Source organism: Rhinatrema bivittatum, chromosome 10 (genome assembly GCF_901001135.1).
Source record: "Rhinatrema bivittatum chromosome 10, aRhiBiv1.1, whole genome shotgun sequence".
Lineage (NCBI taxonomy): Eukaryota > Metazoa > Chordata > Amphibia > Gymnophiona > Rhinatrematidae > Rhinatrema > Rhinatrema bivittatum.
Genome location: NC_042624.1, coordinates 108,278,163 through 108,506,251, shown reverse-complemented (window position 1 = coordinate 108,506,251; position 228,089 = coordinate 108,278,163). Strand labels below are relative to the sequence as shown.

General features: G+C 45.8%; 1 protein-coding gene and 1 long non-coding RNA gene across 3 annotated transcripts; both read right to left on the bottom strand.

Moving 5' to 3' along the window:
• Window positions 1-6,735: 6,735 nt before the first annotated feature.
• On the bottom strand, window positions 6,736-193,244 carry SSBP3 (single stranded DNA binding protein 3). Of its 2 annotated transcripts, none has more exons than XM_029617538.1 (18): window positions 192,895-193,244; window positions 192,119-192,191; window positions 191,853-191,914; window positions 188,877-188,961; window positions 66,739-66,828; window positions 34,310-34,390; window positions 32,519-32,578; window positions 26,730-26,796; window positions 26,021-26,097; window positions 21,069-21,133; window positions 20,872-20,920; window positions 19,623-19,658; window positions 18,947-19,001; window positions 11,167-11,237; window positions 10,250-10,328; window positions 8,478-8,506; window positions 7,832-7,933; window positions 6,736-7,023 (listed from the first exon to the last, which is right to left on the bottom strand). In XM_029617538.1, the coding sequence occupies exons 1-18, from the start codon at window positions 192,948-192,950 to the stop codon at window positions 6,994-6,996; spliced, it is 1,167 nt and encodes a 388-aa protein (XP_029473398.1). In that variant the 5' UTR covers window positions 192,951-193,244; the 3' UTR covers window positions 6,736-6,993. The 2 variants fall into 2 exon arrangements, with proteins under 2 accessions (XP_029473398.1, XP_029473397.1); XM_029617537.1 differs by having other exon boundaries at window positions 21,069-21,157; window positions 192,895-193,242.
• Window positions 193,245-223,221: 29,977 nt separating this feature from the next.
• On the bottom strand, window positions 223,222-226,862 carry LOC115100449. The gene is made up of 4 exons (XR_003859069.1): window positions 226,581-226,862; window positions 224,022-224,113; window positions 223,794-223,924; window positions 223,222-223,713 (listed from the first exon to the last, which is right to left on the bottom strand). It is a non-coding gene; the product is annotated as an uncharacterized LOC115100449 (long non-coding RNA).
• Between the last annotated feature and the right edge of the window lie 1,227 nt (window positions 226,863-228,089).

Genomic DNA, 228,089 nt, shown 5'->3' with positions numbered 1-228,089 from the left:
CTTATTCCATGATTTTTTTTTTTTAGTTTCCCTGAGTCTCATGAAGGGCTTTATCAGACACCCTCTGAAAATCCAAATACACCATGTCAGCTGCCTCACCTTTGTCCATGTGCTTATTCACACCTTAAAAAATATCAATTAAATTAGTAAGGCATTACCTTCTGTTGCAAAATGCATTAGGCTCTCCTCCTTAAAGCAGGTTTATCCATATTTTTAGTAATTTTGTTCTAGGCAATAACTTCCATCATTTTAGTGGCACTGATGTGAGGCTCGCTAATCTATAGTAACCCAGATCACCCCTGGAGCCTTTTTCTTTTTTTAAGGTGTTATATTAGCTACACTTCAGCCCTCATGTATAGAGACAGATGGAATAAGTTAGAGTAGCAGTAGGGCTGCAGTTTCATATTTGAGTTTCTTTAGAACTCAGGGCTGAATAGCAGCAGGTTCCGGTGATTTGTTACTACTTAGTTTGCCAATTTGATCAAGTAGCTCTGCAAGATTTACATTGATTTGTTTGTTTTTCAAATCATCACCTGTAAAAAAATGTTTATGTCCCCATATTTACTGCAGTAAAGACCAAAGCAATGAATCTAGTTTTTCTGCAGTTTTTTTTTTTAATTTTAAATTTATATTCTACCTTTTGTGACACTTCAAAGTGATTGCATTCAGGTATTGTAGGTATTTCCCTATCCCCAAAGGGCTTGCAATCTAAGTTTGTCCTGGAGGCAGTGGAGGGTGATGGGACTTAAGGCATGTCCCTTTGATTCCTATTTTTAGTATACTTGAAAAGTTTTTATGATTAGTTTGTACTCCCATGGAGTCTCTCCTGGCTTGTTTTATTAGTGTTTTACATTTAACAGGCCAGGGTTATGCACCTTCTTGTTGTCCTGGTTAGGTCCTGCTTTCCATTTTTTTAGTAGCCTCTTCAAATAGTGGCATTTAGCCATTATAGGCAACAGTTTTTCTTTCACCTTTTTTAATTTGAGGAATGCATTTTATCTGGGTTTCCAAGATGTCATTCTTTTAGACTGTTTAAAAGTACCATTTATTCACTCACTTATATTTAGCAAATGAACAAAGTATTCAAGCTGAACATGACCATCATACACAAAGGATTTTACTTCTATCATACGTAATAGATGCTTGTTCCAGCATCTAACCTAGTATAATCCTTGGTCAGGTTGAGAATTTTTTTGTGAATGCAAATAAAAATTGCTAAAAGAACTTCTCCTGTAGTTTCTTTTATGCTGTCCAATCACTCAGTTGGTAACACTATAAATCTACCCCCACAACCAATGCACTGACAGATCTTAAAATACTCTTAATTCGAGCCTATGAAGTAGTCCCACTAATTAGACAGCACTGGCATATACAACAATGCATTCTATTTTTTAAATGCTGCCTCATCTTTCATTCATGAGAGGACAACATTACAGTGCAAACACCATAGCCGCAATTGTTCTGTTTCAATGGAAACCGATATGATTTGATATTTTTATCAAGAATGTCGGTATATAAAAATTCTAAATAAATAAGTTATGAGAGCAGCACTTCCTCAGGCAATAAGACTATCTGGACATCCACACCGGTCACAGTTGTGGCCACTGACATGTACCAGTGCTCTGGTAGGGGCATATCATTGGCTATACTCTATCAGCTAGTCTAACACCAAGGTTTTTGCTCCACATTGAATGCATTAATAATGTTCTCTGTATTCAGGTGAGAGAACATGGAAGCTGTATTAATACATCCACCATTACAGCACCAGTCAAACATTGGCTTAAGAAGAAACACACTTCCAGATTTCAAATGGCTAGTTCTTCAGGCAATTTGGGAGATACATGGGTGGGTGTGAGACATAGCAGCACTTAAAGTGCGAGCAACCTTGGATTTTTATATTATATTCAATTTCACCTAAGGAAGTCGGTTACATTCAAAGGAAAATTTTTTTTCTTTTAGAAATTTCATCCCATCAGACTTAGTAGTATTTCCACCAAGAATAACCATCTGAAATGGCAGCACATCTTGAGTCCAGTAATTGACACTGAAGTTCTCAATCAAGGCAATCTGCTCTGTAGGACTTTCAAGTTTCATTAGCCATTGACTTTGTTGTATCTAAGCATTGCATTTCTTACACATTTGTGAAATTGTTGTTTTGGGCTGTTGCCTTTTCTTCACTATTAGTACCCTCCCTTAGAAGATCCATACTAAATAGCCATTTTGTACCCCTGACACGGATACAATACTTGAAAAACTGACAGTATTCAGCTTGGGATTATAACATACTTAATCAAAAGCATAAATTCTACAGCAATAAGTGCTTTTAGCAATTTTTTATTTGCATTCACCAACAAATTCTTCCCCTTACCAATGGAGTGGAGGAAGCCTAGTGGTTAGAGCAGCGAGCTATGACCCTAGAAACCAAGCTTCAAATCTTGCTGCCGCTCCTTGTGACCTTGGGCAAGTCACTTTCCCCTCAGGTACAAAATTAGTCTGTAAACCCTGTGGGGATAGGGAAGTACCTATAGTACCTAAATGTTATGCGCTTTGATGTACACTGTGAAGTGCCAAAAAGCAGAATACAAAAATCTAAATAAATTGACTATACATTATGGGTACGACAGTCATGTTCACCTTGAATCCTTTCTTCATTTGTTAAATATAATTGTGAGTGAATAGATGTCATTCTTAGTTTTTTCACTCAAGGTGGTTTATTCTTTATAGAGCACCTTTAATACAGTCACCCTATACCTCATGCAAGCTTTTAACCTTTTTAATTTCTAGTCTCCTCATTTTATCAGTTACCCTTTTAAAGTCCTTACCAGAGTAATTCCTATGTATTTTTCTTGCAGTGATTATCTCTAATTATGGTCACTTAACAAGCAGCTGCACCTGTATTCTCCCCGAGAATGAGCTGCAATTTCACACCCCCTCTCATTGGGTCTAGGACCAATTTTCCATGAAGTAGTCTGGTATAGCATTAAGCAACTTAACCCCAATACCAACTGAGTGAATGTCTCATCAGGGCCTGCGCAAGGAGACGAACCAAAATCTCCTACTGCGCTTCCACGTTTGTTACCGCATCTAATCTCTTCGCATTTCACAATCTTTCACCATGATGCTTAAGGGGAAAGTAACACACTCCTCCCGGTCCCACTTGGAGTTTCTATCTATAGAGATGCTAGAGAGCAAGCTGTTCCCGGAAGAATTTGTATGCTACTCGACTCTGAAATTCTCAACAAAGAACTACTACACCACCACCACGTCCAAAGGCTCTCTCATTTCAATAGATTTGGTACCCTGCCATCACCATTGGCCTAGTCCTTTTTTCCACCAGGTCTATGAGATGCTGATTATGTCAATATCAGCATCTAGTGCAATACTTTCTTTTTCATGCTAGCTGTGGCATAGACACCTATTTTTTTAAATTCTTTTTCAGAATCTGCTATCAGTTTATGCAGGTAAGTTAAAATTAAATTTTTGCTACATTCTCACTGTCATGACACTAAATTCCCCTTTTTAATGGTATCCTTTGCGGATACCCTGCTTTGAATCATGCGCTCCTGAGAGTGGCAGCTTTCTCCCATTACCTAATTTAAAAACAGCCTTTTTTTTAAATTCCATTTTGGTTAAGGTGGAGTTCACTGAATCCGAAAACCCAGCTCCTGACAACACTGTCTCATTCACAGAGTCGGAGGCCAGTGTTCAGCTTTTCTCTGGAGTCCTGCATGAGGAACTTTGAGCATTTCTGAAATTGCTATCCTGGAGATTCTGGATTTTTGTTTCTTACGTAGCAGCCTAAATTTAGCCACCAAAAACTCACTCCTGTACCTTTCTATGTCATTGGTACCTACATGGACCCTGACAGCTGGCTCTACCCCAACCTGCTTATGGTGCATGAGGTTGCTACCTTCACATTAGGCAGGCCCATCACCAAGCGATCGGCCAGCCACCCAGCTATCTACAGTTGTACTCATAAGTTTACATACTCCTCACACAATTTGTAAAATGTGTAGCATTTTAAGAAAACATGAGTGAACAGTCAAAATGCATGTGTATTTTTAATGTGCTTCAAATTAAATTATGCATCACCGAATAGCACAATCATTAAACAAACCATAGCAATAAGAGAAATAATAAAATGGTCCTGTTCAAAAGTTTGCATACCCTTATGTATTGCCCCCTTTTGCATCAATGACAGCTTGAAGTCTCTTGTAATAGTTGTGAACGAGGCCCTTTATTTTCTCATGTGGTAAAGCTGCCCATTCCTCTTGGGTAAGAGCCTCCAGATCCAGTAAATTCTTTCAGGCCGATACAGTAAAGTGCACTCAGCTGAGTGCACTGTTTAACCCAGGCTGGATGCACGTCTGCTACCACTTATACAATAAGGGGTTTAGCGTGTCCATAACACGTGGACAATTCCCCCCACCACAAAAAAAACAAAACTAATAGCACTCATCAGATGCAAATGCATGTTGATGAGGCTGTCATTCGCCCCAGATTCTGTGTGTAAAAAAAAAAAGTGCACCCAATCCACACATTTTACGCTCAGAAATTTCATATATGAAAAAGGTAGGGAGGTGGATGGGAAAAGGAAAACTAAGGCTCCAATTCCCAGTGGCAGATTCTATCACGCTACAACAGATTACTTGAATAAAAGAAAACACAAAAATATATACGGTTTAAACTAGGCAAGCAAACAGCACCATTCAGACAAGGAACAGTATTCACAGATTTGTCCCGAGTCTGTCAAATATTGCACAATACAAGAGGGGTATATTTTTCTCGAAGAGCAGAAAGCCTTCTGTCCAGACTTCATGCTATGCAGACAGCGGCCTCCATGGGCAGGGGTGGCCTGGGAATGCCACATGCCGCAGGATGACGACACAGAGCCGGACAAGACGCGACACAAGGTTATGGAGGGGAGTTGGAAAGAAGAGAGCCAACCCTGCATCCTCAGATTTCTAGCTCAGACCTGCCACGCCACCTCCCGCTCATAGCATCATTCCTAGTTGGGGCCCACTTGTGTCTCTGCTCACCAGTAACAAGGAAAACAGCACCAAAATATTCAGGTTTATGTTTATTACAGTATGAAGGAGGGGGGGAGGGGGAGAATGATTTCATACCAAACCATCCCCCACACAGACAATAACTTAGCTACCCATCTTAAAATACATTACCAGCCTCTCGATGCTCATGTTAACGACCTGTCCTGGAAACCAGGCCTGCATTAATACAACCAATCTTATTTTGCTCCCTGTTTAATTTTTTTTTTTTTTTTAAATGTAATTTGTTTTAAAAGGTTCACGTTTTATACATACGGATCTGAGTGCAACTATGAGACTGTCATTTCTTCCCCACTCCCCTTATAGTCCCCTCCCCCTATGTAATTTTCTTCTACAGATAAAGCACAAATAAAAATACCTAATGAAGGAAAATAATTTAAAAAGAAAAAAAAAAAAAGAGTCCTCTCACACCCCTTTCAGGGAGAAAAATGACCAGTCTCATGTTTTTTTTGCAATCAGTGTATTAAAAAAAAAAAAAAATTAAAAAAAAGAAAAAGAAAAAGGGTAACTCAAGCCTATCTTGTCAAAAACATCTCATGGAAGGGGTGCAGAAAATGACATCCCTTTAATAAAACATTACCAACAGATATCGAACACAAACTACAACATAGAATAATTACTGGTTTGCTTTCCTCTTATTATAGAGCCAGACTACAAGGTAAGAAAACACAGAAACAGTTACAATGTTCTCAAGAATCCGCACAAAGGTGAGGTCCAGGCAGATTACTATGTTACATAACATGATATACAGGGATCGGAGATGGAAATTTATCAAACCAAAAAGAGACCAGCTACAAGGCTTTGTGGGGGAGGGGGGGTCATGTCCAGAGATCCCCGCTCGGCCAAGCTCCCTCTCCAAGGGAAAGGCGGAGGATTTCACAGCAAACATACATCCTTCTCCTGAAAGGGATAAGATCACGTATGCATCCAGGTCCAAAACACGTAACCCCCCCTCCTCCCAACGAGATCACATTTGGTTAAAAAGGTGACGCTGGCGGGCTGAGAGATCACAGCATTTAAGTCCTCCCAGGTATCCAGCCCAGCCCCATCCTGTGCTACCACTATGGGTTTTTTTGTTTTTTTCCTGGGAGGCGGAAGGAGAGAGCCGGTTTCGGAGTGTCTCGACGGGTAGCGCTATAATCTCCGTGTACGCTAGGGGGGGGGGGGGGGAGGGGGGTCTGGAGGGGAGAAGCCCAATCAGCGTGTGCATGCCACAGTCTCAGCCAATAAGATCAGGAGTAGCTCTCCCCCTTCCCCGATCCTACCCGGGGGGGGGGGGGGGGGCAGAGGGACTGGGAAGGGAGGCTGCAGACCACCGTACGAGCAGGTGCCTTGTAGCTGGAAGAGGATAACCTTCTGCTGAGAAAGGGGGGGGGAGGGGGGGGGAATATACAAAAGAAACCGAAGGCCTTTGGAAAGAAAAAAACCACCACATGTAAACTGTCCAGTTTATTTAAAATAAAAAATACAAAAAAAAAAGGCTATAATGGAGACATGAGATTTCGGATGTAGACTAGGTTCCTCGCTTAGCACAGCACAAACGCACGACAGCTTTAAAGGGACACAGCAGAGAGGTGGAGTTGGGTGCTGGAGGCTTCCACATATTTCCAAAAAGGAAAAAAGAAAAAAAAAACTCAGAAAATAAGTGTCATGTACACATTTATAATCCTCCCAGAAGAAGGACTTGTCAGGTCTTGAAACTGTTTGTGTTTTTTTTTTTTTGTTTTTTTTTTTAAATCCTCTCATTGTCGTCCTTCGTGTTTTATGGAATAAAAAGTTCAGCCTTTTTATTGCATGAAACTAGAACTGGGGTGCTGCCCCCTTTTCCCCGCCCTGTCTTCCTTGCCAGCACACTCAGCTTCTCCTTGCATAAAGTCCTCTGTCTTGCAGGTGGCGGTGGTCCTGGAGAGGAGGGGAGTGCAGAGGATCAGACGCTCATGGTCATGCTGGGGGAGTACTGGAAGAGAGCAAAAGAAAGATCAGGACATGCTCTGCTTAAAAAGGGCTGGTTAACTGCGCTTATTTAATATTCTGTCTTTCAGGATTACATTCAGGTACTGTGGGGCAATTTCCCTGTCCCCAGAGGGCTCACACTTGTAGCTAAGGGATAACAGTGGGATATGACCCCTGGCTCTAACCACTAAGCTAATCCACTCCTCTGCCCCTTGAACATTCTCGTGCAAGCCATCCACCCCGGAGGTGGCTGCGTGTGCATCTTAAAAACCTGGTCCTAGCTGGATGACATCCCTATTGACTCCTTTCCTATGCAGGACGACCCACCTGTCCCCACCCTCCAAACACAACTCAGCTCAAAGGAACGAATGGAAAACCAGGAACATTCACAGCTTTTGAATGCAGTTCAAACCTGGATACAAAATGCACGGAAATACTAAATCCTGAAGTAGCTTTAAAAAGTGATTAACAGAGCCAAAAGTAAATAATTACACTTTTTAAGCAAGATCTAGCAAGTTGATTATTTTAAATAAATGGCCAAAAATGTTTTTCCCAAAATATATGTGTATATTTTTTTAAACACACTGAATGGCAAAATCACTGCACTATCATTACAAAGGGACCCACAAATAATAAAGGAGTCAAAAGCATCCCCTACAATTCATTCTGCAGTTGCAAAGTATTTTGGGGCGAGCCTGATCCTAGCACCTGAACACATGCCAGCCCCGGTGAGCTTCAGCAGGACCGGCCCAGTAACTCCCCGCCCTCCCCTTCCTAGCAGCTGCTGCCTGGCAGGGCGAGGCGAGACTCACGTTGTCATTCTGGAAGGAATGCAGGAAGCTGCCTGCCAGCTCTCCGTCGTCCCGTGGAGTGCCTGGCGGATTGCTAATACCACTTATGTTGTTTGGGGAATTCTACGGATGAGAAGGGTTTAGAATTAGTGCACCTTGCAAGCGGGAAAGCGCACATTTGTGTGCATGGATATCTCGCACTTCTACGTGGCTCTTCAGTTTCAGCTGGAGAGATGCTATTGTCTTGTGTCCTGGCTGGTTTGTTTTTTTTTTGTTTTAATTCCCCAGCCAGTCTGCGGCTGCCTGTGTAAAGCACAGAATCAGGCTGAACGCCTGAGGGCAGCACAATCAGATCCATGGGGGTAACAAACATCACTGGAGCACCCCAGTGAGAGTCTTCTGAGCTATAGGGTCCATCCAGGGCACGTAACATAAACCAGAGGATTCTACAGAAGGCTTCTCTCCTCTTATCAAAACACATGCACAGCTGGCAACCATGCCTGTCCAGGCCAAAATAGAGGAGAAATTGCACCAGCTAGAAGTAAACAGCTGGTTCTCCCTCCTGCCAGGAAACATTAAGAATAACATCTGGTGAGCAATCACACCACCACCAACCAGCACTACTCCCAACCACATGCAGCTGCACAGGCAGGACTGGTCTACTTACTTTAGATAGTCCATCCAGGTCTCCTGACCCTAGAAGAGAAATGAGAGTCCGTGCTGAGTCAGATCACCTGCTATATTTTATTTTCAGCTATCTGGCCGCCAATTATTCCATTAAGTATTTGCAGCTACTGTTGATGCCAGCGTTTCTATCATGATATAGTTACAGAGGGACAGGACACATCTTACTGGATAAGAATATCATGACATGCACGAGAGGCAGATGACACTGCATTAAATGAGCAGGGCTAAATCTCCTCCTGCACAGTACACCTTAGACACATCTGGTCTGGCTGGGAAAACAAACAGAACATCGCTTAAAAGCACATCAGACACAGAGGTGCTCCAGGACTTTACATATCAAACAGTTAAAGGAGGAAGTTCCATGGTGAAGGGGCTGGCCAAAAGGCACAGCCACAAGCTGCCAGGCTGGGTATCTCAAGCCCGGCTCCTGTTCCTCAAGCCTGATAAGGCTGGGGATTGCCGCAGAGGCAGTGTTCACGGCTCCCAGAGGGGAAGGGAGACCTAGGCATAACGAAACTGCAATACCTACTGACCAGGCACAGGGTGCACATGTCCCAAAGGTCTGTGGCCCCCCCCCCCCCCTGACCAAGGACTGTCACTGCAATGACTGGGGGCAGGGGAGCTCAAAACAGGAGAAAAATCTCTCCGGTGGTTGCGAATGAAGGATCGTGGCGCCGTTGCCTCAGCAGAGGCCATGCCGGTTGAGCTGGTAGCAGAAAGCAGCCGGAAAAACTGCTGGCCCCCCCCCCCCAAAAAAAAAAAAATTAAAACTGAGCTGATGGAGGATCTCTACGGCTGCTGGAAAAATAAAACACGAACCTTGACCAAAACCCAACAGTGTTTGTACACTGTCTGCATCAGCTCCCTTTCCTCACCTTCGCTAAGTATTCCTGTTTCAAAGGTTAATGCCAATAATCGAGCAGGGGCCTCTTGGTTCTCAACAAGGTCTATAATTAGCCTCAGGAGGTTAATGAGCCATTGCTCTTGACGTTGGAAACCTGTAATTCTTTTCATTAATGCACACTTTTGTCGGCCATCAGTTAAGCCTCCTCTCCTCAGCCATTTCAATAAGTAGACGACAGCAGGTCCAAGTTCTACTAAAACCGTAGCATGTTAGACTCATTGGAGCAATGTCCGACTGAATCCGCTCCGCTGCGGGGTTCTCGCAGTGCTATCAGTGCTATTATACTTTCCCCATCCCTCCCGCTCCAGGGTTACGTTCCAGAGTGATATTTCCAATGCAAGATTTGGGGTGCCTGATTCCTAGAGGTCTTTTTTCCCTAGACCAGTGGTATCCACTTTCAGTCCTTGAGGGCCACAAACGGCTCAGGTCTTTAGCATATCCCTAATGAATATGCATGAGATAGATGTGCTTACCAATGGAGGCAGTGTGCATGCAAATCTCTCATGCGCATATTCTTTAGGGTTATCCTGAAAAACCTCTCGAGGACTGAAGTGAATAAAGAACGGGAGAAAAGCCTTCATGATTCAGACCCTTGGGGGTCCGTTTTCCATAAAGATCCAGAGCAACGGGAAAAACCCTTTGAAACCTGGCAGTCATTTGATCACCTACTGGGGAAAAGAGAAAAGCAAGTTTGGCCAGCAGTTAATTGTTACCAGTGGCTTCTGGATTTCTCCCACACCACCTCGGAATCCTGATGATCAAGTGGCCAGCTGCTGCTGCTAGAAGCTGGTTACTCACTAGGGTTTGAAAGTTGCCAATGGCCCGTGGACAGATCCCACCCAGCTTACCTAGCGATCCATTCATGTGATGGGGTTCCATGCCACCCATACTCCCCATGGGGCCATCCGAGCCAGGTCCCATCGGGAACTGCAGAGAGAAGCACAAGAGGCCATCACCCCAGCTGGACAGCACAGTACATCCCAACGAGAGCACAAAGCACCAGCATGCTCGGTACATTTGTATTTGATTTTTTGGAATGAAAGAACATTGTCTCAGGGCAAATGTTTAAATACTGTAACACACCCCACTTACCTTTATTGTTAATAGATCAGATACACACACTAAACACTGGGATGATACCACTCAACAAGAAATGAAAAGTGTTCCTTGGCTTTGAGATACACATTTTTCAGAGCAAAGAGATTCCAAAACGGGTGGAGATGAGGCAGGGTGGTCATGATAAACTTGGCAGACGAGTTCCATCTGCTGTCAGATTGCACATTAGAAAGCCAGGCTTCCTTTTTGTTTTGAAACAGAGGCACACCCCTTCCAGCCTCGCCAGGAAGATGTCTGGGATCTCTGCTGAGAGGCCATGGATGGACAGCTGCAGACTTTTCACCATCAGGACTGCTCGTGTCTCATGCCACGCTCGCTCTCTGCCAGAAATCACGGTCCTTAATACAGAGGAACCCAAAAGTCATCTGGGATTTACAGATGTAGTTAGTGGGACTGGGCCATTTTTTGGGGGCATCAGTACCACATGCAGAGGAATTCCCAAATCCAGTCACTACAAAAACAGACATCAGGGCTGCTTTTGTACCATTCAGAAGCACACACAAGTTCAATATCCTCTGCTCCTTTATTTTCAACACCATTCCATAATAAATGGCTGAAATCAATTAAAGTGCTTTTCCCTCAGCAGCTGATTAAGTTAATTATGATTTGTGACTATCTGTGCTGTGTATTATCAGAGAGAGACACTCACATTTGGCCGGCTGCCTCCGGACGGCACAGGATTAATCATCGTGTAGATATTCTCGCTTGAATTTGTTGAATCTGTGAAAACAGTGAAGCACATTAAGCACAGTGAAGTTGCCAGTGCGAAAGGGGTGCTTGATTAATTCTTTTCTTAATTATAAAAGAACCCATGCCACTTCAACCCTTTCACTTTCTATTCTGTTACTACTACCAAACTCTCCCTGAGCGTTGCCATTTTCCAGGTGATTTTGCATTTAATGAATACTCAGAAGGTTCAGAACCTCAGGCGTGCAAGTGTGAAAACAATTCATTTACCCAACGGAATCTGGTTTGTGGGTGGAATTAAGAGGATCAAATTCTGGCTCAAAACATTTCTCCATACAACAATCGCAGTGCAGAACTAAATGGTAGACATGCATGTCACAGAAAAGAACCAGGTCCTTCTCTAAAGAATACTGCAAACACTGAACATTTGTAATGGAATTACTTAGCCCAAATGTGACTCCTCTGGCTAAGGATGTAACCAGAAGCTAGGCCTTAGTAGATTCATGGTTCTCACACTTACATACATCATGTGACAGTAACAACTGTGAAAACATAACAAGTAAACACCAGATGTGCAGAATCTGTGGGGAGGGAGTTAGAATTGCGAGAGAAAGCCTGTGTTTCTCAAAACACGGTTTCAGATATACAGATAGAAAAAGAGTATAACTAACAGGAAGCAGGGGAAGGAGATGACAGAGGGACAGACAGCAACAGAGTCTTCACTGACAGACACAATTCAGTTATATCAACATTGCAACTATTGCCTTTGCTATTTCTGTGTATTCTGCCTTGCTTTCTGGAAAGCAACTTAGCATTAATGATAAACGCTACTAATCCCGGTATTAAGAGGGAGAGCGTGAGCGAGCATCTCCTGAAGTAGCAGGACCTGTCAGGAGAGGAAGAGCAGCCTCTTATGTCTGTTTTTTTTTTTGGGGGGGGGGGGGTGAAATATCTTTATTGGCACAGATAGCAAATCAAAGAAAATGCTTTTTTTTTTCCTTTACTACACTCAGAGAACCTGCAACACTATGCCCAGAGTCCATTCCACAGACAGAAACCTACAAGTCCCAGATTTGCTCTCCAGTGATGGGTAGAGGGACTGTTCTTCCTGAGACTGGAGAAGGATTTTGCCAGAAATAAGTTCGGAGTACTCTTCAAAATGCAAGGGACAGAACCCTTTCTATATTTCCACAGTCACGGTGAGGGAGAAGCCATACTATCAGCATACATGGTCCTATGTCACACAGCTGAATGCTGCAGCTGTGAAATGCTAGGATACCCTCCACCATAGCTTACTAGACTATCCGCAGTTCTACGTCAGAGCTGAAAACTGCTATAGCAAGATTTCCCAAACCCATCCGGGAACTCCTGAGCTAATCAGGTCTGCAGGATTCCCAAATGAGTTTGCATGGGGTGTATTTGCCAATACTGGGTCTCCAATACAAGCAAGTATATCTGATGCATATTCATTATGAATATATACATCTCTAGGACAGGGTTTGGGAATCCCTGATCCATATAATCCCTTGCTGCCCAAAGAGATCAGCTGGAGGCCCAGTTCATTATTCACAGCAGGCTTTATTCTAGGGCTTACATGCCGTTTACTATAAAGGTTAATATTTAACGAATTATACCTCAAAATAAAAATTAGCTAATAAAATGACTGTGGTAATGAGTACCCCCTGCGGTAGCCTGCACACGTTACCCTGAAGCATACATGGCCTGAATGAAATGCACCTGTGTTTTCCGTTAAACTCAGACATAAAAGCACGAGTTATCAAGTCACCACTTTTAGCAACCAAAAAAGGCAAAACAGAGATGATAGGGAGAAATCCCGTACAGAACAAGAGGCAACCTGTCATTGATACCCTCTTCCCAAAAAGCAATGCACAACTACAGCCTAGGCAAGCGAATTACAATGAAAAATGACCGCCCCAGGCAAGAAAGAGAAGGTAAATAACAATGGACAGAGTTACCATGCCCAGCGCTAGCCCCTCTGTATTATGGGAGATTTATTTTCTTAGAGGACAAGCAGTCCGTTCCTCTTCACACACAGGTGACATCAAATGGAGCCTGGCACAGAAATTTGATGTTCAAGTTTCTTTTACCAGGCAATGGAGGGTAATGTAACTTACCAAGGTCACAAAGGATTTGAACCCTCACTTCCCTGGCTCTCAGCCCACTGCTCTTAACTACTAGGCGGCCAGTCCTGGAAATTTTGAACATGCCCTCCCTGGCATGTGCCGCATGCTATATTACCAGACAGCCACATGGGGGCCCCTTCAGTCTATAATTTAGCTTAGACTTGGAGAAAACAACTCCAAGAGGAGGTAGGAGAGTTTTATGAGGACTAATCCTGCTGTCCTCCGAGAACACCTGTTACAGGTAAGCAACTCTCACAGAGGACAAAGCAGGATGGTAGTCCTCACATATGGGGAATTCCTAGCTATAAACTGCCCCAAAGAAAAAAGGGAAAAAACTAATCAAGGAAGAGTGCTAATGAGCAAAATCTGTCATAAAAAAAAACCAAGATGCCTTTTTCTTTTAACTTTGTATCTTATAGAGGCAGCCTGAAATCAAAATAACTGGCCCTAGGAGAGATGGAGTTGGGTTCTACACCTCAAGAGGGATTTCTCAGTGCAGACTGGCTAAACCTGACTCATCAGGTGTCCCTGTACAAGCAATAGTGCAATACAAACGTATGGAAAGAACGCCACGTTGCACTTTGCAAGTCTCCATGGAGGCTAATATAGGAGCGATAGCAATGCTGCCACAGCTCTGACAGAGCCTGGACATTACCCATCACATGCAGGCCTGCCTGGACATAACAGGAGGAGATGAAATCTGCTACTGAATTGGATAATGCGCATCCGGCAGCAGAAATCACAGGTTTCCTGGTGTCAAAACAAATCAAACACTGGGTGGATTTTTCCAAGGGCCAAAGCTCTCTTGCGCTTGTTCACCTTGTGATCATGAGGCCTGGGTACTAGATGAACAATTTGCTTCTGTTATGTCCTGTCCTCAATCCAGAGCTGGTTACACCACAAACTAGCACTCAATATCAATACATTCAAAATCATTCTATCACAATATCTGCATGACAATACTCCATCTGTTCTTCATTTCAAAGACTATCATATTGCTATCTTGAACACTGTCCGTAGTCTTGGCATTTTGATTGATTCTTCTCTGCTCTCACAGGCTCACATAAATGTTGTTTCTCGCTCTATATTCTTTAAAGTTCACCTACTCCATCACCTCAAAGGATTGTTGGAACCATCTGACTTCCATACTGTCCTTCAAGCCTTCCTCTTTTCCAGTCTTGACTACTGCATTTGCTCCCAATCTTCTACCAGATTCAGTACAAACTTGTAATCACAATCCAAAATCTGTTGAGCAACATCACCTCTCCTTGAATTTCCTCAACATTAAAGATACATACTTCATCTCGACCACTCAGATCTGCATCCCAAGTTCTCCTTGATATACCCTCCTTTAAACTAACTCACCTTGAGACCCGTGGATGGGCTTTTTCCACCGTTGGTCCTACTCTCTGGATCTCGCTCTTGGTACACATAAGGAACTTGAAAGACTCAATTTTCAAGAAGGAATTCAAAACTCATCTATTTAAGAAGGCATTTGAAGGGAATTAATGTTTTGGCAATTCCTTCTTCTGTCTGGATGCCTCTAGTCAATCTTGATTGTTCATTGTTTTATCTATTCTGTTAATAATATTGCTTTTATTGTGGATGTGTAAATTATACCCTGCCCTGAACTTTGGAAGGGCGGGTTATACATTTTTTAAATAAATAAGTGAGCTAGTTCCGCATGAAATTAACAACTAAAAGCTGTAGAGAGATGGGTTTACCTTCTACTTGGTTGTGGTAAGTGCCAATTGCACTAAGGGGAACCCTGAGTTGGTTTTAAGACCAGACTCTGAAAGATATAGAAGGTAACAGAGCAGTTTTTGCATAGAGCAAGAGAAAGGATCTACGGTCTCTCCTTCACACCAAAAGACAAACCTCATCCACTTCAAGCCACAAGTTCCTTGTGAAGTCCTTTCTGGAAACCAGACCACCATGAGATATATCCTAAGGAATATCCAGGGGTCATCCAGGCTGTGAGGGCAGAACAGCCCCTGATCTTGGGTGATGAGACAAGGGGAATTCCCCAGCCTGATTGGATCTTTGATGAACATCTGCAGGAATGAAACCCAAATCTCTCTCAACCTATAGGGCACTATGAAAATTAGTTCTGATCTGAGTTTTAACAAAGTCTTTGCCATTAGAGGAATTGGAGAATATGCATACAGTAGATACTGACCCTAATTCTGGGCACAGATACCCAAAACCTATTTGCCTCAAGTTCCCTCTACATGCACCTCCTGAAGGATCTCATGGATGGGGACTGCCATAGTATCTTAAGCAGGCTCCATAAACTGGAGGACGTCAAGCATCCTAGTTCTGGACTCTACCTCCTTATGCAATGAAAACTGAAAGGCATCTGCAATTCTTTTAATAAAATTAAAAAGGAGAGATCCTTCTCCTTTCCTGTGAAGGAGAGAGTCTAAGAGAAGACCTGTTGACCTCCCCTGATCACAGAAATCCTCAAATCCATATCTGTATTCTCAAGAGTATTCAGAGTCTGATCCTGACTGGTAGGCTATTAGACAAGGCTTCAGAGATGGGTGTGCTTATCTGTTAGGGCCTAGACTCCGATGGACTCCTGCACCTTGGTGACGTTTCCTCCAATTATGGGTTGGAGATTACCGTTAGTGTGGCGGTATCATCAGGTCTGTTCTACCGAGCACCTGCAGGGATTCCAGTAGTGACTGGACATCTGTTTGCAGGGCTACACATGCAGTCAATGCCAGTGCACCGATGCTCTGAATCTTACGATCCGAGGCCTTTTTCCTAGACAGCTCCTTCTCAAAGATTGCTGATGTCAACATGGCTTGGGAGGCAGGAGCAGAAGCCACATCTTCCTGGGATACCAGAGGTGATTTGGTGGCTGACACAATCCCCAGGATTGTACAAAGAATGAGCGCTTCTCACTGCGAGAATGCCTCAGGGGATTCAAGGCTGCCACCAAAACATCCCCATTCCCAGCATCGCTTCAATGTTTAAAAGAAAACTGCCATTGGTGCCACCTCAATGCACCAATCTCAATGAATCTTGTGGCCAGTGAAAGAATGAAAACTTACAAACAACTAAGTAACCTACAGGCCGATACAGTAAAGCGTGGCCACGGTTACCCTGCTTCTAACCCGCTTTATACCCACAATTTGGCCGCGTAAGTCCAACCCATGATTCACTATCCCTTTTAATTCATCCTTACCGCTTCTTTAAATCAACGCCCGCGGCATGTATATGAGATGTAAACGATCGGATTAGCTATTCCCTCCCATACAGTAACGTGCGCCCTGATTATCGGCTTTTTAACCTGTAGTTTTGCTGCGCGTTTAACCTGCTAATTTACCGCCTACCCTTACCCCGGCGTTAGTGTGGAGCGTCAGGCAAGCCCCGGCAGAGAGAGACAGCAATAGGCAGGCTCCGGTCAAAATTGACTCGACAGGTTATTAAAGCAAATGTGAATAAAGTACAACAAAAGCAAACTGACTGCAGGTGAATGACAAACAGTCCCCTCAACCCCCCCCCCTCCCGAAGCAAGGCGCACGGCGAAAATCGACTCAACATGTTATTAAAGCAAATGTGAATAAAGTGTCACAAAAGTAAACTTACTGCATGTGAATGACAAACAGTCCTCTCTCCCCCCCTCCCGAGGCGCGCACCGCGGCTCCCTTGAGCACCCAAATTGCACGTACAGGCGTGCGTTCATCCACCTTCGCCGGCAGGGGCTGCTGGAAGCCGCTTTCGCCGCCGGCTGCCCCCGGGAGGCAGGGGAGCCGTGGTGCGCGCCTCGGGTGGGGGGGGGGGGGGAGAGAGGACTGTTTGTCATTCACATGCAGTAAGTTTGTTTTTGTTGCACTTTATTCACATTTGCTTTAATAACATATCAAGTCGATTTTCGCCGTGCGCCTTGCTTCGGGAGGGGGGGGGGGGGGGGGAGAGGACTGGCAATCCCCGATGCCCGAGCGTAGGAGAACCATCCACTTCCTGGTACCTGTCATTTCAAATGTCATTTGAAATGACAGGTACCAGCACACCCAGGATACTGTATAGGCGCTGTATAGTGCTCTATACAGTAAAATGGATTGCTCAGGCCTACCGCTTCATGGACGCACTTTGGACGCGGCTTGCATTTGCGTCTAATTTAAATACTGTATCGAGCGGTATGTGATCCGAACTGTGCGTGTGGCAAACGAGGGTGCGCCCGGCACTGCCGCACTCTAACGCGTCCTTACTGCATCGGCCTTAGGTGACTAAAAGGAGAAGATGATAGACCATGGGACCCTTTTCTTAATTAGAACAAGATGGATTCCTGCACTTTTAGCAAGCAGATTGCTCCTTAACAGCAGGAGAGACAAAGAACCATGGAAAAGTGGAGAGTGAAGGGGCCCTCGTGTGGACACAGGGGAGTATAGCATGTTGCACATGTCCAGCAGGGCATGTTCATAGTTCAAAGTTTAAAGTTTCCCTGCCAGGCTCCATCTGATGATGTTGCCTCGTGTGTGAGAGCTGCCGTCATGCTTGTCCTCTGAGAAACTCCCTTTCCAGGGTTTAAAAAAAAATGCTGAGCTGTAGGACGCCTACTTTGTGGATCTTCTCAGCACTGGCATCACGGTTTACATCTAAGCACTTAAAATCACTAGTTATGGTAAAAGATCATCTTAAAATCACATGAATGTACAGGCAGACACTTATTGGGTAGCTGACAGTCACCAACGCACACCCTGTTGTGTCTTATTACTTAAATAACTTCCTCATATAGTTTTTAACTAATCAATGACATAGCACAGGAGCAGACACTACCTACCTGCCCTAGAGCATCCTATCAGGCAGAGACAGAACGGTATAAGTGACTGGTGAGATCTCAGCTGAAACAGTGTCCCCAGGTTGAGGCCAAACCACCGAAAGGACAAAGTGGAAGCAGCCCAGAGAAAAGCTACTACAATGGTGCAAAGTCTGCACCAAAAGCCTTATGAGGGAAGACTTAAATATGTGCACCCCAGAAGAGGAGGAGGAGAAGGGGGTGGGCAGGAATATGAAAGATATTTTAGATACCTCAAAGTTATAAAGGTGGCACAAGAAGCAGACTAGATGGGCCCTACAGTCCTTACCTGCCATCACAGTCTATGCTTCCATGAGCAGGGGGGGGGGACGGGACCTGGAGAACGAGGCCAGCGCATCCTGCCATCAGTTCACCTCCATTTTCACAGCTGATTTCTGTATTTTGCAATCCCCCCCACGAGTGTCTCTGCTGGCTGTTTGCAGTATGAATATTGCACAGCACAGAAGAGACAGTAAAACCAGTGCCTTAGCAAGGCCTGCAGCACTGCAGCAGGAGAGGATGGGCAGGTCAGAGGCAGCTTCCCACCTTCAGCTGTTGCCATCTTTGGGCATTTCTGTAACCAACAAATGTGGGGGGGGGGGGGGGGGGGTGAGTGGGCACCCAAAGCAGGGAGCTGGGATTTCCACTGGAATCTCAAGTCTGCTCCAATCCTTCCTTCATGCTTTAACTTCCTCAGAAATCAAAACCTCGCTTGCATTCAGAAACACCAGGAGGCCGGGCAAGGGCCGAGGACGCGCTTCGTCACATGCGACAGACTTTTTTTTTTTTACCTGCAGGACTGGGCATGATCGGCGTTCCCGGAGGACCTCCGCCGCCAGGGGGCCCCTGTGGGTTAGATTAAAGAGACATCAGAACCTGTCTGGAATAACACACCCCCCTCCTGCAAAAGGCTGGTAAGATCCTGCTGCCGTCAGCAGAAGGCTGCTCAGCCAGGCATTAATCTCCGGCTGAAACCTAGGATGCTCTCTCTCTCTTAGCCAACGTGCAAGTCCCTGGCTAAACTCGGAGAAAAAAGCGATCTGGTGTTATACCAAGTGCCGGAGCAGGGAAGAAGGCAGCTCCATCATCCTGCTGCCAAAAGGCAAATTAAACTGGGTGTTGGGAGGGGGGAACCTTCCATGCCTGCATGCAGAGTTTGTCTGTGGGTCCGAAATAATCGCCTCGGATGTTGTTACTTTTTGCACGAGGTTATTATAACTAAATGAAAGGGAAACCTTATTTCAATTTATAACCTGTTTTTCATGCAAGTTCAAGGTGAGGAACAACAATCATTGTAAAATATAAAACAAGAAGTAAAACAAAGTATAAAAAGTTACTAAAAAAAAAAAAAAATAGCAAATGATAAAAGTAAAACTACCATCAATAATAAAATAAAATCCATGCAATAAAATCTTTACAGTTATTGTGTCAAAGAAGCTAAAACAAAGCACTTTTTATATTACTTACCACATATGTGCCGGGTGATGAAGAGGAGTACGGAATCTATAAACAGGACATTGCGAGAAAATTATAACCTCTGTAATGCAGCATTACACCCAGCTTTAACAACCCAGTCCTTGCAATGTTAATGTCTCTCATACACTGTTACGCCCTGGGAGAAAGCCTACCCAAAACCCACAGTTCCCATCCCCCCACCTTCCGGGACAAAACCACGGCATAATCTACCCCAGCTGGCTGTGGCCTGTCTCGCCCGAGCAGCACAAGAGAATTAATATGCGAATATTTATTACATCAAAAGATGCACACTCTGAAACGTGGTTAGATCACTCTACTAACACAGAGCTATGGAACTCAGGAAATCAGACTGTCTCTCGCCAACTTTTGACTACAGGAAAAGCTATTGTAAAGAGAAAAAAAAAACAACCATGCAGCAAAAGGGACAAAAAAAACAAAAACAAACGTGTCTCAGTAAGGCTGGGGCCTGTGCTCAACAGCAGATGCTCCTTTGTTTTCCACGTGTGCAGCTGGCCACAGGAAGGCTTGCTCTTCCAAAGTCTGTATATGCATGCATATAATTACACAGCTCTCTGCTGGTGAAACGCTTCCTCCAGACAAAACGCTCGCTCCTTACGCACACCCCCGGCAAGACAGACTCACAGCAGCAGCTACGCACAGGGCCTGCTCAACTCCGGCCGCCACAATTTTTCCAGTGATTGCACCTGGATAAGGGTTTCCCCCACTCACTGACGTCGGCTGGGGGGGGTTTGTGGATGACGACTGGTTGCGCTCACTAGGTAAGCACGTGATTAACGCAAGGATTTTCCCCCAATCACCCACACTACTGAGTAGCAGTGGAAAAGAAGGGGGGTGGGGAGGGGTGGGAGGACAGAGGACGTGGGAACAGCACTCTGATCTGCTGGGAGGGTTGGATCTTGCTCCATTTCCTGCTCCGAAGAACTCTCTGAAGGTGCACGTGGCAGTAGCGGCAGTTTCACAAAAGGAAATCCATTTTGCTATGTCAAACCGAATGGACAATTAAACAACCGATGTGTTTTGTTGGGCTCTTCATTCAGAAACAACTCTCCCCTCAACCAATCACAGTTCCTTAATTGTATCCTTCAAGGAGCAAGCAGAATCCAGGGGAGCCAGAAATAGGTTATCGTATGGCTACAAAAACCCGCTTTGAGTGAATCCTTAAAAAAAAAAAAAAAAGACAGTGATAAATCCAAGTGATAAACAAATCTAAATTACTTACTGAATTTCCACTATTGGGGTTCGGCCACGGCCTGCCTGCTCCTGGACCCCTGCAAGATACAAACACAAACCCCAGACTCAGCCTGGTAACCTGTACGTATGGAATGCCCGACTACCAAGCTGAGGCCATGCGCGGTGCTCCGGCCCAGCTTTACTCCCACCGCTGCCCCTGAAAACAAAAGCTGCTCGGGGCCTTACATGTTGATCCCAGGCATGCTGGGCCCTAAGGAGTTGGGTGGAGGCCTCATTCCGCCGCCATAGTTCTGCAACGATAACCAAGGATCAGTCTACCATAACGAGAAGGGAAAAAACAAAGAAAATACCAGATGGTTAGCAGCAGAAAAAAACAACTTTAATCTGAGAAAAATAAAAATACATATATAGCAATTAAATAACCTTTTAACAGCAGAGCTCATACAACATTATATCACAGAAGGGAGCTGCCATCACCCTGTGTGTGTATATATGCTGGTGTATGTGCAGAAGGCAAAGCCCGTGTCAGTACTGTATTTGTCTCGGGCAGGATCCATGATTCTATGGACCTTCTTGCTTATCATACTGATGCTTGCTTATTTCAGTTGTGCTGCTGTTACGTGGCTCCTGGTTTTCATAGGATTCCATGGACTCCCGTTTCCTCACGTGCCCTTACACCTAAGTCTCTGCTTATTTCATTTGCCTTGGGCGAATTTCTTTCAAAAAAGGCGAGTAGTAAACCCTACATTACTCTACATAAATCAGCTACAGCAGCCAAGCATCTGCAAGTCAGAGGAATCTGCCCTGCCACCGACACCTTAACCCCTCCAACACGCACACAAAAGGGAGCAATCGGGGAGGCTGCTGCTGCTCAGGTCACTTCTGCCCTTCTGATGGCCAAAAAGCACTTTTCCCCCTACAGATGACAGGTATTTTACGTTACAGCTCTCTGGTTGGGATCCACATTCATGGTGCATCTTATGTCCCTGCACCACACTTTACTGAACTGTAACTGGGTCATGATCATTTCTCGCTCCCTTACAAATCAGTTTGTGCACCAAGACCATGGTACCAGGTTACCCTCCCCCCCCCCCCCCCCTTACCCTAAGAGGTGGCTGGATAGAAGTTTCTGAAGATGTAAAAGCACAAGGCAGCACTGTTTGCATAAAGCTCATGTTATAATCAGAGGGACACTGTCAGGCTTGGCCCAAATCCATTGCCAGCAGCAGCAGAGAAGATCTGCAAACTGACAGGGCTGAGACTCAGCTACAGCTCAGAGGAAATTCTGCAGTGCCGACCAAGTCTGTTGCTTCAATTTGCTTAATGCAAGTAATGCAACAAAGAGGAAAAGAAATTATAAAAAAAAAAGTAACACAAAGAAATTCAAGCAGAGGATAAGTTCCTGGTTCCCCCTCCACACAGTAACCCAATCTTTAACAGTTTTTCCAGTGTCTCCTTGGGGCAGCAGCAAAGTCGAGCTAAGTAAAGCAACCAGACTGCTTTTCTACTTTTTTTGGTATTTTGTTTGTCCTGTAGCCGTTTTTGTTTGCATTTTAATTTTGTAATTCTTCTGGAGCACTTTTGTTTCTACGGGCGAGCAAGAAATGTAATACATGGAAAAAAAAAATAAAAAATTCCCGAAACGATCGCGCAGGGGTCCAGACTGCTCAAACCAACATCAGCCACTGCAGTGCGATGCATCCAAAACTCGCATCATCACAAACCACTCAAAATAATAATATTCTTTGAAACCACTTCTACCCATTGCACCAACTCTGGTGTCGTCCTTGATGAATGGAAAGCAGCCCATCGAGGACACAACCCGAGCAGAACCAGGGAGCACAGGTTAAAAAAAAAAAAAAAAGATGAAGTCTCCAGAGGTGCAAGAGGCTGAGCCCAGGACACACGAGATGGAGCTCACTGGCTATAAGAAACCAGCTCTTTTGTGGCAGAGCCCCCTCCCCAGTGGCTGCCTGGAGTTGGCCTGCCCTGCCACCAACGGTCACTACTCAGCCTTCTGAGTGCCGCCAGCCCTCCGAAACAGGGACTTACACCTGCACGACAGGCCCTCTCCCCTGACCGCTGCACGTGAACGATCACTTGGATTTACAAACTTTGCACCCTTTTTGTGGGGGGTGCGGGGGGGAGGGCCGTACAAAAATGATGAGTAAGTTTCCTGCTCCTCCATTTCCATAAAGATATTCGACAAAAACCTGCAACATTCTTAGTTAAATGAACACAAGTGACGCATCAAAGGGCAAAGCTGCGCCTAGGGAACGCAGCCGAGCACGACGCACGATCGGTTTAAAACGTGATGCAGCTACGGAAACACCGGGGAGGTGCAGGAGGTCCCTTTAAAAAGCTTCTCCTCTATAATTTGGAAGGTTTGGGGGGGCTTATGAGCACGGCACGTTTCTCCTAAAGCTGCAGAGTTATAGTGTTTTCTTACTTCCACACAGCACGGAGGGGATTCCAGTCTGTGCTCTCTCTGGTTCACCTAACTGCTGTAACCCAACGCCTGTAATCATGATTACGGGAGCCTGTTATTATGGGCTTTAGACCCATTACCGACTTCCAGCTGGCTGCAACGTACCACTGAAACATCAGGATGCACAGCGATTGGGAGAGGAAAAAAAAAAAAAAACCAAACACCAAAACTGCGCCATGGAAAAAGCTCCAGCAGTCGACAGGGGTCCCCCATTCCTTCCCCCACACACAGCTGCTTCTGGGAGTCGGGGATGAGGAATCTCTCTCCCGTCAGGCTGCTGGGTAAGTGACCTTCCTGAAAAGTGACCACGGTCTTCCCTTCCCCCACTTCGCTTGCCATCAGACGAGGAGCTGAAAACCCCCGGGGACCACTGCTCTCGTCCTCCAGAGAATATCGAGAGACGGGGGGGGGGGGGGGGAGGCCACGTCACCAGAAACGGCAAGAAACGAGCAAGCCGGAAAGCGCGCACCATGCAAAGCCACCGAAGAGCCGTGGCAGCGGGACAGCACGGGGAGGGCAAGACCGAAGAGAGACAGATTAAATCAGATCTGCGCCCGGGGTTAGAGGGATGGGCAGGGAAACAGGACTGGAAGGGGGTTTTCATTTTTCAGTAACAAACTGCTATGGGCCGGAAGAAAAGGCAGAGGAGCTTCCTCTGGTCCTCCTGGGTTTTTAACGAGACCAGAAAATGTCTCGGGACCAGTTAGCACCATGACGGCAGGGCGAGCAGAGACCATCCCCTGGTAAGAGGCTCGCCACGACGAAGGCGCTATAGAGCAAGCTAGGGTGTGGCTAGCAGGTGCCGATGTCGTCATATGCTGAATAAATAAATGAATAAACTGCATTTTATAAAATAATGCAATCCTACGTAGACACCGCCCGTAACCGGGGAATTATGCCCATAGGTAAGGTAACTGTATAATTAGGGAATTGGCCATTCCTTCACCAAATTCCACTGCTTATCTTTAATTGGGATCCAGCAAAACCCCTGGGGGCTCTGGGCAGAGTCCCTCACAGCCCAGAGGCAGAGGTCACGCATGGCCCAGAAGTCTCGAGAAGAGCCGTAGGCCTCGACTGCCGGATGTGAGTAAAATCGTCCCCCACACACTGAACCTTCAAATCTTTCCTGTCCAACGGACTGGCCACAGCCCTCGAGAGCGCCACCTGTCCCCTTAGGTGTGCTCAGGAAGAAACATCGTTTTAAGCTGGAGGCGCTCCTCCACCTCACCCAGCGCCAAGCGGGTGCACAGCGTGCCGTGGAGGTGCCTGGAGAGCCATGAAGACGTGGGTGAGAGGCTGCTTCTCGGCAGGCCGACAGGGCAAGATGAGCAGCAGCGGCTTAGGGGGGAAAAAACACAGGATCCCTTAAAGCAAGTCCCACTGTTTCACAACCAGCGTGCCGCCGGACCTGATCAGGTTTGACCTTCCTGTCACCACTGCCTGATGCTTAGATCCAGGCCAGCCCCTGTACCCGGCAACTTCGCGGCCCACAAGAAATACCGGCGGCGGCTCTTAGACACGTAGGAAATGCTTTCCGAGAAGCTACGTACGTAGTCATGCACGCCTCTTCCTCTCTGCTACAGCCCGAGCCCTGGAGATTAATGGACAGCCAGGCCCCATGTCCCGCGGCCCATGCAGCATCTTCTCATCTTCCTCCTTTGTCCTTCTGGCCTCTGTCTTACCCCCCCCCCCCCCCCCGAGCCGAGCGAGGCAGCGAGAGCGGGCACTGGATGAGACTCGCCGAGTGTTGAGAGCAGCAGCAGCAGCAGCTGTGGAGGAGGTCTGGCGGTCACGTGCAGAGGCCCAAAAGTTGACTGAGCCAAGCTGCTCACACCACACAGGACTTCTCCCTTCCCTCCACTCACAAGTGCAGGAGAACTGATCCGTTCCGATGGGCCTTTCCCTTTGAGTGGGAGAGGCCTCTTCATGCCCACGCTGCCTGCGCCATTGTAGGTCGGTGTGCCACACATTTGTGTTAATGCAGGTGTGTGTGTTAGTGTGTGTGTGTGTGTGCTGGGCTTGAAAAAGGTTGGTAAACACTGGCCCAACCTTCCCCTCCAGCTGTTTACAAATCCTGTTGCAACACAAACCCAAGCTCCCAAGAGCGACTTGCCGAGCCGAATGCCCATACTACCCACAGCCGACAAGTCTGCTTTCACATGGCAAATAAGAACTCCCAGGAGAGGAAACCTGGTGAAAGCACAACATCAAAAGCAGCTCATTTTCCATCAACAGAAGAAAAGAGTCAGCTGAGCCGGCCTAGAGACTGAAGGTTGGGAGTCACGGCGGCAGCGGGCGAGATCACCCAGGAGTGCGCGCGCCGCTCTCGCCTGTGGAGCTGCGAGGGGCTCACCCCTCCCCCCCCCAATCACTCTGCCCCATCCCAACTCTGCATTCAAATCTGAAACATTCGGGGCCTCCCACACCCCTTCCCCTCAGCTCGTTTCACTTGGTTCTAACCTCATCTCTTTCTGCCTCCCCAACTTAATACTTTACCCTCCCCCCCCCCCCCCCCAAAAGAGAAACTGAAAGGTTGCTTCAAGGAGTGGAAATCTTTACACACGGACACAAATCTATCGCTGCCCTCCTCCAGTTATATCTGCTTTTCTTTTTTTTTACCGACACATTGACTGAATAAAAAAAACGTTCTGTGAACAGGCAGCAGCAGGGACACCTGCTGAGGTCTTACCTGAGGCCCAGGACCCAACGGGCCCATCCCTCGCGGAGGATTCATTCTCTGCATCGGTCCCCCCATGTTTGGGTGTCCTGTGGGAGGCAAAAAACCACAGCAGAGGTTACGGCCAGGCAGGCGCGAGAAAGGGCAGAAGTAATAACTGGAGGAGCGAGCGGAAACCGCGAGGGCGCAGAGTCTGCCCCGGCGGGCTGAGTAACGCGAGAGCCACCGGCCCCGATGCCGATAAGCCCTGGCTACTCGGGCAACAGAGCTTTGCCTTTAAGGACTGGGGGAAAGAAGCATCGGAAGGGATCCACATGGGACGATCCCGTAACGCTCTTCTAACGAAAGAAAGAGGTCGGGGCAACTTCCTGCAGGAAAAGCCCATAAATAAATAAAACAAACACCTGGCTGCTAACGTATTTTAAAACATTTGTTGCCCACCCCTCCCTATGTTCAGGTTAAGACTACAGAAAGCTATTGCCATTCCCTGGGACCGAGTAGCGGGAGCTCGCTGTGGTTTTATGGGCTCTGCCAGGCACTGGCGACCTGGCAGACAGGATGTTGGACTTGGTGCGACCCGCGGGCTGGCAGCTGGGATATATCCCTTGGCGGTGTGGACAGAGATAATTGAGCAGACTGGGTGGGGCTTAGTGGCTTTTTTTTTTTTTTTTCCTGCCACCATCTACTGCCTTTTCTTCTAAACGTCCAGGATCTCTCTCACCTTGCTGCCGCGTGGGGTCCAGTGAGTTGGGTAGCAGCGGCTGTGCACCCGGAACAGCTCCTGGGGGCTAGAAGGGAGGCAGAGTGAGTGGCATGCACAGAACAGCAGAAACGTGAAAGTGGCGCACACACAAAATTAGTATAAAACAATCTTTGAAACTTAAGCAGTCAATTGAATGTACACATTTTCTGTGATAGTAGGATTTTATATTTTGCTTACAATTTTTTTTTTTTTTAATTGTCCTCACGCCACCTGAATGGAGAGTTCTGCCCACACCACATGACCAACGGTGCACGGGTTTCCAGCAGACGTGCCCATCTCACCCCTCCATACACTGTGAGGGGGCTCAGAGAGAGAGAGAGACACCCAGATCCTGCGCACATATCACACGCTCCGTGCACCTTCCATCGGGCAGGACCAGCATTCGCGCCCCAGACTGGAGGGAACCAGCAGCAATAAAACGGGATTCTATGAACTCTGCCGAAACGCTGAGCTGGCGTCAGGGAGCTCCCTCTTCTACTCCTTCTTGGAGGCAGAATCTTTTATCTGCAACGTCACCGTTTTGGCGAGCCACAGCAATTTCTTTCTGCTCCTTTCTGCTGGGCTTTCAAGCTCATTCAAAACCAGGGCTGGGATCCAGCGCACCATGAGCCTTCATTCCCATCTAACAACAAAGGATTATTTGTCCCCCCCGTCCCCCCATTTTATATTTCTCCAACTGACTTAACTCAGTCATTGCAGGGACAGCCCTTGGGACAGAGGCCGTGCATCTTCCGGAAGCCCGGGATCCGGCCACTGGGCGTCACCACCGTCCGGAGCAGGGACTCCTTTTCCGCTGCGGCATTCTCTACACCATGAACCGGGCCAGACGACTGCATTTTTAAGGGCAAGTGCTGAGTCCAGTGCTCCCCCCCCCACCCCCACCTAATAAAGATCCCCCTCCCCCACTCCAACCTGCATCCACACCCTCTGTGCCCCAAGCACCACCGAGCCAGCACTTGAAAACTTAGCAGCAATTTGAGTCCCTACACCCCCACACCAGGAGGAAAATCCGGGTCCTTCTTCAGAAGCCCTCCTTCAGTCCCCAAGGGAGCTCCGCAGAACTAAAATCAATAAGAAGGCACAACTCCAGGTGCTTGGCACGGGCTAACCTTCCTTATACAGGGGCAAGATTAGAGGGGAAGAGGAACGCCAAACCCTACAAGCACTCCGTGGGTATTGCTAATGGGTCTAAGGTTTCAGGCAATTTGGAATGGTTCGATATTTTTATTTATTTTATTTATTAAGGCTTTTATATACCGAATTTCTTGATACAAATCAAATCAATTCGGTTTACAATGAACTAAGTAGAATATACAATTAACCAATCAACAAGAGATACAGAGCATACAGTTACATTATAACAAGGAAGCCTTAACTTGGAGTAGGAAAATAAAGAAGGGGTGAACGGAGCAATAAATATATAAAGTGCAATAAAATAGAATAAATACTATATACAGTGGAGGGGGCTAGGAGCCAACCTCTCTTTAATGGATATTAGGCATGAAAAATTTGGAAAAGTTTTGTTTACAGAGATGTGTGGTGAACAATTCTAGATCAGGCAATGGAGTTTGTGGTGGGGAAGGCTTGGCTGAACAGCCATGTCTTTAGTTTCTTTTTAAAAGTTGTTAGACAAGTCTCCAGTCTGAGGTCCGGAGGCATGGCGTTCCACATGGAAGGGCCTGCTGTAGAGAATGACCGGTCTCTGATGTTTGCGTGGTGCACTAATTTGATTGTATATATTTGGATGTACTCGGGACAGTACTAGAAAGCAGCTCTCACGGAGGAGCAACTGACTCCTGCAAAGCTTGCTCAAACCGCCTGCGTCGAAACTGCTTTAAAAATTCAAGCATTCAAAGTGCCAGCAATTCGACGTAACTTCCAATCACAAGCATACAGCAGACATTTTAAAAAAAAAATGTATAAAATAAAAAAAAAATAATAATAAAAACTGATAGGATACCCACCCCCCCAACTCTAAGTACCCAGTGAGAGAGAGAGAGAGAGAATAGCAGCAAGCAACACCAGAGCCCCCGTTATCAGCCTACAAAGGAGCAACCACAGTTCCAGAAATCCCGCTTGCTGGAACCCAGTTAAGGTTTCAGGGCCCTTGAGCTTCTGGCCATGCCACAGATCCAGCCAATATCTGCTTCTCGTCTGCATTGCTCCTGCTTTTTGCTCCTAACCAACCAGCCTCCCCCCACAGCTTGTCACTTTACTTGAAAGAATAATTTGCTTTAATTTACAGTTTACACCTATGTTTGTTTTATCTTTGTAATTAACTTTCAAAGCAAAAGCAGTTTCTCTCTGTTTTGAAAAAGAAAATCCCTTGCAGCAGCACTAATTATGCCTTAAAATAGGTCCACAGTATCTCAAATGTAGAAACAAAACTCACCCAACCTTATAAAGCCAGCAGCACCTCGCAGGAAGAAAGGAAAACTTCCCATGGCCGAAATGTACGCATCTCCCACAGAGGGGGCGAAACCAGCCCCCCAGGAAGTCTCCTAGCACCTCAGCCGCTCTGTGCAGGAGCAGGGAGAATTACCCCCTCCACATTCACCCCAACTCCCTCTCTGTCACGTTCCTTAACATAATCTAACAGCACCAACCACACTCACACCAAGGTTATGCCAACAAGGGTACAGAACTGCTGCTCAGTATAGCACTACCAGAACTGCTGACCTGTATAGCACTACCAGAACCGCTGACCTGTACTGCACTACCAGAACCGCTGACCTGTATTGCACTACAGAACTGCTGCTCAGTATAGCACTACCAGAACCGCTGCTCTGTATAGCACTACCAGAACCGCTGACCCGTATTGCACTACCAGAACCGCTGACCCGTATAGCACTACCAGAACCGCTGACCTGTATTGCACAACCAGAACCGCTGACCTGTATAGCACTACCAGAACCGCTGCTCTGTATTGCACTACCAGAACCGCTGACCTGTATTGCACAACCAGAACCGCTGACCTGTATTGCACTACCAGAACCGCTGACCTGTATTGCACTACCAGAATAGCTGACCCGTATAGCACTACCAGAACTGCTGACCTGTATTGCACTACCAGAACCGCTGCTCTGTATTGCACTACCAGAACCGCTGACCTGTATTGCACTACCAGAAGTCCGCAGAACTGTCTTAGAACCTTTGGAAGCTACACCTGAACGGGAGTTGTCACGTGGATTGCTTTAACTTTTTTTTTTTTTTTCCAGCTCAGCAGCATCGTCCTGCACCAGGAAGCAGAAGCCCCAGCCATCAAACACTACACTTGGCCATTTGAGCCTGCAGGTCAAAGTAAGTGGTAAGGTCTAAAGACCGGTTTCTACCTTCTTCACACAACTGCAGAGCTGCGTGCACTGCCAGGCAGGAAGAGTCGTGCCCCCCCCCCGATCAGCTGGAGAGGCAGCGTTCACAGTCCATGGGCTGCAGTGGGAGAGGGAGTCATGGTCATTGCTTAAAAGGGCGCCACCTAGTGGCCAGATTCAGGGCTCTGGAAGGAGCTCTGGGGCACCACCCTCCCCACCAGCCCAGGACCGGACTGAACATAAGCGGAGAGGAGCTGTAAAATAAAATGGGGGTGGAAATCCCTAGGTGGTTGTGAATGAGGGCTCACGGCGTCAGATACCAGTCCTGGTTCTGACGGAGCAGAAAGGACAAAGGAAGAGGAGGAAACTGCTGGGAACCCCAGCTGCACACGTAGCGTTTCCGCTAGCTGGGAAACGATTCAACTCAAGTCCTGCTGCCACGTTCAAGACACTGCCCGAGACGGGCTCAACTGGTGGTCCTCTTGCTTTTATGCCCCCAAATATTTCCTCTTACAAAGAGAAAGCGGCCAGTTTTTAACCTCCACGCATCCCATGCCCTACCTGGAGAGGCAGGAAATTCCTATCCTTCTGTGCGGGTGGCTACGATCTGAGTTTTAACTCACTCCGAAATGCTTGCAAAAAGCGAGACATCAAGTTTAAAAATAAAATAAAAAACCCCTTTAAAAGATATTAACATTTTCCCAAGTTCTTAATTGTAGCACAGCTGAAAAGTCAGCAGCCTGAGTAGAAAATGAAGAGACTGTAATGCAATTTAAATGAGTTAGTCTATCTTTGATGGATGCTATGTTCCCCGTTAGCAGCCTGTGCGGTTTCTCAGGTTTAATTGGAAAAGAGGAAGGTGAGTTAATTGTGGATGGTCCTATTTAATTACATCTAGGTCTGATAGCACAGGCTGGACAGTTTTGTTTGTTTTTTTTTGAGGGTCTTATATGTTCCAACACCATAATTGTTGCGTGTACTCAGATTATATACAATTTATTTATAGACAGGAGTGACAGAAAAGGGATGGCAGACCATGGCCACAAGGCTCCTCCTTCCTTCCTGCTACAACATCTTGCTCTCTACCTTCCCTTCCTCTTCCCCTATCCCACACTTTCTTAAATTCTGTTAGTGGCTTTTGCTTCCCCTAGGAGGCTGTTCCATGCACTCACTGCCCGGTCTCTGAAGAAATATTTCTTAAAACTAAGGGGCACCCTAGCAAGTTTACAACACACAGTAGAAAGCACTTTTTCACTCAATGCACCATCAAGCTGAGGCTCCTGTTGCCAGAGGATGTGACTAGCACAGCAGCTTTAAGAGAGGTTTGGACAGGCTCCTGAGGAAAAAGTCCATAAAACGTTATTTTCCAGGAAGGCTGGATAGAGAAAGCCACCGCTATATCCCTGGGAGTAACGAGAAATAGATCCAGTTTTGGGATCTGACGGGACACTGCTGGAGACAGGACGCTGGGCTCACTGGATCTTGTTCTGACCCAGCAGGCTCTCTCTCTCTCTCTCTTGTTCTTATGAGCTTACCCCAAGTCTAACCCTCCCTCCCTTCCAGCCTCAGATAAGACGCACATGATAAACACCACAAGCGCTGCAGAAGGCCACAGATCCCCCAGGCTTGAAAGGTTTACCTTAAAAAAAAAAACAAACAAAAAAAAACTAAAAATTAAAAAATCCACCACTTTGCCCTATGAAGCGGGGAGTTAGACACGAATGCCTGAGAGTCTTCAGAACCTCCATCAACAGCAAGAGGTTACGTCACGCAACTAGGAACAAACCCTTTTTTGTTTTCATGCTGGAAGAATAAAGGTAAAAACAACTAAAATGCAGACATGACCTGTTCCACTTGACCCTTCATCTCTCTCCAAGCATTCCTGTGGGCCGCTTCTCCGCCGAATAGCGAGGCTGTGAATTCCCCCTCCCCCCCTTTCCCCAATTTACAAAAATTCCAAGAAAGGTTTACACTGTAAGCCCAACCGTGTCTGAGCAGGTCACGCCTGAGAGCAGGGGGGAGCCAGAAACACGGGCAAGCCCGGGCTTTATAAACACAGGAAGCAGTCTTTAGTGGGGGGTTTTTTCAGGACCCTCTCTCCACAGCTTTGGAAGTCTAACGGCGGCGGTGGTGATCTGCACGACGCTAAAGTTATAACACGGACCGCCGGCAGACGCTCAAAACCTGAACAGGGAAGGAAGAAAGGAGCAGAATATCTAAGAGGCCAACGCAGGCAATTAGATAAATGCGATACCGCAAGCTCTCATCCAAAATATTCTTAATGCAGCCTCTCCCAACTTCTTCCAGAAACTCAAATTAAGCTGCTGCTGGTAAATCCTGCGACGTTTCGGGGCCGTCTTAGTTTCCGCTCTTTCCCGCTCCCTGCGCACGGCGGCAAACCGAAGGTGGAGAGAGAGAGAGGGAGAGAGGAGTTACCTGAGTTCCCATTCTGATGGGGGGCCGGGGTCCTCCTGCGTATCGCGGCGACATGAAGGCCTGCAAGAGAAGGGGGATTGGGTGAGCGCACGCTCCAGAGGAAACAAACTCTCTCCACCCTACACACACACACCCGCAGCCCCACAGCAGATTAAGCAGCAATGCAAAGGGAGGCGGAGAACTTGCGACACTGAAGGACCTTGCGCGAGGCTTCCCAGCGGCAGAGCGAAATCGCATTTTAGAAATTATTTTTTTCACTTAATGAATAACTTAAGCTATGGAATCTGATGCTAAAGAAGGCGATTGGAGGGAGCAGCGGGCTGGCAAGCCCGGGGCTCGAATCTCCACTGTCCGCTCTCCTTGTGACCCGGGACAAGTCGCTTCACCCTCCATTACAGCTCCGATGCAGCGACCCGGGCATTAAAACACGGATTTCAGCGCACGGTTTTTAATGCTCAGATTACTTTCAACTCCCAATGCAGGAAGCTAATATGATGTTAATGCTTAAAAAAAAACAAAAAAACAAAACAAAACAAAACATTGCCTTTAAAAAATGTGCCATTCAGCACCGGCCAAACACACATTATTACTCAGGAAGGGAGGGGACGTGTTCCTGTCAGGCAGCGGCACTTTGTGGATTAAGCACTGATTTATCCAGCTAAATGGCAGCAGCAACACTCACCAGATAGCCAGATAAGTCAGTACTTACCCGCAAAGCGAATTGGATTATTATTATTTTTTTTTTTTTTACCCACATATTTTATGTGCCAGCGCAGTTGTGCTGGAAACAGCTCCATCCTGGCCGGGCCAACGTTCCCCCGAAGCATAAGGGAGTTACTGCTTAACGCCCTCATTTTGCATGGGATTTCCATGAAAGGACCTTCAAGCACTACTCCCATTTTAGAGCGCGCGTTTTCCGAGCGTAAAACACTCCTTGCTGCCATCGGTGGTTAAGGTTTATGCTCACAAAACGAGCGCCGAATTGCAGGCGGTGCTTTGCGTCAGCAGAACACGCCTTTCTCCAGCGGCCCGACAGAACGCGAGCCCTCTGGGACCTGCTGGGCTCTTCCCACTCTTGGAGACTGGATGAGGACCCAACAGGCCACTTGGGTCTATCCCAGAATGGCATTTCTTACGTTCGTATGAAAACAACAGCAGCGGCAAAAAAAAAAAAAAAAGGCAGAAGAATTGCATATAGTGAAAAAGAAGAGAATTAACAAGTTCACCTAAAGGTCAACTCCGGCCCGGATTTAGGCACAAGCAACAATAGGCAATCGCCCAGGGTGCCAAATTTTGAAAGCACCAAATAACCGGGGCCGAAGAGAAGCCAGAGCCTGCTTGCTATAGCGCCATGTGCCAGCACAGCTTTCAAAGGGGCACCAGTCGTCGTGGCACTGCCTACGGGTGCCACAATCTTAAAAAGGCAGCCCTGGGCCACCTGAAGTCTCTTGACGCAAGTGCTGAGTGCCAGCCAGGAAAGGCTCGTTCGAACTCTGAAGAACGTGTCAACTTATATAAAGCACACAGGATGGCGACAGGACCGCAGAACAATTAGCCATAAAAAAATAAACGTATACTAAGCAAATTATTCTGCGTGAGCTGTTTGTTTTTACAGTTAACAAGTCAACCTAGAACTAAAGGAGCCTACCTGTCCCCACGCCTGTCAGAGTCCTTATGCTTCTCCTACAGCCCGGATGACTTTTTTTTTTTTTAGATAAGGGTAATCTGTCCCCCACTTTGAGCCAAGCACTGCAGTGCGGTGTCGCTGCCTGATGGTCAGAGCGTTCTTACCTGACTGTGGGGTCCCATCATGCTGCTAGGGTTGTGAGGAGGAGGCTGTGCATGTGGTGAGGGTTGAGAACCAGGTGGTCCCTGAGGAGGGGGGTCAAAGAGAAAAAAAAAAAAAAAGCAGGTTATGGATCAACACATCGTCAACCAAGGACGCAAGAGCTGAAAGGGGCTTTACAATTCACAGCTGGATTGCAGAAAGAATCTTCCAAAGACCATCTCATTGTTTAGATTTATACCTTGCTTCGTTCATAACAAATGATTGAAACGGGTAAATTTCTCAAGCTAAAAATACATAAATTAAGCCAGTGTTTCCCCAACCCCTCTTCCTGGAGGCACACCCAGCCAGTTGGGTTTTCAGGATTGCTACAATGAATATACATGAGACAGATCTGCATACCCTGGGGTCTTCAATGCATGCAAAATCTATCCCATGCATATTCATTATGGATATCCTGAAAAGCCAACCAGGTTAGGCATGCGGGCTGGGAAACACTGAATTAAGGTATTGGTAATATACACATCTCAGCAAGGGATCGATGGTATCTCAAACACTCATGGACCACATCCTCTTTGGATTATCCCCATGCTGCTCCAATAAAAGGCATCACGACCTGTGAAGAACCCAGTTTTCAGTAGGACTCGTGAACGTTGAGCTACATCTTACCTCTCGTGGGGGCCCCTTTTGCTCTCATCTGAAAAACAACAATTATTGTACAAAAAAAGCAAATATAGCTTTTTCCAACAAAAAAGAAAGAGGGGGAGATGTCACTGTTTGGCTTCAGGTTAAACATTTTCAAATGCCCACATGAAAGGCCTGTGCCTTCAACAGGCCCCCTAAAAAAAACCAAAAACCCACTCCCGAAAGCTTCAAATCGACACTTCAGAGCAGGGAAACAGAGGTGGTGGCTGGGTTGGCCAACTCCCCCGCAGGGTGCACAGCGCAAACCTATGGGTCCCTTCTAGTCAAAGTATATATTTTTTTATTTTTTTTTTTAAATTTAAATTTTTATTGGCATTAGCATACAGCCTATACACAATGTGCTAACTGAGTCAAAACAAGCAAATACATAGAAATTGTGTAAGAACCAGCTAACATGAAACACCAATATTTAGGAATAAGATTCCCAAATCCCCCCCTCCCCCTTTAGAGGTGTATAGCCAGGTATAAAATAACGAGGACAATGCACACAGGACCACAGGAAAATGCATGTATAGGACAGGCGAAAGTCCAAATTCAACGCCATACAGTATATCAAACTCCCCCCTCCCGCCAAATGCTAGAGACCAGTCATAGGAAGCTACGTTGCCAGCGTTCATATAGGCCCCACGTCCTGTAAAAGGTGCGTAAGGAGTTATCTTTGTAAGCCGTGATACGTCCCAAACTATGCATCTGTTGAACAGAAGCTTGGATCGCCTGCAGCGTTGGGACGCGTGGATCCTTCCACAGCTGGGCTATCGAGCATCTCGTAGCTGTAACCACATATTTAATAAAATAGTCATGATATTTGTAGCCATCTTTCCTGTCGTCATTGAGCAAAGCTTGCGCCGGCGTCAACTGGAATTGTATTCTGAGTACACGAGCAATCCATGCAGATACCACTGTCCACAGGTTCTGTATCTCGGGACACGTCCACCAAAGGTGGAAAAAGGTTCCCCTTTCACCACAACGCTTCCAGCAAAGGCCGTCAGAGTGCTGGCTAATGTGTTGCAGGCGGGTCGGAGTGATATACCATCTGAAGAACAGCTTATAACCATTCTCGATATGCAGGGCGGAGATTAGACCCTTCCGCAGCCCCTGGAACACCCTTAACCAATCCTCCTCCACCCATGCACTTTGCAGATCCAACTGCCAAGCCCGTATATGAGGCGCTGAGAGATTAAATCGACCTGACAGTAAACTGTAGAGATTGGAAATATGTTTATCAACACGATCCGCGTGGCGGCACATACTTTCAAAGGTAGGTATGCCCTGGGACAGATCGCCTGCCACATGGTGCTTTTGACAATAATGTCTGACTTGTAAATATTTAAACTGGTCCCCCCTAGGCAATTGGAACCGATCCCTAAGTAAATCAAATGGGAGCAGCCCCCCTGGCTCCCAGATATGGGCAAATTGTGTTACCCCCTGCGCAATCCAATGGGAAAAAACTCTAGGGTGTCCTGCCGGCCGGAAAGCGGAGTGGTGAAATAGGTATGTACTATGGAAAACAGATTGTGTGCCCACCAACGCCTTCCGCCAGTGAGACCAGGCGGTAAGGGTAGCCTCCACAGAGCCCGGCATTTGTACCACAGGGAGCCAAGAAGACCTCGGCTGCCACAACAGGGCCCCCAGAGGTAGAGACCCCAGCATCGCCTGTTCTAGTTGCACCCACGGCTTGCTATGCTGAACACAATGCCAATCGACTGCTGCTTTAAGCTGAGCAGCCCCAAAGTACCTAGCAAGATCAGGCAGGCCCATACCCCCCTGCTGGCGCGGGAGGTACAAAGTTTCCTGCGCTATCCTGGGTCTCTTCCCCTTCCAAAGATATTTATTCAGCCTCTTTTGCCACTTAGCGATAAGTATACCAGGTATTGCCAGTGGCAAAGTCTGAAACAAATACAATAGGCGAGGTAAAATGTTCATTTTTAGGACCGCTAGTCTCCCCAGCCAGGAGATATGACAGCGGTCCCATTCCTCCAACTCCCGATATATTGTAGCAAGCAACGGCGGGTAATTTAGCTGGAACAGATCAGCTCCCATTCCCAAATATTTCAATTTATTCTTAGCCCATCGAAAAGGAAATTGGTGTGTGATCTGGGTCACCATCTCTGGGGCTAGGGTGACGTTAAAAAGTTCTGACTTATCCCAATTGATGGTGAAACCAGAAACTGCACTGAAAGCCTGGAGTTCCCTCGTAATTGTCTGTAGGGAGAGCAAGGGGTCAGTGATGGTAAACAATAAATCGTCCGCAAAAAGGGACAGTTTAGTTGAGAACTCCCCGGATCGAACCCCTGCTATGTTATTATTATGCCGGATGCGATAGGAAAAGGGTTCCAGAAAAAGGGCAAAAAGGAGGGGGGATAAAGGACAGCCTTGCCGAGTTCCCCGCTAGACATCAAAAGGGGGGGAATAACCCCCATTAATTTTTAAGCAGGCTGTCGGCCCCTCATATAATTTATGAACCCATCTTAAAAATTTGTCCCCAAAATTATACTTTTGTAGGGTGTGAAATAAAAAAGGCCAATGCACGTAGTCAAAGGCCTTTTCAGCATCCACTGCCAGCAAGGCCATGGGAGTCTTATGAGTGCTAGCCCACCACATAGCATCAACCGCCTTACGGACATTGTCGGATGCCATCCGACCTGGTATAAAACCAGCCTGTTCGGGGTGAACCAGAGCAGGCAGAAAGGTGTTTAGCCTTTGGGCCAGGATCTTCGCTAAAAGTTTTAGGTCCAGGTTTAACAGGGAAATGGGGCGGTAGGAGCCGCAAGCCGTGGGGTCACGCCCGGGCTTACCGATCAAAGTCACGCCGGCCAAATTAGCCTCCCTAGAGAGAGAATGCTGGGTTTGAAGTGAATTAAATAGTTTTACTAAGGGAGCCACCAAAACCGGGGCAAATTTTTTGTAAAAAACTGCTGTAAAACCATCCAAACCCGGTGACTTGCCTACCTTTAGGGATTTGATCGCCCACAAAACTTCCGCTGCTGTAATATCACGAGACAAGAACTTTTGGTCCTCAGGGGATACCTGTGGGAGCGGGATAGCCTGTAAATATTCCACTATTGCTTCCTGACTAATATTGGCGTTGGAGGCATATAAGGCAGAGTAGAATCGCAGAAAGCACTGCCTGATAGCAGAGGTAGAGGTAATAATATCCCCCTTCTCGTCCTTCACCTTCACTATATGACATTGAAGTTGTCTAGCCTTCAGTTTGCGGGCTAAGTGTTTCCCCGCCTTATTCCCCCCTTCGTAGTAGAGTTGTTTTACCCGGGTTAACCGATAGGCTATCTGCGCCGCCTCTATGGACACCAGGTGCTTACGCAATTGGTCCATCTGGAGCAATACGCGGGCATCTCCAGTTTGAGCGTGGCTAATACCCAATTGCTGGAGCCGGTGTATAGTCTCCGACTTATCCTTCTGCTGTTGCTTCTTAAGCGAGGCTCCTTTAGCTATAAGTTTGCCCCGTATCACAGCCTTGAGACAGTCCCATAGCGTAGTCGGGGCAGTCTCTGGGTTATCATTAATGAGTAAGTATTCCTGCAGATCGGAATACAATAGATCACAGAAGTCCTCGTCTGCCAACAAACTATCATTTAGCTTCCAGTAGCGTTGTCCGGGGTCCGTTGCCGATACAGTCAACTGTAAAGACACTGGACCATGGTCAGACCAGGTGGCCACTCCAATAGCAGGATGGGCGACCCGGTTAGCGCACCCCTTATCAACCAGTAAGTAATCAATTCTGGAATGCGTTTTATGGGCCCTGGAATAAAAGGTATACTGTCTCTGCTTGGGGTGCCAAACCCGCCAGGTATCAATCAGACTATATCGCTGTAAGAAACTATGGAAGCCCTGGCGCTCCCTCCTCTTGTTAGAGGTACGACTATTAGAATTATCCAGTCTAGGATTCGTAGTTAAATTAAAATCCCCTCCGATAAGAAGGTGACCCTCTACACTCTGGTCAAGAAACTGGGACAAACGGGCCAGAAAGAGATCCTGGGCATCATTTGGAGCATAAATACTCAATAGGGAGTACTTGACTCCCACAATGTTTACATTGACTAAAACATAGCGTCCCTCTGGGTCTGGATAACAACCCAACAATTCATAGTGCAGATCCTTATGAATAAGGATACCCACCCCCAGGTATTTATGAGCCAGTGGCCTCGCCGCCCAATATTGGCCTGGATAGGCGCTGTTACGTAGTAAGCGTTCATAGCGCTTTTTCAAATGTGTTTCCTGTAAGAACGCTATCATAGTGTGGCGCTGAGTCAAATCTGAAAAAAGGGATTGGCGTTTTAAGGGGGTATTGAGACCCTTAACATTTAAGGTTTGAATATGTATGGTCGTCATGAGGAATACCGGTTAGCTAATTGAGTGTAGTCGATCCAAAGCTAAACAACAGTAATCCCCCATCCTGTCCATCGAACACACATCTGGCCGTCCCCCAGCCAGGAAATAAACAGAATGCTTACCCACCTCTAGTCCCCCTCCCCGCGCCCCCACCCCCCGAGCGGTATGGTCCTCCGCAGAGGCCCACACCCTGTAAATCTGGGAGGATACAATCATTCCAGCAACAGCCTTCCCTCTCCAACAACTTTAAACCTTTCAATTAAACAACAGTAAACATTCCAGCACTCCCGCTAAAAGAGCAAATTAGCGGTGGTGCTTTTAGGAACCCACAGTATAACAATATAAAGCAGGACCTGCTAAAGTGAAACGGTATAACATTCTAAAAGTCCTGCAGCCGCACAGGGCTAACTATTTCCAGCAGGGTCGATGCCTGCACATCGCAGCACAAGCAAAAAGTAGCCACTCAGTGCAAGCTCAGAGCAACCAGCATCTGGGATGCAAACCAAGCTCATCCCTGCGGGCCTTGGTCTGGGTGTCTTCGGAGCCTCTTATCCCCTCGATTAACCCTTTGCCAGCGAGGCGGGTCGTCCTTGCGCATAGGTGGCTTAGATGCCGCGGGCAGCTCCGCCAGCGCTCCAAAGCCCGCTGCCTGTAACACCTGCGAGGCCTCCGTCGGGGTTTTCACTCGGTGCGCAGCTCCTTTCACTGAGAAGGACAGCCCAAACGGAAATAGCCAGCGGTAGCGGATTTCTTCCCTTCTCAAGAGCTCGGTAACCGGCTTAAAATCCCGCCTCTTTTTAATGGTCACCGGGGAGAGATCTATGAAGATCATGATCTCATGGCCTTGCCATTGCCACTTGTTTTGTCGCCGGGCAATGCCTGCAATCTTCTCCTTTAATACATAGTCCTGGAAACAGGCAATGATGTCCTTAGGCAAGTTGTTAATCCTCGGGCCCAACACCCGATGCGCCCGGACAAGGTGGACCTCCACTGCCTCATGTGAGGGCTGGTCTGGTTCTCCCGCGGTTAGAAGCATGGCACAGATCTGTTTAACTACAGCCCCACAATCCGCGTAATCCACGAGTTCAGGCACGCCCCGAAAACGGAGGTTGTTCCGGCGGGACCTGTTCTCCAGGTCCTCGACCTTTTCTAGTAAACGTTCCACCTCAGATTGAATTATGGTAATGTTCTCACGGTTTACCTTCACCTCCTCGCTGTTTGCCTCCGCTCTGGTCTCCACTTCAAACAGACGCCTCCCGTTCTCGGCCAGGTCCCCTTTAATATCCTCTATGGATGCACGCAGGTCAGCAGTATTAGCTGCTAATTCGTGTTTGAGATCCGCAAACCAGCGCTTCATGTCCGCCCGGGTAGGCAATTCGGAGGAATCCAGCGGGTCCTCAGCTATCTCCCCCGGCGATTCCGCCGCGTCCACGCTGCCGGCCGCCATATTGTCTCCCAGCGAGTCCTCAGGCAGCGCAAGTTTGTGGTAGGAGTACTTTTTAAAATCGAGCGGTTTTTTCCGACTCGACATCAGAGTGATGCTGGGGTGCTCTGTGTGCGATTTGGTCCCGATTCGGTGCCGTGGGAGTGCTGGATGCTATTGGATTCTGTGTCGGAGCAGAGGAGCCATAGATTCAGGCTGCTGTCTGCATGGATGACGTCACTTCCTCCTAGTCAAAGTATTTTTATGTAGAAATGCATCATCCAGAGCTGGAGGAGGGTGACAGGATGCACTGTCAGAACTTCAGGCTTTTGGCTGCTTCTCTGATAAGCAAAACCCATGCACAGAACGCGGGGCTTCCTGGGAGATCCGAAAATGCTGGCAAAGGAGCTCTAACTGGGGAGAGGAGTTTGGGGCCTGCTCGAACCACCAGGTCAAAAAAAAAAAAATTTTCTTCAGCTCGTCTCCCCCTGGGAAGTGCGCTATACTCTTCTTGGGAGCATTAACTTCTGATCTGGCCACGGGCTCACCACGAGAGCGCTCGTGCGTTCCTGCACAGAAGAAACGTAGGCATGAGAACGATGCATGAACTCTCTCCCGGCTCCACAGGTAGTTACTGAGCGAGGTGGAAGGCCTGTCCATCCCTGAAAAAGCCATGTGTCAAAAGGGAGCCTTACCAGGCAGCAGAGAGGAATTTATTTTCCATACGGACAAGTGGCAACTACAATAGAAGTATTAGCAAGGCAAAGGGGGATACGTGAAAATTCAGATTAAGTTTTTCCTTTCACAAGCTTCCAGTTAATGCCTTTTGGTTCATATAAAGGGCCAGCCCTCGTCTACCTACACTGATGCTCTCTCACCTCCCTCCTGTACGTGCACTAGGGTCACCTGCACTACACATCATGGCCCTTTTAGGATTTTGCTTACAAACCACAGGAAGCATCAGAAGCTGGCATGTCAAGCTAAGGAAAAAAAAAACATTTTAAACTTTTATTTTTCAAATACATTAAGTGCAATTCTGGGCTCCTCTGCCTTTCTCAAAGGCACAAGGGGGAACTTTTTGGAAGGAGAGAATTAAGGGAAACGTCACATGCAGGAGGGGTTCCATTGCCTCTTATAGCAGAAGTTCCCTAACCCGTCCTGGGGGGACTCCCAACCAGATTGGGGTTTCAGGCCATGCACAAGGAATGTGCATGAGAAGTCCGCATGCAACGGTGGCAGCAGATGCAGATCTCCCTCATGCATATTCCAGGCTGATATCTTGAAAACCCGACTGGGAATCCCCCCCCAGGACAGATTTGGGAACCACTGCCCTGAAGGATAGAAAATCCGTTCAGGAAGGCCCGCCCGTTACATAGGCAGAGCCTGTCATTCACTCCCTGACCTAGACCGTTTGATGGCCTTACCATCTGAATGCACAGCCAACTGCACTTCAGTATTTCTACCGCTTGAAATCTGAAACACTGGCACCAGAAGCACATCAGAGGAGGTAAAAAGTAAATAAACCAGACTGGTCTAAGGTGGTCTCCCCTCCACAGACTGGGTCACCTGGCAGCTCTGCCTCTGAGCAAGCTAAAGGTAAGCACGCAAGAGGAGGACCTGTTCATGCGACCTCCCGCAGGGGCTCGACCCCCCAAAACTGGCACTGGTCTGCATACTACAGAACAAAAATGCATACCCACATCAAAACCAGACAGACCGGGAAACTCACGGCTTTAAGGGAATGCAAAGACAGTTCCGGCCACGTGTAGTGTGCCGGCATCGTGCACGTTACACCAAAGCAGCAGATGTTCTCTACCTGGCACATTACTAATTTCAGCAAGTGTTTGCCTTCTAACTGCTGCCAGAGGAGGCATGGTTTGTTACCACAAGCAATTTTCTTAATTAACAGACATTAATTAGCCATTTAGCAATTTTGCAAGCATTTGTTTAGCAGCTTTTCTAAACATGAATACCACTGCGATAATGGCAATGATTAGAGGGTCCCCTAATTAACAGTACAGGGAAGGAAAATTGAAATCACAAATTAAAATAGGGAGGGGAGGCTAATGAAGGCAGGACACATTTGCACCTGCATTTCTTTTGTGCTGTGGGGTAGAGTTGTAAAGAAAAAAAAAAAAAAAAGAGAGACATTAAACTAAAGCAGATAGCAAGAGACAGACTTCAGCGCCGAGAACGAATGTGCGCTCAGTTATACATGCACACAGTTATCCAATACCCATTTGATATCTAGGACATGTAAACCTAGCGGATTTCAGTAGTGCGCAGGCTTCAGCACAGCTTCCTCCCGTAAAAGCTTGAGAGATCTAAGAGGACCCTCCCTCCTAGAATCCGCTATCTAGGGGCTCTCATCTCCCATCAAGAAGATTCTTGCACAAGCAAAGCGGTGCAGTTATCAGCCATAGCCGCAGCCCCTGAAGCAAAGGAAAGCAGGCAACTGCTCCCTCGCTCTGGTTTTAACCTGCTGCACTAATTCCCCAGAAAAACTGTGCTGGAGATCCAGGGGCTTACTTGCCCTGCAGAGAGACCATTCAGCCCGAAGCCTCAGACAAATTGCAGAAAAGGCTTATGGGAACACGAGCATCCGGGCACACCCGCGGGGGCCAGCCATGAGAAACCACACCCACATCTCCAGCACAGCTACCTCCACTGCACCCCACATTCCCAAGTCAATGCTCAAGTTGCTTTCTTGCATTAACTTGGGATAACATTTTAGAGCAGCTTTAACGTAAACAGGATTGTGCACAATGGAGGTGGAGGACACAGGGGCAGTATCTCACAATTTGAGGAAGGCATGGGCCAAGCACCGAGGGTCTCTTTAGGAGTGACAGGCATGATGGCAGAAGGACCATACAGCCTAAGTGCAAGATCACTTGCTCTTACAGTTCTGTGGCTTTTGGTGGGATACACTTCTTCACTTTTTATTTCATTGGTTTGGACTGGTTGGAAACCAAACAGAACCAGCAAGGAACGGAAATACTCCTGTCGTGACTTCACCAGGCTGCATCACGTAGGAATGTACCACTGCGGTGGTGTCCTCTTGTGCGTCAATCATGGCTTGCAGAAACTCCTCTGCTGGTACCACCTGTCAATATAGTAAGCACATCGCTTGCCATGTAGCAGGTTCCCAAAACTCGGCCACTCCCTCGGCCTGCAATACAGCCAGAACCCTTCAGAAACCTTGGAGCTAAGCAGCCCCACACTTTATAGGACTGAAAAACACTATCTATTCATTTAGACATCAACAGCTTAAATGCCAATCTTCCTTCATGTGCCACAAACCAAACAAACTCTTCCAACTTGCAGAAAGATCTTGACCTACACCCAAATAAGATTTTAAACATCCCAGCATCCAGTATGCAAACTCTCAACTGAGCCTTAAGCACTGTCGCAATATATGCAACAATGGACACCACCTTGGGCAACTATTGTAAAGGAAGCTAAGAAATGAATTAAATTACATGAATTCAAACGAAGGTTCGTTTGGGCACCAAAGTAGGATCTATTGTTAAATCTATCCTACCACAAAAATATTGAAGACGGGCTCTACAACTTGTGGTCATCTCAAAAAAACCTATTAACAGAAAAACATCCACATAGTAAAAAAATATAAAGATACCAAAAAATGCTCTTATGTTTCAGGAGTGCACACAGAGCAAAACTCAAACCCCCTACTGAGCAACAATGAATATGATTAGGCAGTTGTGTTCCCTTCAACAACCCAATGCCACCAGAATTGGACTGATAATGTCCTCCTCTCCAAATGGTCCTTTTACTACCGACAAGGTCATTCCTTGAACCCTCATCTTAGCTATTCTTGAGTCATTTTCAACTCTACCAACCAAAATATTACAAAATGTATTACGTTTCATATCTTTGGAGGGATAGCTGTCCTAGTCTGGTGTAGCAAAAGGAAAAGAGGTGGGTGCACCTTATAGACTAACTTAGTTTTTGGGTACTTGCCAGGTTCTTATGGCCTGGATTGGCCACTGTTGGAAACAGGATGCTGGGCTTGATGGACCCTTGGTCTGACCCAGTATGGCATTTTCTTATGTTCAATTTACTGAGGCATGAGCTTTCAAGGACAGAGTCATCAGACGCAGGAAGTGTCGGGCAGGCTGTGGGTAATATACATTGGGATGGGAGACAGACAGACAGAAGGATACAGACCAGAAGGCACTGGTGTGGAAAGGGAGTGTTTACAGCATTATAGTCCAGACTACTGACAACTGATGCTCTGAGAATAGTGAAGTTCATACATAGTTGTAGTGTACCATGAAGCTATTGCCTCTGTTCAGACCTAGGTTGATGGTGTTAAGTTTTTTGACGAGTTTCAATTCAGTTTCACGCTGGAATGTTTTTTAGGAGTATGGCAACCTTAAAGTCAGACAGAGAATGTCCTGGAGGGTTGAAATGTTCTACTGGTTTCTGAATGTTACTATTTCTAATGTCAGATTTATGTCTATTTATTCTTTTTCTTAGGGATTGACCTATTCGTCCTATGTAGACTATAGAGGAACATTGTTGGCAGGTGATGATGTATATTATATTGGAAGAAGAGCAGATAAATGAGCCAGATATTGTAGTTTATGTTGTTGGGTCCTGTGATGGCATTGCCAGGGTTAATGAGTGGACAAAGATGGCATCTGGATTTCTGGCAAGGTCTGGTTCCTGAGAGTTGGTGTCATTATTGTATAATTTATGGTTGCTAGTGTGCATCCGTTTGATGTTTGGGGGCTGCCAGTAGGCCAGGATAGGCTTGCCACCCACAGTCTGAGTGTGCGCTATTTTGCAGGATGGGTTGTAGATCCTTGATATGCTTCAGTGGTTTCAATTGGGAGCTATAGGTAACAGAACTCCTCTGGTTGTTTTCTTTTTTGAGATGATTCTGTAGTAGTGCTCCTTTGTATTTACCTGGCTCTTCTGATCTGGTTTTTTTTACCTCATTGGGTGGGTACTACCATTTTTAAAATGTCCATTGTAATTTCTCCAGATGGGCGCCCCTCTCTGAGGGATCAGAACAAATGTGACTGAACCATAGAGCTTGGCTGTAGACAATAGGCCTAGTGATGGGGGGTTGGTGGAGGTTAGGTATGCATTGCAGTCTGTGAGTTTCTGGTATAATATGGTTGGGTGTCCCTCATGTAGTTGGAGAGTGGTGTCCAGAAAGTGGACTTGCTGTGTGGATTGTTCCAGGCTCAGGTTGATGGTGGGGTGGAATTTGTTGAATTCTTGGTGGAATTCTTTAAGTACAAGCCCATAGGTCCCAATGATGAAGATGTCATCAATGTACCTTAGGTATAGGAGCGGCTTCTGGTTTTAGTAGTTAAGGAAACATTCTAAATCAGCCATGAAAATGTTGGTGTACTGTGAAGCCATGCGGGTACCCATGGCAGTGTCACTGACTTGTAGATACAAGTCCTTTTGAAATGTGAATTAGTTGTGCGTAAGGACAAAATGGCAAAGTCTGCTGACCAGATCAGCTGTGGTGGCATCTGGGATGATATTCCTGATGGCTCGTAATATATCTTTGTGAGGAATGCTGGTGTAAAGGATTCAGCATCCATGGTTGCCGGAATAGTGTTGTCTGGGAGGTGGCCAATAGAAAATCTGTGGTGTTGCAAAGGTAGTTAAGAGTGCTGTGGCATAGGGTTTGAGGATGGAGTCCATGTAACCAGACACTCCTACTATGAGGGTGTTGATGCAATGGGGTGTCCGGGGTTCCCCAGTTTGTGTACCTGGTGAGGTTCCTGGGGTGTGTCCACATAAATCTGTTGGTGTATTCCAGTGGGGAATTCCTTCATGGAGATCTTATCGACAGAAACACTTTGTTCTTAGTTCCAGGATGCAAATTGACTTCAAACAGACCTAGATTGCTCATGGAAGCCCTTCCCAAGCTCAGCAAACCTTCCACTCAATCTACGAGTCACCGTCACAGAGATTCCAAGGGACTGACCAGAGACATCTGAAAGGCTCTGCCATCAACATTTCTAAGACTTGGAAACCAGGGCCTTTTTAGCCAATAAAAGGTACAATGAGAATGACCTTTGATCAAACTTTACTCTACCCTTCTTTGTCATCAGTCCAGAGGGCAAAAATGTACAGCAGAAAAGTGTTTTGTGGTCACTGCTTTCAGATTCTTGAATCTACTGAAAATCCTAGAAATCTCTTTGAAAATCTGACATTTACAGTGCTGGAATGTCCCGCCCTTTGTATAGTTGAAAAACGTCCGGCTTCAGTTCCCATTTTTCAGCTAAACCACTTGGGAGTTCAGTTTTCCAGGAAAAATAGGACTGTCAGTTGCACCACCCATATCTATAAATAATCCTAATGTCAAAAAGGAAAAGAAAAAAAAAAAAAGCATGATCTATAAATATTCAGTGCTTCAGAGGCAAAAATTGGGACTTAGAGCTTAAATCTGATAAATAACAGCATGAGCAATCAATTACACAAGATATAAAGTATTTATAAGAAATCTGTACCGGTCCATGGCATGGAACAAAATGTTGATGAGTTGTGTATGTAAATAAACAGTTAATTTTTGCACAATTGAGAGCCACTTTCGAGGTCTCTGCAATCGAATCAGGTCCCCCACCTCATCAGCCTTCCTCCCTTGTTCAAGTTCATAACAAACAGAATTGTCCAATTTCCTATGCACCTTTTTCTGCATAATCCTTTGCAGACACAGTAATTAGGTATTTCACACTGCTCTTGTTCCTAGAACCTTCATAAACATCTTTTTCTTCTGGGACTAAACTCTCTGAGCTAGGAGTCCCAACACGGTTTCCTGTCCAGTGAGGCTTGCTTGCATTTAGAGAGACTAACAAACGATTTTTTGAGGTACTATTTTCTAGTTGAGATTAACTTTTTTGGCTCCCCTCCAAATGAGAATGAACTGCTTGAGTCGGCTCAGTACTTTGTTCCAGGCCCACTCATGGTGGCATCCACTGCTTTAGTAACAGATGTTGCAATGGTTTGACCCATTCTACGACTGCTGCCAAGAAACCAAGAAGCTGTAAACGACTGCACCATCTACTGAACCAACTTATTTTCTGGTAACCTCATCGCGCCAACGTGAATCATGAACCTTGTCCCAGGTGGCAAGTCCTAAGTTGGTTAGATGAGCAAACCACAAAACGAAGGCACTTCTGATGACCCTGTGCTATGGGAAGGTGTAAAGTTTCATCTCGCAGATCTGCAGGAATCCATCTTATCACCTAAACTAAGGATGACAGGGATTCCCTCAGAAAGGTTCTCTGTAGCACAAGCTTGTTTAGTTTATTGAGGTTTAGTAATGGCTGAAAAATCTTGATTTCTATGGCACCATGAAGTAATTAGGGGACACTCCTAAGGGTCTGGGGGATCACTGCTCCCCATCATGCTTTACTGTTGCCTTGAGGGCCCCTGCTTCCTCTGTTTACGTGTCTCTTTGAACTTTGGTCTTAAGGTAGAAAGCTATTCTGTACCTCCCTTTGAGAACACTTAGCACTAGGGGTGTGCAAGGGAAAAGAAATGTCAGCCATTTCCAGCCAAATTTTATTTCTTTAGGGGTGGGGAGGGGGTGAAGGGAGCAGAGAACAGGTTTCGGATTTTTGTTTCATTTGTTTTGGGAAATAGTGAACGCTACTGTCAAATACCAATAAAACTTCTCCCAAACCCATACTTGGAACTAGAATGCCAGAAGCAATGCTTGAAGGGAGCCTTCCCAGCTCAGGCATGCCTTATGTTCGACAGGATGGGAAATTAAAACCAAAACATTTATTTTCTGGCTATTCCCAACTCTCAGTTGATCTCTGGTTTCAGATGTTCCCTGGGGACGCCTCTCCAAGATGGCCTCCTCACAAATCAGGCAGATGAACCCTTGCTAAGTACATTTGGGTCCCACAATCTGGGCAGTGGCTTCCCCTTTCCCTCCATATCTTTTTCCATAAAGGTTATCCAGCCCTAGGCCACTAGTTTCTGTACTCTCCCCACAGCTCATCAGAGGCACTAAAAAGGAATCACAACTGCTCCAATAAGCCTAGTCAGTCCTTTTCCCAGGATTTACATGTCTACCAGAATAAGGTATGGGCTTGGAGACTCGGCCTGCAGGTAACAACCAGAGGGCCACACAAGAACCAGATTGTATCGGAAACCAAAGACTGTCATACATGCCTCCAGCTTCCACCCACCTGCTACAAATAAGCCCATTGTCTATAGCCAAGCCCTACAGCATCTGTTCTGACCCTTTGGAGAGGGACTCCCAGCTGGATACATTAGAACAGACATTTTTGGAATTATATTATTCACCCAATGAGGTAAGAAAACAGATCAATAGAGCCAAATACCCAGGAACACTCCTACTGGATCTTCTAAAAAAAGAAAATAGAATACCTCTGGTTTCTACCTATAGGTCCCAGCTGAAACCACTGAATCATCATCAAGGATCTACAACCCATCCTGGAAAATACCACTTTCACAGGCTGTGGGTGGCAAGCTTATCCTGGCCCTTCCGACAGCTGCCCGCAACCTCAAACGGATACACACTAGCAACCACAAACTGTACAACTGACCACTCAGGAACCAGAAATCCAGATACCAGATATGTCCACATATTAACCCAGACAATACCATCACAGGAAGCAATATCATCAACTACAACATCAGGGGCTCATTCACATGCTCTTCTTCCAATGTAATATACGCCATCCCCTTCCAGCAATGTCTTTACGGTCTACTTAAGACAAACAGGTCAGTCCCTGACAGTTTCCATTTATTTCTTTTCATTTATTAATTGCTTAACACAAAAAAGGCCTAAGCGATGTACAAGCAGAAAACAAAACATTCATAAAAAACAAAAAAACAAAATAGAGATATTAAAAATTGAAGAGAGTCAATGCTGAAGTCCTTAATAAAATGTTTGTTTTCGAAAACAACTCTTTAAAAGAAGTCTAAAACTTTTAATGCAATCCAACATTCGGAGTTCCATGGATAAGGAGTTCCAAAATATGGGCACCACAAGCGAGAAGGCAGAGTCCCTTGTTGTTGTTTAACAGAGGATACACCGAGCAAACCATGTGGAGATGATCTCAGCTGATGAGATGGCTCATATATTTTTAACAAGACAATGACAGGCATTTCAGTTAACGAGTTTAAAGGTTGTCCTACCAACTTTATAGAAGATTTGCTGCTGAACTGGAAGCCAATGCAGACTGTTAAGTGCCATTAGAAATGGCAGCATCCAGAAACCAAGAGGAGAACATTTCAACCTTCCGAGTCATTCTCTATATCTGACCGTAAGGTTGCCATACTCCTAAAAAGGAACTTCAAAGGAACACTCCAGAGTGAAACTACTGAATTGGAACTCATCATAAAATTAACACTAACACCCTAGGCCTGATCAGAGACAATGGCTTCATGGCACATTACAGCTATCTATGAACTTAGAACATAAGAACATGCCATACTGGGTCAGGCCAAGGGTCCATCAAGCCCAGCATCCTGTTTCCAACAGTGGCCAATCTAGGCCATAAGAGCCTGGCAAGTACCCAGAAACTAAGTCTATTCCATGCTGCTGTTGCTAGTAATATAGCAGTGGATATTTTCCTAGCAACAGTAGCATGGGCTAGACTTAGTTCTGATATCAGATCGTTCTGTCTTTCCACACTTACCTCAGCTGCCAATAAGCTGAACTATGAAGTTATTAGCACTCTTTCCAAATCCTGCCTGCCTAATTCAGTGCCTTCTCTTTGTTCTGTATCCTTTCCCCAATTCCCCATCACCTTATATTTTACCCACCTCCTGTACCTCACTTCATGCATTTGATCATGTGGAGTATTTGAAAGGTCATGCCTCAGTAAATTGATTAATCTATAAGCCAGCACCTGCCTCTTGTCATGTTTGCCTCTGTGTAGGTCTCTGGTGAGACTTCAATTGAAGTCCTGTGCAGTCTGGAGACTGCACTTTCAAAACAATACAGACCAGATAGGTCAACAGTCTTCATAATCAAAATACATAGGGACAGACTTACACATCTAGACATGAATATCCTGGAGGAAATGAGGGAAAGGGTATGTATGATAGATATCTAAATACTTCCAAGGAACAAATTCACAGAAGGCAGCCTCTCAACAGGAAGAAGCCACTGGAATGAGGAGTCATGGGATGAGGGTGAAACGGGATAGACTCAGTAGTAATTAGAGAAATTATTTATATACACACACGTATACATAAACACACTATTTAACAGGAGAAGATGCATGGAACATCCTCCCTGTGGAGGTGGTAAAGCTGAGAACCATATCAACATTTGAGAAAACATGGGACAAGCACAAAGGATCTCTGATGTACAGGAAGGGAAGTAATGAAACAGTAAAATAGTAACATACGGCAGCAAAAGACCCAGGTGGGTCCATCCAGTCTGCCCAGCAAGTTTTACATTTCTTTTTTATAATTAATTAATTGTTTTAATTCTGTTAAAGGTACCAACTGCTGCTCTGTGAAGGTTACCCCAAATCTTCATTTCCATCCTTCAATTACTATGGATCCTCTATCCCAAGATTTTTTTTTTCAGTTCCATTACAGTTCTTGTCTTAAACTACTTTCACCAGGAGGGCATTCCCCATTCATCCACTCTTTCCGTTCAGAAATATTTCTCGACATTCTGGAGTCTATCCCCTAGCTCTACAGCTATTCTTCCATTGATAAAGACTTTATTCCCATGCATCATCTATACCCAGAAAACCTGGTTCCGTTGAACTGCTAAGATCCTTCCTATTTTTATGTTTTATTATGTCACACTGTTTGTGAGTTTTATGTAGTTATGTATTGAGTTCCCTTAGATTTATTTTATGTGATTTTATCTTTTCTTTTACAGCTAATTTATTTCGTATCCTTTTATTAGTGTTAGCTGTTACTATATTATAAACTTTGTATTTCTATATTTGTTTTCAACTTTGTAAACCATTGTGAAGGTACGTCTGATGTAATGGTATATAAAAGACAATAAACTAAACTAAGTATTTAAGAGTCTATATTGGGGATCACATGACGTGGGAGTGAAGGCGCGATTCTTCACAGCTCTCAGGGCCCCACTCCCTAATCCGCGCACATCTGACTTCTAACCTCACTGAGAATACAGCCGTAAACGTTGGGGGGACTGTCAGTGACAAGGAGACCAACTTTTAAGGTCATAATCGCATCATAGCGAGATAAAGGGAGGCTGGTGGCTGGCAAAATGGCAGTTTCCACCAGTAATTCTTCCTCTTCCAGCACTCCGAAGGGGGTAAAGCAAAATCACGGCACAAGTCATTGAAGCTTTAGACGGCAGATTTGAAAAAACTTTTTGAGAAATTCGCTGAAATGAGTGCGCGCTATTTACAGATAATTCTAAGCGTTTCCGGGCGGGATGGGGGGTTGAAGATCACCTCACGGGCGTAGGGTGCAGGCCCTGGAAATGGAACTAGCAGAAGCTAAAGCGGCAATACCGAAGGCTGAAACTAAAATTGACGATCCTGAAAGCAGATCCCGTCGGGATCTGGCCTCCCAGAAACATTTTGAGGATAAGGCACTATCGGACTTATCAGAGACATGGCTCGGTGCGGCTCTTAATGTGGCTGAGGCCTACGGCACACTGCGCATCAAAAGGGCCCAGCGCTTGGGTGTAAAAATGTCAGCCCAGTCATAACCCCGATTGGCAATTGCTAAGTTTCTCAATTGCCGCCATAAGGAAGAAGTGACGCGACCGTTCAGGCAGTCAAGGAAACTGGAACACGAAGGGCGCCCCATACTTTTGTTCCCAGGATACTCGGCGATTGTTTCAGCTAAACGGAAAGCGTTTTCTTCTACCTGTGCTAAGACGGTGGAGCGGCAAAATCCGCTTTGTGCCCGCAATTTCCTGCGAAATTAAAAAAATAACCCACCAGAACAAAACATACGTATACGAAATGGCAGAGGCGGCAAAGGATTTTGTTCAAGTGTTTCTGGGTGGGAAATGAAATCGGCTGAAATATCTTAGGAGAGCTGCAGTTGGTAGCAACAAAGGTCCCATCACTCTCAGTAATTGACTTGCTGATCACTCAGTATTTTTTTGGTATTTCTCCAATGAAGAAAGATCGATGGAAACACTATCAAGTGAAACCAGAGCTGCTATTAAAATGTACCCGGAGTTGTGTTAGCGTTTATAGTCATAATCTGCTTTTATAACTGGTTTTTCTGAAAATCCATTATGTATGAGTGTGAATGGTCACATGCGTGAGTGATGTGTGCAGAGTGTGTGAGCGGGGTCTACCCATGAAAAGTCTGTATCATATCACCCCCCCGCCAGCCCTTCTTCTCAAGTCTCACCTCGTATGGCTTTTGATACAGACCGCATACCATTTTGGTTGTCTCTTTGGGACCACTTCGATCCTGTCTATCTTTTAAGATACAGTCTTTGGAACTAAACACGGTACTCCAGATGAGGCCTCACTAAGGACCTGTACAGTGGCCAATATCATCTTTTTTTCCTGCTGGTTATTCCTCTTTTGATGCAGCCCAGCGTTCTTCTTTCTTGGCCACCGCCTTGTCACACTGCTTTGCTTTCAGATCAGACACCATCACCCAAGGTCTCTTTCCTGGTCCGTGCATATCAGTCTCTTGCCCTCCCTCCCCCCTCACATACAGCTCCTTTGGCACCCCAGATTCCTGACTCTGCACTTCTCGGCACCGAGCAGGAGATGTGGATGGACACAATGGTTGGGCTGTATGGTCTTTAGCTGTTGTCATGTTCTATGGTTTTTATGAGCAAGTGCAGGAAGGTGGGATCTTGGTAGGAAGAATATGAGAAAAATGTTATTTCCTAGAATATGGTGTCAGTGTGATGAACTAGAATATGGCGCTATTCTTATATACGGTACAGACAATCTAACATCAAACCCGCCCCTGTGTAGAGCGAAAGCCACAGAGGAGGAGGAGGAGGAGAGGCCTGAGGTCATCAAACCAGGGAGAAAAAAAATGCAACACTGTCAACAGCAGTACTAGGTAGCATTTTTTAATTTATTTTATTAATTTATATTCTGCTTTTCAGGCACTTCAAAGTGGATCACATTCAGGTACTGCAGGTATTTCCCTATCCCCACAGGCCTTACAATCTAAGTCTGTACCTGAGGCAATGAAGAGTAACGGGGCCTGCCCAAGGTCAGGAGAAGCTGCAGTGGGATTTGAACCCTGGGCTTCCCTGGTTCGTAGCCTCCCGTTCTAATCACTAGACTACGCCACCATCAGTGCCATGCAGAAGGGCTTGCTCCATGACTGGAACACATCAACACCTGTCCATCCATCACCACCCACCTGTGAGGCTTAACGGAGGTCAATATTCAAAATGCCGCCAAGCAGCTAAGGTAAACCGGCTAATGTTAGCCGAGGTCCTGTCCCCAACAAACACTACAGATGGAAGTGGTCTGTTTACCACTGTACCCCCCAATTCCCTTTTACACTACATACAACGTAATTTCCCCATGGTAGCACCCTGAATTCCTCCAGCCCGTTTGTCAGTTAAAATATATAAATATAGACACAGACATTGTGGGGCAGATTTTAAAAGCCCTATGTGCGTAAATCCACCTGGATTTGTGTGTGTAGGGGGGTTCCGTGCGCCGAGCCTATTTTGCATAGGCCCGGTGACGTGCGCAAGCCCTGGGATGCACGTATATCCCGGGGATTGAAAAAAGGGGCGGGGCCAGATGCCTTCGAAGAGCCACTTGGCCGGCGTGCGCATGCAACCTATGCCTGCCCAGAGGCAGGCGCAACTTGTAAAACAAATGTGTGTGTGTGTGGGGGGGGGGTTAGGTAGGGCTGGGGGGGGGCGGAGGGAACGGAGGAAGGCTGCGCGGCTCGGCACTCGCAAGGTGCAAAAGTGTGCACCCCTTTGCGCGCGCCGACCTCGTATTTTATAACATGCGCACGCATGTTAAAAAAAAAAAAATCGGGCGTAGATTTGTGCGTGCCGGGTTGCGCTCACAAACGTACGCCCGCACGTACATCTTAAAATCCAGCCCTGTGTATACTCATTTATGCGCACTGCACTGTGACAAATGGATCAGTCCCATTCAGAATACTGCTAGATATACAGTGCAGTGAATAAATGAGTATTCTGAAAATAATAAACTCACCTAATACATGCAACATATAATCAAATATATAAGAATGAGATCATCATAGAAACAGATTCCCTTTGTGAAAAGAAAACAGAGACTATTTAACTATTAAAACAGTCAGTCCCTTACTGAAAAGTTTTGATTCTATATTGCAAATAAAATAATGGTAGAAGCAATTCTGAAGTACAAAATTACTAACCGAGATCATACGGAGAGACAGGTTAATGGGGCAAAGCCAACAGGGGGTTAAAAGCAAAGGGAAGTCTTGCCTTAGAATTGTGAAGAGATTTTTTTTTTTTTTTTTAAAGGAATTAGACAGTGGATAAAGGTGATCTGGTGGAAGACACTGGATTTTCAGAAGGCGTTTGACAAAATCTCTCATGGGAGAATCCTCAGGGAATTAAAAAGAAATGGATGGGAGGCAATGTCCTATCGTGGACTGGTAACTGGCAGGAATGGTCATTTCTCTCATTGGAGAAAGTTAAATAGGGGGTGCCCTAGGGATCTGTACTTTTTAAAATATTCCTAAATGAACTGGAAAAGGGAATGATGAATGAGGTGACTGAATAATTGTCATTTGCATATTTGATGTTGTTAACACAAGCAGATAGTGAGAAATCACAAGAAATCCTCGGCTCAATGTACAATGGCAGTGAAAAAAAAAAAAAACCCCAAGTAGAATGTGTTAGAGGCATTACGCCATCTTTCATTTTATTTTCCATTCCTTTCAATATCTATCGATCCATGGTGCAGGTGTACCGTTAGTACTGTGTGCAGTTCTGGTCGCCCCATCTCAAAAAAAGATACAGCAGAAACTAAAAAGGTACAGAGAAGGGCGACCAAAATGATAAAGGGGATGGAACAGCTCCCCTGTGAGGAAAGGCTGAAGAGGTTAGGGCTGTTCAGCTTGGAGAAGCGAGGGCTGAGGGGGGGATATGATAGGGGTCTATGAAATCATGAATGATGTGAAACAGGTAAAAAGGGAACCCTTCCATGAAGCTAATGGGCAGCACTTTTAAAACATCTGAGAAAGTACAATTATACTACGGAATTTGCCACCAGAGGATGTGGTGAAAGCAGTTAGAGTAGCTGGGTTTCAAAAGGATTTGGGCAAGTTCTTATAGGAAAAGTTCGTACACCACTAGCAGCCGTGTAGACTCGGGAAGCCACCGTTTAACCTGGTTACAAGCAAGGAGGATTGGATCCTAGCGGGTACTTATTTATTTAGAATTTTTTATATACCGACATCCGTTTGCACATCGTATCGGTTTACAAATAACTTGGAACTTTTAGGCATAGCCTTTACATGGAACAAAAATTATATGAAGAGAGACCTGGACCGGCCACTGTCGGAGACTGGATTGCTGGGGCTTGATGAACACTTTCCCAAAATATTTCCTATAAACCCACCCCCCCCCCTCAATATTCCCATTCCAAAGATTGCCGACAATAACTGCTCCCCTCCCCCCCCGCACCCCATGCAAAGGTGAATCAAATCTCGCCCAAGTAAATCCAGCCCGAGTGAAGGCAAACGACTGTAAACAGGAGCATGCGAGCAGCGAGGAATTGCAACGCGCTGGCAGGAAACTGGAGACTTTGTGAAGCATTGTGTTGGCAAGTAGCAGCCAGCGGTAAGCTGAGCCCTCCCGGCCGCCCTAGCGCACCCTTCCTACCGCCCTCCCACAGCTACTTCTGGCTGCAGATGTGCAGTTTAGGTAAACATCTTGGGGACAGTTTCCTGCCCGGCCCCTTGCTAGATGGCTTGGGAGTGGCGGCAGCAACAAGGATCTGGGAAGGTTAAGTGGTTTCCTGTCTGCTGTCCTGGGGCCACCCTCCTCTGCGGTGACTGGGGGGCTAGGTGAGCTGGGGGGCACGGACTACTCTGGGGCAGGAGCGAATGAAAGCTGAGCCAGCCTGCGCACAAGCCCATCCCGCGGGCAGGACCACCCACCAGCTCCCCCCACCCTCTTCCGAGGCTGCACAGGGCAGGCAATGCTACAAGAGGGCGGCAGGGAGGGAATGCAGGAAGCAGACCCTCCCCCTTTAAACCCCCCCCCCCCCCCGCACAAGTCTCTCTGAAGTTGAGTTAAGCAGGATCAATTGTTATAATCATGAGTGCGGGGGTGGGGGGAAACCATTAACCATTTCAAATAGGTCCAGGCCTGGTGGCAGATTTAAAACAAAAGTAGCTTTTCCAATTAAGCTGTGGAATTTGTTGCCGGAGGATGATAGTGAAGGCCAGTAGTAACTGCAAGCCCTGGTGCAGTCCCGATCTGACCGGCAGGCTATGCAGGGAGCCCAGGATGGTACGGATCAAAAACAAAACTGGTTAAAAAAACAAAAATAAATTAAGCATCTCTCTGCCTTGTACGGGGAAAAAAATGAGGCTCTACACAACAAGGGACAAGTTAATAAAGCTTCAGTGCCAAAACAGCCCCATCCCCAGGAGCACCAGGCAGGCCAAACCAGTTACAGGGTCCGTCTCAGTGCTGAAGGGCCTACAGGGTTTAGAAAAGGGAATTAACAAGCTAAGAGCGTTTCATTAAGGTCTCTGCCCATCCACACAGAATGGGGAGAAAATCCTTTAGTGAATCAGGGCCTAGAGGCCAAACAGCCTTTCCGCTGCCACCAAGGGCAAGGGTACAGCTGGTGATCGGCCGAGCGATATGTTCCACTTTAAAAGTCTATCCCACATCAAACTCATGATTATACAATACAACGAAATTACACTTGCATCCTACCCTTCTCAAAACAGATTCAGAGGGACTAACACCATAACTATCGATCTCACACACACACACACAAAAAAAAAGCAACACATAACAATCAATATAATAAAAACAAATGCTCCCTTATCCACCAGCACTAAGGATGGGGACAAAACCTCAATACCCTCATTCCACACAGATTCCAAACCTCCACAACATGCAGCGGTTTCTTTACACAAAACAATGGGTTTTAGAAAAAGCAGATGACCCTGGGCCGTCTCCCTGCGCGGGCTTTCATGCTTGCCCTGAAATCCCACCGACCTAGTCTTCAGAGCCTCCAACTAATTCAAAATTCCGCTTCAAGGCCACTTAATCCCAGACGAAGACATCAACACCTTACTCCAACACTTACACCGGCTTCAGTATATAAAACTAGCACTACAAGCTCAGGATTTATTACCCCACATCAACTTGCCATGGGCTAGCAGAACCCTCAAAACGTACGGTGGGGGGACAACTAGATCTCTCCGGTCAGCCTCCCAATCCTTACGTGGAACTCCTCCTCTGCGTTCAGCTAGACTGTCATCCCCACCCGGCAGAACACGTTTTCACTTGCCGAACCACAACACACGCGACTCTTGACAAATATTAAAGATGTTAAAATAGCATTATAAAAACACATCTTTGCCACTGCTTTCTTCCTAACAACGTCAGAGTTAATCAAGCGTTCCCACAGCAAGGCATGTCTTACATAGATTCATAGGTACAGATGACCCTTCCAATGAAACCGTTAAGGTTAAGTTTACATCAAACACAAATATATGTACCTATGGCCGAAAACAGCCATCAGAAAATGCAAAACAATGTCCTGATGAAGTTTTATCTTGCCAATGTTTGTTTGTGTTAGTCAACTTACCTATGCCACATATCTGTTTTACTTTTTTGTTCCGTCGTCTTTTATAGCATGAGCTATGTATTTTTATGCCTGTAACATCGTTACCCACCCCTGAGCATCAGAGGGTGCGAGATACAAATAATTTTAAAATAAGTTCTCCCATGCTGGTCAAGTGAAAGGTTACGGTAGACCGAGCAGCAGCTGGTTTTCTCCGGGAGCAGCATGCCTTACCAGAAGTTTAACTCTAAAGACCCGTCTTGCACGCTGCTGGCCAGCCCTCGGCGAGTGCGCGAGCCCCAGCTGCGAGCCGCAGTGAGGCGAGCATGCACTAGGGGGCAGCATGGGAGCACGGCACAGCCAGGCCTTTGTTATCAAGGCTCACTCTCTCTCTCTCACACTAACTGCTGATGCATGGCTAACGCAGCAGAGGACACTGATTTATGGTCAATGTTCCATTTCATCTGGAAGAGAGTTGCACGGCTACACACCAAGCTCACAGTTAGGAGACTATTTTTTTGGTTGCTGTTGTTGTGTTTTTAATAGCTGGACACGTAAATTACCTGCAGCACAGCATACCTTACTGCAAATGGTCTGCTTTTAGCCAACCAAAAGACAATCTCCCTCCTAAAAAAACCACTGCACCAGCTTTAAGTGCTCAGCTAGGAGCAGAATCTGCTCCCTCCTGCCACCAGGCACAAGCAGGGTCCAGCTCCACCGGGAAGCAAAACCCAGCTGAGCCTGGAGAGCAGCGAGACAGGTTTATAAGAGGGAAAGGCTGTGCAGGAGGTAACATCTATAGCCTCTCTCCCCCTTTCAAGATGCTGCCTCACGTGTACATGCATTACATATGTACAATTTCTGGAAGACTTACAAAAAAAAAAATCTAAATTGGAAGAACAAGTTGCATTTTATAGATGCTAAAAAAATAAATAAGAAGGTGAGAAACATTAACAGCTTGAAGGATATGTGAACAGTAAAATGTAATCTGCTACTAAAGCTGCCAGAAAATGAAACTACAGGCACAATGTCCTGAAGTCAGCTAATTACAGACAAAAACTGTAAAATAAAGGGGGCCTGTCTGAGGTCTCCACAGCAAGGCTGCGGACCGACTTGTGGGAGGAATTAGGCTCGATTCCCAAATCCTGGCTCTGCGCCTTGGGCCAACCAGTTTGGGCTGGGTATGCAGTGCAGGGTGGAGGTGGGCGGACCCCCCCTCCCCTCCCCTCACAGGACAAGATCAGGTGACCCATGTGACCTGGGCAGCAAAAGGAAACTGCAGTTCCTGACCCTAGCAAGGCAGGAAGGGGAAACCCCAGGGGTATCGTGGGGCCTTCGTTCCAAATGACCTGGAAGTCCCCAAAGGAACAGAAGTAACCTGCCAGGCCCAAAACAAACTCCCCCCCCCCCCCCCCCCCCCCCCCGCATGAGGATACCAGCAGCTGCAATGGCTCAGCCAGTCTGCATGGGCCTGACGGAGCAGGTGGGGACACGGTGAGAACGCTATAAAATCCCCTCCCCCAGGCTGCTTCTCATCAATTCCTTCCCCCAGTACAAAATTAAAAAGTATGTAAACCAAGAGTGCTAGTGTGGCGCTTCAGAATTAAAACCAAATACGAGTCAACGATTTATAACCCGCCTTAACCCCACGAGTGTGCTGCAGGAGAGGAACAGCACACAAATTACAAACCCAAGGGGGAAGACTGCACCACGGAAAGGGTGCCCCCTCCCGGAGGAGGTGGCGAAGGCAGGAACAGCCACGGCCATTCAGAGAGGTAGAAAAGGAATAACCCTAGCTGTTACAGGGTAGCCTGCATGGAGCGGGCAGTTACCACACCCCAGGCAACTTGCTGGGCAGTCAGGATGCACCATTTGGGTCTTTATCTGCAGTCACTTGCTGGGTTATGATGTCATCTGTGAAAACTGCAGAAAATTTCAATGCAAAGAATCAGCAAACTTTTACTAGTCACCTCAGCAACTTGGTGAGGTTGAAATCTGTTCCATTACAGATTGCTGTTCCAGTAATTTAGAGCGCGCTAAGGGAACACGTGGTGTATTCCCTTAATGCACCTCCCACGGCTGCACAGCCTGTTGGCATAGTGAGCGCTCTCATGGTGGCTCCCTCGCTAACCCCAGAGGTGGTCAAAGCCAGCACCCAGAAAGAAAAAAAAAATCTGGAGCCACAAATAAAATTACCGAAGGCATCTTTCTCCATCTAAGGGTGGCATAGCACTATATAGTGCCACAATTGGAAACAGCATTTTCAGCCTTAATGGACTGAGGGCAGGTCACAGATAACTCGTAACATAGTGACCGAATCTCTCTAAGTTGAGACATCCCCCTCTTGTATGCATCAGATGAGTGGGATAGCAAAATCGCTTACCTGTAACGGGTGTTCTCCAATGACAGTAGGATGTCAGTAATCACACATCCACGTGCAAGGCCTGAGCACCCTGCTTCTCCTCGGAGAACAGCCACTAATTAGGCTCAATGACCAGGTTTTTGTTTTTTTTTTTACAAGTAGCATTTCTGCCCAAAATGTACCTGTGTGATGACCCTTTACTGCACCGTTAGCCATGGTGCGCCTCATTCCGTCACGCATTTTAATCCAATACAAGTTAATTTTGGACTTTTGCATCAAATACATGAATGCGTCAGGACTGGAGTACGCGCCTCGATTTTGCCAGTGGAAATACCGTGTCCCCTTTTTAAGCTTCCCGTCTTTCCTTTAGTGCGTGTCTTTTTCAATCTGACAATAAAAAGTTACATGAAACCCCCATCCCACACCGCTACCTCTCATAAGTTTAACAAATCTAAATCGGATAAAAGAAATCTTAATGACGACGGTGACTAATGTATATGGCAGTCTGAACAGTCTCTCTCTGCTTATCTAGTTTGGGCCCAGGGGGGTTTCCCTCCTGCTCCTGTATGGCCTTCTAACAAATCAGAACCAGCCTGGCTTGGACCTCAGTACCATGATCCTTCACTGGTAACTACCCGAGGGATGTCCCCCCTATATGCCTAAGGACCAGTCAATGCGGGGACAAGCCCCTTGGGCCAGGACTCGATCACACTCCCCCCCTCTGGAAGCCGGTATTACATACACCCCCCCCCCCCCCTTCTCCAGCCGCCAGGGGCTGTGAGCACTGCCTATGCAGCACCCTTAGCCTGCCCAGAGAACAGAAGACCAGACACGGGATTGGACCCAGCTCTAGAAATAAATAAATAAATAAATATCGTCAAGCAGAGCAGCTTTAAACCTATCCCTAAGCTTTAACTTCCCCATAGCACCCCCTTCCACCCCAGCGACCGCGGGGAAGGCAGATTCCCAGCCGGCGAGCGCTCGAAGAGAAGCAGCGCGCGCTGAAATCTGCCCGTCGCACAAACGGCAGCCAGCCCTGGCGTGCGGAGGGCAAGCAACTACTCACCGCTTCCACTGTGGGGGAGTCCTTGGCACAGCTGGCAGTAAGGGGACAGGGCGTTATGCAGGTAGCAAGGGCAGTGATGGGCACTATGCATGCCACACATCACGCATTGGGTTTTTCTTTTTAAAGCAGGTATTTTAAGTTATCGGGCAGCACCTGACTGTAATGTAATAACTTAGCTGTCAACTCATAGCATTTATTTGAAGGGTCCCTACCCCCTTCGACAGCAATACCAGGAAAATCAGGATAAGCTGTTAGCTGGAACAAAATTAGGCTCTCTCCCTTCAATTCTGAATTGCATTTTACAAGTCCGATCTGTGCTGCAGGTCTCTGAAATTCCCTTTCCTTGTCCACGCCCGCCACCCTTTACCTAAGAATCACGGGAGCTGCTGCTCCAGGCTTCCGCAGAGCGCCCAGGCACAAAGTTATCCACGTCACAGGAGCAGCCAAAGGGCGCGCGTACTCTGCAAGGCAGGCTCCACAAATCGGAGGCCAAAAATATAAGGCAGCCAAGGAATAAACTCAAAAAGACGTATCTGAGACCAGAGCCAGGTTTACGACACAGCACGACCCGACAGCTTCTGCCGTTTAAATACCTCGCGCAGCCTGATTTGTAAAAGCCTCGCCTCATGAGCCATGTGGTCAGCCTGCAAGACCCTCCCCCTCAGTGCAACCTTTTCACTTACGTCACCAGGCAAGAGGATATGGGGGGGGGGGGGGGGGGGAGGGAACACAGGGCAGACATAACTGCTGCCACCTAGATGACAAATCAGCAATTGCAAACCATTTAGAAACCATTTAGAAACCATTTAGAAACCATTTCCTCCCATCCGTGGCCTTGAATTCCAAAAGCAGCCTGGCCACGGCCTCTGCCAGCTCGGCCCAGGAACTATCACCCTCCCTGGACTGTGATGACGTACGAAATGCAACACCAGTGCAAGCTGCAGCAATGCTCCCCCCACGTGCAGTGCAAGCTGCAGCAATGCTCCCCCCACGTGCACTGCAAGCTGCAGCAATGCTCCCCCCCACGTGCACTGCAAGCTGCAGCAATGCTCCCCCACGTGCACTGCAAGCTGCAGCAATGCTCCCCCCACGTGCACTGCAAGCTGCAGCAATGCTCCCCCCACGTGCACTGCAAGCTGCAGCAATGCTCCCCCCACGTGCACTGCAAGCTGCAGCAATGCTCCCCCCACGTGCACTGCAAGCTGCAGCAATGCTCCCCCCACGTGCAGTGCAAGCTGCAGCAATGCTCCCCCCACGTGCACTGCAAGCTGCAGCAATGCTCCCCCCATATGCACTGTGTCTTAAATACGTAATCCCTCCACCGTACAAACGACAGCAAAGGGCTGGGAATAAGGAGCTCCGAGGACTGGTCTTTTCAGCTGGCGGTAAGCAAGCTTGGATCCTGACAAAGGACAGGATGTGGGATCTGGTGGGGGACGGGGGGGAGGTCATCTGCAGTGAGGGAAGAGCACAGAGGCGGGGTTGATGGGGCGGGTGGGGGGAATCCTCATGCTTGTTGAGAGAGCTGTCCTGGCAGGGGTCAGGGTGTAGAGGAAAAATCCCAACACTTCAAGTGAGTGGAGAACCGCTCTGGTGTCAGAGGGTGCGTGTGGAAGGAGGGGGGAGATCTCTAAGCCAGCGGTGAGGGGGGGAGAGATCAGCGCTGCACCTCTCTCACCGAGTTGGTTCATGACAAACGCCCCCCAAGTTTCTGCTTAAAGAACCCGGAGACCATGGGAAATATGAAAACAGATTCTCTTAGCAAGCTCGCCTAGTGGCCCTGAAGCATCCACACCGAGCTCCAACATCCGCCACTGCCTGTCAGGGTCCTGCATTTCCACCCCAGCATCTGGAAAGTTTGGATGGAGCAGCTTCAGTCACTATCCCCAAACCTCCCTCACTTGCCAGCGACAGGGGGGAAAGCCCCTTCAGCTCGCTGCTGTCTTGGGGCCTTGCCCAGTTTTTAAATCTCTCCCTTTCCTCCTCTCGGGCCGAGGCAACGCAGTGCTCTGAAAACCTCCCAACAGGGAAGCTCTCTGGTAACTCCCCAAGGACCTTGGGGAGGGGGCACGATGGGCTAGGATTATGCCGACTGTCAAAGTCCGTGGATGCTTTAACCTGAGGACTTTGTGACAGCGGTCAGAGGGGATGCTGGCACATTTACTTTCCCTCTGAAAACAGAGCTGGGGGGGGGGGGGGGGAGAAAACAAGGCACCCGCCGTGATTTGCCTCTGCTTCTTCTACAGAAACGGTTTTCCCTGCACCCGACCTAACCCCGCCCATGGGCCTGCTCACCTTTCCCACAGGTAAAAGCGCGCTGGCTGCTGATCCCCAGGTGCACGCCAGCTTCCAGACATCACATCCAGAGAGCGATGATATTTATAAGGTACGATAGGCAAGCTCACACATGCACATGGCTTCTGGAGACAGCCTTTGCTCTATTTTTACAGTGTTTGCTTTTGTGTTTATTTTATAATATTTACAGACCTATAGAAGATAGATAGATAGATATTTTTGTATCTACCTAATGTAATGCAGGCTCCCCATGCACCAGGAATTGAGTCGCCTCTCCTGGGCTAATCTAGGGGGAGCATGTTCCTAGCATTAGACCCACAGCAGGAGGAAACCCACATCACCCATAAATTTAGAGAACTTTTTTCAAATTATCTTTTACTGATGACACCAGCTAGATGGGGCTTTTAATTTCTACCCTCCACAGTTTACCCGGCACAAGAGGGAGGGAGAGGGTCTCAGCATCACCTTTTCCTGTTCCACACGTGGATCCGACACACCTCAGGGACAGGCTAAGAGGTCAGGCAGCAGCGAAGCTCACGAGCTCCAGATTCAGCTCAGTCAGAGGAGGGGGGCGTAAAGCAGTAACCACAAAGCCCTGCTGGAACAGGGACGGAGAGTGAAGGCTCTGTGAGCAGCTTGCCCGAGGACCAGCCAGAGGCAGTGAGAGCCGGACTGGGCAATCAGGGTAACCAGGGCTTGCAAAATGAACCTGCATTCAGAGCCAGTCGCCTCTCATGAACACTCACGGCCGGGTATCATGACAAGACGACCAAAACTTGTACACTTCTGCCTTAGGGATTTATCCCAACCTGAAGAGAAGCAAGGGAACCAGACCTCCACTCACCCCGGAGGACCAAGTCCTTCACCTGCACGGAAGCCAGGCCCAACCTGAAGCATTCTGGAGCCCGCTTCAGCCCCCACCCAGGCGTCACAGAAAGCTTCGTGGACCAAAAGGCTGCCCCCTGCTTTACGCCCCAGACACTGTTCCCATACCTCGGAGGGTCACACATTTTGGGTGCTTTACGCCTCAGACACTGTTCCCATACCTCGGAGGGTCACACATTTTGGGTGCTTTACGCCTCAGACACTGTTCCCATACCTCGGAGGGTCACACATTTTGGGCGCTTTACGCCTCAGACACTGTTCCCATACCTGGGAGGGTCACACATTTTGGGTGCTTTACGCCTCAGACACTGTTCCCATACCTCGGAGGGTCACACATTTTGGGTGCTTTACGCCTCAGACACTATTCCCATACCTCGGAGGGTCACACATTTTGGGTGCTTTACGCCTCGGACACTGTTCCCATACCTCGGAGGGTCACACATTTTGGGTGCTTTACGCCTCAGACACTGTTCCCATACCTCGGAGGGTCACACATTTTGGGTGCTTTACGCCTCAGACACTATTCCCATACCTCGGAGGGTCACACATTTTGGGTGCTTTACGCCTCAGACACTGTTCCCATACCTCGGAGGGTCACACATTTTGGGTGCTTTACGCCTCAGACACTATTCCCATACCTCGGAGGGTCACACATTTTGGGCGCTTTACGCCTCAGACACTATTCCCATACCTCGGAGGGTCACACATTTTGGGTGCTTTACGCCTCGGACACTGTTCCCATACCTCGGAGGGTCACACATTTTGGGTGCTTTACGCCTCAGACACTATTCCCATACCTCGGAGGGTCACACATTTTGGGTGCTTTACGCCTCGGACACTGTTCCCATACCTGGGAGGGTCACACATTTTGGGTGCTTTACGCCTCAGACACTGTTCCCATACCTGGGAGGGTCACACATTTTGCCCCTCCACAGCAGCAGCAGTGGAGGGGCAAAATGCACCCAAGAGCTTTAAAGCAGCTGCCTTTCTGGGCCTAGGATATTTCCATAAACCCAAGGTTCACGGGTTCAGGTTCCAGTGTGGTCAACTCAACTTTCCACCTTTCCGGGGGAGGGGAGAATAAAAAAAAACCAAAACTGTCCCAACTCATAACGGCAGCAGCAGGACGCACGCACACTGCAGGACGCACGCAGACTGCAAAAGGCTCGAGGTAAGGGACGATCAGTATGAGCACATCTCATGCCACCTGCACAGCAAGGAGACCAGGAGGAAATCACAACACTAAAACCTCACAAGCAGAACGATTTTAAGAGAGAGAGGAGGAGTAAAGCAGAGGTCAGAGCAGCAGACTGCACACCGAGGAGCCAGGGTGCAAATCCTGCTACTGCTCCGTGTGACCTTGGAAAAGAAGCTTGGCCCCTCCATTACCCTCAGGTACAAAACAGACCGTGAGCCCTCTGGGGATATGGAGAATGCAATCGGGCTCTGAAGTGTCACAAAAGGTATAATATACATTTTTATTAAAGGTTACAATTAGGTCAATAGATTAAAAAAAAAAAGAAAAAACCCACCACCAATTGTGCCAACTTCTCACTTACTCTTGCCCTCTCCCCCTCCATCCCTCTGACCACCATCGATGCAGGAGACAGACTTACCTGGAAGAAGCCAGGAGGAATGGGGCCCCCGGGCATCCCGTCGCTGGCAGGAATGTTTCCAAGTACAGGACTCGGCGCAGCAGCCGCACTCTGCAAACACACAAAAGAACAAAAGGGGCAGGATAACTATTTCATTCCAAATACGCACCACGGGTAGCGCTAGCAGCGATCACGGTCCCCCATTCTGCTGCAAACACTGGGATATTCTTTGGCTTGCTAGCAGCAGCAGCTTAGGTTTGGGGTTGGGCCAGGATCGCAGGACGGTGGCAGAAGCTCCCGCAAGACCCGGCCAGGGTGGCCTTCCTGCTCAGTTGAGAGCACGGGGAGCCACTCAGCATGGCCCCACAGCTCGCCTGGGAGTGGGAAACTGAAGGAGAGCTACAAAAGTAAAGACGCATTCACCACCAGAAAGCTAAGTCCGTGGATCAGGGCCCGGATTTATTAACCCTTTAAAAACTGCATGCTAAAATTATTATTATTATTATTATTTAACATTTTTATATACCGGCATTCGTAGGACACATCATGTCGGTTCACAATTAACTGAGAAAGGAAATTACATTGAACAAGGGGGGTTTAACTGGGAGAATTGGATAATAATTGGATAAAAGGAACAAGGTAAAAAGCGAAGAACGAGAGAAAAGAGAAAGCAAGCATGGATAACTTAATTGGAAAGATATGGGTTTAAAATTACATATTACATATGTGAACTTGTTTACAACGTTGGGGGGAGGGGTGAGGGGAGAGGGAAAGGGGGGGAGAAAATATGCGAGAGGGGAGGTAAAGGTAAAGGAGAGATTGATATGGTAAAGAAGGCGGGGGGGGGGGGAGGCTGAAGAGGCTAAGATGCGGGGGGGGGGGGGGGGGGGGGGGGGGAGTTAGGGGGAGCATGGGGTGTGCTGGAAGGGTTACCAGGGTGGGAAAGGTGGGAAGGGCTGTATGGAGAATGCAGGTTCCTGTATGCGTGGGAGGCCTAGGGTTGAGAGGAGTTGGGGTAGGCCTGTTTAAACAGCCATGTTTTTATTCCTTTTTTGAAGTGGCTCAGGGATGGTTCTAGTCGGAGTTTGGCCGGGAGGGAGTTCCAGAGGGAGGGGCCTGCGATAGAGAAGGCTCTTTCCCTGGTGGCGGTGAGGTGCCCAATTTTGAGTGAGGGGGTTTGGAGGGTGCCGGCGAGGGCGTTTCTGGTGGGGCGGTTCGATTGTCGGAATTGAGGCACATCTTCAAGCCAGGGGGAGCTGTTTTTGTATAGAGTGTTATGTAGGATGGTAAGTGTTTTGTATTGGGAACGGAATGCAATGGGGAGCCAGTGGAGATTTTGTAGTATGGGAGTGATATGATCGGATTTTCTTGTGTTTGTTAGGATACGTGCCATGGCATTTTGGAGGATTTGAAGAGGTTTAGTAGTAGAGGCTGGGAGGCCTAGGAAAAGGGCGTTGCAATAATCGAGTTTGGATAACATGGTGGTTTGCATGACGGTGCGGAAATCATGGGCGTGAAGGAGGGGCTTCAGTTTTTTGAGGGTTTGGAGTTTAAAGAAGCCTCCTTTTAGCAGTGATTTAATGTGGGATTTCAAATTTAGTTGGTTGTCTAGGTAAACTCCTAAGTCTCTGTCGCTATGTGGTAGTGATTGAGCTTGTGAGGCGTTTTGGATCGTATGGTGGATCGAGTCGGAAGATTGATTTGTTAGGATAAGGATTTCAGTTTTGGAGGTGTTGAGTGCAAGGTGGAGATTGGAGAGGAGTGAGTTGATGGAGGTCAGACAAGTTTCCCAGTACTGCAGGGTTTCGTTGAGGGATTTTCGAATGGGAATCAAAATTTGTACGTCATCTGCGTATAGGAAGAATTTCAGTCCTAGTTTAGAGAGTAAGTGGCAGAGTGGGAGTAAGTAAATATTGAAGAGGGTGGATGATAGGGAGGAGCCTTGTGGGACGCCCTGCGTGAGGGGAATGTGAGCGGATTCGAAGTCATCGAGTTTGACTAAGTACATTCTATGATCTAGGTATGAGGAGAACCACGATAGGGCTGTGTTTGATATGCCTATCTCGGATAAGCGTGATACTAGGATTTGATGGTTCACAGTATCAAATGCGGCTGAGATATCTAGGAGGGCAAGGATGTAGGATTGGCTGTGGTCCATGCCCTTAAGGATGGTATCTGTTATGGCGAGTAGGAGTTTTCGGTGCTTCGGTCTTGGCGGAAGCCATATTGGGAAGGGTGTAAAATATTGTTTTCTTCTAGGAATTCTGTGAGTTGGGTGTTGACCACCTTCTCCATGATTTTGGAGATAAAAGGTAGATTCGATATGGGTCTGTAATTTGCAGGATCATTGTGGTCAAGGGTGGGTTTTTTTAGTAGGGGCTTTACAATAGCAAGCTTAAGGGGGTCGGGAACTTTGCCGGTGGTGATGGAGCAATTTATAATGTCTGCTATTGGTTTTGCAATGGCGGTAGGAATGGTAAGGAGGATTTTTGATGGGATGGTGTCTGCGGTGTGGGTGGCTGGCCGCATCTTTTTTAGTATGGATTCAATTTCCTTCAAGGAGGTGAGGTCAAGGGAGCTGAGGGTACCTCCATTGTGGAAAGGTAGTGGGTCTGTAGGGGCAGGGTTGGATGGGAGCCGAGTTAAGATTTTGGAGATTTTATTTTTAAAATAGTCGGCAAGCTTCTCACATTTCTCTAAGCTGTTTTCATCTTGGGGGGAGGGAAAGGGGGATTTTGTGAGATCTGAAACGAAGGAGAATAAGGCGTTGGGGTTGAAAGTGTAGTTATGGATTTTGGCTGCATAATAATCACGTTTGGCGAGGAGAATAGCTTGCCGGTATGTATGCAAAGTATGCTTGTAAGCCATATTGAGGGAGGGTGTGGGTTGTTTACGCCAGGTGCGTTCCTTGGATCGGAGCTCTTGCTTTAGTGTTCTTAGTTCATTTGTGTACCATGGTTTGTTTTTTTCAGTGCGTGTCGGTGTTATGGTTTTGTGGATGGTGGGGCAGAGGGCATTAGCGATGTCGGAGATGGACTTATCCCAGGACTGTAGAGCAGTATCTGGATTGGTGAGGTCGAGATATTCACTAATATTGTTGAATGCTAGGGAGAGTTGCTCAGAAGGACATGGTTTACGGAAGGAGATCGTTTTCTTTTTTAGTGGATTTGAGATCGGTGTGTTGGTGTTGATAGTAAGGTGGGCATTGATGAGAAAGTGGTCGGACCAGGGGATGGGGGTGGTGGTGGGTGCGTGTGGTACTATGATGTCTGTATTTACGAAAAGGAGGTTGAGTGTGTGACCAGCTTTGTGTGTAGGCTTGGAGATAAGTTGTCTGAAACCCAGGGCGTTTAAGGTGACGAGTAGGGTTTCACAGGCAGGCGTTGCGGGGAGGGTGTCAATATGGAGATTGAAGTCTCCGAGAATTACTGCGGGTATATCTGGTTTTATGTTTTCAGTGATGTATTCGATGAAGGGGGATGGGTCCTGTTCGAGTATTCCAGGAGGGGCGTAGATAAGGCATATCTGCAGGGATTTCGATTTAAGTAGGCCAATTTCAAGTCTTGGTGGGGGGGAGATGGTTTGTAGCTTAAGGTTGAGGTGTTTCTTGGTAGCTAGGAGTAAGCCTCCTCCTCTTTTTTTAGGCCTTGGGATTGAGAAAATGTCGTATGACTGTGTGGGGAGTTGGTTGATAAAAACATGGTCAGACTTTTTTAACCAGGATTCTGTGATCGCACAGATATCAGGGTTGGTGTCAGTGAGCATTATCCTTAAAGCTATAATTGCTGGGGTGCTCAGAAGAAAAGATTTCTTCAGAGGGTGATGGATGCACGGAAGAGCCCTCGGAGGCGGAGAGGAAACCCCGCAATAGAATTCAGGAAGACCTGAAGGGTAAGGCACAGAGGCCAAGGTGGATCTGTCTGGTCAGGGAGAACGGGTGGCTTTGCTAGCTCTTGAGATCTTTTATCTGCCTCATATCCCCGTTTCAGCCACAACTAAATGTTTTCTTCTCCATCCCGCGCAGCAGACTCCAGTGGGACACCTCTGTCAGGCCGGACCTTAGCTTACAGGGCTTTCATGTATTTCATTTATTACTCCTAAGCGGTAACACGCAATCGTTTCTCCCTCGTCTAGGGAGCGTATACAGATCGGTTCCTCTGCCAAACCAAAGTGCGCGGCTACACCCACAGCTCCAAAACTCTTCCCACACATCCCACGTTCAAATCTGCATGCGTATAATGTTGCATTCTTGTTAAGGCACATACATGATTGGATCTTTGAAACTTCATTTCATAAGCCTTTGAAATGAAAGGGGTGAAACCCCTTTCATTGGGTAATATCTTACAGGTTGCAAAGGATATACTGGAAAAGATTCTTAAGAATGCTATAGTGGCCTCTTGTAGGAATGCCTGGAGAGTGGTATGTGCTAATTTATATAAAGGGAGTAACAAGGACGGCATTCGTGACTATCCAAGGCAATCTCCAACTTTCTACTGGTATTAACCATTTATTTAAAATACAAGGTCTTACACTGATTTCCCAGTTTTTTCTGGCAAATATTAATTTGATCCATAGTTTTCAGGAATTACAAATGCAATTTGCACTTCAATCTAAATATTTCTATGGTTACAAATTAGGTATTATGTAAAAAATTATTGAAAAAAAATTCCAAGACTTGGTGACTTTCAGCTACTAGATGAATTTTTAAGGCGTGTGGATGGTAAAAGGAACTCCTATGTACAGTACGACAGTACTGTTGGATATCCAACACAGGGACAAATCCAAAGATTAAGATACATAATAGAGATATCATTACTGGAGCTGTTCAAGTACTTTGTAAAAATCCCTCTTATATCTGAGAACATGGATGCAAGAAACGGATGCGTATTATACTCTTGGATGAGCATATCAAATGTAAGGCAGATAAGGGTGATTATATCCACAGTTTTTGGAAATGCTCTGTAGTTCAAGGTTTTTGAGAGAATATCCAAAGCTATTTTCAGCTTTTATGGGGAGGGCCTATTACTTTGGATGCTAGAATATGGCTCTTCGGTATCTATAAAGGGCTTACTCCTCCAATAGTTGAACAATGCCAATTACTTTTTGATAAAATGTCTTTGATGGTGAAGCAAGTAATATTGACAAATTGGGTTAAGGAGTCAGTTTCTATGTGGGATCAGAGTGGAGACAGCAGTTGCATATGTTGCTTACTTTCAAATATTTTCAGCAAAAAAAAGCCTCAAATAAATCTGACCAAATGATAGCGATATGGGAAGATTATCTTCAATACTTAACCTGCACAATCTAGGAATTTGATATATACTCTTTAGATTAGATACTAGATAGAAAGCCCCTGCTGGATGCGATTCTAAAATTCTAAACTTCTATAGTGTTTTGTGCTATTCTGTTTCATCTCATCACACTCCTAGTTTGCAGTGAAGAGATGTAAGTTGTGTCTGTCCCTACTCCCCAGATAGGTTGTTAGGCTGCTATCCAAGATGATGGGAGAATACTTAAAAAAAATAATGTGTGTACGCTCTATCCTATTTTAAGCATACTCAAACTTTTGGGGAGAAAATAGCTATGTTTCTTTGCACCGGGTTACGCACTGGTTCATGTGCTGAGTAACACAAATGGTTGTCTTTGTATTTTTAAAGTTTTTCTTTCTTTTTTTTTTCCGGTTTATGTCAAAGAGGGGTAAACTGTGAGAAATACCAATAAAAAGTCAATTGAAAAAAAAAACCCAAACACCTGGTTTCCCTGATACGCAGACATTAGGGGGAAAAAAATGCAGGACTGTTTCTGTGGCCAAGTCCAAAGCAAAGCACGTTCAAGCAGCATTACCCAAATCATCAAGGCTGCTTACCCCATAAAAATGTTGCTAGTAGTATTCCTACCCTTAACATAAGGTGTGGGGGTAACGTGCACAGAGCGGCAGTTGCTACCATAGGGAACTTGCTGGGCCAACTGGATGGACCATTTGGTCTTTTTCTGCAGTCGTTACTATTCTGTTTGCTGATTGTAATTTTTTGCAGTGATTTCCTAATTCTGCATCCTCCTGGTCTGTGTGCGTCCAACCATCCTGAGTGAGGCATGTGTAGGAATTTAAAAGCAGCCATCTGGAATGTGGCATAGCCACCTGACTACCTTAAGTCTTAGGACAAAGCCCCACAGCCTGCAGTTCTGAGAATTTTTTCTTCTCTGTTTTTGTTTTGTTTTTTTTACACAATATGCTCTCGCACTTTCCCAGACTTTCCTATTCATGAGTATCATGGCACTTTGGGACCGAGGTAGAACTTCAGCTGAAAAGATTGGAAAAACCTGTTTCTTGAATTGAAGGAAAATGCTGCCACTACCAAGTGAGCAAGGTTACTGCATGTTGCAGAAGTGATCATCTTATTTTCAAAATCAGACACTGAAGATGAAATTACAACAAAGCAAAAGAAAAGCATAATGAGCTATCTACAATCCAATGAGCTACAGGATCTAAGACCTGGATTCACCAGAGGAAGGTCCTGTCAAATGAAACCGATTGATGTTTTTGATTGGATGACTAGAGAAATGGATCAAGGAAGCGCACTCAATGTGGTTTACTTGGATTTCTACAAAGCGTTTGAGGATGGTCCCACTCAGAAGGTTCATAGACAGACTTGGGAGAGGGTCCCAACATGGTGAAATGGATTACAAAGTGGCTGACTGACAGAAGTCAGTCCACAGTGGTAAATGGAACCTATTCTGAAGAAAGAAGAGAGTGATAAGTGCAGTTCATCAGGGATTGGTTCTGGGATGGATTCTGATCCACATCTTAATGAGCAAACTTGCGGAGGAATTAAAAGAACATTTATCTCTTAGCGGATGACACAAAGATCTGCAACAGAGTGGACATGCCTGAAGGAGTAGAGAGCGTGAGAAGTGACCTAAGAAAACTCAAGAAGTGGTTGAAGGTTTGAATGTTGGGATTCAATGCCAAGAAGTGCAGAATCGTGTATTTGGGGTACAGCAATCCAAAAGGGTATGCATTGGGGGATGAAAGACCGATGTGTATGAACTGGGAGAGAGACCTCAGGGTCCGAAGGTGACGAAGTAATGTGACAAGGTGATGGCTAAGGCCAGAGGGATGCTGGGCTACATCAAGAGAGACATAACCAGCAGGAAATGAAGGAGGTGATCACACCACTGTGCAGATCCTTGCTCACCTGGAACACTGTGCTCACCTCAGAAAGGAAAAGGATAGGATGTAAGTGGTCAAGATAATGGTGACCAAAATAGTACGAAGACTATATGGAAAGCCATAAGGATGACACTGAAGGATCTTAATACGTATACCCCAGAGGAGAGAAGAGACAGTGGAGACATGATACAAATTTTCAAATCATTGAAAGGGATTTATGATACACAAAAATCAAATATTTTCTGATGGAAAGGAAGCCGTATAACTAGGGGTCGTGATATGAAACTCCAAGGGGGAAAGTCTCAGGAATATCATCAGGAAATGTTTCCTGACAGAAAGGATGGGGGGGGGGAGGGGGTGTATTTTTTCTTTTACTGGAACCTCTCTATCGGTATGCCCCAACTCCTGTTATTTTTATATCCTTCAAAAGACACCTCCCTCTGAACCGTGCGATGCTGGGCGACTGCCTGCTTTCTCCCAAGTTCTAGTTTGGAAGCTGCTCTATCTCCTTTTTAAAGGTTTGCTCCAGCAGCCTGGTTCCACCCTGATTAAGCTGGAGCCCATCCTTTTGGAATAGGCATCCCCCTTCCCCAAAAGGTTCCCCAGCTCCTAACAAAACTGAATCCCTCTTCCCTGCACCATCGTCTCATCCACGCACTGAGACGCTGGAGGCTCTGCCTGCCTCTGGGGTCCTGCGCGCGGAACAGGGGGCATTTCAGAGAACGCCACCCCGGAGACTCTGGATTTCAGCTTCCTCCAGAATCTCCATACCACAGCTTCCTATACCGTTGGTGCCCACATGCACCACGACAGCAGTACCCGTCTGAAATCCTATCTGGGTGATCCGTCAGGTCACCAGGCAGGCAAGTAAGCAAGTGATCTATGTTAATTGGAAACAAGGGAGGGATACACTTCTGGTCGTCCCAAAAACATGGGATGGATCACAGCCAGAGCGATCCATCCCATGTTTTTGGGAATGACCAGAAGGTTGCAGGGGAGGGGGGGGGGGGGGGATTGCAGACTGATTTTACATTCCACAACAACTATGTAGGAGATCAACAGGAATATACTTGGTCTCCAATATAAGCAAATTGATCTCATGAATATTTAGTACAGGCATCCTGAAAACCTGACAGACTGTGGGGTCACCAGAACAGATTTGGGAAGCCCTACCTCAAATGTTTTTTTGGACAACAATGTGAATAAAGGGCTGTGCTTGGAATAAAAAAGTAAATAAAAATCTGCTGCCTGCGTGCGAAATCCGCATAGTGCGCCCTCAAAATAGGCACAAAAAAAAACCCTACTATGTGCTGACTTGTATTGGTGGGGCTGTGGTGGGATCACATCTTCACATGTGATGGTCTCGTATATTCATATCCTCTTTTAGGAGGATGGTCGAAAGAGAAAGCACGAAGAGGATTCATTTTCCATTTCGTTTGGGCTCGCCTGGAAACTGGGCCAACTCGGCAGTGCCAGTTAAGTTCCAGCTTCTAACTGCTCAGCCTAATTAAGCAGCAGCCCGCTTTAGCCCTGCACTTCACTGGGAATACGTCTCCGCCATTGCACACTGGCGAAGTCGGCGCCGAGAAGCAGCCGTTACAGAAAGTCTGTCCCTGCCGCGTGAAAGGGAAAAAGAGTGCCTTCTTCAGTTTTCATAACTTGCAGCCTCCGAACACTCGTTTTATTTTTCTGCTCCCGTTATGTTTGCACTGATTTTGCTTTTATCATGTTTTGGTTTACACGATCTATGCCGGAGAACCGATTAACTTCTGTATTGTGATATATGATCCACCCCTGCAACAAAATACGGTTTAAAAAAAAACAAAACCCAAAAAAACCTATTGCAAGTCATGGGCCAAAGAACAAAAAAGACATCTCTAACACAAACTGAATCTTGAGAGAAGTGTTTTGCTGTATCATCTATCTACATGGTCCCCCCCCACCAGCTCTCCCATGATAAGTAACCCCTCCCAAACTCAGGGAACCTCGCTGGCACAAAAACAAAACAAAACACAAAACTGTACATAAAGTCAAAGCATCAGGTATTAAACATCTTTCCCCTCACCTCTGAGCACCTTAACATCACCCAACCATTAGCTACGTGAGAACCCTTCTTCCTTCTAGCCCTAGAAGCCCATGTTTAGTGGTGGAAACCGGTTAACGTGTTATTTGATTTATACTCCACTTTTCGGCACGTCATAGCAGGTTTCCTTCAGGTACTGCAGGTATTTCCCTGGTTCCCAGAGGGCTCACACAGTCTAACTTTGTGCCTGAAGGGCGACGGAGGGTAAAAGTGACCTGCCCAAGGCTGCAAGGGGCAGCGGTGCGGTTTCAACCCTGGTTTCCCCCAATTCATAAGCCCACAGCTCCATCCACTAGGCCAACTCCTCCAAAAAGTCCCAACGTCAATCAAGCAGCACTGTCTGAAGTATCAAGAAGGCTCCTCGCCCAGCAGTAATTTATGGGTTTGACAGTTGCTTGGTTTTGATTGTAATTATTACTACGCATAAGGCTTGGGGGTAACTGCCCTTGAGAGAAACATGGGGTATCCTGCACAGGGCGGCAGATACTACCATAAGAAGCTTGCTGGCCAGACTGGATGGGCCATCGGGGCCTTTTCTGCCGTCATTACTATGTTAACTAGGTTACTATGTTTCTGCAGCTGCCGCCATCTCTTTGCTGGGAGGAAGAGACTGGGGTTTTACTGCAGATCCCTGAAGGCCGGAAACTGTGCACAGGGGTAAGACCTGCACGGAGCAGCAGTTACTACCCTTAACCAATTACCCTTGATGCTTTCAATGCAACATCACACTTCGACAGCGGAGAGAAAAAGGGGAACTGAATTCAGACTGAGAGCCAATGCTAGGCCCCTGACCTTTACAGTCCAGGGTGATACACAAACTAGGGAAGAAGCACAGGACGGCTTCTACGGCCAAGTCCAAAAGCAAAGCACGTTCAAGCAGCACTGTCTGAATTATCAAGAAGGCTGCTCACCCTGTAAAAATGTTACTACCAGTAATTTTGTCATGAATTTGATAGCTGCATGGTCTTGATTGTAAATATTACTACCCTTAACAGCTTGGGAGTAACCTGCACAGAGCAATTACTACCATAAGACACTTACTGGGCAGACTGGATGGACCATTTGGTCTTTCTGCAGTCATTTCTATTTTGTAAAAAAAAAAAAAAAAATTCACACAAGCGCCAACCTCATGAAAAGATAAATAGCCAAAAAACTATTTTATTGGGAGTGGGGAGTGGGGGGGGGGGGTTGAAGAGAGGCATTTAATTGTAATGTTAATATAAGGGCTTCAACCATGAACAGAGCAAGCCCAAGCTCAGACTGTACAGCTAGGTCTGTTTCATTCAAGCCTGATCAAAGCATCCAGACTAAAAAAAAAAAAAAAAAAGACACCACACAGCCTTGTCCTCTCCCCCAGGCACTCCCCCTCCACACACACTATTCACTACACTCTCACTTCCAAACACCTCCAGCCTACTTCTCCTCCCACCCTTCACTAACCTCTGTTTTGCTTTCCCTCCCGATAATGGTGAATCCAAACACAGAATCAGCTAAGAAAACCCAAGGTAAGCCAGTGCACCTCTGCATTTGGGAGGGGCCATCATTAGCATGGGAGCTGCACAAGGGGGCATTACCTTGCATGCGCACACACACGCGCGCGCAAAAAAAACTCCTTCCTACAGTGGCAGTAAAGTTTGTGCACAAAAAAAAAGTGTGTGCACGTTAAACTTCTCTAAGTGCACCTTATTACATCAGCACCAGAGGTTCCTCAAAATACCCCTTTCCATTACAAACACTTCTAAATAAACACAGATATGCAGCACAGTGAACTACACAGAACGGCGCAGGATAACCAAAATTGTATCAGGCCTCAGGGTCGGCTGAGGCAGCTTGGAAATGTCAGAGGAGCTTGGACGATGGAAGGAAAACCAGGTTATGTTTCCTATAGGCCCTTTCTCTATGTCTAATGAAAGAGTTTGCACCTGAAATTACAGGGGAACCATACGGTCACAGACAATATGAATATCATTCCCAGATAAAGGATCCTGCAAACACGTGCCAGGGGAGCTCCACAAGCCCAAAACAAAGGCTGAGAAGCTGAAAAGCAGCAGAGTCCAGCTCTCGAGAGGAGAAATGGGATAGGACGGAAGATTTCTGCCACCAGAAACGTGTGCTGAAGTGCGACCAGCAGTTGGATCACCTTGCCCCCCCACCTCGAGTTCTACAAAGCTAAGCAAGGTCAGGGCTGGTCAGAACATGGATGGAGGCCGCTCTGCCATATCTCGCGTGCCATGGCACCAGCCGGCACCTTATCCTGTTCACAGTGCTGTGGTTCATTCAAGGCACAGGATGGTCATGGCCACTCCAGAAATCTTTTTGCATTTATGCACAATGCTGGCATCACACACACACAGTTTCCAGCAAGATTAAAGATCATACAACATCTCACGAGAGCCGGTGCCTGCGTTACTGAGAATTCAAACGCAGGATTTCTCGCTCTGGGCTCATCCCACATTCATTCCAGAGGAAGAACGTGGGATGAGCCAGATGTGGGAAGACTGTTTACCCTCTAATGTCCTGGGGTCAGGGTAGCAGGTATAATTAAAGAATCTTGCCTTTTATTCAAGAAAAACGCAAACAAAAGAGATTGATAAACAAAGAATAAGGACAACATGAAAAAGAGCAAGTTAACATTTTAAAGAAAACAGACAACGCTATTAAAAACTGCACAGGATTAATAATCACCACATACTCTTATTATGCTGCATTTACCGCAAACACAATCCCTCACGTTTTCAGGGAGTCTTACTTAGTAGCAGAGGACATGACAGCAGATAAAGATCAACATGGTCCATCCAGTCTGCCCAGCAAGGCGTTCAGGGTTGTAATTGCCACTCCGTGCAGGTTACTCCTCCGCTTTCTTGTTCAGGGGCGATTCTTGCAGAGTTTCAGCTCTTACACCGGCTCCAGAGCTCTTTACTAATCCCCTCTGTAATGAAAGCACGCTGCATTTCACCAGAGGTTTAACTACTGGGTCCAGTGATGCCTTGGCACTCCAGCAATGGCACTGGCAAAAGACTCTTAAGAGCAAGGGGGGGTGAAAGAACGGGGCGAGGTCTCGGAACAGCTCCGTACATCCATCCTGCAAAACAAGAGCCCCTCCCGCTGGCAGGTACACACATCCAGACCAGAAGAAGTGATCTTCCACAACTTCAGAAGTTTGCAAGCTAGGACAGCGTAAAAGCTTGAACGCTCGGGGGGGGGGGGGGGCCACCCCACCCCCCAAAAAAAAAACCATCTGCAACGCCAGAAACAAGAGCTTTGCCCAGAAAGACAAGGTTTAGATTCCTTTGAGCCCGGCTAGAAGTTTGCATGCGCACCCACCGAGGATCCTCCGGCAGATGCCAGCTAAGCCTTTAAATCACACACTAATTGCACTAATTGAGCTAAGCCTCCGTTTCATCTCTGTACCCAGAGTCAACCAGCAGCCTCTGGTACATGGGCGGAGAGCTCCAAGCTGCTGGCTTCTGTTATATTGTAATCCATTAAACGATTCATCAAAGTCATTAATTGATTTATTACCACTGCCTGTAAGTATGACTTTTGCAAATCGGGAATGATGTAGGTCAGAAAAGCGATGGAAACTGGGCAGAACAGTGGAGCTTGGAAAGGCGGAGACTTAAATTACCTGCTGGTGTCCATTCGTGCAGACTCCCTGACACTGCGGTACCAATAAAAACGATGCACTGTTTGACAGGGGAAACCGTGCCACTAAGCAGCAGCCTTGCAGTGTCTGAGGAAACCAAACCGGGCTCTCTTCCCACTGCCAAAAGCCAGCCACCACGCAAACCTGTAAAATGGAGGAACAGAGACTGCCTCGGTTTGAAGCTACCCATGTGAATTTCAGCAGAATGGAAAACGATCAACAAAATTTCTATTAGAGAATCCCAGCAAAGCGCGCATCCCATGCCTACTACACAAGACAGGTGGTCTCCTGTATTCTGGGAGATTTCTGGTCACAAAGCAGAAAGAGGGACTGAGAGCAGAGAACCCCCCTCTCATCTAAACCCAGAAAAGCTGTTCCATCCACAACTGCGAACCACGGCAGGGAAGCCCGTGACGACGACGCTGGGCAAAGACCGGGCGCATGCTCCCTCTCACCCCCAACCCAAGGGCAACCCCCACATGTAGAGGCTGCGTGAGAGGTTGCAAAACACAACTCCTTTCCACTGGGTCAGGGAACACAGCCCGGCGCGCTGCCTCTCCTGCTCTGCAGCGATGAGAGACCCGTAAACCCATCGCACACCACTCTCATGCAAGACAAAGCACACGCGCGGTCCATCGGGGCTTTCACCAGGTCCGTGGCATCGACGCAGCTGGCGCTTCGTGTAGAACTGGGCTGTCGCATATTGGGGGGGGGGGGGGGGCAGAGCCTGGGTTTTGTCCCCCGGCTTCCTCCCGGCTCCTTTGCAATTTAGCTCAAGCCGGTACAGACCTCCGCTAGGTCCTGGCACCACCAACCTTCCTTCAGTCACAGCCGCTTGCCATTTTCCTCCAATTTATAAACCACCTCCCGCCCGGCCCGGTGGTCAGAGCTGCAGATCAGAGAAACGAGGGCTGAGGTCCCGCTGCTGCTCCTCGTGACCTTGGGCGAGTCACTTCACTGCCTCAGGCACAAATTTAGGGCCTGATTTATGAAGGATTTTCTTCCATTCTGTGTCCATGGGGAAAAATGCTTAATAAAAGGAGGTCCTCAGATTGCGAGCCCTCTGCAGTACCTGAATGTAATCCCGCTTTGAAGTGCCCGAAAGGCAGAATATAAGTAAAATAAACACAAAATTACAGCCCTGCAGCCACAGAGACCACTGCTTCTTCTAGAACCTGCTCTGTGGTGCATCTTGAGTCCGGCCACTCGGTGGTCACTTTTGTATGATGCTGAGAATACTAACACCCCCCCCCACACACCCACCTCTCCCCCCGAGTCTATCAATATTGCCTCTGCAGTATCCCCAGCCAGCCCAAGGAGAAGCAGCTGGGCTCAGAAACTGAACCCAGATTCCTCCACCCGCAGGGAAGGGTTACTGAGCCACGAGGAGGAAGGGTTTAAATGAAAAGGCACCCAAACCTGAACACCCAGGTGGTCAGGCCGCCGGAAGCATAGGCGCACCTACAAACCTGGCTGGAGTACCCTGCAGCCCTAACCTCTCACTTGTTGCGTCCTGCTCCGGAATCCGGGAGAACGACGCTGCCAGCAGTCCCTCCCGCCCTGTGCAGTTGCCCACATTCGCCCAACAAGAGGCAGCGTAACAGTCAATGGACAGTCAATTTCCATTCTTTTGCTGCCAGGGATCCTCCGTGTTTATCCTGTGCCCTTTTGAATTCCATTACTGTTCTCGTCTTCGATTCTTTGAGGAAAGCCTGCCATGCATCCACCACACCTTCCACCTAGGAATATTTCTCGACACTGCTCCTGAGCCTTCACCCCCCTCGAGGTTTCATATCAAGACCCCTAGTTCTACAGCTTTCTTTCCACTGGAAAACGTTGGTTTCTTGTGCATCATTTTAATACTTTTCAGGCCCCCCAAAAAAATGGCTCAAAACCCTTACCTCTGTTTACACAAAAGCTTGCTGCCTTGGACTTTGATCAGTAAACAGGTTTGTCTCTCTCCGCTGTACCTTGTCCCCTTCTCCCCGCGGCACTCTGCGTACGAGGCGAGAGAGACTATACGTGCTGGAGACACGGGACACGGGCCACCCACCACAGGCCTCACCACTCCACCCAATTTACTAAACCAAGACTCTTGAAATCTGACCAGGCTTTGTTTTAATATCCTGTTTGCTTTAATAGCCAGATTTATTTGCATATTCTAATTACTCTGAAGCCACAGCTGGGGCCTTCTAGAGGATCCAAGCCGGAAAGGCACAAGGACCTTCTCCCACTAGCGGTCTCTGCATATTTAGGACATCTGACCCAGCAATGCTCCAAACAGCATTTTTTCCTGTTTATCTCCTCCGCGCTTTGCTGAAGGTTGGTAGAATAAAGTAGCTGAGAAAACCATGTACAGTGGTCCCTTGACTCACAAACTCAATTGGTTCCAGAGGGCTGGTTGTAACTCAAGTTGGTTGTAAGTCAAGACTATTTTTTCCATAGGAAATAATGGAAATACTCATAATGCGTTCCAAACCTCCCAAAAGCACCCCTTACCTAACCATTTCTATAATAAAAAATGGTTGTATAATGTCTGTAATTACCAGAAACACCAATAGCTTCCTAGTGTACTCACCAAAAAGTTATAAAATGTGCCTGGCCTACCAGAAACAATTTCACCTCCTCCACCAGTTCCTTTACGATATCTGCATATGGATTCTCTACCTGGGTAACATCAAGCTAGATTGAGAGAACACTGCACAAATCTCATCTTTGGGTGAGTTTCCTCACTCAGGTGGTCATCAAATCTTCACAAGAGTGCACGGTTCTGTTCGTATGTCACACTCTGCATGTCAAAGTGGTCCCTAACCCCTACACTAATACCTACTCCTCACCTCGAGTAACTAGGTGGGCCTCATATAGGAGTATAAATACCTACCTAGTATCGGGCCGATGCAGTAAAGTGCGCTCAGGCCAAGTGCAACGTTAGCCCCCATTTGGACGCGCATTTGAAGCGCTATTTTTCTCCTTATTCAGTAAGGGGTAATAGTGCGTGGAAAACGCGCGTCCAATCCCCCCCCCCCGAAACTAATAGTGCCCGCAACATGCAAATGCATGTTGATGAGCCCATCAGTTAGTACCACGCGATACAGAAAGTAAAATGTGCAGCCAAGCCGCACATTTTACTTTCAGAAATTAACGCCTGCCAAAGGCGGAAGTTAATTTTGGCCAGCACTGGGAAAGTGTACAGAAAATCAGAAAAAACTGCTTTTCTGTACACCCTCCAACTTAATATCATAGCGATATTAAGTTGGAGGCTCCAAAAATTTTAAAAAAAAAAATTAAAAATCTGCCTGCAGGTTGGAAGACGGATGCTCAATTTTGCCGGCGTCCGTTTTCCGAACCTGTGGCTGTCAGCGGGTTTGGGAACAGACTCCGGTAAAATTGAGTGTCGGCTGTCAAACCCGCTGACAGCCGCCGTTTCTGTCAAAAAGGAGGCGCTAGGGACACGCTAGTGTCCCTAGCACCTCCTTTTACCGCAGGCCCTAATTTGCATCTCTTTATTTACTGAATCGCACACCCAGGAGAGTGGCCTGGGCGCGGGTTGGGAGAGTGGGTGCTCGCCGGCTCTCCCGCGCGTCTTACTGTATTGGCCTATATTAGGGCATTATGGCTAGGCTCATTCTCTCTCTATTTTGGTTGTACATCGAAATCTGTTCATAACTCATGACCAAATTTCGAGTTACAAACAAAATTCTGGTTTTAACTCAAGACCGGGAAAGTTGGTCGTAACTCAAGGGCCCACTGTATTTGCCGAAGCCTCAGCTCTCCCAACTATCTGGTCATTAAATGCATTAGAAAAGGATAATATGGTTTAAAAAAAAAAAAAAAAAAAATCCGTTCTCACGACAGACCTTAAGAGAATCTAGCTCCTGCATTTGCAAGTTTATTTTAAGATGTTTTTGATGTTTAAATTTTACGTACTAACGAAAGGTCTCACTTCAACAGCACTAACGCAATCCATTTACTGAAATTATAAAAAGTACACAAAACCTTGCAGAAATGTTTTTCCTACCCTAAGCTTTCCAACAGAAAGGGTTTCTTTGACCGCGTGACCCACCGAACAGATCAATGCAAATTCCCGGGCGTCATAAGCCATCGGTCCACGCTTCCTGCGGTGCCTCACTGGAGAACTCGCACGACTTCACTGTGCAGGTGAGGCCTCACAAGCAGAGATCGCACCACACGCTGGGGGCGGGGCAAGGCAGGCGTCACTCCAAAAAGCAGGACCATGGGAGTGGCACCAGCAGAGCTGCTACAGCCCTAGCACAGCACACTAGGGTTGTAAATACACTTCCCTGAGCAGGTCTTTCAGCTATCCGCATCCTCTCCCATCCACAAAACCTCTAACTCAACGATTTCCACCCTGGAATAAGACTCCTTCCCCGTCCAATCAGAGCTCAGCAATCCGGAGGGCGTAGGGATAAGGGCCCCGAGATGCTTCCACAGTTAAGGTAACCATCCACTAAGAAAACAAAATCAGAGCATTGTTATCTGACGATGATAGCTGCAGGAGATCCAACTAGGCTCATCGACCGCTGCAGGTGCCTTCTCCTTCCAAACCTCTTTCTGAAGCAGCAGGAACACTAACTGGGGAAGAGCTGCTCCTGCGAATTAAACAATCCAGTTCTACTCACAGTTGGCAAAATTCAAGAAAACAGCAGAGTAAATGTTACAGGGATCCTGCCTCTCAAAATCAGAGAGCATCCTAGGTGCCAGTGCTGTGGGGCTTGAGCACCCTGACCATCTACTAAGCAAACTCCTTCACCGTGTCCAGGGAAGGGTAGCCCCGAGTTAAATTAATTTAGCACCCACAAACGTTTTGAAAACAAGAAGTTGGCTCCTGTGGAGATGGGTCTGTATGTTTTCTGCCTGACAAAAATCGCTGAAAAGTTTGTTTTATCTGTTACACGTGACCCTTGAGGTTTGAAGCTGACCATGGCTGCAGACTGAGTTCTCCAGCACTGATCAGGAAGTGTCAAGATACAGCTGCACAGCCTCAATCAAGCAAGCCACATCATTAATGCTCTCAAGAACCAAATGGTAACTTATCAGACCAATACAGAGGACAAAAAAACACAAACCAAAATAACACTCGGCGGGAGAAACTTTACACTGTATATAATCACCGACATTAAATCACTGCCCCTTCCGACCCCTAGGTCACTGATCACAAGACTCCAATACACCTCAGTAATACTGCAAGTCTGCTTACTGTAAACGGGGTTCTCCAAGGACAGCAGGATGAATTAGCCATGACATGTGCGGTGATATCCAGTGGCACCAAATGGACCCATCTTTCTAGCTCAGTTTTACCACTGAGCATGTGCGGGAGGTTCCCCCCGCACGTGCTGTCTCGTGAGCCCCTCTGTCTCTTCCTTAACGTAAGCTTTAGCTAGGTAGTCTACTCTCCATGGAGGCAAGTGGGTATTAAACATGGCTAATTCATCCCGCTGTCTATGGAGAGCTCTATTTAAAGGGATATATAATAAAAAAAAAAAGAGTGCTCTCTCTCAGTCAACAAGCAGGCATGAAAAAACGTTAGCACTACCTGAACACACGGCGCAATTAACTTCAGGAAGCAACTCTCCAAAATACCTCCCCTGACTGGGAAGGGGGATGTAAGGATTATGTATCCCCAGGGAGGAGAAGAACCTGCAATATCCTTTCAGCTAGCACAGCAGCCATGTTTTATAGTAAGTGGGCCGAAGCAGTGCTCATCCACGAACAGGATGATGGTCCTCCCTTGAGGAAGGGAGGACCATCTACAAGTCTGAATGTTCTCGCTTGCAGCTGACCACTCACCTGCACAAAGCCCAAACCAAACTAAAATCCAGCCATTTTTGCCTTGTCCAATGCCTGAGCTTCTGGAGCATCTGAGGAGTTGTTACAGTTCAGATCAGACAGGCTGATTTGGGGGGGGGGGGGACTTTAATTGGACTACAATTAAAGGCTTATCTCGTAGAAGCTGCCTTCTTCTGTGCCGAGTATTGCAGGTTAATGCTCAGCAGCAACCCATCTCGCAGCAGGAGTGGGTGCTTCCACCTCTTGTTTCGTACGGCACCGCTCCATTTCTATACCCAGCTCCCTCCGTCACATCCGTAAGAGAACCTCAACCTCACCATTACTTCGGCAGCTTGACGGAGTCCTCATCAGTCTCTGACACCACTTCCTCCCCCCTGTCCCCCGCTTTCACTGGCTGCAGAAGGCTCTGCAGTATAAAAACAGCTGCTAAAATAATCAGAGCAAGCTTAGCTAAGGTTCAGCTGGGACAAGAGGGAACCAGGAGGTGAGAATTAGGCATCTATTTTAGGTTAAGAGGTAGAAGGTGAGAGCCAGCAGCTGGAAAACTAGAGCAGCCGCGGCTTTTGTGTAGAAGGTAGCTAGCTGCTGGAGTGCGAGGGCAGGTACTCCCAGGCCAGTAAATCTGGTTTTTATCTTAGTACAGCCCAGGTACCCATCAGATACAGTCCTGCTTCAGATCTAAGTACAGGCGGAATATTCTAAAAAAGTGCTACAGAGCTGCACGCAGCTTCTTCCTGACGGCGTTCGGTGCAATGGGTGACGCTCATTTTTAAGGGAGTTCCATGGTGTGCGGAGTTTACATTACCCGGGACCCTGCCTGTTCTGTAACACACCCCCCCTCCCCCCAGCACCTGCCAACAAGTTTTAATACTGAAGCCAAACTTCTCCCACCCCAAAGAAAAAAAAACAACACAAAACAAAGGAGAATCAGCTAGAAAAACTCTTCATTGTGGTTTCTATGGGGAAACCCAAAGGCAGAAATGTGTTCCATTTGCTGACCCCTTCCTTCATTCTTAAAGAGACAGTACTACCCAAGGGCCGTAAAATACCAGCTTCTGCTTTCTTGAATCTCTTGCTTTCTTGGTCACCTTACGTTTGTGCACCCCCCGAAGCGATAATTCGTTTCTTATAGTTGTACACATTTGTGAAATTAAAATGAGCACTCTCTTCCAACCCCCCCAATCTCTGCAGTTCCAGCTCAATCAAGAGCAGGGCCTGGGATCCAGCACCAGGTAACTGCATTGATTTATCCCCTCTCCCAACTCACCTGGCCCAGTCGCTGCAGCAAACTCTGCAACCACGGGTCCCAAAATAAGCAAGCGCGTGTCGTCACCGCACCACGACCGGGGTTTCCTCCCCTCCTCTCTCCACCCCCCCCCCCAATGTATAGCCCCGGCTGCACCCGGGAAATTAATCCGGGGTCCTTCTGAAGAGCCGTGTGCAGCGCTGCCACCGAGAGCCACTGGACCAGCTCGGCTGTGCACCTTCCATCACATCTCTCAATTTATTTTAAAAAAAAAAACCCTCCTCCCCCGCCCATGTTCACACATCAGCTGCTCCTGAGACATTACTGTTTGGGTACCACCTCTGATAATGATCAGCACGGCAGTGCCCCTTACTTAGATTCATAGTGTATAAGTCATTAAAAAAAAAAAAAAATCCTCCTAGTTAAGCAGCCCTGATTAACCTCAGAGTTGAAATAAATCAAAACGAGCACCGACAAGAGGCAACTAGGCTGCACTAGTAAACGCTTTAGGAGGTGTCGGTGCAAATTGGCCTGCTTTTGTTTTCAGATGACTTATGGTTCTGAAAAAAAACAAAAAACAACCAAGGCAGTACTATATTTGTGTTTTATTAAATGAACAAAGATTTGTTCAGCTGTGGGGAAACTGAGGAAAAGCGAAGACAGGCCAGGGTTCTCCTACTCACACCAAATAATGGCAACTTTAAATAATCCACCTTTTATCCCATGCTAATTAGACACATCTACTCCTCTGTAACCATCAGGGGAGATCACGTGGCTCTCTGCACTTGGAGGCTGCACTCGGAACACACTTTTTTTTTTTTTTTTTTAGGGGCGTCCGTTTCAAGGATCATCATCAGATCTGCTACAACCAGCCTTCTTGAGCTAAGAGGGAAAAAAAGACAGCAGAAACGAGAGCCATGCTTTGTGTCCGACGACAGCACCTTTGGCTCCTCTTGCCAGGGACTCAAGACATTACAGGATGTTCTTGCTGAAAACAGGGAGCGCAGTGCGCATGCACCGTCTCTCACCCTGCCCCCTCTCCCCGCTGTAACGCGTCCCCACCAGCACATACAAGGGGACCTGTCCATGTCAAGTGCCACTCCCGCTGGGCACAACTCGGACACGCCCCGTGACTACGGAGGGCGGGGCCGCGGCCCTGTCACTGGCAAACAATAGAAAAAGCCATCCAGGAAGGAAACTGCGTGCAGGGGGCTGCCCTCCTATTTCTTACAGCGCGGCTTCCAAATCTGCATCTCTGCTGCCGGTGCACGGGCAAGAAGAGCACAGCTACCAAGTAAAGAACCATGTCATACTGCCAAAGACAGACAAACGTCAACAGTGATACAAAGCTTGCAAGGAACCCGCTGAGGGCGGCTCTGGATTGGCTTCGGCACTGCCAGATTTATCAGGGAAACGCACAAGCCAGCGGTGGTAACCTCAGTCCTGCTGCCATGTCCAACGCTGGGGGTATTCTAACTGTCCTCCCTCGACAGATAATTCAGCAGGAACTAGCTAGCCTGCCTTGCAGAAAAACCAGGCTTTTATCCCCAGGAACAGAACGTTTCCCCCAAACCATCACTACCAAGTCTGCAAAGGAGGATCCTGTCAGCTTTCAGGACCACCACCATTCACCTTTCACAGATCTCTTCCTGCAGACACACACACACACTAGCCAGAGTCTGTACCGTCCCTTACACCAGCTAAATATAATTGCAAGCATGTTACTTGGCACTGCTGGAAAATTTCACAGCCACACCATGGCAGAGGAGGGGGTAGGAGGTTAAGGAAGGCATTAAAAAAAAAAAAGTAGATAAGGCACAATGAGATGGTGCAATATACACAGCACATAGTCCATTTTAAGGCCTTGTGCGCATGCAGTGGATATTATACAGTGACGCCTCCTGTAAGGTTGGACAGATGATAAGACACAAACTTATTAAAAAGCCATACTAAGGTTTTTGAAGTCATAACTCTGGCAGATGAAAGCATACCGGATCAGACTCATGGGTTCAGCGCGTCTCACCCATGGAAAGGTAGACCTAGGACCTGAAGGAACCTCGAGAGCACACCAAGTCTACCCCCCCCCCCCTCTCCCTTTAGGCAGGACCCATAAGGCTGTGGCGCCTGCAGCGTTGGCGGTGATGTCATCACCTCTTCCGGTCAAGGGCCAGCAGTTCAGGGTCGCACAGTAAATGTCAGTGGAGGTCAAAGTGACCCCCCTCTGGTCTGCCCAGCAACTGCTGCTCCATGCGGGTTACCCCAGTTCTTCATTTCCATCTTCTCGTCCACACTCCCTTTCAATTCCAGTGTCCGATTTTTATTTCGTAGCAGCAGACAGACAAGATTTTAAAAACTTACGGACTCCCATCTACTTACCCCGCCCCCTTGTATGACTTCAGGAAATCAGGATGTTGTCGAGCTAATCCTATGCCAGCTAGGTATGAATTCCCTCCCCCCCAAAGAGAGAAAGCAGCATAAGCCTCAGAGGAATGACCTTCAGGGGAGGGCGAAGCAGCCACCACAGGTGTTCCCCCACCCAGGAAGAGCAGGCGACTCTGGGAAAAGACCCCCCCGCAGCAGTCTGGAGATGGGAAGAGCTGGGAGACAACTTCCAGTCTGCACCTGCTGACCTCAGTTACATTCCCAGGACCGGTGGTGCCCACTGCTGGGGAGTTCAGTAACTGCACCGTTTAGGAAACCGATCCTCCCAAGCCAAATGTTTCATAAAAATACAAAATTAGCACTTTAAGGAGATAAAAGCACAAGTATTAATTACTAATCACTCTCCTCCAATAATTCAAGGAACAGAAATACCATGCTCTCACCCAGCAATCAATACCATCCATTAAGAGAGCAAGCAGCCCACCCAAAAAAGAGAGAGACAAAATTATACAAATCTTCATTAGATAAATGCAACTGTTAAGAACAATTAATCAACGATTCATTATCATAGATTATTATTAAAGCACAGCCCTGGATACCAATCACGATTAACCATACTGTGACGTCTGCAGCACTTCCTGCTGTATCTGCCACCCTCCGATCAATGGGGGCATTTGATCAGCTGCTCCTCCCTAGGGTGAGCACCTTCCCTCTTTTTCCTGCCCAAAGGCCAGCTACCAGAAACAAAACTGGAGCACAAGAAGTTTCTATTCGCAGTCCTGAAATGTTAAAACAGCAGACTAAAAGGTGTGGGGGAGGGTGGCCAGCCACGTAATTAAGAATGTCAGGCTAGGAACTGGAAGATCAGGGTTCAAATTGTGCTTCTCCTTAGCGTGCGCACACACAGGCCAATGCAGAAAGCTGTGTTGAGCTGAGCGCACCGTTTTGTTTGCACTTAGAGCAAACTTACTCCCCCCATGTAGCAAGGAGTTCTGTACGCAGAAAGCGCACATTCCTCAACAGGAGCACCGCTTAGTGCCCCCACAGGGAAATCCTACGCAAGGCAGGGCATTAAGTGGTGGCTCCTGATAAGGAGAGACTGAATTTGGCCAGCTCGCGTTTTTTTTTCAGGGCTGGAAACTTAACTGCTGAGTCAGGGCTGGAGTTGAGTTTACAGCGCTATGAAAAAAAAAATAGAAACAAAAAAAAGTAAAAGGCTGGAATTCCGGGTAACTGCCGGTGGCTGCTGCCACTTTACCCACAGAAATCGGTAATTATCTGGGTAAGTGGAAGCAGCAGCCACCAGATTCTGATTTCACCATCTGGCAGCGGGAAGCAGCTGCCGGATAGATGGGTATGTCAGTACTCAGCCGTCCGTCTGGCCACCACCGCTGCCACTTAGACAGACAAATACCGATTTACATGTCTGTCTGGCAATGGGAAGCAGCTACTAGATAAAAAAGGGCAAGTCCACACTTATCCGTCTATCTAGCAGCTGCTTCCCACCGCCAGATAAATACCGATTTATACATCTAAGTGGAAGTGGCGGCTGCCTGTCAGGGATGGCCCCCCCACTCCCTTCCAGAGTTAAAAGTGTGCATTTAGCCTGTGCTGAATGCATATTTTAAAGTTTTGGCGCAATGTTTATTTCACCATGCATTAGCAAAGCATTAGCTTACTGTACTGGGAGTTTAAAAATAAAAAATTTGGGCTTTAAAATCGTGTGCTGAATATCAGCACATATTCTCTTAGTGCCCAGATGAGAGCACCGGTCTGTCTGACACGCTAGGGAAGCTCCTTTATCTCCCACAGTCTCTGCAACATGTTGCATGGTGTCCTAACATACGGTACAGGCCGATACAGTAAAGTTTGCGGGCGGGCGCGCGCTCTCCCGGCACGCGCACAGGCCAATGTCCTGTGCGCGCGATTCAGTGAACTAAAATATTTAAATTAGGGCCGGCGGTAAAAAGAGGCGCTAGGTACACTATTGCATCCCTAGCGCCTCTTTTCGGACAGGAGCAGCGGCTGTCAGCGGGTTTGACAGCCGACGCCCAATTTTGCTGTCGTCTGTTCTCGAGCCCACTGACAGCCATGGGTTCGGAAACTTGAGCGTCCGGTTTTCAACCCGCGAGCCGATTTCAAATTTTTTAACTGAACTTTTAAGAACATACGAACATAAGAACATGCCATACTGGGTCAGACCAAGGGTCCATCAAGCCCAGCATCCCGTTTCCAACAGTGGCCAATCCAGGTCATAAGAACCTGGCAAGTACCCAAAAACTAAGTCTATTCCATGTTACCGTTGCTAGTAATAGCAGTGGTTATTATATAAGTCAACTTAATTAATAGCAGGTAATGGACTTCTCCAAGAACTTATCCAATCCTTTTTTAAACACAGCTATACTAACTGCACTAACCACATCCTCTGGCAACAAATTCCAGAGTTTAATTGTGCATTGAGTGAAAAAGAACTTTCTCCGATTAGTTTTAAATGTGCCAGATGCTAACTTCATGGAGTGCCCCCTAGTCTTTCTACTATCCGAAAGAGTAAATAACCGATTCACATCTACCCGTTCTAGACCTCTCATGATTTTAAACACCTCTATCATATCCCCCCTCAGTCATCTCTTCTCCAAGCTGAAAAGTCCTAACCTCTTTAGTCTTTCCTCATAGGGGAGTTGTTCCATTCCCCTTATTTTGGTTGCCCTTCTCTGTACCTTCTCCATCGCAATTATATCTTTTTTGAGATGCGGCGACCAGAATTGTACACAGTATTCAAGGTGCGGTCTCACCATGGAGCGATACAGATGCACTATGACATTTTATGTTTTATTCACCATTCCCTTTTTAATAATTCCCAATATTCTGTTTGGATTTTTGACTGCCACAGCACACTGAACCGACGATTTAAAAAAAAAACAAACAATTATTATTTATTTTTATTTTTTTTAAGTAAGTGAATACAAATCAATATCCATGTTAAGTCCTTTGGGAGATGTGTATTAAAATGAAAAATCCAAAAGTGCTCTCTGAAATTGAGTCAGCATGCCAGTTACCTCCTTTTGGGGACGGTCAGACCTGTCCAGTAATGCCTCACTTTAAATCTTGAAAGAGATGGACAGCATGTAAATAATGTGCACTTTCCCGGTGCCGGCAGAAATTAGCGCCTACCTTTGGGTAGGCGCTAATTTCTGAAAGTAAAATGTGCAGCTTGGCTGCACATTTTACTTTCTGTATCACGCGGGAATAACTAATAGGGCCATCAACATGCATTTGCATGTTGCGGGCGCTATTAGTTTCGGGGGGGTTGGATGCGCATTTTTTGCGCGCTATTACCCCTTATTGAATAAGAGGTAAAGCTAGCGCGTCCAAATGCAGGTTAACAGTGTGCTCCAACGGAGCGCACTGTACTGTATCGGCCTGATAGAATGCTAAATACATGTGGAATGAATGAATGAAAACCTGCAAAAAAAAAAAAAAAACCCCAAACAAAAAAACAACTCAAAACCCTGGACCACTGGCCGTGGTGCAGGAGACCTGAAGTCCCTGTGAGCCGGGGCTGCGTGCGTCGCAGGTGACGCACTCAATCCTGGGGTAGGCGGGGAGGCTGCTGCCACCGGGCAGGAGAAGATGTAAAAAGGAGAAAATATAGGAATAAACCAAAATGTAAGAAAGCAATATGCAAAAAAAATGCATTCGCCGGTAAAATTCAGAGTTTGATTGAAAGTTGAAAAATATTAAAAGCCGCACTGTGCCACTTTATTCTCTCCCTGCAGCGGTGCCGAGCCGTTCTCTCGCTGAACATTCCCGGGAAGCCTCCTTCCTCTCAGGGTTTTAAATAAGCTTGGGAAAAGGCAACGTACCAAGAAGGCACGTTACAACATGTCTTCCGTCTCCAGCCTGCTAGGTGGCTGCACGAGCACACTCGAACTAATGACTGGGCAGTGAAAAACTCTGGCAGCCTTACCGGTCATGACAGTCTCGAGCCAACGTGGCTATGAGACACAGAAGACACCAAGAGGAAGTGCTACGGATTTTCCCTTAATGTAACAAGTTCCTCTCCCAGAACTCAAGCCAACAGACTGTCCCAGTTCATTAGTAAAAACGGTTTACCTGCTGGCTCCATTACCTTCCCCCAGCACGTTCATCCAGTCCTGGTTTTACTACCGTGTTTCCCCGAAAATAAGACAGTGTCTTATATTAATTTTTGCTACCAAAGACGCACCAGGCCTTATTTTCAGGGGATGTCTTATTTTTCCATGAAGAAGAATTCACATATATTGTTGAACAAAAAAATGAACATTTATCATATTCTGAATAGTTGTCTGGTTATGCTGGTTTGTAATGACAACTAACTGTGAATCCTGCAGGGTAAAAAAATCACAGCTGCATGCTCTGGTGTTCTGTGCGACGGGCATGCTCCCAAATAAAAACTTTGCTAGGTCTTATTTTCGGGGGATGTCTTATTTTCGGGGAAACAGGGTATAATCACACCCATGGACTTGCAGTTCATGGGGAAACCGGAACTAAAGACGCTACCCGGGCAGTGCTCACAACCCAACAGGGAGTCTGTCCCAGACAGCGCTCAACAGCGACACCTACTGACCAGACTTGGGGAATGCCTAGGGACCTTCATTTGCAGTTTAAACCCATTTTTTTTTTACCCGTACGTCCCACAGTTTTCCCCCAAAGGCGAAGAGCTATTGAAACCTATTTTCACCCTAATTTTGTGCAGAGGCAGCATTTTCAAACCTCCTTATGTTCTGACGACTCCATACACAGTAGATCCAAGCCCCTGCAGTGCAACACTATTTACATACTGGCCCCATCTCTTTCAAGATTTAAAGTGAGGCATTAACTGGACAGGTATGACCCGTCCCCAAAAGTGAGGCATTACTGGACAGGTCTGACCCGTCCCCAAAAGTGAGGCATTACTGGACAGGTCTGACCCGTCCCCAAAAGGAGGTAACTGGCATGCTGACTCAATTTCAGAGAGCACCTTTGGATTTTTCATTTTAATACACCTCTCCCAAAGGTCTTAACATGGATATTGATTGGTATTCACTTACTTAAAAAAATAAAAAATTGTTTTCCTGAAAAACAAGGATTGGTAAAATGCAAGAATTTAGTCCTTATGATAGTAATATTACATACAATATGTGGTGAACTGTGATAGTATTTCAGAGTTAAACAAAAATTTGGGGTTACCGAAGCGTGAAGACGCTGAAAAAAAGGTTTGCAACATCCGATTCCATACAATGCCTACTGCTGTTGTGCTGGTATTCAGAAGAGAGAAAGAAGCTTCCTTTGGATCAGAGCCTTTTACTAAAACCCTTTTATTTGCTTTTAGAATTTAAGAAAAGCAAAAGAAAGATGATGTGTACCCTTAATACAGTTCAGCAGAATCTCCATTCAGAACATGCACTGTAGGGGTTTGAATGGATGCAGTTATTCAATGCCCACGACTCTGAAGACATTTTCTAATCAGGTAAGTTACATATTTCATTTGCAGAAACATTAAACCCCTCTCCCAAAAAAAAATGTCCTTTTTAAAAATATGGACTTGTCAGATGATTAAATAGAAGGCAAATTAAGGCCATTTTTATTTGGCCAGGAGTGCCTATTATGAAGTTGAACAAGAAACCATGTCACATAAAAAATATGTAGTAATTTGAGGAATTACACAGACTATTGAATCCCTCCTCTAATGTTCTACTAAGGAGTGGAGCAAAACAAGTAAACGTAATTTGGTTTACTCTTTCAAAAAATACAAGTGTAAGGGACTTTAAAACTAATAAGAGAAATTTTATTTTTTTTTTTTACTCAACACAATTAAGCTCTGGAAATCATTGCCAGAGGATGTGGTGAAATCTATTAGTGTTGCTGTGTTTAAACAAAAGATTTGGATAAGTTCGTGGAAGAAGAGCCCATAAACCATTACCTAAGGTGAACTTGGGGAAATTCACTTCCTATCCCTGGGATAAGCAGCTTGCAATCTCTCTACCCGTTGGGATCCTGCCAGGTACTTGTGACTTGGCTTGGTCACTGACCGACTATATTACCCCAGTATCGGCAGGTCTTCCCTGGCTCCCTATTAAATGGCGTATCAGATATAAGATCGCTGTGATCACTTTTAATTTACTACACTCAGCCCCATTGCAGCTGGGTTAGTTCCATCTCCCCAGAAGAATCATCGAATCATCTCTAGGGATTGTGCCTTTCTGCGGCAAGAGCAATATCTTGGAATTTCCTCCCAGATGAAATCAGAACTGAGCTTTGTGCGGCGAAAACATTCAAAAGAGTTAAACGCCTACCTCTTTAAGAAGGCCTTTAATGAATAATAGGCAGGATTTGTACATTGTATACTTGGTTTTTATTTTGTGTTTGTGTATGTCTGTCGATCATTTTGTATGTATGTTTTTAGTATAAACCACTTCATATAAGAAAAAAAGATTGATGCATGCAGTATATAAATGTTTTAATAAACTAAACCTAACCAGTATGACAATCTTATGTTCACAAAGTAAGTTCTCTTGTACCCAGATTTCTACCAACAACTCAACTGCACTACAGCGATGCGGTAACCGAATCCAATGGCTGGGTTCGATTCCCTTCCAAAATCTCCACAATGACCCAATAAATAGTCCCCTTCCATCCCGCTCAGGTTTGCTTTTCATTGTGCCACTGGGCAAAGCAATCCAGTAATCCAGTGGCAGCAACGCTCAACTTTCCCTGAGCTAGAACAGCTGAAATTATTTAGGTGCTATGTAGGAAAAAGGAATATGGCAGACACTTTAAGCACGACGATCCAAATACACTTTTGTTGTCCATGAGTGCATTCAAATAGACAGAATAAAAGGGGCTTTGAATTTTGCTCACTTCCTCCCCACTAAACCACCAGTCTATTTCACTATAATATCAAGCACTTTAATTTAAAAAAAAAAAAAAAAAAAGGGAAGGAAATGTACACACCCAACCAAATCGCAAAGGATGAGTTCACCTTTACTTTCTGAATCCACAACACTAATGGCATTAACTTGTCCTATGGCAAGTTGGTATATCTCTTTATTTAGTTACTTCATTTAATCATACTGAACAGGCCATTAAAGTGCCCCGGTTTCTAAAACCATGAACCAAACTATCCCATCTCCTGCCTCCTCTCCATCATTGGCAAACCAATGGCTCAAGTGTAAATGCAATTTGTTTTACAAGCAAACAAGCCTTCAGCATGTTAATCCCTACAGAGGTACTCAGCAATCCCAGAGTGCAGCTCAAGAATCCTACCACGATCCCAAGGGGACAGGACACAGCAGCTCAAGCTTGTGGAAATTTTCTGCCACATTCAACCCTCACAGGGAGCCTCCAGCTGAAACCAAGTGCCACAAAAGCAAGGACCATTACCTTAGGAAACCAAGTCTGATTAACCCTTGTTCCCCAGGTTTTTAAGGCCTAGCAGAATGTAACATTTATTAGTTCAATATTTGAATAATTCTTATCTTGTCCAATAAGATAGCACAAGACTTACAGAATGTGTTTCTTTCCTGCACTAATAAGACCACTATAACTCTGCATGAAAAGAGTCCAATAGAACGCTATTTACAAAGAGATTCTTGCAGCTTCCCTCATTTGTAATGGACAGTTTTACCAGTCTCATCTTTCACTTTACTTCACTTGATAAACTGCACATTGGCTCCATGCATAAAGTCAGATGCACTGCTCTGCAAATTCCACTGCATATTTCTTTAAGAATTTTTAACTGCACTGAGGTCCTATACAGCATAAAGTAACAAAAAAGAGTTGTACATAAAATTACAGATGCAATGAAAACAAAAACAGAATAAAAAAAATTGCAAACAAGCCAACAATAACTTTGGCTGTCTGCATCAGTAGAGTATATATTACTTGCATAATAAGAGTAAAATGCCTGTCTGCATAAGTGAGCCTTTAGATGCTGTTAAACCAATTTTATACAAATCTGCCCACACAAGGTGATGGGCCGCTGGTTCCAAAGGATAGGTCTAGTGACTGCAGAGTTTTTCCCCACCGCTCATAAAGCCTAACGAGACAATGATTGAGGACATCAAGTAGACATTGCCCTTTTGATCTCAGTTTTCTTGTGGGACGATAAATTTTTAGCAAGGAGTTAAACTGGAGCATCCTCGCTTAAAGGTGAATTTTAAAAGCCTGGTGCGTGCCAAACCTGGGAGATATGCACAAAGTGAGGAAGGCGCACGCCGAGAGGATTTTAAAAGGCACGCGTCACGACGTGCACAAATGAAAAGTTCTGAAAATGGGGTGGAGCGAGGGCTGGGCAGGATTGTTGGCATTCCTGGATTTCACCTTGAAAATTTGCACATAAATACTCACGAGCACAGGCTCGTGCCGGGTTCCCCTGCCACGTAAGTTTGCTTCTGCTATGGATGATGGGTAAGTAGTAAAAAAAAAAAGATATAGGCAGATCAACTGAGGTTTAAAGGTCAGGGCTATTAAAACTAGGGAGGTTTGGAAGTCCTGTCCCTTACCTAAGTGAACTGAGAACAAACTGGGAAAACTGGTAATGGCATTGGCATGCATGCCTATTAAAACTCCCCCCCCCAGTTATGTGGCAGACGTGGCATCCACTTCAAATCGCGTGCACATGTGCGCACAGTCAGGCTATTTTGTTACGCTTGCACGTATGTGATAAAATGGCAGTGTCCCGGGGCACAGGCCGAACTCACACACATATGAGCTCGAGCGCCTGTTTAAGAGTTACTGTCCCTAGGCGTCACAAGCCACCGCGAGGATTTTACATTGGCAACCAGTTCAGGGAACTTAACACTGGAGTAATATGGTCGAATTTAGTGGTCCAAGTCAGAATCCAGGCAGGAGAATTTTGTATTATTTGAAGGGGCCCTCAAGATCTATTGTGAGAGACACCCAGAAATAAAGAATTGCAATAACCAATGCCTGTAAAACAGATCAGAATTTGTATGGCTCAAGATCACACTCCATAGCTAGTGAATGCTCACAACCCTTGCAAAGGAGGGGCTTCCACCAGCTTCACTGGCATTTACCCTCATGCACAAGTCAAACAATTAGTTGTTCAACAGACCGAGTGTGCTGCAGGTAGTAAAAGTGTGTTTTCTGTGAGGATGAACACAAGGAAAAGCAAAACTGCATGCAGACCTGAATCCCAGCACCGTCTAAAGTACAGCGTTCGCTAGGGAAGGTGGAGGAAAAACGTCAATGACATCCAGAGTACCACCAATATGCAAAATACACATCCAGAACTTTCTAGATCCACGCCTATGTACATTCTCATCTCCTGGGTCTGCATACGAGAAGAATCTTCCTCATCGAAGCTCTTGCAGCAAAGCAGACAGCTCCCACGCTTATCAGTCACCTCTGAGCAATGTTAGCAAGCCTTGAAAAACCAGAAATTCTCTACGTTAACTGAGAAAACGTACAACCTCCTCGCCACCAAAAAATGAATGTTAATCTTACTGGAGCCCCAATAAGCTTTTTTTTTTTTTTTTTTTTTTTTTAAAGGGGGAGGGGTAAAGCCCGGTTTCCTCCTTTGTACTTTCAACTCCATCAAGATTGAGGTTTGGGACTGGTCGCCATGAGCCTTCATTCACAACTACCTGGGGATTTTTCTCCTATTCTGTACCTCCCTTCCAGAACCCTGCAATCATGAGCCCGACTCCCTCTTCGCCACCATGGGGTACAGAGAACGCTGCCTCAGCATTACCGCTAGTCCCACCCGACCCAGCGCTTCTGAGCCACCAAGCTGGCCCAAGACCAGACTAATACTAGGACACTGACACTCCATGAAGCCAAGTAGCACTTTTAAAACAAATCTGAGAAACCATTTTTTCCCCCCACTTTGTGCACAATTAAACTGTGGAATTCATTGCCCGAGGATATTTATTTTATTTATTTTTAGATTTTTATATACCGGTGTTCCTATATGAAATAAAGATCACATCGGTTTACATTGAAACAGAACATGAAAATTGCCAAAAGGCATTACATAGAACAAGGTTATGAAACTTGGAACAGTGTACATAAGTTCAAAATTTAACAATAACGTTGTAACATTGATGACCAAAAGATAAAGGAGAAAAAAAAAAAAAAAAAAAGACTTAAACAATTAAGTCCATGTAAGAATCCACACAGGGGAGCTACCGTTCTCATGTACTGAATGTAATAAAAGATTCAGTGTGAAGGGTAAGCTCACAAAACACATGAGAATCCACACTGCTAAGAGACTATTCTCATGTAGTGAATGTAATAAAAGCTTCACTGAGAAGGGTGCCCTCACAAAACACATGAGAATCCACACAGGTGAGCGACTATTCTCATGTACTGAATGTAGTAAAAGCTTCACTGAGAAGGGTGCCCTCACAAAACACATGAAAATCCACACAGGGGAGCGACCATTCTCATGTACTGAATGTAATAAAAGCTTCCCTAAGAAGAGTGCCCTGACAAGTCACATAAGAATCCACACAGGGGAGAGGCCATTCTCATGTAGTGAATGTAATAAAAGATTCACTGAAAAGGGTGCCCTCACAAAACACATGAGAATCCACACAGGGGAGCGACCATTCTCATGTACTGAATGTAATAAAAGCTTCCCTAAGAAGAGTGCCCTCACACATCACATGAGAATCCACACAGGTGAGGGACTATTCTCGTGTAGTGAATGTAATAAAAGCTTCACTGAGAAGGGTGCCCTCATAAGTCACATGAGAATCCACACAGGGGAGCGACCATTCTCATGTAGTGAATGTAATAAAAGCTTCACTGAGAAGGGTGCCCTCACAAGTCACATGAAAATCCACACAGGGGAGCGACCATTCTCATGTACTGAATGTAGTAAAAGCTTCACTGTGAAGTGTGCCCTCATAAAACACATGAGAATCCATACAGGGGAGCGACCATTCTCATGTACTGAATGTAATAAAAGCTTCCCTGTGAAGAGTGCCCTCACAAGTCACATGAGAATCCACACAGGTGAGGGACCATTCTCATGTAGTGAATGTAATAAAAGATTCACTGAGAAGCGTGCCCTCACAAATCACATGAGAATCCACACAGGGGAGCGACCATTCTCATGTAGTGAATGTAATAAAAGATTCACTGAGAAGGGTGCCTTCACACGTCACATGAGAATCCACACAGGGGAGCGACCATTCTCATGTAGTGAATGTAATAAAAGATTCACTGAGAAGGGTGCCCTCACAAGTCACATGAGAATCCACACAGGGGAGCGACCATTCTCATGTAGTGAATGTAATAAAAGCTTCACTGAGAAGGGTGCCCTCACAAGACACACGAGAATCCACACAGGGGAGCGACTATTCTCATAGAAAAGATAGAAATATAGAAATGACGGCAAAAAAAGACCAAATAGCCCTTCCAATCTGCCCAGCAAGCTCTCACACTTATTTTCCCATACTTATCTGTTTCACCAACTGCCAACTTGAGGGCCCTTGGTAACTGCTTGATTCCAATTTCCTGCCACCCCCTGCCATTGATGCAGAGAGTAATGTTGGAGTTGCATGAGTACCTTTTATGCAGAGAGTAATGTTGGAGTTGCAACAGTACTGTTGATGCAGAGAGTAATGTTGGATTTGCATCAGCCAACATAGTCAACTGATCTCCAACTACACCTTGGTTATCCATTCTATTGTTTTACATATGTAAATTAATAACCTATCCTTTCTCTTCCTTCTCATCCAAGTTCTTATCACCCTGTTATATGTAACTGCCTTTTCAGCACCTTGTTATAGTTATGTTTACTACGCACCCCTGTTTTATGTGAACCAGCATGATGTGACTGCTGTCTCGAATGCCGGTATATAAAAATTTGAAATAAATAAATAAATAAATAAATAAGTTGACAGGTCTTATTGAGCATAAAAATTATAACGTATAAGTGAGAAAGTCTCAAGTGTCCTGCAGCAAGAGATTAGATACCGAAGTAGGTAGTGGTATGGAAAATGGGGGTTTGTGAAGAAGATATGTTCTTGCTGGTTGGAGGGGAAAAAATGATGATCATGGTCCTGGAAAAGCTTGGCTTTGATGAAAGAAGTTAGTGTAGCTGGGTTTAAGAAGGGCAAATGCTATGTAATGATGTTCTATGATTGTGCTGAATCTCTGTACGATTGTTATGATTGAAGCTGCAATTAAGCAAAGAAGGGATTTTTTGTGTTTTGAGAATTACGCGTATACCTTGTGAAATCAAACACTTTTCCATAAAAAGGGTTTAAACAAGTTCCTGTAGGAATAACTTCATAAACTGTTATCAGACAGGTAGACTAAGGCTAACACTTACTGGTTATGAGCAAGGACACCTGGACCTAATTTTTGGGACCCTCCTAGGTATTTGTGACCTGGATTGGCCACTTTCAGAGACAGGGTTGCTGGGCTTAATGGATCTTCGATCTGACATTATGGTATTTATTTATTTATTTACTTTTATATACCGGTGTTCGATTTTACATATCACCGGTTTACATTTAAACAAAATTTGCAGGAACTTATGCGTTACCTTTGTCAAATACATTAAACATTTAAATATGGGGATTTTTTATTCTTATTTCTTATGTGGATGCATTTTAACCATGACAATTAGTCTGGGAGTGCAAGGAAAAAAAAAAAAAACTTTACAAGTTCGATATATTAGAGACAGAACTTCAGTGCTGCTGCACCCTGGGGGCCTCACACTATGCATTATGTTTGGTTTTAATTTTCTGCCACTAAGAAAATCCCAGGGACTCCTCTAATTAAGTGCAGTAGCTGAAAAAGTAAGCAAAAGATTTAAGGTTTTATTTGGTTTTCTATACTGTCATATCAGTTTACAAACATTTAGCAAGGACAGTACAATAATGTTATGGGAGAGTACAATAATGACTTAGTAAAGGGATGATAACAGCTGTAATATGTATCAGAGGTAGAGCATTGGTAATAGCAGTTAAAATCTAAAATATTGTTAACTAATATATATATAAATATCAGAAGTCAATAACAAATCGTGGGAGCGTAATTAAACAGCATATCTATGAGATAAAGAAAACAAGTGCCAGAGGTTGGCCACTGGTTTTCTAATAAAAAAAGGGCTAGCGTTCATAAACGAGCTTCATCAACAGGGAGGAGAACTGAAAAACAATGAGGAGCACGACGAAAACAATGAGGAGCGCGACGAGGCAAATGGAAGTAAAAGCAGATATACGGGAAAATGAGGAGGGGGGGGAAGAGGGTCAAGACCTAAGATGCATGCTGGGTCGGATGGTAATGAAAGGAATTCAGAGAGGTCCTGGCAGCTCCGCTGACGTTTTCAGCGAATCTTTAGAGTCAGCAGGAGCTCCCAAGGACTGGAGACGGGCAGATGCGGTCGGCTCTTCACAGAAGCGTGAATGAGCTTGGAAATCACAGGCCGCTTAATCTGACCTCGCCGGGGAGGTAAATTAACGGGGGTCGCTGCTAAAACAGAGGAGAGTGCGGTTTCTGGGATGCAGTGGATTACAAGATTCGAAGCAGCATGGTTTCACCGGAGCTAAGCCTGGTCAGACAAATGTGTTCAATCTCAGCAACAGGCTGACCACAGAGTTGGATCAAGGGAGGGCTCTAGATGCAGCGAGCTTGGATTTAAGCAAGGCCTTTGGCAAGGTTCTGCACGGTCAACTTATAAATAAACCTAGTGCTCTTGGTACGGGCTTTAAAAGGACTAACTGGGGTAGAAAGTGATTGATTGGAAAGCGACAAAGGGTAGCGGAGTTCACGGAGGAGCTGCTGAGGAGAGGGCACAACTATGGATTGCCTCGCCAACATTTTTGTAAGTGATATTGCAAGAAGGACTATCAGGAAAGGTTTGTCTTTTTTGTGGATGATACCAAAATCTGGAATGGAGCAGACACACACAAAGGCATGGAAAACATGAGGTATGATAAGGCAAAGCTCAAGGAATGGTCTAGAGAGTCTGGCAGCTAAGATTTAAGGCTAAAAAATGCTGAGTCATGCATTTGACTGCAAAATCGCAAGGAAGCAGTACATTATATAGGGTGAGGGTGAAGTTAGCAAGTAGCACATTTAAGACTAAATCGGAGAAAATTCTTTTTCACTCAACACACAATAAAGCTCTGGAATTTGTTGCCAGAGGAGGTGGTTAGTGCATTTTAGTGTAGCTGGGTTCAAAAAAGGTTTGGATAAGTTCCTGGAGGAGAAGTCCATTATCTGCTATTAATCAAGTTTACTTAGGGAACAGCCACTGCTATTAATTGCATCAGTAGCATGGGATCTTCTTAGTGTTTGGGTAATTGCCAGGTTCTTGTGGCCTAGTTTGGCCACCGTTGGAAACAGGATGCTGGGCTTGATGGACCCTTGGTCTGACCCAGCATGGCAATTTCTTATGTTTTTATGTTCTTCACAGTATAAAACAAGAACAGGTTAAGAACATAAGATATGCCATATGGGTCAGACCAAGAGTCCATTAAGCCAAGTATCCTGTGTCCAACAGTGGCCAAACAAGTCACAAGTACCTGGCAAATACCCAAACATTAGATAAATCACAAGCTACTATTGCTTATTAATTACCGTAATATCAGTTTATGGATTTTTCCTCTAGGCACTTATCCAAACTTTTTTTTAAACCCAGTTACACTAACTGCTGTAACCACATCCTCTGGTAATGAATTTTCTTTGATTTGTTTTAAATGAGCTACTTGCTAACCTCATGGAGTGCCCACTAGTTCTATTATCTGAGAGTAAATAACCGATTTACATTAACTTGTTCATGTCCTTTCATTATTTTGTAGACTTCTATCTTATCCCCTCCCCCCCCCCCCCCTCAGTCATCTCTTCTGTAAACTGAACATCCCTAACCTCTTTAGCCTTTCCTCATAGGGCAGCCGTTCCATGCTCCTTATTTTGGTCTTCCTTCTCTGCACTTTCTCCAGTGCAGCCATATTTTTTGAGATGCGGCAACCAGAACTGTACACAGTTTCAAGGTGCGGTCCCACCATGGAGCGATACAGAGACATTATGACATCCTCTGTTTTATTTGCCATTTCCTTCCTAATAACTCCTAACATTATTTGCTTTTTTGATCGCCACAGCACATTGAGCTGACAATTCCAATGTATTACCCATTATGAAGCCTAGATCTCTTTCCTGGGTGATAACTCCTAAGACAGAACCTAAGATTGTGTAACTACAGCAAGGGTTATTTTTCCCTATATGCATCACTTTGCACTCGTCCATGTGCAATTTCATCTCCCATTTGCAGCCAATCTTCCAGTCTCGCAAGGTCCTCCTGTAATTCATTACAATCCGCTTGAGATTTAACTACTGTGCATAATTGTGTGTCATTCACAAATTTGATCACCTCACTCGTCATGCCCCATTCCAGATCATTTATAAATATATTTAAAAGCACCGGTCCAAGTATAGATCCCTGAGGCACTGCACTGTTTACCTTTTTCCACTGTGAAAACAGACCATTTAATCCTACTCTCTGTTTCCTGTCTTTTAATCAGCTTGCAATCCACAAAAGGACATAGCCTCATATCCCATGACTTTTTAGTTTTCTTAGAAGTCTCATGCAGGACTTTGTCGAATGCCTTCTGAAAATCCAAAGACACCACATCTACCGGTTCACCTCTGTCCACATGTTTATTCACCCCTTCAAAAAAAAAAATGTAGGAGATCTGTGAGGCAAGACTTCCCTTGGGTAAATCCATGCTGGTTGTGTCCCAAACCTTGTCTATCTAAATGTTTTGTGATTTTATTCTTTACAACAGTTTCCACAATTTTTTCCAGCACTGAAGTCAGGCTCACCGGTCTATAGTTTCCCGGATCACTCCTTTTTAAATATCGGGGCTTACATTGACCATCTTCCAATCTTCAGGTACATCGGATGATTTTAATGATAGGCTCTCTACCCCAGGTTCCCAAACTATGGCTCTACCTGTCAAATGTATAAAATTGCTGCTATGTAAATTAACTGCTGCAGATTTACATTTGCATCTCTACCAGACCTTACAGTTTTCAGGAAATGACAGTACACCAAGCCTATCAGGGATGATGATAAAATTAAACGCAAACCATTTCATATTCTCAGGTATTCCAGTCAAACGAAACACTGAACAAGGAAAAATAGCTAAAACCCATTAAAAAAAAAAAAAATTCAATGCATGCAAATTCTGTGGCCATTGTTTCATGCACTATTTTGATGCTGCCAAGTAACTGAAAGCCAAAACACCACATTTGCTTAAGCCTATTTCACAGTGAGCAGCTGTCTGCTATTATTCCACAACTCCAACGGCTAGTAAAAAAAAAAAAAAAAAAAGTGTTGGCCAAGAGCAGGTGACCATCTGCCCATCCCTGAAAAGATGCCCATTTCACTTGGTGCACACACACTCTGGTCAAGACCTTCAAAGCAAACACTAAAGAATCCTGTGCATATGCGAATCAAAAGCAGCTTTTTACAGCTTCCAGAAGGGAAGTGGGTTGACATGAAATTAGATCTTCAAAATTATGTATCTCACACAAAATAGTGCTTGGGGTCCTAGCCTGGATTGGCCACGATTGGAAACAGGATATGCTGGACCTTTAGTCTGACCCAGTACGACAATTTCTTACGTTCTTAAAATATTTTATTTTTCGACACACACGCAGCACTGAAAACGTATGTTTAAAAGATGCAGGGGCCCTTCCAATTCTGACTTGTGAGCAGCCGTTTCTGTGTTTGTCAAAAAAACAAGCAGGTTGCAAGTTTCCTCCCAATGAGCCTCTGCCTCAGAGTTTTCCCCCCTATTGAGATAATGGACAAAGGGAGAAAACTGATAGCATTAAGAGAAATCCGCTCCGTCACCAAGCTACTCGGAATAGCCATGCGGTAGTGAAACATTACAGGGATATTCGTCAGCCACTTTTAAGCAGAAATAAGGGAGGAAGATAAGAGTTGAGAATATTCTGGTCAGAGCTGCCGGGGCAATGCACTCGAGTGCCAATGTGGTTATTCTCATATCACATAAAGGGTTAAGCAGAGTAGTTAGTTGCTTGGGTGCAAAGATCAGAGGGCCCGCAGGTCCACTTCACCCCTCTATCTGTACTAGTTACGAAGCAACCCAAACCTTAAATTTGTGACCAACTCAAATAAAGTGAACACAGTCTCTCTCCAACCCCAAATACAATTAACTGGCTTAATCGATGGCTCAGCACTTTTCCTTCAGAATCTTAACTATATCCCCACCCACCTCCAAGACCTCCCTTGAGGTCTCACACCACTAGCAAACTTATTCCATCACCCTGAGTAAAAGCAAGCTGATGAAACCAGTTTCCCCCTTTGTTTTAGAGGATGCACTTGGTTAGATCCTGGGGTTAATACAGGTTTATGCACATGTCAGGGGGTTTTCCTCTACAGAGAGGGGGTGCCAGGTATGTCAGCACCGTGCGTGGTAATAAGCATTGCAGGGGTCTAGGACCATCCTCATAACCAAAACTTCACAGGGCATCACAATGCCAGACTCTCAGCTTTCCTCCCGGGCACTGGTCACTCAGTTCCTAATTTCCTTAATCAGCAGTCGCATTCACCCACCCTCCCCATATTCCAGTGAGCATGGATGAGCCATCACAACTTGATCAGGAGTTCCCATTTAAACGAGGTGTGCACCTGACTTCTCTCAGGCCCCCCAACTCTTCCCATAAGATGGAAGCACATATCCACCTTCCCCTGCAAACAGGATGTCCCTTCTATCAGCAATGCCATAATAGGCAATAAAATGAATTTGTTTTCAATTGTTTGAGCCTCTCCTCCCCATGCAGACATGGATAAATACACAGCAGAAAAGGAGAAATTCCAGCTCCTGAACCCTCCAGGGCACAAACTCACATGTGCAAGAACTTTCTACACGGAACATTATTACATCACCTCGCCTTTTATTTTTCCACAGTGCGTGTATACACAACAGAAGAGAAGGCAGAATAGGAGACTTGCAGGCACCAGAAACTGAACAGCACCCGCCTGAGCCGAAAGACACCGTCCGGACGGATACGACGCGCCTGCTCCGAGACTCTGAGGCGGGAGGGGATATCGTCTGATTCATCGTCAGGTTCATGAAGGGGAAACCCACCCCCCCCCAGAGAAACGCAGCACTGGGGAGGCTGGCTTGTAACATATAAAAATATACATCTGACAGGATGGCAAGATCCATGCAGCCTGCCCCTCACTTCCTAAGGGCTTGTCCCAAGCTTTAATCCTTCCCTCCACCACCACTCTGTGTACCAACCACTCCGACAGTGAACTACATTTCCTGATGTTTACAATATTTAAACAAAAAGGTGAGATATCTGGAGAGAAACAAAGCTTGCTTTCAGACAGAAAGAGACAGCGGGAGGACAGTGCAAAATACCACAATCCCGAGAATGCCAAACTCTCAGAGAGGAGTAGGGGAGGGGGAAGGGTAACAACTGCACTCTCATGAGATCGCAAGTCTAAATGCGATCCCAGAGACGGGAACCCACACGCACGGGCGCAAAAAAAAAAACCGCTTCCTACGCACAGCCCCCTGCACGGTCCCACCCACCCTCAGCCTCGGGTGAACCAAGAATCCCACCCCACAGCAGGAGAACGTTCTGGGTCCTGACTTCCAGGGCCGGTGCTAGCTTCTTTTTTTGCTGCCCGCCCCGAGTCATTCAGTCTCTGTCCCGGGCCCAGCTCCCTCTTGCAATCTATATTTTTAAAAACTGACCCCCCCCCCCCCCCAAAACAAAACCTATGGTCAAGGGAAAGGTATTAGGTATCCTCGGCAAACCTTACGGCCTTGTGCACGCTCGCACACACTCCCTCTACTCATTTATGCATTTATAACAGACTTTACATGACTAAAAGAACATTCAAAAGTACAGTCTTCTGAGGAAAAATATCATTTACAAGATGCATATTATATTTACCTGCACTGCTATGGTGCCAGCCAGATAATCCTGCAAAAGAGACGCTTAGAGTTCCTATGGAATTAGACTTTGTAATGTGTGCTGTGTGGGCTTGGCCCTCAGAAAGTCCTGAATAAAACAGAATAACCATTACCATATAGTAAACCTCCCATCCCAAAACTACTAACTTCCAGCACTGAAACAGTAACAACTCTATATATGAAAAGGCAACACTGTGCATATTACACCAGGCCCTAGAACACCAATACACCTCCTATTAGGAAACAGAATAAATCAGACTGCTATAGATCCCTACAGATAAATCATATGGTAGTAGAATACCTCACCTCAGTCACACATGGAGAACACAGGCAGACCCTGAACAAATACAAACTAAAGAGACCAGAAAGTATAAATAGAAACATTTTGAGAAGAACTGAACTGGAACCCACAAACAAGCCAACCTCTATATGCAGAGCAACAATGGAAAAACAGAAACATTACCATTCTTCCTAAAACATTAAATCATAATAGTAAAATCAGTCATAAAAAGAATATTTCAAACCAGTTACAGATAATCCAAAATTTCCCAAACATCAAAATATTTCATATCTTATGAATAAAAAAATCCAATAATTAAAATACATTGTAATATTTCCCCCTAAAAATAAAATGTTTCAAAACAGCAGAAACAAATTATACCCAATAATTAAAACTAATAAGGATTAAACAATCTCCTGCTCTCCATATCTGGGATCTTTTGATTTCCAGTCACCGTGAGATTGTCATGGATTGGGCAAGGTAGGGCCACATAAGCTATCTTCACACACACACACTTTCTCTCACACACCATCTCTCATATACATGCCTATGCTCTCTCACACACTTGCTCTCCCTCACAGACACATTATGAGAGTATGCCTATGAGAACCAATGTGAAATAGGCTCTCACACACTTTCACATAGATACCTATATATGAAGACAAACTCTCAGAGACATGCACACAGGTTCACACACACACACAGCCTCTTTTCTCCAGGCCACGGTGGAATGGGCTCCATCGCAGCCCCTTTCCGTACTCTTCAGTTCAGGCTGTGGTGGGATGAGCTCCACCATTGGCCCCATCGGCCTCCTCCTCCCTTACGTCGGGCCAAGATGGGATGAGCTGCACCACAGCCCTGTGGGCTAAGTCTTTCCTTTGTCCTTGGCAGCCTTTCTGCGATGGAGGGGAGGGGGCCTGAAACTTCCTCATTCTCGGCTGCCGGAGAGTTGAACTCTGCCAGCGGCCCTGTGGCCTTCTCCTGCTACCATCAAACCCCCCCCCCCCCCCCCCAAGATGTGCTGCCTGTGCAAATGCAGTGTGCACACCCAGTCGCGCTGGGCCTGCAGACTTTACAAGTAGTTGGGTTTTAAAAATGGATTGGATAGGTTCTTGGAGGAGAAGTCCATTACCTGCTGTTAAGACTTAGGGAATAGTCACTGCTATTACTGGCATCAGTAGCCCGGGATCTTCTTAGTGTTTGGATAATTGCCAGGTACTTCAGGTACTTATGGCCTGGATTGGCCACTATTGGAAACAGGATGCTGGGCTTGATGGACCTTTGGTCTGACCCAGTATGGCAATTTCTTATGTTCTTATGGCAAATGCTGTGTAAAATATCAAACACCAATAAGTGTACGGTTGGCTTTTCTTCTTCTTCCTAGCCTTGCTTATCAGAATACAGCCCACTTGAGCAATGGGAAAGGTTTGCCAGCTGAATGAATCATTTTTTAGCATTGCAAAAGAAAAAAAAAAAACAACCCAAAATATTCTGCCAGCTGTGACAGAATCTTCTCACTTGGAATATCTGGCTTGCAACTCTGCACCTAAATCTTACTTCCTATTCTACAGTGCAACTGGGTTTGTTGTGCAAATCACAGGAGAGCTATAGACTCACCACAAAACTACCGTGTAATTTAGCACAATTCTCCCCCACTCGGTGCATGCACAGAGAACGATCGGAGCAGACGTTTACTGCATGGCACCACGGCCCCAAGCAACCATGGAGAACCTCTCACTGGTCCAAAAATGTCACAGGCCAAGCCCGTGGCTCTCAGCACCAGACCTCACCCCCACCCAACAGCTCTGGTTTCATTTTATTTATAAAAACAGATTCCGCAAGCTCCAACAACTGCTCAGCATGGATTACACATTCACATCCGAAACACACACTTAGCAATTTACAAGTGCAATTACAAAGCACAGAATCAATTGCAATTATGAAATTCTATTACTTCATCCAAACGCCTGTGGAAAGAGCATAAGCTTTCGTTTTCTCTTTCTAAAACTTCAAGGTGTCTTTTTCAGGTTAAGCCAAAACAGGCACGTTTTAACCACGTCTCGTGCATCTCACGAACCATCACTGCTTTTGCAAGGTCAAGAAATCAGTTTCCGAACCAGCAGACTTCGGTCTAAAGGGCCTCTCCACCATTTATCTTCTGGGGGGAGAGGAGGGAAGTGATCCATTAAAAACAACAAATCAAAACAGAACAAGCGTAACACAACATCGCTCAATAAAGAGTTAATTCCCACCTAAAGGGTCACGTCTGGTGTTTTGGTTTTATTCCGACATACATTGTAAGCTGGACGACCTCCTGTCTGGAAGGAAGACAGCTTCCCGTGCATGCTTATGTGGAAGAACTGAGAGAAGTCAAACCCATCTTGGGGCAGGGTGCAGACATCAGGGTCACCGTGTTGGGGAGGGGGGGGGGGAAGGGGGTGCTTGCGTGGAGGGGAAAGGAGGCAGAGGGAGTCATCACAGCTGCATGCACACGATAAAGAGAGACCCCTCCTAGGATGCACGGCGGAGCGGGTCAGGCGCAGTTTACATCACCCGATTTCTTGGGACGCCCCTGCAGCTCAGCATGCAGTACCGTGTTGGATCCAGGGTTGCAACCCCTGTCTGGAGGGATTGGGACAGGGAGCAACTGCTAATTCTGACCCTCGATGAGCAGGGCTGAGGGGGGGGCCCTGGGAGAGGGGGGGGGTCCCCGAGCCACCTGGGCATGCTGTCCAGGGTGGAGGAGGGGGAGCCACAAGAAGTCATTTGTGGCTCGCCATCCCTGTCCATCTCCCTCGAACTGCAATCAACTGTAGTTACCCGCACACCAAGGAGGAGGAGGATGGGGGACATTACTCTCCCACCCCTCCCCATCCTGGCATGACAGGCTACTGAGAGGTTTTTACTACATATACTTAAGAGTCAAAAATAATGTTACTGCTTGTGTCAAAAGACTTGACGGCTCTCGAATCCTTAGAGTGCCCAAAGCAACTGTCAAGGCTGTGCATAAATATTATTTTTAATCTAAAATCCAGGCTGGACTTGATTTATTCCAGCTCTAAAGGAACGAATACCTTAACCAACTTCTTTCAATCTATACTTTGCATAAAGACATCATTTTTGAGCACATCGAGTCGTTGCACACCTGCCCTCATGACAGCGAACTTCAAAGCGCAGGAAAATAAGAGAAAACAGAAAGCTAAGAGTGTTCGCATGGACAGCTGCGTAGCAGCAGATGCACCCAGATAGTGCAGATGTTGGCATCAAACCCCCCCCCCCCCCCCCCAGAGAGAGACGTGCAAGAGCTGCTCCGAGGATCGGAGAAAACCTGCTGGCTCTTCCAAACTCCTCTCCGAAGGGAGAACCGTCATGGGCAATGGTAAATCAGTACCACGCAATGTCACAAGATCCAAACAGGACCAAGGAAAGCAGCGCGGGTATGGGCAACCTGAACGGTGGGGAAGGAGAGGATCCTCACCCACGCCACAATCAAAATTAAAGTCAGAGCACAGGAAAGGAAGCTTGACAGCTCCAGAGCAAATAAAATACGAGAGCAAGAAAGAGGGCCCTTCATCCTCACCGGATAGAACGAAACATTTGAGGATCCTGAAGAACTACGAAAGGTTATATTGATTCTCTTTCAGAAAACAAAACGGAGATTCTGGGATTCATTCTCTGCAGGAGGTGGCAAACTGAGAATACCAAAAATGAGAGCGTGTGCAGTTTATGTGCTGTATTCCTGACTAAGGCTGCCTGATGATTTTTTGATTTGTACTATTGCTGACTGTAAACAAGAGCTGAGGTTTTTTGGACCAGACGGCTCAGTGTTTAGATATACTGTGCAGTGTCCAGTCAGGAGGCTGGGCTTGATGGACCCTTGGGTCTGACCCAGCATGGCAAGTTGGGAGGTTTTCCCAAATATGGCTGAGCTCATTTCTTGTAATACCCTAAAAGCCCTTTTGCAGTCCAGAGCATGCAGGGCTCTCTCACCCTCATACTTGTGGGGCCTGCCTGAATTTGGACTAGCAAGGATAATCTGTATTCCTGGGAGGTCGGGTCTTTAGCTCCGGGTAGGGTATAATGGATCTTGGTTCCTGGATTTGGTTTTAAATGCGTCTGCTTTGCTCTGTAGGTTTTCATGTTTGATGCACTGATTTAAGCTTATACACCACTTTGGCTGGTTTTTATTAAAAAATAAAACAAACAGTTTATACGTAAAGTAAAATTACAGAGGTTGCAAAAATATATACATGTGTCTTGAAGAGGGATGGTATTGAGTAGCCTGTAAGTTGAATCTAGGCGGTTCTTGGAGATAGGTAATGGTTCGTGTATGTTGTATGCTTGTTAAAACGAATTCATGGGAACAAATGAAAGGATGGATGTTTACTGGGAAGGGAAAAATATATGCAGACAGAAATATGTCTGGAAAAAGTAAGATGGTGAGATTGTAAAATGAATGAGTCAAAAAGCGAGAAGAAGCAATTAGTTAGGGCCTAAATCAAGGTTGTTTCGATAAGACACAAAATGGGAGAGCAGCCATGGTAAAAATCAGGCCCATAGTGCTAGATCGCAGACTTTAGACTGACTGGGAGGAAGTAACGTCTTTCACAGAACATGAAAGGAGTGGAAGACAAGTGTGAACAGCAGGTTTCCTTTTACAGATCCTTCCGAATGCAACTTATGCAACCAAATATTTGTTCTGGGGCAATTTTACAGTTTATGGGTCGTACTGGAAGAATTCAATTGCTGAGATAGCAAAGATGAAAGGAGGAGATCCAATGGGATAGTGCGATACCAGGGTTCAGATTACATCGCAGCGATAGGGTGGATCAGATTGCTGTTGGGGAGGTGGCGCTCAAATCTGGCCGATGCAGTATGGTGCGCTCGGCTGAGTGCACCTTTAGCCCCCGTTTGGCTGCACGTTTGACGTGCTATTTTTACCCCTTATACAGTAAGGGGTAATAGCACGTGGAAAATGCGCAGCCAACCCCACTGAAGCTAATAGCGCCCGCAACATGCAAATGCATGTTGATAGCCCTATTAGTCATTCTCACGCGATACAGAAAGTAAAATGTGCAGTGAAGCCGCACATTTTACTTTCAGAAATTAACGCCTGCCCAAAGGCGGGAGTTAATTTCAGCTGGCAGTGGGGAAAGTGCACAGAAAAGCAGAAAAAACTGCTTTTCTGCACACCCTCCGACTTAATATCATAGCGAGATTATGCTGGAGGCTCCAAAAAAAAAAAATTTAAAAATCTGCCTGCGGCCCTTGGGTTGGAAAACGGACGCTCAATTTTGCCGGAGTCCGTTTTCTGAACCTGTGGTTGTCAGCGGGTTTCACAACAGATGCCGGTAAAATTAAGCGCCGGCTGTGAAACCCGCTGACAGACGCTGCCTTCTGTCAATAAAGAGGCGCTAGGGACGCGCCTCCTTTTTACCACGGGTCCTCATTTGCATGCTTCTTGCTTACTGAATCGCACGCCCACGAAAGTGGCCCTGGGCGCTCGCCTGCTCTCCCGCGCGGCTTCTCGGCCCGAATGTTAGGGACGGCACAGAGTCAAACAGGTTAAAGATCCTGCAGGAGACTAAATGAACTGTGCCATCCGTATGGATACAAATTCCATGTGCAATGGGGGAAGAGTACAGTAGCTGGTGAACAGGACAGAATGAACAGATGGACGATGAAGTGGAAATAGAAATCAGGGAAGCTAACAAACTTTGGTAGCCCAGAAATAATGAGAAATTTTAATTACCCCACTATCAGGACATGGTAAGGAGGTAAGGTTTCTAGATGAAATAAAGGACCTTCATCAAAATAATGAGAGGGGAGCTAGTCCAGTCCTACTTCTTAGTGGAACGTAGGGTTTGGCATGAGAGGTAGTAGGGCTGCTTGGCAAAATTGATCACAACGCAATCATATTTGATGTAACTGAAGGGGGGGGGGGCATTTAGGAAAGCTCCTGCTCTAGCATTTAACTTTCAAAAGGGAGAGTGATAAAATGAGGAAAATAGAAAAAAAAAAGAATTTAAAAAGGTGCAGCCGCAAAGGTTAAGAGTTTACATCAGGCGTGGGCATTGTTTAAAAACACCTTCTTGAAAGCCTAGACAAGATGTATTCATGCATTAAAAAGGCAGCAGAAAGACCAAAAGACTGCCAGCATGGTTAAAAGGTGATGTGGAAGAGGCTACTATAGCCAAAAACAACAACTTTTAAAAATAAAATGGAAAAAGGATCCAAATAAAAAAAAAAAAAAATGGGCAAGTCAGATGCAAAATACTGATAAGGCAGGCAAAAAGAAGCTTGCCAGAGAGGCAAATCCATAAGAAAATCTCTCTCAAAAAACATCTTGCTAGGAAGCCAGCAAGGGATTCAGATGAACTATTAGATGATAGAGGGGTAAGAGGGGCTCGGGAAGACAAGGCCATAGCGAAAAGGCTACATGAATTCTTTGCTTCGGTGTTTACTGAGGAGGATGTTGGGGAGTTGCCTGGGCAGGAAATTGTATTTAATGGTGATGACTTGGAAGAACTGAAATCATGGTGAACCTGGAAGATGTAGTAGGGCGAATAAGACACTAGAATAGCAGATGACCTGGACCAGAGGGTAGATGTACATTCCAGAGTGCGGAAAGAACTGAAAAGTTAAACTGCGGACCTATTGCTAGTAATTGATAACCTATCGTTAAAATAGTCTATTGTACCTGATGCCAGTCTTGGGGGGGGGGGGGGGGGGAGTTCCAGGGGTGATTTGGGAAACTACAGACCAGTAAGCCCAATGTCAGTTTTGTAGAAACTATTCTAAAGAGCAAAAATTCCTGATCATACAGACAGATATAGTTTAATGGGACACAGCTAACATGATTTAACCCAAGGGAAGTCTTGCCTCACCAATCTGCTACATTGTTTGTTTTTTTAAAGATGTAAAACATGTGGGTAATAGCGAGCCAGTGAATATAATGTATTTGGATTTTAAGAAGTCCGGAGATAGGAGGCAATGTCCTACTGTAAACTGGGGAATGGTTAAAAAGAAACAGGAGGAGGACCGTTTCCTCCTCTGTACTGGTACCCGTGCTTAAGTTTTTAATATATTTATAAATGATCTGAAAAAGGGAAGGAGGAGTGAGGGGGTTCAAAATTGCAGACAAAATTATTCCAAATTAAATCTCAAGCAGACTGCAAGAAATTGCATGAGGACCTTACAAGACTAGGCATCCAAATGGCAGATGAAATTTAATGTGGACAAGTGCAAGGTGGGGAACATAGGGAAAAGTAATCCAAATTGTAATTATGCAATGTTAAGTTCCATTCTAGGAGTCACCACCCGAGAGAAGGAGCTAGGCTCCATCATGGACAAAACTGACATCTTCAGCTCAGTGTGCAGCAGCAGTCAAAAAGGCAAACAGAATATTAGGAATTAGGAAAGGAATGGAGATTCTCATAATACCTCTGCTGCTCCATTGTGCGATCACACCTAGAGTAGTGTGTGCTATTCTGATTGCCAGATCTTAAAAAAAAAAATAAATAGATTCAGCAGAGAAAGGAGACGAAAATGCTAAAGGGAATAGAATGGCTCTCCTATGAGAAAAGGCTGAGGAGGTTAGGACTCTTCAGCTTGGAGAAGAGACGGCTGAGGGAAGATATGACAGAGGTCTATAAAATCATAAATGGAGTGAAACAGGTGAAAATGAATCCGCTTACTCTTTCAAAAAATGAAACGATTAAGTGCCACTCCATGAAAAGTTACTAAGCACATTTAAAACAAATCATAGAAAATACTTTTTCACTCACATAATTAAGCTCTGGAATTCATTGCTGGAGGATGCGGTAAAGGCAGTTAATGCAGCAGAGTTTAAAAAAAAAAAAAAAAAAGATTTGGGCAAGTTCCTAGAGGAAGTATCCCTAAATCATTATTAACCAAGCAAACCTGAAGAAAGCCACCATTTATCCCAAGGCATCAGCAGCATGGAATCCATCTACCATCTGGGATCCTAGCAGATACCTGTGACCTGGATTGGCCGTTGCTGAAAACAAGATACCGCACTTGATGGACCCAGTGTGGTAGTCCTTAGGTGGGATAACCTGGTTTGATTCCCAGATCTGGCCTTCTTCACCCTAGGACTGCTGGGGATATTGCCGTGGTCCTCATTAAGAGCATCACTTGATGGCTGAATTTAAAGCCAATGATACAGACTTATCAAAGTAGAAGAAGGTTCCTGGCAAGTTGTCAATGAAGGCTCATAGTGAAGGAATCCCAGCAGTGGTTCCAAATGAGTTGGACAAAAAAAAAAAGGAAGAATTACCAAGGCCATAAAAAATAAAGTCACAAAAATGATGTATCAATAAACTAAGTTGTTTAGTAAAGGTGATAGTAATCTTCCCCGATGAGTTAATATGGGTTATGTTCAAACTGTACATAAAAAATATTTGTGAATTCAATAAAAATGTACGAACACAAAACAGCATCTGCAGATAGCTACTCATGAGTCTTCATGGTGGCTATCCCTGTGCTCAGCCCCTAGAGGATCAATGGTGCTAATATTTATCCTAGGGTAGTAGAAAAGCCTGTTCAGAGGCTTAAAATAACGTTAACACACAAAAGCATGGGGACCACGGCTAACCTGGGATGGCCTAAAACACACACCAAGGTAACAAAGACAGAACAGACCAAGCAGCTGATCTCCAAATAATAAATCTGCTTCCTCTTCCTGCCTTTAGCTTTGCGCTTTGATACCCATGCTAAAGCCATTATCACCGATCCAGAAGCTCCACTGCAGCGCAGCTCTGACTCGCAGGTCACAAGTCCCCAGACTCACTCCCGTTTCAGGCCTTCTGACCTACACCCCCCCCATACTACTTTAAAGAATCATGAACCACCCCCCCCCCCCCCCCCCCCGATAGCCACAAAGTAAACGAAGCGTGCCAACAACCACTGTTGACTCGGTAAATGCCATTCACCGTCAGGCAGCATCCAAGGCAGAGAAGTTGGCAGTTAATGCCCCGACTAATCAGGGATCACTAACTAAGCTGAAGTCAAATACGCCTCCCTGTCCCCCACCGTGCTTTTAAAAACGGACTGGTGTGTAACGTTGAAAGGAGGTGAAAGTCAGAAATGAATACACACGTGGAAGTGCACAGGGGACATGTAAAAAAAAAAAAAAAAAAATGCAGACTGGTAACTGCGCATTCACCCACACCGGGGGAGGCCATGCACTTCCTACCCTGGCAGGAACGGTCACTCCCCAGAGCACTCCGCTTTCCTCACGCCTTCTCAGCGCTGCAACGTTTCCTGCTACCGCCCCCAACTGGATTTGTTAATCGTCCCAACTCCAGATGGGCCGCCTGCAGCTGGAACTGCAACAGGCCACCAAGAAACTCTGCCGAAGAAAATCTGAATAAGTGCAGTGTCAGGAACTCAACAGCAAATTAAAAACGGCACCAGTAATTTGTGAAGCGTGCTTATTGCTACAAAAGCGATAATCTTAATAGGCATTACAATATTAGGCGTATACGCATGCTTGTTAAAAATAAAAACGAATCGTTTAGGAATGGGAGTTTGACTGCATTGCTTTCCAGGCCTTCACAATAAATAAATAAATATGGGAAACAGCAACACCCCTTGCGGAAAAGCAGGTGAATGCGCATCCAACGCATACAGGGCACGTGCCGCACACATCCCATGCTGCACACGTCCCGCACGCTTTGAATGGGCCGTGCGCCTGCTTTTCTGCAAGGGCTAAGAACACGTCCCAGCCTCCCCCCACTCCTGGCGATTCCAAAAACTGGGCCTTGCATTAAATCAACATCCCCGATTTGGACATGGCACCGGTTCCTCCACCCCCGTGAACATCCATCAAAAAAATAAAATAAAATAAAATGAGGGTGAAGGCTGTTCTGGAGGCCAGCTTACTTGACCAAGCCTTCTGCCAATCCAGGTACAAGCACGCAGCTACAGTTTGATGGTTCTCCAGAGCAAAGGCTGTTCTGCTGCACTGAATAAAAAAAAAAAAAAAAAATCACAGTACACAGGCGAAGCCAGACAATTTATTTTTATTTTAAAAATATCTGGAACACAATGGATCTTACCAGAAAGCGAGAAGCCATACCATCACAAGTTGTTACCTAAGTTGATCTTAGATGTTTCTTAATATAATATATTACACTGTATTATAGTTCTTCTGTTCTTTATATTATATTTGATATGTTCCATGTAAACCGCCTACCCGGCGATAGCTATATCTGTTAAATGTGAACCGGAGTGATATGTATTGTATACAGGAACTTCCGGTATATAAAAACCAATAAATAAATCACTGCAAAAACACAAAACAAAAAGACCCATCCCCATCACTGTGATGCTGGGCCACAATGTCAATGCTCAGGGAGAGGGAGAAAGATATTAAAGAGGGGAAAATCCTGTTGTAGTCATGAAGGAAGGTTCATGGTGTCAGATCCCAGCAAAGGCTCCAAATGAGCTGGAAAACATGAAAGAGCAAAAGGAAGCCGTGCCTGCTGGTGGGTACGCAGGATCGGAGTGCTGGTTTGCTGGGAATGAGTGTTTAAAAGCTTGCAAAAGAATCTATTTAAGGGTTGTATTATTACTGGTTTTATACTTGAGTGCTGGGAAGTATTACAAGCACATGAATTAATCCTGTGCGTAGCTTGAGCTTTACATTTAATTCTGAGTATATATTCGCATGTTGTAAAAGTAATTGAGAGTTTAAAAAAAAAAAAAAAAAAGCAAAAACCCCTTGTCCATCAGCCCACCGTGACTGAAGGACAAGTACCGTAATCACTGGTGTCAAATTGCTATCCACCCTCCCCCATCTCCCACCCACATTTTTGAGATACACATTACCCCTACTGCAAGGAAATTTATCAAAATGAGTCAATTAGAAACTTACAACTATGTGCAATTAACCCTGAATTTAGTAACTTTTAGTCTTATTGCAGGTCATTGATAAACTAGCATCACACATCTTATAAGAGTTTTTAAATTTGATTAAGCATTTACTACTTAAAGAGCTTTAAGAAACACACAAAAAAATATTTAGCAACTCAAAACTAAGTTACAGACTGGGGCCAGAAACAACATGGGGCTATCCAGTCTTTTGTCTCAGGTGTCACAAGTATGATCATCTACCTGTTGGTGAGAAGCTTAAGTGCACATCTGGTGCAAAGAGCTCCTCACTCTCAGAGCAAGAGAACCTGACGTCTAGAAGCCGGAGTGGCAAACTGGAATATAGACTAGATTTTCAGTGACAGTACAGCAGTCCCAACTCTACCATGGCAGCTATTGTGCTGCTTTCAGATGCAAAGAGGAAGCAATCCTGTAACTAAGTCCTGCCCCAATACTTGATGCCTTATCTTCTCACACTGAGGATGTGTTTTCAAAAGGCACATGCCTAGGGAGGGAAGGATCAACACTGCTGTTAAAACTGATTTGATCATAAGGAATGCAAACAGCTGGATGGCCGGTAGACATAAGGATCATTTGGTAATTTACCTGAATAGTACAAATGTAGTGGTCCACACACATCGCCTGGATAAGATCTTAAGACTGCTGGGGAGGAGCCAGCTGTTGTAGAGGATGTTAGGGACATACCCACACGAAAAACATTTCTTTGATGATAATTCTGAGCAACTAAAGCAACTCTGTGATAATGGAAGATGTAACAGATCAAGTTGACAAGCTCAAGAGAAACATATCTCCAGGACCAGATGGTATTCACCCCAGAGTTCTGAAAATTCAAAACATGAAACTGCAGATCTTTTACTAATAAATCTGAAACCTAATCACTTACAGTCCCAGTTCCTGTAGAGAGACTGAGGGTGGTCAACATAACACCACATTTTTTAAAAATATTCCGGGGGTGACCCAGGAAACCATAGACTGGTGAGCCCACCGTGACTGATGGCAAAATTATAGAAGCTTTTCTTAAAAACAAAGCTACTGCCATAGGGACAGACATGGCTTAACTGGGAAGAATCATTATCATTTTAGGAAATCTTAGATGAATATAAAACGAGCAAAAGTGAGCCAGTTGATTCAATGTGTCAAATTCCTTCTGAGAATTCAAATAAATTCCTCCATGAGAGACTCCTCAGGAAATTACAAATTGTGGGACTGGTTAAAGTACAGGAAAGTTAGGATTAAATGATCAGTTTTCCAAATGGAGAAAGGTCATTATTGGATTATCATGGGGATCTGTACTGGGACCAGTGCTGTTTAATATAAATGATCTGGAATGAACAAGATAATATTTGCAAATGTAATGAAATCATTCAAAACTGTTAGAACAGGGCATTGTGAGGAACTGTAGAAGGACCTTGTGAGAACCTGCATTCTGAATGGCAGACGACATTTAATGTGAAAAAGTGCAAAATGATCCCAGTGGTAGGTACACAATGCTGGGTTCCGAATTAGGAGTCACCACCCAAGTCCTTATTGATAATATCTGACATCCTCATCTCAGTGCATGGCAGTGGTCAAAAAAAACAAAAAACAAACTCAATAATATTAAGAATCATCTGAAAAGGAATGGAGATTATCATATTGCCTCTGTATCAAGCCATGGTGCAACTGCTCCTTGAGTACTGTGTGCAGGTTTGGTTGCCCCATCTCAAAAGACATAGTAAAACTAGAAAAAAAAGGCTCCCATATGAAGGCAGGCTAAACCAGTTAGAGGTCTTCAGCTGGGAAGAGAGACAGCCAAGAGGAAACAGAGAACAGGTAAACAGGGGACAGTTATTTAACCCCTCCATGAAATCACCAGCAGATTTAAAACAATCCTAGAAAGAACTTTTTCACAAAGCACAATCAAGGTGTGGAATCTGTTGCCAGAGGATGTGGTTAAATTAAGGTGACAAGCATAGCGCGGTTTAAAGGAAGTTTGGATAAGCTCCTGAAGGAAAAGTTCCTGAAAAACATTAGCAGCCAGGTAATGCCATCAATATCCCTGGGAGCGAGGAACAAGAAATAGATTTTTTATTTTGCGATCCTCCGGGTACTTGTGACCCAGGTTTGGCTGGTGTCCAATAGATGCTAAGCTCGATGGATCTTAGTCCGAGTTACATGGCATCTCTTTCGTTCTCACGCCCGGGCACCGCCGATCAGCTTTTTGCACTTACAGACAGGAAAAATGTGTTGCATTATCGCAACGTTCGCTTTCACAGGACATTTTTCTAAACTTCGTTTAAGTACCATCCAGACAGAAGAGGAATTCTTATAGAAAGAGTATTCTTAGTAAATTTCTTAATGGTGTTGAACATTAATTTTCCGCACATCTATGAAATGCTACCCTAAATGTACATAAAGCTATGCAGAAGATAAAAAAAAAAAAAAAGAGCCACCACACACCAGTTCTGAAACCAGTTACAAAAACCACCATCTGTGTACTGTGTGGTGCAATTCTTAAATTAAAAATGACGCCGGGCCTTCTTGCCAAAAAGGTATCTTTAATCCGACATCCCCCCCCCAGCCTGTAATTCCAGAAAAATGCATTAACACTACCCAGGTGCAGACAATGCCTAAAAACTCAGCTCTGTCTGATCAGACAAAACTTCTGGTCACTTTACATGATTCGCATTGGTCCCATAGAAGGAATTAGGGCCCGAAAGAGACAATTTCAAGCAGAGAGTTCTAAATCTTGAAACCTGGCAATTCCACACACTGCAACCACATCCCACTGCTCAGCGGCCTACAGAGAGCAATCAGCTCCACCCGCATCCTCCTCCCTCCATCTGCTCTCCTTTGCAAACATGCTCGCTGGCCATCACGGGCCATGCTAAACCGCTGCAGCCAACAGGCATCTGTTCGCTCTTTACCCTGCGCAATCTGCCAAAAAAAAAAAAAAAAAAAACTGCTGCCCTGACAGCCATCCATCACGTGGTAATGTGCTGATCGAAGGGCCCAGGAAGAAAGGGGGGAGTCAGAATCCTTTCCAAAGCAAATGCATCACATCATAAATAAAGCATGTCCCTGCACGCCACTTCCCCTAGCATTGTGCAGCTGCTATGGACTCCATATATATATATGTATAGGTATTAAAAAAAAAAAAAGATTGGGCAGGACAGCAGTGGCACATTTTCTGAACCAGACCGATTATGGCGCAGACAGAAGTCATATTTTTCTGTGAATTGCTAAAGGTTCCGGGAATTCTGTTCTGCAGCTGTGCCACCCGCATCCCCTCCGAGAGAGAGAGAGAGAGAGAGAGAGAGGAGCCGGCCCAACAGCTTCATACTGATGAACCGAGAGCTACCGCTTCACTAGAATTACGGCCAACCTCGTGGTCTTCAGCCTCCTCCTCCGCCACTCCCCTCCATCTGGCTTTTCAGTTTCCCTTTCCTTCAAAAGCACCGGCTTGCGATAAAATTCCCCCAGCAGCCATCGTCAAGTTTCGCAAGCAGACTGTCAAGTGTACGATCCATGCTGGACTAATCCTTCACACTGTACCTCCCCTGGCAACATCTAGCACGGGTGCAAGACCAGATCCAGGCCCGTGCTAGTTTCACCAGTTTGTGAATTTCCTATATAATTCTTTTAAAGCATTTTTTTTTTTTTTTTGCTGCTTCTCCATACTGGGTAGAAATGCAAACAGGAGGGGGGAAAGAAAAAATTTGGGGAGAGAGTAAATGAGTCAGGGAACAATGGGAATTTTCATGTATGTGCGCTTGAAACTGTTTATTAAAATAGCAACACACTAAGAGGTCCATACTTAGCACGCTGGTGAGTGGCAGGTTAGCCGGGTAAAGGTATCCAAATAACCTGAAGCCTAACTGACTCCATGATGAATGCAGCTAGTCAAACAAAAAACACCCACACACTAGTGTGCAGAGCAGGTGCTCAGTTCCTTACCTTAAAAACAAGGTGTTGGCCAAATTCCCAGCCACTTCCACCCTTTGAACCTCCAAAAAAAAAAAAAAAAAAAAAAAAAAGCGTCCTTCTGGGCTGAATACTATTTAGCTGCCAGCGAAGAGACCAATCAGAATGGAGTAACTTTCTGCCTAACTTTAAACACATGAAAAGTAACTATGTCAGACTAAAGGCTATGGATTCTTTATTTGCCCAGATGATTATTTGTGCATGTTGCATGTTATATGAGATATAGATATATATCTATATATATATATATATATATATATATCTCATATAACATGCAACATGCACAAATAATCTCTCTCAGATAACCTACCTGAGTAGTGGGAGTCCATCCCAAGGCTTACCGACCATCATATATGATGTGTGCCAGCATGGCAAGCCTTTTCAGAACGTGCCAGTGGCCAGCATTTCCTGGCCACTGATCTTGAGTATCATGAGATGGGTAACAGTGTGTGCCAGTGTTTTTCCAGAAATGAGAGCCGAGGCTCAGGACTGAAGTAAACACGTTTAGCAACACAGGCTGTTGCAGTTGTATGGTCAGGGAGGGCTGCCGCCCTGCTCTTCATCTCGCCTACTTCTGGAGCCTGAAGCTTTGACCCCCTGCAACCCCCTTTGACCCCCGTTGGTGCTATCTCCAAAAACCTGGGGGGAGGGGGCAGGGAGCACAAATAAATCCTGCTCAGCTCTACTAGGAAGCATCTCACAGAGATTACAATCGGCAGCCAGGAGGTGCCGGTCCATGAGATTTGAAAGGTACCCGCTGTTCCGGCAGAGACCGCCCCCGTGGTCAGCAGCCGGGGGGGGGAGTACCTTGCCACTCCTGCCCCAGGCCCCGAGGGGTCAGCAGCCAGGAGGGGGACCTTGCCATTCCTGCCCCAGGCCCCAAGGGGGGGGGAGGGTCGGCAGCCAGAGGGGGGACCTTGCCATTCCTGCCCCAGGCCCCGAGGGGGGGTCAGTAGCCAGGGGGGGGGGACGGGACCTTGCCACTCCTGCCCAGGCCGAGAAGACGTGATGCTCCAGCAGTCTGGCAAGCTTTAGAAAAACACTGGCCAGGAGTTCAGAAAAGGGAAGGACTGAGTACTAGGGGCAGGCAAGAATCAAACACACAGAATGCTGAACCCACCGGGGAGAACAGAAATGAAGGGATGTGCAAATCGAATTAGAAAACTCAATGCATGAGTCCTGTTCCTAAAACAGATTTTCAGAAGAATTTTTCAGAAATCCAAATCAGAATCTCCAGATGACCAGGAACTCCCAACCCTTGTAAACATAGGAAACAAATAAGAGGTCTGGGGGTTGTTTTTTTTCCCGCTTTCCCTTGTACCATTATGAAATAAGAAATCAATGTTGTACAAAAGTAAAATTCAGCACAACAGAAAACAGTACAGTGTGATTTGTTACCTCTCAGAAACAACTTTAATCAGGGTCCATGGATCTCCATATTGTCATAGCCTATAACCCATTTTATTAAGTATCTTACACCTTCATTTTTGCAGAATTGCTTTTAATATAAAACTTTTGTATATCATATTTCTTCGTGCAAGCAAAAATATTTTAAATGTGTACATATATACACACCACGCACTATAGATAGTCCTGCACGGAACAATTATTGTGCAATTTCTTCATTTGTTTTCCCCAGTTTTTTTTCTTAAATTCAAAGTTTTCAGGGAAGCTGGGCTACTAGTTATCATCGCAAGTCTCTGAAGACAACTCAAGAGGTCATCCTGCCTGGAAACAGACGACAGGCAGGACACACATTTTTAAAATAAATCCATCTAGTCCACCTCCCAAACCTAAGAAGGATCCGTTGTGCCAAGACTCAAGGCAGGAATGTCTACAACCTGCTTTTAAAATCTAATTATGCACTGGTTTTGTAGTCGGTCGCAAGTTTCTTTAACTCACTGAATCAGAAACTAATTTGGGTTTTTTTTCCCCCCATAAAAGTTTTGCCGTTTCCTTCAACAAGATCAGGCGCTGATAACTACCAATTCCCACCTTGATAGCTGAGCACTTCTGATGCAAGCAGACCCGGAGCTGGAATGAGATAGCCACAGAAGGAAAGGCTTCCTCATCCCACTTTCCCTTTCAGGACAGGAGTCACAGAAAATTGGCAAGGAAAAAAAAATAAAAAAAACAAGATCTCAGCAAACTGTGCGCCCTGTCGTTTATTAAAGCAAATTAACAGTCTGCGAGGCAACCAGCGCCATCTTCCAACCCCATAACTCTCTAACTGCTGAATTCGTGTTAAAGACATCCTCAGAGCAGCAGCACCTTTACAGTATCTGTCGCCTCAAAGCCTCCATAAAATCTCGCCAATGATGCCTCAAACCCTGCAGAAATATGGCACATTTGGGTCAAGAATTATCAGCAATCGATAATGCTGCTACATGAAACCAAAACAAATGCATTAAAAGATCTGTGTATTTATCTTGCTGACATCTTAGATATGCTGCAAAGAAAGTCTTAAATCAAGAGTGCATTACCACTTTTTTTTTTTTTTTTAAGTCACATTAAGTCCAACACCAAGCTGATTGCTTTTACCTCTGTGGATCTAAAATCCTACCAGAAACCCAGAGGCTGATGCAATAAAGTGCACCCAGCCTAACGCACAGGTCAACGAGCGGTCGGACACATGTTTTGGATGCACTAGACTAACACCCAATGCAATAAAGGGGATAACGTGTGCCAAACGCGCGCCCAAACTGTGTAACTGATAGCCCCATTTACATGGAATTTGTGTGTGATGAGCGCTATTAGCTATTATCCCCTGATGTAGTAAATCCTCGGGCACCTAACACACACTTTAACGTGGCAAATTTAACACCGGCCCGGGAGCGGAGGGGTTAAAGCATGTGGCGCTCAAGGGCCAACAAAAAAAAGCCCCAAAAATCCTGCTCTCTGTGATTTCTCCTCCTAGTACCCTAGCAATACTAAATAGGAGGATCCACAGAGAGCAGAATTGTGTCCCGCACATAATAATAATCCTGCTTTCTGTGGTTCCTCCTAGGGGGAGTCACAGAAAGCAGCATCACCAAGGTCTGGCCCAATCAGAACCCCTGCACTCCTTCACTTACTGCCGATTGGTCCATTCGCTGTCACATGTCAGTGAAAAGCACCAATAGGAACAGCCCTGCCCGTGGTGGGGAGGGAGCTCTGGCCAGGCTCTTCTAAACGCACAGCCACGTCTCCTGGGCGCCCGATGCAGAGCGCTTAGGGACGCACAAATTATCCATTACACGTCCCTTTTAGCGCAGCAGCTCGCCTGCCTATTGCGTCGAGAGCCCAGGGCAGGTGAATGTGCGAGCGTTCAAAAAACGTACGCCCAGTCTGAATGCACATTTTTTACCTGCTCATATTGCATCGGCCTTTTGGCGATTAACAATAAAGAATTAATGAAATGGATAAATTACAAACAAAAAAAAAACCCCCTCCCCCCACTTTCCTGGACGCACAACATACACGCTCCAGGCTGATTTCGCCCCTTGCTATTATGCGTGTGTAATGTGCGTCCAGAAACGGTTTGGGGTTTTTTTTTTGGTAATTTATCTCTTACATTAATTCTCTTTCTTGAGCACCCGTAGCAATAGGTAAGTGCACAGCCACGTCGCCTGGGTGCCCGATGCATTTGAGCACCAGGGACACCCAATTTCTCCTTAGCACAGCCTTTTAATGCACCAGCTCATTTAAAATATAGCATCGGGTGCCCGGGAGAGGTGGCTGCGTGCGCATTGGGAAAACGAGCGCCCGTTTTACCGCGTGTTTCATTGCATCGGCCTGAGGGTGCAGAAGCAGGCAAACCCTTTTCTGAGCGACTGGTATGGATGGATGCTCCTCCCTGCAGAAGCCTTACTTGCGATTTTGTGGGGGAAACATTTAAAAAAAATAAAAAAATAAAAAAAGGAGGGAGCAGAGAGTTGCTAACATTTGTTTCTCCTTCCAAGACATCAGTTGTCAATTAAAATGAGACTCTTCTCCCACTTTGCATATCTACTTAATTTCTAAGAAACAAACGTGTAACGATTTAATAGGTCTTATAGCTTAGCCATAATTATTATTATTATTATTTATTTCTTTTATATACCGACATTCAATCGAGATATCACATCGGTTTCCAGATAACCAAGAGAATAGGGCGTAGTCCGCCCTATTTTACATTATAACATGGTAACCAAAAAAAACCCAATTATAACATATTATAACAGTGGTACATGGAACAAAAGGTTATAGGATATAACAAAAGGTTATAGAAAATAACATATGTACATGAATGTGTTGTTGATAAAATAAATTTAGGATTAGGGACTTGTTGGTAAGGTAATTTAGGAATAGAGGTGGGGGGGATGAGGGAAGGGAGGGGGAAAGGTGGGGTGGGAGGAAGTAGTGGGGTCCCCCCCCATCAAAGGCTGCTTTTAGCGAGCTCTCACCAAAGCTTCCATTTCACTTCTGAGCAAAGGCTACAAAACCAGCTTAAAATATAAATAAATAAATACATAACGAGAGGATGGAGGGGCTCGTTTCCAATATGAACAATAGTAAGATTTGTCTTCACCTAGTCCTTCAAATTGCATTATTTTGCTGCTGTACAGCAGGAAAAGGGTTAACCAGAGAAGCCACCCTCACAGGTGTCTCAGTCTCCCCCCTGGTCCTTCTGCACAAGGTTCGGTTAAAGCTACTTCAACCCAAACCAGACGGTAATTACACCTTGCACCAACGCTGGCTACAAACGTGGGACCGTGCCAGCCTGTGATCCTGGTATTGTGCAAGGAAGCTGCTCAGCAAATATCACATTCCCCGGTATCCTGGAATCACGATTTATCACTTGTAACTTTAAAAACAAGAAGTGTTTCCTCTCACCTTCATAGTCAGGCGGCCAGCCTTTTTTTTTAATGGGAAGGAGGCTCTAGAACGAGGGGGTCATGGGATGAGTGTGAAAGGAGGTAGACTCAGGAGTATTCTTAGGAAATGTTTCTTTACAGAGAGGGGGTGGATGTGTGGAACAGCCTCGCAGTGGAAGTGGTGGAGAATTCGGCATCCAAATTCAAGAAAGCAAGGGATAAGCACAGGGGATCTCTAAGGAAGTGATGAGAATTAAAAGTGGAGTAGTCGAAGGATAACCAGGGTTCAAATCCCGCTGCTGCTCCTCGAGACCTTGGACCCTCCATTCCCTCAGGCGCAGCAGACTTACGGGCCGCTCGGATGAATGCACACTTTTACCAGCAGAGCGCACGTGTCGTGAGCGCAAACATTACAGCGCATGCAAGAAGTTTTATGCTCACAAAATGAGCACTACAGAGCGGGAGCACCATTTAGCACCCTCGCGTGGAAATCCCATGTAAACGAAGGCATCAAGCAGCACTCCCAGATGCAGAGACGCGCGCTGGCCAAACGCGGTCTCTCTCCCCGCACCGGAAACTTAACTCCCGGGTCAGAGATGGAGTCACGTTTCCAGCGCTACTGCACTGGCACTTAAAACCCTCTACAATGGATAACAAGTTTAACATGCCACCCCTTAAATGGATAAACGTATACTTATCCAGCTAAATGGCAGAGGTGGCTAACAGACTGCATCGGCCTGGGAAGTCCGTCCGTCCCCCCTATTTGGCCTGTGCTGAACACACTCACAACTCCTGATGCATTTGCAGAGCATCCGGTTACTGCATTGGGAGTTTAACAAAAAAAATATATATATTCTAAGCGCTAAAAGCGTGCGCCCAAAAACCAGCACACGGTTTCTCAACGCTCAAATTATTGCATCGGCCTCTGGGGACAGGTAAATACCTACAGAGCCTGAACGTAACAGTCCTTGAAGTACCATGGAAAGGTGCGACCCAAAACACGCAATTTACCATTTAAAAAAAACAAAACTGGAATGCCCCTCCCTCTCTCCTGTAAAGCGCTGAACACACTCCTTGTAAAGCAGGAATGCACTGCACGTCTGACGCAACGCAAACCACCTGTGATCTGTAACATTCCCGCAACATTTCAGGGGCCGGGAACGCATATGCCAAAAAATAAATAAAATAATAAGACAAACACACAGCATTTTCTGCAGAGCTGATTTTCAGCGACGATTTGCTGTAGGGGGGAGCATGCTGTCCATTACTACAACATTACTGGATCCAGATTACAAAGCATATTTAACCAGCCTTGGGGGCAGCTTTGCACTGCTACCTGGAAAGAAAACTGTAAGTGCTACTGGGCAAATGCTTTACCTACAACTTTAACCCGCACGGATTCACAGAGATGGCGCGAGGTTTCACATGTCTATCAACCACCAGTCAACATATCACAACAATTCCCTCCATTATGAACGGTTTTATTAATCCAAGCTGCCTATGGGGCAATTCCTTCCTCTTTGAAGATTAGGCCCTGATAGAGATGACTAAGAGGATCTTGGGCATGAAGTAAAAAAAAAAAAAAAAAGTGGTCATCCTTATATTTGTATCAAGCATGCTTATAAAAATGTGCACTTTATTCCAACAGACTGTTTATTATACCAGCATCAGAGACCACAGGGGCAGTCAAGTGACGTGCATGCTCAAATTTCCCAGTCCTGATGCCAACATTGGCAACACTGTGAAAAAGCACTGGCAGATTTCAGCCTGCCATGAGCACTTCCCAAAATACCCAAGGTTTGCTTTTTCACGGGGAAAGGTTATAAAGGCCTCTGTAATTACATCTATGTCACAGCCCACACGTGTACTGGGTCAGTCCATTACCAGTTAAGAGGTCATTACCCCTCCTGTCCCTTCTCTTTTCCTTACGTCAGATGCGGTCACTGAAAGAAATATCATCCAGTCTCCCAAAAAGAAGCCATTTCTCATGGGAATTTATGAACTGTAATGCTTAATCTGGCCAAGCCTCTTAAGGTATAGTGAGGGGGGAGAATGACATGCACCTGCCGAGGACCTGTGTATGACTGAATACAAGAACTTCTATTAAGAGGCTCCGAGGGTGGAACATAGTGTCAGATTTCAGCAATGGTTTTCAAATTTCCAACATACTTTTGATCAATCACATTCACGTGAGAATGCACTGCAGGAGACCGGGACCAGCGCTGGCGGTGGGGGGCTTATGACACAAGCTTGGATTTAATCATCTTAATACAGTATGTCCCATTGATCCAAAACAGTAAGACTGAACGGCAGGCTCAGATGTGATGGATCTGCCTTCATTCAGGAAAACACACTATTTATTTATTCTGCTTTTTCAGGCACTTCAAAGCGGATTACATTCAGGTACTGCCAGACTCTGGCTTGCAGTGATGTGCGAATATATTTATGGAAACACAGCCGACTTGGTGAATTCACCTACTTGATGGAGGCAGCGGTATTTGTTTTGGTAAAGGGATCACCATTACACACTTTTTTTTTCATAACATCAGAAAGTGTTCTAAATATCAAAATCACAGAACATATAGAAAGACATGGTTTAATGGAACAAAGTCAGCATGGCTTTACCCAGGGTAAGTCTTGCCTCACAAATCTGCTTCGCTTTTTTGAAGGCGTTAATAAACATGTGGATAAAGGTGAACCGATAGATATAGTATACTTGGATTTTCAGAAGGCGTTTGACAAAGTTCCTCATGAGAGGCTTCTAGGAAAAGTAAAAAGTCATGGGATAGGTGGCGATGTCCTTTCATGGATTACAAACTGGCTAAAAGACAGGAAACAGAGTAGGATTAAATGGACAATTTTCTCAGTGGAAGGGAGTGGGACAGTGGAGTGCCTCAGGGATCTGTATTGGGACCCTTACTTTTCAATATATTTATAAATGATCTGGAAAGAAATACGACGAGTGAGGTAGTCAAATTTGCAGATGACACAAAATTGTTCAGAGTAGTTAAATCACAAGCAGATTGTGATAAATTGCAGGAAGACCTTGTGAGACTGGAAAATTGGGCATCCAAATGGCAGATGAAATTTAATATGGATAAGTGCAAAGTGATACATATAGGGAAAAATAACCCATGCTATAATTACACAATGTTGGGTTCCATATTAGGTACTACAACCAAGAAAGAGATCTAGGTGTCATAGTGGATAACACATTGAAATCGTCGATTCAGTGTGCTGAGGCAGTCAAAAAAGCAAACAGAATGTTGGGAATTATTAGAAAGGGAATGGTGAATAAAACGGAAAATGTCATAATGCCTCTATCGCTCCATGGTGAGACCGCACCTTGAATACTGTGTACAATTCTGGTCGCCGCATCTCAAAAAAGATATAATTGCGATGGAGAAGGTACAGAGAAGGGCTACCAAAATAAGGGGAATGGAACAGCTCCCCTATGAGGAAAGACTAAAGAGGTTAGGACTTTTCAGCTTGGAGAAGAGACGGCTGAGGGGGAATATGATAGAGGTGTTTAAAATCATGAGAGGTCTAGAACGAGTAGATGTGAATCGTTTATTTACTCTTTCGGATAATAGAAAGACTAGGGTGACTCCATGAAGTTAGCCTGTGGCACATTTAAAACTAATCGGAGAAAGTTCTTTTTTACTCAACGCCCAATTAAACTCTAGAATTTGTTGCCAGAGGATGTGGTTAGTGCAGTTAGTATAGCTGTGTTTAAAAAAGGATTGGATAAGTTCTTGGAGAAGAAGTCCATTACCTGCTATTAATTAAGTAGACTTAGAAAATAGCCACTGCTATTACTAGCAATGGTAACATGGAATAGACTTAGTTGTTGGGTACTTGCCAGGTACTTATGGCCTGGATTGGCCACTGTTGGAAACAATGCTGGGCTTGATGGACCCTTGGGTCTGACCCAGTATGGCATGTTCTTATGTTTTTCAGTTTAATCAACAAAGTTAGCATATAACAGCCAGTGAACCATATTACCTTGTATGTCAGGTTCAAATGTTTTTAGAAACTATATACTGTATGTTTCAGATACGATCTGCATACCTACTGAAATCTGTATACACTGGCAAGTCAGATGCAATGCACTGATAAGGAAGGCAAAGAGAATTTAAAAAGAAAGTTGCCGTGGAAGCAAAAACTCTTAAAAAACCTTTTCAGGTACATTCGAGGTAAAAAACCTGAGAGGCTAAATTAATTCTTTGCTTTGGTATTCACAGAGGAAGAGGTAAGAGATTCCTGTTCCAGAAATGATATTCAAAGGCAACAGAAACATAGAAAAGACAGCAGAAAAGGACCAAATGATAAACCCAGTCTGCCCAAATAATCCTTATGCCAGTATCTGCTGCACGGTGCAGGTTACCCCCATGCTTAACAGTTACCCAGACCGTAAACGTCAGTCCCTCGGATGGTGTTTGAATCCAATTTCCCTTAAGCCTTGCCGAGGAAGCACAGAGTAATGTTGGCATTGCATCAAACTTATCAGGCTTAGTGAATAAGGGTAGTAATGCCGCATCAGCAACTTACTCCCATGTTTATTTATTCCCCAAACCATAAAAGTCGGGGCCCTCATTGATTGCTATCTGAATCCAATTCCCCTTTTCTCACTGCCATTGAAGCAGAGAGCAATGATGGAGTTGCATTAACAGAATCAAGGCTTATTTGCTAAGGGTATCAACTGTCACACTAGCAAATCACCCCCAGTTACCCCTCTGTATTCTTTACTTCATTTCCATCCTCTAACCTTTAGGGATCCACAGTATTTATCCCATGCCCCTTTCAATTCCTTCACTGTTTTAGTCTTCACCATCTCTTCTGGAAGGGCGTTCCAGGTATTCACCACCCTCTCCGTGAAGAAATATTTCCTGACATTGGTTCTGAGTCGTCCTCCCTGGAGTTTCATTTCATGACCCCTAGTTCTATTGATTTCTTTCCAATGGAAAAGGTTTGACAACTGTGCATCATTAAAACCCTTTCAGGTATCTGAAGGTTTGTATCATATCTCCCCTGCACCTTCTCTCTTCCTGGGTATACATATTCAGATCCTTCAGCCTTCTCCTCATAAGTCTTCCAATGCTGACCCTTCACCATTTTGGTCGCTCTTCTTTGGATGCCTCTATCTTGTCTTTATCCTTTTTGAGATACAGGCACCAGTACTGAATGCAGTACTTCATGCGAAGCCTCACAAAGGGCCTGCACAAGGGCATAATCACCTTTTTTTCTTACTGGTTATTCCTCTCTCTATGCAGCTAAAGCCAGAAGAATGCTGGGCTATCGCCTTGTCACATTACTTCACCGCCTTCGGATCATCAGACACTATCACAACAAGGTCCCTCTCCTAGGCCAGGCATATTAGTCTTTCATCTCCCATCACAAACAGCTTTTTTGGATTGCTGCACCCCAGATGCACGACTCTGCACTTCTTGGCATTGAATCCCAGCTGCCAAATCTTAGACCACTGTTCAAGCTTTCTTAAATCATGTTTCATTCTCTCTACTCCTTCAGGCGTGTCCACTGTTACAGACCTTGGTATCATCTGCAAATAAGAGGAACTTTACTTTCTATCCCATCCGTCAGGTCGCTCACAAAAATATTGAACAGAAGTGATCCCAAAAATAATTCTTGTGGCACTCCACTTAATATCGGTTCCATTTATCATTACACGCTGTCTCCTGTCAGTCAACCAGTTTGTAATCCACGCTACCTTGGCACCTACTCCCAAGCTTCTCATTTTGTTCATAAGCCTCCTATGTGGGTCTGTATCAAAAAACTTTACTAAAATGCTAAGTAAATTACAACGACCGTTCTTCCCTGATCCAATTCTCTAGTTACCCAATCAAAAAAAAAAACAAAACCAGATTTGTCTGACAGGACCTTCCCCTGGTGAATCGATGCTGCCTGGGGTCGAGCAACCCATCGGAGTGTAGATAGTTCACTATCCTTTCCTTCAGCAGCTTCTCCATTACTTTTCCCACCACCGAGGTGAGGGTAACCAGCCTCCTCGCTGCTACCGCTCTTCTGAAGCGGGATCACCACCGCTCTTCTTCAGTCCTGCAGCACCACTCCCGTTTCCTGGGATCTATTGAACAGGTCACACAGTGGACCCGCCAACACATCTCTGAGCTCCCTCAGTATCCTGGGCTGTACCTCATCCAGCCCCATGGCTTTGTCCACTTTCAGTTTTCCTAGCTCTTCTATACATTCCTCCTCTGTAAATGGAGTTTTGTCTTCTCCACCCCATCCACAGTCTTATCAACTAGCAATGGTCCCTTCTCCAGGGTCTTCTTTGGTGAACACCAACTGAAGTATTTGTTTAATATTTTGGCCATTTCTTCGTCTTTCTCCCCACACATTGATCTCGGTCATCTTTCAGTTTCACTATACCACTTTGGCCTGTCTCCTTTCTCTGATATATCTGAAAAATGTTTTGTCACCTCGCTTTACCTCTTTGGCAATCCTTTCTTCCACCTGACCTTTTGCTTTCTTGATTTTTCTTCATCTCCCTCAGTTTCACCAGATATTCTTCCCCTGTGTTCCTCTTTTTGGAATCCTTTATATTTCTTGAACGCTGTTCTTTTTGCCTTTATTTTATCAGCCACCTCCTTTGAGAACCACATCGGTTTCTTATTTCTTTTACTTTTGTTTACATTTCTAACATGTTGCCTATGTAATTGCTCCGTTTAGTTTGGACCACTGTTCCACCTCTTTCATTTTCTCCCCGTCTTCTAAGTTCTACCTCCAGGTACGTCCCCATTTCAAAGCAGCCCTTATTTTTGAAATTCAGAACTCAGGTCTTTGTGTGACCTCTCTGTATCCTGTTTGCGATATCAAACCATATCATTTGATTATCACTGCTGCTGAGATGGGCACCCACCTGGACATTAGAGACATCCCAGTTAGTGAGCACTAGGTCGAGTATAACTCCCTCCCCTCATGGGTTCCATTATCATTTGTTTGAACAGAGCCCCTTGCAGGGCATCCACTATCTCTCTACTTCTGGTAGATTCTCCAGTCTATGTCCAGCAGATTAAAATCTCCAACAAGCAACACTTCCCCCTTCTTTCCAACCTTTTGGATGTCTTTGACCAGATCTCTGTCTAGTTCTTCCATTTGAGTTAAAGGTATGTAAACCACTTCAGTAAAAGTGGATGCAACATTTTTTTTATTATTATTTATTTATTTATTTTTAAAGACAGCCCAGAATGCTTCTTCTCTACCCCACCTTTCTTGTAGTTCAATTGCTTGGATATTGTTTTTGACATAAAAAGCTACTCCTCCCCCCCCTCTTCTGTCTTCTCTGTCCTTCCTTAACAAGTTATAGCCTGGTATGGTCGTATCCCAATCATGAGAATCAGTGAACCATGTCTCCGTAACAGCAACAATGACCAAGTTAGCCTCCACCATTAGGGCCTGCAGGTCTGGGATTTTATTGCCCAAACTACAAGCATTTGTAGTTCTAGCTTTCCAGTTTTTCTCCCTTGATATGTTGTACTTCGTAGTCACCTTTTCTGCTTTTTGGAGCTGATTGATTTTATTTTCTCTTCCTACTTCCTGTATTGCTTGGGTGTGTCATAGCAATTTCATTTTCAATTTCCTGCCACCCCCATTCTTTGTTTAAATGACTAATATATTATCTGAATTTCTCACTTAGCATCCTCCTTCCTGCTACAAACAAATGTAGGCCATCTTTACCATATAGCCTTTTACTGTTCCGTACACAGCCTCAGTCTCCAATGTATCCAAAACCACTTTCTGTGCACCAGATTTTAAGCCAGGAATTGAAATTATCTATATGGCATAGCTTCTTGTTTCCCTTTCCATGATTCAGAAGAGCTGAAACAAATCTCAATGAACCTAGATGATATACTAGGGCAAAGTGACAAATTAAAGTTTAGCAAATCACCTGGACCAGATGGTATACATCCCGGAGTGCTGAAAGAACTGAGAAATTAAATTGCAGACCTGCTATTGGAAATTTGTCAACCATCAGTAACATCTATGGTATCTGAAGACTGAAGGATTGCCGATTTAACATAAATTTTTAAAAAGGGATTGAGGTGATCCAGGAAACTACAGACCAGTGAGTTACATCTGTGTCAGGCAAAATGGTAGAAACTATCATAAAGAACGAAACTGCTGAACATATAGATAAGCATAGTTTAATGGGACAAAGCCAACATGGATTTAGCCAAGAGAAGTCTTGCCTCACAAATTTACTACATTTTTTTTTTAGGGCATAAAGAAACATCTGGATAAAGGTGAGCCAGCTGATATAGTGTACCTGGATTTCCAGAAAGCATCTGACCAGGTCTCTCACAAAAGACATCTTAGGAAATTAAGAAGTAATGTGATAGGGGGCAGTGTCCTATTGTGGACTTGCAACTGGTTAAAAGATAGAAAACAGAGAGTAGGGTAAATGGTAAAATTTTCCCAATTGAAAAAGGTGAACAGTGGAGCGTCCCAGGGATCTGTTCTGGGATCACTGCTATTGAATATATTTATTAATGACCTGGAAATGGGAATAAATGAAGTGATCAATTTTGCCAATGACACAAAATTATTCAAAGTCATTAAATCACAAGAGGATTGTGAGAAATTGCAAGAGGACACTGCAAAACTGGAAGACTGGGCATGTAAATGAAGTTTAATGTGGACAAGTACAAAGTGATACACAAAAGGGAAGAGTAACCCAAATTATAGGTACACAATGCACAGTTCCACATTAGGAGTCACATTATATCATCGTTGAAAATACATTGAAATCTTCTGCTCAGTGTGCAGCAGTAGCCAAGAAAGCAAATAGATTGCTAGGGATTATTGGGAAAGGAATGGAGAATAAAACAGAAAATATGTCTTTGTATCGCTCCATGATGCGACCTCATCTTGAATACTGTGTGCAGTTCTAGTCACCACATCTCAAGAAAGATATAGCAGAATTAGTAGAGGTACAGAGAACGGTGACCAAAATGATAAAGGGGATGGAACAATTCCCCTATGAAGAAAGGCTAAAGAGGTTAGGACTTGTCAGCTTGGAGAAGAGACGGCTGAGGGGAGATATGATAGAGGTCTATAAAATAAATGAGTGGAATGGAATAAGTACTCTTTTGAAAAGTACAAATACTAGGGGACACACAATGAAGCTACTAGGTAATACATTTAAAACTAATAAGAAAATATATTTTCACTCAACACATAATTATGGTCTGGAGTTCGTTGCCAGAGCATATGGTGAAAGCTATTAGTATAGCTGCATTTAAAAAAGTTTTGGACAAGTTCCTGAAGGAAGAGACAATTAACCATTAAGGCAGAGTTGCAGAAATCCACTGCTTATTCTCGGGATAAGCAGCATAGAATCTACCCACCCCTTGGTATCTGGCCGGGTACTTGGGACCAGGATTGGCCACTGATGGAAACAGGATACTGGGCTTGATGGATCTTTGGTCTGACCCGGTATGGCAAGTCTTATTTCTTATGTTCTACCACCAGTAAATACAGCTTCTATTGCTGACAATCTTGGGAAGCTTTTGATTCTAATTAGATAACAAAGATGGACAAACAGAAGAGAATGTTGGGTATTATTAGAAAAGGAATGGATAGGAAGATATCAATACTTCTGTGATCAATCCATGGTGTGACCACACTTTTGAGTATTGTGTGCAGTTCTGTATTGTCCCATCTTAAAAAAAAAAAAAAAAAAAAGATGCAGAACTGCAAAAAGTTACAGAGGAGGAGGACCATCATGATAAAGTGGATGGAATGCCTCCCCTTTAAAGGGAGGTTATAGGTTAGGACTCCTCAACCTGGGGAAGCAAAAGCCAAGAAGAGATTGAGAGAGGTATATGGTAAAACGAGTAAATAGAAAATGGGTACTTTCCCTTTCCAGTAGTTACTAGGATAGGGGACACTCCACGAAAGTAATACGTAACAAATTTAAAAGTCTGTGAAAGCATTTTTTCTACTCACTACACAGAAACTGTGGAATTTGTTACTGGAGGACATGGTGAAAGAAGTTGGTATAGCTGGGTTTTAAAAGTGTTTAGACCAGTTTCTGAAGACGTTCATAAACCATTAGCTATGTAGATTTGGGAAATCCACTACTTATCCCTGCTTATGAGCAAGTAGAATTGATCTGGGATGCTTCCTGTGCTTGACATCTGGGTGGCAGGACACTGGGCTTTTGGCTGACCCAGTAAGGCACTTCTTATGGAACAGTCTGGCTAAGCAAATTCATTTATTTGATGATGGTACTTTTCACTTGAGGGTAGGATTTGTTTCATTATATAGATGTCCAATCCTTAGGGACCTTCATTTTCAGGTTTTTATTTTCCCCTGGGAATTTCAATACCATAACAAAAATAAATAAATCAATTGGTGGAAAAATTACTTTTCCGATGATTTTTCTCCTGTTATAACAATCAATTTTCCACTATTTTTTTTTTATTATAACATTGAAATTCCTAGGAAAGATTAAAAAAAAAAAAAAAAAACTGAACGCGAAAGTCCCTACCAATTCCGTGTGTTTGAGCACGGGCATGTACATAAACACAAAAAGCAGTCTGTGATTGGCACAGGATGAATGAACTGAAACCAGCAAGTTATCTATTAGGCACAGATTTTGATAGCAGCATCAGATTAGTTAAGACATTAGCGGCCCATATTTCACATCTCACCTACAAATATACATTTATAAGTGATCTGAGAAAGGGAACGGAGAGTGAGGCGATATCTGCAGTCAACAAAAGGTTATTCCGAGCTGTTAGATCACAAGCGAATCGCGAGAAACTGCAGAAGCCCTTTATGAGACTAAGCATCCACACGCAAGATGAAATCCAATGCGGCTGAGGGGGGATATGATAGAGGTCTTTAAGATCATGAGAGGTCTTGAACGAGTAGATGTGTCTCGGTTATTTACACTTTCGAATAATAGAAGGACTAGGGGGCATTCCATGAAGTTAGCAAGTAGCACATTTAAGACTAATCTGAGAAAATTCTTTTTCACTCAAAGCACAATAAAGCTCTGGAATTTGTTGCCAGAGGATGTGGTTAGTGCAGTTAGTGTAACTGGGTTCAAAAAAGGTTTGAATAAGTTCTTGGAGGAGAAGTCCATTAATGGCTATTAATCAATTTTACTTAGGGAATAGCCACTGCTATTAATTGCATCAGTAGCAGGGGACCTTCTTACTGTTTGGGTAATTGCCAGGTTCTTGTGGCCTGGTTTGGCCTCTGTTGGAAACAGGATGCTGGGCTTGATGGACCCTTGGTCTGACCAAGCATGGCAATTTCTTATGTTCTTATTTTTTCATTCAACATACAATAAGCTCTGGAAGTCACTGCTAAATGATGTGGGAAAGGTAGTTAACATAGCTGGGTTTAAAAAAGGTTTGGAGAAGTACATGGATGAAAAGTCCATAAAATGTTATTAGGGAGACTTGAGGAAAGCTGGGTGTTAGCAGCATAGGATCTATCTACTATTTGGGATCCTGTCGGATACTTGAGACCTGGCTTGGCCACTGCTGGAAAGAGGATATCGGGCTTGATGAACCCTTGGTCTGACCCAGCATGGCAACTTCTTATATATGTTCATTAAGAAACGGCAGGATTAATCATTGCCCCATTATATACTGGGATCTGTAAGCTTTAGTAGTCTTATGGACAATTTTACTTTAACTGGTTAATAAAGATGAAAAATTCAATGAAAAGGTTTCATTTGAGAGAAGGGTTTATTTTATATTACATCATAGATCAGAGCTTTCCAAACTTTTCATGTTGGTGACACTTTTTAGACAATTTCACGACACAGTAATTCAATCTACCAGCAAACCAGAGGTTAAAGGTTAAACAAACGAAACGTATTTTGACAATTTATGTATGTTTCCTTAAATATATACATAAAAAAATATTTCATGACACAACCTATCTCATGAAAACCTTTCATTTATATTAAAAATATATAATATTCCAAGATTAATGTTATTGTTATAATTTATTAGTAACAATAATAAAACAAAATGTCTGTCCCCCACACTCATCTCTCCCCCCCCCCCCAAGCACATGCCTGGCCCCCACACACTCATCTCTCCCCCCCAATCACAGGTCTGTCCCCCACACACATGCCTGGCCCCCACACACTCATCTCTCTCCCCCCCCCCCCCAAGCACATGCCTGGCCCCCACACACTCATCTCTCCCCCCCAAGCACATGCCTGGCCCCCACATACTCATCTCTCTCTCCCCCCCCCCCAAGCACATGCCTGGCCCCCACACACTCATCTCTCTCCCCTCCCCCAAGCACATGCCTGTCCCCCACACACTCATCTCTCCCCCCCAAGCACATGTCTGTCCCCCACACACTCATCTCTCCCCCGCCAAGCACATGTCTGTCCCCCACACACTCATCTCTCCCCCCCCAAGCACATGCCTGTCCCCCACACACTCATCTCTCCCCCCCCAAGCACATGTCTGTCCCCCACACACTCATCTCTCCCCCCCCCCCCAAAACACGTCTGGCCCCCACACTCATGTACCTCTTCTTTTTGATTGTTGCCAGTTAAGTGCTTCACTCCCTTCAGGGTTCCAGCCTGCCGTGCTGCATAAAACCTTCCAGGATCACCAGACACTGCTGCTTGCAGTCAGTACTCCTCGTGGCCCGGCCTCCTCGGCAGCAGCAGCCAATGACAGGGACAGCTGGGCTCAAGTCCCACCCACCAAGCCCCAAAAAAATACGACTGACAGCAAAAATTGCCCAATAATAAGCAACCCACAAACTGAAAAAAATAAAAAAAAAGTGATTCGCTAGAAAAAAAAGCCCAAACTTGCGTCTGAGTTGACCGGGCTTGCGCGACACACAGTTTGGGAAGCTCTGTCATAGACAATTGTCAGACCATAATTCCTACAGCATTCAAGTATAACTTGCCGTACAAAAACCCAAAATGTCTGGTTTAGATATACTCAGATTCTGACTGGCCCATTACGTTTGGCTTGCTTTGCAAATGAAAGATACTGAAGGGTTCTAGCAGCTTGTTTAAAATGCAATGCCTCTCCACTACAGGCACAATAAACACACAATAATCTCCCCCATAACATTGGGCTAACCCAATAGCATACAGATGCGACTTAAAATTACCCTCCCTCCCCATATTGGGGCTGCTGGAACAACCTGCACACGTTTGGCCACTGGAGTTCGTGATACAATGGGCTTGTGACTGTATGCTTTACTGTCTCAGACTTTTATCTATTTTCTTATTTTTTGCAGGGGAGTCATTTCAGCACACGACCGTTTTATGCCGTATCTGGCTGGCCAGGTGATCACTATAGTGGTTTCCAATTGCTTCATCTGAATATGATGCAATGTCCTCCTGTTAGCTTAAAATCCTTGTGCCAACTAATTCTTACAGCATCCACTAAGCCTTTTTCACTACAATTTGAAGACAGAATGAAAAGCTGGAGGCTCCTCCGATGAAGATCTTTGTCAAAACACGGCCCGCATGGGAGGAAGTTACCAGCTGTGTTTTCGGATTGCATTTGTCTGGTGGACCGCAAAAATCTTATTTTCATTTGCACTTCTGTATGTTGCACAATTAATAATGAAGGGCATATGATAAACTTCTGATAGGAAGGTCCTTTAAAACTTCCAAACTTCCATCCTTCATCATTAATCACCAGTAGTGAAAGCCCATTCAAGATCAGGGAAATACACAGAGCGCCAGCCCAGCGGGCAGCTTGACATGCGGTTGGACATGGTTTTTTGGACAGGCCCCCATAACCCCCAATGCAATAAGGCGTAGCTATAGCGCTCATCACATGTAAATGCCACGTAGATGAGGTTATTAGATATTACCCCGCAATGCAAAAGGATCCCCTTGCGCCCAAGGTGCACTTTTTAACCAGGTGTAAAGTCTTTCCGCAAATCAAGGGCTCAACTTAAAACAAAAAAAAAAAAAAAAGCTTTTCCATGGTTGCTCCTACGTAGTATTGCAGCTATAATAAGTAGGAGGAACCACAGAAAAGCAGCACCATGCAAAAAAAAAAAAAATAAAAGTTTTGACGTAAAACACAATTTCAGGGTGCACAAAATACACACACTGGGGCATGTATATTGTGCTAGTAAAATAGCTGCAGTGGGAAAAAACAGATGCTCGTAAATTGAGCGCCCATTTTCCCAAGTCTCCTGGGCACCCGATGCCACGGACGCACAATTTATCCCTAGCGCATCCTTTTTAGTATGGCAACTCATTTGCTTATTGCATCGGGCACATAGGAGAGGCGATTGTGTGCATGTTAAAAAAAAAAAAAAAAAAAAAATGTGCACCCAGTTTAGATGCACGTTTGTAGCATGTCTATAGTGCATCGGCCTGAAGAAGTGTAACAGAGATATGCGATAGTAGAGCGTGCACACTTGTGCTTGGATCTACTGCGTGGTAGCAGAGAGTGGACTCAACAACAGAGAGAGGTGACAAATCGCGCTGACGAAGGTGATCCAATAGGCAGTGCATTTGGCTTTTCTCAAAAGGCGTTTTGATAAAGTCCCTCACAAGAGACGAGATAAACAGTCAGGGACCTGTGCCGGGTCTGGTATTTAACTTAAATCATTAATGATCTGGAAAAGGGAGGTGACAAAATTTGCAGATGAGACAACTATTCAAAGTAGTTAAAATACACACAGACCGAGGAACTGTGGAAGGACTTTGCCAGAATCGAGAACTGGTCATCTATCTTAATTGCAGATAAAATTTAATGTGGAGAAAAATAATACCAACTATATAAGTGCAGAATGCTGGGTTTCATATTAGAAGTGACCACCAAGAAAAAAAGATCTGTGGGTCATTGTGGACACTATGTTGAAATACTCAGTTCAGTCTACAGGGTCAGTCAAAATAGCAAATAGCATATTAGGTAAGGAATGGAGAGTAAAAACAGAATATCACAAAGCCTCTGTATAAATCTATGGTGCAACCACAACCTTGAATACTGTGCCCCGTTCTGGTTGCCCCTTCTCAAAAAAGAAAACAGAACTAGAAAAAGTACAGAGAAGGATAACAAAAAGGACAAAAGAGATGGAATATTAAGAACAGGTTAGGGCTCTTCAGCTTGGAGCAGAGACAACTGAGAAGGAATATTAAGAGGAATATACAGAAGCATACGAGAGATGGATCAGTAGTGAAGTTGCTCTTTCAGAGCGTATGACGACTAGGAAAAAGTCCACGAAAACAACAAGTAGCAAATATAAAACAAGCCCATAAACCATAAGCAACAAGAAATGGATTGGCTTTTGGAATCTTCGACACTTCCTGGAAATCCCGATTGGCTGCTGTCAGACACAGGGATGCTGGGTTCAACGGACCCTTGGTTTGATCCAGCATGTTCAACATTCAGCCCCTTCCATTCAGCACTAGCATGTGCCTAATTTTGCTGACGGACAGCATGTACTTCTTGTGATCAGCCTACACATCTCTTAAGGACTTCCCAAAAATACTATTACATCATTGTCAGTAATTCAGCCAAAGCATCTGCATGCACTATCCTTCTCAATCATGATACCAAATGCTGATCCCTCGCCTCTGCTCAGAAAGCTGGCATGGCCTAAGTGCCAATTGCTCTTCCGTCAAATTCCCCTGATCCTCCCTACTTGTAGTATATCACACCACAACAGGAACAAGCAGCCCTTGATTGGTTCCCCATCATTTTGTTGATCATACACAAAAAGAAATGGACAAATTTCTTACCAAGATATCAAAAGCTCGGGGGGGGGGGGGGAGGAGGGGAGGGTGTTGGGCCAGCCCAGAGGTTAAGTGACACCGCCATGCTTTAAGTTTATTTAATCCCCCAGGTAGGGTAATTTGCCACCCAGGTCAGCTACAGTTAAGGATGATGTGCAGGCAAAGTTTATTGCCCCCTACAGGGCAAAGGAAGTCACGGTCATTGCTCAAGAGTGACACCTAGTGTCAGGGCCCATGATTGCAGGGTTCAGAAGGTTGCCCTGGGTGCATAGAACCTCAGTGTACTGCAGTAGCAGCCAAAAAAAAACAAAAAAACAGATAAAATGTTAGGAATAATTTGAAAAGGAATAGAAAAAATAGAAAATATTTTGCCCCTATAAATCGGTCCGTAGTGTGACTGTACCTCGAGTATTGTTTGCAAAATGTATTTATGAGCATTTATAAAAGTCTCCTAAATCAGGAGTAACTCTTACCCCAGTTGTACAAGTAAAGCCACTGAGGGTTAAGTTGGATTCAGGTCGGATTCTGGAAATGCAGATTAATTTGGTAGCACGGAATGCCTATTTGAAATTAAGATTGGTAAAACAGTTCCGCCCTCTCAGAGCTACAGACCTTGCAAACAGTGATTTATGCATTAGTGGTAGCCCATATTGATTATTGTGATGCATTAATATTTGGGGCTGCCAGAGAAAAATCACTCAAACTTCAAATTGTTCAGAGTACGGGAGCTAGGACAGTGACAAACAGTCTGAGACATCACCCTAAACCTTAACAATTCTGTTTTACAACAGCTGAAGGTCAACTTACTATCAGTCAACCATTTCACCACCATTTTTAAACATTCATTCAGTTGTGCCATCACCAAATCCATTGCTAGAGAGGTACCAGCATCTGGACATCATCTGCATAAATATGTAGTGAACCCAAATGATCAAATCAAATTACCTGAAGGATAAGTACATATTAAGAAGTAAAGGTGAGAGGAGATCAGAGGAGCCCCATAAATGATATCCATAGGCAATGAACATATTCCATCCACAGACACATCAATTGCACGCCTTCCTTCAGAAATGATGAAATCCAGTCCATAAAACAGTCCCCTCCAACCCCACCTGAACAACAAGACAACAGGACAGCATGATCTATCATATCAAGAGTGTCAGGCAAGCCCAGCAGAACTAAAAGCTGATTGAATTCTCTTAAAGCGGCAGGATCTCATCCATCATGGATATCCCACCTCCCTCCGTACTACGGCCTGCTCTGAAACCAGCCCAACTGCATTCTCCAGAAAATTCAATTTTTTTGAGCTTAGCTACACATGGAAGACCAGACACTGGTCAACAATTACCACATACCCAAGGGTTGAAGCTTCCTCTTCATAACAGGTGTAATAGACCTTTCCAAGATTAGATGAGCCACACCATCCCCCAATGAAGTAGTCACTATCAACAACAGACTGAAAACTTAATCCAGGCGGCTCGGGACCAGGGAAAGGTCTAACCTAGAATGCGTAGTTTTTCTTGCTCCAGGTAATTTTTCAATTTGAACAAAAGATAGATGGTCAAAAACCTGTAACACCACCTGCGAGGTGATCGCCACATTTCCCCAAGTCTTCAACCCCTATTTCACTAACCACCTTACTCCTACCAAGCCCCCACTCTCATAAGTAATTTTAACCAAGGATCTCCTCAATTTCACTACCTTCTCATAAAAGTAGACAGAGTGGGCGTAGAAAAGGCGCACACAGCTTAGGGCTGTTCAGCTCGGAAAGAGGGACAGCAAAGAGGGGGCATGACAGAGGTGCATAAAATCGTGGGTGGAATGGATAAATAAAGGTCCATTATTTACCCGATTTCAAATAATATCTAATCAGGGGGATGCTGCATTGAACTAACAACCAGAAGATTTAAAGCAAACAGTAGAAAGTATTTTTTTTTCCCAGTTGGTGCACAATTCGGCAGTGGGATTTGCTGTCAGAGGACACTGTCAGGGCAACATAGTGGGATTTGGGGGAAAACGCTCCCGGAAGAGACAAACATTCATAAAACATTATTAGCCCAGAAGACTATCGCTATCCCCGGGTGCAGCAAGATCCCTCTGTCAGGTACTTGTGACCCTGATTGGTCACTATCTGAGACGGGGTGCTGGGCCTCTATGAACCTCGACCTGACCCAACAGGACATTCCTTGTGTAACCAGGCAAGGAGAGTGATGAGACCCGTCGTGTTGGGCGGGAGGAGGTTTGTTATAAAATAGGGAGGGGGGGGGGGGAATTCCCCAGGTAGTTGGCAAACCAGTGCTCCTGGTGCTAGGTTCACAGTTCCTAGTTCTCACCAAGCTGAAGACCCGAAAGAACAGGAGGACAATACAAGGACAAAAAAAAAAAAAAAGCTGCGTCTTTCTCTGGTTATAGAGGGATTGCTTATACATCTTCATATATCACAGTAAAGAACTATAGCCACCGATCTACACAGAAAAGCATCCGAGCCTTAACCCGAGGGGCTGGGGGATGAGGGGGGAGGGAAGAGCGCCGGGGCAGGTCATCCCCGCCGTCCCGGCTTAATCTGAGCTATTTTTCTTCTGGCATTCCAGTCATCTGAAGGGCAGAGGAGGGAGGAGGAGGAGGAGGAGCGGCCGTGGCAGCCCAGAGACGATCCAGCTGGGGAGCCGCAGCCTGGTGCAAGAGCGAAATGCCAACCCCAGCCAGCGCTGCGTCTTCCCCAGCCTGGCAGGTCACCTGCCAGATTAGCAGGCCCGTTGCCACAGCAACCGTTATCTTGCAAGTGCTAGCCTGAACTTCCCCCATGAATATTTAACCCTTCGGAAGGAGCCGGCGAGGGGGGGAAAGGCTGCCGCTCCGCCACACGAGCCACCCTCTCTCTCTCTCACTTTCGATGCCATCCCCCCGCAGCCGCAGATCGGGCGGCTGCAGGGGTGCATTGAGCCCAGCGAGCAAAGCGAAGGCGGGCTCACGAGACGCACGTTTGTATTAAGTGTGGAGCGGGGGGAATTAAAGAGAGATCTGGCAGGTGCTGCCTCCCCCCTGGAAGGGGGGCATGCACCAACGATGTCTTATGTAAAAGTAACTTGGGGGGTTAAAAAAAATAAAATAAAATGCTACCCAAGGATGTACTGAACTAAAATATACCACAGTGCAACCTTTAAAAAAAAAAAGGGAGGGAGGAGAGGGGAAATGCTTAAACAAGTCGTTTTACTGCGAATGCACCAGGAAAACCCTCCCTGGCAACGCTGCAGAGCCCGTCAGCCTGGCAACCCAGCCAGGAAGGGGGGGAGAAACGGAGCAGCAAGATGCCCTGTGCCACGTATGGGGACAAAATTTAAACACAGGAGCCACACTCCCTTTTTCAACCTACGGAGCACCAGTCCATGTTCGGTTGAAGCATTTTGGGGGCTGCCAGTTTCCTCCTGGTCCTTCAGAACCAGGCCCACCCGCCCAGGGATTTTTTTCCCCCCCACATCACAGCCCCTCCCAATTTAGTCAGGTCACCGTAGCAGAACAGGCCTTAGCTGGGAACCCAAGCACCAGGCCTCTCTCTCTCTCTCTCTCTGGATCCTAAATCCGGTCAGGAGCTGCTTCCATCCCCCTCTAGGTCCCACTAGCACTGCCTCTGCGGCATCCCTGCACCCGATCAAGGAATCAGACCCAGATGCGCCTCCGCCAGGCAGGGCAGAGCCCTGCCACCGGGCCACCAGCCGTGGCCAGCTCGCGCGATACCACGGCGAGCGGTCCAGGCTGAGGCAGGACGCCAGAGAACAGACCACCTCTGGTCTCCGGCCTTGCTTCACAGAATCTTTTTATTTAGAAAAACACAGACGCAGAAAATACCTGCTTACCTCAGCAGGGCTTAAATCAGGAAGGGCAGCAGCCGGACAGACAGACAATCGTGGCAACCAGCTCCCCCAGGCCTCCCCTTATCCCCCTGGCTAAAGGAAATGCCCTGGGCCCAGGAGTCCCTCCTCGGTTGGGTCTTAAAGTAGATCAGTTCATGGTCTTTTAAGTGGGTCCTAATGAACACTCACACACACACACAACTCGAGAGCACAGAGTCGCCCTGGTTGAGGAATCCCCCCCCCCATTCCTTTCCCCCACCTTGTCACATCACAGCTTCCTACATTTCCCTTCATCAACACCAAAATTCCTTCATTTTCCACCCTTAGGTTTAACGTTCACCACAACATAATTCCCCCTACACTGTGGTCAACTAACTTCTAGCTGCTATGGACCGTATATATGAAAATTGTTTTTTATATTAAAAATAAAAAAAATAAAAAGCAAAAAGCACTCTCCTAGTTTGTTTTTTTTTGTTAGAGAGCCATAAATTCAAAGATATGTTAGAACACATCTGCGGAGCAACAGTGTGCAGCAGCCAACTACCCCTGTTCGGGGGGGACGGGACGAGGGAGAGGGAATAGCTAGCTCCTGACAAACTTGTATCTTGCAGGTTATCGGGACAAAATTTGTCAACTCATCCTACAATATAAAACCAGAACTAACAGCCAAACCAAACAGAGAGGCTTGGACATTAGACCCAAGCAAGAGTATTCTCAGCCATCAATGTCAAAGGAAGCCCAAGAGCCTGAAACAGCGAAGGACCTCTTCTCACAAAATCTGGTTCTTTAAATGGTTCCCAGTCCTCCCAAGTCTATTGTATTCACAAGTCAAGTCAATAGACAGCACACAATTAATGAAGGCTCTATGAGTGTCATTTACTAAGCTTTATTTCCCCAGCACTGGAAAAGACCTTCGTAAATCCAGCCATATGCCAACTGCTGCACTTTTCTCCTGTTTTTGATCCTCCCCCAAACTATAATGAAATCTTGTCTATTTTATTATGCAATAATCTTATGGTATTCACCACATGGGAAATTCGATTTAGTTCTTGGGACCTTCCTTTTCAATTTTTATTGCATGAACAAAAATGGTATCCTACCTGGAAAACCTAAGTCTTTTCCCACTGATTTTTTCCATTTTTGTTGTAATCAACATAAAAAAAAATTCCCAGAAAAAAAAACAAAACAAAAAAAAACACCACTAAGGTTCCTGCTAATTACTTATCAACCACAATTATATGCACCCCCAGGGTCTTAAATTGTGAGTAACCCATTGAAACTGTACACATCCAAAAAAATATTGACTTAAATCTGCACCGTATTATGCATGATTGGTATACATCCATAGTTTTATCGTACAGTTCATAACAAGCAGATGACCTGGAGATCTTAGGGTGATCAGCAGATGACCTAGGCCCCTTGTCTTTTCACTGCTGCTGCATGAAAATGAACAGCTCATGGTTTTGCTATTTGCCAGCTGCTAATTAGATGCTAAACCAAAAACGGCAGTCTGCTCACTCTGCACACGGCCCAAATGTTTTGTGCCTGCAACGACATTTGGACCTGAAGGGAGAAAAAGTAGTACACGGAAATTTCTAATTTAAATTAAAAAATGAACGCAATTCAGGAAGCAGATACAAGCGTAAACGATTACATGTAAGGGAGGGATTTCATTATTGCGAGGACGTGAAGAGTCCAAAAAAACACAACAGGCATTCATGTCCACCACATGAACCCGAAAACCCTTTTAAAATTATTTTTTAAAAAACTGGCTTCACTTTTTTTTTTTTTTTTTTTTTACAGATTATTAAAAATAATTAAGACTAATTTGTTGAGATGCTCTACTTTCATCTGAGCTTTTGTGTTTCAATGGGAGCTAACTGTCCAGAGGTAAAACCATGCCATCAGGGCCCAAATCAGCCATCGACAGAATGCAGCACTTCTGGGGAGGCTACCAGGGGCTCTCAAGCTTTTATACAGGGAAACCTGTATAAAAGCTTAAAAACTGTTTTAAGCGCCAAGGTGTATTTGATCATTTTGCTTTTACAAAGAGCTCCTTTAAAAGGTCTTTCAGCAGTTTCTTACCACAGCTAAATGCAACAAATGTCAACAAGACTGATAACATCTATGTTACAGACAAAAATTTGAAAGTCCCCTGCATCTTCCTTCCTTTTTTTCATTTTTTGCACCCAACTCAAGTTTCACAAGCTCCGATGTGGTGACAACGAAGGCACCCATCACCCAAGCTTTGCAAGAGCTGAACCAACATTAGTGCTGGAACAACAACAACAACTCAAGTAGCACGACCTATTCAAGCACAGCAGGAGAGGCTCAGGAGAGACACAGAAGAGACTCCAGAATACTGTGTCTAGATTGACAGATCATCAGTGAGTAGGAACAGGGGCGGGCATACAGTGGGAACATACCATACAATCATTAAGAGCCCTCATTTCCCTGCAATTACAGACCTAAGAAACACTGAAGCTGAATGGAGAAGCCAACCCCTATGGTTGAGTAACAAGACAGCAAAGTCACCAGAAACAGAATATGTCGGCAAATGACGACAACAGCCATCCCAGTCTAGCCATTTTCCCCCTCTCACTGGTAACCACCAATTCCTATTTGATTGCCACACAAGGGGCAAGCACAGCGACAGCAAGAGATTCAGAAACTGTGCCAAACAGGTTCTTTTGACTTTTTATGGATACATGACGAAGTGGAGTATCCCTTCTAGGGGATGAAGAGCCCAACACAAACTCAGAATAACTGAGGCTTCCCCTTGACTTTAAATCTGAAGAGGGCTTGTTCGACAGAGGCACAAGTGCCCGGAGCACACAGAGACTTGAGCTGAAGGCAAAAACTTCACCAGGGAGCTTTACTTCCTGTTGACTGATCACATTGCAGTCTATCAATGATTGCTCCAAAGACAATGTTTCTGTAAAATCCTAGACATGATTGCACTTTAAAAAAACCAAAAACACACTTTAGCAGTTGTAAAACTTGCACTTATATATTGCAAGAAACTGAAGGTCAAGTTATAATTATAAATATTAATAGTCAAACTACTAATCTAGAAAACAGTGATAACGTGTTGAAGTAGACCCAATAATGAAGAAAAGTCCAAAGCAAATATGAAGGCAAAAGGAATACCGGCCTCACTCCTTAAAAGAAAACAAACATAAAAAGAGGAACCAGGCAGGTGTTTCAGACCTGGGGTATCACTAACCTTTGGTAGCCATCACTGAGGGATATGAGGTTCCTGCAGAACTGCAGAAGTTACAGCTCATAACGATTCTCTGTCCATTGTACATTAAAAGGCTTTGCTATTTCATCAAGCGTCAAGAAACCGAGCCAGTATGTGCTTGCATGAATAAGGAGGGTGCACCGAGCCACACCACTGACCACGCCCCTGATTTAAGGGGCTTTGGCTGCAGCCATCTACCTGTGAGAACTTCCCATTAGGATACTTAGTAATGTCACCGATACAAAGCAAACACTATTTTTGCTGGAATCAACCTCCCCTCCCCCCCAAGCAGAGGTGGCCGCACGCTGTTCATACTAGTTAGAGAGATTAAAAGGAGTGACACCTGGGGGGGGGGGGACGTGCAATCCCAAATCAGAACTTCCTTCCAACAACACTGCCGTTCTCCCAGCTCCAGGATAAACTATCCGAAGCATAAAAAATATGGACGCGAGATTCTCCAAGGGCCTTACGAGGTCTTAACTGTCTGAAGTCCTTAATGCCAGGAACACAGCAGCCAGCTCTTCTCTCCCCTGAAATGGAGGACATGCAACAGAAGGAAGCATGTTTTGTTTGAAGAACACCTTTTCTTGTGAGCATTAATAACCTCAGCCTTCCCAGTTAGAACCGTGGCGTTTTCTGCTTCCCAGTCCCCTCTGGGGAGCCCCATAAAAGCGCCTGGCAGGAGGAGAATGTTCCTGAAAGAGAGACATTACCTCCGCCACGCAGCACGCGAAGGCCTGGCCAGGGAGGCTCTTACGGGAGTTCCTGTAAATGAGATCCACCGGGCATTTGGACAGCGGCATTCTGTCAGGCATAAAGCACTGCAGTGTTTTTCCAAGTAATCATCATTACTGGCTCATAAAATCTCTTTACACTACAGACTGTGTGGTTTGGGGTTGAGTTTTGTTTTGGTTTTTTAATTCAGTTATTAGTATTCTGAATCGGTACCTTTTGTAGGCGTGGGAAACCAGCACTGCGGAGTGACGGGGGAGGGGGGGGGGTAACACGCTGCTTTTCCCCATCCCTCCCCCTCCACCCGTCAACCGCAGAAATACTATCCCATGCAAGATGCTAAACAAGACGACAGAACGCTTCACGTGGACAGCACGTGCCAACATTAGAAGTGTAACTTAATTAGCTGGCACACTGATAGGAATCTGCCGAGCAACGTGGAAGGGGAGGGACAGGGGGGCGCAGCGGCTGCAGACAGGACAATGCTTCCACTGACCACCCTGCTGTCTGCAGGCATGGGGGGGGACGGACCTCTCGTCAGGGACTCAGAAGTCATCAGTCAGCCCGGCCCCAAAGCAAACACCTAGAAGGAGCTTTTAAGTTTCATAAGGCCTGTCTGTTTAGAACATAAGAAAATGCCATACTGGATCAGACCAAGGGTCCATCAAGCCCAGCATCCTGTTTCTAACAAGTACCCAAAAACTAAGTCTATTCCATGTTACCGTTGCTAGTAATAGAGGTGGTTATTATCTAAGTCAACTTAATTAATAGCGGGTAATGGATTTCGCCAAGAACTTATCCAATCCTTTTTTAAACACAGCTACACTAACTGCACTAACCACATCCTCTGGCAACAAATTCCAGAGTTTAATTGTGCGTTGAGTAAAAAAGAACTTTCTCCGATTAGTTTTATATGTGCTACTTGCTAACTTCATGGAATGCCCCCTAGTCCTTCTATTATCCAAAAGATTCACGTTTACCTGTTCTAGACCTCTCATGATTTTAAACACCTCTATCATATCCCCCCTCAGCCGTCTCTTCTCAAAGCTGAAAAGTCCTAACCTCTTTTGTCTTTCCTCATAGGGAAGCTGTTCCATTCCCCTTATCATTTTGGTTGCCCTTCTCTGTACCTTCGCCATCGCAATTATATCTTTAAGATGCGGAGACCAGAACTATACACAGTACTCATGGTGTGGTCTCACCATGGAGCGATACAGAGGCATTATGACATTTTCCGTTTTATTCACCATTCCCTTTCTAATAATTCCCAACATTCTGTTTGCTTTTTGACTGCCGCAGCACACTGAGCCGACGATTTCAATGAGTTATCCACTATGACACCTAGATCTCTTTCTTGGGTTTTTGGGGGGGGGGGGGGGGGGGTTTGTTTTGTTTTTTTAACTACCTGCCACGACAGCAAATTCAACTTGAAAGAAAGGAAGGATTTAATAAATAAAAAGAAATGTGTACCTATATATGTCTAAGTACAAAACCGGTGTTTTGGGTGATGGAAGAAAGATTCCTGTACGAGTTTTTACCCCAGTGAAAATTTACGTAAAATATTGATCACCCTCCTCGCTCAGAAATCCTCCCCCCCCCCCCCCCCCAAAGCCGAACTACATCATGGCCAGCCAGGGTGGTGGTGGAGAGGCTCCCGGAGAAGTGAGACCCACAATGAAATCCTGGGTTTGGACTGTGCACGTAAGCCTGCGTGGTTGGATTTATTTAATGCTTTTACCTGAGGAAATGTCTGACTTTTGAACTGCTGGCTTAAATTTTTTTTTTGGGGGGGGGGGGGGGGGGGGAAGAGACCAGACAGAGCTCTCAACCTACTTTCTGCAAGTCCCCAAACCACAACTTGGTACTCTGGGGCTATCATAGCTAAACTTCTCCAATGACCTCCCTACGTCTGCCTATGAGGAAAACAGCGCCCCCAGTGCCCCGGGCTTGTGGCCGCAACAGTGCTGCAGGCACGGGCGTCGAGCAGGATAGCAAGCTAAGACACCAGGGACACCCAGCTGGAAACAGGCCCTGCGCACGGCAGAGGCAATGATACCACCAGCCAGGATCTTCAGGACAAATCTTTTGATTTCTCTTTTTTTTTTTTTCTTTTTTTTTTTTAAATCTCCCTTCCTGGCGTTCACTCTTCATTTTGTCCAGGTTATATTTCTGTTGCATGAGGTTACATGGAGGACCTCAGCACTGCGGCGTCCCAACGTATATCTTAAAAATTCCAAGACTTGGAAGCAGATTTAAAAAAAAAAAAACCCTCATTTTTATCCAGAAGCTACATATAACCGTAGAGAGAGAAAGGGTGTTGTGGAATCTTTATTTTATGTAGTTTTATCTGCCAAGCTTAAAAAAAGAAAGTTTTCCAGTCCTACAGTGGTAAAGCAGTTTCTGCTGCGGGAACACTCTCCGTCTCGCCATGCTCCCGCCCATAGAGACAATATCACCAAAGTTGCAGCTGTTTGTAACATTTCTTACTGCTGGATCCTGAATAGGCCCCTCCTCAAAAGAGCCCACTTCAAAATGGTACAAAAGTCCCCCCTGGGTTTGGCCTTCGGTGACCTTTACAAATGACATCTGTTCTACAAAGCACTCTGGACGGACAGAGGGATATTACAGCCGCTTTACAGGTTGTTACTGCACAACAAAAGTTCTCCATGCGCTTACCTTAAAAAGTCATCGCAGGTCAGCCATGTTCCGGGGCATTCCAGCTGTGGCCTATCACAGCTGTAACTGTTTCAACGCTGCAAGCCAGCTTTCCTCCCCCCCCCCCCCCCCCCCGACACGATTCTGTCCATAATTTTACTTCTACGTGGAGGGTAGGAAGTTTGATTGCGGCTGGCGAGCGCTGAGGAAAGACGACGGGGGCTCGTCTTCCCTATTCCAAAAGTTTACAAGCCATGCATTTAAAAAAAAAAAAAAACAACAACATTCTGATCAATCCTTTTTCAGGAACGGATGAGCAGGAACCACACCCGGCAGGGACACACGCAGTCCCAAGCAGTGCTGGTACTGGTAATAACGTTGCCTCGCTTACGGCTGGGTCCCAAACGGGAACACACACATGCTACCGTCTTGCCAACTCCAGCAAGCTGCGCAGAGCATCTCTGGCAGACGCTAAAGAAAGCCATGCATGCAGAACAGACAGAAAACAAAAAAAAAAACCAACCCATAACCAGCGGAGGTTCTCTCTTCCTGCACTATCCCATATCCCTTTAACTGCAAGCCTCAGCACATGACTGCCAAAATCATCATGCCCTGGCTCGTCAGACACACGGGCTCTCTTACAGGGGCACTCTGCCAGGCTCCCCCCCCCCCCACCCCCTCTCAGCAGCCAGAGTGCCAGCAATATTACAGGGGCCAGTTACACAGTAACCGCTTACCAGATTCATATTCTAAAGCAACAAATTAACACTGGGAGGCTTGCTATTTGGGAAAAAAAACTAATCCACCTGAGTAAACAGAGTTTTACAAATCAGAAGTAATGCGAATTGCTCCTAATTACTTTGTCCGATTTTTCCCAGCTGGCTGCTGACATGTATCCTCCTCCCGTAAAGTCGAGAACCTTATTACAGCTGAAATGAATGAATGGGGGGTGCGGGGTACGTTACTGTGCAATACCCACCAGCAACAAGCTTGAATTTGCAGCAAATAGGCTGCATTGCAGTTTCTTAATTGAAAGTTCATCTCCAATACCAGCCCCCGACCCCCCAATAACAACCCCGCCAGTAAAGCTGAAGTCTAGAGCCAACAGGCTGCTGGCTACAGAAAGCGGCAGGGAACAAGGAGACTCAGATTAACACCCTGCTTCCGCCCACTGTGACCTTACACGCGTCACTAACCTCTCCTTGTGGCTGCAGATGTAATAAGGTGCGTGCTGGGCTGTGCTGATGACAGCATGCGGGTCTGCACCCATTCCTGTGCGTATAAATGCACTTCCCAATGCATCAAGGAGTTTTACACACACACACACAATTAAAATGCACACAAATTAGTGCTCCTCCATGCTAATCCCACGTTAAGCAAAGCATTACCTATTTCTCCCCAATGCAAAGAGGTGCACAGGCTTAACCCATGTTTTCTTAATGCTGGAAAGGTAACTCCCGTTCAAACATGGAGTAAAGTTTCTGGGGTTAGTGTGAGCTCTATGGCAGAGGTCAGCGTTTCAGGATACAATCAATGAATGTGCAGGAGACAGATTTGCATACAATGGGAGCAGATAATGGAGGCAGTGTATGCAAGCTTACTATCCTGAAAATCGGCTAGGTATGTCCCGAGAATTGGGTTGAGAAGCACTGGTCTATGGACTAAACCTGGAGTTCGCAGTTATCAGAGTCCTGAATTCTGCATTTACGCACATAAAACGTGCTGGGAGCACAAGTTGCTTTTCAGTGTGCACAAATCAGGCGCATAAACCATGTTTTATGCTGCTAACACACATCTTGTGCACATAAGCCATATCTTGTATTTTATTTAAAAGTGCTTAACATACCATCCTATTTAATAATAATCGATCCGGAGTAGTTTACAAAGGTACAATTAAAAATAACTCCTAAACCAGAGAGTGAGTGTGTGTGTGTGTGTGTGCGCATTGAACATGATTTATGTGCACTATTCCTTTTTTGTGCACATTTTTATTTATGGGCTTTGTTTTTTGAGCTCCGGATGCATGTAAGTAATATTACGTTACTTTTATTTTTAGCGTGCAAATAAAGAAAATGCATGCTGAAGGAATCAAAGTGCAATGGGGCTAGGAGAGTAGCAATGGTGTGTCCTGCCGGCTAGCCCAGGAGCAGTTTGCTCGGTCTGCATTTCATTGCTTGTGTTGCTGAAAAATGGGCTTGCACGTGGGGTGTACATCCAACAAGCTGCTAGGGTGTGGAGGAGGGGGGGTCATTCTTCTATTTGTGCACGCCTCTGTTCAAGGTTATCCAATGCACATTGGCGGGCCATCCAGTGCTCCTACCATGTGACAGGGGCCGGCCTTTTAGCTTAAATCAGAACCAGGGCTGGAATCACAGCTACCCATAGATCTCTCCCCCCCCCCCCTCCCCATTTTACATAACAGCTAACTTGCTGCCATGACTAGACTAAAGTTAACAGTCCTGTGCCAGAAACCACACACCACGGCTACTTCTGGAGTCCTGCAATTATGGGTCCTACCTCCGGCCACTAGGTGTCACCACTGTGGAATGACAGACACTCCCTTTCCCCCACAAATCATGGATGCTCTCTCCATGGCATCCCCAGCTCTGGTCAACCTGGGGAGCACAAGACCTGAGCCAGGAATGGCACCCATCCCTGAAAAACATCAGCACATGGCATCACCGCCGAGCTGGCCCCAACTGTCCCAAAATGTTTAATCTCAAATAAATAGTCTCTTCCTCCATTTGTTTCTGTGTCTACCAAAAACGTCCATCAAAACCAAGCAGCAGGGCTTGGACCCAACTTGCTTGCTCGAAGCACCCCCCCCCCCATTTGAAATGTGCTCACATGCTCAGGCACAGTGAGATGGTGGCCACCTCTAGGCTGGGCAGGCCGCAGCTTGCAGGAGCTGGCACTCAAGGGCAGTACAGAAAATTGGCAGCCAGGGTTTGAATGACTCTGCACAGATGAAGGCCAGGCAGTGGCAGTAATGCTGACAACGTGGTGCCAAATATATTTACCGACATGCAAGGGAGAACAGCCAGTCTGCTGGGTCACTACTGCCCACCACTGGCTTTCTTGGAAAAGCCAAAACTTCAGCAAAGCAAAACAAAACCCCATAGAGTATGACCTACAGCAGTATGGTCCTATTTCAGAGATGGCCAACTCCAGTTTTAAGAGCTTCAAACAGGCCAGGTTTTCAGGAAATGCACAATAAATATCCATAAGATAAATCTGCATACAATGGAGTGCATTCAAACATAATCATGCATAGTCAGTGTGCATATCCTGAAAACCTGGCCTGTTTGTAGGACTCCAGGATTGGAGTTGGCCAACCCTGTTCTATTTAAAAAAAATAAAAATAAAAACACACATCAATGAACCGAGAGCTCCCCAAGCAGAACCTGTGGGTTCCACACTGTCATTCTCTCACATATTTGACCTGGGCTTCAGGCTCACCAAGACAGATCATCTCTGCCTTTAAAGCCTCACAACTCAGATAAGGCTGCTGCTCCTATTGCACATCTCCAAACACTTTCAAGGGAGAAGTTCACTTATCAATTCAATTATGGGAAAGCGGGGCATCCTAGCAGTTAAAGCAACCTGCTGGGAATCAGGACTTTTAGGTGCAAATCCTGCTTCTGCCCTGAATCTGCATGGACCTTGGGCAATTCCCCATCTCCATTGCCTCACATAAGTACTTTTACTGTAAGCTCTCTGGGTCAGAGGTTTATTGTACCTGCTTGTAATGTGCTGTAAAAGTGTCCCCTGCTTTAGGATGCTCTAATTATGTCCTTTTCTAAATCTTCACCTCCCTCCCAAGAAAATAATTAGTTGCTGGTCTGTGAAAGCTCCGTCTACTTAGCTGCCTGCACCAAACCTTATCTAAATAATTTTGGGGTGCTGCTGCACCTACCAAAAGCCTCTGCTAACATTGTCTAATTGCTAGGATCTCAGGGAACACTTTTTTTTTTTTGAGTAGGAAGACAGCAAGTAAAAGATGCCCTCCTGTTATCTTGTTACAAAACAAAAGAATATAGGACAAAAAATGGCCAAGTGAGCAAAATAGAGCCAAGAGACAGGCCAGCTGATGAAAGCCACTTAAGACAGCTCCCGTAGAAGACTAAATCTGAGAGAAGAAGACCAAGCTCTGTGCTTTTTGCAGCACTGGAACATCCTATGGCAAAAAAAAAAAAAGACACTGCTATTTTATGCCCATAATAAAAACTCACAAACAAGAGGAATAGGAAAAATAAGGGCAAAGAGAGCAGCATTCAAAAAATATACAAAAACAGGGATGAATATCGTGTGAAGCTGAAGATGAGAAAAAAATCAGGATGGCAAAAAGAAAGGCGACAAAATATTTTTCAGTGAAAGGAGGAAGAACAGAGATGTAAGACTGAAAGGTCACTGTGTGGCGAGAGACGAGGAAAACACAAACATTCAACAAATACTTCAGTTCAGTGTCCACTAAAGTGGACCATTGGCTGGTTTGCGAGAGCACAGATGAGAGTGCTTGGGTGGAAGGAGCAGAACTGAAAGTGGACAAGGCCATGAGGCCCAACGAGGTACATCCCAGAATACTAAAGGAGCCACGCAAATAGACCTGGGTTGAGAACCACCAATGTCAATCTAACAATGGATTGCAGGGCCCGCAGCAACATGATTTTAGCAGAGGAAGGGCATGCCAAACAAAGCTGACTGATTATGTAGAGAATTAGATAACAGACGAGCACTTGATGTGGTTTATCTGGATTTCTGCAAGCCTCAATACTGTCTCCACATAGGAGGCTTATGAACAAAACGAGAAGCCTGGGAGTTGGTCCCAAGGTGGTGGATTGGATTACAAACTGATTGACTGACAGACGACATCAAGTGATGCTAAATGCAATCTATTCTGAGGAGAGAAGAGTGATAAGTGGAGTGCCTCAAGGTTTGGTTCTGGGGCCAGGTCTGTTCAATATCTTTCTGAGTGACATAGCAGAAGGGTTAGAAGGAAAGCTTTGTCTTTTTGTGAACAACGCCTAAGATCTGCAACAGGGTGGACGCATGACTTTAGTAGTAGAGAGAATGGAAAGCGATGTAAGAAAGCCGCAGGAGTGGTTGAAGGTTTGGCAGCTGGAATTCAATGCCAAGAAGCATAGTCATGCATCTAGGATGCTGGAATCCAAAGGAGTGCTATGTGATTGCGGGAGGTGGAGACTGATGCATACGGATCAGGAAAAGACCTTGGGGGCAGCAGCAGCGAAGCAATGTGACAAGGTGGTGGCTAAGGCTAGCGGAATGCTGGGCTGCATAGAGGCACATGACCAGCAGGAAAAAGGTGATGATGAGTCCTCACCAAGAACCTGTGTAGGGGCATTAACTGGAGTATGGGGTTCAGTTCTGGAGACTCAAAAAGGATAGACAGAGCATGGAAGCAATCCAGAGAAAAGGTGACCAAAATTGTGTGGGGTCTGCACTGGAAGACTTATGAAAGGAGTCTGAAGGACCTAAATATGTATACCCTGGAGGACAGGAAAGACAGAAGAGATCATTAATACCTGAAGGGTAAATTCCACTTTTCAGCACCAAGGTACAGTAGGTATTTCCCTATTCCCCAAAGGGCTCACAATCTAAGTTTGACCCTGAGGGGGCAACAGAGGGTAAAGTGACTTGCCCAAAGTCACAAGGAGCAGCAGTGGGATTTGAAACCTGGTTTCTCTGGCTCGTAGCCTGCTGCTCTACCACAAGGCGGCTACTCCTTTTACAATGGAATGAAAGCTGTAGAACTAGGGGATAGAGACGTTTACCTGTAACAGGTGCGCTCCAAGGACAGTAGAATGTTAGTCCTCACACGAGTGACATCATCAGATGGAACCTTAACATGGAAATTTTATGTCAACGTTTCAAGAACTGACTTACCACATTGGACATGCCCAGCATGCCCTATAACATGCGTCCACGAGGAAGATCCCTCTACAGTCTTATACCATAGAATAAGATATAAATCAAAGATAGGAGAAGCTCAACTCCGCAGGGTGGCGGGAGTGTTTCGTGAGGACTAACATCCTGCTGTCCTAGGAGAACACCTGTTACAGGTAAGCAACTCTGCTTTCTCCAAGGATAAGCAGGATAGTAGTCCTCACATACGGGTGAATCCCTAGCTACAGACTGCCCCCATCATAAAGGGGGACCAACAGACACCCAAACCAGGTGCCAATGGACACAACAACAAATGTGCTGTTGATAACAGAAGGGAGACAGCCTGAACCCAAACAACGAGCCCTAGGTGGGAGCAAGTTGGGTTCCACACCTCAAACAGATTCCAAAGGACAGATTGGCCAATTATGTCGGCTATCCCTATCCAAGCAAAAGTAAAACGTGAATGTGTAAAGAGAACTTCATGTCACAGCCTTGCAGATCTCCTCTACATGAACTGCTTGCAAGTGGGCCACCGACACTGCCATGGCTCTGACAGAATGAGCATAACAGAGCTCTGACAGAATGACATAACCCCCAAGATGTAGTCCCACCTGAGCATAACAAAAGGAGATGCAATCTGATAGTCAGACAGCATCTGTTTGGCAATGCCCAACTATTTCTATCAAAAAACAACAAGTTGGGTAGACTGTCTATGGGCTTCTGTTCCACCAGATAGAAGGCTTAGACTCACTTGCAGTTCCAACTGTGCAGGGCTCGTTTGCCTTGATGTAAATGGGGCCTGGGAAAGAATGTTGGAAGGACGATGGACTGGTTTAAGATGGAAGTCAGTCACCACCTTAGGGAGGAACTTGGGTTGCGTACGCAAGACAACCCAATCATGATAAAACTAAGTGTAAGGTGGATAAGTCATTCAGTCCTGGAGCTCGCTTACTCTGCATGCTGAGGCGACTGCCACCAAAAATAGGACCGTCCAGGTCAGGTACTTCAGGTTGCAGGAGCTCAGCGATTCAAAATGAGCTTTCAACAACTGAACTAACACCATATATTGAGGGCCCAAGACACAGCAGGAGGCCTTAGGGGAGGCTTCAACCCACATAAAATGTACAGCTATAGGCTATATAGAAATGGGCATACCATCTATACCATGGTGATATGCACCAATTGCATTGAGATGAACTCTGAGTTGATTTTTAAGCCAGCTTCTGAAAGGTGTAGAAGATAATCAAGCAGTTTGTGTGTGCGGCAAGAGAATGGACCTATGACCTTTTATTCACACCACACAGAGCGCCTCCTCCACTTCAGACCATAGGACTTTCTATTGGAAGGCTTTCTAAAAAGCTACCAGGACCTGAGACATCTTATGAGAGAGTGAATGGTTGCAGGATTAACCTCTCAACATCCAGCCTGTGAGCAACGGTCTGGAGACCAGGATGCCACAACCTGCCTCGATCTTGCGTGATGAGATCTGGGGAAGTCCCCAGATGGACAACTCCCATAGGAGTGGAAACTAGATCAGTCTTGGCCAATAAGGGGCTATGAGGATCATAGTCCCCTTGTCCTTGCGAAGCTTCAAGAGAGTCTGCGCCACTAAGGAAATCTGAGGCTATGTGTATAAAAGACCCTTGTCCCAATGTCAGGCAAGCGCATCCAAGGATGTTTTGCTGTCTGTCCGGTACAGGGAGCAGAAGAGAGGCACCTTTCTGTTGCAAGGTGACGTGAAGAGGTCCATGTCCGGGCTCCCCCAGAAACGGAATATCCGATTCACAACACCCTGGGTCCAGGGACCACTTGTGGAGTCTGAAGGCACAACTCAGTCTGTCCACTACAATGTTCTTCATCCCGGCCAGATACGTGGCCCTAGGTACCATCCTATGGGCACGGCCCATGACCAGATCTGAACCACTTCCTGACACAGGAGGTATGAGCCCATATCTCTCTGCTTGTTGACATACCACATTGCCACCTTGGTTTGGATCAGGAAAAATTTGCTGGACAGCCAAGCTCTGAAAGCCCATAGCACGAACCTGATTGCACAAAGCTCTAGGAAGCTGATTTGACAAAAGCTTTCCTGGGCAGACCAGAGACCCTGGGTGCTAAGCCCTTCTACATAAGCTCCCCAGCCCAGGGTGGACATATCCATGGTTAGGACAATTTGGATAGGAGGACTGCAAAAAGAGATCCCCCATTCCAGATTTGAAAGTACCTGCCACCAGGACAAAGTGTCCCAGGGGCGAGGTGATTGATGCAATCCTGGAGATTCTGTGTGGCCTGGCACCACTGTGACCTCAAGGTCCATTGGGCCCTGCACATTTGTAATCATTCCATGAGAACAACATGGATGGTTGTGGCCATATGGCCCAAAAACCTCAAAATGTGCCAGGCTGACACCTGCTGAATCTCTGCCATGATGGTCGTCAAAGTGTTGGCCCTTTGACGAGGCAGTAAGGCCTTGGCCTGAGCCGTATCTAGCAGGGCTCCTGTGAAGTCCAATTGAAGTGACAGGCTGAAATGGGACTTCAGGTAGTTGATGACAAACCCTAGTGATTCCAACACCCAGATGGTCAAGCGCATGGATCTGATGGCCCCTGCCTTAGATGTGCTCTTGGCCAGCCAATCATCCAGATAAGGGAAAACATGCAGGTTTCAGCATCTCAGCAGGTCTGGATTAAGTTTCCTCCTCCAAGGAACCAGCAACGATCACCATATCGGCAGGGGGAGGCTGCAGTGCCCCTATGGGCATAGGCATTGGCCCAGGAACTGATGCTAGCTGAGTGGGTAACGCATCGATAAGCTCACTGAGCTTTCCAACAGTGGCTCTAAGACTGATGGTACCAGTTCCATCAGCGCCATGGGACTGATGCCCCGCATCGCCCGCTCAACCGCCAGTTGGACACTCTGCTCAAGTTCCTCCTCGAATATTGCTGATGTCAAGCCTGGGAGGAAGGAGAGATGGTCAGATCCTCTGAAGAACCAAGAGAAGGATAAGTGACTAGCATCAAGTCCAGTGGAGACCCATCGTGGATCCCCAGCACCAATGGAGGTCTTGCGCTGCTTGCCATGGGGTCATCACAGCATGCACTGGTGCATCTCCATGCTCAGCACCATGCATCAACGGGGACTGGTGCCTATACTTCTTTGGCTTCCCTCGATGCTCGGCACTGTCTTTCCCTGGTGCAGAGGCCGAGCCCAATGGTGGTTGGCCTATGGCACCCCTATCAGTCGATGGCACTGACAGAACTGACGGTCCCACTAATGTTAATGGCTCAGTTCCATCGGTGCAGTTCCGAGGTCCTTCGTTGCCGATGCTGCTAATGCCCATGCCGATAGCTTTGTCTTCTCCAACCTGAAAAATTACTCCATCTTACTGAGACAAAGATGATGTCCTTTTGGGGTCATCTGTGCACATTTGCAGCAACCCCGCATGTCATGCGATGCCCCCAATCAGAGGGCACGTACATCATAGGGGTCCATGATGGACATGGTCCTCTGGCATCGCCAGAAACCAGACGCAGCAATGTGTGAAATAAATGGGAAGCAAACTCAAAATTGGCGGTGGGCGTTGAAGGTCGGCAAGCACCAAAGCAATGCCACGGGGGATCAACCGCAAAATAAATAACTTACCGATTGTTCTGTCCCCAGTAAAGTGTACATGTTTGTGTCTGTATACATTGCATCCCACCTGTGTTTACTACAGCCCCTCCCTCCTGAGACCCATGATGAAAACTCTGACTAGGAACACTACAGGGAGAACTGAAAGGGACCCAGCGTCTAAAGCAACTGGAAAAAAAAACCGCAGAACAGCATAAGATGGAAAGTTCTCCAAAATAGGCCAAAAAAAGACAAAAGTGAGCTCACTAACTGTGATGCAGCAGCTCCAGGGGAAAAAGAGACTGAAAAGGGACTAAAAATGGACACGTGGTATAGGGCATGCCCAATGTGGCAAGTCAAAGTTCTAGAAACCGTGACATAAGTTTTCCGTGTCGGGGCTCCATCTGATGTCACCCATGTGCGAGGACTACCATTCTGCTTGTCCTCTAAGAAATAATATGAATCTCCAAGGGGATAGATTCTGGACCAACATCAGGAAATATTTCTTCACAGAAAGGGTGGTGGATGCATGGAAGGCCCTCCGGGAAGAAGTAGTAAAGGTGAGAACTGTAATGGAATTCAAAGGGCTTGGGATAAACACAGGGGGTCCCTAGTGGCTAAAGAATGGAAATATGCGATAGCAGCATGGGATCCTGCCAGGTACTTGTGACCTGAAGTGGTCACCATTAGAACCAGGATACTGGGCTTGATGGACCCTCAGTCTGACAATTCTATTGTTCTTTAAGAAAAGGGGTAACCTGCACAGAGCGGCAGTTACTGCCCTTAACAGAAGGCATGGGGGTAACCTGCACAGAGCGGCAGTTACTACCCTTAACAGAAGGCATGGGGGTAACCTGCACAGAGCGGCAGTTACTACCCTTAACAGAAACATGGGGGGGTAACCTGCACAGAAGGGCATGGCAGATGCTACCCTTACAGAAGGCATGGAGGTAACCTGCACAGAGCGGCAGTTACTACCCTTACAGAAGGCATGGAGGTAATCTATACAGAGCAGCATTTACTACCCTTACAGAAGGCATGGAGGTAATCTATACAGAGCAGCATTTACTACCCTTACAGAAGGCATGGAGGTAATCTATACAGAGCAGCATTTACTACCCTTACAGAAGGCATGGAGGTAATCTATACAGAGCAGCATTTACTACCCTTACAGAAGGCATGGAGGTAATCTATACAGAGCAGCATTTACTACCCTTACAGAAGGCATGGAGGTAATCTATACAGAGCAGCATTTACTACCCTTACAGAAGGCATGGAGGTAATCTATACAGAGCAGCATTTACTACCCTTACAGAAGGCATGGAGGTAATCTATACAGAGCAGCATTTACTACCCTTACAGAAGGCATGGAGGTAATCTATACAGAGCAGCATTTACTACCCTTACAAAAGTCATGGGGTAACCTATACAGAGCAGCATTTACTACCCTTACAGAAGGCATGGAGGTAATCTATACAGAGCAGCATTTACTACCCTTACAAAAGTCATGGGGTAACCTATACAGAGCAGCATTTACTACCCTTACAAAAGTCATGGGGTAACCTATACAGAGCAGCATTTACTACCCTTACAGAAGGCATGGAGGTAATCTATACAGAGCAGCATTTACTACCCTTACAGAAGGCATGGAGGTAATCTATACAGAGCAGCATTTACTACCCTTACAAAAGTCATGGGGTAACCTATGCAGAGCAGCAGTTATTACCCTTAATAGAAGGCATGGGGTAACCTATACAGAGCTGCATTTACTACCCTTACAGAAGGCATGGAGGTAATCTATACAGAGCAGCATTTACTACCCTTACAGAAGGCATGGAGGTAATCTATACAGAGCAGCATTTACTACCCTTACAAAAGTCATGGGGTAACCTATGCAGAGCAGCAGTTATTACCCTTAATAGAAGGCATGGGGTAACCTGCAGAAAGCAGCATTTACTACCCTAGGCAAATTGCTAAGCAGATTGGATGGACCACTTAGGTCTTTTACTGCCGTCACCTACTATGTCACTCTGCAGCCCTATTATATCCAAAGTCTCAGACACACATACTAGACCCGACTGGCACACATTATCTATGATGTCACAAACCACTAAGCAATCAATCAGACAGCGGTGTGCGTGGCAATCCCCGACACAGCTCTCAACATGGCAGCAACTGAATTTTAAATATCTTGTTTCCTTGAACAGGGCAAGGGTTCCCACTCGCTCCGGGTCCTTTCGAAATGCAGCACAGCAAGACACAAGATGACGCTGTCCCGCCAGCAGAAACATCAAACACTGCTTTCTCTCCTCTCTCGTGTGAATACCGCACAGCTCCAAGCGAGCACGATCAGGTTTCAGCCCACGGCAGACTGAAAACAGACGCACGTTCCCCTTCCCTCATACGTACCACGGAGGATGAAATATTAAGAGATATCACCACACGGCTTTATACCGCCCAAGGTGCGCGTTCTGCTTCCCAGCAAGACACAGCCTCGCTCTCCTTACACAAAAGCTCCAGTATCCTGGGAGAATCAACCGCCCTAGATCAAATATTTGAGTGCTTACACAGAAAAACACATTAGAAACGTGTGTGTAGTTCAGCTTAAGGATGAGCTCAGGGGAGCTTCCTCTGGACTTTTACCTTGACACTGCAGGCTATGAAATCACTGCTTAAAAAAAGGGAAAAAAAAAATATATATATATATATAAACAAATAAAAGATGAATCCAGAGCTCCTGCAGCCCTACCCCTGGGGCAGTTAGTTTTACCCTGTGCACCTCCCAGAAGCAGCACTGAAGTGTGTGTGTGTGGGGGGGGGGGGGGGGAGGGGATGCAGCCCAGTGCTCTCAACCCCACATCTGTCAGTGCAAGCACCTCCCCTCCCCCACCCCAGAAATAATCAGTTCTGCAAACACTGACCATCCCCCCCTCCTCCTTGCAGGCTACATCTGCTCCCAGGTCCTTCCCACAGACACCATACTACCCTTCCATTGTCAGCCTGCAGAGTCTACACCCCCCCCTCTCGCACAGACCTTCCCCCCAGGTCCCACTATTCAAAGGGAGTAGAAAGCATGCCCTGAAACCCTGTGTAAAGCACGAACGCTGGGCACAAACCCAGCCAAGCACCTCACACCTTCCTGTAGGAACAATACTCTGATCTTACACCCAGGGATCCTGCCACAGCTTCATAACACACGCACAGCAGAAGGATTTATAGGCAGTTACTGGGATAGCTCTCCTCAGTTTGGGGGATTTTTGTTTTTATTTGTTATTGCTTAAGAGCTAGACTTCAGATTCCTGTGAAATGTTATGTAGCACGGAGATAAGCGGGAACAGAGCCCCCAACCAAGATGTGCAGAAAGCGCCATCTGCCCCCCTCTCTGAACCTAAGTCAACGGCCAATCTGCAAAGGAAAAAAAGATGGCTGTGGATCAACAGCAGCGAATTTTGACCTAAGCCAGTGAACGCTGGCACCCTACTAATCAATTCTCCATGGAGACTTGGGGGCACGGGCTGAGCCTTGGAAGCCCGCCACATCCATGGCAGAGGGGCAAGCAGCCAAGCGGCAGACGCCGCACAGCCAGGACGCCCCCCCTGGGATCTGTATGGACGCAGGGCAGAGAGGCACTTTGGTTGGCAGTCTGCTCAGGGGTGATCAAGCAAGATACGTCCCAGACAGCATGAATATTTCTCCGTGTGTTTTACACGTGGACCGCTCCCTCCCACCCCCTGTCCCCCCCTTACAGGTCAGCAAAATTATCCCTAACCTGCTGGCCAGGAAAATTATCCACCTTTGACCAAAAGGTCAACCCACCTTCCATCTTGTTACTGTCTGGTACACAGCTTAGGTTCGGGAGAGACAGATGGAAGCCTGCCTGGGTGATGCTGATCACAAATCGAGGATTGGAAAAGGCATTCACCGTGGATTAAAACGTTCCCCCTCCCAGACAAAGGAAAAAAAATTCTAACTCCTCAATTTCTAAAAGGTTTTCTTGTGATAAATGAGGGGCAGGTGAGCTGTAGGTGGTATTCTCTGAGCTGACTAAACTCCTCGGCACACCTGTGCCTTGCTTTCAGAGCTATGCTCCCTTCAGCAGTGTTATTAGTAAGTTTAAACGGAGAGGCGGGACAGCAAAATGACCCTTCCAAGGGATCATGGGTGAAAAATCCAGGCTCCTTGAAACAGAGAGACAAAAGGAATCGATGTTCGATTATCTTACTTTCAACCAAAGCATCAAATGACTTGTGATCTGGGTGTAATGCTCCCACATAAAAGGGGGCAAGAGCAGCAAGGAATTCACAAAAACCTGGCACCTGCCTATAGGGGAAAGCACCACGCAAGCTGGGTGACAATTTGGGTCCCAATGCAACAAGGACCGCACGCACACTTCTACCTGCGAATGCTTGCACGTCGTTTCTGCGCAGGCTCTACTCCCAATGTAGCAAGGAGCGCTGCGCACAGACCAAAAAAAGCAATCCTAGAGACCGGCGCACCTCCATTTATATTCCATGCTAATGAGGGCATTAGCTATTACTCCTTGATGCAGAAAGGCACATAAGCTTCACTTGGGGTTTGTGCACAAGTTTGAATTAGTGTGGGGGGTTTTTAAACTCCAGATGCACGAATACCATTAGTGCACTGGGCGTTAACTCAACTTTAAGATGCAAGTGAAGAAAATGTGAGCTGGAAAAACAAACAACCAACTTTGCTCACATTTGTCATTCACATTTCATTATGTTGGACTCTTAACCAGTCAAATTTATTTAAAACCATTTAGAGTCAAGTTCACCTGATATTTAGCTGCATCTAGCAAGGTACATTTTTGCCTGTAATATACCAAAGATGCAAAGAAAAACATGATACTTCAATCATTACACTGGCTACCAGTTAAATACAGAATACAATTCAAGATCCTGTACATTATACACTCCCTCATTTACACTCCTAATTCTGCTACTTTATGCTCCATTCTCCAAATATACAAACCCGCTAGACATCTAAGATCACTGGACAAAAACCTTCTAGATATCCCATCACCACGACAGGCCCGTCTTGACATCACCAGAAAAAGAGCATTCTCAGTCATTGGACCAATCTTATGGAACACACTACCAGACTCCTTAAGATCTATATCCAACTCTAAACATTTCAAAAAATCCTTAAAAACACACCTATTTCAATCTGCTTTCCATATATCACACTCTACATAACATAACCTCTTTCTCTCATGCATGCAAATAAAATGGCACATCATTATTATATATTGATTTATCTTATGTAAACTAATTATTGTTTTAGATATTTTTTATTTGAGTATTTTTGTAATTTTACGCTTTTTATAATTTTATAATTTTACAATCTTACATTTTTTAAGTTTAACTTTTATTTATGTTTGGGTTTTTTTATTTAGTTATGTAAACCGTTTTGATTAAACACTGTTTGTAAAGACGGTATACAAACACTTTCAAATAAAATAAATAAAATAAATAATGATGGCAGAAAAAGAATGTATGGCCCAGCCAGTTTGCCAAAATTGTCCAATTTAGCATTTCATTTATATTCTGTTTTTCAGGCACTTCAAAGTGGATAACGTTCAGGTACGGTCTGTATTTTCCTGTCCGCAGTGGACTCCAGGTCTGTCTGTACCTGAGACAATGGAGGGTGAAGTGACCTGTCCAAGGTCTCAAGGAGCAGCAGCGGGATTTGAACCCTGGTTATCCTTCGACTACTCCACTTTTAATTCTCATCACTTCCTTAGAGATCCCCTGTGTTTATCCCTTGCTTTCCTGAATTCAGATACTGAATTCTCCACCACTTCCACTGAGAGACTGTTCCATACATCCAGCCCCTCTCTGTAAAGAAACATTTCCTCAGATCACTCCTGAGTCTACCTCCTTTCACACTCATCCCATGAACCGTTCTAGAGCCTCCTTCCCATTGAAAAATGCTCATTCCCCCCCCCCCGTGCATGGAAACCTGAGATATTTAAACATCTATCATATCTCCCCATCTCACCTTTCCTCTAGGGTATACATGTTTTGATCTTTAAGTCTCTCCCCATATGCTCTAGAACGAAGGCCACGGTCTCCAGAATTGTACACAGAATTCCTAGTGAGGTCTCACCGGGGACCTACACAGGGGCAGTATCACCTGCCCTTTTCTGCTGATCAGTCCTCTCCCTATGCAGCCAAGCAGCTTTCTGGCTTTTACTTTCACTTTATCCACCTGTTTGGTCACCTTAAGATCATTAGATACAATCACCCCCCAGATCCCATTCTTCTTTGTGCTTAGAAATATTTCTCCTCCAATACTGTACTTTTCACTTGGGTTTTTGCATCTTAAATATTACTCTGCATTTTTTAGCATTAAATCTTAGCTGCCAAACCTTAGACCTTTCCTCGAGCTTCACTAGATCCCTCTTCATTTTTTTCACTCCTTCCTGGACGTCCACCCTGTTACAGATTTCAGTATTATCAGCAAAAAGACAAACCTTTCCCAACAAAAATGTTTGAAAACAGCTGTCCAAGGACCAATCCCTGAGGCAGGATCACTAGTTATATCCCCTCCTCAGAGAACACCATTTACCTCTACCCTTTGTTGCTTCCCCCTCAACCAGTTTCTAACCCAGTCAGTCACTCTAGGATCCACACCAATGGCGCACGATTTATTTATAAGTCTTCTGTGCGGAACCGTGTGAAAGGCCCTGCTGACATCCAAGTGCACTACGACTGGCGCTCTACCTTGATCCAACTCTCTGGTTACCCAAACAAAGAAATTGATCAGATTCTTCTGACAAGATTTACCCCTGGTAACACCAGGCTGCCTCGGGTCTTGCAATCCATTGGATTCCAAAAATTCCTCTGTTTTAGCAGAGATTCCATTAGTTGCTCACCACAGAGGATCAGACTAACCAGCCTGCAGTTCTCAGCCTCCTCCTTACTTCCATTTTTATGAATAGGAACCACATCCGCCCATTTCCAGTCCTCCAGAACTACTCCAGACTCTAAAGAAGCATTGAAAAGGTCACCAGCGGAGCTGCCGGGACATCTCCAAGTTCCCTTAGCACCCTCGGATGTGTCCCATCCGGCCCCATCACCTTAACTACTTTAAGTTTAGGCAGCTCCTCCCGAACACACTGTTCTGAAAATCGATTTGAGGTTTACCTCACTTCCAATCTTATTTGTGTTTGTTTTATGTGGTCCTGCTCCAGGCCCTTCCACCGTGAACACCTAACACTTGTTAAGCAATTTTGCTTTATCCTCATCAGCCTGTACATATTCCTCCCCTTCTCCTTTGAGTCTCTCAGTGCCACTTTTGCACTTCCTTCTACCACCAACATAACTAAAAAAAAAACAAACCGCGTCTCGCCCCTCTGTTTTAACGTATTTGCTATTTTTTCTTCTATTTGAAAGTTCACATTCCTGACTACTGTTCCCAGCTTCTCAATTTTTCCAGATATTGTTGCCCATCGTCCTGTGATCTCTTGTAGAGCTCAAGCACAAACTGAAGGAGAGAGGGTTTTAAACACAGGATGCAGGGGGGATGAGAAAAGAACACACATAAATGTTAGATTAGGAGCAAAAATAAAAGACAAGGAAATGAAATCAGTGAATAAGAGGAAGAGAGGAAGCAACACAGTCCAGCAGCACCGTATGAGGTTAGTCTTGGTGCCTTACAGCAGCATCGCCTCCTACACCAGGAGTGGCCAGAATGCCCATTACCAAAGGGCCTCATGGTTTCACGACATGAGAGGATGGAAAAAGGGGAGATACTTACTGTGGGAGACCCTCCTTCCTCCATATCACCACTAACAGTATCTCCCATCCTGTCCCTCAGCGTATCCTGACCAGTCCCTCTGTCCTACCTTGATCGCACCGGCCTCTCTCAATCTTCCAACCACTCGCTCACTCTTTCCCCCATCTCAGTCTCTCGTAAATCTTATCACCCAGCAGTCTCTCTCAGTTCCCTCCATCCTGTCCACAGCAGTTTCTCTCAGCCCTTTTCTTAGTCTCTGGAAATCCCCCCACCCCGTCTCCAATAGTCTCTCTCTCAGCAGCTTCAGCATAACAATGGCGGAGGCTTAGCATCCCCAATATAAAGCTGCTTTTGCTACTCCCCCTTCCCCACCCTCTGCTCCTATATCCCCTTGCCCCCCCCCCCCCGTTCCTCCTGTCCCTGGTCTCCCTGACTGTACCTCCCCTCCCCCCTGTGTACCATTCACCAATACTCTTTTTAGCTTTCATGTCTATCCCCCCCTTCATCCAACACGGCCTCTCCCTCAGACCTCCCAGTCACCATCTCTGCAGATCACATTCTTCCTCCCCTTCTCCCTGCATCACTATTTCTGGCTCCGTTATCCTCCCTCTCCCCCTTCACCACCTATGGCTCTGCCATCCAGTCCCCTCTTTCACCACCTCTGGTTTTCTCTCTCTCTCACACCCCCACACCCTCTCCCCCCTCAGGCTTTCCTGCACCTCTCTACTGTCTTTCCCCCAGTTCTGTCCCCCGTCCACTCCCTCCTACTATTTCACAGTCAACCCTCCTCCCGTATGCTTCTCATGCAACTCCCTTGGAGGAATAAGGTGCCCATACTGCCCAATATCCATCGCTGATTATAGGGAGATGGGGAGGGAGATGACAGGCACCCCCCCCCTCATGTCTTCCTAACATTCAGCTCTCCGCCTCAACTCTGCCAGCATTCACTCCCTTCAAGTAACTCCCCCCAGATGCATTTACCCCCCTCTGGCATTGTCCTCTCCCCCATGCATTCATACCCTCATTTCCCCCCAACATTCACCACTTCTCACAGTGTCATCTCCCCCCTCCCCCACACACACACCACCTGTGTGTAATCACAGCGTTCCCCCCCCCCCCCACACACACACACCACCTGTGTGTAATCACAACACGTTCCCCCCCCCTCCCCCACACACACACCACCTGTGTTATCACAAACAGCGTTCCCCCCTCTCCCCCACACACACACACCACCTGTGTGTAATCACAGCGTTCCCCCCCCTCCCCCCACACACACACCACCTGTGTGTAATCACAGCGTTCCCCCTCCCCCCCCCCCCACACACACACCACCTGTGTGTAATCACAGCGTTCCCCCCTCCCCCCCCACACACACACCACCTGTGTGTAATCACAGCGTTCCCCCCTCCCCCCCCCACACACACACACCACCTGTGTGTAATCACAGCGTTCCCCCCCCCCCCCCCCCACACACCACCTGTGTGTAATCACAGCGTTCCCCCCCTCCCCCCCCCCACACACACACACCACCTGTGTGTAATCACAGCGTTCCCCCCCCCCCAACCCCCCTACCCCCTCCCCCCACACACACACCACCTGTGTGTAATCACAGCGTTCCCCCTCCCCCCCACCCACACACCCCACCTGTGTGTAATCATGGGCAAAGTCTTTGGTGTCCCTGCGCCTTCAGAACTCTGGGGAAGCATCTCATTTTCAACAATCTAGATTTTCACCCCCCTCTTCTTCATCACCATCCGCTTTCCCACACCCACACACATAGTAACACAGCACTTCCACCTTTCCCTTGCCTTAAATCATTCAGGCCTGAATGGAGCTCCAAGCGACTCCTTCCTCCCCTCTGCTGGGACTGGATCAGTGTCCTCTCCATCCCATCTCTTCTGGGTGGCACAGCAAAAAGATCTTTATTCCAGGCAGCAGGTAAGGTGGGACATGGATGGGGAGGGTTGGAACAGGGCTGACTGGTTCTTTTTTTTGCTGTCAGCTCCAGTCTTACCCCCTCCCCTCCAGTGATCCAGTTCTGTTGGTTGCACACAAGAGCAGGGAAGAACAGAGAAAAGCCTCTTCTGCCTGCTCCAGCCCCTCCCTTCCTTACCTCCACAGCAATAAGCAGCACTGTGAAGGCAGAAGGGGAGGGACTGGAGCAGAACTGATCTCTGCTGTAGCTGCTCCGGCCCCTCTCCTCCTGTCCTCCACAGTGCTGCCCAGTTGAGAAGCAAACAAGAGCCGCATTTTGCACATGAAAAAAAAAGAGCCATAGGTTGTCCAGCTCTGTCCTACACACTGGATTGTAAAGCCTGCACAAAAAGCAGCAGCAAAGACTGTGGTGGGATAGAACATAAGAACATAAGAAAATGCCATACTGGGTCAGACCAAGGGTCCATCAAGCCCAGCATCCTGTTTCCAACAGTGGCCAATCCAAGCCATAAGAACCTGGCAAGTACCCAAAAACTAAGTCTATTCCATGTAACCATTGCTAATGGCAGTGGACATGCAAAAACCAGCCCAAAAAAAAAATAAAAATAAAAAAAAACTTCAACAGGCCTAGTAAAGTTCTGCAAAGATGCAAGTGCAGTAACCAATGGGAGTGAAAGCCATAGATGGTGAGGAGCTGATCTGTACCAACCAGAAGAGGGAAACTTGCTATGTATGACAGTGTCAGCAAAATAGCGCTATAAAGATGTGGCCGGAGTAACAATGCTTTGATGTGTAGAGAACAATGTAGAACCACATGAAAAAACACCAGGGAATTATAGAAAAAAATGACAAAACCCTCATAGATGAGCTGGAAACTTGAACAGCAAAAGGTTCCTGTATGTTCACTTATAATAGTAACACTTTTCCTTACTGAGTGATACAGAATAACCACTCAGGTATCTAATCACTGTGTTTGTCATTTAATAACTTTTTTTTAGTTTTTATATTCAATTTTATCGCCACAATAAATAGAACCAAAGACACTTATCGTATCAGTAGTGCAGCAGCGTGAATTTTAAATGCTCTGCGATGCCCACCCGCTCGACACAGCGCGTGCTTCATATAAACTTCATTTCTGAAATGCCGTAGCCACCATGCAGTTGCAGGAAAAGTTTTGTTCATAAAGACACAAAAAATACTCACGAACCCCCGACGAAGTTTATACATAGCACGTGCTGTGTCGGGAGGGCATCGCAGTGCATTTAAAATTCACACTGTTGCACTACTGATACGATAAGTGTCTCTAGTTCTATTTATTGTGGCGATAAAATTGAATATAAAAACTAAAAACGTCATTAAATGACAAACCCGGTGATTATATATCTGAGTGGTTATTCTGTATCACTCAGTAAGGAAAAGTGTTACTATTATAAGTGAACATACAGGAACCTTTTGCTGTTCAAGTTTCCAGCTCATCTATGAGGGTTTTGTCATTTTTTCTATAATTCATTGGCATTTTTTCATGTGGTTCTACATTAATTTGATATATTTTTACCACATGCCTAACCAGTTCTTAGTCTTAACTTGATGTATAGAGAGGCATCACCAGTAAAAGAAAAATAAAAGCAGCAGTAGCAATAATAATAATAATAATAATAATGCCTCTCTGCAGGTTGCTGGCGAGGCCTCACCTGGAGTACTGCGTTCATTTCTGGGGGCCGAATCTCAGAAAGGATACAGAGAGGCTACAGAGGCCAGAAAAGGGCAATCAACATTGTACCTGGTTAGCATGGGAAGCCCTACGAGATGAAGCTGAAGGAACTTAAAAACAAGGTTTATCTCGCTGATCGAAAAACTTTAGACTGGGAAAATGTCTAATTTTCAAAAGGCTCCTGAAGGCACAAAGATAGAAAACTTGCCCACCATTTCACACACACATGACCAAATGTAATAAGGCAAGTAAAAACTGTGCTTAAACCCCTCCCCCCCTCTCTCTATATCTATCTATCTATCGATATCTATACATAGAAAGGTTGCCTAAAATCCCTATCCTAACTCATGTTTTGTTCTCCTAACTCTTAGGAGCACATTTGTATGAGCACAAACATTTTGTTATGCGTGGGAAGCTTATTTTGGTGCGCATTTTTTTTCTAATCTTCCAGTGCATTAGTATACCATTTAATTTACTGCCTCGGGTATATATATATATATATAATATAAAGCAATCATAGCAATAAAATCATATTGATAAAATATATTTCAAAACAGTTGAGTAAAACATCCCATAATTAAAAGCTCATTTAAAACGTACCAAATGCCAGTAAAATATTTCAAACTAGCAGACAGAAGCACCTCTTAACCAAAACTAATAAGGATAAAAAATATCCCCCCACGCTCCATAACCTGGGAACCTTTGATTTCCCGTTAACCTGAGGGTGTCATGGATTAGTGCGCTGGGGTGGGGGGTGGCCACGCAAACATTATCCTCTCTCTCTCTCGCACACAGTCTCCCATTCTGGGACCCACCGCGCCTTTTCTTCGGCTGACATACCATGGGGGTTCACGGCAGCCACGCAGGGTCCCTTCTTAAGCCACAGCGCACCGTCTCCTTCGGATTCCCATTCAGTGCTGGTTCACCTCTGCCTTGCCATTAAAAAAAATCACCTTGCATGCCGTAAGGTTGCCAAACCCCCCCAAGTTAGGGACACAACCTCTCTGCCCCTGATTTCTGAGTCCAGTATCACAGACTAGCACTAACCCCAGAAACCCAAGTTAACATTATTCCAGCTTTGACCAGGAGTTGTTAATTAACACGTATTAAGCTTTCTGGGCTTTAAACACCCTTTCCTGCATCGGAGGAGTAATTGCAAATCCCATGTTAATCAAGGCATTAAGCTTGGAGCACTGCTAACACGCAAGCACTTTTACCAGCACAAAAATCCTTGTTAAATCCGAGTAAAGTTGTACACACGGCCTAGTGCGTCTTATGACATCACAGTCACAGTGCAACAGAGGAGACTTAAACTCATGTTTCAGGCCTTCTCGCCGGTCAGAGGACAACGCTGTAGCCTACAGACTGCTCCTCCTTCCCCACAAATCCCAGCGCTGATCAGGGCAAGCATGCAGAGCGATTTCCTTACCTCGAACACAGGTCTCTACCAGCTTGTAAGAAAGGGCAAGAAGCCAGGAGTGGTTAGGATGAGGATATTCCACTCAATGGGCAGAAAGAGACTCTTGGCAAGGGAGGGCGAGGAAGGACGGAACTTGGGAATTATTATAAATTAAAGGTTTGTCCCAATGGCAAATACACAGCACCAACAGACTAAAAGCCCTGCACGTCTCCTGCCAGCAGCCCCTGCCATGGGACAAGGAGGCAGGATCACACCCACATGCAGAGTTAACCAGACATATGGGGAAAAAAAAAAATGTGAGATTTCACCGCCATACCGGACAGGGAAAGGTTTTTAGCAGACATCACCAAGCGCCGCAATACCAGCAGTATTATTTGGTCTATTCCAACTGGAAAAAAAAAAAAAAAAAGCTTGTGCACAAAAACAGGGAACACTTTTCACCATTATACACCCCGACCCTATCAGCAGCAAACCCTTGCCAAAAATAAAAAAAACAAAACAAAAAACAAACACAGAACTTCTGAATTCCCTGCACCACCCTCCACACTCATACAAACGCACACACACACACTGCACTTTGACCTACAGTAGGATCTCAAGCCATCAATCTCTAAAGTTTCCATTAACGCTGCTGCATTAAAACGTTACTGTGACAAACTCACATTACCAACCCCCATTGACAAAGGAAATAAAATTCTCTTCCCAGCCCAGCAGTGGCGCAGTGCAAAAGGGAAAGGTAAGACAAAAGAAAAAAAAAAAAAAAGTCAATTTGGGCTCCATGCACTTCAATGACGCAGCTCCAGTCCTAGGGCGCTCCAAGCAGTCCCTTTCCTGTGACGAGCCCTCACTGTGGCTCAGAGGTGCCCTGCAAAGCCTGCTCGAATAAGACTGGGAGGGACGAGGAACCCTCCTGCAGTCCCCAGGTGAGAAACACAACCCAAGACAAACATAGTCCCCAGCTCCTTGAAGCTTCCTTCAGTGCTTCTGGATCCCCCCCCCCCCCCCAACATTGCCCAAATACCAACAGCTTCACATGTTACACACAAAGTAAAGGGCACGGCAATTAATGCCCAGGGAGGGATGGGTTTCTGCACCGAGAACGGGTCACAGCCCGGTGCCGAGCAGACGCAGCCTCACGCGTGGCTCCTCGCGTCCCTCGTCAGGTAAGCCTCAAGCACGGCTCTGTTTACCTAAAACCCGGTCGGCCACTTTCCCTGCCAGTGCTTGCCAGAGAGGTGGAGAGACGGCGCAGACAAGACTGGATGTTTACCCAGCTACAGCACGCCCGGGCGGGCTCTGCCACCCGACCCGTCTGCACCGATCCCAGCCCCAAGTTCCACAGCTCTCACTTAACTCCCCCAGAGGGAACAGAGGCACAAGAGTGAACCACATCTACCCGCCAATGACAGCTGTGTGCCATGCGTGACCAAGGGAGCGGTGTGCCACCACATTACCACGGACACGCCGGGCATGCAAATAGCAGCTGCATGCCACATGTTACCACGGATGTGCCAGATCTACCCCCTAAGCAGCAGGAGGCTACAGAGGTGGTACTTACGGACTTCAGCTGACAGCGTGGATCCCAAGTGCATTCACTTCTGCTCTTCCCCTCCCCCCCCCCCTCCACAGCTCGACAACCCTTGAGCTCTTGTGTGGGATTTTATAGGGACCTCTTATCATCGGGGACATATTTCTTCTCAAAGAGCCAAGTAAACAAGGATTTCGTGCCATCCTAAAGGATTTCATTTAGCCAGCAGTTGTAGAAATAAGTTTTGGGTTGTTTTTTTTTCCATCCACAACGATTTCTCTTATGAGGATGTCTGCTGCTATGAACATCAGTACGCCATCTCCAAAAAACAAAAAAAAAAGTATATTATAGATCATTTTTCTATGTTTCATTTATCAAATTATTAAAAGGAGATGGTCAGACACATCGCCAAGGTAAGAACGTCCCTCAGCGTGGTAAGAGATTCTGTGGCTTCACCTGCGAACTGGTTACGTCTTGGCGCCTGCAAATGAGGCTTGCGTTTTATACCTTCTCAAAATTTCTGCAGCTAAACGTTGCCCTCAACCCCCACCCTCTCTCCCATATCGGGTGCGAGGTCCGGTGGCTGCGAGGACAGCTCAGATCAGAGAGGATGGATGGCCTTGACCAGCGGGGCTAATCTGAGCACACGGGGGAAGGACCTCAAAAGACAAGAGACACTGAAATCGTGCCCCTGAGCAAATGGCGAAAAGGAACTGCTGGGAACACAGAGCGGCTGCCAACCACTGCCCAGTTTTGTTTGGTTTTTTTGGCCACGGAACTTTTCAGTCCTGCTTTCGAGATTCTGGGTTTGGCCCGACTGAGCCTGCCTGCCTGCGGATGCCGTCGAGCCTTGGTGCGGGATTGGAAACGCTTTCCTTTTTGTCACCCTGTATTAAGTCCTCAGTCCTGTACCTGGACACCCCCGCGCGCTCGCAACATGGGAGAGCGCTGGCGCGGTGGCCAAGCAGCGATGCTATGGGAAAGACTCGGGTTCAAATCCCAGGCCTGGCTTATTCGCCCCCAGGCCAGCTGAGGATGTCCTTGATGGGAGAGGGAGTGCCAGCGACTGCTCTACGACAACACTCACAGGCTGGAAGTAGAGCGCATGCAAGCCATGCTCCAGAAGGAAGCACGGTCTCTGCCTCCCGGGCAGGGGCCGTCACTACAGTAACCGGCCCAGGGAACACTGTAAAAGCAAGGGAAATAACCCAGATAGCTGCAAACGAGGGCTCGTTTATTTAAAAGTGAGCTGGATGCCAAGGAGGAGGAACAGGAAACTGCAAGGCCAGAAATACAATTTGGAAAAATAAAAAAAATACATCCAGCCCGCCCCAGAAAGCAATGGAAACGCTGCACTGGAGAACAAAGGCTTGCCCCATCTTAGCTCACATTCCCTAACCGAACAACTGCTAGAACAGGAGGCAGAAACGGCACTTCAGGGAAATTCCTGAAATTTCCAAACAGACTTTGCACGAAATTCCCAGTTTACACAGAGCTCCTGATTTTCTGTGCAGAATTTGGGATGGGTACCAGCACAAGCAATGGCAGCTCGGGCGGGCCAGGAGGCTGCAGCACCAGCATCGGCCTAGACTTCCGAGAATAATAATAAAAAAAAAAAAAGAGGAGACCATCAGGGGCCCTCACAGACCCAAACAGAAAAAAAGAGGCAGTGATGGGCATCGGGGCACCCGGGGCCGGCACGGAAGCAGCAGCAGTGCGGGTGGAGAATGAAAGCTGGTGTAGTGCCCACCCCCCCAGCTGGGGTGGGGGGAGCAGGAAGAGCTGGGAAGGGCCTCGAGTCCGAGGTGGAGATCAAAGAGAAAGCTGGGTTCGTCCTTGGGAAAAAGCAAAAGAAGGGGTGCGAAGAAAGAAACTTGGGTGGGGTCTTTCTAGGAGCAGGAAGGAGAGAGCAAAACTAAGGGAATGGGGTCCGAGTCGGGGGGGGGGGGAGGGGGGAGAGGAGAAAAAGGATAGGGGTGAGAGGTCAGGAGGTGGAGAGACCACGCCCGAGCTGGGAGAGATTTGAGCTTGATGGCGCAGAGAAAGAAAGCTGGGGGGGGGGGGGGGGGGAATTTGAGCCAAAGGAAGAAGAGAGCGAGAGAGAAGGGGGGGGGGACAGATCTTATGATAGGGGAATTCTATATCTTTAAGTAATAACATTATAAAATTATTACTCAATGGCAGGGATTATATTATATTATCTGAATAAAGTCTTGCAAATGTTAATAACTCTGTGGGCAGAATTTTAAAAATTCTTCTTCTTGCAGGGAATTCCCCCAGGAATAAAACGGGGACGACACTTGAGCTTGACCATATGGTTTGCAACCTTGGCACGTTGTTCGTCGTGAGTTTCAAACTTATGCCAACTCGACCGTTCTTCAGTCTCCCGAAAAGTTAGGATTGAAGCTACACAAGCTTTTGCATATCCCCGTATGGCATTTCACCTGTGCCACTGAGAAGTCAAAGCAGTAATTACCCCCCCACCCACCCATCCTTGCTCCTACCCAAAATGCTGTGCTTCAATAAAACCATCCTACCTGTCAAGGTGACCTGAGGCAAGGGGGAGCCCCAAGCACACCAGATGCCTGCTCCCTATTGCACTCCCTCCCCTCCTCAAAATGTATGATCTGTCAATGACAAAGATCACCTCATCTAGGATAGGATCCAAGAATTCATCTTACGCCTCACCAACACCTGGATAGGACAAAGCAACGTTATCAAGCCAAGATCTGCCCACCAAGGCCCATGGGCGGCAGTGGGAGAGTAACTATCACCACTTGATGCGATCGCTAGCAAAGGAGCACCAGAGTCAGACGGCCTTGTGCTCAAATTCCGAGGCAAGGCATCCACACTCGCCCTAACCTACCGTCCACCTGACAATTGTTCACAAATATTTACTATTCTTCCTTTACCAGGCTGGTTTCAAGGCAGAACACCATATGGAATCCCACTGCCTATCACCCACATCCTTTCTACTTGGGAAGGGGGGGTGGGGGGGGGGGGGCACCAACACTGGGCCAAAATACTTTCCTTTAAGGCAAATGCAAAGAAGATGAAAGGCAAGCCAATGGCCACAACAGCATCCTCTGAAAACCTGTTACCTCAGAGTGAGGTGCATATTCGGCTGTTCTGCAAACCACTAGTATTGCCTTGTGCTACTCCACAGCACAGTGCGCACGTCCATGCCAACAAATTAGCTGTGGTTTAGAATAAGGACTGTCTGGGAATAACAGGATGGCGAAAGCCAAAGGAGAGTGTGTTCTTACTGGTCTGCACTGCACCATCTGACATCAGGAAGAAGATAAACCATTCCAGAAGGTGAATGCCATGGCAAATGGATGACCGAAGACATCCATGATATGGTCACACAGGAATAATCAAATGCCTTAAACCACAAAAAAATATTATGTCCAGCGTTACACTTTTGGATGCCACAGCTGCCAAGGTATGACCGGTTACAGGATGTGCTAGACATGGAACCTTAGGGGCTGATACGGACTGGCCCATGTGTGATCAGAACCACCTGCACAACAAGGTGGCAGATCAAGTGAGCTGTATAAAGGAGGGACCTGCCTACAGCAACGAAAAGAGAGCCATCGCTTGTGCACGGGCCTGGAAAAATATCGAGATGTCACGAGGACACAAGACGACAACCCAAAAGCTGCAAAGAACCCGTCCATCTGCCATTCTCTCTTCCTCCAGGAAGAAGGGAAAAAGGTTTCAAACAAGAGAGACGCTGCTTACACGTGGCCCACATGCAGGCGAATGCAGACATTTCTGCACAACGCTTTTAAAACGCTTCTTTGTCAAGCACCTTCCAGCAAGACTAGATTACCCCACCCCATCCTCCCCGTGCCATCATGACGGGAAGCAAAAGCCAAGCGACGTGTGCATGGGCGAGCATCCTTTTGTCCTGTGGTGTCTTGACATAAGGCTGCCTGTGAAATAAGACAACTGAGTCAGGTCTTAATCGTCCTAAAAGTTAACAAGAAGGGGGAGAAAAGTTTGCTTCCGGCATAATTGCCAGACATGAGAAAACAAAAAAGTTAAAAACAAACACAGCCTTCTGACTGCAAAAATGTAACTTCTCTGCGGGAAGGTGCAATTCCTAATATCCACAGGAGCTTAGTTCCTATTGTTCCCCTAGGAAGGGGTAGGAAACTCCGGTCCTGGGGTGCCACAAAACAGACCTGGTTCCTCTGCACATCTGCAGGCAAGGAGGCAGAGCATGCAACTATTCCTCCTGCATCTTCATTGTGGACATCCTGAAAAGCAGACCCATCTGTGGCACCCCAGGACCTCGACTGCCTACCTCTGGCCCTAAGAGACGTCTGCTGCATCCACTCTCCAAATGCACCCCTCACCTTCTCAAAACTGGGGCAAACTTTCAGGCAGGGGCTCAGATGCGCCTCTGACGTCCAACACAAGGTGGTTTACAAAACTACAGAACCCAACAGTGATCCTTCCTGGAGTAGGGAGAAGAGGGACTAAGCCAGGATGTGAATGGGTAGCGAGGCGGCATTGCTCCCCTAAGATGCAGTACTCGGGGTGCAGGGAAAGAGGGATCCGGAATATGGAAGGGCTTCTCTCTCCTCGGATTCTTCATGTTTGTACCCAAAGGGGGTGTGAATGAAAAAAAAAAAAAAGTGTTGTAAATGCAAAATTCTGATGCGTACCGAGTATGCATCAGCAACAAAAACGTATGCTTGGGTTTATTCTGCAAAAATGTTAGGCTTAAACACAAACGGAGTCATTTCACCAAATCAAGCGCTCTCACCTCAATGATTTTCATTCACCTATTTTTAGATGCTAAAACTGGTTTTCCCTCCCTTCCTCCCCAAAATTAAAAAAAAAAAAAAAAATTTAAAAAAATCTCCTTCTCAAAGAAATGAAAAAAAAAAAAAAAGATTTATAAAAACGTATGTTTCCATTTGAAACTGTCAGAATTAGCATTCAGTAATTAAAAATCACACCCTCTCTCTTCATAACCTAACCAGCATGACAGTAAGGTTGTGCCAACTCTTTAATCTAATTGACTAATTACAGATTTTAATTTAGTCAGTTACGGAACAACTGTTGACAATTTATTTTCATTAGGGACGGCGTATGATAAAACATCTAGGCTGATAAGGCTGACGAGACCGAGATCTGCAGGCTATGCCCCAGAGTCAGCTCTCCCCCCCACCCCCAATCAATCAATAAATAAATAAATAAATAAATAAATATACACACACACACACCCCAACTCCGTTACTATGAACTCAATGAAGAGATCCTTCAAACCACAGGCTTCTTCTCTATTAGCATCACACTCACCTGCACAGCCTTACAATACCTTTCTAGGTGCAAAGAGAAACGAGATTTTCCACTTAGGGAGCTGCAATAAAGTGATCAACTTTCTACTTCTGGAACTAAACATTTCAAACACAACCACCTCAAAGTTTTAATGCAAGCTAAGAGGAGCCCCTTACTGTTCGCCTTTTAACTACTTCTCTGCCATCTCTTAAATGATCCGCAGACAGACATTCTTCAGATCTAACACACTAGCCCTGTTGTTTCTACATTTAATCTTCGTCCAGACACCTCATTTCCTTTTGCTATCAGCACCAGCTCTCTCGCCCGTCCTCTGGTTAATAGAACATGCCCACAAGATTCCAGGTTTAAAACCTTACAAATCAATCTCTCACTGACAATCCCATGGTCCCACGCGCATGCCACACTCAAGCCACCTCCACACCTCTGGCAACAGGATGCACGCCGGTATCAAAAGCTACCAAAACAGAACAGAAATGAGATTCAGCCATGAAGTGCTGGGTTACACGAGTACATCAGTTCTTACTGCACAAATTCAATTCAGACATTTTCAGGTCTCGGAAATGTTAGATTATTTCTAACAGCATGGGAGAACAGAGTTTGGCTAGTTCAGAGGCTTTCTGGCGACGTCTTGTGCGATTTTGCACACATCCAAACTTTGCAGCTTGCCCTGCCAGAGGAAGTCAAGGGCAAAAGATGGGCAGGCGAGTCCCCCACATAACACACACGGTTGAGCTGTATTTACCCTACACCTGCACAGTTCTCCTGGAGAGCACAGAACAGTTATGTAAAAAAAACAAAAAAAACAAAAAAACTGCACACTAACAGCCATAAAAGATTTAAATTCATTTTCAGCAACTTAAGAAAAAAAACAAAAAACATCACTAGGTTGTTCTAATGGCCCGGTTTTCTGCAATTCTTTTTTCCCCATGTATTAGCTATCTGACAGAAATTCTCTGCGGTATTTAAACTGGCAGTCATCACAGCTAACTCAAATTGTATTGGCTTTCACCTTGCTGAAATGCTGAACTGCAGACATCTACAAGTCAATCTCCAGATAGTGCAGCAGCTGAAATTCCCTGTCACCTCCTATAAGGCCTCCAACAGCTTCCCCAGCAGGGACAAACTATCCTGTCCCAGCCAAAGACAGCAGCAGCTGTAAGACGAGCACCTGCAGACAGGACCCTTGCTGGCCTGGGAGGCAAAGAATGGGAGAGCTGCTGAGAATAATACGCAAAATGCTTTCATATAACGGGCGAGTCAGGCTTTTTTTTTTTTTTTTATCATCCTAACTCAATGAACCGACCGGGGGTGGGGGCAAAAACGTTTGGAAGCATTTAAAAGAAAAAACTCTTATACCCAGTTCAGAAGAACTGAATGAGTAGTAATATTCCTGGTATTGATTGAAAGGGCTACTGCCAAGTCATTATGTTCACATGGGTTTTAATCAGCACGCCTGAACTCCCCCCATAACATGGGAGATGTCATACTTGGAAAAGAGCCACAAAACACACACACACACACACGTGGACTTAACTGGTTAATGCCGTCTGATGCCGTGTGTGACAATTGTGAATATTAACCAAACTCCGTGTGCATGATGTAATTTGCGATTCTCTTGCCAACATGACTGGAGCTCACAAGAACAGCAAAACATTTAATCAGTCCAGAAGCAGCAATGCTTCCAGAAAATTGCAAAGCGTTTTCAAGTTTAAAACCACCTGATCGTGACTAGTACGGTACAAGAAGGGGCATGAACCAGTGCAGAGACAAGAAACCAGATTATCAAAAACGTCAACGGAAGGGCACGTGCGTCCCCAAGCCGACAGGCAAATGCCACCTCTGCTAAACACACTTTCTTGCACCCTGTTCTTACAGTACACAGGATTAACCTGTCACACTATCTGCTTTGCTTCTGGTTGCTCTGTGACCTGACGGGGGGAGGATCCACGGAGGGTGGCAGCTCCAAGCCTAAGCCGATTTCTGACTGGCAAAGAAACCATAAGCAGTAAAAAAAATATATATATCAGCCGGTGCCACTCAGCAGGTACGGGCATCACCACAGGCAGGAGGGATCCTGGCACAGGAAGGGACACACATTTCCTAGGGGGGAGGAAGAGTTGTGTTCATCGTTCTAGGGCGACACATACTGGCTGGCGTTGTCAGGGCCCATGACTACGGGGTTTCTAGGGGGAGCCTTGGTGTGCATGGCCCTGGCTCAGGATCATCACTGCAATGGCAAGACTAGGTAAGATTGTGGGGGGGCATGGCAAAGAGAACAGGGGAAATATCCCCGGGTTGTTACAAATGAAGGCTCACATCACCAAGAATCCAACCCTAATTCCAACTGAAGAAGCCCCCCCCCCCCCCAAAGGAGCAAGAGGAAGCTGCCAAGATAGGAAAAAAAAAAAAGTATTTCGCATAAGAAAGAAGGAGTATAGTGCTACAAAGGCAGCAGTACATGTGTTGGAGCAGTGTGGGCAGGCTGAACAAATTAAGGAAACCATCTATGACAAAACAAAGGAAGACAGCTTAAATTCTCTGAATTTTTCCTAACTTTTGAATAAAGACATTTTATAGAGCGTAAAAATGGGAACCAAAGACAGCAGCATCTGAAGGAGAAACTCAAACTGGGAAAACCATCAGTAATGCAACAGAGAGGTCACAGAAGAGACTGCTCTGTTGCAGTGATTAGCAGATGTGCAGCCAAGAGTACAGAAGTAATAGCTGTAGGTCTGTACATGCACCCTGAACAAGTGGCACAAAGAACAGATGGACCACAGGAAAAACGGATTTTTTTTTAGGAAACTCACCAACAGCAGAAAACTACAAAATTCTGAATATTTCCTCAACAACAATCCTTTCCAAAGCAAAAACTTGCATTTTTAAATATCAAAATTGCTAAGAACAGCAAGTAACAAACCACTCTCTTCCATGTCTGGGCTCTTATTAGCCCTAATGGGAGAGATTCCCCAAATACCAGATCATCATGAGAGGTGCCATGCCGGTTCAGACCTAAAGGTCCATGAAGCCCAGCATCCAGACCCCAACAGTGGCCAATCCTAGTCATTAGGAAGCACCCAGCAGATCCAATTCCTTGTTCCTCCCTCCTAAGGATAAGCAGTGGGATTCCCCGGGTCCACCCAGCTATTGTCTATGGTCTTTCTCCAAACCCCCTTTAAACCCAGCCGTGCTAGTTGTCTTGATCACATCCTCCAGCAATGCATTCCACAGCTTAATTATGCATCAGGTGGGGGAAAAAAAAAAAAAAAAAGACAGCTCTCCAATTTGTTTTAATTCAGCTATTTGTTAAGTTTCATAGCATGTCCGCTAGTAATCTTAGCGCCATTTGAAACAGTAAAGAACCACTGCCTTTTATTTTTACAGCCTGTTCTATCACATCCCCTCCAAGCTGAAGAGCCCTAATCTGTTTGGCCTCTCTCCATAGGGGAGCCATCCCATTCCTTTTATCACCGTTGTTGCCCTCTCTCTGCACCTTTTCTAGTTACAACCAGATGGGGCAACCAGAACTGCACACCACAGATCTCTACAGAGGCATTATGACCACCACAGTTTTAGATTTCATTTCTTTCTGAATAATTCCTAACGTTTTTGTCATTTTTTGCCTGCTGGTATATACTGAGCAGAGGATGTCAATGTATTTTCCACAACAATTCCAAGATCCTTTTCCCGCATGGCAATTCAACACAGAAGCCATTGTGTACCTATAGTTAGGATTATTTTTCCTTTATGTGCATCACTTTTCATTTGTCTACATTAAATTTCATCTGCCATGTAGATGTCCAGCTCCCCAGCCTTGCAAGGTCCATTTGCGCACTCTCAGTCTGCTTGCATTTTAGCTACTTTGAATATTTTTGTGTGATCTACAGATCTGACCACTTGGCTCATGGGTCCCCTTTTCCAGATCGTTAATGAATAAATTAAAAACTAATCCCAGTACAGATCCATGTGGTTTTATCTTTCTCCACTGGGGAAAACTAGCATTTGAAACAGACTTCCAACCGGACTTCACCAAGACAATGACACCCCAATTCCTTCCACCGCCTTCAACCATAGCCGTCAAACAAAGCCCTTACTCTACGGTCTGAGAGAGACGCACCTGAACCAGCCACTGAGCTCCAGAGAAATCCAGGTACCAAGAACAAGCTTACAAAGCAGTCCTGCCCTGTGCATGTTACAGATCTCTCTCTGTGAGCACCCAGCGAGTGCCACTCGCCCCGGAATCAGGTACACTCAGAACACAGGTCCAGCGTTCTGCTCCCAGTTTTGGTCAAGACTTGAACGGTTACAATGTGCATTGTCCTTTCCCTGAAAATAAAGTACTCTCTAGTCCCCAAACGTGAAGCGCAAGAGTTTTCTCAGACAACCCTACTTATATAAAAAAAGGGCCAGGCATTTAGTGCAATCCCCCAGGAGAAGAAAAAAAACAAACAAACTGTGAAGCCTTAAGTATCGTACACAATCCTATAAAGCACAGGGGTGGGAAAGAAAACCAGAGCCGCAACGCATAGTAAGTCAAGGGAAGGGAGCAAATATCAGTAACTTACAACCCCCAGCACACACAAGGTATCAGAAGCCTAAGCTTAGCTGCATTCCCGAGCAGGGCGGGGACAAGTTAAATGCACTATTTACAGTGCTGGTGCCACAGTGGTGAGCAGGAAGGGTGGAGGGGGCCCCCCCAGAGAAGCCTGCCACATTCACAGGGACCTCAAAGCAGTATCACAGTGCTGAGCTCTTAACACCCAGCACGGGTCATTCTAAACATCGAGCGCTACTTGGTAGCCAGTGAAGTCACTGAACCAGCTTAGTATGAGCATTGATGGTTTCCATCATTAAGTAGCCACAAAGTGGCTCTCTAGAGCCACCGTACTCACCGTACTCATTCAGAGGTAGCTCTGTGAAGGGCACAACAACATGGAGAGAGACAAAGCGTGGAGTTAAGAGAACGAGAGCAGAAGGGCTGCAATGTGAGGCCCGGCGAGCATTTGAAGAAAACACCCCAGTTTAGAACAAACAGAAAAAAAGTCAAAAAAAAAAAAAAAAAGTTAAGCTGTGTGATGTTATTGTAAAGCATTATTGTATTTCACCTTTAAAAAAAAAAAATGCATTCACAAGAATTCCCAATGAGCAGCATTTCCCTAAACATTTACTGCACCCAAATTCTACCAATCTGAACATCAGAATGGCTTTAAAACACAGATAAAGTATCTGTAACACCTTGATACAGATTACAAAAGAAAGAGAAAAAACACACTTTATAATGCGCTCTTCCACCAGATCAGAACGCTGTAATTAACACACTCTATGCAACCCCCTCCACCAAAAACTTACAAAGAAATTTCTTTTCCCAGTTGGCTTGCTGTTTGCTTTCGCTGTACGTACAGAACAAGTCTGAGCTAACCAACCCTATAATTACCGCAAGGATTAAAAATTGGCTACTCACGTAATCATGGAAGGCTTTAGCTTCACTCGAATGCTCGCAAGTATCTCGCCTTTCCGGGGCTGCGCAGTACAGATCCCAAAACACACTGCATTGGAGAGAGGAGAGGGAAAAGCAGGGTCAGGTTACTAATCGTTACTCTGGTGCCAAGCAGCACACGCACAACGGCGTGGGCAGAATCCGCTCCGGCGCGAAACAGCGAGCCGTGGGAGCCCCAGACACAGCAACAAGCCGGGACGCGGTCCAACTTTGTTCGGCTCCATCTCAAAAAAAGATGGATTCATCTCCCCTCCTTAATTATTTTAAAAAGCAAAAAAAAAAAAAATTGCTATTTAACGTCTAGGGTCACTTACCACGACGGGGGCAGTTCACAGAGCAACCAAGTTATCTATAGATCAGTTTACCAAACCCGTTCAGCTGAGAAAGCTGTGCACACTCTTATTTCAAAAGATGCATCACGGTTTTACTCCTGCACATCTTTACAGTACTCTCATGCTGGTCCAACTGAAAAACAAGGCATCGCAACCTACAAAGAATCTAGTTTTTCTTCCAGATCAATATCACTAGTGTTCCTCTGTAGAACGGAGCGCAGGAGCGGGACAGGGAGCTGGAACACTTTAGAAAGGAGGGGGTGGCCATTATCATACCAAATACAACCCAGGCTAAAACTCAAATCCACAAAAAAAACCAAAAAACCCATGGCTACCTTTCAAAGGCCTGGAAGACCAAGGGCTACATTAAAGAGAACATGAAATACTGAGGTAAGCACGAGCTTATTTTTTTTTTTTAATTCTGAAATAGCACAGCTTTCTCGCCAAGGCTTTGATCTCCGGAAACTACTGAAGTGTGTGTGTGGGGGGGGGGGGGGGCCCTTATCCAAACTAACCTGCTCCCTTTTTAGTATTCTTTCCACCTGCATAATTTTCCAGTCCTCCTCCCAGGCAGACACATAAAGGTGAAGGCAGACACGGCAGACAATCCGGCCTCTCAGAAAAACAGGTCTCCCTTCCAAGCCAGAGATGCGCACGGGATCCCTGAAATCCCCCCTTCCCCCCCCCCCCCATGCTGTGAATGTGCACGAGAGCAGTTCATCAATTACACGGTGCCCCATTCAAAGTGCCTTCTCCAAATATATGTTAATGAGGGACCTGAAACCTTCTCCCCACCCCCAAACCAGCCTACAGTAATATTCAATAGATTTTCTTTTTCTCTTGGGGTGGGGAGATTTGACACAACAACCCCCCCCCCACCCCCATCTACAATCTGGACTCAGTCCCACCAATTTAAAAAAAAAAAAAAAAAGTTACAGACAGAATACAAATGCAAACCATCCAATCCAGATGGACAATGTCATCCATGCAAACTGATTTCTGCCCATGTATCAGTCAAATCAAACCAATAAAAAAATAAAAAAGGTGGAAGAGTAAGAATAGAAAGCATACCATACACAAAAGGTTTCTACAAATATAGGACATACAAAACAAAGAACCCCGACCTGATAAATAAAAAAAAACACTTTCAACAGCCACCACAGGCCCAAGATGCTGGGTAAAACTGAATGTGAACAGAACAAAATGCTTTTTACATTCCTGAATGGGAAAAATATACTCTTAGATATAATCAGTGCACTGAATCCCGTGAGCTTCAGGGGACTTCACTGCTCACATTATGGAGGAAAAAAACATGAAAATGAAAGTAAACCATATGACAAATAGTTTAAACAGAGTACCTCCAGCTCAAGGGCTGCGTAATCAGAGCATGCAACACACCCACGATAACAATCACACGGAGCGCAGTTATTGATTTCCCACTTCTGAGTGTCACTTGAACAAGATTCCCCCACCCACCCCCGCTGGCTCCTATTAACAAAATCAGACCCAGGCAAGATGCTAAAACTCTTGGAAGCACCCTGCCTCGGGTGGGGGGGGATATTTGCCCATTCATCCAGTACACCAACCCTCTCCAATCTAAACCCTTTAATAGTGCAGCACTGCCATTCGGAACTGGTCTCCTGCACTAATGCAGGGAGGGAGGTGTCAGCCATCATCAAGAAGTGCTGCTGCGCTGCTCTAAATATGTTAGGAGAGCCCCCTTACTGAAGTTACTGCTTCCTAAATTCAATGCAGGAGACCTCAGGCTGGCCACACGTTGCAGACTTCTGGGGAAAGGAAGAGGACTTGGGGGGGGGGGGCAGGTCAGACACCTCATAAGGGCATCTGATGGTCACGTGCGGCAGTCTCCGGGAGGCAGCAGGCTCTCTCATGCCTGCCCAGGGTCTGTTGCTCTGATACGTGGGGCTGAAGGGCAGGGAGGAGGCTGAAGCGCCAGCAGGCAGGGAAGATGCCCAGGACTCCCCCCCCCTCCAGGCAGAGTTGCAGGGCACCTGGCACAGCCTGGGCTCTCTCTCCTCTTCATTTATGCTCTGGACCTCAGTGCGCCCAACACTGGCCCCTGCTGGGCGGGAAGAGGTATTAATAAAATAGCAGAACGGGGAGAAAAGCCAGCTTAGCTGTTACCGGGTACCACAGCCGGTGGAAGCCGGTTGCAATAGTGCAGTAAACCCTTGTGGTTATTTTCACCAACACAAACCAACGTGATCGTGGATCTCTACGCTCTGTAAGAGGAGAAAGAGCCATTTTTAGTAGCCCATCCTTTTTTTTTTTTTGTCATCATCAGAATTGGGGAGGGGGGGGGGGAGGTTGGGGATTCCACTAAAAACAGTTTCTCCATTTGCTCTTCCTAGGCCCTGAGAGAGCATCAGCTCAAAACTGTAAAGACCAGAAAGAGAAAAAGATTGGTGTCTGGAGAGGCCAGAACACCAGTCTGTTCCTGCTGAGGCTAATGAAAAGTCCCTGTGCCTTCCCCTCCCCCAAAACACATCAGGGCTTTGTCACCGGCAAATGGCTTTCTTCTTGCACGACCATAACTTATTCCAGCTCATCAGAAGAGAGTTCAGGAGGGGCAAAAGTGACCACTTACCACCACCAAGAATGTAAAAACCCAGGAGGTTCCCCTAACGTGATATTCTTTTCCCATCGGATCTACAAAGAAAGAGACACCAGGCAAAGGATTAGGCAGGGAAATGATGCTCCCCGAGGAGCCAGCGGCTTCTCTGGCCAACAAGCAATAAATGGCAAAAGGTGACACAAATTCAAAATGGAGGCCACAGTGGCTGCCTCTGAAAACAAAAGGCTACCAGTGTAATAAAGGGGCGATCGGCAACGGGTTCGGGGGCCAGGACGTACCTCTGATAAAAAGGTCTGTGCTGATTTCTGTGCCCCTACGTGCAGTAAGTATTCGTAGACGTATAACGCTAACCTGCAAAAGGAGAAGAGATGAACGCCTGGTATGTAACCCCCACCCCCCCCACACACGTTATTGCCAACTGTTCGTGCAATCATAACCAAATCCACTTCCACAACCCGATGGACCAAAAAAAAAAAAAGAGGAGAGGGTGACAAAACTAAAGAAAAGCCATAGGCCCTGCTTCCTCCCCCTCCCCTGCGCGAGAGCCAAGGAGCCGGGACTGGCCGGGAAGGTGATCGGTGCAGACGTCCCAACTTGCAGCAGGAAACGCATTCGCTCAATCAGTGCACAAAAGAAAGCCCAGAGCCGCACGGCCTTCTCGGCAACTTTGCACACACACAACGCGGAGGTGCCCGGGCGAGCCGGCTAAAAATAGAGATTTTCATTGATCGGCCCGGGCCTTCAGACTTCTGGGCACCGGACGCTTATGGACTGCCTGCGCGGGCCGCGTACGGGGAGGGGGGGGGGGATTTATTCTGCGCGCAACCCCCGGTCCGAGCTTGCTGAAGGCGATCTGGGCGAGGGGCTACCGGGAACAAAGCCCCCGGAGGAGGAGGAGGAGGCGGCGAGGAGGACCAGACAATGGGATGGCGGGGAGGCTGCAAGGAGCTGAACCCCACCGGCGTGCGCTCCCCTTTACCCGCCCCCGCCGCCACCACCACCGTCGTATCCCCCCCTCCCCCCGCGGAAGGGAACCGACGCACGCGCCACTTACTTTTCACGAGCCTGCCCGTCCGAGGGCACCGCCGAGCCCTTGCCTTTGGCGAACATGGTGCTAGGAGGGCCGGTGGGAAGCCCGCCGCTCGCTGGCCGGCCGGCTGGGGTCCTTCCCGCCTGGCTCTCAGCACGGCCCGCTGGCGCTCCTGCCTGCCCGCCCTCCCGCGCGCGCTCTCTCTCTCTCTCTCTCTGTCCGTCTCGCGCGCGTTCGCGCTCTCTCTCTCTCCCCAGCTGTCAAAGCGTCAGCCCCGGCCGCGACCCCATCGCACGGCGTCTGCTCCGCGCAACCGAACGTGGCTACCGTGAAAAGAACGAGGCGGCGTCAACGTTCTAAAATGGATACAACCTTCGGCCAATGGGCTGGCGGGGGTGCGCTCGCGAGCACGCGGGAACTGCATGTCAATCAGCGGCGGGGCCGCGCCGAAAGGAGCCTCTTTTTTTTATTTATTATTATTATTATTATTATTGTTGTTGTTTTTAATAGCAAATTAAGGTGAGCGTGCAGATTTATTTTTTTTTTAAAGGTACGACTACACGGTGCGTAATCCCTGGGACCGATGTACGCGGCCTGATCTATAAGCAATATTGGATTGCTTTGTGTTTTTAATCCCAAATCCTTTGCAATGGATCCTTTTAGAATTGTTGGTACTTTTTTCTCGCTTTACCTATTGTGGTTGAGCTTGATTTTAACACTCAGTGCGAGTTTTTCCCAACCACTTTGTAAACAATAGTGCTTTCGTATTCTCCAAACTGGAATGCAGAATATCATTTTGCATTACCGTTCATACCAATATAAATCCGACCTTCCATGGGCAAAACATAAACAAGAAAACAAGCTATGAAGAAAAGGAACATTGTATTTAGCATTGTGATTGTCTTTCTCCTAAAATACTTGCCTTTATGGCAACCACAACACTTTAGTCATACAAAATAATTCTACAGTACCTGAATGTAATCTGCTTTGAAGTGCCTGAAAGGTGAAATATAAAAGCCAAATAAAATAGAAAGAAACATGGTTGTTTTTCGGCAGCTGAAACAGCTTTTAAATGTTTGCATAAACACCCATCTCGAAATCATAATAGAGAGAGACTCTAGATCAGTGAATCTGGTATAGTTTGAAGTACCCACCATAATATTAAGTATATACAATATACAGGAGTTCTAATATAGTTTGTTTAGGAAGTAAAACAATTATCTTAATTTACATTTTTATCTAGTCTGTTGTTATGAAATCAAAGATATCAATAACCCACAAGTATAAAGAAAAGTAATTTTTGGTTGTCAGGTTCTTCCACGTTTTATATTTTGTATCCGTGCTTTTTAAAACATAATAGCACCACAATTGAGGTTAACAAATGCCTTTACGATAGGGCAAAATGCACTTTCTAAAATTTTAAATAAGAAATGCCTGTGAAATCAGCGACATTTCTTTCAAGCCTTCCAGTTAAAAGTTCTTTCCCCTTTAAAAGTGACTCTTAACAATCTGGTTCTTGTCCCTTTAAAAGAGACAAACAGAAAATGCGCTGTAAGTGCTGATTGGCTGCTGGTTTGGATACATCTTTAGGGGCACCTTGAAACGGTTAGCCTGGGTTGCCTTTTTTTTTTTTTTTTTTTTGTAACAGCGCTGTTCCAATAAACAAGTGCCCCTCCCTCTCCCTGACATGCCGATAGCTAAACAATTAAGGAAGAGGTCAGGGTTCTGATAGAAAAAAAAGTCACCTCTTAAGTAGGTAAATTGTGCTCTATAGCTTCTGTTTCCTTAAGCTGAAAGACAAATATATTTAAGTGGCCTGCTAGAATTGAAATTATGAAAGTAAATGTTACTTTTGACTCTAGTGGAAGACACTGATGTGTATTAGTATAAGATAAAGTACACAAAGGCAAGAGAGGCGTTAGAATAAACGAGGGCAGGCAGATTTTTTGGAAGAGTTGTGCTTATGTGTCCGGGCATTCTGTTCCTGGCTAAAACTTCTACACATTTTTTTTTTTTTAATCGGTTCGAAATGTTTGTAGATTTTGTTTTCCTCCTGTAAAATACAGAGATCCCTCCAAAGCGTAACAAAATTACAAATGAGTGGTTAGTGGGGCTGTGGAGGCGCTTCCGGGGAAAGTGATAGCGCTTAAGGTGCACCGGTCTTGGAATTTGGTGCGACGAGGTTGGCGTCCTGCGGGTCCTTGTCTGCTCGTCATCCCGCCTGCTGCAGTTACTGATCCAGAAGGTATACAAATCAATAAGGCGGATATAAATAATATCGCTATAAGGCTCGTAGCGCCCGAGCAGGGCTGAAAGCTCACGCTCTCGCCAGCTATCGTTGGTTTCCTTGAGCTCGTTTTATGATGAAGTTCACCTCGTCTTGAAAATTTTTGTTTCATTGTATTACTAAGCCCCCATCCCACGATAAATTGTCTAGTTTAATAGCAAAAAATGTAGCATTTCCTGCAATCTGGAGACCTCCCTCTTTTTTTTTTTTTCAAGTCTAGGTACCACAAACTTCCATACATATGTGAATGATAAACATTATGCACTGGGGAGTTTCAACATTCATTTTCCAAAAATAAACTGTTTTCTGGTAGTGATATGCACAGGGGGGAAAAAAAACCCCATTCAGGTTGGTTTGTTACTTTTGATTCATTTGCCATTTTAATTTGTTTCATTGCTTTTGGTTCCAAAGTTACTTTGTTTGTTTAGTTATGTTTTTTTTACTTTGTTACCATTAAAGTCAATGGGGGAGGCAATGCAAGGCACAGAGTGAAGGGAGTAAGGCAGGAAGATGAGCAGCGTGCAAAGCACAGAGCGCATGGGCAAGCGCAGTGGCGTGGTTAGCCCAAAGCTCCAGAAAGGGGGCAAAGGGCACGAAGAGCAGCATTAACACCAACTCTAATGCCAGCCATGAACAACTGAACTCATGATGCCCCCTGGCACCGAGAACACCCATTCACACCCTAGAAGAAAGGTAAGAGGGGAGTTCCGATAGAGACATTTAAATATCTCAAAAGTGTCCATGCACAAAAGATGCGCCACTTTCAATGGAAAAGGGACTCTTAAACGAGGAGATCATGGGATAAGGGTGAAAAGGGGGGGTAGGTAATGGTATTCTGATTTTCAAAAGAACTTTTCAAGATTATTCAGGAGTAATCTTAGGAAATGTTTCTCTACAGAGGGGCTGGTGGATGTATGGAACAGTCTCCCAGTGGAAGTGGTGGAGAATTCGGCATCTGAATTCAAGAAAGCATGGGATAAGCACAGGGGATCTCTGAGGGAGTGGTAGGGATTGTAAGGCTGAATAGTTGGTGTAGATGGATGCACTAGATAGGTCGTATGTTTTTTTGTCTGCCATCATGCTTCTTCTACGTGTGCCCAGTATGTTAATGGCTCTGTGACCATTGATGATTTTGATGGGGGTCTCCCAGATTTTGTACAGGAGTCTCTTTTGCTGGCGGGGGTTTCTGGTCTCTGCTGCCGATTGCTGAAGCTATGGCCTGTGTCAGGAGTACCCGTGCTGCGGTCACCAAAGTGAGTCTGTGTGTGTGTGGGGGGGGGGGGGAGGAGGTAGTGGATAAAGCTGAGGGAAGAAGTAGCTGACAGGGTGCTGCTGAGGGCACTGCATGGGCAGCTAACTCTTTCCTCTGCTGCATTCCCAGTGCCCCTCTGCCTCCGATGCACTGTAATCACTCGCTTCTCCTTCCAGTAAACCAGGCTGCCAGGCTGGAGAGCGATATTTCATTTCAGCCATGGGTCACACAGGCTCGGTAAGTAAGGAATCAGCTGGGCAAGGGTTGGAGCAGATAATGCGGTTGCAAAGAGGCCATCAGCACCCACACCTGTGGTGCCACTCCCTTTTCCGGCTGCGAATCCTGTTCTTCCAGGATATTGACTACACGGATGATCATGCCCAGTGTGGCTGATGAACACAGATCCTGAATGGCATCCTTGGAGTGAAGGAGTAGCCTGGTGATTAAAACAGCAGGCTGTGAACCAGGGATGCCAGGGTTCAAATCCCGCTGACACTTTGAAGACGTCACTTAACCTTCCATTACTAAAGGAACAAACTTAACTGGCTGATGCACCAAGCCACGGTAGTGCTCTAACATGCATTAAATAACATATATCATACAATACATGCTGTATATTTTGCACTAGAGCACTATTGTGGCGATATGTGCAATATTATGCAAGGCCCCGCCCAGGTTGCCTCTCCTATGACAATGACTTGCTTTGCATGCGATTTGCATGCATAAATAATGCAAAAAGGTCATTAATAGGCAATTTGATGTTAATGTTTTATCAAGGCCGACTGAGAAAGTGGTCAGTTGCGATAAAATAACACCACCTGGAAAGCATTAAATGTGATGTGGGAGCCCCAGGATTCTCCCATGCTACATTTAAAGGGCCCGGAAAAAAAAAGCTGTGGCTAAACGAAAAGTTGAGCTGATCCCCAGCTCCATCGCAGGTCCAGATTCTTATTTTTAAGGTTTGGGGGCATGGGGACTGGAGTTGGGGGGAATACCTGAGGTTGCAGAGGAGTGGGGGGAGACCCTGAAGTCCATTTAGTTAATTGCACACCTTTGGGGGGCAGGTGGGGTGCCAGGGGGCCACTATACCCCAGTGTCTTTATGTGTCTATCGGGTTGGGGGTTGGGGACCAATGACTTTTATTTGAAACTTTGAAGGGGGGGGGCCATTGCTGCGCATGAACATTTTTTTTTTTATTTTGAGGAGTCGGGACCTCCTCGAGGGGTGGCGCTGGGTTGAGCTAGGGAGTCAGCCCTGACCCCCCACTCAGCCTTTTATCCTCAGCGAGCAACTTCTTAAGCGGCCGGCCCTTTAAGGCAATGGTGGTCCCTTGAGGACGGGGCCCCCAATGCACCTCAAAGACCACTCGCCGCGTTCTTTGGTCGCGCGCTGTTTGGCCATGAGACAAAAGAACATCCATACAGCCATGATCTTTTCTCAGGGGAGGGGCCCCTCTATCGCAGTGACACCCCCCCCCCATGATAGTGGGACCCCTCCCATGAAAAAAACAAAAAACATCGCACCCTGATGCATCCAGGCCTTAGATTGTAAGCCCTCTGGGGACAGGAAAATATTTACAGTACCTGAAAATAATCCACCTTGAAGTGTTATGAAAGGTGGAATCTAAATTAAAAATTATCATCATCACCCTTGAAGGGCCCCAGGACTTGTAGCACCTGTGTCATGTGCACCAATCCTGACCCCCAAGCTCGGTATCACCATGAAGGGGGTGCCTCTCGTCGGCCAGGCAGAACCCCAATCTGATACCTGCATTCTGAATAAGCTGGTGCAGAGCCACGCCCACTGCTTCCTGCTTCTCACGGAGTTGCTTCCTACCCTTTAGGCTCTGCTGAAAATACCCCGTACCACCCGATTGATTCCTAGAGGACAAAACTGCCGCCTTCCTTGGCCTCCAGCCCCCAGGATGTCCCTGGCTGCCAGCATGCAATGCATCGGATTCCCTGGTAGCCCCCATTGCTTCCACCGTCTGCAACAAATAACAGGAACAGTCAGATGTTTCTGGTCTTACCGCCAGCCTTCCTCACTGCTAAGAGATGGGCAGTGCTGGGTCCATCACCTGGGTGTGCAGCATAACCCACCTGAATCCTGCAGGTGCGTCCCCACTAGAGCTGCTGTCTAGCCTTGCCGCATTCAGCTTCCAGCAGAGAACCTTCAAGGAGACGTAGGCATTCTGGCTGGTCCAGATGTTGCTGGTGAAATGGATGCTGCTTCCCTTCACCGTGGCCAGCTGCACCTGTATTCAGGCATAGCACTGAGCGTACAGAGTGCCTGCTGAATGTTGTCCTGGAGGGCACTTTATAATTGTGGGGCTAAGAAGTACAAAAGTCGCTTAAATCCCAAGCTCTCAACTGCATCCAGGGCAATCGTTTCCCCGAAGCACCCACCAGTTCACCGCCTTCGGTGCTGCCTGCCTCTTGCCCAGGGACACTGATCTATGATGGGCTGCCACTGACATGGAGATGGGGAGGCTGCTGGCCTGCACTGTACTGGAAGAAGGGACCACGGGGTCGGTTTGGGAAATGGATTTTCCCTTTGCTGTGGCGTTCCTGGTGCCATTGCTTGGAGCGGAGGATGAGGTCCCCAGACTAATACTGGCTTCCCCTATGTTGTTTTTGCAAATGGTACTGCATACCTAGTAGGGATCTTCAATTTTTTTTTTGTTTTATTTTTTAAATTTCCCCCTGGAATTTATTGGGGTTTTATTATGACAAGAACATAAACAGGAGAAAATCAGTGGAAAAAGATGACTGGGTAAATATTGGAGTTTATTATGGTGGACGGAAGCCAGGACAATAAAACAATATTATTAAGTGGATTTTCCCACTTCCCCACTCAGTAGCGTCCCTAACAGTCCTCCCATTCCCTAGCAAGTCTCTTTCTCTCCCCCCACACCCCTGAGAATCTCCCCCTTCCCCACCCTGCCCCCCCTAATTGTAACAGCAATTCCTCCCTTACTAATGGTAGCACCAGACTTCTCCTCCCTCCTTCAGTAGCAGCTTATTGAGGCTCTCACCCTCTGCAGCGCTGCACCTCTGCTTTTGTGCGGGGCCAGGGAGCCTGCTGGGAAGAGCTTCTGGTGGGCAGGGCCAGCTTCAAATACTGCATTGGCAGCACCAGGCGGCAGGCACATTGGCTGCTTGGGGGAGGGGAAGGCAAACCACATCAGCAGCACTGAAGAGCGAGTGCTTTCATTGGTGGGGGCCTGAAACACTTGGGTGTTTTGGCTCACATTGGCTTCCAACAGTTGCTGGAGGCCTTGGGACACTGCATCTGCAGCTCTGGAGCTGCTCTTTCACCAGTCTAAAATTAGGGTGAAAATCATTTTTAGACTTTTGGAAAAATCCAGGAATTTATGGGTGAAAATCGGTTTAACCTGAAAACAAAGGACCCTATGCATACCACTGTTTGAAGGATGGCCCAATACCTTTCCTTTACCGATGGCCTTTCGACAATGAACGCATTCTGCAAAATGCTGATCGCCCGTAACTCCAAAGTGCCTTCACACCTGTGAAGTCTTGCACGCTCCCCTCTCTGGATCCTCCATGGGTGCTGCTGCCGAGGCTGGGGCTTATCCAGCTCTAGGAGAGAGATTGTGGACCAGTCCTGGATTTCTGGCGATCCCACACTGACGCAATAGGGGACCTGCAGCATTGATTTCAATGGGGAAAATCAGGGGTTACAAATCCCACGCTGCTTTGGAATGTAAGTTCAAAACCAGGACTGGCCAGACACTCTCCTTCCTGGAACTGGGTAACTTGCCAGCTCTCCCGAGGGCAGACCAGGAAGCAAAGGGCCAGGGGCACCTCTTATAGTCTCAACTACCTGCTATTTCCGCTGGGTGCTCTTGGCCCTGGTCCCTACAGCTGTGCTACCTGCTAGCAGCTGCTCAACAGGTATCCTGCCAGTAACTAGACTTTCAAGATCCTCTTTCTGGGAAACACTGTGCGGTTTTAGTTGGTGCCTTCCTTGTCCTCCCCTACTGTTGCTGCTACCCTCCATTAAGTCTACCTTCTTCTTCCCCCTGCATTGTATTAACAGTGGAGATGGTGGCAGGCAGCTGCTGTTCCAGCTACTAGTCCAACTCTGCACCTCTAGTTGGTTTTCCCCTCTTAAAAAAAAAAAAAATCTTTCTTGATCTTAGCAGGGAGAGCTGCTAGTCCTCTTGATCTTATGCCTCTCATCATCACCACTGCTACTTGTGCTGGCCCCAGGTCACTCCAGCTTTTCCTCTTTCCCTCCAGTGCCATGTTTGACTCTTCATGTCAGTGACATGATAACAGTTCTTAAAACAGATCACTAGTGAGTAGGAGCTTTTAAAGTTACAATGCACACGTGGACACAGACAGCAGACCAGTCTTTTTTGTTGCAAATAGGCACAGTGAACTACTGATGCTTTCTGACTATGCACACTAAGTCAAACTTACTGCGAACTTACACGCACAAGAATTAGTGCACTGTTGCTGACTCCTTTACAGAGAAGGCAATCTGCCCCCCTGCACACACTGCGAGAGACTCTCTTTACCTGTTTCTTTCCTGCAGACTCTGATACACACTATCTGCTGTAATGCTAGTCTTACCCAGATGATGTACACTATATCCCTCTAACAGAGAGACGACAGTTTCTCCTTCTGCTGCCCTCCAAACCAAGGCTAGGGCTCAGCGACTGCAGCAGCACACCTTGCCTTCTCCACTAAATCTAAATCGTATTTTATAAGCTTTTCTTTAACTCTGAAACAGGAGCTTTAGAACTTTTGCCTTCTCTCTCTGAGACCCAAGAGAAGAATGACTGAAAAACAATAGGGACTGATCATAATTTTACTTTTTCCTAAAAACATAAGTGTAACACATAGCTGGCTGGGACAGGATGGTTGAAAAAGTGCTTCAAGATATCTGGTCCTGCTCCTTCTTTGTCTCATCCACAACCAGCTCCACTCTGCCTTGAAGTTAAAAAAAAAAAAAAAAGCATCGTTTTCTTTCCCCTATTTTCATTGATTTATTTCTTATATATTGTCCCATCAGAATACATCTGCCCAAAGCCATGTACAACATCATTGCATAGACTCATGACCTTTTTATCTTTCATACTCTCTTCATCTCCTTGCTTTGACTGAGACCTGGCTTTCCTCTGAGGACTCTGTTCAGTTGCTGCTCTCTGAAATGGAGGTTATTTTTTTCTCCCATGCACCTCGCACAGTAGGCTGCGGTGGTGGTGTTGGGCCATAGCTTTCCCCCTCTCCTTTAGGTTTCAGCCCCAGGGGCTTAATTGGTGGGGGAACAGCCAGGAACAGAGGTCCTTCCCCCCCCCCCCTCCCCCACACACATTCAGATTTAAGAAGCAGAACAGCAAGAGTGTCCCCTCCAGGCAGCCTGCAGGGAAGAGGAGAGGAAGGGGTGAGTTTGGAGCAGACAGAACAGTCACTCGGTTTCCTGTTCCAGTTGGTGAAGTGAGTACCAGTGGGCAAAGGCCGGATGGGAGTTAAGCACTGGTGGGAGCTGGCGAAGGAGGATCATTAGGATAGTGAAGAGGAAGCACATATTCGTGATTCATGTGTGTGTGTGTGTAAGGGGAAGTTCACACCCAGCCCTGGCCCTGCCCCCTCACACAGGTCACATCTGGCACTGGCCTTTCTGCTCCACAGTTCTCATTTCCCTTTTGTCTACAGGTTAAGCCCTGGGTATATGGCAGTGGAGTTAGCCTAGGTGTGCAGTGAGAACTGGCACGGAAGAACTTTTATTTTTAGCCTACTGGCCTGATGAAGTCATTGTACCTGTCTGTCTGTTCCGCTTCCCCACCTGCAAGCATATGCTCCTCTAATATCTTTTCAACCATTTATCTAATTTCACTCAAATTTATGCCACAGATATTAGAGCACCCAGAGACCCACAGCTCATACTTTTCATGTACTCCTGAGATATCCTATGCATAAAATTGTTGTTTGTTTTTCTACCTTAACTGTAGGGAATCAAACCAGTTAAGTTGAGCTGTTGTCTCAGGGAGGCCAGAGCTTGTTGTGATGTCACTGAGCTGATCTGCCCTTAGTTTGTGCCTCTGGGTACCTGACAACTTAATCTGAAGTACACGGATGTGCCACGCAACATTCCCTCTCAGGGAGCTCAGAGCACACTGTGATGTCATCAAGGATTTATCGAGCTGCCCTATCATTGGTTGACCTCAAGCATTTTGAAAGCTGCCCTTCCCTTGGTTGGCGATCAGAACCATATGCAAATTTTCTACAGCAAAGAAGACAACTTGGCATCACGAAATGTCCATGCATCTTCTTGTTTTCTCTGTAATGCTAGGAATGATGCGCTCAGAAATATTAATGGTCTTATTCAAAAAGGACTTTTATCCCTTCTGTGACCAAGGACAACATTTTTTTGACTAAGCCCACAATGTAGTTGTTCTGCTTTACCGATTGCGTAACGCAACTGCTAGCACAGTTACCGTAAAATCAGGTCTGCTGGAAAGGGGGGGGGGGCTGCTGGGTATGTTTCAAACCCACCCCTCATTCCCACTCACTGAAAGGCTGGCATAGGATTTCCCACAGCAGCGTGCGCTGTGCCGTCGTGACAGAGTTCTGCACACCTGCGGGATGCGGTGAGAGACGGAGGTGCCTAAGCTTTGCCAGTCCTCCTCCAGATGTCAGAAAAGATATCTAGCGGCTCCTCTGTAAGCAGCTCTTTAAGTAGATTTTACAGTTCTAGCATTTCCCAGCCCGGCGTGTAACCCATGACAGCTTTTCCATTGTGTGAGCATTTCCACAGCGTCAGCAGCGAAGAAACGAAGGAGGAAGGACTGCCCCTTAGACAGGGAATACACGAAGAAATGGATACGTCTTCACTCTCTGCTAATAAAAGGCAATCACGGCAACCTCGTGGCTAAAGAGTGTTGGGGGCCTACTGCAAGAATAATTTTATATAGACGACTAACCCAGGAAAAAATACACACACCCCCACACACACATCCATATCTATGTATAGCACAGGTAGATATGGGTTTACGTGAACAATTAGGGTTAATATGAATTCTGCGTTCTTACATATTAGTTTGCCCTCGGATTTGTTTAGATATATGGTCTGGTTTGTTACATGTATAGAATTTAATTGGTTTTCTGTTCCCTATCATTTTACACATATGTTTCTAACTGGTGTGATTCTTACCATGGGTTATATGCAGAGCCCTACAGTGCAGGGCGGCCTCCTTCCAGTCATTCCCAGGGCTTCCGCACTGGACTATGTCTGGTGGCTCTCTCTGACCCTGTCACTTGGGGGTCCTTCATTTGGTTATTCAGTTCTAGCAGCCGTATCGGTCCTGAAGGAGCTTGCATTCTTTCAGGTCCTAATCCCTTTCATTGAATCAAGAGTCGTTGTGAAGGATAGGAAGCAGGAAGATTTGCTGGAATCCACCTTACACCCAGTGGTTTGACACCGGTGGCTCTGTGATTGGTGAATCTATTGAGTATTTTTGATTGGTTCTGCTTTTCGGTTTCAGAAGGAATTTTTTTGCCGCCCTTCCTGCCCAGGAGTGGCGAGAGAAGAGTTTTCCCTACTTTGCCGAGTACTGGGACTTTCACCCTGAAAGATCGTGAGCCATCAGCGAGGAGAATTGGGAGTGAGAAGATTTTCATCTGGAGTCCTCCTTAGAGTACAGCAAAGGCTCAGAGACTTGGAGTACTGGAGAACTTCTGTGACCTCAAGTATTTCATTTCTGAGTTGAGGTTGGAGAACCAGATTTAAACTAGGGAACCCATTTCCATTCTAGCAGCCTTTCTTTTTTTTCCCAAGTCCTGGAGGGTAGGATCTCCCAGGACCCAGATACTGAGGGACATATTCACAGATACAGAGAAGTTTTTGGCAAATATCTGGACATGGATGTAACAGTCGAAAATGTGTATGGTGTCAATGCCCAAATAAATTGAAGATCTGCAACAATAAAAATTAAATTGGGAACCACCCATTTCAAATGTCCAGTCTGGAAACCCCCATCTCGAATGTCCAGGCTGCATCCACCCAGCTTGGATCAATTGTCATTAATAAATATTTCACTTTCCAAGGCGAACGGTCTTGTTCTGGTTTTTGATTACCGGTGGCTACGCTTGACTGACTTCCGTTTTGCTTTATTGGACCTACCTTTATTATTCATCCTACGTTTGCGTCTATCCCGTACACCATTGTGAACTAGTGATTCACACATGGAACGACGGTATATAAAACACTCAAATAAATAAATACAATATTTTCCTCCCTATAGGAGATACTGGGTCCAAATTTACATGAGAAGCCAACTCTACATCTAAGCCTCTTCTTTCTCTAGGGAATCCAAGGAGGATACTCCTTGGATTCCCTTCATACTCCAATGCCAAGCAGGCTCTTTAGCATTGTAATCTAGCTGCCCAATAGTACAACTGCAGATTTGGAAAAGACACCTCTCTGAATCTCTTGGGCACCATTTTATTCCAAACAAAATGTGATATATAATTATTAATGTCCATAAAACATTACTTTGGACAAAGCATGGGGCACCTTGTAATACAGATAACAGCCGTGGCAGAATATTCAACTCTCCCTGTCCAGGATCTTTAGAGGTCTACCTACTCCCCCAGAGCCTTCTTAATCTTCAATTAGATCGGATTTGGAAAGATCCTGAAAATGTAGAGCCAACTTTGAGGCCCAGATATGTAAACCCATCCCTGATCATTTTAAGTCACAAATTCAGGGGGAAAGCTGAATCTAGGTCCTATCGGAAAGATTTCAGACTTGGTCTAATGAATTTTATAGTCCTACACCAAACCATATGACCCGAGAATGTTAAATAACGCTGAAGGCGAGGTCATGGTGGCAGACAAGAACAAGAACACATCATCTGCAAGGAAGAATATTTTCTGTGTGACACCCATGAAACCCAAAGTCAGTTAAACATGTCTAATTTTTCTGATCTTTTGTGCCCAAAGCTGTATTGCGAGGTAGAACAGTAAGAAAGACAATGAGCACTTGAAAGTGGGGAGTAAATCATCTCTTAGCTAGAAAATAAACCAGGAGGGAACCCGAAGTGAGACAACTATAAAATAAAACAGACCTTCTTAACTGATCTAATGCTCTGTAATCATCAAGTTAAATGATTGGTCCTGGATCCTGCCTTTATTTGCTAAATGGATCAGGTTAAATAACCATCTAGTGTTGTGCTTAGAGGACCTTCCCATCATAAATGCTGTCTGATTTTGTCCTATAAGAATGGGTAACAATAATTTCACATTTAACTAAAGAACCCTGGCCAAGATCTTCATGTTTGTATTCATTACTGACTTTAGATGGTTTGTATTATAATCTGTCCTGTCTTTTTCCTTCTTGTGGATAAGAACTTTGTTAGCATTAGTTAAACAGCTCTCTTGCATCACAGGCCCCTTTAAGAAAATTAAATAGCTCCATAAAAAAGGGGGCAGATTCAGGCTGAAATTTGTTAATATAAATCCAAAAAGAACCCATCTGGGCCAGGACTTTTACCATTTGGGAAACTTTTAATTGCCCTAGCAACCTCTTCCTGATGATTAGGCAAAGCCAGAGCTATGGCTCTATTTACTAACGGACCGATACAGTAAAAATCGCGGGAGAGCAGGGGGGGCAGGCGAGCGGGGGGGTTGGACGCGCATCTTCGACGCGCTATTACTCCTTACTGAATAAGGGGTAAAGCTAGTGCGTTGAAAATGCACGTCCAAATGCCGGTTAACAGTGCGCTCCACTGGAGCGCACTGTACTGTATTGGCCTGTTAGTGTTTTTCCCATAAATAGGCCCCTTAGATTGTAAACCCTTTGGGGATAGGAAAATACCAACAGTACCTGAATGTAATCCGCTTTGAAGTATCACAAAAGGTGCAATATAAATACAAAAAAATTAAATAAAATTATAAATTAAATACTTTGTTCAAAAGAAAATTTGAGCAGAGACAATCCTTCAAAGACTAAATCCATGTTAGTCAAAGAGGGTTCAGCCCCCTTAGTATAGAGAACATCGCATTGATATCTGCCAATTTGTCCTTACCCACTCCAACTTTATTTTAGCAAAACTGGATATTCTTTTCCTACCAGTCTTAGCCACTAATGCCTCTGACTTATTCCTGTGTTCATAAACTTCCTTTTCCTTAACCTAAGAGACCTCTCCATCTGCTCAGTTGGAAGGTAGTTTAATTCATCTCTGGCTGTTGTGAGAGCCCGAAACACAGACCTTGAAGAGATTTTCTTATGCAGAGGTGCTAGCATGTGAAGTTTTCCATCAAAGACTGACAGTGGATTTTCCTAGCTTTTGTTTTGTGACTGATATGAGCTTTTATCCTCCCCTTCAGTACCACCTTAACTGAGAATCATAATTCCTAGCGGGATTAGTAGAATAAAAGTCTACAATCCTTCTCCTGATTATCTTCTGAAAAGCACTTTGTTCTAGGACAGACAGAGTGAGGCTCCAAGTCTTGTAACTATTCCCACCCTCTGAGAAGTCCGAGTCAGAGTAATAATCAGATATTAAACTGAATAATACATCACACAAACTAACATGATATATTAGATCTGGAGTACAAAGGAGAAAAATCAAGTTGATTGTAAGTGCCCAGCCTAGGTAAGTGAGTATCAGTCTATGCTATATTTAATTTTTATAAGCTGAGTCTTTGGATCTTACTTGGCTAGTGATATCTTTATCTTTATTAAAATTTGTTAATCACTTAAAACCTAAGCAATTTCCATTTGGCAACATACACAATTCAAAATACAAACAAAATACAGAGCTGACAGGGAAATCAAGTGCCCAGTTCATACCTGCATTTTTACGGCTAAATAATTCAATTTTATAAATACCTACTGTAGTGAGTGTGTACTCCGAGAGCACGGATGTTTCACGTTGGCTGATTATATGGGGCACAAAACACAGTATAATTACAACGGGATCCTGGTTCATATTCTAAACATTCAGTATGCAAAGTACAAAAAAATTATTGATCATTTACATATTCCAAACTTATGGTACTTTGAATGTATTCAGAATATCAAGGCAGTAAGTGACTGCAGAATATTTCTTCCAATGCTGACATGGGGAGATGGGTAACAGAGATTATGGCTCATTAGAAGGGAAAGTGACATCAGAGCAATGATATACAACACCATGAAAAAGAAAAAAAATGTCTTCTTGGTTATGGGAAACTGCATAAAATTAATCAGTGTTCCATACTGCCTGGGAAGATGTTTTAAATCAGAGATAGGCTCCGTGAGGTTCAGCACTTTCTGCTTTTAAGGCATCTCCCGCTCCTAAGGTGCAAACGACTTGAATGGAATATCTGTAGAATCCAGATGGGGTGCACACAGGGCCCGATGTACTTAAGAGCTCCCCTCACTCTTTGCCCAGGAGGAAAACCCATCCTATACCAAGTCCATCATCAGGTCATTCAAGCCAAGCTTTTCTATCCTTGCATTCTGAGCATATTATGGTTGTGTCTTTATCTCCAGCAAACAGAAAAACCATGACCCTTCCAGGGATCTCAGAGTGGCCTATAATTAAAAAACAAAACAATCTCCTCCATTTAATTGGAAACACAATGTATAAAGATTCAAGGGGGAAATTACAGAATATTTCCTTAAGAGATTCTCCCTTTCCAGGGGATAGAACCCTCCTTCCTCTAGTGGAAGTTATCTGCATAAAATTTCCTGCTGGAGCACTGGCCTTTTTGCCTTTATAACACTGAGATTATTCTATGAGGTACATGAGACCAGAATAAGGGCTGACCCAATGGCTCAGTTGCAGTGCTCTGCACTGCCATGAGCAAGATCTGGGTTCAATTCTGGGTCTACTCTTCCATTCCTTGTTATAATGACCCTGCTATAATATTGTCATACTATATCATTCCACAATGTTATCTTGTCCCTGTTATAATGTTTTCATGTTATAATGTTACAATGTAATAATAATAAGACACTTTAGTCTTTTTTTTTTCCACTAGTTTTAATGTAAACCGATGTGATATACTCCAATGAATGTCGGTATATGAAAACAAACAAACAAATAAATAAATAAATTCCTCAGGCCAGCTAGGGCTGGGGATGCTGCAGAGGGAGCTGTGTTCTGTGGTCCATGGCCAGAGATTCAGTGCTTGAACTGGGGAGGACAAACAGGATGGCTGCACCAGCTGTCAGGCTTTTACCTGTGGGCATACTAGAGGGCCCATTGCATGAGCATACAGGGCTCTGTACCATGACTCTGCTTGTTAATGCCAATCTCAGTCATCAAAAAGCTGCTTCCTGCTCCAGCCCCTCCCTTCCAAGGCAGTCTGCAGGGAGCAGGAGGAGAGGGGGTGAGCCTGGAGAAAACAGAGCACAGAGCAGAGCAAGGAAGAGCCACTCTGAATTCTAATCCATACCCCCCTCTCCTCTAGTGCCCCCTCCCCTCCTGTTTGAAGGGAACGGGAGGGGAGTTGCGAAGCTGGAATGGACAGCAGAGCAAAGAATAATTCATTTTTTTTGTCTCCATAAATAAAGTCAAAGTTCCCAGAGAAAGCATATTTTATTTATTTATTTAGAGATATACCGCGGTACGTATAGATATACATCACCTCGGTTTACAGTAAACAATAAATTAGCAACAGGCTTTATATACAACAGGTATAGTAAAATAAAGCATAATACAGCTCAGCATATCAACATATCGACAGCCATATCATTTCTGGTTAAAGACGAATATACAAGAACAACAACAACAACACCGGAAAGAGAGAGAAAAATAAACATTCTAGCTTCTGCATTTTAAATTTGACCCCTATCCAAGCCCCCTAAGTCACAGCCCCCATTCTTACGTATCCCACAACCCCTACCCCAGGTCCCTTACTCCAGTTAATCCACCCCCCCCTTTAATTATCCTTCCATCTTATGTATGGTCTCCATATCTTCTCAAAGCTGGTCAGTTTATGATTGCGCACTGCTGTTAATTTCCCCCATATAATAAATCCTGTCTAATCCAGAAGGCTCCTCCACTCCTGGGGCCTGACTCATGCTTTGAACCCAAGTGGTTCAAAGTACGACTCAGGCCCCAGCAGCAGAGACAGTAGGATGAGTGAGAGGATCATGGGATGAGTGAGGGGGATCGGGAGCTAAAGAGGTGAGTGAAGGTATCAGGAGGGTTGGCATGAATGAAAGTGAGTGGGGGATCATGGGGGAGTAAATGAGAATAGGGATTGAAGGAGGGCGAGAACAGATAATAGAAAGACTAGGGGGCACTCCATGAAGTTAGCATGGGGCACATTTAAAACTAATCGGAGAAAGTTCTTCTTCACTCAACGCACAATTAAACTCTGAAATTTGTTGCCAGAGGAAGTGGTTAGTGCAGTTAGTATAGCTGTGTTTAAAAAAGGATTGGATAAGTTCTTGGAGGAGAAGTCCATTAGCTGCTATTAATTAAATTGACTTAGAAAATGGCCACTGCTATTACTAGCAACGGTAACATGGAATAGACTTAGTTTTTGGGTACTTGCGGCCTGAATTGACCACTGTTGGAAACAGGATGCTGGGCTTGATGGATCCTTGGTCTGATCCAGTATGGCATGTTCTTATGGTGAGTGAGGGGATCATTGGGGAGAGGATGAATGAAAGTGAGCAGGAGGATCATAGGGAGGGAAGGAGAGGGAACAAGAGGATTATGGGCGAGGGGGAGTGAACAAGGGAGAATTAAAGGATTGGAATAACAGAGGTAAACCAGGGAGGGTAAGGGGTCAGGTGGGGGGAAGTGAATGATGGACAGAGAGGAGACGGAGAAAAGAAGTGAATGAGGAAGAGTGAATGAGGGTATCAGGGTGCAAGGGAAGAGAATAAATGAGGGGGATGTGAGGGGATAGAAGAAAGTAAAATATAAATATACAGGCCTACTTTACCATCTAAAGATGTCTAATACTTGAGTGCACTTAAATGCTTTATTCTAAGATAAATTGTAGTTTTAGAATGTTGTCTTTGTTATGGTTATTTATATGTTCTAATTTTGTGCATGTTTAAAATTGTACATCGCCTAGTCCACTACGTATAGGCAATTTATAAAAACATAAACATAAAAATCATGAGGGAAAGTGAGAAGACTGGTGGGGGCAAGGTGAGGGACTGAGAGAAACGAGTGAGAACAGGATGGAGGAATTCAGAGAGAGAGAGAGAGAGATGGGAGAATTGAGAGATGTTGGTAGACAGACTGGTGGGCTAGGGCAAGGGATTGAGAGACTGCTGGGAAAAGGATGGGACTTGCTTGAGAGAGACTGGTAGAGACAGAGAGGGGGAATGAAAGAGATTGGTTGGAAGACTGAGAGAGACTGCTGGGGACAGCGTTGGAGGATTGAGAGACTGGTCAGGATAAGGTGAGGGAATTGAGAGGGGGAGAGAGGCTGGTGGGGGGCAGAATGGGGGTACTGTTAGTAGTGATATGGGGGAAAGAGAGCCTCCAACATTTCCACCACTGATGTCTCCACCCCTCATTTCTTGAAACCGTGAGGCTCTTGGTACTATACGTTCTGGTTTCTTGGCTCTTAGTGTGTGGAGGATTGGCCTCTCCTGCTTTATGGGCTCTGAGTGACGTTTTTGCAAGATTTTGTGTTTGATAACGCAGAGTTTGTGCCACTGTTACTGAAGAGACAACATCATTTTAAATGTTTGCATATTTCTTATGTATTTATGTGAATTTGATAGATGCACATAGGTAAATCTATTTCTTTGTATTTCTTGTAAACACTTAATTGGACATCATGCATTTAATTATTAAACTTCGTTTTAAATACTGTAAGTATACATAAAAACAAATATATTTAAGAAATCAGGTCACAGCATCTAATGAATGTGTCATGTGTGATTTAGGGGAATAGATTGCAAAAAACAAAATCAAGAAGTATCTAAGAAGGAAAATGTAAGACCCGCGCAAACGCGCATATACGTGCACGTGTTATAAAACCGACCATCGCTTGTACACGTGCGCACAATTTTATATTGACAATAGCATGTGCGCGCAAATGCTGTCTCGAGCGCGTAAGCGGGGGAGGGGGGAGAATTTTAGTAGGTACGCGAGGCGACACAGTAGGCCTTTTTCCCAGTTCGCTCCCAGTTTGCTCCAGTAAAGGCAAGGACTTCCTAAACTCCCTAGCTAACTTGCCTCCCTTTTACCCTAATAGCCCCGAGCCTTAAAACCCCTCTGACTAGCCTCGTTTTGTTTTTTTTCACACAACTTCCACGCCGTTCATAATAGAAGTAAAGATATGCGGTAGGGGACCCCAGCGCGCACTTCTGCGCATAACTATTTGCGTACCGATTTCATGGCGCAGTCCTGGCCCGCCCATGCCCCACGCAGACCCCACCCGGCCCTACCCCCTTTTCAGAAAATGTGGGGGGGTTTTTATGCGCATACCGGGAGATATGCGTGCGGCCGTGGGCTTTTTAAAATCCCCGCGGCGCATGGGTCCGAGTCACGCGTGCATCTCCCGGTTTTGGCGTGCACAAGCCTTTGAAAATCGCCCGGTAAATGTATACTGCTTTGGTTAAAGGGAATCTCTGAAATGGCTGTCTCAGCTGAACTGGGATGTTTATTCTTTACTACTCACCATACAAATGAAATGGAAATTAAATTAGCTTTATCTAAGCTGGGGAGGATTTCGTCCATTGCTGAAACCAGCACCCTCTTCTGAAGCCAGCCTGAACTGGATCCAGTACTGCCTCCCTTTCTAAGAAGGAGGACATTTGTCCGGTCACCACAAGCTGGTTGCAAGAATCCCAGAGCGCTATCAGAACAGCCTCTGACAAGCCCACGCTGGTCAAGGGTCCAGGGGGAAGTCAGACAGACACAAAAGAGACCGAGTCGAAATCATTCATAAAAATTTGTGAACCATTTTCCTGTTCCAAAATGAGACCATCAACGTCATTCAAATTACTCAAGCTGATCATGCAGTCCTCTGAATAATCTTTATATTCTGTCGATCTTAAACCACCCTGATTTTGTTTTAGGCAGTTCACCAGTGCCTCCACCTTATCAAGGAAAAAAACCAACTGATTTTCACACATCAATTCCCAGATTTTTCTGAGGGTGAAAGTTGATTTAAACCGATATTCAGGGAGTTTATGATCTAAGTGGGTACCTGAAGCAACAGGAGATAAAATGACTTGTCCAAGGCCACAAGCAGTGTCTGACCACTCCTATATATTCCTATACCAGTTTGTACCCAGTCTCATGGTTCATTAAGCACACTTTTTTTTTTTTCTCCTATTTGTTCCCAAATGTAGTCTGGGAATATTTTAGGACTCCCCGTGAGTAGTATTGTGAGCCATTACTGGGAGTTTACTGAATGATGTCTGAACAGGTAAGAGGCTGAGGCTCTGCCTTTGTGGGTGCGGCTACATAAGTTCAGAGGATGCCCTGAAAAGGCTGAACGCTAGACAACAGAAATCCTAAAATAACCCTTTATTACAGGGTCTGGCCAGAAAAACACAATCCATGGTGTCGTGCTGAAGGATACTAATTCATCTCTCACACTCCTCCGTCTGCTTCTTTTAAAAATTCCCCCCATCCCCCAGGCAGGGTACATGGGGAGTGGCAGTTCCTCATTTTGGGGGCAGTACCTCATTTTGGGGCTGGCCAGTGAGGAATATCTAGTTCAAGTCCTGGATCAGGCCTTCTGCACCCCGGGTCACCTGGGGGTAGCGGTGTTCATCATATTTTTAGATACTTCTGATGCTTGTTTGCATGTTTATTCATGTATTGTATTATTATGGTGAATTTATTGAAGTATTATGTACTTATTGTGTTGCTTTTGCTGAAAAGTGCTTTGGATTGAATTTTACTCAAGGCAAGCTGTCTATAAATACAACCTAACCTAACCTAACCTAGCCCTTGGTGGTAGGTGTGTGTGTATGTGTGTGTGTGTGTGGGTGTGTGTGTGTGGGGAATCATAAAGGGTGACCCCTGGTGGTAGGATTTAGAGCCCCTGGTGCAGGGTGCCAGAAGGCCTCCTCCTGCTGCATGGCTCCTGCTCTCAGGAATGTTTACAGCAACGTGGGAGGGGGCGTTGCGAATGAAGACTCGTGCTGCCCAGGATCTGACTGTGCTGAAAGGAGAAACTACTGACCCCATCCCTCCCTCCCCCCCCCCCCCCCCCACAAAAGTAACTCTGTCCATTTCAAGGGGACTTTCCTTCATGTTAAAAAAAAAATCTCTCAAAACAGCGCGTGCGGATTGGGCATCGCGCTTTAACGTCTGCCGCATTCTGGCAGGATTTATAGGCGGTGAGAGAGGATTGGGGGGGGGGGGGGGCCATGGCCCGGCCAACAGTCTTTCTCCGCACAGCATCCGCAGCCAAGGAGCTTCAAAGGGAGGGGGTGGCAGTGGCAGTGGCAGAGGTTGGGTTCTTTGCCCCTCCCCCCCCCCCCAAAGAAGTGGTCCGACGCCCCTGGAATTTCTGGTTGTTTTGTTTCTGAAACCTGCATCCTGGTGATGCGCATTCACCGGACAAAACTCCCAAGTACCCAGCCCGCTCAGCCCTTAACGGATACCTCGTCAGCGGTCACTGCGGGCCACTCGCAAAAAAACCCGGCGGGCCTAGGCTACGGTCTGGGTTTCCACAACACGGAAACAAAACCGAGAAACGCTGGAAGGGAAGCGTGCAAGAGGTTTCAAGACCAGGATTGGAGGCTCGACTGAGCTGGGGTGTGCCCCTCCCCCTGCTCCTCATTTGCATAAATTTGATTAAATCAATAAATATTAAAAAACATCGATATAATAAGATATATATATAATATAATAAGAGCATTTCTACCCTGTTCATTGTAAAACAAGACTTTGTCTCTGTTAATGTTGCTAGTTTTAATGTAAACCGAAGTGATAATTAATCTTGTTAACTGAACCTCGGTATATAAAAGTTATAAATAAATAAATAAATAAGAGGGAATGGCTGGTGGCGGGTAAAAAGGGAGCTGAGCGAAAAGGACAGGGAGAGGTCAAGATCAAGGGGCAGTGAGGATAGGAGGGGCGAGAAGAGGGAGATGGGGAGAGAAGTTACCCCCTCCCCCCCACCAGCTTCCTCTTTCAGCAAAATCCTCAGCCCCTTCCCACCCCCATGGTGCTTGCTCCATGCCCCATCCTCCCCAGTCTCTGTCCCCTATTCTCTCCCTGTTCTTGCTGCCTTTTGCCTCTTCTCCCTCCACCTTTTCCCTGCTCCCAGCTCCCACCCCCCTTGTTCTCGCTTCTCCCTGCTCACTTCACTCCCTCTCCTCTTGCTCTCTCTCACTCCTGCCCCCACTCTTCTCGCTTCTCTCCCCCCCCTTCTCTTTTAGCCCTTCCCGTATCTGGTGCTGGTGGCGTGCGGATCTCTTTGGATCGGAGCGGTGCCGAGCTGGACAGCAGCAGACAGGCGACGGCAGGTTTCAAGTCCCGCACACGCCGCGGCCACGCACGGCGGCTGGCGGGGGGAGAGGTCCTGGCAGCAGAGGTTACATCTTTAAGTCTTAACGTCCACCACCAGCCACGTTGCAGGTAAGGGGGAGGGATCAAAGCAAGACCCATCAGCGCTCCAGTTGGAGGGGCCATGGCCCCTGTGGAGCAGACCTTTCCGACGCCCATGCCCTGCAGCCTGAACACGTGCAATCTCCTTTCTGTTGTCTCCTGCCTGCGACCAGCCAGCCGCCCAAAAGAGCACGCAGCAGATTGGTGCGGCAGCTCAGAGCAACAGGTAATCTGATTGGCTCCTGGCCCGGAAACCATACTGTGGCTTTCTGCTGCCTGCTTTTCACTGGATTTTACGTTGTCCGGTGACACTTGTACAACTGAGGGGGAAAACCAGATTGCCCGGTTCAAACCCGGGCAGTTGGTCACCCTACCAAGTTTGTGGCCTTCTGGTATTCTCTCTGCGTTTGTTCTTGCTTTGCTTTGCCCTGCATTTGGCCGATGTTTGTGGCCTGCTCTCTCTGTTTGCTTTGCCCTTTGTTAGGTTTACCCTGCTCCGTTTTGCCTGTTTCTCTCTCCCTGCCTTGTTCCGCACTCCCTTATCCCTTGTTTAGTTTGGACACCTTTCAGTTTCCTTCAACCCAGCTTCACCTTAGTCTGTGTCCTTTTGTACCTGTTCCTGAGTGCACCTCCCGGCAAAGGCCCCGCCGGCCACCAGAACCCGAGGGCTCAACCCGAGGAGGAGGTGGCTGGTCCAGGCAGGCCAGTCCAAGCCTGCTCCCTCTGGGTCCAGCCCTGCTCCTCCTCTTCTGGGGATTATCAAACATCACAATTCACCGACAAAACTGACCTGATTCGATACTTGTATTGAGAATGTCTGTATATAAAAATCCGAAATAAATAAATAAATAAAACTGTGAGAAATTATAACGTCACTAAAAGAGCCCATTACTCCAACCGCTGGCCTATTGCTTAGAGTAGTGGTCTTCAATATATATTTTTTTTAAACGAGAGCATCTTTGGATCAAATTGGGCTGAAATGGAGCAAACTGGAGAGGGTGGGTCCTGGAATTCCCCTCCAATGCTGTGGCCGACCGAGCTGCTCAGCCGGTTTGTGCCGAAGAGAGGGAACCCCCTGCCTATAACACCCAGGGAATTTCTTTCCCCTACAGCTCCTTATATGCCAGCACTCGTTTCCTTGGTGACCCCCCATATTTGTGAAGTAGCTCCTCACTCACAACGGAAGGCTCCCCCACTTACCCTGGCTCCTCAGCTTACGACAGTGGCGGTGGCTCAAGGGTGCCACGGCCCGGTCCACACCTCTGGGTTTGTGGTTGCCCAAGCTATGTCACCGGACCATGCTCGCAGCAGCAGCAGGAGCACTAGCTGCCGGCTCCCACTGTCCTCTTCAGGCCTCCGCTGACATCCGCTGAATCTTGACTAACACCAACCGGGGAGAACACATATCGCCCATCCTACGTAACCTACACTGGCTCCCAGTGAAGTACAGAATCCTCCACAAATCACTCACTTTAATCCACAAAGTCATCTACAATCACTTGCATCTGGACCTCGAATTCCCCCTCAATCTCCACCTCACCAACAGACCGACTAGAGAAATATATAAAGGAACCCTACAGACCCCACCTACAAAAGCCACACGCCTCATCTCAACTAAAGACCGATCCTTTTCAACAGCAGGCCCAACTATCTGGAACGACATCCCAGCTGACCTCAGAATGGAGCCCTGCCTACCAACATTCAAGAAAAAACTTAAGACCTGGCTTTTCCGCCAAGCCTTCTCAGATACCCATGACACACAATAGTCGACAGAACTTCCTTTAGGAGCAATGGATTTCCATTTTACCCCTAAGCCCAGAATAAGAGCCTCCTGACTGCTCTGTTTATTCTAATAATTTCTCCGCTATCTCTAGCCTTTCCTTCCTTCCAGCAGTCTATGCCTCCAAGTTTAATTTCCCTGTTAAATGTAACTTTGCTTTTTCATGTTCAACCTTTTGTTTTTGGTTACTGTTCTTGGTTCAGTTCCCCTATTTGATGTGAACCGACCTGATATGGTCTCCACCATGAAGGTCGGTATAGAAAAGTGTTAAATAAATAAATAAATAAATCCGTGGTAGCAGGCAGGCAGCACTCCTGTTGCCTTCCTTGGACTTCACTGGCTCTTGCTTCTTCAGGGTGGAAGGCAGAGAACAGATGCCCCTCCTGCTGCTGCCTCCTCCCTCACTGCTGCCTCCAGTCCAGTCTTAGTCAGTGGCCCACGACTCTCTGCTGGACCGAGGCCCTGGATCCAGCACCTGTTTCTTTTCTCTACGTGGTTGTTTACCAATTGGGGAGGTTGGGTGACCACACTTGGTGGGTTCTTGGGAACCACCAGTGGCCTGCAGGTTTTACCTTGAAGAAGACTGGGTTAGAGTACTGGGCCGAGCACCAGGAAAACCAGTGTTCAAATCCCAGGTTTCTCCACTGACCTTGGGCAAGTCGCTTTATTACCCATTGTCTTAGATTATAAGCTCTTTGGGGAAGGGACTTGTTGAACCTAAAAGCTCTTAATGCTGTTGCTGCCTTGAGCATTATTTAGAAAGGTGGGCTAAAAAAATCCAAAAATTATTACTGCAGTTATACTTCCTACATATTTTTATTTGACAATATTTAATGATTGTATGAATCGCTTTCCAGATTTCAACAAAGCACCCAAAGCGATGAACAATATTAAAAACACAAAATACAGAACATAAACAGCAAACCACATTTACAGGAGTTCCAGCGGAACCAGTTCTCTGGACCGCAAGGGGTAAGAGTTTTCTGAAGTACCGAACCCAGACCTGACTGCATTTCCCCAGCAGGATATATGGAGGCCCCCCGCAGTGTGAGATTTGTGCTTCTTTGTCTTTCTGACTCCCTCAGACTCCCTCAGTGGGGGGAGGGGGGAGGGGGGGAGGAGGAAGGCAGTAAAGCTGGAGCAGTGGCAGCTCACAATGCTACTCTGTAAGAAATAAAGGCTAACAACAACAACAAAAAGCGATCCCGTTTTATTGGACTGAATACGTTTCTCGTGGGAGCCAGCACAGAGGCCCTGATGTAACGAGGCGCGCTTGGCTGGGCGCACACCATGTCGATGCACAGTTTCGGGTGTACGGCTTTTCTCCCTATTTAACAAGGAGTTTAGTGCCCAAATGAGAGCGAAAGTGTGCACCCAGATAAGCGGGCCTCCATAGGGATCCCGTGTGAATCGCGGCTTTAGCGCGCACATCCCCGTGCAGCAAGGCTTCTGCGGCCGGCGTCAGTCTATGGAGCTGGACAAGGAGTTCCCGTGCTCTGCTTTCGTGCGCGCAAAACACAATTTTTGCACAAAGCGTGTTTTCAATGCGCAATAGCAGGATGTGTTTGCGTGGCACATTTACTGTGCAGAAAATATTTCACTCAGTGGGAAGGGGAGAAGCCATGACTGAGCTCCCCCCACCTTTATCTTATTGTAACATCTGCGTTCTCGCTCAGTGTTAAAAGAGGGCAAGCTACACGTCAGGGACCATCCTGAATCAGAGACTACTTGAAGAAATTCCCAGGGATTTGAGGAAGCAAGAGGAAAGCTGCCCAGCACAGACACACGTGGGGGGGGGGGGGGGGCATTGTGTAAAGCAGGCAAGCCAAGATTACGGCCCTGGCCCCTACCCCAATGGAGATCCTGAAAATGGAAGAGAGAGGGAAGACAGGAGGCTGTTGAGACTATCACAGCCAACCTGTTCACCCAGAGGTGTCACTGGAGAGGGGGAGACCATTTTCATCTGGATCCACCTCCAGCTGAGATGCCCTTCTCCCATGCGGTTCCTGCTGCCTTCTGGAGCACTGGGCTTTATTTTTGAGGGGGGGCGGGAGAGTTGAGATTAATATTTTCTCTACCTTTGTTTGAGAGAGAGGGGAATGTGCATTTGTGTTGTAACTTGCGTGCTTACTGTGTTTGCTTTTGTTATTGATTTTCATTGTAATTGATCTTTTTTTATGTTATTGATGTCTTATTATTTTGTGTACTAGGGGTACATAAAATATAAAAGATCAGGGGCTGCGTTCCTTGCACTAGTCTATGGGCTCAAGTATAGTGGCTGAACAGATAGTGTGGTGGACCAGGATCCTCCCTACTGGGCAGGGAAACCCCTTTCCCCTCCGTGGCTTGTTCGTGGTCTCCTTGCTGGATTTGGCTGCCTCTTTAGATCCGCCACGACTCACAGGCATCTTCCACCCCAGCTGAACCCCCAAAACCCCGAGAAAAGGATTCAGTCCACACTCCAGCTTGGTGGTTCCAATAATGCCAAATTTGGGAATGCCAGAAAAGTTCCACAGGCTCCCACCGTAGAGAATTCAAACAGCAAGCAGCAAAATAAAACAAACTTAACAGCATCGCAAACTCCTCAGCACAGGAAATTCGTCTCCAACCCAATCCAGCACAGTTCATCTGAGAAAATCCGTCACTTTCTCATCTCTGAGGCCAAGAAAAATGATGATGTCATCTCCTGTGCAGGTGATGGTGTCCCTAAAAATCCTCCCAGGGGCTCCTCCAAATCTAGGCCGTAAGCCTAGGAGCAGAATAGAAAAGTTTAACTCTCCCCATAGGGAAAAATGTGCCTTGCCTGGGTTTCTGGATCAGGAGGCTTGCAAGGCTGCCAGGCCTCGCCCTTCATGCCCATAAATGTCACTCTCTGACATCAGCCAGGCTTAAAGGCACATTACTCCATCTACCATGGAAAACAAACGCAGCCCGTTACCTAATATGTATTTGTTTAAATGATCTGTTTACCGCTCCATGCTCAAATCAAGGCGGTTTACAAAATATACATCCCAAGGATATAAATTAAGTATAGGTTATGTAGGGTTTAAAAGGTGACAACAGTGGTGGCCTATGGACCAGAATCGGGACCTTGGCCACCCTTGTGAGCCGCTTGGAGTCCCTTCTGTGGGAAAGGAGTAGGATTTAGTGTAACGTTATGCACATAAATCATGTTTTTTAGACATGTTAAGCATGTCTGTGTGTGCACGTTTTCAGGTTAGCATCAGGAGTTTTCTTTAACTCCTAATGCTCTAGCACACCATCAGCTTACTGGGGAGGGGGGGGGGGGGGGCACCTCCGGTCCTGGAGAGCCAGAAACGGGCCTGGTTTTCAGAATATCCGCACAATGAATACCCATGAAAGAGAGCTGCACACAAAGGAGGCAGTGCATGCAAATCTATCTCATGCATATTCATTGTGAGCATCCAGAAATATTGGTCTAGTTGTGGCTCTTCAGGACCGGAGTTGGCCCCCCCTCTGGCTTACTGCATCGGGAGTTAACATTTTTTTAGCGCACCCATACAGACAATGTATGCTGAAGTTCAGGGCACAATTTTTTAATCACGTTTTTTATTACATTGCGGCTGTAATGAGCGAAGGATGCTCTAAGAAGTGCTCCATAAACTAGAGGGGGGGGGGGGAGGACCGGGCAATAAAATGGAGAAGGAGGCCCGGCCGGGAGAGATGGTGGGAAGGCAGGAGGAGGTTATGGAAGAGGCGCGGGGGGGGGGGGGGTCCTCTCACAGAATGCAGCTCCCCTCCTCCACCCCTAAATGCAATAGCAACCCATTGAAATTCAAATTCCCCGCCTTGTAACAAAAAAAGCCGCCCTTTTCTGACTGGTGGGGGAGGGGAGCTCGTTGAGGGGAGGGGCGGGGCCAGTCACTGAAGGCGGAAGCCTTGGCAATTGACATTTACTACTCTTCAGTTTCAAATCTGTGACCAGTAACCTACGTATTTGAGGTATCTCTGCTGAAGAAAGAGCTCTCAGAGATAAACCCTGAGTAAAAGAATGCTTCTAATTTTGTTAATATAAAACGAAAGTGAATTGATTCTGTTAGATAAGGAGCCTGCTCGTTGGTTGATGAAGCTGGGGAGGGCACACTCCACTACATGACTGTTGCAAATTGTCCTGTTTTGGATTGTTTGTTTTTTTTGTTTGTTTGTTGTTTTTTGTTTTTGCGGAAGGGGGAGGGGGAGAGACAATTATGCAAATTAACCATGAAGTAGAGTCAATGTATGCAAAAAAAAAAAAAGCATGAATATTCATTGTGTGTATACCGCAAAGCAGACTTGTCTGCTGCCCCGGCAGATCAGAGTTCAGCCTCCCTGGGGTAATGGGAAAGCACAGCAGCTCCTGAGATATCACATTTCACTGCTCAGACACAACTGCAGCAGCGCTGAAATCCCAAGAGTCCCCCCTCCAGCAGAACAAAGAGAGGGTTTCTACCCTGTGATCATTTCTGAAAGAGAAGTACACTTGTACTTTCAAAATAATAGTCCCTGCACAAATAAGTTGTAATAAATGGTCTGACAGCCAGCCAGGGCCATGCATGAAAATGCAAACGGGTTCCTGCTGGAGCTCAGCGTGTCCTAAGATAGGAGGGAGCACGGTCCCAGGTAACTCCGCACCATAAGGCCCCTACTGAGACGGTGCTGCATTTACCCTCACTGCATGTATGGCGTTCTCTTAAGTAAACCAGCCGGTCCACGCGGGGCGCAAAACCAGAAGTGGCCCAGTCTGTCCCTTATGACCTGCATTCATCGGGCATCTGCCAGGAAGTGCTGTGAAAAGTCTGAGATGCCTTGAAGCATTGCCCCCTTATTCTCTCCCAGAATAAAGGCATGTTGTGATCATTATTATTATTACCACCAGTGCAGACTTTGCAGCCGTGTACTGGGCTATGGTTACTCCCTTCCTTTGTTGCAATGTCCTCCACTTTGATTTTTTTTCACCTAAACCCAGGAGCACGCATGGAGACAATAGGAGAAGCGTTACTATACTATTTTTTGTTAAACCAATATCAATCATACAAGGTACAAATAAGAACAAAATTCAAAAAAGGAAACGCACCAAGTCCCTACTAAGTAGCTATCTAAAAGCTGTAACTTATCCTCCTTCCAGGCCCAATAACGGGGCCAGGCTTTTTCATATTGGTCCAACTTCTTCTTTAGGCCCACAGTAATATCTTCCAACATACGGGCCGATACAGTAAAGTCTGTGGGAGAGCGGGCGAACGCACGCTCTCCCGGCGCATGCACAGGCCACTCTCCTGTGCGCGCGATTCAGTATTCAAATTAGGCCCGGCGGTAAAAAGAGGCGCTAGGGACACTAGCGCGTCCCTAGCGCCTCTTTTTGGACAGGAGCTGCAGCTGTCAGCGGGTTTGACAGCCGATGCTCAATTTTGCTGGCGTCGGTTCTCGAGCCCGCTGACAGCCACGGGTTCGGAAACCAGACGCCGGCAAAATTGAGCGTCCAGTTTTCAACCCATGAGCCGCGGGCCAGCTTCAAATTTATTTTTTTTTAACTTTTTGTAACTTTCGGGACCTCCGACTTAATATCGCCATGATATTAAGTCGGAGGGTGCACAGAAAAGCAGTTTTTACTGCTTTTCTGTGCACTTTCCCGGTGCCCGGAGAAATTAGCGCCTACCTTTGGGTAGGCGCTAATTTCTGAAAGTAAAATGTGCTCCTCTGCGAGGAGCTAACACACCACACACACAAAGCGAGCATAGATATCTGAGGACTGAGATGGTGCCCCAGAAGAACTAATCTGAAAAAGAGGTAAATAGTTCACTAAAAGTAAAATATCCCTAATAACGGAGGGGAATAGTGTGTCTCTATTCAAGGTATCATATAAGGTACCTCATGTTTTCAGTGATGGGAGAACCAAACTGATAAGCAGCACGCTGTTATAATCATCTATCAAAGACCTTTACAAAATATTATAAAGTTATACTGCTTGTCACCTTCTGATCCCCTTTCATCCCCCCCTACCCCCCGCACCCCTTCCTCTCCATCCTATCACTACAATGCCATTCATGATTCACTTATGGCACCCACACTACTCTATATGTCCCAGTGGTGCCATCATTGGCTCATTTGAATTCTCACCTTAAGAAGAGCGTATTAGCTCTCGAAAAGCTCGTCCAGAAATGTATTAAGTTAGTCCAATAAAATGGTATCGCCTTGCATACTACTTTTATTCCTGTGCATTCACGTGCACTAACACAGCAGCCAAACTACTTCATCCAAAAATTTCAGTCGCAATTGCTGGATGGGAAAAGTATAGACCCAACGCCACCAGTGTTTCGGCAATTACCCGCCTCAGGGGTCACATCATCATTATGCTGTAGAGACATTAAAGCACATAATGTAGCCAAAATATATTGAAAAATCTCCAAAGTGTTGTTAAATAACAAAGAAATAAAAATCTACTTTATTCATTCAAAATGGGCATCTCAAACTGTCTAACTACAGAGAGGTAATTAGAAAAAAAAAAAGAGAGAGAAAATCAAAAATCGCAAGCGAAAATCTTAAAAACATTTTAAAGACAAATTCCAATAGTTTTAATCAATCATGAAAGGTAAACATGTATCAGTCACATCAACATTATACAAAATTTCAAAATAATACAAAATGACATAAACCCTCCGCTGGAAAAATCCCACCCAATTCCCTACATCCTAACAATCACACTACTACCATCATACACACCAACTCACTCATAGCAACCCCCCCCCCAACACACACAATATAAAATAATAAAAATAGAAGAGAAGAGTATAGATAATACATTGTTAAAGACTTCAATCTCTAAAAATTCTTGAAAATGTCAGAAAGTCTCTTCAATGAGTGATGTCATTTTGACTATAGCGCGCCAGTCATCAATACTTCTTCCTTTCCTCTTCTCATATTGTGTCTTCCATATTCTCTAACTTTCCCAATGAAGAATTCTTCGTTTCACCCTCACATCTCAGGGCTTTCTTAGGGGAAATTTAAGACATGCCCTAACCCTTAAATGAAACAATATATCATCTATAAATGAATTATGAACATTCACCTTTCAATAATATCTAAAAAAAATTGAACCTACTCCTTGAATGATGAAAACTGTCTCAGTCTAAACGTATAAAGTAGGTTATAATGCACTGTCCTTATTCCAAATAACACAATGAGTCCATAGCCGCTAAAATGCTTCCTCACTGTCCAGCAGGAAATGTCACTCTACAAAACATAAATACATTTACCTGAAAAATGAAACAAAAATATCCCGAAAAACACCATGGAATAAACAAAACTTACATAAAAACAGAACAGTTACCTTGCAGATAACAAAACTCCGATTCCATCAGGAAGCACGTCAGCGGTCCTACGGAGCCTGATGTCAGCACAACGGCAACGTTTCCTATATAGCTGAAAAATCTACTGTTAATGAGCTAATTAACTAATAAGCTCTCTGATGGATGAAAAACACTTATAAAAAGGCTGACCATTCAATCTGATGGACTAACAGTACGCCATGAGAAAATAAGTCGCTGTTCTAATCTTAATCAAGTGTGGGAAATATCACCCCCCCCCCCTTATCTGATTTAACTTGGCATATAACAAAAAATCTTAAATCATCAAAACTTTGTGACATATGGATCCAATGATGAACTAAAGGGGCATTCTCCTTCCGCAGCTTGATGCAACTCTTATGTTCAATGATTCTCGATTTAATTCTTCTCTTGATTTGCCCGATATAAATAAGATTACATGGACATATGATCGCATAAATCACACATTCAGAGTTACAAGTGAAATACCCCGGCAAATGGTAAGGATATTTTAAATGAGGGTGAGAAAATGTTCATAACATTAAGGCATGCGCACATATTGAGCAAGACCCACAGCTGCTCTGTCCCTTTTGCGTGGTTCTCTATATCGCTGCTTCAAACAAGATCTCAAATTCCTTCGTTTAGTCACAGAAAAAATGGGGCCATCAGTGCATGTAAATAAAAAGGAAACTATTGGCCAATACTGTAAGATAATCCTCTTAATGGCAGCAGTTCTTGTTGAATATGAGATAGTGCACACAATGCGAGATAGGGGATCCTTGGGGGTTTTAATAAGGAGGTTATCTCTATTAGAGTAAAGGAATAGAGTTACTACTTATAAAGAGAGTCACTGAGTCCACCAGGAGGCAATCACAGCATTTACCTCATATGGCAATATCCAGTCACACACCCAATCCAATTTCACATCTTCTTCATTCATAAAAAGTCTGAGGGCCCTCAATGTAGTTAACTTGTATGGAATCCTATAAACAACGTTGACTTCCTACCTCTCCTTTTCAAGTTTATATTAAACTCTGGTACCAGTTTACAGATGATATTTTTATGCTTTGGACTGAGAGTAAGTTGGAGTTAGAGGCATTTTTTTTATATAGCTCAATACATGCAATAAAAACTTATGATTTATTTATCCAGCTAATGAGTGGCCTATATCATTTATGGTCATTACTATTTCCAAGGGCTGGGATCTTTAATTTTTCTGTTTTTAGAAAGCCTACAGACTGTAACACTCTTCTTAAGTTTTAGAGCTGTCATTTTAGAAAATTATGTAAAAATATTCCGTAACTTTTAAGACAGAGATTATGTCTCATTGTTCTACAGTCTGGTATACTGGTACACAGACATATGGGGAAAAGCACAGGACTGCTTCTACGGCCGTGTCCTAAAGGAAATGAAGAAAGCATGCAGGGGGGTAACTTGCTGGTGCAGTGGTTACTACCCTTATCTGGCTAAAAGTTAATCCAGTTGAATTCTTATCTGACTAAAATGTAGCCAAATAAGTTACAGGCATTTTGGGGGCATTCTGGGCCACAGTAGAGCTAGCCAAACAATCGGGCCGATTCAGTAAAGTCCGCGGGAGAGCGGACGAACGCCTGCTCGCCTGTGCACGCGATTCTGTATTTAAATTAGGTGGTGCGGTAGAAACGGGCAAAAGGAGGTGCTAGGGACACTAGCGCGTCCCTAGCACCTCCTTTTAGCCCGGAGCGGCGGCTGTCAGCGGGTTTGACAGCCGATGCTCAATTTTGCCGGCGTCGGTTCTCGAGCCCGCTGACAGCCACGGGCTCGGAAACCGGAAGCCGGCAAAATTGAGCGTCCGGTTTTCGGCCCGACAGCCGCTGGCCCATTTAAAATTTTTTTTTCTTTTTTTTTTTACTTTTTTTACTCTTCGGGACCTCTGACTTAATATCGGCCATGATATTAAGTCGGAGGGTGCACAGAAAAGTAGTTTTTACTGCTTTTCTGTGCACTTTCCCGGTGCGGGCAGAAACTAGCGCCTACCTTTGGGTAGGCGCTAGTTTCTTAAAGTAAAATGTGCGGCTTGGCTGCACATTTTACTTTCTGTATTGCGCGGGCACACCTAATAGGGCCCTCAACATGCATTTGCATGTTGAGGGCCCTATTAGGTGCCGCGGGTTGGACTGCACACTGTACTGTATCGGCCTGAATGTATTTGGCTAACTTCAGTATTTGGAGCCAGCTGAATAAGTTACTTGCTTAGCTCTAAACATGGCCGGCAGGTCTACATTTCTCCAACAACATGATCCCAGATCATTTTAGAATTAACTCCCAGTTAAGTGGCAATCTCCTGTCAAAAAAAATATAAATTATATATAAATTATATATATATATATATATATAAATCTGTACAGGTTTGGCAGCCCGGTTTCCTGATTCTCACCCCAATGGCATAAAAACGAGGCCTGCCAGCCCAAGCCTTTCCACCCCACCAAACTGTTCCAAACACTTCCTAAAAGAGTAAATTGGCGTGGGGTGATAATCCCCCTTTCCTGCCCCTCCCCGGATATAAAAAAAAACCCAATACTTACCTTCCGCCCGCTCTTCGGTCCGCCTCCGCTCTCCCCCTCCAGACCGACCCTTACCCTCCTACTCGCCCGGCACTGCCTCTGACAGTATTTTGACAGCAGCGCTGGTAGTCCACACTTCCAACCCTGCTTTCCCGGTACCTGCAAGAAGAGCACAGAGGACCCAGACTGCTTTCTGCAGGCCCTTCCCCTCCTCTGCTGACGGGAGGGACAGGAGAGGGAGGGGCAGCGGCAGACATTCCCAGCAGCTGTTCTTATTCCTCATTTATTTATTCCAATTTTGAAAACTTTTCCGCAGAGATGCTCCGGGAGAAAAAAAACACTAAGCAGTCTCTGGGCCAGAGTGCAGATTTTGAGATGGTTGCAGTTAGAGAGGAGGAGGAGGAGGAGGAGGAGGAAGAGGAGAGGAGCTATAGCCAACACACAGCAGCAGGCAAACTGTGAATGATGCCTGGGGGGAGGGACCGGTCAGGGAGGCGCTGGATACTGAATGTAGGTGAGGGAGGAGAAGGTGAGTACAGGCTGAGGGGAGCATGAAGACAGGGTCTATGATGAGGGGGTGATGAAGGGGTAAATAGGTAAGAAGGGGGATGGGTGCTGGGAGATTTGATGAAGGGGTAAAGAGGTGAGGAGGCTTTAATTCTGTAGGGTTGACGAGGGGGGTGAATGAATGAGGAGGGATGAATACTGTTAGTGGGGTGATGAGGAGGGGGGTGAATGCTGGAGGGATGAGGAGAGGTGCATGCTGGCCGAGAGGATCCTGAGGTTCGGGTGAGCGCTGGGGGTGAAGAAGAGGAGGTGAATACCAGCTGGGGGGAAACAAGGAAGGAGTGAATGCAGGGCGTGGGGCGATGAGAAGGGACAGGAGAAAATGAGGATGTGGCAGGCTTATTTTCCCCCCTCAGAGTTGGCAACCCTAGCCGACTGCCACCGTCCCTTACTATTATGCTATGCACAGAATATCCCTCTTAAGAGAACATGTGCTCTGCTTTCCAGACATTAAAATCATTCTGTAATGTCTCCCTCAGCCACTTACTATTCAGCTCTCCCAAACATTCCTGGGCCTCAAGCCATCTCCGGTCGACTCGGGTCAGAAATCTCACTGCCTCCTTCCTTAACCAGCCTTCTGCTGATGCAGTGCTAATGGTAAAATACGAATTTGTCTGGCTTTGCCCTCTGCAGCCTTTCCTTCCCCATCCATAACAAATGCTGGTCTCCTGCTGGTGGGTTTCTGATGTCAATAATCAATGCACTTTTACACACACAGCCACCCAAAACGACTTTCAGGCCAATGCAATAAAACCAGCGGGAGAGCCGGTGCTCCAAGGCGAGCGCCAGATCTCCCGACGTGCGCCCAGGTACCTCTGACAGTTGACAGCCATGGGTTCGGAAAATGGACACTGGCGAAATTTAGCGTCCATTTTCGAACCCACCGACCAGTGGGCAGATTTTTAATTTTTTTATTTTTTTGTGCCTCCAATTTAATATCGCTATGATATTAAGTCAGAGGGT

Coding starts and splice junctions, on each gene's coding strand:
- SSBP3 (XM_029617537.1), bottom strand. CDS start 192,950: ATGTTCGCCAAAGGCAAGGGCTCGGCGGTGCCCTCGGACGGGCAGGCT. Junction 188,962..191,852: donor TTTTTACATTCTTGGTGGTG/GTAAGTGGTCAC, acceptor TCTCCAATGCAG/TGTGTTTTGGGATCTGTACT. Junction 20,921..21,068: donor AGCATGCCTGGGATCAACAT/GTAAGGCCCCGA, acceptor TGTATCTTGCAG/GGGTCCAGGAGCAGGCAGGC.